The sequence below is a fragment of the Erpetoichthys calabaricus genome, chromosome 10, assembly GCF_900747795.2.
Source record: "Erpetoichthys calabaricus chromosome 10, fErpCal1.3, whole genome shotgun sequence".
In the NCBI taxonomy this organism is placed as follows: Eukaryota; Metazoa; Chordata; class Cladistia; order Polypteriformes; family Polypteridae; genus Erpetoichthys; species Erpetoichthys calabaricus.
In genome coordinates, this window is record NC_041403.2 from 148,989,241 (window position 1) to 149,208,531 (window position 219,291).

A 219,291-nucleotide genomic window follows, 5' to 3' on the forward strand; every position below is an offset into this window, starting at 1 on the left:
CCATTATTTTTGTTATTATAATACTGTGCAAAGTTTGCCTTTGTATTCACTAAAATGTGCAAAACTGAGACAGCTAAACAATTTTTTTTAATAAAGTTTAAAAACAACCAAAAGCAGTTTACCTTTAAAATAGAGTACTAGGTGGGCAAGCCCCCCTGGCGCTTTTGGCGCCCAACCCCCAGTTGTGGCCAGAATATTAGTAAAATCTGTAAATGTACAAAAGAAAAATAATTATTTATTGGAGTCGAAAATCGCAAAATTCTATAAACACAGTATGTAAAAGAAAAATTAATTATTATTTAAAAATCATGAAATGAATAAAATATTTACCCTCTTACCAATTGGAATATTCCCGTTAAACTGAGGTCCACTATGCTCGATGAGTATTTATAAGAGACTAAATCAACAATCCATTCGTTTTAACTGACATTCTTATAGATAAAAAACTTTTTTTGAAAAATTACTCATTTAAATAACAGGAAAAATCACATGAAAACTAAAATGGTATGCAATGGGTCATCGTAACTCGACCTTCAGCTAACTAAATCACCTAAATGCAAACATTAGTGTTATGAATAGATCATTTTTTTAATAGTTTCTTCCTGGGAAAGTAAGTTTACTCGATACAAAAATAAAAACCATGACTTTCTTGATATTAAAAACCACAACTTTCTTGATATTTTAATTTATAATTTAAAAATGGAATAAGAATCTGAAAATGTAACGACATCGCATTAAAGTTCGATAAACTCTGAAAAGAACGATACCCAACATATATATGTAGTTTTTAAAATAAGCCTGATATGAAGCGTGATACAAAACATGACTTTAAAATGACACATAAAATTGTTGTACTTTTATGCTTAGGATTTTATATACAGTATAGAGAGTAGATTTAAAATCCTACATTAGAACAACTATTCATTACAAGTGCATGTCAGGGTTCAAATGTGACCCCGGAGATCACTGATTAACCTCAGGGCCTAACCTTAGTATTTTAAGATTAGAGCAATAAAAATTATTTTAAGATTAGGAACTATAAGATTATTAAGATTAGGGGAGAGAAAGTAAATTTAAGATTAAACAAGACAAAGTAAAAATCCCACTTTCACTACTTTTAAGTTTAGGGTTTAGGGGTAGAGGCAGGACAATCTAATGTAATAAAGCCTGAATTTTTGTGACCCAGCAGTTCACTAACCATTGAGCAGACTCTCAAATCAACATATTTGCATTCTGTTTGTCTCTGTGTAGTCTCAAATCCTCATTTACCAAAATATTAAGAAGTTGTGATAACTGATTAAAGATGGCCAGATTTAAATATTGTACCAAACATACTTTTGAATTCTGTATAGCCTGTATTTGTGGAATCTTGGACACATGGAAGGGTAGCATTTGAGAAACATCGCTTTAATGCTTTTTTCATTGGAACCAAGAAAAACTTGTTCCTCTTTGCTTCAAGAGCATATTTTAGGGCTAGGGTTAGGGTTCCTCCTAACTTCAGGACCCCCTGTATACTGACTGCAGGGACTATTTGTGCCCTGGTCAGGAAAGCCATCCAGGTAAGCCCTCACCTCTTTTTTTCAAGTTAATCAAAGGTCAGCACTCAAAGGTCTTGCTGGTATGTATGCAAATTAGCCATGCACCCAGCATCATACTCAGAGAAAGCTTAAAGGATCTCAAACCCAAACCCCCCTACTCCCCTCATCAGAAAGGGCAGGACATGCTGTGAAATAATAAAAACACTACTGTTTACAAGGCAAAACATCTGTCCAAACACAAAAAGTCATTCCAGTTGTGCCCAGAACTGCAATTTCAAACAATGGAACAAGCCAGTCTCTCTCCGCTCCTTTGTGGCTCAGTCAATGTGTGCCCAAGACTGGAACTCTGTGAACGCAATTATCTCTCTTTTTTTACGTATTGCAGTATTGGGGCAGTTTGTTGAATTTTATTTATGCTTATTGTTCTGCCCACATTTCTTGTTTGTTTAAGACCTGGTGGCACTGTGATTAGCATTGCTGCCTCACACCAGAGATCACATATTTGGGCACAATAATTGGTCCAGCATAGCTGGCAGACTTTTCCCTAGCCCTTAGGGCCACTTAAAAGACCACTGCACCATTATAATCCACTCATAACTAGTTCAGTTCCCCCTTTCTCATTGACTCTATTGCAGTTTTCAGAGTTTGTCAAAGTTCCTGACCATTTCTATGATCTTGCCTCGAGTTGGAAGCAAATTCAATGGGGTTTGCTCATCACTGTTCACCACCATCTACGACATGCACTCTTTGCAAGCTAAAAAAAGTTTGCCATTGTTTTTTCTCTCACTGAAAAAATCTTCTAAGGTTGTGCCTAGAAACCATGGATTCTTCTACTTCAATTAATCAGTTTCATCGGTTGTGCATTATCGGCCTTGCGAGGTTCTGTTTCATTGGCGGTTTCGTTTAGTTGATGTGCTCGCCTCCGTTGTCTATCAGAGGCTAAGCGAGTTTCTCTCTCCTCTGAGGTTTTGTTTTGCCAATGTTCTCGACTCGCTTGTGTATTAGCGGCTAAGCGAGTTTCTCTTTTCTCAGTGGTTTCACTTTGGCAACAGAAGTCACTTTCTTTGAGCTTCATGGTCTAGCCTCGTACTTCCAGGCCGGACAGACAGACACACACACTTCCACGCGTATATGTTTATATATAAGATAGTTGTATGACATTATTTGAGTACCTTAGTGGGGATACAGTAAATGGAATCATGGGCAAATGTTTAAAGATGATCACTACAGTATGCTTCAGTTGAATTGATTTTTTGTGATTATATTAAGATTGTCAATTTATTTCAGTAACTTAAATGAAAAATTCATGTTTATGGAGCCTCCCTAGTCAGATTATACAGGATGTTTCTAATTGGCGATGCGCCGAGTTATGATATATTACTGTCTTAATAATGAAGCAATCCAAATGAAATAAAGATCACAGTATTCCTAGATAAATGCATGAATGAGTGAGGCATGGTTCTGTTTTTGACTTATTTGAGAGTGAACTTGGATGACCATGAGATTTAGTGAAGATTATTTCCAGCAAGATGGGCATCCTGTCACACATCAGCTCACAGCATGGCACAGATTGAATTGTTTTGGTTTTTTTTTGGCAATCGGGTTATTTCAAAGGGACTATGGCCACCTTGTTCCTCAGACTTGTCACCTCTGGATTTCTAACTTTGGAGAGCACTGAAAGATAAAGTGTACAAGAACAAACCTCGCACACTGGAACAATTACAGCGAAACATTGGAACAGGAAATTGCTGCCATCACCCCTACAATGCTTGCGAATGCCTTTGCCAATATGAAGCACTGTGTCGATCTGTGTTTGCAAGAAGAAGGCGACCATTTCCAACACCGAATGTGATTGGATCGTTTAGACATTTATAAAAGTATGCACTGTGTTTGTTTTGTTTCTATTGCTTCATTATTTACGTGAATAACACATCATAACTTGGGGCCCCCGCCCATTAGAATCTCCCTGTAATTAGATTGTAACCATTATCATAATCTACCTGTTAGGATGGCAGTTTAAATAGACGACTGCAGAACATAACTATAGTTTTAAGTGATAATTTAAATGTTTGGTGCCTACTTTTCTACTTAGAGGAGCATTACATATCTCTATGTATTATTTATTTATTTAATACATAATTCGCCAGTCTCCTCACTCACTCACGCACTCACGTCCGTCCGAAGCCTTCTGTGCAGTCGCCTTCTGCGCATGTCCGAAGCCGAATGCACAGTCACCTTCTGCGCAGCTGCCCGAAAAACCTTACGAGACCGACATCGCGGCAGGCAGCGGATTTACGGCCGGGAAAATTCAAAGAGAAAGGCGACTTCGACCGACATCCAACACCAGCATCGCGGGAGGCGGCAGATTTACGGCCTCAAAAATTCAAAGAGAAAGGCGACTTCGATTAAAGCTCTAGAGGCCTGAAAGGCGATTTCGACTACAGCTCAAGGCCTAATTAAGCATTCATTCAATACACCTATATCAGGTTTGTGGTGCTTATACTTATTATATATAATACTATTCCACTTGTGCCCGTTTCATCTTACGCTGTCGAAAGGGGCTCTTTGTCTAGTAAATAAATAAATACATCCCAGTTCCTAAATGTTTTCTGAAATTACGCCCTCAATCACTGTCCTCTAAGACTGTCTTGTACATATGACGTTACTATAAAAAATAAGAAAGCCCCCTTAAGTCTCCACTTCATAGTTTTGCATCTAGACCCTACATATTTCATATAAAAATTCTAGAGCTGTCTTTGATTCCTATAATTGTATCTGAAAAACATTCAGTAGCTGTATTTTTTGATTCATATTTGGTCTTGGCCTTTCTCTGGATTTGGGGAGACACTAGGAGGCATCAAAAGAAGGAAACCAGCAACCTCTCCTTTGCATCATCCAGTACAGCCAGAGTATGGAGTAAGAAGAGCAAGAGTGCACTGTTAGTAACACTAGGAGGTGTGTTATATTAAAATACTTCTAGAGCATAAAGTGGGTTTGTCACTACATTAAAAATAGAGTTGAAGTTTCAAATAAATAAATATAGATAAAAACAGGCAAAGTACTCTTTAAAGACAAGGAGAGTGTTCTCCATTTTAAATAATTGTATTCTAGCTTGACTGATTTATTTTTTTTTAAATACATCAGCTTTTCTCAGCTATAAATTTCACCGGTGCAGTTTATTATTTAGTTTAGCCTTTAATAAGCTCATATAATTATATATTTTTTTGTTTTCTTCTACAGACATGTCCAATCTCTAGCTATTTAACTGGTGCATGTGATCCAGATTACACTAAACACCCCATTATAAGGTAAGAGTCATGATTCATTTCATGTGCTTTTTACAGAAGTGGGCTTATTTGCCTTATTTTTTTTTCCTGCTACTTGGTATTAAGAATAGTTTCAACCACCAAGAATGAAAAAATCCAAATTGTTTGCTAATATATTGTATTTGCAAAATATTTAGATTTTGTTAGGTTTTTGTCAGAGCCTTGCTTCTCACTCCACCCTTTTTGCTTTTTTTTTAAATCTTTTTACCTTCTGCTAGTGAGACTGTTATTTATTATACAGGTTTATATAAGGCTATTATTCTATTAAGAATACAAAGGATTTTTTTTACGTGCCTATGCTAATCAACATGCAACACTGTGATTCGCTGGGTATAACTACTTTACACTGAAACATATGTCTTCCTTATTTTAAATAACTACCTTACCTTGAAACTTCTTTTATACTGTTCTTTTGCCATCTTTTCACTGAAGTTTCATTCCATTATACGTGTTTGGGTCATTCTATTCATGCTCATATTTGTTTTTAAATTTTTGGTTGTCTTAAACTATTTTAATATTTATTTGTATCCTCCAGCTAAGACATTTTGGGTAGCTGTTTATTGGCTGCTCAGTGGTTGCCAGTGGCAATGTCAGAGGTCACAAACAGAAGTGACATTAGGGGTTATAGGAGGTAAAGGTCTGTCTCCAGTCTCTTGATTTTGTAAATATCTCAGACAAAAATAACAAGATAAGGGGGTATGTTTTGAATTTTGACGCCAGGTTTTCTTTCTTTTCAGTTTTAGCAGTTGCTGCTTTAACTACTGTTTATTTTCGGATCCTTCCTTTGGCCCTTTCCTGAAAAATCTCAAAAGACATTAAATATGGAGTCAAAAGGAAAGAGTTTTGAAAGAAGTCTGAGCTCTCGGTTGTTGCAGCAATTAGGGCTGCAGTCAATTGAGAATAATATAAAAGACCTCAATTTCCCTCAGCTTCTAGGTGTGGCATTTGCTTGTCTGTATTCTGTTTTTTAGGCTCTCAAGTTTCTTTTTCCATTTCTTAACAAACTATTTATATATATATATATATATATATATATATATATATATATATATATATATATATATATATATATATATACAGTAGATATATTTTGCCCTCCCTATGGGATCTGAATACATCTTTGTGGAATGTGGGGTTTGGGATTTCAAGAAATAGGATTTTTGCATCCACATCTCGCCTTTTTCAATATTTACACAATTAAGTTTAAGAGTTAGGCATTACTATTTTTTAGTGACTGCACCAGCTGTTGCCACATCGATCCTTCCCAGAGTCACTGTGTGTGACTTTATCCAGTGTGCCAGCAAAAAGGTTGACATATTCTGTTCTGGAGCATTGAATATTAGGATTGCTGTGTGGCATGCATTTCTCTACTTTGATCGTTCAATTCCTGATTATGAACAAATATTTTTCTGGGTTTAAAAAATTTTAGTTTTGTTTTTTTAAACTTGATGTTTGATCATTTGTCTTTTCCGGTTATAAACTTTGCCTTTTTTTCAACCATGTCTCATCTCCCATTCCTGTTCATTTAAAAAATCTCAACTGTCTTGTTCCTGGTCAGTTTACACCATTATTCTTATTTATTTTGGGAGGATTTATGGTTTTTGTTGTTGACCTGGAGGATCTGAGATTCTAGTGCACTGTTTTTCTGTTTCAGATCTTTCTTGCTGTATTTTTCTTTTGGGCCTCCAAGTTTAATTTTTTTTTTCTCCTATTGCATTTATTTTTTGCTCGTTTTTAAAAGTTTGTCGTATTACATTCTTTTGTTACTTACCCTGAGTACCTCTGAGTTCACCCTGAGTACTTCCGAGTTCCTTGTTAATAGTTTACATTCTCAGTTTTCATTTTGTGAATTATTAGAGCTTTGTGATGCCTTTAGCTTAATTTAATGACATTGTTTAGTCAACTCTTGTTGGATGTAAATAAAACTTGTTAACTCTTTTAATCATTAGATAAATAAATGGACTAATTATGTGTTGGTTATATCTTTAGGGAGGGTTGGTCTTGTCCTATAAATGCTATGTCACAATATGCGACTTTTCTATTGATTTTTAATTGTAGCCCTCATTTACATAATCTTTGCAGTCAAATGAAAGCAGTTGCCTAATGTGACATACCTAGCGACTCAGTCCAACTTTTCCATGACTTGCACCAATAAGATCAAACAGGTTTAATTCTGTCTTTAGCTTTAGTGGCAGCTCTGAATTCATGAGAGCTGATAACCAGTGAATGTCGATCCGGAAGTTCAGTGAATGTAGCAGCGAGGAATAAGGAACATGGGGGTTTTGAACCTCTCAAACAGAAGAGAAGCTCATCTTTCTGATATCACATGTTTTAAATACAGTAGAACTTTGATTATCTGTGCCCCAATTTACAGAGTTTCCGCATTCTCCAAGGCTAACCTCTAAGAGTAATACACTATTGTTCTTATAATTCATAAAAGCTTTGCCGTATGTATTAGAGATAAAGAGAGTTATCAGAGAAGGATTTGAACAAAAATAAATCACTATATGCAGATAATGTGGTATTGTATATATAAGATCAACAAATATCTTTATTAGTCACTAATGCATTTACAGAATTTCAAAAGATAACTGAACTCAAAATCAATTTGAATAAAAGTTTGGCACACCAAACTAGACTAGACCTCTGTCTGTTCATTTTATCAGAACAGTTTAAATATTTAAGGGTAAACATCACACGTAAATGCAAAGATCTTGTTTAACACAATTTTGCTGTCAGCATGGAATAAAATCCAAGAAGATGTGAACAGTTGGTCTACCCTCTATGTCACTTTAGCAGGGAGAATCAATACTGTCAAGATGAACATCCTTTGCACGCTTCTTTTTCTGTTTCTGAGCACCCCTATATTCATTAACAAAATGTTCTTTAAGGAATTAGACTCAATTCTAACCTTATTTATCTGGAATTCGAGACGTCCATTCAAAGGCGACTCTAAAAAGAACTAAAGCAGACGGTGGCATGGCACTACCGAACTTTCAATTTTATTACTGGGTAGCAAAAATACAAGCTATAAAGACCTGGACATCGACTCAATTGATGAATAGCCTAGTCTGCAACAGAAATAAAATCTTTATGTACTTCTTTATATGCTCTGATTTGTGCCCCAGTAAATACAAATTATCGTCAGTATACCAATAATCCAGTCATCCATCAATCACTTAGAATATTTAATTAATGCTGGATGCACTTCATGGCAGAGAAGCTTTTATCTGTTGCTCTTTTGTATGATAATCATTTTTTCAGCCCTCTCAAACCTATACAGTATTTAATCTTTGGAAAATGTCCAGAATTAAAATGCAAAATTGTATATGCAGTAGATAATGTTTTTGCATCTTATGAAGAATTACACATCAAATTTAACTTCCCAGCCACACAATTGTTCCACTACTTCAAATCAGAAATTTTACTGAAAGAAACCTGCCCAATTTTGTACACCTTCCAACCATTTCTGTTCCAGAAGAAATTCTGATTAGTCTTGAAGACTTGGACAGCATCTCAACAATATATAAAAACATTTGAAAATCTCTTTTTTTCAAAGATCCTTGGGTATGGTAGGAAAAGGGTGTTTCAATTAATAGCTCAGAAAAGGAGTGGAAGGTGGCAATGCACAGAATACTCTTTATCTCCTTGTGCGCAAAGCATTCAATTGTTCAACTTAAAATGTTTCATTGATCACATTTATCTCATGTAAAATTATCTAAAATGTGTCCAGGGCAAGATCCAATCTGCGAGCATTGCAGTCTAATTGTATCCTCACTGGGCCACTGAACCTCATTTTGGACAAAAATATTTGAATGCTTATCAGACAGCCTTAGTGTCACAATCACTCCAAACCCATTAACGGTAGTGTTTGGTGAACTCTCAGATGGGCTTAAAGCAGAGAAGGGCAACGCGATTGTAATTGTTTATACCACACTACTAGCACATAGACTTACCAGGAGAATCCTAACCCACCTTTCATATCAATGGGTAACTGATGTTCTACACTATATGAAGTTTGAAAACATCATATTCTCACTTAGAGGATTTGCTCAAAATTTCTTTTTAAATATAGCAAGATTTGATTAATTAATTTTTAGAATAAGCATTCATATTAGGGGGAAAGAAAATTTTCCCCTTGCTCTTGGCTCTCCTCTCTTTTTGTTCCTGCTTTCTTTTTTAGGGCGGCACAGTGACACAGTGGTAGCACTGCTGCCTCGCAGCTAGGAGACCCGGGTTCACTTCCCGGGTCCTCCCTGTGTGGAGTTTGCATGTTGTCTGTGTGGGTTTCCTCCGGGCGCTCCAGTTTCCTCCCACAGTACAAAGACATGCAGGTTAGGTGCATTGGCGATTCTAAATTGTCCCTAGTGTGTGCTTGGTGTGTGGGTGTGCCCTGCGGTGGACTGGCACCCTGCCTGGGGATTTGTTAATGCCTTGCTCCCTGTGCTGGCTGGGATTGGCTCCAGCTGACCCCTGTGTTAGGATATAGTGGGTTGGATGATGACTGACTGACCTTCTTTTTTAACTTTCTAATTTTTTCCCCTGTTTTGTAGTTTGATTATAAACTAATCTGTTATATAACAACCTACCTTTAATATCAGTTGGCAACTGATGTTCAATATTGTATATAAGTTGGAAAACATCAAATTTTTACTTAGAGGATTTGTTCAAAGTTTTTTTTAAATATGGCAAGATTTAATTAATACATTTTTAGAATAAGTATTCATATCAGGGGAAAAATAAAATTTTTTTCCTTGCTCTAGGCTCTCCTCTCTTTTTGTTCCTGCTTTCTTTTTTAACTTTCTGATTTTGTACCCTTTTATCTAGTTTGACTATAAAGTTATTTTTTATTGTATGCAATGTTATTTTCATCAAATAAAATAAAAAAAATAAAACGTTTGTCGTGAATACTGTACCAATTGTGTAAATACTATGCAGTACTTTTAACCGCAACAATACCGAACGAGCGGTCGATGAGCTGGTGACTGTGGGAATGTGGGCACGAGTCACTCACCCCTCCCCGACTGCACCCCTCAGCTATTATCGGAGTGTTGCCAGCATTGGCCATTTATACATGCAATACGGTCTAATTCACTTAGAATTTCTCTGTTTCTGAAAATCTTCACAAGATTTCTCATACAAGCTGACTAAATGTCACCGAAATAGCACTTCAGTATATTGAACAGCAGGAAGACACAATACCCACCTACATTTGAATGCTGGGACTGCGAAACATTATGGCAAAGAAGTGAGGAACATTAAATTCACTAAGGTTTGAAGACCTAAAAGTGATACTGTTCCATGTGAATTCTTTTAACTCTTTGAGGGCTGAATATTTTTTCTGAAAAACTAAATTTTCAAAAAAAGCACACAAAGCAATGGTTTCATACATAAATCAACATAAAACTTCTATTGTTATGTGCCGTGGCTGCTGTTGGCGCATGTTCGGCATCTCTGACAGCTGTGGCTGTGCGGGGGCACCTCGATGGTCAGCAGGAATGCACAGTGGGTTGGCTGCCTGGCTGTCTTCACGCAGCAGGTGGCGGTGGCAGTGTGACACAATATGGTTTGTACCTCTTGTCATAATATGTTGTGGTCCTCCCGGGTGAACGCTGCTGTAGGCTCATCAACTACATGAAAGTGATCAGCACCACGGTCAGCTGGAGACCAATCAGATGATGCTGGTACCTCACTTTCATTTTCAAACTCCTTCTCCAGATAACTTGCATTAAACTTGGAGTCCGACAAGTAAGAGTCCTAATCAACGAAATTACGTAAAAAGTCCATGGAGTATTTTGCTTTGCACATTCACTTTGTTCTCTCGCCAGATGTCGATGCCATTCTAGAGGTTGTTTGCTCTTCACTGCTCTTGCACACATAGGGAATTGAGGCTGAATGAACAAAGCTATGTAATTTTCCTTTTACCAAAGAGAGTCGAACTAAAATCTAAGGGCGAGTTTTGTCGCAGTTTACAGCCAATTACTGTCCTCTACCCCTGAATTTTGACAAAAGTCGACATCAGCCCTGAAAGAGCTAATTTGAAATGTCCATGGCCATCGGATAATCATGGTTCTACTGTACTAAAACAGAAAGGAAAAAAGGAAAGAAAAGGCCGAGACTGTGACTGAACTCACAATACCCACTAATTTGTTATTCCTTCGAATAGCAATGTCTCCGTCCATTATTGGCTGCCACAAAAATGGGCAAGCATCGCTGCGCTGGAAAGTCGTCAGTCAGTCAGTAAAGTGGGCATCAGTTTTCAGTCATGTAAGTTGATGTGGTCCAGTAACAAGATCAACGACTTTGGTTGCCAAATCTTACACACCACACAACTAGAAGTCACATGATGTGGCATTGGTTTAAGAGAATATATTTCAAACTGGAAATCAGTGACACCCATTTCAAGTTTTGTTCTGAACAAGTCAGAATATCAAAATGCTGATGTAGAAAAACATGAAGCTTCTTTGTAATGAATTAGATATTGGCTGTTAGAGTGTTTTTACTGTAAATAAAAATTAAAGTTTTCTCCCACCTGACTGACCAACCAGATATGAAGTGTCTCTGTTGACCAAACGGTAGTACCTGGAGAATTTCCACCTGTTCATCAGTAGTTCTGGTAGCCAAGTTTGATGGCTGAGAGTTGTGATGGCAATTCAAAGGAGCAATGGCATTAACATTTTGACCCTTACCCACAGTAGGCCATTTGGCAAAACAGGAGACATTAATTTCTGTGTTGTTTTCATTCCCACAGGTTTAGGAAAGACAAGGCCAATTATTCTTTGAACACTGATGACCCACTGGTTTTCAACTCGAACCTGGATGCGGATTACAGAGTAGCAAAAACATACATGGGCTTCACCGAGGAGGAGTTTGAGAGAGTGGTAAAAAGAATACATACATTTCAGGTTTTTTATTTTTGTCTCACACAAATCTTGGTGGTTTAAAGGTTGAAGAGAGCCCAACACAAGCACACTGCACAAGTGAGATTTGAAAAGACAGCTGCGGCCCCACTCAGTCCAATACAGCTGAATGACAGGGGCTGCACACAAAAAGCTCGATGTTCACACCACAGTTTTATTAAACCACAGCGTCCGTTTCGGCTAAACAGCTGTGTGTCGACGGTTTACTCTTATTTTCCGCAAAGATTGCCAAGTTTTCACAGGAACGCCAGTGCATCTGTTTACTCAATATTCTTCCCAAGTAGCTCTCCAAAATACCTTGATCCACCAAAGGAAGTTCTTATTTCTGAGAAAAATGTCTTCCCTGGAATGAACTTCATTTTTGTGGAATGTTAAAAAAAACTGCAGTATTATTGGAAAAAAAACAATAATTAAGATTTTTAAGTATTTTTTTTTTCTCCAACTGAGAAATGTAACTTTCAAGTAGCCCACATATTCTTGAGTCCAGTAATGCCACACACTTTCTTTGGAGGTGAATGCCTTCATTGCAGGGTTTCCAATTATTCGTTTTTGTAAAGTGTTTTTCTTTTCTTACATCCTTAATTCCATTTAGAATGTTGATGCTAGACACTTCAAACTTTACAGTTGATTAGTTCCTGCAGTAGACACTTAAAACTATGGATTTTTAAAAAACCCTCCATGTCATCTCCTGAAGTCATTGATATTTGATTATTACTATTATTATAACATTAGGTAACATTAACCAAGGCAACTTACAATGTGACTAACAAGTAGGTCACTCCATGAAAAGTGCGCACGAGAGGTTGAAAAAAGTTAACTACAGTATAAACTGAAATTTAAGAACAGGCCAGGAACCGATGTAGTCACCAGGGGGCGCTGCATCTCCCCAAACTCCCAACACAATAGGCTTATACACAAGTTTCAATGATAGCAAAGGGTTCTTATTGTCGGAAACTCTTACAAGTAAGAGTTTCACACCCCACAACCACAACTCTGCTCTGCAATTCTCTCTTTCCCTCTCCTCCACTCTTTTGATAAGATTTGTCCTCCATCTCCCTACTCTGGCTCCCAAAATGAAGTGGCGCTGTCCTTTAATATAAAACCTGGGAGAACTTCTGGTGTCCCAAAGCTGTGACCCCGGAGCGCTTCCAGGTAAGACTGGAGCCCGATGAAGTAGGGCTCGTTAGTCTCTTCTGTGCCCCCGGGTGGCACCCACGGAACCCAACTGAGCTGAGGCAACAAACTCCAATTCCCTGTGTGCCCTGTGGGAGTCCATGGTGACACCATAACCCAAGGGGGGCTGCCATCTAGCAGTTCAGGGGGAACAATACCTTGAGCAAACTGCTTTACCCTGTCCTTCCATACCATTGGCATCCAAGCTGTGATGCCAGTCTTTGTGTGGCGTCCCTCACAATAAAACTATACTTTAAATTTTTTTTATGAGTGAGACTTATTTACGTCACATTTAACTTAATTAGCTTGACTGATGTTTTTATCTAAAGCAAGTTTCCAAAGTGGTCAACATAATTGAGTAACATCAGTCTGTTTGGGAACAAGTGTGACAGGGCAAGGGTATAAAATTGATAATCGCAAATAAAAAGCTTGGAACAAAGTAGAAGCGTGCTACCATTCCTAGGTTGCGAAACCTAACAGCAATAGGCAGAAGTTCACAGAACAAGAAAGTCTTTGTGAAGGAGTGAGAATTTTGAATGGAAATGGGCAGCACCTTCCACCAGCTAGGAGTTACACATGAAAAGAGTCTGGATTGAGACGTGGCATCATCTGACATGGTTCATCATCAGACCTGAGTGGGTGTGAGAAGGACCATATGACCTTGCAAGCATTTCCATGGATATAAAAGTGCTGACCATGGAGTACTCTGTAGGCAAGCATTAAGGATTTGAACTTATTATACACCACTGCAGGGAGCCAATGTAGGGATCCAAAAGGAGAAGTAACATGCACTGACCTTGGTTAGTTGAACACCATTTGTGCCCCTGCATTTTGAATCATCTGCAGCAGCTTGGTGTCACATGAAGGTACCCCTGCTAATAGAGCATTGCAGTGGTTCTGACATGACATTTGCAAAGCCCCGGACCAGGAGTTATGCTGCATAATCCATCAGATAAGGTCTGATCTTGTGAATGTGGTAAGGAGTAAAAGAGTTAAAGACAGCAAGACTTAAAGACAGCTGGTCATTGCTCACCACCCCAAGGCTGCATACTGGCATGGCGGGTGTTAGTGATAGTAAGCCAGGCTGAACAGAAATGGGGTACTGAATAGATGGATAAGCTGTGAAAACAAGATGATCTGTCTTTGTTGAGTGGACCTGGAGATGGTGCTGCTTCACCCAGGTTGCAAAAATCAGTGAGTCATACAGAAATTGTGGTTGATACCATGTGCTCCTCCAGAGGGAATGGCAGATAAAACTGCATATTATGAGAATAGCACCGATATGAGAAACCGTGGGGTTTAAGTGAAAAGATATATAGAGAAAGGAGGAGAGGAACCATCACTAAACCATGAGACACAACCATGCTTGCCTGGTGCACCCTTGATATCTCTCCTCCCCAGGATACACAGTAGGATCTGCCCAAAAAGTAGGATTCAAACAAGCTGGGGGCACTCCCAGTGATGCCAAGGTCAGAGAAGCTGGAAAGCAGGATCTTATTGTTGATGAAGGCAGAGGAGAGATCTAGAAGGATGAGGACAAATAACATGCTGCTAGCTCTAGCCAGCCATAATGTGCCATCTCAGTGGAATGGCCCCATCTAAAGTCTGATTGATTTGGATCAAGCAGTCTGTTCTGTAGGAGGAAGGAAGAGATTTATATTAATCGGCCGTATATTATTTCCTGGCTGCAAATTAAATGAATAAGTGTACTGAAGTGTACAGATCAGAGTCCAGAACAGAACTGATTTGCTTGTCACAAATATGGCAGTTTTAAGGGCAAGCGGAGGAAATGATGTCATCAGTAGGGCCAGAACCAGAAGTGATGTCACTGGGTCCAGGCCAGGAAGTGATGACATCCGTGGTGCCGGAAGTGACGTCATCGGGTCCAGGCGTAATTTACCAAAACTGGTCTGCAGAGAAGTGAGAGAAAGAGTCAGTGTACTCTGCCAACCCCTGGTCTGGCATGGAATTACTCTCATTCAAGCCCTTTAGCTGCCTTCCATGTGCATGTGTGTGACACATGAATCAAAAAACTGGAGATTCAAAGAAGCTTGAGTTTTTTGCAAAGCAAGAAGGGGGGCTTGGAATCCATCAGATTGAATGTGAAAGAATTGCTTAGGGTGGTCTTTTAGTCCGTCACATCGCTTCCTATGGGGCATGCCCCTGACAAAGTGGGACACTACCCTAATGACGGGAATACAAGCACCTGTCTGCGAAAAAACAAATTGGCAACCAAACTAGCCAAACAAACTTGTAGCAACTATAAAAGTTTGCCATTGTTTTTGCACTGAGTTCAGAATAGAGGTCAGTAACTAGACAAAAACCCAAAATGAGATTTCATCTTCTAGAATGACGGAAAAAGCGTATAGTAAAATCAATATAAAATTCAAATCATAACAACTGTGTGGTACACCTCACATGTTTCACACTCTGCCTCTCTGGCAGGCTGTTTGCTGACTGGTACTTTCTTACCTTTCTAACCTTCATTTTAACCCATTTTGCCACCAGAAGAGGACTTCACAAAGGGTGCTCCCTTGTGCCTTTAAGGGACCACAGTCAGGTAAGGAATGAATAGTCTAACCTCCTGGCCTGATAGTAACAGTTACACAGAGAGACCGTGTTTAAGCGTTCACTCACAAACTCAATTTACAATAACTGCAAGTGCAAATTGATACATAGAATCACATAACTTGGATGGGTTCAATCTTCAAGTAGTCCTATTAGCAACTGCAAGATGCCAGTGAATGTTCCCAGGTGGCTCAGTTCCTTGCATGCAGATTATGACTTCTCAATTAAAAATAAAGAAAAAGATGTCTTTCTGAGGAATAGATGAGACTCTCTAAAAAGTGTCAATTTTTAACTGACAGCAGCTCTCTCGTCCCTTCTTGCACAAGTAAACGCACAAAATAAGAAACCGTGGCTTGTTTAGCAACAGGTTAACATCTCTACTAGCAGGACACTCTTATTCTACTTCTTCTGTTTTCTCAAAACACATTAAAAGTATCTGCAAACACAAAAGGAAGAAAATATTACAAAACATTGCTTTCACGAAAGCTCACAAGTTGTAAACTCATCCCACATGCGACTCAAAAATTTAGTTTCCTTGGACTCAAAGCTCATAAATAAACTGACTATGCAAAGCCCCCTGAAATCCGGCATCACATTCCAGCTTTCCCAGCATACACTGCACTCCTGTTCAGCTTGACCAAACTCGAACTAATGGCCTTTCGACTGACAATTGTCAGCTGAAAGGATTAAAGCATCGCCAACACTCTGAAGCAGTGAAACTCGTGTCATTAATTCAGGTAGAAAGGTGTTCAGCTCGGTGGCGCAGTGGTAGCTCTGCTGCCTCGCAGTTAGGAGACCCGGGTTCGCTTCCTGGGTCCTCCCTGCGTGGAGTTTGCATGTTCTCCCCGTGTCTGCGTGGGTTTCCTTCGGGCGCTCCGGTTTCCTCCCACAGTCCAAAGACATGCAGGTTAGGTGGATTGGCAATTCTAAATTGGCTCTAGTGTGTGCTTTGTGTGTTGGTGTGTGTCCTGCGGTGGGTTGGCACCCTGCACAGGATTGGTTCCTGCCTTGTGCCCTGTGTTGGCTGGGATTGGCTCCAGCAGACCCCCGTGACCCTGTGTTTGGATTCAGCAGGTTGGAAAATGGATGGATGGATGGAGGTGTTCAGTTCTTGTCTGGGAGCATATTCATAAAATAATTCTGTATGTGCCTGTCTGTGATTTAGTGTATAAGGGAAGCTCTATAATGAAAAATAAAACACCACAGAGTAATTTCCTATCATGTGTTGACATTTTGTTGAGGTTGTTCTGGTAGTAAGATGCCGGCTCTGCCAATCATAATCTTAAAGATGCATTGGAGACACAGTAAAAGTCCAAATACACATATCATCAGCCTTATCTGTAAACATCAAATAACAGGAAAGGGTGGCTGTTGGGTAACATCAAGGGGCTGGCTTCCCATGTAGTGCGAACACACAGTAGTGTGTTTTGGTGTGTCTTCAAGTGGAAGATATGCAGGGCGTCACACTTTTAAAACATTCGCAGCACTCCTCTGACATGAACAAGACCCATAGATTACAATTTATTTTACTGGCTGGCTACGGATTACTTGTATAAAAAAAATGGTCTTCGAAACAATTGCAAAATCTCCAAAAACCTCTTTTTTAACAAGTTTTGTATTTTGAATGAAAAGCTAACTTTAGCGTCAATTTTGAATTTTGCAAAACTGAAAGCAAAATGAAACTCAATCATTGGTTGTGGTTGACCCCAAATGGCCAATTCCTATATATGTGCCCATTAGACCGAATCACAGCACACACATAAGTAGTGATCAGCCTAAATCATCACCACAGGTAGGCATGGGCTCTCGAGGCGTCATAGCACTAGACTAACCAGTGCCTTCATGTAAGCTGGGGAAAGAATGCAAATGGCAAATGTAACACAACAGCTACTCTTGTCTTTCTGTCTTGTGCAGAACATAAATTCTGCCAGCTCCAGCTTCCTGCCCGAGAAAGAGAAGAAGGATCTCCTTAATCGTTTGTATGAAGCCTATGGAATGGTGAAGTCTTCTGCCTGTTAACCTCATCCATGAAGTGCCTTTTAGATCACTCCAGAAAAGATTTGACTGTTTTGTATCTTTTGCTTTCCTTCTCCTCCTTTTTTAAACTAATTTTCAACTTAGAGTTTCCTCAATATGTGAAAATGAACACTGTGCAATGTGAAAAAAAAAAGTGGTAATTAAGGTAGATGAAGAACAAAGCCTTAAAGGATGGCAGCTGGATGAAGATGTCATGGCACAACAAGATCTGGAGGTCACCTGGACCTTTGATTGTATTTTAAAATCTTCATACCTCATTAATATTCTACTCTCAGCTGCATAGGCATTTACCAGCAACATCTTCCAAAGTTGCCTTCTTTATACAGTGAAAACCAAATTGACGACATAAAAGGTACCAATGATGTGCAGCTAGAAAAAAAAAAACAAACTTGTCATAAGAAAAGATGCCACTGACTGCAGGGATCGTCCTACAAAGTCGGCATCGTTTTCACTCAAAAGACTGACTGCCAATAAGTATTATTCATCACTGCCGGTCAACCTGCAGTGGCAAAAAAATGCTTCACAGCAGCAATTGAAGCAGCCAGCCAGTGTTTAAGAAGCATTTTGTTTCTTTTTTAAAATTGTCTTATGTATTTTTACTATGTAGGACATTGTTTGAATTGTAATACAAACTCCTGACATAAAAGGGCGCTTTTAGTGCACCGTGGCAGCACGGGTATTTATTTAACATGCTCATTTTTTTGTGAAAGTTTTACAATTTTCTGCAAGTCTTATTTTCAGTACGGCAGGTTTTGCCCTTTCCTGAGGTGGCTCATAAGCTCGCTGTTCTTATCGTACTTTTCTGTTTGCATTAAAGTGTGTCAGGTGCAGCTTGTGTGTTAAATGGCTTGATTTTGCTGAAGTTTATCATATGTGTGTGCTCTTAGATAACTGCCTTCTCTAACAGGTGCTTACTGAACAGGTTTATAGCAAGTCTTAATTATTGCAATGCTCTGTTCCTTGAGGGAAAGTTAAAAAAAAATCATTCCAAATGGTTCTTCTACATTTGTTACAATAAAAATACATTTGAGCCACCACTATGTCTGCGGTGTTTAATTTTGTCAAACATCTCTGCTGATGTGTTATAGCAAAGAGGTCCCGCTTCTCATTTTCAGCTAGTCTTTGCCCGCAGTATTTGAAAAAGGCCCATTTCTCTATTAACTCTCATTTCAAACACTGAACACCAGAAGGCTCACTTTTTTAACAATTAAAAAACTTTCCTCAAAATCTTATCACCCTGACCCTCAGAAATAAGATGGTATGTGACACAGCCAGGCCTAGTAGGTCATTTCAATTTTTATTTTATTATTTTTTTTTACAGTGTATCCCCATTTAAATAGTGAAAAATAAAGGTACCCCCTCTGCTCATTATTTTCCACTGCAGGCTTACAGACAGACGTTTTACATTCTGAAGCTGTATGAATAAACCCTGACAATATTAACAATAATATGCCCGAACTGAGTATACACTCACCGGTCACATTATTAGGTGCACCTGTTCAACTGGGTATCCGTCAATAAGGGCACGCACATAAAGGCGACCTTCAAAAGGGCGACCTCAATTGGGTGCGGCGAATAAAAGCGCACATAAATAAAAGCGATCTTCAAAAGGGCGACCTCAATTGAGCGCCGAATAATTGCGCGCGCAAATAAAGGAGCGCTTCAAAAGGATGACCTCAATTGAGCGCCGAATAACTGCGCGCATAAATAAAGGAGTGCTTCAAAAGGGTGACATCAATTGGGCGCAGCGAATAAAGGCAAATGCAATAAAATTATTACAGAAAATTTATTAGATAAAGGCAATGATTGAACGTATAAAAAGGTGAAAGCAAGAATATTAAAACATCCAATTAATTAATGCATGAACTTCTAACGAACTATTTCTAAAGCTCTCTATATTTCGTTGTTTTCAAAATTACAGAAAATTAGATTAAGGCAATGACTGAATGTATAAAAAGGTGAAAGCAAGTTACACTTGAAGCTGTAGATTATGTGCAATGCCACATAGATATTCGAGATGCGGTCTATTAGCATAATCAAGGACAATTAATTTAATTCGCTCCGAAGGTCATCCTTTTGAAGCGCTCCTTTATTTGTGCGCGCATTTATTTGGCGCTCAATTGAGGTCGTCCTTTTGAAGCTCGCCTTTATTTACGCGCGCCTTTATTCGGCGCTCAATTGAGGTCGCCCTTTTGAAGATCGCTTTTATTTATGTGCGCTTTTATTCTCCACGCCCAATTGAGGTCGCCCTTTTGAAGGTCGCCTTTTTGTGTGCGCCCTAATTGAATAGAACCGTTCAACTGCTTGTTACTGTAAATATCCACCAATCACATGACCGCAACTCGCTGCATTTAGGCATGTACAAGACAACCTGCTGAAGTTCAAACTCAGCATCAAAATGGGGAAAAAAGTGATTTAGGTAACTTTGAATGTGGCATGGTTGTTGCTGCCAGACAGGTATTTCAGAAACTGCTGATCTACTAGCATTTTCACGCACAACCATCTCTAGGGATTACTGAAAATGGTTCAAATATCCAGTGAGCAGCAGTTAAATGCAAAACACATCAAACCTTGAAGCAGATAGGCCACAGCAACAGAAGACCACACCAGCAACCAGTTAATAACAGGCAACTAAGCCCACCATTCACACAGGCTCACTAAAATTGGACAACAGAAGATTAGAAAAACGTTGCTTCGTCTGATGAGTCTCTATTTCTATTATACATTCGGATGGTAGGCTCAGAATTTGGCATCAACAACATGAAAGCATGGATCCATTCTGCCTTGTATCAATGGTTCAGGCTGGTGATGGTGGTGTAATGGTGTAGGGGATATTTTCTTAGCACACTTTGGGCCCCTTTGTACAAAATAAGAATCATTTAAATGCCACAGCCTACCTGAGTACTGTTGCTAACCATGTCCATCCCTTTATGACCGCAGTGTACTCATCTTCTGATAACTACTTCCAGTAGGATAACACGCCATGTCACAAAGCTCAGATTATCTCAAACTGATTTTTTGAATGTGAGAAATGAGTTCACTGTACTCAAAAGGCCTCCACAATCACCAGATCTCAATCCAATAGAACACCTTATGATGTGGTGAAACAGGAGGAGTAAACTGCTGAAATCCTAGTCTCAGTACTAGAATTGTTGCCAAAGGGCTTCAGCAAAGTATTGAATTAAGGGTATGAATACTTCTAATGAAAAATTTCTCTCTTTGATTTGATTTTTAATAAACGTTCACATTTTTCTGAAAACATGCTCTCACTTGTTCATTATACGTTACTGAATCTAGATTTATGGGCAAAAATGGCAAATTTAAAATGAAATCTGCAACACAATAAAGTGTACTGTGGTAATGCGCGTCCTCAAGCATTACCAGTTGAGGTTAAAGTAGCGATTCACTGGACATGGTAACTTGTAAAGGTAAAAGTGTGCCAGCTTCAAAGGGCGCTTACCGTTTTGTGTCGAAGGTGCTGCCACGGGAATGTGATGCTGTCTCAGTGGGTGCGCACTGTGAGGCAAGGCAGGTCTGAACACACGTGGAGCTGATATAATGGCCAGTACAGGCTCATCCGCAGGTATTCAGTTTCACATGCTGGTATCTATGCAGCCTGGCCATCACAGGTAGTTTAAAGAGCAATGCACCTGGAACAAAAAGCCAGAATTTGTATTTATAACCGAGGTTGAGTAAGAGATGAGTATCCCATATTCTAAATAAATAAGTGTAAGCAACAGGTGTGCTTGAGCTCAGCATAGCTTTTGGCTGTCCACGGGGCTTACAGCCACGCGGCTGATAGTTTTTTGATTTTACATAGAAGTAACATGGGACGTGTCACAGCATGTGGTGTGCATGTGCCAGCGTCTTCCTGGATAGGTGTGTGAGGTAGACAGTTGTAGCGGATTTGGCTGGATAGTTTTGCCGGTTATATTATAGAGGGAGCAGTTGTTTTTCTTGACGGCATTGTCAATATGGGCTGCTGGCCTGGTTTGCTTTGAGGCCAGGGGGTGCCCGGATGCTTATGGAGCCATGGACTGCAGCACTTCTGCCACACCAGGAAGTGCTGCAGGAAGGTCATCACGGAGTACCTGGAGCACATCCGGGTGCATTATAAAAGGGGCCGCCTCACTCCATTCAGGGAGTCGGAGTTGGGAGGCAGAGGATGGAGTTTGCAAGTGGAGGAGTCAGGGCGGCAGAGAAAGAGAGAGAGAGGACTGAGTAGTGCTGGTGGGTTGTGTACTGTGTATGCTGTTCAAAAGTCTGTGTAAAGGAAGAGCTGAAAATAAATTGTGTGTGCTTTTGGACATTGGGTGTCCTGTGTCTGTCTGTAGTCAGACTGATATATATACATATATATATATGCTGCATAGTTTTACTGTCAAATAATGCAAAGAGTACGCCCTAATTCTGGGCTCATGAGGCACACACACTCACTGCACCCCCTCTCGGGGATCGAACCTCGGATGTCAGCGGCGAAGCCTCTTTACATTTCGCCACGGTGTGCGGTTCGTTTATTTGACAGCATGTAGATCGGGGTAATTACATTCATGACCTTCGTAGTCTGAATTACAATCTGATTGTATGGGTGGTTACCTACCAGGTAACGCTTGTGGTTGGTCTGCAAGTCGGCAAACATCCACCACGGTGCCCTCTTCAGTGGCGAGAAGCAGATCATAGAATGCTGCATAGTTTTACTGTCAAATAATGCAAAGAGTACGCGACACGTGTTTCGCCCTAATTCTGGGCTCATCAGGCGTACACACTTACTACACCCCCTCTCAGGTATCGAACCTCAGAGGCGAAGCCTCTTTACATTGCGCCACGGTGTGTGGTTCATTTATTTGACAGCATGTAGATCAGGTAATTACATTCATGACATTCGTAGTCTGAATCACAATCCCAGAATTAGGGTGAAACACGTGTCGCGTACTCTTTGCATTATTTGACAGTAAAACTATGCAGCATTCTATGATCTGCTTCTCGCAACTGAAGAGGACACCATGGCGGATGTTTGCTGACTTGCAGACTAACCACAAACGTTACCTGGTAGGTAACCACCCATACAATCAGATTGTGATTCAGACTACGAATGTCATGAATATATATATATATATATATATATATATATATATATATATATATATACTAGCAAAATACCCGTGCTTCGCAGCGGAGAAGTAGTGTGTTAAAGAGGTTATGAAAAAGTAAAGGAAACATTTTAAAAATAACGTAACATGATTGTCAATGTAATTGTGTTGTTATTGTTATGAGTGTTGCTGGCATATATATATACATATACACATACACACACACATATACACACATATACAGATATATTATATATACATATACACATATTTTTTATATATATATATATATATATATATATATATACACATACATACATACATACATACATACATATACACACATAGATGCACTTACAATAACATAGAAATCAATATAAACAACATGAACATCATTATCATATGAGAATATGAAGTAATATATAAGAAGCACATTTCATATAAATATAAATTATTAAACAGTAAAATCTTCTTCTATAATTTGCTACCGTGGCTTTTCGTTGGTCTGTCCAGGATTTTAAATCACCTGTAGCTTGCAAACCGTTTCACCTATTGACTTGAAATCTGGTACACATATAATACGTCACGTCTGCTATCCGCTTTATGGGTGATGATTGTATTACTGTTTTTATGTTTATTTTATTTTAGAATCAACTCCTATCTGCGCACACCAGGGCGGCCGTAGGCGGATGCGTATGGTGTATTCACTCCATGTTATCGTGCATTGCGCTGTCAGTGTTATTTTGATAAAAGAATTTGAACAATATATAAGAAGCGTATAAATTATTAAACAGTAAAACATTAACATTTAAGAAGTAAAGTTACATGAAGTACTACTGCAGTGCCTTCGGGTATACGTCATTTTTTGTTTGCCCATTACATGCTTAAATGTATAAATGTTTTGGTGCACCTACCCGAGAACACGCGACATATAACCGAGCGTGGGAGAAGCATGGATTTTAAACACGCGTTGAGTTCATCTGCTGGTCTCCCTCATGGAATAACTGGTAATGTTTGACTAAAATCTACAGCGAGTAAAATGACATTACCTCCTATTTTTTTTTTTACGATCTCTGAGATCTTGCTTTTTTCGGTTCAAGGCTTCATAAGCTCTTTTATGTTGTATGGTGTACTTATCCCAAACCATCATCTTTGAATGTTGCAAGACTTTCGCCTTGTATGTAGATCGGGGTAATTACATTCATTGCATTCCTAGTCTGAATCACAATCTGATTGTATGGGTGGTTACCTGGCACTGTAGGGTTGCCACCCGTCCTTTAAAATACGGAATCGTGCCGGGTTTGAGAATGAAATTGCGCGTCCCGTTTTGAATCAATACTGGACGGGATTTATCCCGTATGTTTTGTATAATTTTTTTTTTAAAGCAGTGTCTCATGCAAATTATCCCACACGCATTTTATGAAGATGCCTCCTTTCCTACTTTGGATTGGGTAATACTTGATGTCATCGTTAGTTTGATTGGTGTTTTCAACTGTCCAGTGAGGAGGGCGTGTCTTTTAAGTACAGTCTGCAAAGTGTTGGCACTGAGATGTTGTGTCAGCGCCATAGTTGAAGCCCCTAACGTTGCGGTCAGCAAGTCGGCTAACATCCGCCATGTGCCGTCTTTCAGTTGCGAGAAGCAGATCATAGAATGGTTGAAACTGTTGCCCCTAACGTTGCGCCACGGCGTGTGGTTCGTTTATACCTCGTGTCTTGTCATTAAACTTTTATCTCGCAAATATGTTATTGCAATCCGCAGCGGGAGCGTTTCTATAAACTTAATTGAAAGTTACGTTTTACACCGTGCTTTGTTTCCCTTATGAACATGCTTGTATGCTTAACTCGCTCCGTTCTCAATTGTTTAATTAATTTTTTGCTCTTCGCTGTTTGCGGCTGTTCCTCCATTTCCCCCTACTTCGTTCTTTTATCTCGCGAATATGTTATTGCAATCCTTAACGGGAGCGTTTCAATAAACTGATTGAAAATAGTTTTGCATTTACCTTTTTAGTAAAAGGCGAGCTTTTAAGCCTGAGAAATCACCCCGTAAATGCACACGTTTAATTGCACATGTGTTAATATGTATGCTTACACAGTATTAAAAGACAGTCAAAAATTAACGTCATTTACCTTCGTTCCCGCGTGTGACTCGTGCTGTAAATGTCTTCCTTGTTTTTAGTTCACGTGATTACGTAGGAGGCGTGATGACGCGATACGTGACTCCGCCTCCTCCATTACAGTGTATGGACAAAAAATATGTTCCAGTTATGACCATTACGCTTTGAATTTCGAAATGAAACCTGCCTAACTTTTGTAAGTAAGCTGTAAGGAATGAGCCTGCCAAATTTCAGCCTTCCACCTACACGGGAAGTTGGAGAATTAGTGATGAGTCAGTCAGTCAGTCAGTGAGTGAGTCAGTCAGTGAGGGCTTTGCCTTTTATTATTATAGATATATATATATATATATATATATATATATATATATATATATATATATATATATACATTATATATATATATATATATATATATTGTGACAGATGGCTGGGGCCCATGCCTGGCTGGGATGCCCCTTCACTACATCTGCCAGGGGGACAAGGGTGGGAAGCCTAGTATGTTCTCCTGGACGCTAGATGGCAGCACTCGGACTCCCCCAGGGCTTCATGGGGGTTGGAGTTCTGTGCAGCTCTGTGGGGTTCCGCAGACGCCGCCAGGGGGTGCTGGAACAGGAGCAGCTGGCCCCTTTTGGGCACTGATTCGCCTTACCCAGAAGTGCAGCCGGATATCGGCAATCAACCACCTGGAGCACTTCCGGGTGCCTGATAAAAGGGAGCCAGCATCCACCACTTGGCGGCCAGTCGGGAGGGCTAAGCTTGTGGAGGAGTGGTGATGGAAGAGAGGATAGTGTTGTTGTGGTTTATTTGTGCTTGGGACTGTGTTGTGGCTGGAGGGATTACGGGGAAGATGTGCCCTACAGCTGAAGAAAAATAAAAGTCTTTTTGCTTTATACGTGCCTCCCGTGTCAAGTCTGTGCCGGGTTGGGTGCAATATAGCGCCTTTATTACACTGGCGTAGTCGGCAGGATTCTGGTCCATCCATTTGGGCCGGGACCAGCATAAAATTTGTGTAATGGCCCGGCACAGCAGTGTGAGAGCATGTATAACACAGCTCAGAGAGTGCACACAGCACCACAGCGCAGAGCGCGCTCCCGAGGCAGAGCGTGTGCTCCGACATAGTACAGTGTGGACAGCATGCCCAGGACTATAGCGTGGAGCACGCTCACAAAGACAGCATGCAACTGAGGCCGCAGTGCGATGTTCGCGCCTGCACAAATTGCAGGCAAGCACGTGCAGCACAGTGCACCGAAGCGTGCACACGCGGCAGCGGCTACAGGACGACCACTGAGGAGCTCCTAAAGACACCGCGCTAGATGAGGAAGAAGAAAGCCGGGCAGATGCAGAAGTCAGCCACCAGACGCCGCCACGATAATCCATACCACGGGTTACAGCAGGAGGTAAGTGACAGGCCCAAGGGTGAAGGGCCGCGGGAAGGGTTTTCCGCGTTTGCTTCTGCCTATTTCCTAGACGCCGAGGGGCAAAACACCTGTTGGTGGCCAGAGGACGTGTGTCCATGGCGTGACGGCGGAGAGAGCGAGGCTGAGCTGTGTCTTCCCTTCGGCCCGATCCATCGGCTGGAGGAGGAGAGCCCGGACGAGCTTCCTGATGCGGTGTCCCCGCTAAAGGAGCAGGAGCTCCTCCCTGAAGCAGGTAAAGGGGGGGAGGGCGTGTGTTGCCTGCTGAGGAAGGTTGGCAGGCGGGTACAACGGACCTTCTCCCCAAACCTTGGGATTACCCGAAGGGGCCTGCGGAGATCCCGCAGGGCCTCGATGGCTCGCGGTCAGCGGGAGGGGACGAGGGGAGACCGAGTCGGCAATCAACCACCTGGAGCACTTCCGGGTACCTGATAAAAGGGAGCCAGCAACCACCACTCGGCGGGCCAGAGTCGGGAGGAGGACAACTAAGCTTGTGAAGGAGTGGTGGTGGAAGAGAGGATAGTGCTGTTGTGGTTTATTTGTGCTTGGGACTGTGTTGTGGCTGGAGGGAGTACGGGGAAGATGTGCCCTACAGCTGAAGAAAAATGAAAGTCTTTTTTGTTTTATACGTGCCTCCTGTGTCAAGTCTGTGCCTTTATTACTATAAATATATATATTGGCTCCAGCAAACCCCCGTGACCCTGTAGTTAGGATATAGCGGGTTGGATAATGGATGAATGGATGGATATACAGTATATACTTTATACAGTATATATTTGGTTTTGCTATAGTTTTTTTCTTTTGGGATTGGTGCAATTGTTTTTCTTTTTATATATACACATACTTGATTTTTATTGTACATACTATTCCTGTATTTTTTTCCCTTTTGAGGACCTTCCTGAGCCAGGGATAAACCAGGAGACTGTCTTTATTTTTGGTGGGTGTGTGTGTAGTTTTTGTATAGAGAACTGCAGAACTGAACTCTACATGTACATTTTTTTTATGTTTTTGTTTCTGTTTGCTTTTTGATGGTTGGCAGCACGCGCTGATAGAGTGCTGCCGCACCAACCACATGATGAAACCTCCTGGATTGGGACCCGAGTGCTTTTTGAAGGAGTTGCAGTGCTGAAGGACTGTGAAACAAAGCCCACTTGACACTGCTGTGTTTTTGTTGTACAGCACTCTTGTAAATAAACTGGCACCTTTGACCCTTTAGTTTTGATCTGTGTCTCTTCTATTCTCTGATCCCACTTGGCTTATGAACTTTCAGATGTCCAGAGTGTAGGTTGAGCGTAGGTTGGGATGACTTTTCCCACTACAAACGTATGGAAAGTGAATGAATCTAAGTGCTTTTGAATCCACTGTGTCTTAATCCCTCACTTGGGTCTGACCCCACTCACCCCTCACTTCCTCTATTCTGTCATTCTAATTTTTGTCATTTTTGTGCTGTCGTCATTCCCACTGCCTGAAGCGATTTCCCATTGTGTGGTGTTAACCAAGCTCATCTCCCTAACTGCTCCATCTGCTCTGTCAGTACACTTCTCCGCAGCTGCAGTAACTGAGAGCTACTATTACCCACTTAAAGTATCCTGGCTGATCTGACTTATGTTTTTAATTTTTCTGCATCATTCCTTGGCCTTTAAAACCAATCAGGGCATCATTTTGTAGGGTATGGGAGACCATGGAATTCGATGGTTATTTTCTGCTTAAACACATTAGTTCTCCCATGGTGTCATTTTGTGTTGTGGACACTAACATTTTGAGTATTTTGTTTAGAAATGATTGCTGAGATGTTGCTAAGCCAGATGACGTGATGTCATTACCATGACAGTATTGAGGTCAGTATCGCATACTTCTGTTATGATCAGAGAAGAACATGTATTTAATATATTGAAATTTTTGTCATATCTTACCATGACAACATTTTCATAATGCGAAGGGTGCTGTCATGTTAGAGTTTTGGAATAGTCGTTTTACAGAACTTCTTGATGCACACACCCTAGTCGTATCACCATTAGCATTAAAGGTCCACCTGGGAAGTTTCCAAGTTTTGAATTTCTAAATTTAAACTTTGTTTTCCTGTATACCCAATTTTGGTCTCATTCCTGATGCTGATTCTTACTTCTTGCTTTGGCTATGACAAGTGATTGATCAAACGTTTGCTTTTGACTAAGCTTGTGAATATTCATTGAAAATTCTTAGCCTTCTTTCATTGCTAGATTTTGTGGGTACAATCCCATTTGTTTGCATTTACAACTGCTGTCTTTTGTTTCAGCTTTGGTTGCATTAAATGATTCTCGACTCGGGACGTTGTGGGTCGGTGGGGGGAGTACTTCGAAGACCTCCTCAATCCCAATAACATGCCTTCCAATGAGGAAGCAGAGCCTGGGGACTCGGAGGTGGGCTCCCCCATCTCTGGGACTGAGGTCACCGAGGTGGTCAAAAAACTCCTTGGTGGCAGGGCCCCAGGGGTGGATGAGATACGCCCGGAGTTCCTCAAGGCTCTGGATGTTGTAGGGCTGTCTTGGTTGACACGTCTCTACAACATCGCATGGACATCAGGGACAGTGCCTCTGGATTGGCAGACCGGGGTGGTGGTCCCCCTCTTTAAGAAGGGGGACCGGAGGGTGTGTTCCAACTACAGAGGGATCACACTCCTCAGCCTCCCTGGAAAAGTCTATTCGGGGGTTCTGGAGAGGAGGGTCTGTCGGATAGTCGAACCTCGGATTCAGGAGGAACAGTGTGGTTTTCGTCCTGGTCGCGGAACAGTGGACCAGCTCTACACCCTTAGCAGAGTCCTGGAGGGTGCATGGGAGTTCGCCTAACCAGTCTACATGTGTTTTGTGGACTTGGAAAAGGCGTTCGACCGTGTTCCTCGGGGAATTCTGTGGGGGGTGCTCTGAGAGTATGGAGTACCGGACCCCCTGACAAGGGCGGTTAGGTCCCTGTACAACCGGTGTCAGAGCTTGGTCCGCATTGCTGGCAGTAAGTCAAACCCGTTTCCAGTGAGAGTTGGACTCCGCCAGGGCTGCCCTTTGTTACCAATTCTGTTCATAACTTTTATGGACAGAATTTCTAGGCGCAGCCAGGGTGTTGAGGGGGTCCGGTTTGGTGGAGTCAGGATTGGGTCACTGCTTTTTGCAGATGATGTTGTCCTGTTTGCTTCATCAGGCTGTGATCTTCAGCTCTCTCTGGATTGGTTCGCAGCCGAGTGTGAAGCGACTGGGATGAGAATCAGCACCTCTAAATCCGAGACCATGGTCCTCAGCCAGAAAAGGGTGGAGTGCCCTCTCAGGGTTGGTAGCAAGATCCTGCCCCAAGTGGAGGAGTTCAAGTATCTTGGGGTCTTGTTCACGAGTGAGGGAAGAATGGAGCGTGAGATCGACAGGCGGATCGGTGCGGCGTCCGCAGTGATGCAGGCTCTGCATCGGTCTGTCGTGGTGAAAAAGGAGCTGAGCCATAAGGCAAAGCTCTCAATTTACTGGTCGATCTACGCTCCTACCCTCACCTATGGTCATGAGCTATGGGTTGTGGCCGAAAGAACGAGATCGCGAATACAAGCGGCTGAGATGAGTTTCCTCCGCAGGGTGTCTGGGCTTTCCCTTAAAGATAGGGTGAGAAGCTCAGTCATCCGGGAGGGGCTCAGAGTAGAGCCGCTGCTCCTCCGCATCGAGAGGAGTCAGATGAGGTGGCTCGGGCATCTGATCAGGATGCCTCCTGGACGCCTCCCTGGTGAGGTGTTCCGGCACGTCCAACCGGGAGGAGGCCCCCGGGGAAGACCCAGGAGACGCTGGAGGGACTATGTCTCCCAGCTGGCCTGGGAACGCCTCAGGATTCTCCCGGAAGAGCTAGAAGATGTGGCCAGGGAGAGGGAAGTCTGGGCATCTCTGCTCAAGCTGCTACCCCCGCGACCCGACCTCGGATAAGCGGAAGAGAATGGATGGATGGATGGATGGATGGAAATGATTCTAGCTTCTCAACCCCCATTTTGTTAAATACTATGATTTCATTTCAGTTTCACGTCCTTGGCTTACTTAAAATAGATTTATTTGGACTTCTGGTTATGGCCCGACTTTTCTCCATTTTGCGGTTCTAATTAAAAAAATTATGCTGCTGTCACCCAATGAAGTCATCATATAAAGAAAGGTGTAGCGGTTGCCACATCAGTGTTGTCTTACAGTGTTACCATCTCCCGTTATTGTTTGCCTCCTCCAAATGCAGGAGAAGAAAAGAGGAAAAGAAACAGGAAGTTCCATGCAGAGGATTTTTCAAATCCAGAGGATCTCAGCAATTGAAGGAGAGAGAGAAACATTTCAGCCAAAGGAAATATGACCTACCAGGATGGAGACCTGCTCTGCACCATTCAGAGGTGGATTGGTTACTCATATTGGAGATGCAGATAAGGAAGGGTTACCCTGGAGGAGTGGGCTGTTGGTATGGAAGAGGAAGTAGGGGAAAACTGTTTTATATCTTGGAAGCTTCTCCATCTTCCATATTACAGTTAACTAGACTTCATCTGATTAGGAATTGACCTTTCGTAGTTTTGAAATAAATATTTGTTGGACTGGTTTTGTTTGTGTTGCTTATGTTGTGCTTATCTTGTGTTTGCTTATGATGCACGTGTGTGTCAATCTTGTATTTTGTGTTTTGGTTCCAATATAATCCCCACGTTTACCTGCCCAATATAAGTGTGGTGTCCTACTACTGTCTGGGAAGGGGAAACAGAGCAGCGGTTAGGAAAGCCTCCATTAGTATAAGAAAGAGTCAGAAGAAAGTAGCTATAGGCCTGATCTGCCCGTTTCTGCAACATAGTGGAGATCATTACAAAGGAGCTTGCCAGAGTGTTCTGACTCAGCAGACGTAAGAGAAATTTAAAGGAGTCAGGATTGGGAATGAGGGCAAAAATACATTCAAGGATTGATACCAGAGAAAGGGTTAAGAGAGAGAGAGAAAGAAATGATCTTTTAAACGAACCACAAAACACTAATTAAAAATCAAAAGTCATTAGTCAGAAGTTGAAACAACAAATCATCAAGGAAAACACAGAGAAATTCACACACCAAATGTTTAATCGATCCAAGCTTGGATGGGAAGGAAGACCTTTGGTGGCCCTTTAATTGGTCATGATGAATGTGTCATGTGCCATGCACTCATGGGAAATCTTCTAAGCAATGGGCAATGGGATACTCACAAAAATGCTCGCACTTGAAGAATCTAGCATGACATCATGGGAAGATAATAAAAAATTAAATGTTTTTCCAGAATTAAGATAGCAAGAAATATCGAATTTCTTGATCAAAAATCCAAGGTTTGATACTTAGAAGTCCAAAAAACACTTTATAAAAGGCAGAAAGAATTAATAACACAGGAAAGGTGAATTTTATAAGTATACTAGCTATGTTGCATGTTTATAATAAATGTAAAAATATTTAATACATGTTACCCTATGTGTACCTTCAGCTCTCTTGACCAGTGCTTCCTCTGTCAAGTGTGTTCCCACTGTGAAATAAAAATGAGATTAAGGGGTCATATAGTCATTCAGGGGTAATATTGTTATTGTACATCAAGTGTTTTAGTACACATTCCCCAAAAATATAAAAATATAGCATCTATATTAGAAGTAGTATAAGGGGGTAATAAATAGTCTGAGCCTAATCAAGCATACTGAGCCATAAGGCAAAGCTCTCAATTTACCAGTCAATCTATGTTCCTACCCTCACCTATGGTCATGAGCTATGGGTACTGACCGAAAGAATGAGATCGTGAATACAAGCGGCTGAAATGAGTTTTCTCCGCAGGGTGTCTGGGCTTTCCCTTAAAGATAGGATGAGAAGCTCAGTCATCCGGGAGGGGCTCAGAGTAGAGCCGCTGCTCCTCCGCATCGAGAGGAGTCAGATGAGGTGGCTCGGGCATCTGATCAGGATGCCTCCTGGACGCCTCCCTGGTGAGGTGTTCCGGGCACGTCCAACCAGGAGGAGGCCCCGGGGAAGACCCAGGACACGCTGGAGGGACTATGTCTCCCGGCTGGCCTGGGAACGCCTTGGGATTCTCCCGGAAGAGCTAGAAGAAGTGGCCGGGGAGAGGGAAGTCTGGGCATCTCTGCTCAAGCTGCTGCCCCCGCGACCTGACCTCAGATAAGCTGAAGAGGATGGATGGATGGATAATCAAGCATATCAAGAAACCGATAAAGGGCAAGTGAACCACAAGGAACAAGAAAGTTCTAGGTGATGCTTTGAAGAAGTGACTGACTGTCATGTACACACAGATATTTCTAAAAGAAGGGTAAGAGCTGAAGTTAAGAAATGTTTGAGAAGGACAAATATGTAGTGGAAGGAGACTTTTATTTTGGGAATATAAACTGGCAATGTTCTCTGCTGAACGCATCTCTTGTGTTTTGAACCAATCAGAGTAAATGTCTGGTGATGCATAAGCATTCATTCAGCATTATTATGTAAATACAATTGTCTATAAACATGAGGCTGTAACTATGCTGTGGGACCATTCCTTCACAGACTGTTGTGACAGAATGTATCCCTCTTCATGAAGAGATAATTGAAGGCGCAATAAACAAGCTTCCTCCTGTCTGGTTCCTGATTCAAAGAGGCCCTAGTTGAGGACAAAATTTCTTTCTTCAGTTTTATTTCTTCCACACCATAGAGCCTGTCAGACTCTGGCATTATTTTTGAGTCACCTTGCTCACCCTATGTATCCATATTTATACCTCCCATTTTTGAAGCCCCAAATTTACCTTTTTCTAGTTGCGGCCTGTTTTCCCCCAGGCTAGATGGCCTGGCCAGTAAATTTCTACTTTGGAATTTCAGCTAGGGGCTAGGAGTTTATCTGATAAATGAACTGACTCTCTGCGTGCCTACTATTGCTTCACTCCTCCTTGTGGGCCTTTCACTTCCTTTTTAAATCGCATCACCAAAGCCAAACTGACCCAATTAGATTGCTCAGAGGGACAGGACACACACACTGATCTTAGTGGTTTATTATATAGCAGACTAAGTGTCGCCCCTGGCTGCACCCACGTAGTAGTGAAACAGGACAAACTTTAAAAATCAATACAGTAGACGTTGGCACTGTATCTGATCGTGCTCAGGTCTGACAAGAGAACGCCCCCACGTGGGGAGAAAAACATGTGGCCGTGATGTCTCTGGCAATCAGCAGCTACACTCTAAAACACATGTAGCTCTGATCTATTTCTCAAAAACGTCAAACATTACTCCTTAACAATCTGTAGATGATGATAACTATTGAACAAACAGGTATCGCTAGCTAAGCGGAGGCAAGGTACGCTCCAACACTTAGCGAGAGGTAAACCGATTCAAACAGAGGCTGGCGCATGAGTGAAGTGGGCCTCATCCCCCTCCCCTCGGCCTGCAGTGTCTCTCTCGGTAAATCGGTACCGCAAGCGAACTATGATACTTAGCGCAGTGAGAGAATTTGCAACATCAACTAGAATATTAAAGCAAATTATAGGAAAAGACCTGATATAAATCCGTTAAGTAGTTCTCTGGTGAAAAGTGGACAGACATACAGACCATTTATATATATATATATATATATATATATATATATAATATATATATATATATATATATATATATATATATGTATACATACAGTGGTACCACGGTATAAGTCCGCTTTGGAATAAGTCCAACTTAATATAAGTCCTGTTTGGATGCAAAAAATTTTGCTTGGTATACATCCTTTGTTTGGAATACAACTCGCGTGCTAGAACACCGCGTGCTACCCTTGTTTACCTCTCTCGAGTCAAAGCCAAGACTGCCTGTGGTATAGCGGGTCCGCGGCTTCAAAAAAAAGGGCCAGGTTTTAAATCCGTACAGCCATGTCGTTCTCCATGGGCGCGATTGCACGACCGCGGGGAGTTAATGAGGTAGTTGGAGCGAGTCACACCTGCACGTGTGGGTGCAATCGTTCTCAGTTGCTTCATTTGCTTCCTGTGGCATATGATTAAGGCAATGTGTCCACGGAGGCGTGGGTGGATGTATATATACGGGTCGGCACCAGGAACAGGGGGATAGATGGACCGAGGAAAAGAGGAAGATAAAGGAGGTTAAAAGACGGGAAAGAACAGTCTTAGCAGGCACTTGACTCTTCTCAGCAAGGTAAAGTGAGGTTAAATTTTTATTTATTTCATCTAATTGCTTTTGTATTTATGTATTTTAGTATTAAGCAGTGTTTAAATTATTTTATACAACCCCATCAATGTATAATATGCCAATAACAATAGAATTCTTTTTCATGAGAATGGATTAATCATTTTCCCTTTATTTCTTATAGGAAAAATTAATTTGGTACAAGTCCTATTTGGTTTAAGTTCAAGGATCTGGAACAGATTAAGGACATATACTGAGGTACCACTGTATATATATATATATATATTATATAATATATATATATATTATATATATATATATATATATATATAAATGGTTATGCAAAACAGTGCTTCTTGTACTAATCTATAACATTGAATTGGGTGGGCTATGAACTACAAAAGCAAATTTGCAGAGGATATCTCATACCATGTTGCTTTTGTCACGTCACTTGATTCAGTTAGAGAAAATTCCTAATGTACCCCTTTAATGATAAATCAATATGCAATACTAATTAAAATTAGCAAAAAAGGTTTCCATTCTAGAAGTTGTCTACAGTTTCTTTAGAATTTGGTGGGATTAATCCAGTATGTTGAGCCACTGTTACCTTTTGAGACAATTCAGTATCTTTGAGTGACCACTATGTACTGGAATATCCAATGAGCTGGGGTGGTGTTGATGTTGATTTTGATAGGATCTGTACTGTGATTTATCATATTCTTAGTTGTTTGTATTCTGCTCAGTTCAGTTTATTTTTATATTTTAGTCTTAACTGGGTGCTTTGATGCATGAAAGCAGGAAAGATTGCCCAATGAGTTAGGATAGGGGAGGGACTTTCATTTTGAATGCCTGGTGAACCCACACAGATGGAGTGAGGGTAGCTGCAGGGCTGTTGATAAGTGTAGGCTGCCTCTGTGTGTTTCAACACTGCATGGACCCAGAGCATGAGAGGCTGTTTACTCCCGTGAACAGCTATGGCTCACAAGCTTTCAGCCTTAGTATCAATGAGCTACCGTCTTTCCTGAAGGACAAACATGTGGTGGAGGAGGAAGCTGTTCTTCATGCATCCGTGTGACAAATACTATGCCAAGGGCTGCAGATCGTCATTGTCTCAGTGCAACTGGAGCATTTTTGGCAATCATGTTTAAAGAGGAGAATTCCATGGGGATAATGACAGCTATACTGTGTATACACAGGCGGACTTCTATGAGAACATGCCTGGGAATGCCTTTGAGTTGCCCAGTGAGAGCCTGGACTTCTCTGTAGAGACATCAAAATAGATGTCCACCGAAGGCCTACATCCACCTTAACAGAGCTTGAGAGGATCTGTAGTCAGTCAGAGGTACTGAGAGCTGCTTGATCTAGGAAAAAATGAATTTAAATGATTTTAGCAAAAGGCTATAACATAACTAAATGTAAAAGAAAACCCAAAGGGGTCGGAATACTTTCTGAATCCCCAGTAAACCCTCAGAGCCAACAAAGCAGGCGAGTACAAGACTCCAAGCCTGTCTTCCTTTGGATCAGTTCCAAGTACACATGATGTTGGAATTCTGCACATGTAAACGTTACCCTTTGAGTTCTTTTCCCACACAAGAACGGAGTGTTTATTGTTCAAAGAGTAATGAAAATTTTCCCTGGGATCAAGTGAAGTTCTATCTATAATAACTTTAAATGTTGTCAAGTTGAATGGAGAAATGGAGAGCAACCAAAACCAAAAAAAAAAAATGGTCTGGAAGAATAAGGTGAACACAAACCTCTTATTTTGGAATTTTTTTATAAATGTCCAGTGTTCATCTACATGTAAATGAGAAGGTGAAAATCATAAATGGAACCAGAAAAGCAAGAGATGACTACAGGATATAAATATGCATTTTTTAATAATTATACACAAAGATACGTTTAATATACAAATATAGATTTTCATACATTTAAAAATATTTTGTGTTACATGTTTAAAAAATAATGAAAAGAATAACTTCCCCCATGATGTCCTTGAGACATGGTACTACCTTAATGCACCACGCTATAATTTCAGTTTCAGATTTCTAAATGGAGAGAAGGTGAAGCATAGCTAGGACTCACTGACGGACATGTTCACTCTTTAGCTGTCTGCCTGTATGTAAACTTACTTGAATAATTAATGGAGTAATTGAAGACAGACTGTTACCCTACTGGAGAATAGGCCGCTAATTAGAGTCTAGTGATTGCAGAGCGTAAGGCAGGCTGTTCTCATTGTTTGAGGTGAAGGAGGCATCTAGTCGCACCCAAATTAATGAATGCATTGTAGAAAGGAGTAAAATACGGTTTTGCATTTTCTAATTAGGAAGGAAAAGCCACAATCTGGCCTGGATTAACGAAGGGGATTAAAGTTAAAGTCTATCAACAATGGATATTAGGGGATGGTGGGATGCTTTCAAAGATCCTCACTGTATGGACTGCAATTTCTATTTAACTCCCTTGTAGTGTAAACGGGTGAGAAGGAAATGGGACCAAGGGCAATAATGTGGGTATTTACATATATGAATAACTTATAATACAAATGAACTGATTTTTATAACCTTTTATTAAGAATAGCCTTAAAAATGTATCCTCGTGTGGTCTTTGGGGCAAAAAAACAACCCCAAGACTCTCTGGCAGTTTTAATATATTGGTGAACTTGAAGAGGCATCAGCTAAGTGGGCCGGGAGAGGGCGTATCTCATCCAAAACAGACGTGTAGTTGAGTGCAGCTGTAGCACAAATTGAGCGGAACAGGCTGGAACAAAGTATGGTAGCTCATTGTGTGAATGTACAACGTGCACATATCAGAAAGCTGAGCTTGTCTGCTTGGGTTGAATGAGAAGTGAGGTGCAAGCAGCAGCCGAAAAAATGTAAAGGTGCACACATGCGCCATCTCACCAAGTGCAAGTCCCACTTGTCTAAGCTTCTACATCTTCTGAAGAATTCACGCCAAATCCCGTGGCTGCAGCTGAGTGTGAGCAAAGAGGACAAACACACACAGAGGTCTTTCGTAGTGAGAACTGAGGTGTATGCAAGTGGCAAAAAAAATTTAAAAGTGCATGCATGCACCATCTAGTGGCTGTGGTTGAGCATGAGCAGAGTGGACTGCTCCGCACACACATCGGTCTTTCATTTACATATGTCTGCCTAGCAATACAAGATACCTGATTACTATTCATGGCTGGGGAGGGGATCTTGAAACTTTGTCAATGGCTATTGTGTCGGCCCAGTTCTTAATAGACTGGAATCCTTATATCTAAATAAAAATGCTTCACTGAAGTTAGCCTGTGACACGGAATTTGATTTGGCAGGTTTAGAAAATGAATGGATGAACTTAATGTCATAAAACAAAACTTCTGGTCACAGGAGATGTAAAACTTAAGAGCAGCAGTTGCCAATCGTGTTGCAGGAGTGTGTTAGGTTACGTGACCAGAAGTCACGGGGTATGTCAAATTATGCTTCTGGATGATGAATTTCCAGCACAGTTTCACAATTCCGGTGGATCACAGGCTGGTCCCTTCCTCTGACAGCCCATTATTATGCTGCCTGATGGAGCCAATGGCTGTAAGAATGGCTTACAGATACAGTGAGTTCAGCCACAATCTCGGCTCTGTTTTTTTCCATTCATTTGTGGTAAGTAAAACATGAGACATCAGACAGACAAGCCTCTAGTCTGTTTTTGCATTCCTTATTCATCATTGCTGCATTAGACATACTTTTTTGTGTGAAGGGTCATTGGCTGTCAGCTCTCCACCTCTGAAACTTGAGACAAAATGAAACCCATTTGACTCTGTTGAGGTGAGTCGCAGACTGGTTGGACTGTGTCACTGGATATGTCACACTACAAGACCAGTTAGATAGCCACAGGAGAGACCCGATAAGATTGTGTAAATGAAGTCGACGACTAGAAAAGTCATGTAATGTGACATGACATTATGGGTTGGCCCCCAGTATTACAGGGATAGGCTTCAATGTCCACCCTGCAACAAGAATAAGAAAAATCAGGTTGTGAAAATGAATGTAGGAACTGCTTAACAAAAGTCTCAGACCAGATTCAATGATGAGGGACTCCACTTCTGATAAAGCACAGATTGAAATCAAAGAGTGAGAGCAACAATAGAGATAAGTGTACTCATTTAAGAAGATTACTCGCCTAAATATGCTAGTTAAGCACCAGCAAATCTTTCTGCAAGGATTGCTGGCTACTCATAGTCATTCCAGGGGGAACATTCTTCACCATAAAGGCAAAAGCTTTGCTACACAGATTCTGTGCTTAGTTCCTGATCTCACCTCTTCAGTTCTATATTTGGTTAAAGCTGGTTGAGTAACAAATTCAAAGCAATTCGATTATTACTATGTTTCATTGAGAGTAGCTGGCGCGATCTGTGCAATTCGTGTGGTGTAGCTGTTCAGACACTGTATTTATAGCTCAAGGTTATGCTGCCTTCGACTCGCCTTGAATCATTTAAATGTCCCATTACAATAATTAACCTCTAGGCACATAATTGTATCCTAAACTTTCTAAGCCAATTTGGACAAAAGTGTCAAATATTGCAATTACATGCACATCTCTGCGTAATTGCAGTTGGACAAAAGCATCAGCCAAATATTGCAACTGAATTCTCATCTCTGTATAATTGTGTAATTGCAGTTGGACAAAAGCATCAGCCGAATATTGCAATTAAAAGCTCATCTCTGTGTAACTGCAGTTGTACAAAAGCATCAGCCAAATATTGCAATTGAATTTTCATCTCTGTATAATTGTGTAATTGCAGTTGGACAAAAGCATCAGCCGAATATTGCAATAGAATTCTCATCTCTGTGCAATTGCAGTTGGACAAAAGCATCAGCCAAATATTGCAATTGAATTCTCAGCTCTGTAATTGCATAATTGCAGTTGGACAAAAGCATCAGCCGAGTATTGCAACTGAATTCTCATCTCTGTATAATTGTGTAATTGCAGTTGGACAAAAGCATCAGCCAAATATTGCAACTGAATTCTCATCTCTGTATAATTGTGTAATTGCAGTTGGACAAAAGCATCAGTCAAATATTGCAACTGAATTCTCATCTCTGTATAATTGTGTAATTGCAGTTGGACAAAAGCATCAGCCGAATATCACAATTGAATTCTCATCTCTGTGTAATTGTGTAACTGCAGTTAGACAAAAGCATCAGCCGAATGTTATAACTGAATTCTTATCCCTGTGTAAATGTGTAATTGCAGTTTTTCCACATACCTGAATGGGATGTTTGCTTTCACTTTATGTAATTGCTGTGCGCATACCAAATACACATTTGATTGGTTTTATGATCCAGGTGCAAAAAGGTGCATACCACTTGCTTTTGTCAAAAATTGGGCCTTGTGCTCCGGGCTGCAGGCGTCCCAGCAATTCAAGTTCAGAAAATGGGCAAACTGCTCAGTGACCGCAAATATTATTTTACACATTATGTACATATTGATATAAATATAATGAAAAAATCCCACTTAATTTTTTTTTTATTTCAGTTAACCGCTTCTTCATTTCAACAAATGTGACAAAAACCTGAAATGGTGATGGAGTTTCTTTTTTGAAGCAGAGTTGTCCATTGCCTCGCCACACATCCCAATCCCAATCAGGTCAAATGCTTTATACACCCTACATTTACAGTGTCATGTGCTAATAAATATTTGTTTTATTCTTCCACACCTATTTGCAGCAGCCCATATAAAAGACATGCAATACAAAAAATAAAACCAATATAATGAAAGAAAAGGAAACAGCATTAACTTAATTAAGAAAACAAGAATAGAGGGTTTAGACATTTGCCACCCATGGAGGGAAAAAAAAAAAAACTGAAAGTGATGCGTACAACAAATTCAGACTTTCAGAGATCCCAGCATACCCTGAAGATTATCGGAGTTTAATGAACCTATAAACCAAACCAAGCCCCTACAAATGAAAATGCTGCATCACACACCCATAAGAAAAGAATTTCAATTTGAATAAAGGAGCGCATGCTGGCATGTCCACCAGAAAAACAAGGGGACTCTGGGAGGAAACGCTGGAAATAATAGCAAAAACGTTTGATACATTTTCATGGTTAAACTGTGAATTCATGTTTCTATCAAAATTTACTTGTAAATAAATACCACTGTCGCTAAACCAGTACCTTGGTGTTTATCATCTTGACATTAAATGTAAGGAAGGCCTGGCAAAAAAAAAAAACTTCACGGCGTGAAGAGAGTCCAACAAGGTAACAAAAAGCACAAGGAATGCAGTCATTTTTTGGACAGCTGCTTAGAGAGCGGTTTCTTTTGCCAGCACAATCCTCATTCGTTAGTTCCATCATTTCAGCTATGCACAACAATAACAGCTTTTTTTCCCTCAAAAATGAGGCAAAGATTTCGACTAGTATCCTGAAGGCACCAGAAAGAAGGAAAAACAAGGCATCTTTATTTGTAAGGATGGCAAGAATCCCTCCACTGAAAAGATGTCTTATTAGTGAAACTGACACACTGTGCTACTCCACGAAGGCCCCACACTGCCGAAGGAGCTGGCATTGTCGCCGTCACTTCAAACAAAAAAGTCGACAGACGCTGAGCAGGCCTTTAACACTCTTCATTCTCGAAAACACCATGTCTTTAAGAGGGGTTGCTCCCCGCTGGATTCTCCAGATGACTGCCAGTACTGCTATCAGGAACTTGTTCACCTACGAAAGAAGAAATGTTTAATTATTTGGCTTTACAGAAAACTTTATAGAATAATAAAAGTAATCATTTGACCAGGAGAGAGAAGATATCTCAATTAAGTACCTCTGCATTCAAAATTTGAGAGGTGACCTTAAAGGAATATTCCACCTGAAAATTATATTTTTAATATGTTGATGATGTAGGAATTTAACTTTTTATGCTCTGTCATCACGTCACACACTAATTTAACTGTGATCAGGGTAATCCTTAAATGAGTAATCCACCCAGATATGATTTGTTGATATGATAGCCCATGCGGTTTGTAGCGATGGCCAAGAAATAATTGTAATCATTTGTGCTCATGGAGAAAGGATATAATAAACCTTTGTACAGAATGGCCGTCTTTGGAGACAACTGCTGAACCCCAGTTATCAATATCAAAACATCCATGAAAAGATCTCCCAATAATTGTGTCACACACTCCACCTCAACCAAGATTTAAGGCCCTGTTGTTATTGGTAGCTGTCAAATCCATCATCCACACTGCCTCTCAATCAATGTTTCTGCTCTTGTTAGACAAGAATTTGTGCTTTTTGGGACCAAATGGATTCCAGAATTGCTGGGTTGTAACCATGAATGCTGTCTAATCCGATACATCCTCTTAGTTCATTGTGGACATTTCATAGTGTTTAAATAATGAAGAAAAGCTAATAAAGCAGGAGTTAAACAACAACCCCTTGATTCTCCATTGTGTTGTGCTGCACTTCCACTCTAAATCAAGCCTCACCCAACATTCTCCTGCAAAAACACACAATATTCCTTTTTATATTACAGTAGATACAAGCAGCATGTGGTGTTGCCCAGATAAATAATGTTAACCTAATCTCCCTTCCATCTGTCCTGATGTTTCACTTGCTCTGAGTCAGCAGGTGGCACTGGTGTACAAACTATAGCCATACTGGGGGAAAAAATAAGAATGGGAACCTCTAGGGTCAAAATGGTGGGTTCCAGAGTATTCTGTCTTGTCCGCATGGTCCTAGTGAGCAACTATGCAAAATTTGGTCCAGATCAGTCAAAGGGCGTAGAATTTTATGAGAAACATACAGACAGACATTCTATTATCTCTCAATTATATAAGAAAAATCCTGGGATGAGAGGAGACTTTTTTCAAGAGATTTTTTCAAGTCCCGCGAGACGAGACTTTGGCCGTGAGATTTTTTTAAGACACGCCAACCATATTCAACCATGCTCATGGTACTCAACCTCTCATTCGTGTGAATGGCTTTTGACAGACACACTTCCTGCACTCTCAGCTCTTATAAATTTTATCTGTTTCCTCACTTTAAGTTCCCAATTAAAGAAGATGTATTATGTCCAAATCTTATTTGAGAATTTTATCACGAAGGGTTATCAACAGAAAAAAAAATGAGTATACGGGCAATCCTAGCACCGAAAAACGAAGTCAAACGAATTAACACCAAAAATGACGATCGGTTACATGGCAAATTGGTTAAATGCGTATCAGTAGACTATGCTGAAACAGCTGGTGGTGATTGTGCGGAAGATGAAAACCTCAACTTATAATATCCTGAAGAATATCTACAACCGTTAACATCATCTGGTCTTCCACCGCACAAATTACTGTTGAAAGAAGGATATATCCAAGAAAGGTAATGTAGTACATCTTCAGAGGATAACATTACACAACAAAGGAGATCTTGATATGCCACTCATATTAAAACGTTAACAGTTTCCCATTAGAATAGCTTTTGTAACGATAATTAAAAAATCTCAGAGCCAAACGTTCGAAAAAGTCGTATTTAATAGAGAGAAAGGAACGAAATTCAATCACAGGCAGTTATACGTTGCGTTGTCACAATAAAAGTCCAAACACAGAATCAAAATTGATATTGAGGAAAATTTAATTTAAAAAATTGTTTTTACCGAGGCTTTACAGTAAAAGTGTAAGTTTAAAAAGTATTTCCGTGTTAATTTCAAAGTCAAACAGAACAAAACTGCATTATGGAACGAATACCTCTAATGCCACATGCAAAACTATTGGTCTAGATCATTTTAAATCTGCACTAGTTAAAGGCCTTTAGATGGCGTTCTAGGTGCCATAAAAATGTAATGTGCGAGTGTGATCAAATATGTCTCTGTTAACTGATTGTTTTGAACCTTTTCTCGTATTTTCAGACAGACAGGACCATTTTAATGTGTCAGCAATGTATGCCATGTAATCTGTCATCTTAATTCCCATCACCAATGAGTGCCATCCAAACCCCCACTTCATCTCGACCTTTTGTGCCCTGTGATACTGTGTCCCTGAAAGGCATATATATATGCGGACTGTTTGTTTGACACCACTTTTTTCAACCCCTACTACTTCACCAGTAAAACCAGTTACCTTTCCATCCACTTCGATAGTCTTGTATTTGCTGCACCAGTTACAAATGACATCCAACTCCCCCTACACTCACCTTGCGTTTTTAAATCCATCTGGGCAAGGTCTTTGGTAAGGTCGCTCGTCGCCAACGTGGAGGACTCTCCTTCGATGTCAGTCACGGCGTTCCGGCGACCAGTCCGATCGCAGGTAATGAAGTCTAAGTACGCAGGCTCCACCTCCATCGTCTGTTCGGTCCAGCAGACTTCATAACCCCTGGGATTAAGAGGGGAAAAGGGGATACAAGATTTAAGACGGGAGCTCATTGGATCACTTCTGTAGTTTGATGTTTAGTATTTAGAATCTGAGTCCTTTTATGGGTGCAGAACTGTATAGTGATGCTGAGACAAGTGCTATATAAAATCATTTTCAAATCCACATAATTGACCTGAAGCCTTGCTAAAAAATGTTTGTAAAAATGTATGAAGCTAATTAAAATAAATAAATAAAATCGGGAATGGTCTCCCCTAGACTTTCTCATATCCCCAGATATGAGGATGGATATTTGAGGTGTAAACTGCAAGGCAATGATTATATTTTTATATTATGTACATTAAAGAACCATCAACAACAATTCAAATCAAATTAATAATATATTGAACAATTATTACAAAAGTAAAGTTGAATAAATCTGACTCTGCAGCTGCATGAATAAAAAAAATACCAAATAGCTCAAAAGTTCGTAGAAATCTACATTTTGTACGTAATACTTGTATGCAAAATTTGGTTGACCCAACTGAAAGTGTTCTCAAGTTATCGTGTTTACATACACACACAAAGACAGGCACACAGACATAATTCCAAAAATGGTATTTTTGGACTCAGGGAGGTCTAAAACATTGAGATTCATCAAAATCTTGAAATCGAATTTTTGTACGATTACAATATTTTCCCAATACTTCATATATGAGAAAGTAAAAAGAAAGAATCCATATAAACAGACTACTATACAACTTTTACACCTTTTAGTTTATAGGCTTGATAAAGACTTGACGAAGACTCTTCAAAGCTATCTTTTATTTTTCTGTTTGCTATTAGTCGAAATCGATTTTTTGGACGATTACAATACTTTCTCTACGAGAAAGTAAATTGGACTCAGGGAGGTCTAAAATGTCAAGATTCATCAAAATCTCGAAATCGAATTTTTGGACAATTACAATACTTTCCCAATACTTTCTCATATACAAAGTAAAAAGAAAGAGTCCATATAAACAGACTACTATACAACTTTTACACCTTTTAGCTTATAGGCTTGATAAAGACTTCACGAAGACTCTTCAAAGCTCTCTTTTATTTTTCTGTTTGCTATTAGTCGCCCCAAGAATAACTCTGGAGTTGTAGGCCCTTCATCTTACAATGCAGGTCACCAGCTGTATGCTTACATGTCACTCTTTCTCTCGTGAATAGCTACTTTAAAAATCTGTGCATAAAATGCAAAAGCACCTACTACTGTCCTCATTTCCACCTGTCTGTCTGTCCAGTGGACTGATTTCTTTGAAACTTCGTACACTTATTCTTCAAGCAAATTTGCTGAGAAAGTCCAGTTTTTGCTTTTATATTGAATAGACCACACTCATGCTGTACAAATATTTAAAATTACAAAAACTCTGATTTAAAAAGAATTTATCTTAAGTCATAAGAGTGGACTTTGTGCATGTCAGCGCTGAGAACCATTGAGTGCTCACCTGTATATAACACAGCAATGAGGAATAAGGAACGAAAGTGTTTTGGACCTTGCAGATAGAAGCTCCTCTATGTGATGTTTCGTGCTTTAAGTCCCACAACAAAATGGGAAAAAAAGAAAAACATAAACATGACAGAAATTGTGGATGAATTCGGTGCACCTGTAAAGTATTTGTACAGCACCCATTCAGCCAGCACACTGTTGGTTGTCAAAAAAAAAAAAAAAAAAAGTGTCAAGCTTGAGATGCTTTGGAAATGTGAAACTGTGCTTGAAAGTCGTCACATAGTCAACTAAATTATCATGTCATACGATTTTTACACTCGTGTAATCTGACATCCTGAGACAAGATCGGCAAATGTAGTCATCAAGTTTGACATCCCCTTTGCTTAGAAGGCATGTAATGTGAAGCCAGCTTAAGAAATGCTCATCATAACTGACAGCGAGTTCTCCATACCGAATTCACTATTTATTCCATAACACCAGAGTCAGATGTTAGTATTCAGTCAACACTGGAGGACACATGAGACCCCCTATTTACCACTGGCTACTCCGCACATTGATATTAGTACTGTGAACGGTACTATAGAAAAGACACACTCAACTAATGTGAGACTATGACTTGAGGTGGACTAGCACCCCATCCAGACACCTGCCACTATGGACTGGATAAGGGAAATGAAAATGGTGTCCGATTCACTGCTGTGTGCTTTGACCCTGAATTGGATGAAGCTGGTTTGACATGTCACCTTGTTTCTTTGTTTTCTTTGTATTGCAGCATACAGAATATCCACCTTAATAAAAGGGCAAGTGTCAGTCAGTGTGTCTGTCGCATTGCTATGTCTCTGTCATTCCAGAAGATGGCGCAGCATAAACATTTTTAGTAATAAAATGCATTGCACTCCTCATTCCTGCAGATGCCATGTCACAAACATTAACACTACTACTATCATTTTTACTTAATCACTAATGCAGTTTATTAGTACGTGCATTACAGAATACATTACTGCAAATGTTAATGCTGAGGTCTATGTTGGTTACACATCTTAGAAAGATAGCACAGCTGGCATATAAAATAAAGAGTGAGGATGTGTGCCCAGTTGACTGGCACCTAATCCAGAGATAGATAGATAGATAGATAGATAGATAGATAGATAGATAGATAGATAGATAGATAGATAAACTATATGACAGACAGACAGACAGACAGAGTGACCACTAGGGGGCACACCAGCACCCCAGACACAACTATAGACAGATTGACAATGTTTATATTCCTGTTGTCCAGCAGCAAAGGACACTGAATATTTTGCATGGAATTACTTTTAAGTCTCCACATTTGATCTGTAAGAGCACTTCATGGACTTGGACAGGACTAATAATTCATCAGGATTGTTCCCTTCTAATGTTTCCCCCAACATCTGCAGGCAATTTATCAATGGAATGGCCATTATGACATTACAAACTTTCACACCAGTGCTGTCTCCACTGCTATAGTTTCAATAGCCGGGCACTGATGATGCCACTTTGAATTCCTACATTTTCTGCATCCATATAACTGAAAACAGTATAAAATACTTTAAAGGATGGATGGAGATAGATAGATAGATAGATAGATAGATAGATAGATAGATAGATAGATAGATAGATAGATAGATAGATAGATAGATAGATAGATAGATAGATAGATAGATAGATAGATAGATAGATAGGAGTGAAAGGCGCTATAGATAGATAGATAGACAGGAGTGAAAGGCGCGATAGATAGATAGATAGATAGATAGATAGATAGATAGATAGATAGATAGATAGATAGATAGATAGATAGATAGATAGATAGATAGATAGATAGATAGATAGATAGATAGATAGATAGATACTTTATTAATCCCAATGGGAAATTCACAATTATTATTACTATTCACGATAGCTAGGCAGAACTTAATTTGTCCCAAATGGAAACATAATTTTTTTTTTTCTTCTTCTAAAAAGTAACTTGCTTCTGTTGAGGAATAAGGTTGGCTCATCTTCTTCACACTGCTCAGACTGAGTTTTATCAATATTCTATGTATCCCTCAAACTCCTGAACTCCTTTATTTCCATTACAGAAGGACTGGTCTGTGGCCAAGCAGCATGAAGCACATGGCAGAGCTTACCACTGGACAGATTGCCCGATCATAGCACGCACAGCATGGTGACCTCAAACCCTCATACCGGGGCTACTTAGAGCTGGCATGTAGCCTACCATCACAAGTCGTTTAGACTGTGGGAGGAAACCTGAATATCTGAAGAAAAACCCTAAAGTTGAAATCTGAAAATCAGTGGTTTATAGATGTGAAGGAAAACCCTCATACCACCCTAAATGCCCATTGAGGCATCTATTAAATGTAAGCGAAGAGTGGTGCTATCAAAGATGTATTTCAGAATTACTGGAAGTCGGGAAAGAGCCAATCATCAAGTGATTGCCAGGTCATCAAGGGCCACCCTCAATTGCTTACCCTGAGGCCAATTTGGAGTTAATTATCCTGTCCATTCTATGGGATGTTGTAAATAACCAGAGCTTAAGAAATGGAGGATATACTGCATATCCTGCTTATTTCCGCCATTTCTTATTTTCAGCAGTGTTGCATCACTTTAGTGGATTATGTTAGTGCATTAAGTAAAATGGGCACCCAGAGAAGACCTACATGGACACTGACAGAAAACGGCAGCCCCCTATAGACAACATCTGGAGTACCAAGTGTTGAACTCCATGTTCCTGTAGGTGCGAGGCTGAGCCAGTGTGCTGCCTTAATGCTTTTCAGAGTTTGTGTTAAGCAGCTTAGACATCTGCTAGCAAATCTTCTTATAATTCAAACTCACGTGTGGGCAGAAACCAATCCTGGAAGGGATGCCAATTCACCATAGGCCATTTGAGAGAAATTTAGCACAATGAAGAACTCACACAGTCACTGGGAGAGCACGTAAAATCCACACAAGCGATGACTGGTTCACGGAATTGAACCCAAGTCTCAGTGAGGTAGTCAATGTGATTAAGCACTCTGCCATCTTAGAGCGCAGTGTTGTTCTTCAGAGAGCTTATCATTTTTCATATCCTTATCATTTCTGCTCTGCCCCAAGCATAAAAAAATTAGGTATAAGTAAAGTTTCTAATGCACCACATAAAGAAATAGTACCCCATCAGAAAGTGCAGGGTCATTTAAAGACACGTTGTGCAGCAAAAGTGGCAGAGTCATTTAAAGCCATAACACCCACAGCAGAAGGGGTAGAGTCATATAAGATGACAGTGTCCCATTAGAATGGGTGGAAACATTTAAATGCATACAGTGCCCAATGCAGAAAGGGGAGAGCCATTAAAAGGCACATTGTACCCACAGCAAAAGGGGCACAACCATTTAAAGACACAATGTGTCCCCAGTAGAAGGGGCAGAACCACTTAAAGACAAATGGTGCCACCATCAGAAGGGACATAACCATTGTAAGATACATCTTGCCCTCAGCAGATGGGGTTGAGCCATTTAAGACAGACAGTGTCCCATTAGAACGGGTGGAAACCATTTAAAGGCACATAGTGCCCAATGCAGAAAGGGGAGAGCCATTAAAAGGCACATTGCACCCCCAGCAGAAGAGACAGGACCACTTAAAGACAGATAGTGCCACCATGAGAAGGGACAAAAGCATTTGAAGATACATCATGCCCCCAGCAGAAGGGGTTGGAGCCATTTAAAGACACAATGTGCACCAGAAGAAGGGGCAGAGCCATTTAAAGATACAATGTGCCCCCAGCAGAAGGGGCAGAGCCATTTAAAGACACAATGTGCACCAGAAGAAGGGGCAGAGCCATTTAAATGACAGATAGTGCCACCACGAGATGAGACAGAACCATTTAAAGACACAGTGGGCCCCAGAAGAAGGGGCAGAGCCATTTAAAGATACAATGTGCCCCCAGCAGAAGGGGCAGAGCCATTTAAAGATACAATGTGCCCCCAGCAGAAGGGGCAGAGCCATTTAAAGACACGATGTGCACCAGAAGAAGAGGCAGAGCCATTTAAACTACAGATAGTGCCACCACGAGATGAGACAGAACCATTTAAAGACATAATGTGTCCCCAGCAGAAGGGGCATTGGCGTTTAAAGATACAGTGCCCCCAGCAGAAGGCGGCGGCTCATTTAAAGCCAGATAGTGGCCCACCAGAAGGGGCTGAGCTTTTCTCCCAGCTCTCATGCTGGCCAGTCTCCAATCCAAACAAAGAATCTTTTCAGCAAAGGTGAAAAGCGCTCTGCATTTTCGCATTCACCGACATCAAAAGTGGGTCACACATTGAGGGTTGCCAAAGTGGGGGGAAAATGCAAAACGCCGGGCATTCCTTCCAGGAATAAAGATGGCTCACAGCAGGTGGGGATTTCCACAGCACACGGAATGTACTTCTCGATTCGGCTTCGGATGCGACAAACAAAGCCCCAATTGTTTACCGGGAACTTTCGATTCTGCAGGTAAAGTGATCACGAAAGCTGCGGTTCGCTTTTAGCTCCCCAAAACACAGAAGTGCGCGATCCGTCTGGAGCCGCTGACCTCCGAGTGACGCCTCAATGAACAATTCGGAAGATGCGATCATTTACTAAAACACAAGGGCGCGACACACACCCACACTCCCACACACACTGGAGGGATTCCGCTGGCCGGGAGTTGAGCGCTGACTAACAGGGCTGGCCGTCATAACGCACGGAAGGCCGTCAAGAGCAGGCGGCCAGGCAGTTCTAGGTCAGTTCAAACTTTCACAAATGCATACGCATTTCCCGAAATGACCCGTAAACGGAAAAGAGTGAACAATGAGAGTGTGCAATTATTGTTAAAAAGATTTCTTGAATGACTGAACAGAAATTGAAATGTAACTCCTGCCTGCCCGCACCGGTCCGGGACAACATTTTCTGCGCCGATTAGTGAACAAGATCCTCACCTGTGGTCACCAGCAGACAATGGCTACCGGCTGAAAGGATGAAATCCTGCGCTCTAGCGACCGAAGTGACGCTGCTGTGTATGGTCCAGCAACAGAATAAACGTGAATCGACACTGAGATTCAAGCAATTAACCTTCCTTTCTTTATTCAAGTCCCCAAAACTCTTTCCGGTAGCCCCCTCGACCTCCTGCTTATATTACCCAGGGCCGGATTTTCCTATAGGCTAACTAGGCTTCAGCCTAGGGCCTCAAGATCAAGAGGGGCCTACATTCAAATTGTTAGCGAAATTAAAATTACACTATTCTAAAAACAGTGAACACTAAAACACTGAACCGAAAATAAGGAGAAATTCTACGCATATGACTAATAAACAAACATAAAAATGTATTGGTTAAGATCAACGCGTATTACGTATTTTATTATCTCTCATGTAATTTACAAACTTAAAAATGGAAGGTGAAAGGGCCTCATAAGTGGAATTGCCTAGGGCCTCTTTTCATATAAATCCGGCCCTGATATTACCCATCAAGCCATGCTCATATACATATTTAAATCACAGAACAGATTATCCTACATCTCCCCTCTCAAGCAATACATACTGCTATTTTTGTTCTTCTTTGGGGCGATACCTTCTAAAGTATAACAACTGTAAAAGAACATTTCTTAATTATAACAACTACCTTCCTATTGCTATTTATATCTGGAAATACGTTTCTGTACCTCTTGTCACTTTAATATAATACGGTTTATTTACACTTATTGTTACTATTCATAATCTTTCTTTAGTTTTACTCTATAGGTCTAATTTACTCAGTTTAATAACAGTAGTAGGTCAGGGAGAGCTATTTCTAATATGATGAGGTTAGAACAGGAGATGCAGGCGAATGTGGAACCTCAGACTCGTGATGCTGTGCCAGTCCACTACAGCTCTCAATTTCAGGTGTTTGCACCAGGATCAAGTGGCGATGATTACAGGGATCAGTCCCATGAGGTGCACCCACAAGACAAGAACGTGGGGTGGATTGGTCCTTTAATACAGTCCCACGTGTTTTGGAATCTGTCACCCAGACCTCACTTCCAGGCTGAAGAAGGCTTGTGTTTCTAACTCTGTGGCACCTGCTGTAGCTCCGCTCATCCATCATCTTTTTCTTCTTTTCCTTACAACAAATAAGGTCCCCATACTGGGGTGCAACAGCTGTGGGCGAGTTGGCACTGCTGTCCACAGTCGTCATCCCGTAAGAAATTGGGCAGGGCTATACCCATTTTGCAGTGCAGCGGACCAGTATGCCAATAATGCCAAATAAGGATCAGGAGCCTTCTTTTTAAACAGATGTTTGTCAGTCTGAACCCAACACTCTGCTTCCAACACTGCTTTGAGGAAATTTAGGGCTGCATGTGACATGATGACAGGCAGCTCCAAAAGTTGACAAAATCCTGTCCGGAAAATTGTCTCTGGGATGCCACCTGAAAGGAACCCTCCAGAATATCCCATCAGTCCTTTACTTTCAAAGTTTATTGTCTTTTCTTTTTTCTATCCCTTCTAATCAAATTTCTCAGACATGGAGTCCACAGTACTGTATATAGACATGTGGACAAATATGTTGGTCGCCTGGCCTGACTTGAGCTAAAACTGTGTGACTTTCCCTAGGGGGTTCACATCAAGCACTACATACATACAGACGTGGACAAATTTGTTGGTCCCCTTACAGCTCATTGAAAAAGTGCTGTATGCCCCCTGAAGTGCCAAAATGAAAAGCAATTGTACCCATGTGTACCTCCATGCCTTTGATATGTCATCAAGTACAGCAAAGTAGGTGTCAAAAAGAGATCAAGTGTTGCTTATTCTACAAAGATATTCTAAAAAGTCCTAGACACATTTGTTGATACCCCTAGACAAGATCATAAATAATTGGATTTGAGTGATTTTTCAAACTAGTGGTTTTCTTTAATTCATATCACACACGTCTCAAAATCGTGCAATGAGTCATTCAGCTGATTTAAATGGAGAAAAGGCGTCACTCTGCTGTTTGGTGTCATTGTGTGTCGCACACTGAACATGGACCAGAGAAAGTAAAGGAGAGAGTCATCTGAGGGGATCAGAAAGTCCATCCATCCATCCATTGTCTCCCGCTTATCCGAGGTTGGGTCGCGGGGGCAGCAGCTTGAGCAGAGATGCCCAGACTTCCCTCTCCCCGGCCACTTCTTCTAGCTCTTCCGGGAGAATCCCAAGGCGTTCCCAGGCCAGTCGAGAGACATAGTCCCTCCAGCGTGTCCTGGGTCTTCCCCGGGGCCTCCTCCCGGTTGGACGTGCCCGGAACACCTCACCAGGGAGGCGTCCAGGAGGCATCCTGATCAGATGCCCGAGTCACCTCATCTGACTCCTCTCGATGCGGAGGAGCAGCGGCTCTACTCTGAGCCCCTCCCGGATGACTGAGCTTCTCACCCTATCTTTAAGGGAAAGCCCAGACACCCTGCAGAGGAAACTCATTTCAGCCGCTTGTATTCGCGATCTCGTTCTTTCGGTCACTACCCATAGCTCATGACCATAGGTGAGGGTAGGAACATAGATCGACTGGTAAATTGAGAGCTTCACCTTGCGGCTCAGCTCCTTTTTCACCACGACAGACCGATGCAATGCCCGCATTACTGCGGATGCCGCACCGATCCGCCTGTCGATCTCACGCTCCATTCTTCCCTCACTCGTGAACAAGACCCCGAGATACTTGAACTCCTCCACTTGGGGCAGGATCTCGCTACCAACCCTGAGAGGGCACTCCACCCTTTTCCGGCTGAGGACCATGGTCTCGGATTTGGAGGTGCTGATTCTCATCCCAGCCGCTTCACACTCGGCTGCGAACCGATCCAGAGAGAGCTGAAGATCACGGCCTGATGAAGCAAACAGGACAACATCATCTGCAAAAAGCAGTGACCCAATCCTGAGCCCACCAAACCGGACCCCCTCAACACCCTGGCTGCGCCTAGAAATTCTGTCCATAAAAGTTATGAACAGAATCGGTGACAAAGGGCAGCCCTGGCGGAGTCCAACTCTCACTGGAAACGGGTTCGACTTACTGCCGGCAATGCGGACCAAGCTCTGGCACCGATCGTACAGGGACTGAACAGTCCTTATCAGGGGGGCCGGTACCCCATACTCTCGGAGTACTCCCCACAGGATTCCCCGAGGGACACGGTCGAATGCCTTTTCTAAGTCCACAAAACACATGTAGACTGGTTGGGCAAACTCCCATGCACCCTCCAAGACCCTGCTAAGATTATAGAGCTGGTCCACTGTTCCGCGACCAGGACGAAAACCACACTGTTCCTCCTGAATCCGAGGCTCGACTATCCGACGGACCCTCCTCTCCAGGACCCCTGAATAGACTTTTCCAGGGAGGCTGAGGAGTGTGATCCCTCTGTAGTTGGAACACACCCTCCGATCCCCCTTCTTAAAGAGGGGGACCACCACCCCGGTCTGCCAATCCAGAGGCACTGTCCCTGATGTCCATGCGATGTTGCAGAGGCGTGTCAGCCAAGACAGTCCTACAACATCCAGAGCCTTGAGGAACTCCGGGCGTATCTCATCCACCCCCAGGGCCCTGCCACCAAGGAGTTTTCTGACCACCTCGGTGACCTCAGTCCCAGAGATGGGGGAAGCCCACCTCTGAGTCCCCAGGCTCTGCTTCCTCATTGGAAGGCATGTTAATGGGATTGAGGAGGTCTTCGAAGTATTCCCCCCACCGACCCACAACGTCCCGAGTCGAGGTCAGCAGCGCACCATCCCCACCATATACAGTGTTGACACTGCACTGCTTCCCCTTCCTGAGACGCCGGATGGTGGACCAGAATCTCCTCGAAGCCGTCCGAAAGTCATTCTCCATGGCCTCCCCAAACTCCTCCCACGCCCGAGTTTTTGCCTCAGCAACCACCAAAGCCGCATTCCGCTTGGCCTGCCGGTACCTATCAGCTGCCTCCGGGGTCCCACAGGACAAAAGGGTCCTGTAGGACTCCTTCTTCAGCTTGACGGCATCCTTCACCGCCGGTGTCCACCAGCGGGTTCGGGGATTGCCGCCACGACAGGCACCGACCACCTTACGGCCACAGCTCCGGTCAGCTGCCTCAACAATAGAGGCATGGAACATGGCCCATTCGGACTCAATGTCCCCCACCTCCCTCGGGATGTGGTCGAAGTTCTGCCGGAGGTGGGAGTTGAAGCTACTTCTGACAGGGGGCTCTGCCAGACGTTCCCAGCAGACCCTCACAACACGTTTGGGCCTACCACGCCTGACCGGCATCCTCCCCCACCATCGAAGCCAACTCACCACCAGGTGGTGATCAGTTGACAGCTCCGCCCCTCTCTTCACCCGAGTGTCCAAGACATGTGGCCGCAAGTCCGACGACACGACCACAAAGTCGATCATCGAACTGAGGCCTAGGGTGTCCTGGTGCCAAGTGCACATATGAACACCCCTATGCTTGAACATGGTGTTCGTTATGGACAATCCGTGACGAGCACAGAAGTCCAATAACAAAACACCGCTCGGGTTCAGATCAGGGGGGCCATTCCTCCCAATCACGCCCTTCCAGGTCTCACTGTCATTGCCCACGTGAGCATTGAAGTCTCCCAGCAGAACGAGGGAGTCCCCAGAAGGTATGCCCTCTAGCACCCCCTCCAGGGACTCCAAAAAGGGTGGGTACTCCGAACTGCTGTTCGGTGCATACGCACAAACAACAGTTAGGACCCGTCCCCCCACCCGAAGGCGAAGGGAGGCTACCCTCTCGTCCACCGGGGTAAACCCCAATGTACAGGCTCCAAGTTGGGGGGGCAATAAGTATACCCACACCTGCTCGGCGCCTCTCACCGGGGGCAACTCCAGAGTGGTAGAGAGTCCAGCCCCTCTCAAGGAGATTGGTTCCAGAGTCCAAGCTGTGCGTCGAGGTGAGTCCGACTATATCTAGCCGGAACCTCTCAACTTCGCGCACTAGCTCAGGCTCCTTCCCCTTCAGAGAGGTGACATTCCACGTCCCAAGAGCCAGTTTCTGTAGCCGAGGATCGGACCGCCAAGGTCCCCGCCTTCGGCCACCACCCAACTCACACTGCACCCGACCTCATTGGCCCCTCCCATAGGTGGTGAGCCCATGGGAAGGGATCAGAAAGTAATTATCGTATATACTTGTGGATAAGTTCTCCTGCGGATAAGTCGGGACTTGATTTTACCGTATAATTTCTGGTATTTTATAATGTTGTCGTATAAGTCAAATGCGGAAAATTCACACTATCGGTCCAAGAAATTATGATATGTTATCACCTACCTGAGAGAGTAATCACGCAGCACACGGCCTTATTTTCTATGTTTTGTGCCTACGTGACCACACGGTGATACCCAGACTTTTCCGAAGTGACATTTGCACCGATTTGTGTTTTTTGTATCTCACACCCTCATACGTCTTTATCGTAAGAGCATCCATTATCTACAATGGAACGTTCGATCAGAAGAAAATTTGAAGCTGGTTTTAAATTAAACGTCATTGAAGTAGCAGAAGAAATTGGTAACTGCGCTGTTGCAACAAAATTTGATGCATCTGAGAAACTGGTGCGAGGTTGGAGGAGGCAAGAAGATGTAAAAAAAAAAATTAAGTGTTGCATTTTGAACGGGCGTATAAGTTGGGGTCTGATTTTATGACCGGTTTTCAAGACCCGACTTATATGTGAGTATATACGGTAGATGAGCATGATAAAGGCAAAGACTATGAAACCATCTCCAAGCAGCTTGATGTTCCTGTGACAACAGTTACAAATATTACGTATTATGACGTTTAAGGTCCATGGGAACTGTTAGCCAACCTCCCTGGACGTGGCCACAGGAGAAAAATCGACCCCAGAATGGGCAGAAGGATAATGAGAACGGTAGACAAAAAGCAAACGACAGCTTCCTGAAAGATACAAGCTGAACTCCAAGATCAAGGTCCAACAGTGTCTGACCACACCATTTGTGACTTTTTGAGTGACAGTGGGCTTCCAAAAAGTAATAAAATGAAAAGCAGGTATCCTATGTAAACCTGCGTGCCTTTGATAGGTCATCGAGTACAATAAAGTAAGTGTAAACAAAATAGAGATCACGTGTTGCTTATTCTACAAAGATATTCTAAAAGTCCTGGACACATTTGTTGATACCCCTAGACAAGATCATAAATAATTGGATTTGACTGATTTTTCAAACTAGCTGTTTTCTTTAATTCTACTTAAAAAGAAGACCCAGGAGGACTCCACTGTTGAAAGAAAAATATAAAAAAGCCAGACTGGAATTTGTTAAAATGGAGATTGGCAAGCCACAATGCTTCTGGGAGAATGTCCTCTGGACAGATGAGACAAAACTGAAGCTTTTTAGCAAGTCACAACGGCTCATTGTCCACAGACGGAAAAAATGAAGCTGTCAAAGAAAAGAACACCATACAAACATGGAGGAGGCTCAGTTAAGTTTTGGGGCTGCCTAGCTGCATCTAAGCAGGGAACAATGAAATCTCAAGACTATCCAGACATTTTGCAGTGAAACGTACTGCCCTGTGTCAGAAAACTCTGTCTCAGTCGCAGGTCATGGACCCTCCAACAGGATGATGACCTAAAACACACAGCTAAAAACACCCAAGAATGGCCGAGAACAAACCATTGGACTAATCTAAAGTGGCCTTCTATGAGCCCCTATTGAACATCTATGGAGAGAATTGAAACATGCAGTCTGGAGAAGACCCCTTAACCCTGACCCGGCTGGAACAGTTTTCTCAGGAAGAGTGGGCCAAACCACCCATTGACAGGTGTAGATGTCTCACAGAGAGCTCCAGGAATCGCTTCTTTGCAGTGATTGCCTCTAAAGGTTGTGCAACTAAATATTAGGAGAAGGGTCCCATCATTTTTGTCCATGCCATTTTCATTTGTTGTATTATTTGAAATATTCTGTTGAATCAAAACTCTAAAGCAAAGTTTGTTTTTTCTTAAATATGGAATAAACAATGATGGGTGCCAATTGCTTTTGACAGTTTCAAGTTATTTCAGAGACAGTTGTGGGTTCCTCTGTTTTCGTGGAGACGTAGCAACAAATTTGCCCATGCATATACATACACACTCACACACAGAGGGTGGACTAATAATTGGAAACACCACACCACATGAAAGAGCAGCCTCACTCTGAAGCACCTAGCACTTAATTAGAAGTGCAGCTGCAAAGCCGAGTCCTCTTATATTGAGTGCCAAGTTACAGTTGGCGTCAGCTATACTGTAAGTGAGGTCTGACAATCACAACATTTGAGGTTTTAAAGCAACTAAACGAATGTCTGAAGAAGCCAAGTGGTTGGTGCCCAAATTGCAGGCTCATCAGGCACAAAAAATGCAAAAATTATTTCATGGCACAAAAATAATGACAATGTATGCTGAACATGGACAAAATGCATTGACAAAGAGAAACAGTGGACACAAGTCCAATCTCACCAAAAGGAATTAGTAGCAACCATCCTGTGAAGTACCACAAAATTAGCGCAATAATGAATCAGCACCTCCTTGACCCCATCTCAACACAAACTGTAAGCCATGAGCTTCACAAAGCCTACAAAGTAGGGCAATACTGGCATTTGTAAAGCACCTGATGCTCCATCATGATGCCACCCTATTCTAGGGTGGTAATGCCCACACATCACACTGTTTAATTAACTGAAGTCTAGGTTTATCAACCTGCCATCCATAGTTCCTCCAATCAGCAGCTTCAAATATAGATTTTTTTTTGTGAATTTCCCATTGGGATTAATAAAGTATCTATCTATCTATCTATCTATATAGATCAAGAACGTCCACTTCCTTCATCTCTTAAAGAACCAGGGGGCTTTTCTTCTTGAGGAATGCTGTGATAGCCCATGTCAAACAGCTCTGACCTTGTATGGCAACATCCCAACATGGACTGAAGCAGTTCTGAAGGCAAAAGGTGGCCCTGCTCCTAATACAGTCCTCCATATTAATACATTGTTAAAGGTTTCCTAATTAAGTTAAACTCACATTACTGTCCTTCCATAAAGGCAATCTGTGTTCAATAAAACTCTCCATTAATTTTAATCCAATTTCAAATCACTCCTACCCATCCACATGTCACATCCTAGTACCCTCAATCCATAGAGTCACACAGGACCCGGCAGAACTGGGGCTGGAGAACGCTCAGGCCAGCATTCATATCCATCCATTTATTTTTATTTTATTTTATTTTATTATTTTTTTTTACAGCTTGCAGGGGGTCTCAGACACAAGGCAGGAATAGATGTGCTTACCACCTCACACACACACACAGTCCCACTCATATACTGTAACCCACATGCTCCATGCTCACTCACTTGAGCATCAGAAATCCAAACAGATCAGGATTCCCCCGCTCATATACTCAAACTCACACCACCTGTAGCTCACTAATTTGCACACACACTCTCACACACTGACTCACAAACCTTAACTGACAAGCTCATTCATTTATCCGTATACTCACTGACGAGCTCCCTCACTCACACAACTGCATGCCCTCAATCATAGATGCTTGTTGAATTTCTCACTCATACACCCTTCACCCACTGACACAATTTCACATTCATTAACACACACTCAGTAACTCGCTCATTCACTCACTCAGTCACATAACCTCACTGGCAAGACCACTCACACACACACCCTCTCACTGACCCAATTTTACATTCATAAATACACACTCACCCTCACTCATAAACTCACTCACTCTCACATACAAGCTCACTCAGCCTAACAGCGAAACATTCACAAACACACTCATCTGCTCACTCACACTTGGTTGCATGCACACTCGCTTGGTCACTCCCACATTTTCACAACTGCACATTCATAAATGCACACTCACACCCTCACTCATAAACCCTTGCTAACAATTTAATTCACTCGCTTTCACATTCACATGCTCTCACTGACAAGCTCGTTCACACACACACATTGACTCACTTAAACAACTGCTCACTCACACTTGGTTACACTCACACTTACTTTGACAGTCACTCACAGAATTGTACATTCATAAATGCACGCTCACACCCATAAAACCCTCACTAACATTTTCACTCATTCACTCCCACTTACAAGCTCACTCGCTCACAAAATGACATATTTACAAACACACACTCACTTGCTCCTCGCACAATCTCTCCCTCTTTGTCACACTCACTTACTCACACCCCCTTGCTCGCTCACCTCACACAGTCACACAATCGCTCACACATCTTAACTGACAAGCTCATTCATTCACACAACGGCCAACCTTCACTAAAAAGCCCTCACAGACATTCTCACTCACTGACACAATTCCACACTCATAAATACACACCCAGTGCTCACTCACTTGCTCACTCACTCAATTACATATTTACGAGCACACACACACACTCACTCACAATCTCTCCCTCTCTCTCACACTTGGTTATATGCTCACTTACACATTCACACCTGCTCATTGAGTCGCCCTTTTACAAACGCTCACTCCTTACTCATATACCTTCACCGACAAGCTCGCTCACTCTCTCACTCTCATTGGCTCACACCATCTCTGTCTCTCTTCCTCATAATACCCACTCGCTCTCTCTCTCTCACACACACACACACACACACACACACAGATACGCGCACTCACGACCAGTCAAAGTGCCAGGACGCGCCGTATTTAGAGGGAGTGACTGGCCAGTCATTACGAAGCTAAGCTGAAAGTAAAGCCAGTAGTCCCAAAGGATTTGCGCAGACCGCCGAGGCGAACTCTTAAACTGAGAAGTCCAGCTGACTTCTGTTAAAAAAGGCAATAAAAGAAGGAGCACAATACCGCGGCAGCATGTTAAAGAATATGATACTGCGAGGATCAAACTGACGGCAGAACTTGTTAAACTTGTAGTGGGCGTGACAGACGAGCTCCGGGTGCCGGCGGTGCAAGCGCGAACAGTCGGCTCTCCGGTTGCGGATCTTTCCAGTTCCTTTCAAGATGATCTTTCGGACTTACACAGAGGTAGACATGCAGTATACAGACTGTCAAAAATAAACACACACACAGAACCAAAACCATCAGGTAGATCTACCCCCCCCATGTGCCGGGTGACAGTCGCGGTCCCGCTCGGTCGACTTACACGGCTAACACCATCCTTGAAACTCGTTGCTACCAATCAAAACTTCAAGACACGTTGCGCCTGTCCGTCCGCTCGCTCGTCTTGTCCTGCTGCAAGTTTTTTCGGAGTTTAAAAACACTTCCACAAAGTTCTTCCTGCAGTTTAAACGCACGTAGAGGTGACGCACATTCCGGCTGCCTTTGCCTCCCAGCTGTAGTCATTTACATATGTTTTGCCCCTGGGCTTGGCTCACGTGTGCGGTGACATTACTCGGCCCGCTCTGCAACGAGGGCTCTCTGGGAATTTCAGCTTTGCTCATTTCTTTTAGGCAAACCCAAGAAGACAATGGCAATTGCGTAACACGAGACTTAGTGGCCCTGTCACCGACTCGCTGCCACATCTCTGAATGCCGTCAACATTCCGAAGACCTTTGTGTTGTGTGGGGCCAAAGCATAAGCAGCCGGATTTCAAAGTGCGCTCTATTTACAAAGGGCTGAGGGCAAGGCAAACCTTGACATAAAAAATGAAATAGGTTTGCCATTTTTATTGTAGAGTATTAAGGGTTGTTTGAAGTAAAACAAGAAGAAGCGTTCTTTGCGAGGACGGATCTTAAGTCCATATATATAATTTCTCTCTCTCTCTCTCACACACACACACACATACATATATAAATACATACATACATTGTCCTCCATTATGGTTGAGATAAAAGACACATTTTTCCTTGATTTAACCTTTTGCTGTGTATACCACGAGGTGTGATCAAAAAGTACTGTGAATGTTGATGCAGAGTGCCATCCAAGAGCAATGCAAAACAATGCAGGTTCTGAGGTGTCCATCCTAGAGCCGAGTTTGTGACAAGCTTCAAATTGCTTGATACTGTCAGTCGTTTGTGAGCCACTGTTGAGTTCAAGTGTGTTTTTCAAGTTTGTCGTTAATAATGGATATTGAGCAACGCATTAACAAGAAATTTTGTTTCAAATTGCAAAAAGCTCAGGAAACTCATCAGATGTTAAAATCGGTTCATGGTGACACTGCACCGACAATTAAGACTGTTTACAAGTGGTTTGATCGATTTCGTAATGGATTTGACACGGTTGAAGACGAGAAAAGATCAAGACGTTCTTCAACATCAGTAACCGAGGAACGGTTTCATTCTTCATCATGACAACGCTCCTTGTCACACATCCCTTGTAGTACGACAATTTCTGTTGAATAAAAACATTACGCTGTGTCTGGATCCACCTTATTTGCCGGATCTGGCACCGTGCGACTTGTGGTTGCTCCCTAAATTGAAAATGTCCGTGAAAGACAAACGATTTCAATCCATTGAGGACATCCAGGCAGCCACAACATCCCAACTAAAGACACTCTCGAAAGACAACTTCTCAGGAACTGCTTTGTAAAGTGGCAGGAGCGTTGGGATAAGTGCAATTGAAGTGGAGGAGAGTATTTTGAGCGTGACTAGTAGTTGTAAATCTTTTACTGCAATAATAATAATAAACGTTTCTTTTTTAAAACGTTCACTTTATTTTTTTTATCACACCTCGTATAGCTGTGAAAGCCAAGCACGGGGTCCTAGACACTATTTAAATCGTCAGAAAAAAAATTGAAATGCAGGGATGTCAGGTAATTGAAAGGAACTACTCTGGGTGTCTTTCTCCTAGGAGGTTTCATTTTGCTGAAGCGCTCGCATGACTTGTGTATTAGCGGCTGAGCGAGCGTCTCTTTCTTCAGAGGTTTTGTTTTGCCGATGTGCTCGCCATGCTTCTGTAATAGCGGCTACGCGAGTGTCTCTTTCTTCGGATGTGGAGCCCTTGCCCCGACTCCACGTCTCACTTCAGGGCCAGACAGACACACACTTTCACACGTAGACGTTTATATATATGAATGTGATCAAAAGAGGTGGACTTACATTTATTCCATTAAGCCCATTTTACTAAATAGGCATTTCACTAATGCAGTCCTACATAATGTATACTATAGTAAACTATGTTGGAAATAGCCCGACAATCTGCTCTCTGGGGAAAACCCAACAGCCAGTATAGCCTTTAGGTTAAATGATAACACATATGTCCAATAAAACCTCCCAATAACAAGAATTGAGAAATAACACAAACATCAACTGGCCACCTTCCTGCAACACAAGCGATCAAAACTCACTGTTCGTTTGAACGGAGGCCGTCCTGGCTGAAGCCGAATGAACAGTGAGGTGCCCCATTTGGCTGACACACTGCACTGTCTTTGGTGGTCTGTCGATGTCTCGTACTTATCAATAGAACATGGGCAGTGAGGTGTGCCAAGGGAGTCTGTAGAGCGGCAAGTAATGAGGTTTGGAATGGTGTGGCAGTCAAGCCAAAGAAGTGTAATGATACTTACAGTGGATTCACAAAGTACTCAGACCACTGTATTTATAATTTCATTTTGCTCTGCCGCGGCCTTGTGTTAAAATCATTTGAATAACCCCCCCCCAACAAGCAACACTCAATAGCCCAAAACTGAAAAAGAAAATTTTGCCAATTTGTTAAACATAAAAAATATGCATATTTGCAGTAATGTACAGATATGCTATTTCTGTCTGTGAAAAAGTCGGTAAGTCCACCCTTGGCTCCAACAGCTAGTGTTGCCCCCTCAAGTTGATGTTTCCTAGAACTCTCTAGCAGTCTCTGATATTGACTGGGAGATTTCTTCCTACTCCATCATGCAGAATTCCTTCAGCTGTGTGAGGGTTGAGGGGTGTCTTATCTCGTTGAGATTCAGATCTGGACTTTGACTTATCCATTCTAGAACCTTCCATTACTTTCTTTTCAGCCATTCTTTTGTGGGTTTACTGAAATGATTAATGTCATTGCCATTTTGCAAGGTTCATTTGTAACTGAGCTTCCATCTTCTGACAGATGGTCTCACATTATCCTCAGACACACTCTGGGACAATGAAGAATTTGTGGATTCTAAAATGGTGAGCTGCCCAGGTCCTGATGCAGCAAAGCAGCCCCAAACTAGAACATTTCCACCACAACACTTTACAGTTGGCATCAGATTCTTCTGGTGAAATGTTGTCCAAACAAGTCTTCTGGCCATGTTGCCAGATTCTCTCTTCATCTTGTCTGTCCAGAGCACATTGTTCCAGAAGTTCTGGTATTTTGCTTGAAGGGAAAACATAAGTCTTGCCGTGATGTTCTTTCTGGTTTCTTTCAGGCACAACTCCCACATAGATCTAATTTGTGCAGCCTCTTTCTAATGGTTGACTCATGCACTTTGACATCAGCAGTGACAAGAGCTACCTGTAGATTCCCTGTGATGAATTTCTGGCCTTCTTGGAGACTTTCTTCAGCATCTTGCATTCTAACCTGAGGCTGAACTTGCTGGGACAGCCTGGTCTGGATAAGTTGGCAGTTGTTTGAAACCTTCAACCCTTGTAGGTAATCTTCTGGATGGTGGAATGATTAATTTCCAACTGGATATCTTCTGAAATTTCTTCCTGCACTCCTATTCATTTATAACCTCCTTTCTGAAGGCCTCAGAGAGCTCTTTCGATTACAGCATGGCGATAAGACACATTTCAAAAGCAAAGCCAAACTAAATGTCTTAAGTCTTAAATAAGAAAGGTTCAGTCAAGGGCCTCCCTAATGATGTACTAATCATTTGCATCTAATGCTAATTTTAAGTGTTTGATCAAGGTGTGTACTTACTTCTTTTATGTTTAAAATTTGCATTTATGTTTATTTAAATTATACAATGGACAAAAAATATAAATGCAATCTAAGGTGTGTTATATACAGTGTAATGGGGATTGTGGAAGAGAGGTGAAAAAGAGAGTGCAGGCAGGGTGGAATGGGTGGAGAAGAGTGTCAGGAGTGACAGATGGGTATCAGCAAGAGTGAAAGGGAAGATCTACAAGACAGTAGTGAGACCAGCTATGTTATATGGGTTGGAGACGGTGGCACTGACCAGAAAGCAAAAGACAGAGCTGGAAGTGGCAGAGTTAAAGATGCAGGATTAGAAATGAGGACATTAGAGGGTCATCTCAGGTTGGACAGTTGGGAGACAAAGTGAGAGAGGCGAGGATAGATAGATAGATAGATAGATAGATAGATAGATAGATAGATAGATAGATAGATAGATAGATAGATAGATAGATAGATAGATAGATAGATAGATAGATAGATAGATAGATAGATAGATAGATAGATAGATAGATAGATAGACTTTATTAATCCCAATGGGAAATTCACATTCTCCAGCAGCAGCATAATGATACAATAAATAATATTAAATTAAAGAATGATAATAATGCAGATGAAAAACAGACAATAACTTTGTATAATGTTAAATGTTAACGTTTACACCCCCGGGTGGAATTGAAGAGCCGCATAGTTTGGGGGAGAAACGATCTCCTCAATCTGTCTGAGGAGCAGGACAGTAACAGCAGTCTGTCGCTGAAGCTGCTCTTCTGTCTGGAGATGACACTGTTTAGTGGATGCAGTGGATTCTCCATAATTGATAGGAGCCTGCTGAGTGCCCGTCGCTCTGCCACAGATGTTAAACTGTCCAGCTCCATGCCAACAATAGAGCCTGCCTTCCTCACCAGTTTGTCCAGGCGTGAGGCATCTTTCCTCTTAATGCTGCCTCCCTAGCACACCACCGCATAGAAGAGGGCGCTCGCCACAACTGTCTGATAGAACATCTGCAGCATCTTATTGCAGATGTTGAAGGACGCCAGCCTTCTAAGGAAGTATAGTCGGCTCTGTCCTTTCTTGCACAGCACATCAGTATTGGCAGTCCAGTCTAATTTATCATCCAGCTGCACTCCCAGATATTTATAGGTCTGCACCATCTGCACACAGTCACCTTTGATGATCACGGGGTCTATGAGGGGCCTGGGCCTCCTAAAATCCACCACTAACTCTTTGGTTTTGCTGGTGTTCAGTTGTAGGTGGTTTGAGTCGCACCATTTAACAAAGTCATTGATTAAGATGATTTGGATTACGATGGCTTGGACATGTGCAGAGGAGAGATGATGAGTATATTGGGAGAAGGATGCTAAGGATAGAGCTGCCATGTAAGAGGAAAAGAGGAAGGCCTAAGAGAAGGCTTATGGATGTGGTAAGAGACGACATGTAGGTGATGGGGGTAACAGAACAAGATACAGAGGACAGAAAGATATGGAAGGAGATGATCCGCTGTGGCAACCCCTAACAGGAGCAGCTGAAAGAAGAAAAAGTCTAATGTTTGTTATATTATATCACCTTTACCTGTTTGAATGAAGATCACATATGAGATACACATATGTTAAAAAATAAAAACATTTATCACTATAGGTAAAGCTTTGTAAAATTCTCTCTCTCTCTATATACAGTATATATACATATAAAATCCAACGTTTGTCTGTCTGGTTTTCACGAGAAAACTACTTAACGTATATAGATCAGGTTTTTTTCTATAATTTGCTTGAACATTCCGGTTGATTTTGTGACTTCTCTCATTGCGCTATGTATCATAGTTCACTTGCGGCACCGATTTATTAGCACAAATCCGAGAGACATGCAGTGGGCCAAGGGGAGGGGGGTGGGACTCTTGTCACTCATGCGCCAGCCTCAGGGTGTAGCTTACCTCCGTTTAGCTAACAAACGAGAGAAATACTTAATGGATTTAGATCGGGTTTTTTTTCTATAATTTGTTTGGACCTTCTGGTTGATTTTGCAACTTCTCTTATCGTGCTAAGAATCATAGTTCGTTTGCAGGAACAATTTATTTGTGCTACTCCGAGACAGAGTCTGTGGGTCGAGGGGAAGGGGAAGCGTGACGTCAGGAGTGGGAAGCCGGGCAGGGCTCTCCTCACTGTCTTGTTTCACTTCTACGCATGCGGTGCCGCGGGGGATGTCTAGTAATTAATGAAAATAATTTAAAAACATGCTACAGCCATCAACATGATCTATGTTTAATATCCTGACTCAACCAACTAATATACTGGCATAAATACAGTAAAAAAATCAACAAGAAAAGAAATCTATAACTCTATAATATAAAGTTGGCTTACTAACTCACTCACTCACCAACACAGACGCCATTTCCTGTCTAGTTAAAAATCTGTAATATGGCAAGATGGTACATTTGGGGCAGTTGGTATCTGTTAAGAAAGGACATTTCAAAATGTAAATATTAAGGAGTAAATACCCCTGCCACAAAAAGAAAACTAAATATCCCAAAATGTCAAAAATTCTTTGACTGAAATTTGGTGGCATTACAGAAAAAAGAAAATTAACCAACCCATGTATTTTTATTTGTCGATATGTATTAAAATTATGCTAACATGTATGCTCAGCATGGTGATGAGAGTGGTTTTTAAGCAAAAGAAGGATGGAGCAGAAGTGACTGATGAACCGAACAGCGGCACTAACCAATAGGGTGCACGAATGACTGAAAAAGGGTCGGTGTCCTGGACAGGAAAAGAGAGACATGACCAAATATAGCGAAGCTCAATCAAGATGCAAAGATCAATGGTTAGCAAGTGCACTGCAGATTGTGACTGTTGGTGTTGCTTCTCTACAACAAATAAGACAATATATGCATGGCGTAACATTCAGGTGGATTTGGCAACTAAGTTAACTGATATAAATATTGGAGCATTTTGCATTTTTTTACTTCATTCAAGAATCCATTGTTACATTTTTATTTGTTAAATAATTTTGTAACAATGAGTCATATTCAAAAGTAAGTATGATAATGAAATTCAATCCCATGTGCTAGTAGACTGAATTAAATATATACTTTTTAATAGTTGTCAAGGACAGCCGGCAGCCCAAGAAACAAAAGGATGGGGGAAGGCAGCTTCTTCAGGGCACTGTCTACCCCAGAACGCTAGATGGCAGCTCCTCTGGGTTACAGAAATACCCCATATTACAGAGCATCATGGGACTTGGAGTTCCTTACCTCAACCCTGCTGAGTGCCAGCAGGGGGTACTGCAAGGACTAAGGAGCCCTATGGCATGGGGTTTCTGCCTCGCCCGGAAGTGCTTAACAGACAATGTGGGTGGAAGAGCAGAAGCACTTCTAGGGTGGCCAATATAAAAGGAGCTGACCGCCTCACAGAGAAGGGCCTGACTTGGTGGATGGAGGATAAAGCTTGCTGGGAGAAGCGGAGGAGGCAGTGACCAAAAGAGAATGGAAGAAGGAAGAGTCTTATTGCTGCATTATTTTGTACTTGTTGCTGTGGTGGTGGGAAACGCTGGTTTGAATACTTTCCCACATAATAAAAGGCTCTTTGTGTTTTAAACTTGTGCCCAGTATCTGTCTGTGTTGGGTTTAGGGAGCTGGAGCGCCCCTGGTGTCCACAAGAACTTTAAATTGGAGATAAAAGCCAGTCACAAAGAGTCTTGTGGTGGCTAACCAGGTTTCATACACAACAGATTCCAAGTCAAGTGACGTAAAAATGGCACCGATTTATGTGTGTAAGTGGTGGACGGTCTGTGATTAACTGCTGTTCAATACCATTTAATACAGAATGATCAATACTAACATAACATCAGTATCAATTTTAACCTATGAAAGGAGAAAAGGAACCAAAATAAGTTCCCCATCTAGCTGCTAATATTAGTTAAAGCAAGCAGTTGGTTAAAATTATATAAACAAGTAAGAACTTAGAAAGGATTGGATTTATTATATAACCAGAATACAAATGGTACCCGATGGGCACGAACATCAGGGGCTTAACTTGATTGTTTATGTATATATGGAACTAAAAGATCAGGGGCTGGGTGCCAGAGATCAGGGGCTTAAGCCAATGCAGCCTTCCACCTCTGGACCCCGACTGTCCATTTTTAAACCTGCCCCATGTTTATATCAGTTAGGGTCAGGGTTAGGGTTAGGATCAGGCTACACCTTTCCTCTGTTATTAATTAGTTCAAACGCCATTAAAGCTGCAAGGTGAGAATGTCACTTCTTTACAATAATTACCTGCAGAGAATACTGTTCAGTTTTATGTATGCTTATATAATTGCTTTCCCTTCCATTTATTCCCAGAGAAGTGGCTTTTTTTGTGCTCTATTAGTTACCTTATCTAAAGCAGCAGGAGAAGGCGCTGCGTTGTGAACTGTTTGCATGCGTGTGCTCTGCCTGGCGTCTGACTCACTAATTGGGCATCTAAAAGGCTGTCAGACAAAGTAAAAGAAGAAAATATACACAATGTACAAGTTCAGGAAACTGTGCTCAAAGTAAAATTGAAACAATAAACTCATTCCTACTTGAAGTCGCACAAAATGTTTCTCCATTTTAAGATGGACGAGTATGCAAAATCGACAATGCTTTTTCAAAGGGAAAGTTTGAAATTTTAAAACTTTGTACAGTGCGACCTGTTTGAGATACCACAACAAAAATGTAACTGAATTTCTTTAAAGAACATGTGTGCCACATCTCAACAAAACTGGTTCATAGGGTGGCGAGTTGTTTCATGTGAACAGACAGACAGACAGGGGCTTGTGCAATAGGTGCTTTGTGGAGTGAGGCGAAAATGGTGTCCAATACCAGCCAGGAGTGACACTGGTGGTGTGGGCAGGTGCTTCAGAGGCATAAGCCCCAAATCTCTTGTGCCCAACTCCTGATCTTTGTCTCAATTACATACATGACAATAACGGTAAGCCCCTGATCCTTCTGTTCATCATATACAGTGATCCCTCGCTATATCGCGCTTCGCCTTTCGCGGCTTCACTCTATCGCGGATTTTATACAGTATGTAAGCATATTTAAATATATATCGTGGATTTTTTGCTGGTTCGCGGATTTCTGAGGACAATGGGTCTTTTAATTTCTGGTACATGCTTCCTCAGTTGGTCTGCCCAGTTGATTTCATACAAGGGACGCTATTGGCAGATGGCTGAGAAGCTACCCAACTTACTTTTCTCTTTCTCTCTCTTGCGCTGACTTTCTCTGATCCTGACGTAGGGGGTGTGAGCAGGGGGGCTGTTCACACACCTAGACGATACGGACGCTCGTCTAAAAATGCTGAAAGATTATCTTCACGTTGCTACCTTCTGTGCAGCTGCTTAGTGAAGCGACATGCTGCACGGTGCTTCGCATACTTAAAAGCTCGAAGGGCACGTATTGATTTTTGCATGTTTGTTTTTCTCTGTCTCTCTCTCTCCCTGCTCCTGACGGAGGGGGTGTGAGCTGCCGCCTTCAACAGCTTTGTGCCGCGGTGCTTCGCATACTTAAAAGCCAAACAGCACCATTGATTTGTTTGCTTTCCTCTGTCTTTCTGACAGACTCTGCTCCTGATGCGCACTCCTTTGAAGAGGAAGATATGTTTGCATTCTTTTAATTGTGAGACAGAACTGTCATCTCTGTCTTGTCATGGAGCACAGTTTAAACTTTTGAAAAAGAGACAAATGTTTGTTTGCAGTGTTTGAATAACGTTCCTGTCTCTCTACAACCTCCTGTGTTTCTGCGCAAATCTGTGACCCAAGCATGACAATATAAAAATAACCATATAAACATATTGTTTCTACTTCGCGGATTTTCTTATTTCGCGGGTGGCTCTGGAACGCAACCCCCGCGATGGAGGAGGGATTACTGTACTATGTAACCCCTAATCGATGTTATACCATTATATGAACATGCTCAAAACCCCAAAGACCATCTTCCCCCACACTCTTTGATTTTACACACATGTAAGACCACACCTGACAACCACACAGGGGACTAAGACCCTGATACCTGCAAATTCTATAAACTTCTTGGACCAATGATGTCAGTCTAAACTTAACGGGTCCCCCGTGAGCTACTCCGTTGTAATTTACATTCACATTTCCAATCTTAGAAATGGAACTCCAAACTCTGACCTCCAAAATCATTTACATTTCCATGCTTGTCTGTTTATTTTGAACAGGGATACCCAATCCCCAGCTCTCTGAAATTCTTTACATCAATCCTAGAAGTGGCTCAGTACTGTACTTCTCAATTTTTCACTTTTGACTGTCGGCACTTAAATGCATACTGGCTCTCATTTTGGTTATCCATTATGCTCCATCTGTCTCCAGTTTTTTAATGTAGAGCTGGGAACTCAAAGGGGACACTCCCCCCACCAACCTAAACACTCTTCAGTTGTGGCTACTTAAATTATGCAATGCTCCAGCGCCAGCCTTAGACAGTGGTGTTGCAGTTTCAAACTGGGAAGCCACAGATATTTTATTGCGATGCTCAAAGCTACTGCTGCTCCTCCTCACTCTTTATATTTAATACGTCAGTGTAATGCACAGAGTATCGGCACTTGTGTATATCCAGCTCAAGCACCGCTTTGCATGTTGTGGAAGAAAATAAAGGCAATTAACGGGTCACATAGTTGTTTAGGGGTAATGTAGTTATTGTGGATAAAGAGTTTTGGTATATTTTCCATATTAAAATGCAGCATCTATTCTATTCTACTTCCAGGCGCTGCGTCATGCAGTAGCCTTGACAGAGGCCCTCTTTCTTCATCTCACTGCTACCCACAATTGACAGTTTGTTTTTATTTTATTTATTTTTTTGGAGCTTCTGTAAAATTTTAATTTCCCCTTGGAGACTGTTCTCTTAAGAGGCATTAGCTCTCTGGAAATGTGTTCTTTTGAATTTTGGCGTTTTAATTAACCTGAATTTAAATAATTATAAATAAAAAAAGGTATTATCCCCACCCCTCAAGCAATAAGACGGTTAAAAGATTACATGAGAAGCATAAAGGATAATCTAACTCTTTACTGACGGGTTCACGTGGTATTACAGACGGGAAGCCTATGACAGACTCTTTTCAAGCATGTGGGTGGCTTGAACTACTCAGTCTTGCCATCTTTCATCGCCACGCTGAAAGGATTTTCACCGGACAGAAGACATAATCTTCTGCCCGGCCTCGGACGGAAGACATACTCTTCCGCCCGGAAGCTTCAAAGTGTTGGCCGTAGGTGTCCATCCTTATATACTGGTTGCTCCATGTGCAGGTTCTTCACTCCGGATCCAAACAAGGACAGGAAAGGACTCAAACCCCACCTTCAAACATACAGGAATAGCACAATGCCTACATACAGTTCTCACACTCCCAACAAGGAAAGAGGTTTTTTATGCTGACAGAAGACAGAAATATACTAGTCTGTCTTTAGGCTGACAGCTTCCAGCTGTCTGTGGCTCTCTATAGTCCTGTGCTTGGCTCGGCAATTCTGACTGCTGATACTGTGCCCCTGTGTACCTGGATGAATGAATCCATAACAGTGGGCACAGAGAACAGTGACATTAAACTTAATAAAAAACACATAGTATAACAGAGACAAATAAAGTATTATATACAGTAACTAGAGGGCTCCAACCCCTGCACGCTTTGCTCGCCAACCCCCAGGGTATCTCGCAAAGGGCAATGGGATGCCCCTCCGTTAGAGAAAGCGATTGCATTTAAAGAGTTGGTATACAGAAGAGTATGCGGGGCATGGGAGGAAGACTGGTCCTTAATTGTTATAGATAGAAAATCAGTAACTTTAGTATTTCACTACAGCTGTCTATTTTAAATACCAATGAATAATAAAACGTAGTAAAAAGTAATAGTAAAAAAAGAAGAAGTTAAAAAAAAGTAAAATGTAATAGAAAGTAAATAAAAAATGAAATTGCCTTAACACCTCGTCAAAAACAATATTATGAATTACTTTATCCTCTAACTTACATTCTATAAACATTGCTTTTTTGCATTTCTGTTCACATATTGTTTGGGATATTTTTCTCTTTTTCATTTATTGGACAATTCTCTTTGCTCTTGATTTTTATTAAATGTAGCTCTTTTTTGTTCATTTTCTTTTATTCGATATTCATTATCAGCTCTTGCTGCTGTTTTTCTATCGCAATCTAAAATTTGACATTCTTGAATAGCTGATAATTTGCTATTACAATTGACAGTGTTGAAGGGCGAGTTAGCACTGAGAGTGTCAAGGGGTGGGATGGAGAGAGGATGTGCGCAGTAGGAGTAATGATTGGGAAAGCGGTGTGGAGGGGAGAGCTCAAGGCTGAATAACGCGGACACAACCGAAAATTGTTTAATATAACAGAGAGACTATATATTTATCTATCTATCTTACAAGTAGCATAAAGGAATAATAAATATAGTCTGAACTTGTTTAAGCTGAAATGTTTTAGGTGGTGGTCTTAAAAAGTGGCTGCTGTAACACACAGTTGTCATGTACTTAGGAGTTCCATAAAAAGATATGGGGTGAACTTAAGAAATATTGAAAAGGACAAGAATGTAGCAGAATGAGACTTTTAATTTGGGTGAATTTAGGGGAGTGTGAGCTAATTTACCAAATCAGAATACATGTCCGATGTTGTGTAAACATTAATTTCAGCACTGTTATGTACATTCACTTGTCTATAAATATGTCTCGTTGTCTTTGCTCTGTGACCATTCTGTGGCGTTTCTGCTCAGGGACCAGCATTGGGGTGCTCCCTCTTCATGAAGAGCAATTAAAGATGAATGACCAAGCTTCCTCCTGTCCGATTACTGGCTCTATTAAATGGTCTTAGGGTAACAATATTAATTCCTCCACGATATACATTTGCAATCGCAGATCTTAAAGGGGAACAAAATTCAGCTAGACGAAAAGAAATACCGTACTTGAGTGAATGATGTTAACAAATGAAAATTGTAAACCATCCAATAATGATAATAATAAAGTAAATACTCAGATTTTACATTACCCATACAGATTATCTGTTTCAATTCAAAACAATACACTTTCCTGTAAAATTGTATTTTGCAATGACCATCAATAAAGGCCAACTCACTAGGAAAAGCAGGAATGCTTACTCATGGACTTGTACATTGCATGTTCAAAAAGTAGCAGCTCCAGTGACCTAACAGATTTTTTTTAATTACTTGTTATTTGACTGACAACTTTATCGAATGCGACTTACAACATTTAAGATACAATTGGTTGCATTTCTTTTGTTTTTCTGTATGTAGCACAGGCAGATGAAGTGACTTGCTCATGGTCACACAGTGTCATTAGTGGGATTTGAACCCACAACCTCAGGGTTTGACATCCAAAGCCTTATCCACTGTGCCACATCATCTGCCAATAACATTAACTCTTGGAAAATAAAAAACCCTACATACTGTATATCTTATACAAAAAAGCATTTAGCTACATAGTACTTCTGATACACCCGACTAACTGATGGCACTATAAAAGATATCCATCATCTTATGACATTTCCTGGGCAAAGCCAAGCAACACAGCTAGTCATGAATAATAATAACAAATAAAATCAACTGTCTTACATTACAGAGGCTTCTGTCTTACCTAAAAAATGACCTTTCAGGGCGCCAAAAATCCTCACTAGTGCATCTGGGCTCAACTTCCCTGAATCAACTGATTTCATTTCCATGAGAGCCCCCCGACGTTTAGTTTCCTGTGCTCATTCAATAATCCGTGAATGACGTCGGCTAATGGCCAGCATCCAAGAATGTAATGCACTCCGCAAATCTGCTGAGCAGATAAAATCTGCAAAAACTTCACCATATGTAATTTTACTGGAAACATTTGAGCTGAACCCTCATGAGGGTTCTGTCAGCCATTTGCTTTCAAAATTCTCTTTTCTTTTTTCTATCCTTTAAAATCTGATTTCTCTGTGATGGGGGTCTACATATGTAACCATACACACATAAACAGAGGGTGGACAAATACATGGAAGCACCTCATTAAAGATAGTCTCCCCCTGAAGTGCCTAAACCTTAATGATATGTGCTCAGTGATGGACTGGTTTCAGACACAGGATCCTGTTGCTGTACCCCAACTAATACCACTTTTGGGAGTTGTGTGCTTGTGGCTTTCCTCTGTGTATTCTGATTTCTTCATGCATCCCAATGATAGACAGATGATGATAGGTGTGAGTGTGCCCAGGAGACTGGAGGCATATTCTAGCCACTATGGGGAGAAAACGTGTTCTCCCAGTCGTAATCGTAATAAATAGGCTTGATGTAAGTAAGTGAGCCAAATCTCAGAGTACTGTCCTTTGAAGTTATAGTGGTTAGATGACTAGGTTCAAGTCCTGAACTCAGTCCCTTTGTGGATTTTGCATCTTTTCCTAGTATCTTCTACATGTTTCTTGTACTCCCATTTTTTTCCTTAAATCTCAACAATGTGCGCATCAGAATATCAGACCCAATGTTAGTCAGTGGGTTTAACGATGGCCATGCACAGTAGTTGAACTGGGTTGAAATCCCAGCCTTTGAGGACCGTGTGGAGGTTGTCCAGAACCTGTGTGGATTTTCTCTTTCCTTCTCACATCCCAAAAGACTGACCCACCATATAAATGTGCCCAGTGTGTGCTTGGGTGCCATGGTTGGCACTGCATAGGGTTGGAGGCCATGGAATCATTTGTGTAGAGTTTGCTCTCTCTGTGTCCTCAGTAGGTTTTCCCTGAGAACTCCAGTTTCTTCCCCCATCCCATTGATATGCACGTTAAGTTATTGAATCGAGTGTAACAGACTTTGTCAAGACGACATAGACACCTTTCTGCATCCTTGATTCTATGGCTAGTCAGAGTAGACAGGTCCATGGTTTTCTCACCCAATTGGGCTATTTTGTATCGGTTACTTTATCGTTCTCAGATCTCCGAGGGGTATGGTCTTAGATGATATATACCCATTCCAAAATGCTCACATCTACAAAGGGGACCCCACTTTCTGGTGTGTGACTTTGTATAATGAGGTATTAGGCTAGCTTCTTATGTCGTTGTGTGGTTTTTGAGCGGTCCTTGGGCTGGAAGTATTTTCAGGACCTGACAACCCTGGGGTTGCGATCACAATGTCATCAGCAAACCAAAGGTAAGTATGGTCAGATTATCTCAGGGCACAACGTGAGCTACCACAGTTATGCTGATGACATACAGCTGTATTTATCAATAGCACCTGATGACCCCGATTCTCCTGATTCACTAACACAATGTCTGACTTGTATTTCAGAATGGATGAATAGTAACTTTCTCAAGCTACATAAAGAGAAAACTGAAATCTTACTGACTGGCAATAAACTGGATATATTAGGATTAAAAGTCAAGATGGAGGTAAAAAGCTTAGGGGTAACTGTTGACTGTAATCTGAATTTTAAATCGCATATTAATCAGATCACTAGGACAGCATTTTTTCACTTAAGAAACATAGCAAAAGTTAGACCTCATATCATTGAAAGATGCTGAGAAATTAGTTCACGTGTTTGTTTTCAGTCGACTAGATTACTGTAACACACTCCTCTCTGGATTACCCAAAAAAGACATAAATCGTTTGCAACTAGTGCAGAATGCAGCTGCTAGAATCCTAACAAGGAAAAGAAAATCCGAGCACATTTCTCCAGTTTTGATGTCACTATACTGGTTACCTGTGTCATTCAGGATTGACTTTAAAATTCTGCTTATGGTTTATAAAGCCTTAAATAATCTCGCCCCATTTTATATATCGGAATGTCTGACGTCTTATATTCCAAATCGTAATCTCAGATCCTCAAATGAGTGTCTCCTTAGAATTCCGAGAGCAAAACTTAAAAGAAGTGGTGAGGCGGCCTTCTGCTGTTACGCACCTAAAATCTGGAATAGCCTGCCAATAGAAATTCGCCAGGCTAATACAGTGGAGCGCTTTAAAAAACTACTGAAAACACATTATTTTAACATGGCCTTCTCATAATTTCACTGTAATTTAATCCTGATACTCTATATATCCAATTCATTATAATAACTATCCATGGTAGCTCTAAAATCTCTACTAACCCCTATTCTCTCTTCTGTTTCTTTTTCCGGTGTCCTTTAGGTGGTGGCTTTCGCCACCACCATCTACTCAAATTTACTTATTTTAATTTCTTATGTTGTTATATATTTTTTTTATTTACTGTTCTTTATGTAAAGCACTTTGAGCTACTTTTTTGTATGAAAATGTGCTATACAAATAAATGTTATTATTATTATTATTATGTTTCTCACCATTGATGCGATACCTCGGTCTTCCCAACTGAGCTCTTTCAAAGTTTCTTCTTTAGCTGCTGTGAATAGCTTTGGTGAAATCGTGTTGTCTTGGCAAACACTTTGAAGTGCTGGAATGTTATAGGATTGTATAACAAAGTAATATATCAGCTGAGCAGTTTTGGCTTATTGACTACAGCAGCCAGGCAAGTCAAGGCATTCACCATTGTGTTTGTCTCTATGCTGCCAAACACTTTCATGAACAACAAGACATAAAGGCATGTAAACTTCTCTTTCTGTGCGTGTATGTGGTCAACAGCTTAGTAACCTGCACAAAAGCCAGATGGTTCCCATGGTTGCTTCTCATCCAGATTTTTCTCCATTTTGCTTACTAATACTTGATAAGACTAGGGATGTCAGTACCTCGGACACACACTCGACCAAGAGACACTGTGCTGAAGAACTGCAGCGTGGCTTACTTTCAGCCACATTAAGCTAATCATACAAGAGATCAAAAACTCTACAGTCAGAGCAAACACAGTTAATGGCATGGTTTTATCGCCAATAATATAGGGTTGCATGGTATGGAATCTACGCAAAATGATGGCTGAGAAGCTTCAAATCACACAACTTGCAATGGAGAGACAGACCCTGAGAGTATCCTTCAGAGATCATAGTGAAAACAAAGAAATTCAGCATATAACTCGCTTCTGAGACGTCATCACGGCGGCATTAAAATGGAAGTACTCACAGGCATGACATGGCAGTCTGGTGGCCCGATAATTTCATGAGCCCAATTGGTAGACCTCCAGTGAGATGGCAAGACGAACTATGGAAAGACCTCAGTCCCAAGTGGAACATCATCACAAAGGACACATCAAAATATCAACCACTATTGGCATCTTCGATTAAGATGGTGAACACATCCAGATGAAAACTTGGATGGACAGATAGAGCAATATCAAATAATTTTAAAGGGTAAACAGACACAGAAAGAATTAAAATCAATGTCAGAAGAACAAAACAAAAGTCAGGAGCCCAAGTGATCAATTCAGTAAGCTAGAAATATTTGCGATAGTTTTTTTTTTTTTTAATCCACAGCTTGGATAAAGACACAACAAAATGGGCAACTATTAAAATCCTCTGCTGCAATCACCAACGGACTATAAACCTGGAAGTCATGTGCCCAATCACGGGAAGGTTAGCCTGGCACTTGGAATAAACTACAGCACGATCAGGGCCTATGAGACAGCCACCAGAAGGAATAAAATTCAAAAATATAACAGGATAGTTATACATCATTGTTTCCAGAAATAGCAAAGAATATAAAACACGGAATAAAAAACAGTTAAAATAAAATTATTACATAAGTGCAAGATAATCCACCTTACCAAAAGGATATCTGTCGGTATATCTGTGTGTCTGTCTGGTTGTAAAGTGTCATTCTAACAGATGGCACATCACAAACATCTGTGGTAATAAAATGCATTGCATTTGCCATTCTAACAGATGGAGCATCACAAATATGTGTAATAATAAATTTTATTACTACATATAAGTGTGTGTGTGTGTGTGTGTGTCTCTGTCCGGTTGCTATGTCTCTGTTATTCAAACATAAGGCACATGACAAACATTTGTGGAAATAAAATGCATTGACAGATGGAAAATCACAAACGTTAACACTGCTTTGATGAATCCTATGCCAATCGGCATATAACAGAGACACGTGCATTGCATTTGTCATTGCGAAAGAACTGTCCGTGTGTCTAGTCTGGTTACTATGTCTCTGTTATTCCAGCAGATGGCATAGCACAAACGTTTACAGTAATAAAATGCATTGCATTTATCATTTCAGCACATGGTACATCACAAACATTTTTAACATTGCTTTTACAAATCCCATACCAATTGACATATTACAGAGACATTTGCATTGTATTTATCATTCCAACAGATGGCACATCACAAACATTTGTAGTACAGTAATCCCTCGCTACTTCGCGGTTCACGTTTCGCGGATTCACGACTTCGCGGGTTTTTAAATACAAGTGATTGCCCGCCTATCGCGGAAGTTATGTTCCAGACCCATCAGCAACAGGAGAAAATCCGCGATATAGAAAGACCATATAAATAAACATTTTTTTAGTTTAAGCCTTAAAATACCCATCCCACATGCTTTAAACACATGTAAACTTATAAAACACACTTTGTTAACACATATGATATGTGGACGTCGGGCTAAGGATATGAGTAACATCTCACTATTATAAAACATTTTAACTTCACGCAAGACTAGACAGTGAGACAGGAAAATTGGTGATGTACAGGCTTTTAAATTATTGACACGCAGAGCGACAAGCAGCACAAAGCCAGCACAAAGTCCACTTCTCCTTAGCGTTCATTCAGCTCCCCACCCCCTTGACAATGCGAAGTGCGCCTCCGGGGATGGGGGTTTGAGCGAACGTGCGTTCAGCCCTCACAAAACCACATACACACACACACACACACACACACACTCCTCGCGACAAGCAGGCATTTTGGCAGAAGCAGCACAAAGTCCATTTCTGCTCAGCGTGAGTTCAGCTGCCCCCCTTCACAAAGCGAGTGCAGACACATTGACGTCTGATCGCTGTGTGCAGTGTGCAGTGTTGGTCTGAGGTGTTTAAGAATGTAGAAAGTGTTTAAGAGCATAGGAAGTGTTTATAAGAGCGTGGGAAAGGTTAACAAGAGAGTGAGAAAGGTTTATAAGAGTGTGGGGAAGGGTTTATAAAGCCTTAAAATATGTATAAATAATCAAATAAATATAGGTCGCTACTTCGCGGATTTTCACCTATCGTGGGGGGCTCTGGAACGTAACCCCCGCGATAGGTGAGGGATTACTGTATTTTATTTTATTGCTGCAAATGTTTGTGATGAGCCATCTGTTGGAATGATAAATACAATGTATGTTACTATAACATGCATTATAAAATTAATTCTAGAAGATGGTTCACTGTAAATGTTTATGCTGAGGTGTACTATGATTATTTACATTTCATCCTTCCTTAATAGCACAGATAGAAATGATTTTATAAGGCAACAAAAAATGTTCCCATTGCAGTGTGACTGAAGACAGCAATGATGAGAGGAGCCATTACAGAGTCTAATGGTTATAATAATAATAATAATAATAATAATAAGTATTAGTAGTGTATGTGCCCACAATAATGGAATAAAATACAAGTCTGGCTTTGAAAATAAATGATTTGGTTTTCATCAATAAATTAAATGCCATAAAAAGAAAGGCAGCAGCCACAGGCCTGTGAATGGAAACAACTGGTGTCAATAATAATGCAACAAATTGTCAAGAACAGACATCACATATGTACATACGATCAACATTAGAACACTCTAGACGAGAACAGGCCATTCAGCCCAACGAAGCTCACCAGTCCTATCCACTTATTTCTACCAAAAAAACATCAAGTCGAGTTTTGAAAGTCCCTAAAGTCCTACTGTCTACCTCACTACTTTGTAGCTTATTCCAAGTGTCTATCGTTCTTTGTGTACTTGTACTCCACACTCCAGATTCATATTCTGTTTGCCTTCTTAATGGCTTCTGGACACTGTTGGGAAGTCGATAGTTTAGAGCCCACTATGACTCCTAAATCCTTCTCATAAGGTGTACTCTCGATTTTCCAACCGCCCATTGTGTATTCAAACCTAACATTTTTAATTCCTATGTGTAATACTTTATATTTACTGACATTAAATTTAATCTGCTACAAATCTGCCCAAGCCTGTATGCTATCCAAATCCTTCTGTAATGATATAACGGATTCCAAATTATCTGCTAATCCACCTCTCTTGGTATCATCTGCAAACTTAACCAGCCTGTTCCTTGTATTCCTATCCAAATCATTTATAGATATTAAAAATAGAAGTGGCCCTAGCACTGACCCCTGTGGACATCACTCAATTCTGATGAGGTTCCTCACACCGTAACCCTCTGCTTCCTGTGTCTGAGCCAGTTCTGCACCCATCTAAAAACATCACCATGAACTCCCTCAACAGTGTGCATTTAGTGTCTAATTTATACAAGTCATCATACATTTAGTTGTAAGTGTCACCACAACACTTACTAAACTGTTATGACAAAAGACATCACCTATAGTAGCTACACCATTCAATATTAGCTATTGTTCATTATTACACTGATGTACTAGGGTGTTGTACCGTGTTAGCCATTATGGCTATAGTGAGAAGCCGAGCCAAATGACACCTTTTACTGGCTAAATAAAAAGATTACAATATGCAGGCTTTCGAGGCAACTCAGGCACCTTCATCAGACAAGAGGAAGGGGCCTGAGTTGCCACAAAAGCCTGCATATTGTAATCTTTTTAGTTTGTAATCTTTTTAGTGAGCCAAAAAAAGGTATCATTTTGGTTGACTTCTCTTTACATTACAGTGATTAAAACCAAATAGTCTACATCTTTTTTATTGCCACCATATAATCTGAACATTTAAAAATAATGTGCAAATTTAAATCACCGGTGTCCAAACGAACTGTAAACTATCCTGAAGCCAACTGCTCTCCGGATTATTATTTTCTTTCCAAATCTTTCAGTTTAAAAATAAAAAAGTAACAAACCTCTCACTCTTTTTTTTTTTGGCTTCATTATTCCACAATAAAATGAAAACAATCCACTCTAGGAAAACAGTGCTATGGCTTACCAGAATGTAGTGAAAACTTCAAAGGCCAGCAAGGAGCAGACTGCGTCTGGAAGCCAGGCAGCCAGCTGCAGGAATTCAGGCCGAGGAGAACTTTTTCCATTTAAGCTCCTCTAGTCAAATATGGTTAACGTGTACCAATGCAGGCCTAATTTGCATGAGCCTGGCCATGATGAACTCTAACAGGCCAGCAGCGGCTCTTCCAGCAGCCAACATGCATACGCTGAAAGGGGGGGGGGGGGGGCGGGAGGGGTCTGCATTTCCTTTGTTTGGCTGGCATTGTTTTTGAGCACAGATCCTCCATTATGATTTTTTTTTTTCTTTTTGTTCAGACAGTCACATGTTTCCCTTTACCGACTGTTGGCTTTGTGTCGACAAACAATTGCTCCGAGGGCTTTCATGGGAAAAAAACAGTTCTCACCTGTCTCACTGCTGCGACAGCCATATGATAAGGGCTCCTTGAGCCTGAACATGCAGCCCACATACAATCAATTTGTGAATGGGAAGGAGCTGCTGGTGGAAACAGGAAATAAATAGAAAGAGTGATTTCTGTTCTCTACAGGGTTAGGATGAGTTTTGAAAAACAAATTATATCCAATTTACATCCATTTGTGGCACACAGAAACCAAGAATGACTTCTAAGACAACAAAGTCTGACCAAAACCTCAAGAGATTAACCTTATCAAGTAACATGGACCTAATTGAGAATGAATATAAATTCCAGTTTGCTTTCCTATTCATTTTGCATAAAACAAGAACAATTCAAAAAAATCTATCAAATAAAAGCCACCCTATTTAGCTAATCTACTGAAATATATCAAATTAGCCAACCCATGGCGTAGCATACATCACATAATTATTTATTGATGGGTGAACACTTCCTGAAAGACACAGTTGTCCAAATGGGGTGGATTTGAGGATACGACTGAAAGTGAATGAAAAGATGGAACTCTGGAGAGAGCAACATACAGTGCATCCAGAAAGTATTCACAGCGCATCCCTTTTATCCAAATTTTGTTATGTTACAGCCTTATTCCAAAATGGATTAAATTCATTTTTTTCCTCAGAATTCTACACACAACACCCCATAATGACAATGTGAAAAAAGTTTACTTGAGGTTTTTGCAAATTTATTAAAAATAAAAAAACTGAGAAATCCCATGTACATAAGTATTCACAGCCTTTGCTCAATACTTTGTTGATGCACCTTTGGCAGCAATTACAGCCTCAAGTCTTTTTGAATATGATGCCACAAGCTTGGCACACCTATCCTTGGCCAGTTTCGCCCATTCCTCTTTGCAGCACCTCTCAAGCTCCATCAGGTTGGATGGGAAGCGTCGGGTGCACAGCCATTTTAAGATCTCTCCAGAGATGTTCAATCGGATTCAAGTCTGGGCTCTGGCTGGGCCACTCAAGGACATTCACAGAGTTGTCCTGAAGCCACTCCTTTGATATCTTGGCTGTGTGCTTAGGGTCGGTTGTCCTGCTGAAAGATGAACCATCGCCCCAGTCTGAGGTCAAGAGCGCTCTGGAGCAGGTTTTCATCCAGGATGTCTCTGTACATTGCTGCAGTCATCTTTCCCTTTATCCTGACTAGTCTCCTAGTCCCTACCGCTGAAAAACATCCCCACAGCATGATGCTGCCACCACCATGCTTCACTGTAGTTATGGTATTGGTCTGGTGATGAGCAGTGCCTGGTTTCCTCCAAACATGACGCCTGGCATTCACACCAAAGAGTTCAATCTTTGTCTCATCAGACCAGAGAATTTTCTTTCTCATGGTCTGAGAGTCCTTCAGGTGCCTTTTGGCAAACTCCAGGCGGGCTGCCATGTGCCTTTTACTAAGGAGTGGCTTCCGTCTGGCCACTCTACCATACAGGCCTGATTGGTGGATTGCTGCAGAGATGGTTGTCCTTCTGGAAGGTTCTCCTCTCTCCACAGAGGACCTCTGGAGCTCTGACAGAGTGACCATCGGGTTCTTGGTCACCTCCCTGACTAAGGCCCTTGTCCCTCGATCGCTCAGTTTTGATGGCCGGCCAGCTTTAGGAAGAGTCCTGGTGGTTTCGAACTTCTTCCACTTACGGATGATGGAGGCCACTGTGCTCATTGGGACCTTCAAAGCAGCAGAAATTTTTCTGTAACCTTCCCCATATTTGTGCCTCGAGACAATCCTGTCTTGGAGGTCTACAGACAATTCCTTTGACTTCATGCTTGGTTTGTGCTCTGACATGAACTGTCAACTGTGGGACCTTATATAGACAGGTGTGTGCCTTTCCAAATCATGTCCAGTCAACTGAATTTACCACAGGTGGACTCCAATTAAGCTGCAGAAACATCTCAAGGATGATCAGGGAAACAGGATGCACCTGAGCTCAATTTTGAGCTTCATGGCAAAGGCTGTGAATACTTATGTACATGTGCTTTCTCAATTTTTTATTTTTAATAAATTTGCAAAAACCTCAAGTAAACTTTTTTCACGTTGTCATTATGGGGTGTTGTGTGTAGAATTCTGAGGAAAAAAAATGAATTTAATCCATTTTGGAATAAGGCTGTAACATAACAAAATGTGGAAAAAGTGATGTGCTGTGAATACTTTCCAGATGCACTGTACATTTGTCCGTGACTGAAAACTGGTTTTGGCAGATACTGGCATATCGTTTTGAAAGTTTGTCCCTGTGCCTTATTGTCATTGCAAAGGCCAATCTAACAGGAAATTGTATGCGTGTAAACGTAAAAGGCAAATTTGAATCTGATGGGGTCAGGGATATCCGGGGAATAAGGACAGTTTGTGAGGTAGCAGCTGCGATAGTCTTACACTCCAGTACATCGCGGTGAATGCTGGTAACAGAAAGTCTAGTGCCATCACAGAGACCTTTTGCTGGCAGGAGGTTTCTGAGAAGCATGATGACTTAACCAATTTTAATTTTGAGTTTATGCGGAGGCATACCAGTGGGAGTAAGACTATTAAGAAATTCTTCGGGGAATGAAAGTTGATCTGCGGGATCGTCTGTGACGATGGAGTCGACGTTCTCAGAAGTGAATGGCGATAGTAGCTGGAAGCATTTGGGACATTGCCGCAATTTCTGCCTCGCCACCATAAACTCCGGAAGTATTCATGCAGTCAGCATATTGTTGAGCAGACTGTATGACTTTGCTTCCGTGACTAAGAACAACGGACAGCACGTCGCCGAAGTTATCCCAATGTTGGCAAACAAAGGTTACAGCCATGTTGCGAAGTTCGAGAGCAACAGTTTTGTCGATGACATTTTTCCAGAAAAAAACGACTCATAGAAACAAACAGTTACCTGATGCAGGAATTTGTAGAACATTGAAAGAAGTGTTGTTTCCATGAAATACATTTGAATCGGTGACTATGGTAGGCAAATGAACAGTCAATGTGGCTCACAACTGCATGTGCACTGTAGCACAGACCAAAGCGAGTGAGGATGTGTTTGGTGAGGTGTTGGGGGCGGGCATATGAGCAAGCAGTGCCTCAAGAGCGAGGGTGGACGTGGGAGGAGGGTTAGAGTTGGTGGGCGGGGCTCTGTCGTTCGTATCCCATGGTTGGGCGACTTGCTGGATTATATATTGAAAAGCAGCCGGAACCAAAAAGAACAATGAAAAGTCAACGTGGCTCAGAGATCATGTGGACTGTAGCAGAGACGAAAGCGACTGAGGCGGCGTTTGGTGAGGTGTTGCGTCTGGCACATGAGCAGGCCGTTAGGTTGGACGCGGGAGGAGGGTTAGAGTTGGCGGGCGGGGCTCTATCGTGCGTATCCCATGGTCTTAGAGTTGGCAGATAGAGGCATGTCTTTTTGAAAGTTTATTAATTTAAGTTTATGTGCCTTATTAATTGTCATTGCAAAGGCTAATCTAACAGGAAATTGTCTGCGTGTAAAAGTAAAAGGCAAATTTGAATCTGATGGGATCAGGGAAATCTGTGGAATAAGGACAGTTTGTTAGGTAGCAGCTGCGAGAGTTTTACACTCCAGTACATTGCGGTGAATGCTGGTAACAGTCAGGCGGGCAAGCCAACAAAAACACCATGCTCTCAGGTTTTTGTAGACAAAGGTTTTCCCTGTTCCTGCAGGACCATCTAAGAAGGAGCATGTTTGTCACGGATGGGAATCGCTGTATGCAGCGTGTAAAACAGTTTGCGAGGGTGGACGCGGTCGTGCGTATCCCATGGTCTTAGAGTTGTTGGGCGGGGCCATGTGAGTTGGCAGGTGTGGCTCTGTCGTGCGTATCACATGGTCTCTGTCTTGCATGCCATGGTCAGCTGCTTAGTGAATTATATATATAGACAAACTGCACATTGAAGGTGTCTCCACTTTAAATCTGTAGTATTACCTACAGTGGTCTTAGAAGACCCCTTCACATTTTCATTTTTTGTTATGTTGGAGCCTTGTCCTAAAATCCTTTACATTTTTTTCAAACTCATAAAGGAACACTCAATACTCCAGGAATGACAAAGCAAAAACAGGATTTTAGGAATTTTTGCAAATTTATGAAAAATAAAAAAAAAACGAAATGTCACATTGACACAAGTTCTCAAACCTTTAGCTAAAACACTTTAAATGTGGCTCAGGTGCATCTCACTCCATTGATCACTGTTGAGATGTTTCCACACCTTGTTTGGAGGACGCCTGTGGTCAATTTGATTGCTTGGACATGAATAGAAAAGGCAAACACCTGTCTATAGAAGGTCTTACAATTGACAACGTGTATTGGAGCTAAAACCAAGTTATGTGGTCGAAGGAAGGCAGAGACAGGATTGTGTCGAGGCTACAAAATAAATCCACCATACTGAATGGTCCCAGGATCACCGTTGAATAGGAAGATGTTTGGAACAACCACAACTCTTCCTAGAGCTGGTCACTTGGCAAAACTGAGCAATCATGTGAGAAGGGCCTCAGTAAGAGAGGTGACCAAGAACCTGATGGCCCATCTAGATGAGCTCCAGAAAACCTGTGTAGAGATGGGAGAAACTTCCATTAGGGCAACCATCAGTGCGGCAATCCACTGACTTGGGCAGAAAGCCTGTCCTCTGTAAAAGATGCATAGAAACATGTCTGGAGTTTGCAAAAAGGCTCCCTAAAGAACTGTTAGGCTGTGCGAAACAAGATTCTCTGGTCTGATGAAACCAAGATTAGCTTGACGTCTTGAGGAAACCAAGCATGGCTCATTACCTGTACAATGCTATTCCAACGGTGGAGCATGGTGGCGACAGCATCATGTTGTGGGGTTGTTTTTCAGTGGTAGGGACTGAGAGACTAGTTACGGTTCAGGGACAGCTAAATAGAGCAAAATACAGATATATCCTTAATGAACAACTGCTCCAGAGTGCTATGGACCTCAGACTGGGAAGAAGGTTCACCTTCCAACATAATGACCCCAAGCACAATGCAAAGACAACACATTAGTGGCTTATGGACAACTCTGGGAATGGCCTTGGATGGCCCAGCCAGACCCTGAACTTGAACCCAAGCGAGACATGAAAATAACAGTCCACTAATGGTCACCTTCCAACCTGATGAAGCTCGAGTGGCTCTGGAGAGAAGAATGGCAGAAAATCCTGAAATCCGGATGTGCGAAGCTTATTGCGTCATATCTAAAGAAGACTCCAGGCTGGAATCACTGCCAAAGGGGCTTCAACAAAGTACTGAGTGAAAGGTCTGAATTCTTGTATCAATGGGATATTTCAGTTTTTTATTTTTAACGAATTTCCAAAAAATCTTTGAAATCTTATCTTTGCGTTATCATTCTGGGGTATTTGAGTGTTTTTTTGATGAGTGAAGAAATGAGTTTAAATGATTTTCGATCAAGGCTGTATAATAACATCCATCCATCCATTTTCCAACCCGCTGAATCCGAACACAGGGTCACGGGGGTCTGCTGGAGCCAATCCAAGCCAACACAGGGCACAAGGCAGGGAATCAATCCCGGGCAGGGTGCCAACCCACCGCAGGACACACACAAACACACCCACACACCAAGCACACACTAGGGCCAATTTAGAATCACCAATCCACCTAACCTGCATGTCTTTGGACTATGGGAGGAAACCGGAGCGCCCGGAGGAACCCACGCTGACACGGGGAGAACATGCAAACTCCACGCAGGGAGGACCTGGGAAGCGAACCTGTATAATAACAAAATGTGAAAAAGCAAAGGGGTCGGAATATTTTCTGAACGCACTGTGCATTCAAGCTTCATCAACTTAACTATTTTTTGCATTTGTAAAACTTAATATTAAGTGTGAAAAATCTATTGCTTATTTAAAGTTACATTCAAATGGAGACGCCTCACTTATTAAAAGATATTTCACCTGAGCAGCTGAAAATGTCAAGTTTGCTGCTAAGGATGGTTTAAAAAAAAATATGGTCAAGATGTCAAGCAACTGTCTCTGACCACTCTTGTGGACAACATCCCCTATGGTACATGTTCCAGATTTATAAATAACTAGCTGTCCCCTGCAGCTCTGCTCGCATAGTAGTGAAACAGGACAAACTTTAAAAATCAATAAACAAACAGGTATCACTAGCTAAGCGGAGGCAAGGTGCGGTCCAAAACGCTGTGAGAGGTAGAGCAATTCGAACAGAGACTAGTGCGTAAGTGAGGAGGACCCCACCCAGCTCTCCACTCCTGATACCCCACGTAGCAGTGAAACAGGACAAACTTTAAACATTAATAAACAAACAGGAATCGCTAGATAAGCGGAGGCAAGGAACACTCCAAAACATGGCCAGAGGTAGACCAATTTGAACGGAGGCTGGCGCGTGAGTGAGGAGGGCCCCCCCCCCCCGGCTCCCCACTCCGGATGTCATGCTTCCCCCTCCCTTCGGCCTGCAGCCTCTGTCTCAGATTAGCACAAATAAATCGTTCCTGCAAGCAAACTGTAATACTCAGCACGATGAGAGAAGTTGCAAAATCAACCGGAATGTTCAAGCAAATTATAGGGAAAAAACCCGATCTAAATCCGTTAAGTAGTTCTCTCATGAAAAGTGGGACAGACAGACAGACGTTGGATTATATTATATATATATATATATATATATATATATATATATAGTGAGAGAGAGAGAGAGAGAGAGAGATAAAACCAACACCATAGCACAGAGTTTAATGCTGCCGCTTCATAAATCCAGCATCCTGGGTTAGAGTTTAATACCTGGCCACGGTTCAAGTGAAGTCTGCACATTCTCTTCATGTCTGAGTGGGTCCTCCTCTAGATGCTCCATTTTCTTCCCACGTCTTCAAACACACACTGCTTAGGTTAACTGGTGATTAAAAATCGACTTCAGAGTTGGGAGATTGTCTAGAGTTTTTTCTGCTTTCTAAGACATTTCTGTTGAGAAGAGGCTATTCAGCCCAAAATAGCTTAAAAACCTCTAAATCAACTAACTCATGTAAAGCAGCATCTAGTTTTGGAGGTCTACCAAAGTTACTCCGTCTACCATGCTACTTGGTAACTTATTTCTTATGACTTTGCTATTGTGCGTGAAGAAAATTTTCAGACATTTTTTGTGAAATTTATCCTTAACCATTTTCTATCCATGTCCTCAAGTTATTTCTCCTATATGATTTCTTACCACCGTATCACTAAGGGAGGGGTATCACCTTTTAATATCGTATCCATAAACATTTGGGTTATGTAACATGCCGCAATTTCAAAAGAACTCATTCCAACAAGGGAGCTAACGCTCTTTGCTGGGCATGACAAATTTAGCAACTGAGTTACGGTTTTCTAGCACGGTTGTGCCCTTTTTGTCATAAGCCAATAATGTGCTGCTTGACAGAACCAGTGCTATACAAAGGGTTAACAGGCATGGGGAGTTCAGCCACAATCTCTGCCCTTTTCTTTCCATTCTATTGTGATACGGAAAACACCAGAGAATAGAGAGATGAGCTCCTCTTCTCTTCAAGACTACGACTGATAATCATTGGAAAGGTCGTCTAATGTGACGTGAGCCTTTAGAAGGTGGGTGGCAGTTGAAGTACATTCTTACTGTGGGGTACCACTCATAAAAGCAGACTGCCACCTACTTACAATTTTACACAAATATTCAGGCTCATTTATTAGACAAGCTCAGGAAAAGCCTGGAAAGTTTGACTTCTGTGATCCCAGATTGCAAAATTCAGAAAATCTTTCCAATAAGTCCTTATATTCAGGTCCCCCATCCCAAGGAATGCATCATTTTGTTTGCCAAAATATTTAAGAATCCATCTTACGTGTTCACGTTCACAGCTTATGGTGTAAATGCAGGCTGACTCAACGACTACAATTCTGAGAGCACACCATACCGCTCACTGCATGGGACCCGTATCGGGTTCTCTACTGGCTTCAGTAACCCATCAATGACTACTCTTGATAATAAAAATAAAAAAACAGACAATTCACATTCTCTCAAACAGATCAGCTGATGGAAGCGTTTTTTCTACAGAAGATAAGTTTTAATGACACATAAAATTAGGTTACCCTTATAAATGAGTCTTGGCCCTTGATGAGCACATGAAATGCATGGCTTTTGAGCTTACCGCAGTTTGATTCCGAGCTCTGCAGGATACAACATGAAGAGTTAGTCCAGACGCTCCTTAACAGAGGAGCAGATAAAACCATTTACGTCTTTCTTTGATATATTCTGGGTGGTGCCTTCAAAAGTAACTGCACAATGGTTGCATAATAAGGAAAAAATGGTTTAATAAATGGAACATTTTTTCTTTTTTCCGTGGCACTAATACACATCAGTATTAATTCCCATTGGTCTAAATTAATCCGTGTTTCATTGCACTCGCATGTTGCTAGTCTGTGTTGTCCATGAGTCATTTTTATACTGTCGTCATAAAGAGTTTTGTGTGTGGTAACAAAATCTCTCCTCCAGACTGAATTTTGACAAGTTCTGTGGCTCGACATTGTGTTATTAATAAATAATCCAGTTGTCCTTTTATATTGTGTGGTAAACTAGCCCTGATGCCATATCCAAATTTGCAGCGTGTGTGCCAGTTTTCTGCTTGGCAGTAAATAGGTCTAGTTACCATGTGCTCCATTCAAACAGTAGAGATATCGATATACTGATGCACAATTTTATTTTTTTTATAATTATGTTTCACCTACATGAGGAAAGAAAACTAGCCATTTATGTTGAAGAGTGAGGTGCCAGACAGACCACAGCATTGTAGACCCTGACATGACAGAGACAGGGATCTACAAGGCCCTAATAAGAATAAGATTATGATTTGGAATAAAAGCAGGCTACACATCCAGGTAATAAGGTCAAATGGTTTACTGCTCATATGCTGGATGAAAATACCCCAGAAGCGAATACTAGAGGGGAACAGAAATACAAACTGGGCAATGGTGTTATTAATAATTATGAAGATAAAATGGTGGCAAGGAAGCCTGTTATATTTAGCATGGTTCTTTGCTGTATATTGAACCCCCTGAGCTGGGGTTCTGGGCTTTAGTAATAATAAAAGGGGAGAGCTTGGGAGCCTGAACTAATACTACACATTGCCACACTGGCCACATGATGAACAGCATCAGGATCCCAAATTAGGACACAACTGCAGCCGTGCAATGGGCGACACCTCAGCAGCACACTAGTCTGAATGGATTGGAACACTGCCAGGTTCTTTTACAGTGGCTGGAGTGCCAATCCTGCCACCAACCCTCAAGTTTTTCCTTGAGGAAATAATAATAACTAGCCAACCCGCGGCAAAGCATATGCCGCATAATTATTTATTGATGGGCGAACACTTCCTGAAAGACACAGTTGTCCAAATGGGGTGGATTTGAGGATACGACTGTGAGTGAATGAAAAGATGGAACTCTGCAGAGAGCAACATACAATTGTCTGTGACTGAAAACTGGTTTTGGCAGATACAGGCATATCGTTTTGAAAGTTTGTCCCTGTGCCTTATTAATTGTCATTGCAAAGGCCAATCTAACAAGAAACTGTCTGCGTGTAAAAGTAAAAGGCAAATTTGAATCTGATGGGGTCAGGGATATCCGGGGAATAAGGACAGTTTGTGAGGTAGGAGCTGCGAGAGTTTTACACTCCAGTACATTGCGGTGAATGCTGAGAACAGTCAGTCTATGCCATTACAGAGACTTCTTGCTGGCATGAGATTTCTGAGAAGCATGACGACTGAACCTATTTTAATTTTGAGTTTATGCGGAGGCATGCCAGTGGGAGTAAGACTGTTAAGAAATTCCTCGGGGACTGAAAGTTGATCTGAGGGATCGTCTGTGACGATGGAGTCAATGCTGGTGAAAGTTACTTCGTCGGTAGGGATAAGTTTCAGTACTTGTTCATTAAGGTGTAGTCTTCGTTGGTGACGCTTAATATAGCTCGCGTACTGAGTTGTTCCAGAGTCACAGTTGAGAAGTCGATGTCGCCATATACTTGTTGAACGGGATCAGAAATAAAAGGAAAACAATGTGAAGGTAATGGACGTGGGAGGAGGGTTAGAGTTGGCGGGCGGGGTTCTGTCGTGCGTATCCCATGACACGGGAGGAGGGTTAGAGTTGGCGGGCGAGGCTCTGTCTTGCGTGCGTGCGTATCCCATGGTCGGGCGACTTGGTGGATTATATATAGAAAAGCAGCCGGAACTGAAAAGAACAATGAAAAGTCAACGTGGCTCAGAGGTGCATGTGGACTGTAGCAGAGACGAAAGCGACTGAGGCGGTGTTTGGTGAGGTGTTGTGTGCTGGCACATGAGCAGGCAGTGTGCATGCCTCGAGAGCGAGGGTGGACTTGGGAGGAGGGTTAGAGTTGGTGGGCGGGGCTCTGCCATCCGTATCCCATGTTCTTTGAGTTGGTGGGCAGGGCTCTGTGAGTTGGCGGGCGTGGCTCTGTCTTGCGTGTGTCTTTCTTGCCATGATCTTAGTGAATTATATATATATATATATATATATATATATATATATATATACATATATATATATATATATATATATATATATATATATATAGATAATAATAATCCATTTTATTTAAAGAGCACATTAGTTTCAAGGGGTGCAGGTTTTGTTTCAAATTCTCTTCTAGTGAGAAACACACAGAGTTTGGACTTCTAAACTCAACGGGTTAGTGGAAGAAAGGCAATAGGATCAAAGGAAGAGGAGTAGGGAGTAAGTGAGATAGAGAGTGTGTTTGTGTTGTACAGAGGTGAACATTGGACCGGCCATCCCACTAGACCGACAGTAAGCTAGTCTATATAGGTAGGCCCAGAGAAACACAAGGATTTGTTAGAATCTATCAGGAAAAATGGAGGACTGTGGTGTGATGTAAGGGTTTCAAGGTTTGAATCTAAATCTATTAATATTACCATACCAATGCACAAAAAAGTAGAAAAAAAAAAACCCAAACCCTGTCGTATGATAATATATACAGTGCCATGAGAACGTATTCAGACCCTTCACTTTTCGCACATTTTCTTATGTTGCAGTCCTGTTCTAGAATAGTTTAAATTCATTTTTCCCCTCATCGAACAACACTAATTTCCTTTGAATGATAAAATGGAAAACAGAATTCTAGAAATTACTGCAAATTTATAAAACAATTTGACAGGACTTCAGTTCAAATGCTCTGAGTGAATTCAATTTTCCTTCACAAGAGCGTTTTCCAGAATAAGTTTATTTAACACTAGGGGGTTCACCCCATGCTCGCTTTGCTCACCAACCCCATCGGCGTGTGCTACACACCAGCCACTTCGCGTCTCTGCCACTCGCATTGTGAAGAGGGGGGCTGAATGCACCCCAAGGAGAGGTGGTCGCTCCTCCGAAACCCCCTCTTAAACGGTGATACAATGGGAAACAAATACAGTTTTTTGTTTTTTTTTAACCTCTTCTTTGCTCGATCAGCTGCTGGCTTGCTGCTGATGCCGTGCTGCGTGATCTGCATCTCGTGCAGCATTCTGAACATTTAAAAGCCTGTACAGCAGCTGTCCTACTCTTTGTCGTTTAGTTCTGGCCCCGGGCATCGTTAAATCTCTTGGCACAAAGTCTCGTCTCGCGGAATGTGAGTTCTTGATATTTTTTAGTTTAGAATTTAAAAACGGAATAAGAATCTGAAAATCTAACAACATCACATTTAAGTTCGATAAATTCTGAAAAGAATGATACCAAACATATATACGATTTAAAGTGTGACAAAAAAACATGACATTTAAAACGTCACATAAAATTGTTGCACAAAATTGTTGCACTTTTAGGCTTTTATACAGTATATATAGAGTAAATTAGCTGCACCACCAGTCTAAGACGGGTTGAAATTGAAGTAATCGACGTAGATCTCAGCATCAATGTTTGCAGTGCACCATCTGCTGAACCGTATTTTATCACGCATGTAGTGATAAAATGTACAACTGTAAATGTTTGTGATGCGCCATCTATTGGAAAGACAGAGACAGAGCAACTGGACGGATACACAGACAGATGCTTACCTCTTCATTAAGGTAGATTATTTTAGTAAAAATAAATGTGTTTGGGACGTTGACAACATCCGACTTACTGAGTTGACATGTGAATTGTGCAACAGGGGATTTCTTCATGGACATTTTTGATGTTGTTTGCTCTTGTCAGCATTTCCACAAGAAAATAGGACATTAAAAAATTTTCTCTGGCAGTGGCAGGGGAAAGTGTAGTTAAACAGCATAGGATGATGGTCTGTAGGATGACGTTGGAGATCAAGAAGAGGAAGAGAGTGAGGGCAGAGCCAAGGATCAGATGGTGGAAGTTGGAAAGGGAAGACTGCAAGGTTCAGTTTAGGGAGGAGGTGAGACAGGCACTGGTTGGCAGTGAAGAGTTACCAGACAGCTGGGAAACTACAGCAAATGTAGTAAGGGTGACAGCAAGAAGGGCGCTTGGCGTGACATCTGGAAAGATATAGGAGGAAAAGGAAACCTGGTGGTGGAATGAGGAAATACAGGAGAGTATACAGAGGAAGAACTCCGCCATTGCCGGTCCCAAGCCCGGATGAAAAAGGAGGAGGGTTGGGCGTTGGGCTAGCAACTCCACCCCATAAAACTCTAACCGCTATAGAAACGCCAAAAAGAGAAACAGAGACTAACTTCCTGGGAAATGAAGGATCTCCGACAACTCGGAGACATATGACACCTGGAGTCAACTAGAAAGAATGGCTCAGGACAGAAACCTCTGGAGATCTACCTTTGGCGGCCCATACCCCAGAAGGGGTGGAGGGCATAAGTAAGTAAGTATACAGAGGAAGAGGATGGCAAAGAAGAAGTGGGATAATCACAGAGATACAGAAAGTAGACAAGAGTACAAGGAGATAAGGCGCAAGATGAAGAGAGAGGTGGCGAAGGCTAAAAAAATAGGCGTATGATGAGATGTATGAGAGGTTGAACACTAAGGAGGGAGAAAAGGACCTGTACCGATTGGCTAGACAGAGGGACCGAGCTGGGAAAGATGTGCAGCAGGTTAAGGTGATAAAGGATAAAGATGGAAACGTACTCACAAGCGAGGAGAGTGTGCTGAGCAGATAGAAAGAGTACGTTGAGAGGCCGATGAATGAAGAAAACGAGAGAGAAGAGGTTGGATGTAAGTGTCAGAAGTAATTTGTGACAGACGGGTATCAGCAAGAGTGAAAGGGAAGGTCTACAGGACGGCAGTGAGACCAGCTATGTTATATGGGTTGGAGACGGAGGCACTGACCAGAAAGCAGGAGACACAGCTGGAGGTAGCAGAGTTAAAGATGCTAAGATTTGCATTGGGTGTGACGAGGATGGACAGGATTAGAAATGAGGACATTAGAGGGTCAGCTCAGGTTGGACGGTTGGGAGACAAAGTCAGAGAAGCGAGATTGCGTTGGTTTGGACATGTGCAGAGGAGAGATGCTGGGTATATTGGGAGAAGGATGCTAAGGATAGAGCTGTCAGGGAAGAGGAAAAGAAGAAGTCCTAAGAGGAGGTTTATGGATGTGGTGAGAGAGGACATGCAGGTGATGGGTGTAACAGAGCAGGGTACAGAGGACAGAAAGATATGGAAGAAAATGATCTGCTGTGGCAACCCCTAATGGGAGCAGCCAAAAGAAGAAGATCACTGCAAACTGTATGGGACATAGGAAGATATATTAAGTAACTAAGGATCATGAGGATGTGTCCAGCATGAGGTGCTAGCCTCCCTGGGAATTAGTTCTTTTGTAATTGCAGCTTGTTACTTAACCCAAATCTACATAAATATTACATAAAAAGGCGATACCCTTCACTGGTGATATGGCAGTAAGAAATCATGTAGGAGAAATAACTTTGCTTTGTTTAAGGTCGGCTTACATAGCATATCAGACGAATGAAACCAGTCACAAAACCCAGTCCAGGCGTGGGGGCCCAGGGTGTAAAGTTCGTCTGTGTCGTCGGTGCAGTGGAAGGCATTTTCAGGAACAGGTAGTGTTATCGCCCATCCATTCGTTGGCTTCAAAAGGTGTGATTGGCAATGTTTCAGGGCTTTATACTGTTTTCTCCATGTGTAGGCCCCCCTTAGGAGAACATGCAATTCCAAACAAGGCAACGATGCTTAAATGAGGATACAATTCCATGCTGACTTAACAGATAGAAATAGTACACCATTACAGCGTCTCAGAGTCTGACTGCACGCTCTTTATTTGTTTCAATCTGTTTTATGTCATACTGCTTGCCTAGCAATTCTAGGTGGTGAACCCCTGTGCTTAATCTGGCTCTGTGTCAGCTGTGCATGTGAGCAGAAAAAAGCCAATTTATAAGATACTGTATATTTGCACAGAGCAAAGTGACATATCAAACTTATGCTTACAGAGGACAAGGTGGATTAGCAGACTACATGCTTCAGTCACGGCGTCACAACCTCAGGGTAAGATGACTTTTCACGCCTATTTCCTCATCCTCATCTAGAGTTACAGGGGGGGGTACCAGCAGGAGAGATTCCATTATAAGGCAATTGAAAAGGACCGCCAAATAGAACCTCCGTTCTCAATCGAGAGAGGCCTGGTGCGTTGACTTTCTCATTTTGTCTTAACAATGTATTGCCTTCTGCTGAAGGTCTACTTGGCGCTGAGCAAAACAGCAAACTTTCAAATGGAGACCAGCCTGCTCAGACAATATAAAAGAGCCAGTGGATGGCCAACGTTACTCTATTCTGGGTTGTATTTATATGTCTTGCTTATGGATCAAATCCATTTCAAGAGCAAAGAAAGCACGTAAAAAAGTAAAAAAAAATAAAATACAATAAAACATTTGTTTGGAAGGGACTGAGAAATAATCTCTTACGTCAAGCAGCAAATCTGTATATATCATTAACTGAATGTAATGCCTTCATTCTTTTTATCATATCAAAATCATAAAAGGAAATAGGTGGCTGTTAAGAACAATTTAGTGCAGATGGTCAAAGTCGAGAAGCTGAACTGCATCAGTAACAGACTGCCGAGTGTCCTCTAAAGTAGCCACCTGATTGGACAAAAGCAAGAAAGATAAAGCAGCATGTCTGGATTAAACTCGCTCTCACTCCAGTTTTAGTATGTTGCTTGCCATTTAACAGGTTCATATGTTCAAACTAAAGAAATCGCACATGGATTAAATGTTTTTGACCCCAGTCAGGCTGCATACTCGAAGAAGAAAAAAAAAAATATCTGCTGAGATTTGAAAAGTGTTTATTTTTAAGTCTATAAATGTGCAGCATCAGGTCACCAAAGAGACAAAACACTGCAATCCACCTGGGAATCACGCTAGAGAATTCCCTAAAGGAAAACTGAGGTGACGTCCTAAGGAACCCCAGGGTTACCAATATACTTGCGTCAGTGAAGCAGTGAGAATTCCAACACCCCATTCCACCTCCACACAGGCGTTAAAGCACCTAACGTGAGAACTTCTGCCACTTCGTGATCATCCATCTCCACAATTTATGAGAAACATGGGGAAAATGAAACTGTGAACCATAATGGAAAAGCTGCCTTCAGCCACACTGCCATGTCTTAAATGAAACACATTCAAACTACCAAAAGATTTGCATTAAAGAATTCACGCTGTTGGGTCACAGCTACCATCCATCCATCCATTTTCCAACCCGCTGAATCCAAACACAGGGTCACGGGGGTCTGCTGGAGCCAATCCCAGCCAACACAGGGCACAAGGCAGGAACCAATCCCGGGCAGGGTGCCAACCCACCGCAGGTCACAGCTACCAGCGTTTTCAAATTTCAGATACCTTGATAAATAGTCTGAAAACGAATGCCTTACATTCTTTTAAAATAAAGCATAAAAAGAAATGTGCAAGTTATCAAGTGGCTGGCTGGCAGATAGACATTTTTTCTTCTTTTTTTTCTAATTCTTATGTGTGTTTTTGGGGACTGTTGCTGTTTTTGGTTTGTTATAATTTATGTAATGAAATGCTAATGCAAGTGCGTGTGTCTGATCCCTTGGAGCAATCTGGCCAGTTTCACTGTTGTTGCTCACTCAAATGCATTTAAGACAGGAAGTGTTGAGCAAGGAAAGGTGTAGTAGAATCACTAGGAGTCACCTTCAAAAAGTACTCACAAGAGTGTGATGTTTTCACAGCGGCTTATTAGGGTCTGTCTACCATTGGTGGTTACCAACGAGCGGACCGAAGACAAGAAAGTCACCTCGAAATGACAAAGTCTGAAAAAACGGGCCTTAGTGGGATTCATTCAAGAGAGAAAGTGCCGGACAAGAAAGAGAGAGAGAGAGAGAGAGAGAGAGAGAGAGAGAGATAGTGTCACAGGTGGCTGGGTGTGGTCGGCAATCAGCTGCCTATTTAAAGGTCCGCCTCCCGACAATCAAGGCTGGAGTCGGGTGAGGAGCTGGACGAGGTCGGTGACAGAAGGGGGCGAAGAGAGGCCTTGTGTGTGAGAAGAGTTTGAGAAGAAGAGAGCTGGCTAGTGAGAGCCAGGACTGTGGGGAGTAGTGTTGATGCACTTATTGACTTTGTAAATAATAGTATGTATAATAAACGTGTGGTGATGGACTTAGACGTGTCTGCCTGCCTGTGTCTGGGTCGCACTATTCCACAGTGGCGTAGTCGGCAGGATGCTCCACCTGGGTCAAGGTGGGGGCCTGTGAGTAAGAAATTGTCTGTGGACGACCCGGCACGGCAGAAGACCTCACACACGTGCCGCAGGGGCGGCGTGCACCTAACCCCGCAGGGGCATATGGTAACCCGGGCCATTAGCGGTCCACAGAAGGAATATGTGTTTCAGGGGCGTCTCACCGATTCGGTGGCAACGCAAGGAACTGCCGGGAAGGAGAGGTTGCAGCTGGGAAAGTCGCAGCAGTAGTGGAGCTGCCCAAAAGCTCGTTCCCCTGTGAGAGAGGAGGATAAGATGGCCGCCGACAGGAAGTCCCTCCTCGTGACAGGCACGGGATTGGACAGCGTGTCCTGTCTTCCCGCCAACGATTGGTCGGAGGCGGGAGCAGGGAATGTCCGTCTCGTGCCTGGAAGAAACCCGAGTGGGCTGGAGGGAAGGGCCCATGGAGAGCAGTCGGCGAGTGGCGCTGCTCAAAAGGTAAGCTCACCGCTGGCTGTTTCTCTCTCCTTGGCAGCAATTCTGCAGGAGCTGCAGGAAGGCCTGCAACTTGTGCTGTCGCTGCCGGCCGAGCAATGTGCCCTCCGGGCGGAGACGCAGGATTCAGGAGGGACGGCAGTGGCGTGCGATCAAGAGCCGCTGGCGAAGGAGAATCGGCACGCTGCGGGAACTTCTGACTGGAGAGGCACAGCGGGGAAGGTAAGCGAGACCGACCCTGTGAAGCTCTGGACGCCAGCAGGGCTGGGTCTGCCCTTTGGCAATGGGCAGATCCGAACCGTCACGGCGTCCCAAAGTGAAAGGAGGAAGCGGCTAGAGAAAGCCTGTTCCTCTGATACGGGAGGACGTGCAGCTGGGTGCGCACGTCCCTCGAAGTGCCGTCCTCTGCGGGGGCAGAGGAATAACCCGCATTCTGAGAGGAGACGAGCGAGTGTGTTCCCGCTGGTGGTCCCATGGCGGGGATCACAGACTGCTCGAGCGGGGAAGCCGGAAAAGGGAGCATTGGGATGCCGATCGGAGCGGTGAGCGTTGGCCCAACCGAGAAGATGAGCCGAGGGGCTGCGTCAGTGCAACGTCTCCATCCCTTGTTTTTCTATTTTGTTTTTAGGTTCGGGCCCTAGGCTACAGTGTGTCGGCTTGCCACAGAGGAAGGCCAGTCCTCGCGGATCGGTCCGCTGGCCTCTGGAGGTCTCAGCTTGTGGGGGAGTCATGTCACAGGTGGCTTGGTGTGGTCGGCAATCAGCTGCCTATTTAAATGTCCGCCTCCCAACAATCAAGGCTGGAGTTGGGTGAGGAGCTAGGCGAGGTTGATGAGAGAAGGGGGCGAAGAGAGGCCCTGTGTGTGAGAAGAGTTTGGGAAGAAGAGAGATGGCTAGTGACAGCCAGGACTGTGGGGAGTAGTGTTGGTGCACTTATTGACTTTGTAAATAATAGTATGCATAATAAACGTGTGGTGATGGACTTAGACGTGTCTGCCTGCCTGTGTCCGGGTTGCCCTATTCCACAATAGATAGATAGAGTGGCCACTAGGGGGCACACCAGCACCTCAGACACAACTATAGATTGGTTGACACTGTCAATATGCGTGTTGATCAGCAGGAAATGACACTGAATATTTTGCATGGAATTATTTTTAAGTCTCCACATTTGATCTGTAAGAACACTTCATGGACTTGGACGGGACTGATAACTCATCAGGACTCTCCACAGTGTTAAAATACATAACTATAAGAAGTCACACTGAGGGATCACATTTTGTCCTGAAGTGGAAAATCTTCAATTTTTGAACTGCAGACTGATTATATTAAATTTTATTTATTTTGCTCAAACAAACCAGAATGTACTGAATTTTCAGGGCTTTAACTACAGGCATTACAAGTTGTATCCTTTCTTGTACAGTTTTCCAGTGTTGTACTAGTCAGTGTTACAATTTAAATGTGGGAGGAAAAGAAGGTAAGTATAGGCCACAGGACCTGTTTCAGTTAGTTTAAAATAAGGGGAATGGATGGACGCTGCAGGACTAATTTATAGCTTGAGAAAGGAGGAAATCCGGAGGTACCTAAAAGATCAAACACCTTGATCAGAGTCATTCATCATATAAGGACAAGATAGCCAATCAAATGTGTGCAAAGTCACGTGTCCCAGAATCCCATGTGTGCATTTCAACATAAATATGGCTCATCCAAGGAACCAAAGAGATGATGACAGAAGGGAAACAAAAGAGAAAGCGATGTCAGAGATCAAGAGATGTGAGGCCATCAGATATGGATGTCAGAAAATGACACTTCAAAAAAGCTAATTCAAAAGCATCTCGGGACAACATCCACTCCTTGACATTTCTGATTTTTAGTAATCTTTTCTAAGACTAGAGTTTGCTTTCTATTTTATTTTCTACTAGCCACACTACCAAGACAAGTCATAGAATAATTTAAAAATATTTGCCATCTCTTGCCCTACATTCCCTTTCAAGAGCTGAAAATCAGATGATGTGGACAGATGGACCCTTTACATGCTTTTCTATCTGGACCCCAGGCAGGTGCACCCAGCATAACTGATTAGCCAACATGTTAGTGACAAGGTCACACTGACTGCCGACAGCACTGAATGTTACAACACAAAGGCTGAGAGCCAGCAGTGACGCCAAACCAAAATGCAGAATGCAGTAATTACGTGGCAGTGCCGTAACACAAACGCTTCAGCTTGTTGACAACAAAACTTGGGGAAATTCTCCTTCCTCTTTCTGTGTATCTGTTTTTTCTTTTAAGTGACGAGCTGCCACTTCTTTTAAATGAAGCTTGAGGAAGTGCAATCGTTTATTCACATATTATTGCAAGCCACTTACTGTATTTCTTCACCTTGTGGTCACATTAATCAGCAACTGTATTGTTTTCTTCCTTATTTTACTCCTTAAAAAAAATGACTCATCGCACAATGTGGAACGCACTGTGTAAATGAAAGTGAAATGCTCTCCAATCTTTTTAGTCAGAAATAAACTTAGCATGTTAGGCAAAACTGTTCTTGAAATATATTGTTTCCTTATTAGTTAAAAAATCAAGAGTGGTCTCCCCAAATCTTTCTTGTATACTCAGATATGGGGAGGGATATTTGAGGAGTAAACCGCAAGACAATGATTATATTTTTATTTTATGTACATTAAAGATCCATCAACAACCCTCTCTGAATAATCATTATAAAAGTAAAGTTGAACAAATTGGTCTCAGCAGCTGCATGAGTAAGTGTTCAGGTAAAGTTCCACTTCTGCTTGATGGATTTGGCCCAAAAGTTAATACAGATCTGCAATGTTGGTGTAACAACCACATGCTAAATTCCATCCATCTATCTTGTTGGGTTTTTGAGTTATCGTGTTTACATTTACACACACACAAACATAATTCCAAAAAATGGCATTTTCAGACTCCGGGAAGTTAAAAACATGAAGATTCATCAAAATCTCGACATCAAATTTTTTCATGATTGCTATACTTCATATACGAGAAAGTAAAGAAAGGAAGTCAAAGTGAAACTGTTTAAAGGGACGCTCGAACAGACAATCAGATTAAGGTCTCTGTCGCTTCTCAAAGTACCACCAGAACAGCGGATGGATGGTCCAATCTTCAACAAATGTTGTGAATGGTCAGCACACATGACGGTAGTGAATGACGCAGATGAATGAGGAATTCGTCTCATGGAAAAGTAGAAAGGCATACGGACAAAAGGCTGAGGGACACAAACAGTTTACTCTTGGACTGGTCGCAAACCATGTTAAGAATTTTCCACTTTCATCACGGGACAGTGCTGATGTGGTAGAGTTACAAGTGTGGAACAACTGTCTGCTGCTTAATTCTGATAATATAAAAACTTCAAAAGGAGCGACCTCTAAACGTTGATTATATTCATTGACATTTTGAGTGTTTCTTATAAATAAAATAAGAATAAAACAAGCCTCATGGAGAATTTGAACCTGTTTTTTTTTTTTTTTTGAACTACCATAATATACATCTATATATATATATATACACATACATCTATATATATATATATATATAATATTCTATATATATCTATACACACACCGTGTGTTGGCTGGGATTAGCTCCAGCAGACCCTCGTGACCCTGTGTTCGGATTCAGCAGGTTGGACAATGGATGGATATATATATATATATATATATATATATATATATATATATATATATATATATATATATATATATATACAGTATATAAAATCCAATGTCTGTCTGTATATGTCTGGCCGCGTTTCACGATGCTACTTAACGGATTTAGATCGGGTTTTATTCTATAACTTGCTTGAACATTCCAGTTGATTTTGTGACTTCTCTTATCACGCTAAGCATCAGTTTCTTTGCGGCACAGATTTATTTGTGCAAATCCGAGCGAGTGGTTGCAGGCCAAGGAGAGCAAGTGGGACCCTCCTCATTCATGTGCCAGCCTCCGTTCGAGTCCCTCTACCTCTCACCACGTGTTGGAACGTACCTTGCCTCCGCTTAGCTAGCGAAACCATTTTCTGAGAGAGAGATCAGAGCTACGTGTGTTTTAATTCCACTACTTTACAGCAGTAATTCTCAAGTTCAGTCCTGGCGCCCCCCTGTGGCTGCAGACTTTAGTCCCAGCCACTTTTCTAATTGAGGATAATAATTTTTTCCTTTAATTCATCTCATGGTTGAATTAGCTTACCTTCTTTCCTTCTGTTATTTTGCATTCAGTAAATAATGTAATAAACATCGTGAAGATTTACATTAATAAGAAGTTCAATATGTTTATTTTTGCCATATTTCTCTATGCTTAATTAGAAAGAAAGTTGGATTCCACGCGAAAATGTTTCCTCAGCGTGCAATGGTTGGATTTTCTGAGAGTAGGTAGTGTAGTTAAGACTTTGGACTTCAAACCCTGAGGTTGTGGGTTCAAATCCCGCTACTGATACTGTGACCCTGACCATGTCACCTGACCTGACTGAGCTCCCATTGGAAAATCAAATGAAATGAAACCCATTGGATCATATGTAGTAAGTCGCCTTGGATAAAGGCATCAGCCAAATGAGTATTTATTTAACAATATTTTAGCAAAAAAAAATTATGTGTTTTGCCCACTGTGAGCATACGCCTGGACAACGTAATGTGTGGATTGTGCAACACGAGTAACATGGGATTTTTTTCATGGATGTTTGTATATTGTTTGCGGTGCTCCATGGCTGGTTGGAGTATTTCTATCACTGCTGATGTCCTGGGACTTTGATGCACAACAGTCTCTAGAGTGGACTCAGTGAGGTGCATCCAGTTAAGGGACAGCTCGTCAGATGGGAACACCTCATTGATGAGAAGATACCTGTGTGCATGGGGATTACTTGTGTTCTGCATTGTGTGTTGTATTTACTCCATTTTATTTTGACACCCATTACATGTCCAACCTATCTGAAAGGGGGTCAACTCTCTGAATTGCTCTCCCAAAGACTTCTTCCATTTTTTTTGTTTTCTGGAAGTTTTTTTTTTCTTGTCTCCCTAGTGTGTTAAGGGTGGATGGCTGTCAAATAAATGGGGCCTATTAATGCCCATTGAGGCATTTCTTGTGTGATTTTGGGAAATACAAGAAATAAAAATAAAAAAAAAAGTTCGCTGATAACCCTGCTATCGTGGGCTGCATCAGGAGTGGGCTGGAGGAGGAGCATAGGGACCTAATCAATGACTTTGTTAAATGGTGCGACTCAAACCACCTACACCTGAACACCAGCAAAACCAAGGAGCTGGTGGTGGATTTTAGGAAGCCCAGACCCCTCATGGACCCCATGATCATCAGAGGTGACTGTGTGCAGATGGTGCAGACCTATAAATATCTGGGAGTGCAGCTGGATGATAAATTAGACTGGACTGCCAATACTGATGCTCTGTGCAAGAGAGGACAGAGCCGGCTATACTTCCTTAGAAGGCTGGAGTCCTTCAACATCTGCAATAAGATGCTGCAGATGTTCTATTAGACAGTTGTGGTGAGCGCCCTCTTCTATGCAGTGGTGTGCTGGGGAGGCAGCATAAAGAAGAGAGATGCCTCACACCTGGACAAACTGGTGAGGAAGGCAGGCTCTATTGTACGCATGGAGCTGGACAGTTTGACATCTGTGGCGGAGCGACGGGCGCTGAGCAGGCTCCTGTCAATCATGGAGAATCCACTGCATCTACTAAGGGAGGGGATTGGGTTAAACATTAACATTTAATATTATACAAAGTTATTATCTGTTTTTTACCTGCATTATTATCAATCTTTAATTTAATATTGTTTATTGTATCAGTATGCTGCTGCTGGAGAATGTGAATTTCCCCTTGGGATTAATAAAGTATCTATCTATCTATCTACATTGTTGTTGAGAGAGGTCAGAGGAGAATGACCAGACTGGTTTCAGCAGGCAGAAATGTGACGGTAACTCAGATATGCACTTGAGGCAGATGGGCTACAACAGCAGAAGACCATGTCAGGTTCAGCTTCTGTCAGACAAGAACAGAAAGTTGAGGATGCAGTCGGCACTGGCTCACAAAACGTAGCCTGGTCTGATGAATCTCGATTTTCCGCAGAGGCGTACACTTAGAAGGGCCAGAATTTGACACCAGCAGCATGAATCAATGCAGTCAACCTGCCTTATGTCAAAAGTTCGAGCTGTTGGTGGTGATATAATGGTGTAGGGAATGCTTGTATGGCACACTTTAGACATGTTAATACCAATCAACCATTGCTTGAATGTCATGGCTTATTTGGGTATTGTTGCTGATCATGTGCAACCCTTCATGGCCACAATTTACCCAACGTCACAAAGCAAAAATCACCTCAAACTGATTTAATGAATGTGACAACGACTTTAGTGTTCCTCAGTGGCCTTCTCAGTCATTGGATCTGTATCCAGTAGAACACCTTTGGGATGTGGCAGAATGGGACAATCGCACCATGAATGTGTAGCTGACTGTTGTGGTGAGAAATGTTTGTATATAAGTTGATGAATATTTTGTATGTCTTTATTTGTAACTTAGACAGAGCAATGTAATATTAGTGTTATGTCATTGATAAAAACAGCAATGGTTTGATGCCCCTTTAAGACTGAGTCTTTGTAATTTTATGACAGGGGTCGGAGGAAATGCCTAAGACCAGTTTGGCAAGTGATTCTCTACAGGACTCTCCCAATCAACCCCCACACAAAAGCCAGACTACCTAGCTGGCAAGCATCATCTCAACAAATGGTATTGGGGGCAGGTGTGAAACCATTGTGTCGCACCAGAATTCTATTAGTCTAAAGTTGCCTGTTTGGTTTTAAGTCAGAAGCCATTAAGTACCACAACACCCTATTGGCTGTAGGGTTTGGACAGAGAATCTATAAATGCGCTTGCTTTACCCCTCCCTCTCTCTCTCTTACACCATCACCATCAAGAAGCATCTCTCTGTCACACCATTGCCATGAGGAGAACAACACGGCAGCCATATTGAGACAGGCATGAGGCCTGTTCTGAAGAAACTGGACCAAAAATGATGCCTGAACTAGAGACATTTTAAGTAACAAACAAGTCCGTGAGCCCCCTGAAACTACACATCAGCATTTATCAGGTTGTATGGTTGCCAATATTCACTTGTACTTTGCTTATTGTTATTATTGATGAATATTATCAATAATACATTATGTAAGTTGTAAGTTAACTCCTGCTTGTCTTTTACTATACCTAATTGCCTGATGTTATAGACAGACAGACAGACAGACAGACAGACAGACAGACAGACAGACAGACAGACAGACAGACAGACAGACAGATAGATAGATAGATAGATAGATAGATAGATAGATAGATAGATAGATAGATAGATAGATAGATAGATAGATAGATAGATAGATAGATAGATAGATAGATAGATAGATAGATAGATAGATAGATAGATAGATAGATAGATAGATAGATAGATAGACTGACTTTAGTAATTCCAAGGGGAAATTCACATACTCCAGCAGCAGCATACGGATACAAAAAAAACAATATTAAATTAAAGAGTAATAAAAATGCAGGTAAAAACAGACAATAATTTTGAATAATGTTAACATTTACCCCTCCCCCCCACCGGGTGGAATTGAAGAGTCGCATAGTTTGGGGGAGGAATGATCTCCTCAGTCTGTCAGTGGAGCAGGACAGTGACAGCAGTCTGTCGCTGAAGCTGCTCCTCTGTCTGGAGATGATCCTGTTTAGTGGATGCAGTGGATTCTCCATAATTGACAGGAGCCTGCTGAGCGCCCGTCCCTCTGGCGCGCGTGTCAAACTGTCCAGCTCCATGCCAACAATAGAGCCTGCCTTCCTCACCAGTTTGTCCAGGCGTGAGGCGTCCCTCTTCTTTATTCTGCCTTCCCAGCACACCACCGCGTAGAAGGCGGCGCTCGCCACAACCGTCTGATAGAACATCTGCAGCATCTTATTGCAGATGTTGGACACCAGCCTTCTAAGGAAGTATAGCCGGCTCTGTCCTCTCTTGCACAGAGAATCAGTATTGGCAGTCCAGTCCAATTTATCATCCAGCTGCACTCCCAGGTATTTATAGGTCTGTACCATCTGCACACAGTCACCTCTGATGATCACGGGGTCCAGGAGGGGCCTGGACCTCTTAAAATCCACCACCATCTCCTTGGTTTTGCTGGTGTTCAGGTGTAGGTGGTTTGAGTCGCTCCATTTAATAAAGTCCTTGATTATGTTCCTATACTCCTCCTCCTGCCCACTCCTGATGCAACCCACGATAGCAGTGTCATTAGCGAACTTTTGCACGTGGCAGGATGGCGTAACTGTGTTGCTGACCACAATGTCAGACCTGCAGTTCCCGAGACGCACATACTGAGGTCTGTTTGTAAGATAGTTCACGATCAATGCCACCAGGTATGAATCTGCTCCCATCTCTGTCAGCTTGTCCCTAAGGAGCAGAGGTTGGATGGTGTTGAAGGCGCTAGAGAAGTCTAGAAACATAATTCTTACAGCACCACTGCCTCTGTCCAAGTAGGAGAGGGATCGGTGTAGCATGTAGATGATGGCAGCCTCCGCTCCCACCTTCTCCTGGTATGCGAACTGCAGAGGGTCGAGGGTGTGGTGTATCTGTGGCCTCAGGTGGTGAAGCAGCAGCCGCTCCATGGTCTTCATCACATGTGACGTCAGAGCAACAGACCGGAAGTCGTTCAGCTCACTAGGATGTGATACCTTTGGGACTGGGGTGATACAAGATGTTTTCCAAAGCCTCGGGACTCTCCCCTGTTCCAGGCTCAGGTTGAAGATGCACTGTAGAAGACTCCCCAGCTCCAGCGCACAGACCTTCAGCAGTCGTGGCGTTACTCCATCTGGACCCGCTGCTTTGCTGGCACGAAGCAAAGAAGGGAAGGGAAGGTGGGGAGAAATTATATACTACAATACCTTATAAACAGTGGTAAGTCTGTGAGACAAAGGCTACACATCTATATAATCCAACGTCTGTCTGTCTTGTCTGCTTTTCATGATTTAGATCTGGTGTTTTTCTATAATTTGCTTGAACATTCTGGTTGATTTTATGACTTCTCTTACTGTGTTAAGTATCATAGTTCGCCTGCGGTACCGATTTATTTTCTGTAAATCTGAGAGAGATGCAGCGGGCCAAGGAGGGGAGGGGCGGTCACGTGCCAGCTTTGGGGCGTTCCTTACCTTTGCTTAGAATTTTCTTGAATATTCCGGTTGATTTTGAGACTTCTCTCACTGCGCTAAGAATCATAGTTTGCTTGTAGGGGTGATATATTTGTGCTAATCTGAGACAGAGGCTGAGGGGTGGGGGAAGTGTGACATCAGGAGTGCGGAGTCAGTCTACCTCTGTGTTTTGGGGTGTAACTTGCCTTCACTTAGCTAGTGATACCTTTTTATTAATCAATTTTTAAAGTTTGTCCTGTTTCACTACTATGTGGGCTGAGCTGCAGGGAAATGCTAGTTAATAATACAAGAGAGGAAAATAGAGTAATATAGAACTCTACCAAGACAAAACACTGACAAACCTGCGTGATACAATCATGTTAACATGGACCAGAATCTCAGAATCTTAAAAGAATGTTTCCAACATCTTACGGCATCTGGAGCTAAGGATCTGCACTGGTATCTGGAAGGTTCCCAGTTCAAATCTCATTATTGCCAGAAGGGACCCATCTCCGTTTGGCACTTGAGCAATGCCCTTAACCTGAATGTTGCTCCAGGGGTGCTGACCCTGTGCTCTGACCCCTAAAGGTCATACAAAAAGACCATTTCCCCTTGGGGATTAATACAGTGTGGATAGCGCTTTGAGTACTGAGAAAAGCACTATATAAATGTAATGAATTATTATTATTATTATTACCAAGTACCCAATAAAAAAAATACCAGGAAGAACTGAGGCTTTTCTGAGAGCAAAAGGAGGCTCAACGCAGTGCTGGTAGAGTTTGCCTAAGAATGTGAGTGTGTCTGCTTAGATTTTTGTTTCTTCTGTGACGGACCCGGCCGGGATGCTAGCTGGGTGGAAGGACCGAGAGAGAGAGCACGCTTGGGGCATTATCTCCCCCAGGACACTAGAGGGCAACCCCCAGGGTTGCTGCAGCTTCATGGAATCTTGCAGGGCATGCTGTTAGCTGGAGTTTGGAGTGGCCCTGTTGGGTTCCGTGGGTGCCGCCAGGGGGTGCTGCAGCTACTGCTAAGCCCTTAGAGATGACATTTCTGCCATACCCAGAAGTGCTGCCAGAAGATGGTCATGGAACACTTCCAGGTGCCTTAAAAAAGAAGCCAGCCACCACTACTCGAGGAGCCAGAGTCAGGAGGAGGTGGACAAAGCTTGCTGAGGAAGAGTGAAGGTGAACACAGAGAGAGAGAGAGAGAGAGAAGAAGAGAGGATTGTGCTTATTTGTGATATTTGGTGCTTGTACTGTGCTGGGTAGTGGACAGCAAAGGAAAAAGTGCTTCCCCACGTTAAATAAATGTGTACTGTGTGGCAAGACTGGGCTCTGTGCTTGTTGTGTCCGGGTTTGGTAAGCTGTACGCCCCCTGGTGGTCCATACCTCACAAATCTTAGATGTGCAAGTGAGATTGCCTGGCAACTATAAATTGCCCACTTATTGCTGAATGAATGGATGTCATCTCTAATGCACTTGTGCGCAGTCCATGGTTGTCTCCTGCCTTGCTCCCAGTGCTGCCTAAACTGGCTCCACTCCCATGTGTCTCTGTAAATTGCTTACGTTAAGAAGGACGGATAGATATGTGAATGAAATTTTAAGAAAGTCTAGATGAGATATCGAGTCACTTGGCCTTTCAGATAGTGGAGTGAATGTCTTCCTCTCACCTGTAAACTTTCAGTTTAGCCCTTCTTCTTGGATTTCTTACTTCTTGAGAGTGTATGTTACTTATTCGGTTGTGGTAAAAAAACTTCAATTCCAGTACCTGCACAATCACTTTATTTTACCTTGGTGTGGCATAACTAATTGTGGTCTAATCCTATAGTACTCTACAAATCCAGGATAGCCATTTTTCAAACAATTACCTTCATAACCAAGCGAGAGTTAAGGTGACCAAAATAATAAACTCTCCATCTTGCTACAGAAAGTCTCCATCAAAGTATATTTTGCTGCTCTTGGTTGGTTCTGCCTGAGCTTTGACAATCCCTCCTTCAAAGTCTCCATGTGTCCTCACCTCTTTGTGTTATCATTCCATCTTGTTTAAGTTAATAGATGACCTACTTGTGTGCTGCGGTCTCTTATCAAACAATCTTGGCATCACTCCACCCAACATTGCTGAAAACAGACAGCTTGCCAAGTGAGTAACTAAACGCCTGCAGCGGAGTTTTACCACAGATGACGTCAGTCTCACAAACATGAAGTGAGGAGCGTCTGCCCCTGCATTCTCCTCGGCTAGCTAGGTAGCATCTCTTCACATAAACAGCCCAGGGTTTGTTTCAAACTTTGGTTTTACTGCCTTCCCAATACTTGGAATCGTTTTTCAACACTCTTGCTAGTTTAAGGTTCTTATGGTTCTCAACATGAAGTCAAGCACACTTTTCTACACAGAAACCGTGTCACACCCAACTCTTTCTCCACAAGAAGGAAACATTTTCCTCATCCTAGTTACGCGTGAATTTTCATAATTCCGGAGTCATATTTCATACCTACTTAAATAGTCAGGCACACTTTTTCATTTACAAGCAGAAGGAAAAGAAGATAAACAAGGCAGTAATTGCAGCATTTATCATAAACTAATTTGTACTTCACGGTTTACCAAGACAGATGTTGAGAAAGTGATGTAGAGCGTCAAAGACTGGCAGGGAGTAAACTTTATGGGCATCCTGATTTTGCTGACGTCCATAAACAGCTGGATCTGAAACCCCCGTCACACTACACAACTCTCCCAGTGATTTTTCAGTCATGCCTTTCATTAACATTATTTTAGTGAGTCGGGGGCAATCACAGTGCACTCCTGTGACTTCTAGTCATCTGATTTGACAAGCCTTTTGTCTAAAGTCGTAGGGTCAGGCTTGTGTGTCTGTGAGAGCGGACCGCCAATGAGCACACACTCGGAATTGCAATGCATACATATGCGCCACGAAAAATGAATGATGAAAGTGGATGTTGGGGACCACGAAAACAGAAGGGAGGCTCGTCTGTCAGATGTTTGAAGATTGTTGTACCACGAAAGATTTACAAAAAAGAATAAAAGGGAAGGGACTGCAGGTGAACTCACGATACCTGGAAAGCCTTAGTATAGGCATCATGGCTGTCAGTACATTGGGAGTATGAAACTGTGCAGAAAATTCATCACAGAGTCAGACAGTCAGACATCTTCAAAGCAACCGCAGTTGTTAAGTTTGATGTCTCCGACCACTAGAAGTCACGTAATGTGCTACCAACTTAAATCAACTGAAAAAAAGAGTAATCCAGATAAATGACGGAAAACCTTGTTTAGATAGATAGATATTACTTTTAGTATAGTAGGCAGGATAGATAGATAGATAGATAGATAGATAGATAGATAGATAGATAGATAGATAGATAGATAGATAGATAGATAGATAGATAGATAGATAGATAGATAGATAGATAGATAGATAGATAGATAGATAGATAGATAGATAGATAGATAGATAGACAGACAGACAGACAGACAGACAGACAGACAGACAGACAGACAGACAGACAGACAGACAGACAGACAGACAGACAGACAGACAGACAGATAGATAGATAGATAGATAGATAGATAGATAGATAGATAGACTTTATTTGTCCCCAATGGTTGTTCAAGTAGATAGATTTTACAAAACTGAAATTTGATGATCTTTTACTATTTAACACCATTTCATGACAAAGGCTTGAGTAAATTACATTTAAGCTCTGACATCAAGTATATCTTTTACAAAGGGCAGGCTAACAACTGCATCAAAGTTGTGTTTGAAGAAAAGCCAATGTCAATAAATGAGTAGTCAGTAAGTTCCCAGGCTAGTTCAAAACAAAATTGCTGAAAACTCATCTGAAAATGATGTGTGAAGAAAAGCCAGAGTGAATATCCTGGGACTAAACACAACTCTGTGGGTTTCCTAGTCATGAAGTACTACCGTATTATAACCAGGTGGAAATGCCAGGGTTGATATCCCAGGAAACCCAATCCAGTAATTTTCCCATTTCAAAAAGTAATAAATGTCCAGTTTACATTTTTATGTGAAGATATATCAGTGTCTGTAAAGTGAGAAAAACCAAATTGTCATTTCTTGAACAGAGAAAATACTAAATTGCAAAAACCCAGAGTTAATACATAAAGAAACCCAATCAGGTAATTTCCCAGTTCAAGAAGTACCCAAGTCAAAATTAAGTGCAAAGAAAAGCCGGTGTCATTGCTTCAGGAAACTCAACCAGACATCATCCCTAGAAACAATAAATCTTCAGGTGCAAGTCAAGCGTGAAGAAGCTGGACTTGATATGCTGAGAAAGTCAACCTGGCAATTTTCCAGGTAAAGAATTAGAACAAATATCAGGAAGTATGTGCTCACCATAAACTGATCAAGGAAGTAAAGCCAAGCGAGAGAGTGAGTTATGCAAGATGGACTGATGTCACTAGAAGAGAAAGACATATATAACAATAAAGTGATGACAAATAAGATTGTGAAACCACCTTGAGTGTTTTCACAAATAAGTGAAGATTTTACTTTGATTTAGAAACACTAACTATTTGAAAATTGTCTGGGAACCGAAAGCTGCTCTGAGTTTAGATTTCACAGGTTGCTGTTAACCAGTGACCCGAGTGGAACTTAAAACACTAACATCATACTGGAAAAGAAATGAGAATGCTTCCATTTTCTAAGAAACTTGTGGAAATGCCGGATGAGCAAAACAATATTATTAACTTTTCAAATGGAGGTACAGAATGTGCAGGTTAGCATCACTCTATGGTATAAAACTACAGATACACTGAACAAAAATAAGAGGAATATGGAGAGAAATATGCTAAGCATATGAAAGCTTATGAAATAACTCTTTGAACTTTGTATAAATGCTCTTAACTTGGAAATTAACAGGTCACCTGTATATGAGCAAACAGTCAAATGTCATTAAACTCTCTAAGTAATTAGTACAGAATACTCGAAAAGTGACCTATTGCTCACTCTTAAAAATATTACTGCCATTCCGTATGTCGCCAGAAACCACAGGCTACAAAGTAGTTTCTACAAGCATTGTAACAAAATCGCTAAGAACATTGGAATTACCCAAAAATGGCCGATAATATGAAATGCACAACATCATCAGTAATTGTTTCATTTGTCCTTTCAAGCCGGTATGAAAAAATGGTGTCGCCCGACTCAATCACACATTCACTATTCAGTCTTAGAAGATGGGTGACAAGGACATGTCATATTTAGCCCTCTCATTGACTAAATTTCTTGCAACGGTGTGGCGTTCAATTCCCATTTTCGCTCCTATTTCTCAGATTGTACATCACTTTCTCTAAGGAAGTTATCAGTTTTTAATTACATTCACATACAGTTCATCCAGAAAGTATTCACAGCGCATCACTTTTTCCACATTTTGTTATGTTACAACCTTATTCCAAAATGGATTAAATTCATTTTTTTCCTCAGAATTCTACACACAACACCCCATAATGACAATGTGAAAAAAGTTTACTTAAGGTTTTTGCAAATTTATTAAAAATAAAAAAACTGAGAAATCCCATGTACATAAGTATTCACAGCCTTTGCTCAATACTTTGTCGATGCACCTTTGGCAGCAATTACAGCCTCAAGTCTTGTTGAATATGATGCCACAAGCTCGGCACACCTATCCTTGGCCAGTTTCGCCCATTCCTCTTTGCAGCACCTCTCAAGCTCCATCAGGTTGGATGGGAAGCGTCGGTGCACAGCCAAATAAGATCTCTCCACAGATGTTCAATCAGATTCAAGTCTGGGCTCTGGCTGGGCCACTCAAGGACATTCACAGAGTTGTCCTGAAGCCACTCCTTTGATATCTTGGCTGTGTGCTTAGGGTCGTTGTCCTGCTGAAAGATGAACCGTCGCCCCAGTCTGAGGTCAAGAGCGCTCTGGAGCAGGTTTTCATCCAGGATGTCTCTGTACATTGCTGCAGTCATCTTTCCCTTTATCCTGACTAGTCTCCCAGTCCCTGCCGCTGAAAAACATCCCCACAGCATGATGCTGCCACCACCATGCTTCACTGTGGGGATGGTGCCAGGTTTCCTCCAAACGTGAGTGGCTCTGAGGCTAGGGATCTGCACTGGCAATCAGAAGGTTGCCGGTTCGAATCCCATAAATGCCAATGGGGACTCTGCTCTGTTGGGCCCTTCAGCAAGGTCCTTAACCTGCAATTGCTGAGCGCTTTGAGTAGTGAGAAAAGCGCTATATAAATGCAAAGAATTATTATTATTATTAAACGTGACGCCTGGCATTCACACCAAAGAGTTTAATCTTTGTCTCATCAGACCAGAGAATTTTCTTTCTCATGGTCTGAGAGTCCTTCAGGTGCCTTTTGGCAAACTCCAGGCAGGCTGCCATGTGCCTTTTACTAAGGAGTGGCTTCCGTCTGGCCACTCTACCATATAGGCCTGATTGGTGGATTGCTGCAGAGATGGTTGTCCTTCTGGAAGGTTCTCCTCTCTCCACAGAGGATCTCTGGAGCTCTGACAGAGTGACCATCGGGTTCTTGGTCACCTCCCTGACTCAGGCCCTTCTCTCCCAATTGCTCAGTTTAGATGGCCAGCCAGCTCTAGGAAGAGTCCTGGTGGCTTCGAACTTCTTCCACTTACGGATGATGGAGGCCACTGTGCTCATTGGGACCTTCAAAGCAGCAGAAATTTTTCTGTAACCTTCCCCAGATTTGTGCCTCGAGACAATCCTGTCTCGGAGGTCTACAGACAATTCCTTTGACTTCATGCTTGGTTTGTGCTCTGACATGAACTGTCAACTGTGGGACCTTATATAGATAGGTGTGTGCCTTTCCAAATCATGTCCAGTCAACTGAATTTACCACAGGTGGACTCCAATGAAGCTGCAGAAACATCTCAAGGATGATCAGGGGAAACAGGATGCACCTGAGCTCAATTTTGAGCTTCATGGCAAAGGCTGTGAATACTTATGTACATGTGCTTTCTCAATTTTTTTATTTTTAATAAATTTGCAGAAACCTCAAGTAAACTTTTTTCACATTGTCATTATGGGGTGTTGTGAGTAGAATTCTGAGAAAAAAAATGAATTTAATCCATTTTGGAATAAGGCGTAACATAACAAAATGTGGAAAAAGTGATGCGCTGAGAATACTTTCCGGATTCACTGTAAATGAGAAAATCACCTACTGCGATAGCCATGCCTGCCTGCCTGCCTGTCTGTCTGTCCATTCGCATGAAGCAACTTAGCTCCCAGTGGACCAAATTTGTTGAAAGTTGGCACACATATTCTTCATGGAAATTTGACAAGTGAATATAATTTTTGTTGAGATATCTCAAACAGAGTGCGTCATACATGTTTTTTTAATTTCAAAACCTCCCATTGAAAAGCACTGGGGAATTTACAAAATTGTCTGTTTTAAAATGGAGAAATATCCTGTGTGGTTTCAGCTACAAATTAGTGTATTGTTTCAACTTTACTTTGTAGAGTGGACACTTCAACTTGTACATTTTTTAATTTTTTTTCTTTCCTGTTACTCAATCAATAGACATCTCTGATGGCAAAAGCAAGCTTACCTCACTGTGGGATGTGGGGTGGGGTGACGTCAGATGCAGGTGGGATTGATTGGCTTAGCATATAAGGAAGGTATGACGTTAGATGGGTATGTCGTCACACACGTGTGCTTGGGAGGCAGTCAAAGAGCTCAAATCGGGGTACCGACAAGCCGGACGGAGGGTTGGCGGAGAGCACTTATGCCTTTTCTTCTCCTCCCACAGACCTTCGGATGGGAAAACCACCTTGACTGAACCACTTTTGCCTCCGTTCCTGACCTCACTTCCAGAACCTACTGATGACCTCATCCCACTTCCTGTCCTCCTGCTATAAAAACCGTCAACAGCCACAAGTCAACCAGTCAATACATGTTTATTTGTATAGGCTTAGTACAAAGAGACTACGCTTTGCTTGTTTCGGACTACAATATACGGGGTGGATCCTCAACTCTTTTTTGGGGTGATTGTGTCTTCCTATAATGTATTGATTCAATTCGCTAATAACAACATTCTTTATTTATTCAATACTAGCTGTCCCCTGTGGTTACGCCCATGTAGTAGTGAAACAGGACAAACTTAAAAAATCAATTAAAAAAAATGTAAAAAAAAAATGCAATTCTGGGCAAGCAGATGGTAGGTACGCTGCAACATCAAACGTTGGCACTGTATCTGATCGTGCTCAGCTCTGATGGGAGAGCATCCCCCACATGGACAGAAAAGCACGTGGCTGTGATATCTCTGGCAGTCAGCAGCTACCCTCTAAAACACACATAGCTCTGATTTCTCTCTCTCAAAAACGTCAAGCGTTACTCCTTAACAATCTCTAGATGATAATGTCTGTTGAAGAAACAGGGATTGCTAGCTAAGTGGAGGCAAGGTACACTCCAACATGTGGCGAGAGGTAAACCAACTTGAACAGAGGCAGGCAGGTGAGTGAGGAGCGCCCCGCCCCCTCTCCTCTCCTCTCAGCGCGAAGCCTGTCTCTCGGATTCGTGTAAATAAATCGGTACCGCAAGTGAACTATGATACTTAGTGCGATGACAGAACTCACAAAACCAACCAGAATGTTCAAGCAAATTATAGAAAAAAACCCGATCTAAATCCGTTAAGTAGTTCTCTTGTGAAAAGAGGACAGACATACAGACAGATGTTGGATTTTATTAATATAGCTCTCTTTTCTACGCTGTGAGCAGTAGTAGATCTCCTGCACTTTTACACACAGAGTTTTCTTCTAAGCACAATCATGTGAGTGCTGCCCGGTGATGTCAGATGAGCTCTCTCTCATTCAGTCTATGCACCACTACCACACCCTCTTAATGAAATTCAGAGTGTAGAGGACAGGAGCCAGTGGATTTTGTAGAAGGCAGGAACCAATGAGGGATGGAGCTCTGGAAGAACTGAAAACAACTTCATTCACACACACACATTCCCTTATTTAAGAATTACACAAAGACATGCAGGTTAGGTGCATTGGCGATCCTAAATTGTCTGTAGTGTGTGCTTGATGTGTGTGTGTACGTGTACCCTGTGGTGGGCTGGCGCCCTGCCCGAGATTTGTTCCTGCTTTGCACCCTGTGCTGGCTGGGATTGGCTCCACCAGACCCCCGTGACCCTGTGTTAGGATACAGCGGGTTGGATAATGGATGAATGGATGGACATATATACTGTATATATATATATTTATATAATGACTGACTGACTGACTGACCTTAATTAATGTGCACATCTTTGGGATGGGTGATGCCAGGATTCTACTCATGGGTGTTCACTGCATGGAATCTAAATGTTTTTCCCCTGTGTCCCAGTGGATTTCTCCCAATTATCGGAGTTTTCTCCCACAGTCCCAAGATATGCAGGTTAGATGGAATGCTAATGCTACATTGGCCCAGCAATGGACTAACACCCTGTCATGCAAATGTTCTTCACTTGTGAATGATGCTTGATGGGATATGCTCCAGCTTCCCCTCTCTAGATGAGCAGGTTACAAAAGTGAATGGATGGATGCATCTTTGGAATGCTGGTGGAAAATTAATGTATGAAAAAAAAAAAACCACAACACACACACCATGCTGACAGTGGCCAGACCAGAATTCAAACCTAGGAATCCAGAACTTCTGTCAGAACTGTATGGAAAGATTCTGCTTAGAATAACCATTCTAACCTGCTGTGTCTACTTGAAGTACCCTCAGGAATTATTCAGACCCTTTCACTTTTCACACGTGTTTTGTTACAGTTGTATTCCAAAATAACTTAAATTCACTTTTCTCCTAGAAAAGCAACATTCCATAACCCAGAATGACAAAGTGGAAAAAGGATTTTAGAAAGGATTTTTAAAATTACCTAAATATAGAAAACTGAAGTATCACATTGACTCAAACGTTCAGAACCTTTACTCAGTACTTTGTTGAAACTCCTTTGCCAGCCTGGAGTCTTCATGGGTTTGATGCAGAAAGCTTCACACACCTGAATTTGGGGATTTTCTGCCATTTTTCTCTGCAGATCATCTCAAGCTATGGCAGGTTGGATAGAGCCTGATGATGTAAATTTTTTTTTTTCTGGTCTCTCTAGAAATGTTCGATTTAGATCAAGTCTAGACTCTGGCTGAGCAACTCAAGGACATTCCCCAAGTTGTCCCTAAGACTCTTCTGTGTTGTCTTTGCTTTGTGGTTAGGTCATTGACCGGTTTGATCCAGTCAGAGATCCACAGAACTGTAAAGCAGGTTTTCATTAAGCATATTTCTGTACTTAGCTCTGCTCAGCCTTCCCTCAAATATGTTTAGTTTCCCGGTCCATGCCGATGGAAACAACCCCACAGTATGATGCTCCACCTACCATGTTTCAATATTGGAATGTATTGTGGAGGTAACAAATAGTGCCTGGTTTTGCTCAGACATATCACTTGAATAAAGGCCACACGGTTTAGTCTTGGTTTCATCAGACCAGAGAATCTTGTTTCTTATAGTCTTAGACTCGTTTACAGGGAAGCATTCACCTGTCATCTGGCCTCTCTGCTATAAAACCCATATTAATGTAGTGTTGCAGAGGGGGTTGTTTTTCTGGAAATTTCTCCCGTCTCCATATGGGTTCTCTGGAACTCAGTCACAGTGACCACCATATTCTCGTTCACCTCTCTTACAAAGGCCTTTCTCAAGGAAGAGTGTTTTTTGTTCCAAATTTCTTCCATTTAAGAATTATGGAGGCCACTGTGATTTTCAGAACCCTCAAAGCTGCAGAAATGCATTTGTGAAGGTCTCTAGATCTGTCAGGTCAGGTTGGGGAGCATGCACTGGTACAGCGCATTGCCGCACCAATCACACGATGAAACAGCTCGTGATCCTGGTTAGCAACCCCCCAGGCAGACACGCAGTCCAGTCCCACCCTCCAGAAATAACCCTCTATCTGCCACAGCCAGGTGTTAAGTGTCTGTCCCCTTGGCCTGGTCCAGCCACTCTGGTCCTCAACAATGAGGATCCTGCGAGCTGGACTACCCTCGGGGAACTGGGTCACATGGCCATAGTGCTGTAACTAATGCTCCCTCACAATGCAGGTAATGTGCCACATTCAGGACTCCGTAAGCAACACAAAGTCAAACCTAAGGATCATCTGAAGAGACACAGTACTAAAGGAGTCCAATCTTCATCTCAGGTGTACAAACACCTCAACGGTCATTAATAGAATGCACTTTACCTGAGCCAGATTTCAAGACCTTAGGGATTTTTTTTTTTTTTTTTTCACATTTGCAAAAATTCATAAAAACCTGTTTTCACTTTGTCATTCTAGGGGATTAAGTGTTGCTTCACAAGGGAAAAATGAATTACAGCACAAGGCTGCAACCAAAAAATGTGTGATAAAGGTTAAGGAGTCTGAATTTTTTCTGAAGGCACTGGATAATACCAGTAAAATATCTTTAAAAGCCCACCGTGGCACTCCTTGTACAAAAATAAATTGTATTGTATTGTATTGTATCTACATAGCCCGATTCTTTCCATCCACTTAATTAACCCAATAATCCAGTTTTGGCGTTACAAGAAGCAGGAAACGACCCCAGGATGTCAGCACACAATCACACACATATCCACACTGGGCCTATGTAGACTCACTGAAAAACCTAATCTGCCTGTCTTTGGAATATGGTAGGACACCTGGAACTCCTGGATGAAACTTCACAGCGATAAATGGGAACATGTTGTAATGGACAGCACGCATGGACTGGCATTCCTGCTGGGATTGGTCTCACTCCTATTGGCCTGGAAGCCAATATAATGGAGAAATCGATAGAGATTCTGTATCAAGGCTGTATGCTCCCTCGACCCACTAGATGGCAGCATCCACGGGCTATGGTATCCATTCAGACACCTGCAGGGGTATGCTGGGAATTGTAGTGCAGAGAAGCAGCCCTGTTGAGGTCCATAGGTGCCACAGGGCGTTGCACTTTCTACTTTGTGGGACTTCATATGACCCAGAAGTACTCCCAGTGAGCAATGTCCTGGCACCAGAAATACTCTCGGGTCTTCACTAAAATGAACCACACTGTCTTATCCAAGCGAGTCAGAGCCGGGAGAAGAGACAAGCAACAATTGTCTGGGAGGAGCAGAGTAGAAAAGAAAGAAGAAGAGAGAATTCTGTTGCTGTGCGCAGGTATTCTGTTGAATAAAAGCATTTTGAACCTGGGATTGTGTCAGTGCAGTGGGGTTTGGGGCTCCTCCTGTTGACCCCATAGAGACAGCGAGCCTGCTGGCATCCAAACACGGTTTCAGAGCTATGAGGCAGTGCTGTCTCAGCGTGAAACAAACACATTATGCATCAGACATTCTTTGGCTTAATATTTACAGAAAAATGAAATGACATAACGCACTGAGAATGAGAAATATGGGTGGGTGGGGAGTGGAGGGGGGGGGGGGGGTGGGAGGTCCACTGTAAACATCAGAAAATTGTAAACAAGGGCTTGAAAAAGCAGATTGCCTTCCAGGTCACTTGGCTGTCTAACTGGTCCCACATCTGCTGTGAGTCCAACCAGTTAGCCTAAAGAAAAAAAAAGGAGCTGAAGGGAGAGTTAAACGAGAAACTCCCTTCACCGAAACATGAGTGTGGGCTTTGCTTGACAACAAACTCCTCCGACAAAGCACCTCACCTTCCCATACGTAACCATTTTATGAAGTGATGCGATTAATAATTAAGCAGCTGGATAAACTCTATGTTTACAGTTGAACTTTGGGTCAAGGCACTTGGTAACGGCCGACTTTTGTGATGGTCATCTTGTAAGCATCAGAGACCACTATGGCTGAGGAATCATTTTAATAAATCATTTATTTCAGTGTTATTTTTTTAGGGCTATTTATCTTCTGGAAGATTTATGCGCATGATCGAATACTAATGTGTGTGTTGGGAAGGCATTCTGTTCAGGGCTTGCACTTGTCCTGTGCTCAGTGATGCCAGTTGAGGTTATGGCCCCCATAATTCTGTAATGGAATACCACTTGGCTGGGAGAATGGACTAGACCAAGCTTTCAAATGATTTTTGTCACCAAGTTCTTACCATGTGCTACTGAACATTATCAAAAAAAGAAAAGAACGTATTCAGCCCAACAAAGCTCTATCCTGTCTCACTTAATTCCTCCAAATTAACATCAAGTTGAGTTTTGGATGAATACATTATCAGGCCCAATTCGGGTCTCAGTAGGTCACAGCCTGTCCCAGCAGCACTGGACGCAAATGAGGATACAAACGTAGGTACAAGTCCATCCAGGAAAACCCACACATGCAGCCCACTACACTTGAGTCACCCATTAACCTAACCTACATATCCAAGGATGTATGGAGGAAAAGGAAAACCCACAGGGACATGAGGGGGACATGGCGACCCCAAGCAGACAACACCTGGGACCCTGGATCTCCGATGCCACAGCATTAATCTCGTCACTATTATACCACCGTTTATTATATTATACTATTCTACAAGTTGCAGAGGGAGTTTTCCTTTGGGGAAGGGTGTCAAATTTTAGCATGTGCTTTTGAATCTTGGATTTTTTTACATGATAAAAATGTATTAAGGATTTCATTGACAATAGAAATGTCTTTTAGCTAAACTCACCCGAGTGTGCATATTGTTTTGAAAGCAGCAAAACTGTCAGCTCTAACTTGAATACTAAAGTACATACGTACGTCATACGTACTTCACTCCAGTCTTGTTTATCATGACACCAGAGTACTGCGATAAACACAACCACTACATGAGGATGTACTCTGATCTTGGTGCTGTTGGCACAACAGGCAGGCAGGCAGGCACATCGATAGACAAGACCAGACCAGACCAGACCAGACCAGACCGACAGATAGACAGACAATCATTATATGACAAACAGAAGTCACTATACAGGCAGGTCAAAGGCACTATATGAGACAGATAGATAGATATCTATGGCACTTTAAATGGAGAGACAGATAGGGAGATAGATCATGAATACTTCAATATCTTTGAGTGATTGCTTCAAATTTGCTCTTTTTCTTCTCTGCTCCATAAATGAGTAACCAACAGCAGGCTGTCTGATCCAGATTGAATTAGATGCCTTGTATTTCATTTAGATTTCCTTCTAATAAAATTCTTAAAATGAACAGAAATTATCCTTTAGTTAATGACTGGGTATAATAAAAACTTTCATCCACCATGCCCACTGTGGACCAAGAATGATATTCACGGTCTAGAGACATACTGTAGTAGGAAACCACTAAAACAACTTGTTGAATACAAGGCCTATTTTTGGTGAAAGGAACCTCCACATAGTGGTCAGTTTCTAGTTGAAAGAAGTTTTGTCTGAACATTCATTAGATGAACCCTTCCACAGCCTAATCTCCTCTTGAATCTCCTTCATCCAATTCAATGTCCTAGGAGCCTATACTGGCATCATCAGGCACAAATTAGTAAAGAACTACGAAGGAGGTTCCAGTCACTCGCAGTCAAGCAGATTAGTCTTCAATTGACCCAATATGTACATCCTATGGAAGTGGGAAGAAAACCGCTATTATAGTTAGGAACGGTGCTATAAAAATAGATAGGCATGAAAGACACTATAAAATGGTTAGTTAGATTTGAAATGCACGATAGACAGACAGACAGATCGATCAACAAACAGACAGATTGCATGAAAGACACTATAAAATGGTTAGCCAGATTTGAAATGCACGATAGACAGACAGACAGATCGATCGACAAACAGATAGATGGCATGAAAGACACTATAAAATGGTTAGCCAGATTTGAAATGCACGATAGACAGACAGACAGATCGATCGATCGTCTAACTAACCCTAACCCTCAGTGCTCCTGTAGACTACAGCATATTCTCCTTTCCCATACACAACCAACACTCCTTTCTCCAACAGTTCACAATCTTCCAACAGTTTTCTCCATTGACTTGGCCTCGCAGTGTGTGTTTCGGCTCTCCTCTTGACTCTTCCCTCACTAGATTTATGGGGTCATGTGCCCTGATGTTCCCTTTAAGTATCGTTGAATGCAAGATGGGGTAAACATTCGACTCAAGACAGAAAGAGATTCCTTTGAAGACATTACGAAACCGCAAACTGAGAGAAGAAAATGAAACCCTAAAGGCAATGCAACCCTTGTGGGCTAACTTTGTGACTTCCAGCTACACATTGGTTTTCAGCCAAGTTAGTTAACATGTCATGGAAAAACAGTGTTATTATCATTAAAGATAACATCTGCTTTTCCTTAAAATATGAAGATCAGAGCAGATGAGGGATGAGTGGATGGTCCCGCATTATGGTTTTGCTTTGATGGCTGACTTAATTTGGTTTTCACAGTCACTGAGCCACCTGTACCAGAACCCTACATCAAAAGCAGGGTGGCTATTTGAAAATGTAATTACAGCTCCCAGTAAAATACTAATTCTATTAAAAGCAACAGAAAAATTATTTTGAAGCCAATGAAAAAATGGATGGTAGAACTTAATTAAGTAAGTACATTACAACAATATAATGCAGATGAACAAATGGCCACCTCAGCATTTCCTCTGTGCAACAACAACAAGTTAGCTACCTCACAGTTAATCACCTAAATTCACATTTTACTTTATGGACAGCAAGGCAACCCCATGTACTGCAAATTTCTGATTTTCTTATTGCTGCTGGTCTTTATTTATTTATTTACTAGTGAAACATACGGTCCAATCTACTACAAAAGTCTAGATAAAAACAACAGTTAACTCTCCACCCATCATATACAAACATAAGCATTTACAGTTAAGGTTCCTGAACATGCATCCACTGTGCCCTGGTGGGATTATCAATAGATGGACTTGCGGGGGCCGTGCTTTAATTACAATATACTTTTCAACCATCCATAAAGTGGCCACCAGGTTGACACAACTTTTTTTTTTTTTTAAATTTCCTCAACATACGGGGTCATAAGCTCTCGATTAAGACCAAGACCAAGGTTCTAGCCCCATTACTTCATGAGTAACTGCGTGACTGACAGACCCTTGCATTTTATCCACTTTAAGAAAAGGATAGGTGCCTGTGTGACCATCTAGTTTCTATGTCTCTGTTACTCCAACAGACGGCGCATCACAATCATTTTTAGTAATAAAATGCATTTCATTTGCCATTCTAATAGATGACGCATCACAAACTTTAGTACTGCTTTTACAAATGCATTATTAAATGGCATATAACCGAGAAATGGCAACCAAATGGACACACAGATACACAGACACCAGTCCTTTCATTAAGGTGGAGGATTTATTTAGCTATGCCCGTGTTTTGCATTTTTAAGGTTATTTATTTATTTTTTTTAAGTGAAGATGATTTCACCTCACCTTACTTATTCCAATACCACGCCTATCTCTGAAAATTTGTAAAAGTTAAAATGTAAGATTTGGAAATTACAAAACTTTAATTATTAACATTAATACATTAATGCATACGCGACAAACATGCGTCTTCTTAGATGGTCCTTCAGGAACACGGAAAACGTTTAACCGCCCACCAACACTTCTTATTCCCCGGCCCGCGTCCACCCTCGCTCGCTAGGTAGAGTCCACATGCACCTCTGAGCCATGTTGACTTTTCATTATTCTTTTCGGTTACGACACCTGACCGCATCCACCATCGAAAACCATGGGAAAGGAACAACAAAGCCCCACCCAGAAACTCTACCCCTCCTCCAACGTGATAGGGAACACACTAAAGAGCACTGCCCGCCAACTCGAACAGCTCATCAAATACATACTCACTCACTTTGGTCTGTGCTGCGGTCCAAATCCAGCTGTGAGCCACATCGACTGTTCATTTGCCCTCCATGGCTACCGTTTTCAAATGTTTTTCATGGAAACAACACTTCTTTCAATGTTATACAGATTCCTCCATCAGGCAACTGCACGCACGCTCGCACTGATTACGTCCCTGCCCCTTGTACACACCCCCAATTCCCTCCCTACCCCCCCCCCGGTACTACCATGGTCGGGTGACACAAAACACGGCGTCAATCCAGCTGTAAGCCGCGTTGACTGTTCATTTGCCTTCCATGGCCACCGCTTCAAATGTATTTCATGGAAACAACACTTCTTTCAATGTTATACAGATTCCTGCATCAGGCAACTGCACGCACGCTACACTGAATGGATCAACGTGTGTCTACCCGGCGCAGAGAGGCGTGGGTAAACCATTGAACCCCATTCGTGCTGGAAACCGGGGCTTGCAATTGTTCCCCACGAACGAGGAATTCCCAGTAAGTGCGGGTCATACGCTCGCACTGATTACGTCCCTGCCCTTTGTACACCCCCCGCTACTACCATGGTCGGGTGACTTGGTGGATTATATATAGAAAAGCAGCCAGAACCGCAAAGAACAATGAAAAGTCTACATTGCTCAGAGGTGCATTTGGACTGTACACAGACGAAAGCGAATGAGGCGCTGTTTGGAAAATGAACTGTCAACGTGACTCACAGATACATGTAGACTGTGCAGAGACGAAAACAACTCAGGTGACGAGTTGGGGGTGGGCACATGAGCAGGCAGTGCATTCTGAACAAGAAATCAGCAGACTAGCATGACGGAGGGGGCGGAATGGGCGTCCTTCCCCTCTCCTCCCGTTTCGCCCTCCGCGCCGGAGCGCCGTCCACCCCCGTCCCTCGCTCTGGGAAGAGAAGGCATGACGGCGGTCCTCCCGTTTTCAGTCACGGACCAATTGTATGTTGGTTCGTACCATGCATCGTTACAATGTTACTTTTCTTGGTGGTTTATTAAATTACAGATTTTTCAAATGTTAATTTTTTCCCTGTGCTTAAAAATCATTAAAAAAGCGGCCTGATTATGCGGGTTGGCTAGTATAAAGTAATTGTTGATCAAAAAAATGTGGAGTCCATACCCTTTTGGATTTCACACAAGTCGAGAGCACACGGATGACTGATTAGAAAGTTGGGGATGGGGGTTGGGTCCCCCCTATGGACACAAACTCTTAAATGCATGTGATATCCAAGGAGGGGGTGTGGGGGTCGCACCTTGGAGATTCATACATCATGGAGGATCACCAAACTCATACCCTCCTGATGCCAACAATTTTGCCTCTCATAGTTGATAAAATAACACCCTCCCAAAACTTTGCCACATTAGAGGACCACCTAGTTCACCTATATGGTAGAGACAGCCCTCTACAGGTGTATATTAACTGCAAAAGAAAAGACCTGAGAAATATTAATCAAGGAACTACCAGGGAACCCATTACCCTCCAGTGCCACCATATTCCAGAAATGTACCCTACCTAGAATGTCCAGAAGTACAAGGTGTCAAGTGCTCGGAGACATGGAAAATATAAACAAAGGCTGAAAAACAACCACCACTGAATAAGATTCACAAGATGAAACGTCAAGCTTGGGCCAAGCAGTAAGTGAAGACTGATTTTCCAAGGATTTTATGGACAGATGAAGTGAGAGTGACTCTTGTTGGACCAGATGGGTGGATCACTAATGGACAGGCACCAGCAGTGGGGTGGAGGGAGGTAGTATTGGTGTGGGTGGTTATCATTAAGGATGAGCTAAGGGTTGAAGATGGACTGAAAATTAATTCCCAGTTTCTTGAACATGTTTTCTTTCAACGGTGGGACAAGAGAAATCAGCAGCCTTGAAGAATGCCATGATCTTTATACAGAACAATGCCCCATCACATGTATGCAAAATAATCCAGTTTTTGGATATACAGTAAAGGCCTCAAAGACATCTAAATAATGACCAGGCCCATTTCCTCACCTGGCATCAGGTGTTTTCACGCCTTATTTATTTGTCTGGATTTGGCTTTCTCAAACTGTGGAGCGATTTCCCAGAAAGCTGGATCTGACAGGCAGACATGAGCACACCAAATGCAATCAGGTTCAGGCCAAAACAACTAGACCGAGACCCTTTAGAAAACGTGGTCTTGGTGCAGTACCAAGCCAACCCTTTAAATTTTTTATATGAGGCATAAATGTGATCTGATACACAATGAATTTAACCACAAAAAACACTATGCATTATGGGTGAAATTCTGCCTACTATGCTAAGTATCTGCTGTTGGTAACTAGGGAATCTCGTTTATAGCATAAATGAGTCGAGGGTTATCATGGAGCACTAAGTCTAATAAAAAGGTAAAAAAATAAATATGCAAGTAAGTGCAAATGTCACAAAATTCACATAAAACAAATTTTGTCAACTGCCAGTCAATGAGAGCAATCCTAGCACCAGATACGTGGCCTTCCAGCACGCGGATTGTACACCAGTTGAAAAAAGAAAAAAAAGGTGTAAACTCACTTGTGATTGGGTCAATGAAAATAAATACAACGATGGCGAAAAACGACTAGCAACATCCTATGAGGCAGACAATCAAACCCCCTTTTCTTACACCTATAAAGTGATGGGCACATGTGGGGCGTCCTCTCAATGCGATCGCTTTTCAGGCAAGATGTGGATATACTAACTTTGACATAAGTAGCAAATGTTGATCAGACACTCCAGAATGAGCACTATTAACAAAAATTATAGAAGGTAAGACACTAGACGTGAGATCTGAGAACCTAAACTAAGGTTACATTCATATGGTGGCTACCAGCGAGTAAATATAAAGCATCACAAAGTTAAATGAACCTCGTCTGACACGTCTACAGTTATAAAACTGAAGCCCAAAGAACTTGCGTTCTTTTGTACACTTGCCCTCTTGCAGTGTCCTTTTCATAAATACAAGCACATACAGTACTTTTCAAGTATTTTTACAGTTGTTTGATAATAGGTGTTTTGCTCATAGAGCTGTGTTTGGTAAATAAACCAAACAATTATGGAAAATGTGGCAGTGTGCAAACACATCTGCTGTTGACCCTCAATGATTTTTTTTGTCCTGGTGAAAATAAGAGAAGTCGATGGCACACCCACGGATTATCTACTGATACGTTTATATCGCTTGAAAGTGGGCTGTGTGAAACACAACCGAACTAACCGCAAATTTAAACAAGATAATGAATCATCCCCTGTTGATAGAAGAGTGTGAAAATGACTTTAAAACCGAATGAGGACCTGAGGGCCCTTTTCAAACGTGACATTTAAAGTCAGGGAAAACAACACACCTCTTTGAACAGCACTTGGGATGCTGTGATTTGCTGCTTCAGCAAAAGTTCATTGTGAATAAACCAAAAAAATTGACAGACTCTCTGGATGGGAGGCTCGTGGCAGTTACTGAACTATATTTGAAAGGCCAAAAATATCATTTGCTAATTGTTAAATGACATTTGATATTGGTTATTTGGGATACACAGACTGACCGACAGACAGGAAAGACACTATAAAGAGGATAAATAGTTATGAATGGTGCTATAAAAATATAGATAGGCATGAAAGACACTATAAAATTGTTTGCTAGATATGAAAGGTATGACAGACAGATAGGAAAGGCACTATAAAGAGGATAGATAGATAGATAGATAGATAGATAGATAGATAGATAGATAGATAGATAGATAGATAGATAGATAGATAGATAGATAGATAGATAGATAGATAGATAGATAGATAGATAGATAGATAGATAATTTTAGTATAGTAGGCAGGATAGATAATTTTAGTATAGTAGGCAAGATAGATAGATAGATAGATAGATAGATAGATAGATAGATAGATAGATAGATAGATAGATAGATAGATAGATAGATAGATAGATATTTAGTATAGTAGGCAGGATAGATAATTTTAGTATAGTAGGCAAGATAGATAGATAGATAGATAGATAGATAGATAGATAGATAGATAGATAGATAGATAGATAGATAGATAGATAGATAGATAGATAGATAGATAGATAGATAGATAGATAGATAGATAGATAGATAGATGTGAAAGGCACAACAGACAGAGAGACAGACAGATAATAAAAGCACTGTAAGGTTAGAGAGCTATGAAATGTGCTATAAAACGATAGGCAAGAAAGACACTACAAAGTAGTTAGGTAGATGTGAGAGGTCCAAGAGACAGATGGACACATTTTTACTGTAAAACTCAATACGGTAGTTTAGCTGCCTAATAATTCCATACACTAATAGCTGCCTAATAATTGTGCACACTTACATTTTTCTAAGAGAGAGAATAAAACTCACATTCCCTTTGTTAAATACTCAAATTTAATATAAAATAACATTTTGGATTGACTGAGAGCATTGTTTTTGTTCAACAATAAAATGAATCCCGAGGAATCCCTTTTACCTAATAAATGTACACACAGTGTATAGCACCTCACTCTGTCTGGTCTCTTATCATTAGCCCAGTCAGACATTGTTTTCTTCTTTTTTTCTAATTCTTATGTGTGTTTTTGGGGACTGTTGCTGTTTTTGGTTTGTTATAATTTATGTAATGAAATGCTAATGCAAGTGCGTGTGTCTGATCCCTTGGAGCAATCTGGCCGGTTTCACTGTTGTTGCTCAGTCAAATACATTTAAGACAGGAAATGTTGAGCAAGGAAAGGTGTAGTAGAATCACTCGGAGTCACCTTCAAATGCGGGAAGTACTCACAAGAGTGTGATGTTTTCACAGCGGCTTATTAGGGTCTGTCTACCATTGGTGGTGACCAAAAAGCAGACCGAAGACAAGAAAGTCACCTCGAAATGACAAAGTCTGAGAAACAGGCCTTAGTGGGATTCTTTCAAGAGAGAAAGTGCCGGTCAAGAGAGGTTCAGACATACCGAGGAAAGGCGGAGGATGAATGTTGAGGGTACACACAGGGCACGAGATATCAAATAGTTTTAGATTTATTCTGTCTTCAATGGGTTATGTAGATAGTATTACTATGTAGATTATATATATTTTTTATATATTTATATTAATATATTTTACATATATATGTATATTAGTATGGAGCTTCTGTAAAAGCTATATTTCCAGTTTTGACAAATAAAGTACTATCTATCTAAACATATAGTGCCTTTCATATCAATATATCTTCTTTATATATAATACGCTACCATAGCTGTCTGTTTGTCTGTTCAGGATTTTAAATCACCTGTAACTCACAAACCGCTTGACCTATTGACCTGAAATTTGGTACACATATATTACGTAACCTCTTCTGTCCGCTTTCAGGGTGATGATTTTTATTACTCTTTTTATTTTTATTTTCTTTTATTGTAGAATCAACTCTCAGCAGTGGCCAGCAGGCCAGGTGTGCAGCGCATGCGTACGGGCGCCGTTCTCACCTCTACCACCTTCGCCATCACGTCCCCTACCTCTTCATATCTTCAATCATTCTTGAGGCAGATTGAAGACTTAAGTGCCAGCTTAAGTGAAAAATTAAGGATTACGTACTAAGTAATTGCAACACAAACACTGACTTAATCAGTTTTAATGTGAAAAAGATGCCGAAAAAAGAAGAGAAGAAGTGGGCCACTAGGGTGGAGAAAAGCAGCAAGCACATCAACGTCTGAGCAAACGAATGCTAAATGTACAGAGAAAGAGGATGAAAACTAGGAATGGTCAAGTCAAGTGTATTCACTGCACGATACCGTTACTGGTCTTTTTATAGTGTCCTTTATATCTATCTGTCTATCTAAACATTTTATAGTGCCTTTCATACCTGCATATTTTTTCATAATGTCCTTAATATCTGCCTGACTGTCTATCTATCTAAATGTCAACTTTAAACTGACCCAAATATGACTGAGTGCGGGTGAGGAGTCATCTGTTGTTTGACCACAGGAAGTGAAGACCCACAGTCTACCATTTCAAGCCGTCCGACTAAAGGTGCCGAGGTTCTGCTGCTAGTCTGACCAGGAGGCACTGCCAGGTGTGGAGATCAGTAAGGGTGCAACACGTTGGCAGGCCCAGCTTTGTGCTTCCTCTTCTCCTTAGATCTCTCTTCATGTTCTATACTGACACAGAACTGCGCATTATTTATTAATTTTTATTCAATGAATAATTGAAAATGCAAATTCTCCTTGTGTTCTTATTCGAGTATATCACCTTTATCTGCAGATATTGCTTACATGAAGATCTGTTGTTTGCGTGTTCAGATATGTTGACAACAGTTTCCATTTGCTTTTTCACAGGACTGTAAATGATGCTATTAAAGTTCCTAACACAAACCCCTACACTATTTTTTATCAGGGCATCGCCGCCATTTGTTTATTTTACTCATTTTTGGGTTGTGGGGAGAAAACTGCAATGGGGTTTGGGGTTCAATAAAAACACAACGCACAAAAGTGCAAACTCCACACAGCTAATGGCCGGGCCAAGATTTGAACCCACGACTCTGTAACTGTTAGACAGCAGCAGCACTAATCCATGTGCCATTCTGAGACTTCTAAAATATAAAATAGTGATACAAAAAACAAAAATACATAAAATTGAAAACAAACAATACGAGTTAAATGTGTATACGCATCTATGGAATTTACATACTGTAAGTTGGGTTCCCATACTCCCTAATTTACACTCCCACACTCATTCCTAGCAGGACATAACTGCCTGTTTACCTAACATAAATATTTTAGGATGTGGGAAGAAATTCCGAATGTTCACAGGGAAAAACACACACAAACAGTAAGGGAGAATGTATAAATTCTACACGTATCATGGGCAAGCCACAAGTTGAACTCAGGCCTCTAAGACAATTATTTTAAAACACAAAATGAAAATTAGTCAGATATATTTAATAATATACAATTTATGTGCAGTACATTAGGTCCTTAAAATCCCTCATGTGAAATGCATGCATATATTTAAACTAGTAAATAAACAATTAACAAACAACAAAATAATTCCATTCTTCTTTGAACAGGCCTGCTGCAGCTCTGGTATTGTAGGTAGGATGGAGCCTTTCCTGACAGTCCTGGATGGGTGGCATTGCCCACTCACGCCTACAACAGGTAATCTAAAACATACAGCACGTCACTGTGAAGTGACAGGAAGGTAAGAGACCCCAACGGTGCGGCTTCTGGACTTTGAACATGGTGTTATGGGGTTGCAGAGCATCAGTGTCTCCCTAAAAGAGATGGGTCTAGCTGCAGACCTGCTGATCTCTGCTGAATAGCCAATTGGACTGCACATTCTTATCACTGTCAGACAACCCTCCCACAACCCTAATCTTAGCCATACTGTAACGGTGTGTCGGGTAACGTCATTACTAAATAATGTAAATTGACAACCTCCTCAACGGGGAGAGCTCTGGAGGTCTACATCAAATTACCTTCATAAATTTATTTACATCAGTCAAACCCCTCCTCTTCGTTTTCATCTCTTGGTCACACCCCAACCACACAGCATTTGCCTCGGTCGATCCCGCCCCTTCACCATCAAAACTTTGCATCCATCGATCAGTCACGCCCCCAGAGAGCTTTGCATCGGTCAGCCCCGCCCCCTCCCACCTCGTTATAACACTGCACAGTGAACCTGAACGCTCCGGGCACCTAAAACCCTGAACTTCTCTTTGGCATTGGTAAAGTACTGTAAAATAAAGTAAATTCCTTTTAAGATGATAAACGGTTAAATTTTACGTTGACACGCTTGAACGCATTTCCTCACGTCTGCTTACATTTCCCCCAAATATCTGAAGTAATGACAGGTAGCCAGCGCCGAAACAAAGCAGCAGCTTTTTTTTAAAAAATAAAAATAAACGGGATACGTTAACGTTAAGACGCAGCGCGGATCTCGACTCTTTGCAAGCGATTCCTTCAAATAACCTCCTTTAAAACTGACCGACGTTAAGACGCTGTCTTTTTCCTAACACACAGTAGCAGGTACAACAGAAAGGATTTATTTAGCGCTTCACTTACCAGCCTTGACAGGAAAAATAAATCGTTCTTATTTGAATTCCGACATATTTAATGCCAGGCCTTGAAATGCAAACTTCCCTCTCCGCTTCCCAGTCCAGTTATTGTTTCCAGACCCTCTCCCTGACGAACAGATTCCACATTTAGATCATGTGGTCGCGGAGCCAGTCCCGCAGGACGTGGGCGTGATGTAATTCGATTTGCTGGATAGCACGGAGAAGGAGGGAGCGACGGGGTCCCACAGCATAGCTGCTCATTTGCTTTCTTCGGGATGTGAAAATGACAATGTTTATCTTCACTTCCTAATTATTGCCATAAACACCTCGGGCATCCCTGTCCCTGAAGCAGCCAGCCTGTCAGCTTTTCATGGAGCCTCCACGGTGCTGAACTCAAAGGACTGAGCGACTCGCCCACCGCACTTGAGGCGTGACTCATTTCAACGGAGCGCTAAAGAAAGGCGCAACAGACGGCAAGCTGAGGTTGGCGCGGATGTGTGGGCACCGTGGCACTCCAATGTGCAGACAATGCAGTGGCAGCACAATCGGCAGTGGCTGAAATCATCTCCAGTGCCCTCTTGATTGTTTGCTACCACGGAATTCTTTAACCTGGCGACACCGAAGACGAAGTTCTTCTGAATATTGGACCTAAAATTAAAAATGCCTCTGGAGGGCAACTGCGCTGCACCCCTGCCAACAGATTTGCCCTTGGCAGCGAATTTATATGCAGTACATTTGTTACGCTTGTCACTAATCTTCAGTTACACCTGGGGGGTGTGTGTAAAATGGTAACATTATACAATGTTATTCACTGTTATACCTGTATCGCACTCTCCACCTTGCACTTTTTAACTCGCACTGTGTTTTTATCACTCTTTAATTAATATTGTTTTTATCAGTATGCTGCTGCTGGAGTATGTGAATTTCCCCTTGGGGATTAATAAAGCATCTATCTATCTACCTATCTATCTACTCCTGTGTTTTATTATTAGTTTTACTGCTGGGATAGGCTTCGGCGACCCCGCAACCCTGTGCAAGACTTAACCGACTTAGACAATGACTATTATTATTAATTTATTACTACCTTATTTGAAATTATTACTTTCCATTCACTTCTTCACTTCAATCCTCTTCGTCCCTTGTAGGACATAAGGCTTCAATGAGCTCCCTCCATCGCCTGCGGTCCTTTGCAGCATGTTGTGCTTTTCCCCATGACAGGTTCATCTTTTGAAGCTCTTGTACCACTGTTCTACACCAGGTGTTTTTGGGTCTTCCAGTTTTTCTTTTTCCAGGTCGTGTCCATCTTAAGGCAACTCTTGGGATGCGGTTTTGCTCCATCCTTAACACATGTCCAAGCCATCTTGTTTGTTTTCTTGTATAATTGTTGGTTTGATATTTTATTGTGCCAAAAGATCTTGCAGATTCGTCTGAGGCATCTGTTGTGGAAGACCTCAAGTCTCCTCATGTCTGTACTGACCACACGCCAACACTCTGAACCATACAGGAGGACAGACTTTACGTTGCTGTTGTACAGGAGCATCTTTGTTTTTAGGCAGTATTGTTTAGACCTCCAGATGGAACGGAATTGGGAAAAGGCACCCTGAGCCTTTCCTAGCCTTGCTCTAATGTCTTTATGGACAGCGCTGTCCTTGCTGATAAGGCTGCCAAGGTAGGTAAAGTCCTCCAAAAACTCGAGTGGTGCTCCATTTACCTGGATGGGTGCTGTGGGGATGGAGTTTATGCACATCACTTGGGTTTTGGAGGTGTTTGGAGGGGTTGACTCCGTGAGAACCCTAACTGCAAAGAGGACTATTTCATTTATGTTAGGTAGAATGCCCAGAGGGGACAGGGTGGTCTCGTGGCCTGGAACCCCTGCAGATTTTATTTTTTTCTCCAGCTTTCTGGAGTTTTTTTTTTGTTTTTTCTGTCCACCCTGGCCATCGGACCTTACTCCTTTTCTATGTTAACTAATGTTGCCTTATTTTAATTTCTTATTTTGTCCTTTATTTTTCTTTTCTTCATTATGTAAAGCACTTTGAGTTACTTTTTGTATGAAAATATGCTATATGAATAAATGTTGTTGTTGTTGTTGATGTTATGCCAGACAGGCCGGACTTATTTATGAAACCTGTCAGTTTTCGATTGCATGTTGGAGTGGTTTGTTGAAAGGAGAGCAACGTCATCTGCAAAGTCCAGGTCTTCCAATTGAGAGGACAGGGTCCATTGGATGCCTCTGGGTTTGTCTGCTATTGTATTGGTTGTGATCCAGTCTATTGCAAGTAGGAAGAGGATGGAAGAGATGATGCACCCTTGTCTCACTCTGGACTGTACAGGGAACCATTCAGTGAGTGTGTTGCCCATAAGGACACCACACTCAAATTTCTCATAGAAGATTTTTATGATTGTAATTATCTTATTTGAGATTCCATAGTACTGGAGTATCTTCCAAAGTGTGTTACGATGGACACTATCAAATGCTTTCTTGAAATCAACTAAGTTGATGTACAGGGGTGTGTTCCATTCTAAGCACTGCTCTAGGATGTTTCGCAGTGCAAAGATCTGGTCTATACATCCTCTTCTTTTCCTAAAGCCTGCTTGTTCTTGTCTAAGCTTGGAGGCAATAGCTGGCTCCATTCTGTTAAGGAGGACTCTGCAGAACACTTTGCTTGGAATGGACAGAAGGTTGATTCCTCTCCAGTTGTCAGTTTTTGGTGTCTCGTTTCTTTGGGATTTTGACAATGAGGCCCTTAGACCAGTCTTCAGGGATGGTATCGCTGTTCCAGATGTTTTGGAAGAGATCGGTAAGGACTATAATTGATGTTAAAATATCGGCCTTCAGCATTTCCGCATGGATTGCATCCAGGCCACATGCCTTGCCACTCTTTAGGGATAGAATGGCAGTTTTAACCTCAGAAGGGTCAGGGGGATTGATGTTGATATCCAGGATATAGTCTGTTGTTATGATGTTGGCAGGTTGTTCTGGCTCAGGGTGATTGAGCACTTCCTGGAAATGCTGTACCCATCTGGCTGCTTGCTCTCGCTCTGATGAGCAAATATTGCCGTTCTTATCCCTAATGTGGGTACTTTGGTTTGTGTGATTTCCACAGAGACGTTTGGTGATCCTATATACAGACCCCAGATTCCCCAAGGCTGCGGCCTTCTCTGCTTCCTTGCCAGGCTTTCTGTAAAGGTCCTCTTATCTCTCCTTGCACTCCTCTTCACTTCTTTGTCCTTGTCTTATAGGACAGCTTGGCTTTTTCAATGAGTCGTTGGGACTTAAGACTCAATAGCTTTGCTTTTATCGTTTTTCTCTCCTCAATTTTCTGCCTTATCTTAGCGGATATCCATTCTTTGACTCCTCTGTTTATAGCCTAAGACTTTTTCTGCTCTGTCAAAGTATATGTTTTTAAAGATGTTCCATTTGTGATTTACAGAGGGCTCTTCTGTTGTTCCATTCACTTACCTATTATCTATCTTAGTATAGTTCCTTACCTATCTTTCACTGTGTGCTTTTTGTACCGCGATCATGGTGAACGTTACGCTGTGCCGCTATATACTGCAGTACGGAGTACGGATGGTATGACAATAAAGCCACTTGACTTGACTTGGAGTCCATCCACATTCAGACACTTCTCCCATTTCTATATTGCCTGTACTTAATTAAGCAGGTTTGAGGACTTTACATTAAAAATTGCACAGTATAATCACTTAATGCAAACAGTTTGATACCAGTCGGGTAGGCATCATCAAAAAATGGGGGAAAAAGGCGTCATGTCCATTTACTCTCAAATCCTGCTTTTTTGGCGCTGTAACCTAAATGCTATGAGAGAACCAAACCCATCTTCAAGTGATGAAATGTATGAAGAACAAAATTAACTTAAAAAATAATAATAATACATTTTATTTGTATTGCACTTTATATTTTAGCAATCTCAAAGTGCTACAGAGTCAAAATAAAAAATAATAAAACAGAAAAACAAAAATCTATAAAATACTTTAACAAAAAAGTCTTTCTAAAAAGATGAGTTTTTAGGTTTCGTTTAAAAGCATCAGTCGACTGTGGGGCTCTCAGGTAATCAGGGAGGGCATTCCACAGCCTCGGCGCCACAGATGAAAAAGCCCTATCACCCATGCTGCTGAGCTTAGTTCTGGGGACTTGGAGGGTGTTAGTGTGTACAGAGCGGAGGGTACGTGAGGAGGTATGAGGGGTGAGAAGTCCATAAATGCACTGATGGGTGAGGAGGAAGACCTTGTACTCTATTCTGAGTAGGACAGGGAGCCAGTGAAGGGTTTTCAGGATAGGGGTGATGTGATCATGCTTTCGCACCCTCATCGGGATCCTGGCAGCGCTGTTCTGAATATACTGAAGTCTCTGGATACTCTTGCCAGGAATCCCGATGAGGAGCACATTACAGTAATCCAGCCTGGAGGAGACAAAGGCATGGACGAGCTTCTCTGCATCTACCAGGGTGAGTGTTGGGTGGAGTTTGGCGATGTTCTTGAGGTGATAGAAAGATGACTTACAGAGGTGTTTGATGTGGGTGTCAAAGGTGAGTTGTGAGTCCATTTTAACACCCATATTGGTAACAGATGTGGAAAGGGGGCTGTTTTGGCCAGAGAAAGTGATACTGGTGATGGTAGAAGAACGGAGATGGTGTGATGTGCCAACTAAGATGGATTCTGTTTTGGATCTGTTCAGCTGAAGGAAGTTGAGCCTCATCCATGCCTCTATCTCCTCCAGGCAGGTAGTCAGTGTAGATGTTGGCAGAGGAGCAATAGAGGAGGTGGGGGTAGTCCTGAGGTAAAGCTGAGTGTCATCGCCATAGCAATGGAAAGATAAACCATGTCTGCTAATGACAATTCCAAGGGGGAGCATGTAGATGGTGAAAAGGATGGGGCCTAGCACAGAGCCCTGTGGGACACCACAGGTGACGTTGTGGATGTGAGATTTTGTGCTGCCCAGGGTGACATGCTCAGTTCTGCCAGTCAGGTATGATGTGAACCAGTTGTAAACATCTCCTGAGAGTCTAATAGTGTATTGCAGGTGGTGAAGGAGGATGTTGTGGTCTATTGTGTCAAAAGCAGCTGTCAGGTCAAGGAGGATGAGTAGAGAAGGAGAACCAGTCTTTGGCCAAGCAAAATAATCGATGACACACTGATCTTACTTGTACGTCATGCTGAGTCTGTGGTACAACATTCAGTTCCAAGTATCGTAATACTTTCTGCAAATTTTCCTCACAATTGCCCATCTAAAGCAGAGTACATGTATACATAAAGTCATTTTCTTAACCAGCTTTGTCCAGGGTAGGGGGAAGCTGCAGCATGTGGCAGCAAGAACAGGGCGCAGTGTTTTATTATCAATGACATCATGTGTAGGTTGAACCAAAGCAATCCACTAAAACAAAAACAACTGTTCAGAGGGAATAAAACTGGGTTGGGACCGCCATACTAAAGAGGGTGAGGTTGAGGTACATGTGACGATTTAACCAGCAATTCTTACACCGTTGCAAAAATGAGCATAGCGACAAGATTCAAGGTGGTCATCCTGCAATCATGACGGTCTCGCCCAGATGCGAGATGTGCTGTGCAAACTGAAGAGTGAGGTGGAGTACTAGAAACGCAGTGGCTGGCTATGAAAACGTAGTGCAGTAAATGAGAATTATCGCACGTCATTCTTACTTGCTTTTGAAATCGGAAGATGTTCTGTACCGCTTGCCGAAAGCAGTGGGGTCCTGGGGTATCCATCTAGAGTCCAGAGAAGTCTTTTCAGAAGTAGTCTTCATGGAAAAATGGTAACCAAAAAGCAAATACTTCGAGGATGAAATAAAGCCAAACAACTTGCCAATGCATGAAAGCGCAAGGATTCCTGTGCAGACAAATGGCAGGAGGGGCTTTGGACAGAAGCATTAAAATGTGAAATTTTTGACTCCACGATAAGGCAGTTTGTATGGGCTGCAGAATGTTACATGTATGAATGTCTACATGGTGGTGGTCCTCTGCAGATGTGGGGCTTCATTTCTGCCAACTGAGTTGGTGATTTGAGCAAAACTGATGCCTGAAGTCCAGCTTGAGTCAAGTGATGTGAATCGAGTCACCCACCTCACAATAACCCTGAGAACATGGCTGAATTAATCAAAAGAGGAACAGGAAATCATGCAACAGATGGTATGCACCCCCCAACCCACAGGGCCCTGATCTCATCATCATCATCAAGCCAATCTGGGATTACAAGTAAGGCAGTCAAAGTCACGATTGGAACAAGCGACCACACGAGGACCTTCAGAACCTGCATGACAGTGGACTGAGGAGAATTGTTGGGGTGGTATCATCAAAATTTGATATTTTTGTCTGTTTTATTGCACATTGTAGGACCGTGTTCTTCAAAAATTTCGCCCAAATCATTTAACGGCTACACGATTCAGGCACTCCATTGTTGCGGGGCGAGCAGGACACTGCAAGCAACTATGAGTGTAGGCACAATTCACAAAGGCTACTAACATTGAGTCAGCTCGCCTGTCGATATCACGTCACAAAAAAATCTTATTTTATCGCAATCGTGCGTATTCTTTTCTAATACTGTGTTGTGGTATTTCGGAAAACAAGTTATTTCTTTCATAAAATTTGAAACCCTACAAAAATGGAGACAAAAAACAGCAAAACCTCATAACCTTCTTTAGTAGAGGCAAGGACAATATTCAGGAGAAAAGTAGTGATGGTACCGAAAGTATACCAAGTACTAGTGGTTCAAGTTTAGAAGAAACAAAGAAAAAAGAAATATGCTGATACTTCGGAATGTGCAATTCAAACCAAAAAGAGAAAAGAAAACTTTGTTAGGCATGACGATAAAGGAGTATTTAAAGCTTGGTTTCATTGTAGCCCCTGGTAGTGAACTATCGCCATGGCCTTTGTGTGTAGTATGTTCTATCAAATGACGTTATGAAACCTTCCAAACTCGCTCGTCATTTGCATTCGAAGCATAGAGATTTTACTGATAAGCCACTGAACATCTCTCTTCAGGGGTCTTGAAATATTTTTACACTGAGAAATAAAATGGATGCATTCAGAACGAAAATGACTCATTGGGAGAGTCGCGTACAAGAGGAAGATATAGAAATGTTCCACTTCTGGGAGAATTTTTCGATTGCTGCTGATGTCAACCAGAAAGTCATATTCAACATAATAAGTCAACATCTAAGGGCGTTAGCTGAAAACTTTAATAATTAATTCCCTGAAAATGAGGATCCTCGTAGAGGTAACCTCTGGATTAATAATCCCTTCTTGGAAGATAGAAAATCATGCGCACTGCTGATCGAGTTGTCTTCTGAGGTCACTCTGACATAAAATGCAATCATTGTCTCAATTTTGTACATCACTCGAAAACGAACATCCATCTCTGCGTTATAAAGCTATCAAATTTGTTGTTCGTTTTTTTCCACTTCCTGTTTGTGTGAAAAGACTTTTTCAGCCTTGTCAGTAATAAAAACCAAGCAGAGAAATCAAATGGATGTTAATGCAGCGCTTTGTCTCTCAGAAACAACGCTGCAGCCACATATATCACATTTTCTAACAAAGAAGCAGCAGCAGATGTCACACTAACTAAAAATTGTCATTTTATAACATTAGATTTATTAAATAAAATACTATCTACATTGGTTTTTATTCCTGTCTTAGCCGTCAGCCAGTCCGTGAGATATTTCTCTTATTTTCGCCGGTCTGTTGGTGTAATAAGATTACATTGTTTTATTTATAAAAGCACATTTAAAACAACAGAGGTTGCACCAAAGTGCTGTACAAAAAGCATTAAAATAAACACAATACAAACAATCATTCAAAAGCAGATTAATAAAACAACCAATTATAACATTCACCACAATCCCATTATACACAGTGAAAGACAGAAGAAAACAAGTAGGTCTTAAGACGACTTTTAAAAACCTCAATCGAGGATGAAGACCTGATGTGCTGTCTCCCCTAGACTTCAGCCGAGATCTTGGCACTACAAGGAGCAGTCGTCCAGATGACCTCAGTGCTCTTGGTGGCACATAGGGGTGAAGGAGGTCACAAATATATTTTGGAGCAAGACCGTGCAAGGCTTTAAAAACAAACAACAAGATTTTAAAATCAATGCGACACCTCACTGGTAGCCAGTGGAGAGAGCGGCTAAAATGGAGGAGATGTCATCCCTATTTCTCGATCCAATCAAAAATCTAGCTGCCGTGTTTTGAACTAGCTGAAGGTGCAACAGAGCAGATTTTGGTAGATCCACATATAAGGAATTACAATTATCTAGTCGAGATGTAATAAAGGCATGAATGACTGTTTCCAAGTCCTTCTGTAATAGAAAGATTTTAGTTTAGAAATTTGCCTCAGTTGGTAAAAGCTGGACTTGACTACCATGGAGATTTGTTTTTCAAAACTTAGTGATGACTCAAAGATGATACCTAGGTTTCTGATATCATTATGAATCATTGCTGCCAAAGGTCCTAACTGCATGCCGATTTCAACTGTAGATGACTTTTGTTTTATTTTCCTTTAATTGCAAGAAATTTTGTGTATGCCATCCAATATTTAATATCCTCAAAGCATTTCAACAGCTTCTTTACAGATGAAGTGATGTCAGAACATACTTTGAGGTACAGCTGTGTATCATCAGCATAACGATGATATGCAACATCATGTTTGTAAAAGATGGCCCTCAAGGGGAGAAGATAAAGGGAAAATAGAAGGGAGCCCAGGATAGAACCTTGAGGGACGCCTTGTGTGAGAGGAGCTGGCTGAGAGAAATTCCCATCTATGTTAACAGACATAGATCTGCCTTTCAGGTAGGACACGAACCATTTCAGTGCACAGCCTTGAATGCCTACTTCACCCTCAAGCCATTTTAACAGAACTCCATGGTCCACTGTGTCAAATGCCGCACTGAGATAAAGCAAGACCAAGATTGCAGAAGAGCCAGAGTCTAAAGTTAATAAAATATCATTTGTTACCTTCAGCAGAGCCGATTCAGTACTATGAAGTTTATTAAAACCTGACTAAAACACATCACATACATCGTTATCCTCCAGATATGAAATTAACTGCAAAGAAACCACTTTCTCCATAATTTTGGACAAAAATGGGAGCCTAGAAATAGGCCTATAGTTTGAGAGAGCTGTAGGATCAAGTGTGGGCTTCTTCAGCAAAGGCTGAATAATTGCATGTTTAAAGTTGTCTGGCATTATACCGGATTTTAGACAGTTGTTAATAATAGCCAACACAATTGGACTAAATGCTCTAAAAGTATCTTTAAATAGGCGTGCAGGTAAGATATCTAGCGGATAATTGGAAGGTTTCATAAGGTTGAAGAACGCTGTTCTCGGAAGTGTATTGATTATTAAGATCTATTCATGGCATTATTTTTGAAAGGATTCCAACTTTATAGTATTGTTTTCACAAGTGCCTTTGATTTTTGCACAGTATACAATATCTGTCATAAATAATAATAATAATAATAAGCAATAAGATGCTGCAGATGTTCTATCAGACGGTTGTGGCGAGCGCACTCTTCTACGCGGTGGTGTGCCGGGGAGGCAGCATAAAGAAGAGAGAGACGCCTCACGCCTGGACAAACTGGTGAGGAAGGCAGGCTCTATTGTAGGCACAGAGCTGGACAGTTTGACATCCGTGGCAGAGCGACGGGCGCTGAGCAGACTCCTGTCAATCATGGAGAATCCACTGCATCCACTGAACAGTATCATCTCTAGACAGAGGAGCAGCTTCAACGACAGACTGCTGTCACTGTCCTGCTCCACTGACAGACTGAGGAGATCGTTCCTCCCCCAAACTATGCGACTCTTCAATACCACCCGGGGGGGGGGTAAACATTAACATTATACAAAGTTATTGTCTGTTATACCTGCATTTTTATCATTCTTTAATTTACTATTGTTTTTTTATCAGTATGCTGCTGCTGGAGTATGTGAATTTCCCCTTGGGATTAATAAAGTATCTATCTATCTATTATATTAGCTATGTAAGCCCGTACTGTAAAAAGCCCGGGCTCCTAGAAACTATTGAAAGTGTCAGAAAAAAAATTGAAATGCAGAGTCGGCGATTTCATTTTGCGGACGAGCTCAACCCCCTTGTCTCTCAGCGGCTATGCAACTTTCTCTCTCCTTGGAGGTTTCGTTTTGCTGATGTTCTCGCCTCGCTAAGCGAGTTTGTCTTTCTTCGGCGGTCTTACTTTAGCGATTGAGTCGCTTTCTTTCAGCTTCATGCTGTAGTCTCGTCATTCTTTCTTCTTCTGACTTGTTAACTTGGGGCCGCCTTGCCGGCTCTTTGAGCTTCATGCTGTAGCCTCACACTTCCGGGCTGGACAGACAGACACACACACACACTTCCACTTGTAAATACCTGGGAGTTTAGCTGGATGATAAATTGGACTGGACTGCCAATACTGATGCTCTGTGCAACAGAGAACAGAGCCAACTATACTTCCGTAGGAGGCTGGCATCTTTCAACATCTGCAATAAGATGCTGCAGGTGTCCTATCAGACGGTTGTGGCGAGTGCCCTCTTCTACACAGTGGTGTGCTGGGGAGGCAGCATAAAGAAGAGGGACGCCTCACGCCTGGACAAACTGGTGAGGAAGGCAGACTCTATTGTAGGCACAGAGCTGGACAGTTTGACATCCGTGGCAGAGTGACGAGCACTGAGCAGGCTCCTGTCAATCATGGAGAATCCACTGCTTCCACTAAACAGTGTCATCTCCAGACAGAGGAGCAGATTCAGCAACAGACTGCTGTCAATGTCCTGCTCCACTGGCAGACTGAGGAGATCGTTCCTCCCCCACACTATGCGACTCTTCAATTCCACCGGGGGGGGGACCGGGGTTTGGGGGGGTGGGGGTGGGGTAAACAGTAACATTATACAATGTTATTGTCTATTAAACCTGCCTCGCACTCTCCACTTTGCACTTTTTAACTCACACTGTGTTTTTATCACTCTTTAATTAATATTGTTTTTATCAGTATGCTGCTGCTGGAGTATGTGAATTTCCCCATGGGGATTAATAAAGTATCTATCTATTATTCAGCCCTGACGCAGACACAGCCACACATTAAAGGAGGCACCTGTCAAGCACGTTTGCCAAAACGTCATGAAGGCCATCTATGTTTTTTTTGTCAGCCTAATGTTTTCCTTCCTTCCTCATTCAGTCATGACAAGCAAAACCAACACTAACACAAGGGCAATTAAGAAAAAAAGTGAGATGAAACTAAATTTTTCTCTCCTTTCTTTTGACACAACTGAACAAAATATATATATATATATATAAAAAAAAAGTGACATTTCAGGAGCCTCGTTAGCCTAGCACTCCATGTAAAGTGTTCATTTTCTAACACGGCAGCCCTTCCCGCTGTATGTTAACCCCAACCTTTCACGTCAGACTGATTGTGATGCCTGCCACCGATCTGACACGTCCTTTTCATCGGTCACACAGATCCATTGAGTCCACCATGGGGCATCCGATTACACAAACAGGACCCACAGACTGGTGGACGTCAGCCTGAAGCGTGGAAATCATTCCCAGTTTCAAAAGAAAGCATTTGTAAAAGGCAGCTTTTTAAACAATGAAAAGAAATGAATAAAAAATGAAATACAAAATGCAGCATGAATTATAGAACAAAGTATTAGAATGTTAACAGAAAGGGAAATTGTAGAATGAGGAATGAAGCACCTTGACAGTGCGCATGATGAGCAAGGTACTACAGTGACTATAAACAGAATGTGCTGTAAGGATAAATCTTATATTTATCATTTAAATTTCACTGCGGTGGGTTGGCACCCTGCCCAGGATTGGTTCCTGCCTTGTGCCCTGTGTTGGCTGGGATTGGCTCCAGCAGACCCCCGTGACCCTGTGTTTGGATTCAGCGGGTTGGAAAATGGATGGATGGATGGATGGATTTAAATTTCATAATGGTACGTGCTTATGGCTTCGTTTAGTGATCTGTACCCGCTGCACCATCTCATCGTGTCTTCCTACCATACTGTCGATTTGATATTGTAACAAGATGCATCATCCAGGGATAAGTCATCCACAGTATGAACCGGCATTCCATCACCAGCGGCAGGGGTGCCCATAAAAATGGCAAACCTGTAATGTCGTAAATAGAATTCCATCTAATGCTGCAGTGGCTAATACTCCTTTTAAGGATGGGGAGCCACCTAAAACATCCATGTAAAGAGTAAAAGAGTCCAATATGGTACTTGGCACAAGCACTATATTGGTGTGAGAAGTGGGATCAGGAGACCAACAATTCAATTTAGCAAAGTGCAGAGTGTCATAAAGACCTCAAATGGACTTGACTCTTCTTAGGAGTTGGTGGAGAGTTCCGAGGCTGTGATCCACAACCTGGAGTCCTGTTTGCAGCTGAGAGACTACAACCTCTACTTCTCTACCACCACTTCTCCATCAGCTAAGGTCCATTGGCCTGGATATGCAGGTGCCATCAGAGCTTCAAGCATATGGAGATTGGAAGAAGGTGGCAGATCAAGTTGCCACTAACACCAGGCGAGCCTTATGAAGCGTGGCTGGTGATAAGACCGTGCAGGCTTAGATCAAAGTAGTGTTAAAGTGTAGCATGGAGGGAAAGCCTCAAAGCTGAGATCTGGACTTGGAACTCTGTCTGCACCATCAGTTTAGTGAAGAAAAACGACCAAGAGACCAGAACATCTGCATCTCCACACAAGGAGGTTCACCTGTAATTTACAGATCAGATCACCACACAGAAGTGCACGGTTCAACACTTGTCCTTCACCCCATGACAATATAGCCTTCAAGACCCCCACGCCAGATGTGTCCCTGTCACCAGAGTTACAGCCAGAGCAGAAGAGAAGATCATCAAAGAGTTTCAAGGAGCAGGAACTGGTCACTGTCGACATTGACATTGAAGGGACGGCTATGTAACAGCGCTGACAAGTTGCCTCTGTTTTAATGAGCGGCTTCAGAGCCAGGGTCAGGGGCACCTCTATAAAATAAAGTCTGCAAAGCTGCAAACAGAACATCTAGTGTCGCAATGGCAAACAGTCCTCTTAAGGACAGCAAGCCACCTAAAAGAGCTGTGTAAGGAGTTAAGGATCCATTCCGGCACTCTGCACCAGCACTACAATTGTAAAATTTTGCCAAGCACCACTCATGATAAAGCCCTTTCATTACAATGATGACCATGTATTGAATTGAACTAAAAATTAAACGTAGATGAATGACTTGTTCAGTAAATGTATCCACAAGTTCAGATCTTTTAAGGTAACATTAATGGTAAATTTACCGTGGCCTGCAGGGGGCACTCCAGCTCCCCAACCTTGACATAGAGACACAAGTTCTTTTACACACACAGCTTATTATTCTGTTGTGGAAAACTCTTCTCAATAGTTTCCCACCTGCACAGCACAGTACAGTACACTAAAATGCAAGAATCGCATTGTCTTTCCTTCTCCTTGTCTCTTTTTCTATCTCTTTCTCTTTTTCCACCTCCACTCCTCCTCCTCCTCCAGCGAGCTTCATCCCTCTTCCCCCAGACTCTGACTCTTGCAGCAGTGGCAGCGGGCTTCTTTTATTCTGCATTCAGGAGTACTTCCGGCTGCCCGTTAGAGTCTGGAGGCACTTCCGGGTGAGGCGGAAGGAAGCCTGACAAAGTAGGGTTCCTCATTCCCTGCAGTAGCCCCTGGCAGCACCCACAGACCCCAACAGAACTCCAACTCCCATAAAGCCCTGTGGGAATCCGAGGCACTGCTGCAACCTGGAGGGGCTGCCATCTAGCAGTCAGGCAGAAATAATTCTCTGTGTATATTGTCTTCCCCCCCGTCCTTCCATTAAGCAGGCGTCCCGGCTAGGCAAGGGTGCCAGTCGGTCGTCAACCACACTACTTACATTTTTGCTTAATTTGAATGGAGAATGCAGCTTTCACATAAATAACAGAAGTCTCAGCTTTACTCCGTATGCTAACAACTTAATGGAATGCACTTAATGTTCAGCCTTATCTCTGGGAGAAAACAGAATGATCTCAGATAGTAGTTAGTCAGCTAGAGAGAAACTTGAACTGTTGGACGGAAAGGCCTAAGGGCGTTTAGTTTTCGGACTGTTAACCCTGCCATTACATTAGCACTAAGTTACAAGCGTATGGTCCAAGTGCATGAGATAATATTTAGGAACTTTAAGAAGTCTAAGCAAGACATTTAAGCCTTAAATGAAATGTCATAGACAAGCAGCTCCTTCTTTTCTTTTTTTGTGTCTTTTATCAACTTTCTTCTTTTCTGTTGTGTGAAGTGTATGCTTTGAAATTCACCAGACGTTTTAAAAATGAAGACACTTGGACTGTGGAGTCTTTTTTGAACATGAGTCATGCTAATTGCTGAAGTCTTTCTGGTAGCTGCATTTTGAACTGCTTTGAACTATTTGAAAGCCCTAGACAAATGCGGCTACACAGACAGATCAAAATTAACTTTGAACTGAAGGTTTAACGCAGTTTGCACTCTTAGAAATAAAGGTGCCAGTGTGGTTCTTCAGAGCGATGCCATAGAACAGGGGTCCCTAACCCGGGTCCTGGAGGACCACAGTGGCTGCAGGCTTTCATTCTAACCCTTTTATTTTAATTAGTGACCTGTTTTTGCTGCTACTTAAATCATTTTCCATTCATTTTAATTGAATTTTATTTTAAGATTTGTTCTCCTGCATTTCTTCATCGTTCCTCTGAATTGCTTTCCTTAAATGGCACCCAAACAGAAATGAAATGTGAAGTGAGTGAGCCAACAGAAGACCAACTAAGTCAGGGCCTCAAACTCCAACCAGTTGCTTCATTAGATGCAGATTCTTGTTGTTAACTAAAAAATGTCTTTAATTGCAAGGCTTGATGCCCCTCTCATTGTGTAATAGCAGACATTTCTGAAATTGCTGATTTTCTCTTTCTAAGAAAAGAGCACTGCTGAAATGTTTGGGGGACCTGAGCAGATCAACATTCCTGAGACCTTCATCTTTCTTTATTTTCAGATATTGTATGGTTGACCAGCAAAGGGTGTCCTGCTTTGGCTCATTTTGGGTCTCATTATTGTTTGGCAGCTAATTAAGGAATACAAAACAATTAAGGAGTCTTCAAGAGCAAGTCAATTAAAATTAATTCAAAAGAAGTTAATTAGTAGCAAAAACAGGCCACTAATTAAGACTAAGGTTAGAATGAAAATCTGCTGTCACTGCGGCCCTCCAGGACCAGAGTTGCCATAGAGGAACCAGTTTTTGTTCCCAAATGAACCCTCCATATGAAGGTTCTAGAAAGATCTTTTGTTTATTTATATCTGTAAATGGCTCCCATAAATATTTATGAATATATAATACATATGTGACATACAGTACTAGTGAGCTCGTGATTTTAAAGGACTATCGCTGTACACAATCACACAGGCTGAGTTCAGGTTTTCTTGATCTGTAATACAGTGGTGTAGCTAGAGTTTTTGTCGCCCAGCACAGTCTTTGAGTTTCCTGACCCCTCACTTACAAAATTAAACATAATACATCTCTCTGTATATAAAATCCAACGTCTGTCTGAATGTTTGTCCTCTTTCAAGAGAGAACTACTTAGCGGATTTAGATCGGGTTTTCCTCTATAATTTGCTTGAACATTCTGGTTGATTTTGCGACTTCTCTCATCATAATTCGCTTGTGGTACCGATTTATTTTGTATGAATCCGAGAGAGACGCAGCGGGCCGAGGGTGGCAGGGCCAACTTCACTAACGCGTCAGCGTCAGAGCGTACCTTATATCCACTTAGCTAGTGAATAAGAGAACTACTTAACAGATTTAGATTGGGTTTTTTTCTAGAATTTGCTTCAACATTCTGGTTGATTTTGCGACTTCTCTCATCACACTAACTATCATAATTCACTTGCAGTATCAATTTATTTGTATGAATCCAGAGAGACGAAGCGGGCAGAGAGGAGGGGGCTCTCCTCACTCACATGCCAGCCTCAGAGCGTACCTTACATCCGCTTAGCTAACGAACAAGAGAACTACTTAACGGATTTAGATGGGGTTTTTTTCTAGAATTTGCTTGAATATTCCGGTTGATTTTGCCACGTCTGTCATCGCCCTAACAATCAAAGTTCGCTTGTAGGAGCGATATATTCGCACTAATCAGAGACAGAGACTGCAGGCTGAGAGGACGAGGAAACTTGATGTCAGGAGTAGAGAGCCAGGCAGGGCTCTCCTCACTCACGTGCCAGCCTCCGTTCGAGTCGCTCTACCTCTCGCCACGTGTTGGAGTGTACCTTGCCTCCGCTTAGCTAGCAATACCTTTTTTTTTTTTTATTGATTTTTAAAGTTTGTCCTGTTTCACTACTACACAGGTGGAGCCGTAGGGGACGGCTAGTAGCATATAAAAAGTGAAAACGCTGAAAATTTTAACTACATTTTAAATTATTAATTACAATTTAATTACAATTACAGTTCAATCACAATCTACAACTATTAAAAACAATAAATCTTTAATACTACTTTTCTTGCTTTAATGTTGGCAAAATCATCAATGAAATTATTGGAGTCAATTTTGTTTGTCAGTATCTGCTCTATGGAAAATATGGCAAAATATGAAAATCTCAAATTATTTTTTATAAGTTTCAGTTTAGAGAAATGTCTCTTGCAGCCAGCAACTCTAATAATTGAGGAAAATTTGCAGAAGAATTACGATACTTGGAACTGAATGTTGAATCACAGACACACCTTGACGTACCAGTAAGATCCGTGTGTCACCGTTAATTTTGCTTGGCCAAAAACCGATATATTTGAAGTTAATTTTGTTCTTCGTATATTTCATCGCTTGAAGATGAAGAACTACTTGAGCCTGAAGACGGCTTTAATTCGGAAACTTCTTCACTTGCAATGACAATAGTTTCTTCCCGACTGAGGTATTTCAATAATGCCCCTTCATTCTCTTTTTAATACTTCTTCCCTTGCCTTTTTCTATTTTCTAAAAACATCACCGCTCTCTTTTGTTTGCTTGATCCTGAGATTGAGAGAATAAAGATAATGAAGAGTTCATCCCTTTTGGTCGGAATAAGTCGATGGAGAGAGTCTTCGATTGGAGTAAGTCGGTGAACTGGTCAAGATTCACATTTGTAAGATTTAACATTGCAACATATATATATATATTTGTAACAATTTTTAAACATTAAAAATGGTGTAATTTTGACATACATAACACACAATAGCTTGCCAAAGTCCTGTCAAACAAAATTGTCAAAGATGTCTAAAAAGATCTAGCACTAAAGTTTATTAAAAAGTGCCCCCGGGGTGGACCACACCCTCCACCCCCTCCTAGCTACACCATTACTGTCATATCCTGCTAGGTAGCCTACTAGAATTTAAACATTTTTGAAGGCCCAAGAACCAATTTCATATGCAAAAAGCCCTTCCCTGAATTAAATAATTCCTTAATCAAGAAATGGTTTCTATGAGGAACCACACAAGCCAGTAAAATACCAGTAAAGAACCGGTATTTTAAAGAGCGTTGTGCCAATTTTTAGCCCAACTCATTTCTTAAACAGAAAGAACATGCTTTTTTGGATTTTTTTTTTATATAAATGTATAAAGCTTTCAGTATCTTCCTAACTGCAATGTGGTTGGTGTATGAAGGGAGAGAGAGAGATTGGGAGTGTGCACTGATACAGCATGTCGCCGCACCCACCACATAATGAACCTCCTCAGGATCCCAAATTAGTACCAGTAGTCGCGCAACACCTCGGCACCACACCAGTTTGAATAGAATGGAACAGTAGGAGGTTAATGACGGTGGCTGGAGTGCCAACCCTGCCACCAAACCCCAAGTTTTCCCTGCAGGTTGGAGAACCTGATTGCAGGGCTACATGCAGGTTAACATCATACCCAGGACGGAGCAGTTCCAGTTTAAGGGCCTTGCTCAGGGGCCCAACAGCGGCGTTTACGGGACTTAAACTAGCAACCTAAAATTGCAGGCACAGATCCCTAGCCTCAGAGCCACCGCTCCACCTATATGTGAATACATGAAAATGTGTCAACATTAGACTTTAATCTTTAACCTCACAGCTTTGGGGACTTGGCTTCAAATCCGAGTGGGGCTGTAGTGTCTCTGGCTCTGCATGGGATTTCTCCCAATCCCAAAAAACAAGATTGCAAGACTGATTCACGACTTCACATTGGCAGTGTGTTTAAACAAACTGTGAGCCCTAAAGGCTTATTTCCTTTGTGATTTCTATCAATTGAGCTTATGTATCCCAGTGCTTTATGCTTATGTTCGCTCAAATTAATTCTGTAGAATTTTCACTTTTGCAATCTTTAAAAAGTAGATAAAACTTTACATTTATATTTTCCAGCCTATGAATGCAGGGTGGCATGGTCAACCAGTGGCCCTCAATGTTCCCCCTGTGGAGTCTGCATATTCTCCTTGTGTCCATATTGGTTTCCTCTTACACTCCAAAGACATGCAGATTATGTGGAGTGGCAATACTATATTGGCCCCTGATATGTGTGTGTTTGTGTGCAATATCACCCTGTGATGGACTGGCACCCTGTCCAGGAATTGCTCCTCCATGACCCTGGTCTGGATAAGCAGGGTTAGAAAATGGATGGACAGAAGGACAGAGGTTTCTATAGTAATATTCCATCCTCTGGTTTCTCTCTATTACTCTATTTATAAGACTGACAAAGCAAATTATTAGGAATGCCTGCACACCTGCTTATCCATACCATTATCTACTCAACCAATCATGAATCGGCAACACAACGCATATGATCCTGCAGATACAGATCAGGAGCTTTAGTTAATGTTCACATCAAACACCAGAATGTGGGGTCAAATGGAACTGGAGCACTTCTGACTGTGGCAGGATTATTGGTGCCAGACGAGCTGGTTTGAGTATTTCTTTAACTGTTGATCTCCTGGGATTCTTACACACCATAGTCTCCAGAGTTTACTAAGAATGGTGTGAGCGAGAGTTCTGCTGATGGAAATGCCACATTGATGAGAGGTCAAATGAGAATAGCCAGCCTGGTTTGAGCCAACAGAAAGGCTATGGTAACTCAGAGAACCATTCTGGACAACTGTGGTGAGCAGAAATAAGAATGCACAAGACACCGGACTTTGTAGGCAAATCGGTTACAACAGCAGGAGACCATGTCAGATTCCACTCCTGTCTAGCAAAAACAAAAAGCCTAAGCTGCAGTGGGCACAGGCTCACGGGGAAAAACACATGGCCTGGCCTGATGAATCTCGAGTTCTGTTGAAGGCACACAAAGGGCAGAGTCAGAATTTGGTGCCAACAACATGAATCCATGCTCTCAGGCTGGTGGTAGTGATGTAATGTTGTGGGGAATGTTTTCTTGGCACTGTTTGGCCCCAATAATACCAACACTTGAATGCCACGGACTATTTGAGTCTTGCTGCCAACCATGTGCATCCCTTTCTAGCCACAATTTAGCCATTTTCCAATGGCTATTTCTAGCATGATAGTGCACCATGTCAGAAAGCAAAAGTCATTGCAGGCTGCTTTTATCAACTTGACGACGAGTTCAGTGTTCTTCAGTGGCCTTACCAGACACCAGGGGCCTCATGTATAAATGGTGCGTACGCACAGATATGTTGCGTAAGAATGTTTCCACATTCAAACAGCGATGTATAAAACCTAAACTTGGCATAAAGCCACGCACATTTCCACAGTAGCTCAGACCCTGGCGTACGGAAGTTCTGCGCTTGGTTTTGCAGACTGGCGGCACCCAGCATCAAAGCAGTGCTATTGTTCCTGTGTGGTTACCCTTTCTTTTTTAGATCCACATCCCTGATGCGGCTTTATAAATACACTGAAATTAACTGCATATTGTTTATTAGTTTAATACATCTGATTGTAATTAACCTGTAACAATATAATGGTCCACAGAATGGTCAAACTATTCTAAATACCATAGCTGCTTTAGAGTTGTTACTCTCACTGCACCTTCTTTTTCTTCTTTCAACTGCTCCCGTTAGGGGTTGCCACAGCAGATCATCTTTTTCCATATTACTCTCACTGCACCACTCGGAGTATTTATATCACTGTATCTGAGTGTGGAATCACAGATCTACAGCAGCTGATCAGAAAGAGAATTATCGGTATACAGCATCTAGTACACGCTGCCTCAGCCATGCTGTCTATTCAACGGCTCTCATACGACAAACGCTTCAGAGCCTTTCCTGTACATTTAAATAATCTATATTGTTACTAATTAAACATGTGAGGACACGGTGCCTCAGCGCTAGCGAGGTGCTGGCGCTCCGTTCACGGATTGTTCCTGCCTTGCGCTGTATTCTTGCTGGTGCTGGAAGGATAGATGGATAGAATAACTGAACACATACTACGAAGATATTTCAATGTTCCTTAAAAGTTTTGAAGAATCTGTGTCCTAAGCTTACAGATGGCTTAACGTCTATTACAGAGCTGATTGTGTGGCGATTGGGTATTTGGAGAAAGAAAAGTAAGGACAGGAATTGGGGGTTAGTACGTTTGAAAAAGACAGTACTGCTACTATAAAGTATTTCATCGAAGGTTGCGCATGGCGCAGCAAGCATCTTGAGCGAAACATGAACAATCACTGAGCCACCGAGTTCCCATGTTTAATAACATGCTTTAACTCCTATCATCATGAAATATCATGTATAACGTATACATCTCAGTATTTTAATTATTCAGAGAGCTGTAATATTACGAATGTAATGGATTTTGTGTCCTGCCGGAGGAAGAGAAAGCCTGGAAGCACATTGTGATTCACACACATGGAGCACATAGAAGATCAAATACAAAACAAAGCATTTAATGTGCTACTTTAGTTACGATGGGATTTGAGAAACTAAACATTAAACGATTTTAGGATTATGTTTATGATGTTCTACTTTAACAAAATAAACTACGTGATTAAAGTGTAAATTTCGAGATTAAAATTGACATTTCTTGCTTTTTTCCCCACTGTGTGCCTATTTTTTCTTTTCTCTGTACCCTAATAAGCTATCATATGACACTCAGACAGTGGGCTACGACTCTCATTTTCACGGCGACTTTGATATCTGACAACTTCTTTTTTATTTCGGGCACTGTGCAACTTTGTGAACTTCAGCTTTCGAGTTTCTCCGACACTCTATGTCACTCGATCAACTTCCTTTTGTTGATTATATCACTGTTTAAACCAACAAATAGTACGTTTTTCTTTGCCTCCACTTGATATTTACTGAAATCCTTCTATTTTTCCCTCGTGCTTTTGCCATTGTCTTTTCACAGAAGGCTGAGCTTAAGGGCTATTTATATTGATTTGCATATTCGAAGAGGCGTAATTCTGGGAGGAGTTGGGGCGTGATAGCAGGCGTGTGCACATGCGGTACTTTTCACGCTGACCATGATTTATGGAGTGGAAGAACATGGAAGTTGGCGTTCACACAGATTTATGCATCTGGATTTTTTTGTGCGTAAGCACATTTCCGCTTTTGTCCGTACGCCATGTTATAGTGCAAATTCTACGCATGGTATTATGCATGAGGCCCCAGATCTGAATCCAATAGAACTTGTCCAGGATGTGGAAGAACAGGAGATTCACGAATATGCAGGTAACAAATCTGCAGAAATTGTGTGATGCAATCATGTCAGCATTAACCAGAATAATTTATAATAATAATTCTTTACATTTATGTAGAGCTTTTCTCACTAATAAGTGACGAGCCAACACTATTATGCAGCATCCGGAACAGATGATGTGATGGTAGCCATTTTGCGGCAGTACACTAACCACACATTACCTCTTAGGTAGTGAAGAGCTAAGAGAGATGTAGTTAACCAATAAGAGACAGCAAATGATTAGGGGCCCAGAATGACTAGGCCATGGTTTGCAATTTAGCCAGGACCTTGGGGTTTACCCTACTCTTTACAAAGGATGCCCAGGGATCTTTTATAACGACAGACAGTCAGGACCTTGATTTTACATCTCATCTAAAGGATGGTGCCATTTTTACAGCACAGGGCCCCTTTCACTGAACAGGTTTTGCTACCATTCTTTATTCATCGCTGTGTTCTTGGGCAGCACCAGTGCAAAGCTTGCTCAGGAATGGCAGCAGGCAGGTGTGAGTGAGGTGAAGTGATTTGGAGGATAGCCTGGTGGATGTCAAGAAGGGCAACAAAGAAGCCAACAAAAACATCAGGGACAGACTGATATTCTGCAAAAGGTACAGGGATTGGACTGCTGAGGACTGCTGGAGGAAAGTCATTTTCCCTTGCCGATTGTTTGGGGGCATTTGGAAAAAAGCAAAGGTGGGCGGTGCTACCATCAGTCCTGTGTCATGCCAACAGTAAAGCATCCTGAGACCACTCAGGTGTGGGGTTGCTTCTCAGCCCAGGGAGTGCAGGGCTCACTCACAATTTTGCCTAAGAACACAGCCATGAATAAAGAATGGGACCAAATCATCCTCCAAGATCAACTTCTCCCAACCATCCAAGAACTGTTTGGTGACCAGCAATGAACAATCCAGCATGATGATAAGGCAAAAGTGATAACTAAGTGGCTCAGGGAACAAAACATCCAAATTTTGGGGTCTATGGCCAGGAAACTCCCCAGACTCCTTAATCTCATTGAGAACTTGTGGTCAATCCTCAAGTGGACAAACAAAATTCCACAAATTCTGACAAACTCTAAGCATTGATTCTGCAAGAATGGGCTGCCATCAGTCAGAATTTGGCCCAGAAGTTGATTGACAGCATGCCAGGGTGAATTGCAGAGGTCTTGACAAAGAAAGAAGGGCCAACACTGCAAATATTGACTATTTGCATAAACTTAATGTAACTGTCGATAAAACCCTTTGAAACTTATGAAATGCTTGTAATTCTACTTCAGTATAACATAGAAACATATGACAAAAAGATCTAAAAACACTGAAGCTGCAGACTTTGTGAAAGCCAACACTTGGGTCATTCTCAAAACTTTTGGCCACGACTGTACTGGAGCATCCAGCCCACACAGAAAGTGCCCTCTGCTGGCCGTGCCAACACCTCTTCCAGCAGGATCTCAAATCTCAAAGGATTTTGTGGAATCCATGTCACAATGAATCAAGGGCGGTTAGAGAGCAAAAGGAGGCCACCTACCCCGTATTAATATGGTGGTCCTAAGAATTTAATCAGTGAATGCTGATGCACTGTGGGCCTGCCTTTTGAGAAGAGCGCTATATAAGATAAACTTGGATAAAACTGAGCTAATCCATGCGTCAGTGTTACAGCAGGTGGCTGTCCCTCCAGAGTTTGGTCCCACCAAGAAGGTTGTTTGCTCCTTACACTGTCAAACTTTGCTTGGCATTCTATCCATGGTTGAAATTTTCCATTTGCCCCAAGCTGCCCTCCATGCTATAAACCAAAACAATTGTCCAGAGATGGTTTAAACATACTTTCTCTGCGTGCTCCCTTGTCTTGTATGGGATGGCTCTTTCATTTAAAGAATGAAAAACTAAATGAATATTTAGGCAGTTACGGGAGTGTGCGACTGGCGTCCCGTCCTGGAAGTGAGACGCTTTACTCATAATGCAACCCCTGAATAGGCACGCCATGATATTGGGGAAAAAATAACCGTTTTACCATTCACTGTCCAAGAAAATATTTCAAAATGTTAATTACAGCAAAATAAGTGGCGTGCTAACGTTACAGGTCAACAAGGCTCAAAGGCGGCTTCAAGCATCTGTAACAAATAAAGAGTACATGCAGTTATATAAGATCTTCGTTAAAATGCAATCATCTTTTCCTTTAAAGAACGAGAGTACGTACTTGTTTTCTGTTTGAAATGTCTTTCATCACATGTAACAAAGTTTATAATTTCCTGTTAAGTTAAAAGCATTTGGGGGACACCGCAAAACTGCGATGTTTTAATAAAGTGAAACGGATTTAAAGATTTGGAGACAGCGCGCGCCAAACATATAAATTAAAAATTTAAAAAATGTCATCACCAATCGAACTTAAACTAGATTTTAAAAGGGCAAATTATGGTTATTTGAAGTTGTGCGGACACTGCAGCAGGACGCGCCCCCACAACCAACACCCGCCCGGGGGGTTAGCATTCGCCGGCCCTAACTGCTCAGACAGGCGGAGTCCGCTCTCAGAGTAGCTGGGATCGGTTCGCTCCTCCGGCACGGCTGGAGGAAAAGTTCTGTTGAATTTTAAGGCCAAACACTGCAACCCAACTCCTCATCCGGCGGTTACAACACCATAAAAAGAATTTTGCCTCACCTGAAATCCACGACGCTTCCAAAGCTCCCGGACTGGAGTTGAGGAAGAGAAACAAGGAAAAAGCTGTGCTACCGCCAATGAACATAAGGTGGCGACAAACACAGGGTGGCGGTAACAGCAGACGTCGAGTCCAGTCAAGGAGCTTACCATTGTCATTTCAAACGTATACGTGCATCTCAATAAATTAGAATATCATCAAAAAGTTCATTTATTTCAGTAATTCAATTCAAAAAGTGAAACTCATATATTATATACATTCATTACACACAGAGTGATATATTTCAAGCGTTTACTTCTTTTCATTTTGCTGATTATGGCTTACAGGTAATGAAAACTCAAAATTCATTATCTCAGAAAACTAGAATATTACATACGACCAATAAAAAAAAGATCTTTAATACAGAAATGTTGGCCTACAATGAAAAGTATGTGCATGTATGCACTCAATACTTGGTTGGGGCTCCTTTTGCATGAATTACTGCATCAATGTGGCATGGCATGGAGGCGATCAGCCTGTGGTACTGCTGAGGTGTTATGGAAGCCCAGGATACTTTGATAGTGGCCTTCAGCTCGTCAGCATTTTTGGCTCTGGTGTCTCTCATCTTCCTCTTGATAGATTCTCTATGGAGTTTAAGTCAGGCGAGTTTGCTGGCCAGACAAGCACAGTGATACCATGGTCATTAAACCAGGTGTTGGTACTGTTGGCAGTGTGGGCAGGTGCCAAATACTGCTGGAAAATGAAATCAGCATCTCCATAAAGCTTGTCAGCAGAGGAAAGCATGAAGTGCTCTACAATTTCCTAGTAGACTGCTGTGCTGACTTTGGACTTGATGAAACACAGTGGACCAAAACCAGCAGATGACAAGGCTCCCCAAATCATCACTGACTGTGGAAACTACACGCTGGACCTCAAGCAACTTGGATTCTGTGCTTCTCCACTCTTCCTCCAGACTCTGGGACCTTGATGTCCAAATGAGATGCAAAATTGACTTTCATCTGAAAAGAGGACTTTGGACCACTGAGCAACAGTCCAGACCATTTTCTCCTTAGCCCAGGTAAGACGCTTCTGATGTTGTCTCTGGTTCAGGAGTGGCTTGACACACAGAAAGCTGTGACAGTTGTAGCCCACGTCTGCGTGTGGTGGTTCCTGAAGCACTGACTCCTGCCACAGTCCACTCCTTGTGAGTCTCCCCCAAATTCTTGAATGGACTGTGCTTCACAATCCTCTCAAGGCTGCGGTTATCCCTGTTGATTGTGCACCTTTTTCTTCCACATTTTTTATTTCCATTAATATGTGTGGATACAGAAATCTGTGAACAGCCAGCTTTTTTAGCAATGACCTTTTGTGGTTTCACCTCCTTGTGGAGGGTCTCAGTGACTGTCTTCTGGACAACTGTCAAGTCAGTAGTCTGATTGAGTGGCCTACTGAACCAGACTGAGAGACCATTTAAAGACTCAGGACCCCTTTGCAGGTGTTTTGGGTTAATTAGCCGAGTGGAGTGGGACACCAGGAGTCTACAATATTGAACTTTTTCACAATATTCTAATTTTCTGAGATACTGAATTTTGGGTTTTCATTAGCTATAAGCCATAATCACCAAAATGAAAAGAAATAAACGCTTGAAATATATCACTCTGTGTGTAACGAATCTATATAATATATGAATTTCACTTTTTGAATTGAATTACTGAAAGAAATTTACTTTTCGATGATATTCTAATTTATTGAGATGCACTTGTACAGTTAGCATAGTTACATAGTGAAATGAAACAATGTCCCTCTAGGAACACAAGACTACAGAAACAGCTACACATTACAACATAAAGTACATGTGTGCCAGCTTGTACAAACATTGCAGGACAGTGCAAAGACAGACAGTGAGACAAACAAAAAGAGTGCAGCGCCAGCCAGCACACATTTATGATATCTAAAGGTACAAAATAAGTCTCAGGTTGTTTGAAAATGTGACAATATCTTAATAGAAGCAACAGATGTATACATGACACTAGAAGTAGGAAGAAAAGAACAGTTTAATAATAAATCTTTACATATATATATATATATATATATATATATATATATATATATATATATATATATATATATATATATATACTGTTTACTGTATAATGCAACGTCTGCCTGTCTGTACGTCTGTCCGCTTTCAAAAGAGAACTACTTAATGAATTTAGAGACGCAGTGGGCCAAGGGGGGCGGGGCCATCCTCACTCACGTGTCAGCATCGGAGCATACCTTATATCCGCTTAGCTAGTGAATGAGAGAACTACTTAACAGATTTAGATTGGGTTTTTTTCTAGAATTTGCTTGAACATTCCGGTTGATTTTGTGACTTCTCTCATCATGTTAAGTATCATAGTTTGCTTGTGGCACCGATTTATTTGCGTGGATCTGAGAGAGGGGCTGAGGGCCGAGGCGGGGCATCCTCACTCACGCGCCAGCCTCCGTTCAAGTCGGTCTACCTCTCGCCACGTGTCTGAGTGTACCTTGCCTCTGTTTAGCTAGCAATACCTGTTTGTTCAGCAGATGTTATCAACTACAGATTGTTAAAGAGTAAAGTTTGTCATTTTTGAGAGAGAGATCAGAGCTACTTGTATTTTAGAGGGTAGCTGCTGATTGGCAGAGATATCACGGCCATGTGCTTTTCTCCCCATGCAGGGGACGCTCTCCCTATCAGATACAATGCCAACATTTGACTTTGAAACATACCTACCTTCCACTTGGCCAGAATTACATTTTTTTAAAGTTTTTAATTAATTTTTAAAGTTTGTCCTGTTTCATTACTACATGGGCGGAGCCACAGGGGAGAGTTAGTATAATAATAAATATTAAGATATGATCTAGTTGAGTGGGATCAGTCGAGTCCCTTAGTGTTTAGGAGTCTTATGGCCTGAGGGAAGGAACTATTACACATTCTGGTAGTGAAGGCCTGAATACTTCAGTACCTTTTTCCAGATGGCAGGAGGGTGACCAGTTTATCTGAGGGGTGTGTCAGGACCTCCACAAAACTGGTGGCTTTGTTGATACAGCTATGGAATTTTTAGTTAACATATAAAATATATACTCGCATATAAGTTGGGTCTTGAAACCCAAAAAATCGATCATAAAATCAGACCCGACTTATACGGCCATTCAAAAATACAAAACTTAATTTTTTTTTTTTTTACATCTTCTTGCATCCTCCAATCACACACCAGTTTCTCAGACACATCGAATTTTGTTGCAGCAGCGCAGTTGCCAAATTTCTTTTACCACTTCAACGACTTTTAATTTAAAACCAGCTTCATATTTTCTTCTGATCAAATGCTCCATTGTTGATAAGGGTTAGGGTTAGGATAAGGGATACTCTTACAATAAAGATGTATGAGGGTGTGAGATACAAAAAACACAAAACAGTGCAAACCTTGCTTTGGAAAAGTTTGGGTATTACCGTGTGGTCACATAGGTACAATACATAGAAAAAAAATGGCCGTGTGCTCTGTGGTTACTCTCTCAGGTGGGCATTAGCATATCATAATCTCTTGGACCAACAGCGTGAGTTTTCCGCATTCGACTTATATGACTGACATTATAAAATACTGGAAATTATATGGTAAAATCAATCCCCGACTTATACACGGGAGAACTTAAACGCGACTATATACAGTAATCTTTAAAAATTACAAGTACCTACTTAAATGAAGTTGTAACAATTAATTATTAAGACATAAGGAAAAGGACTGAAGGTAACTAAAGGCTAACTAAACGTGGCTTAAAGCTTGAGCACGTGAGGTCTGCCTCATCATAGGTTAAAATGAGGTAAATGAGTAATGAACATCCCCCTAGAAAATGAGGATAAACTAATGGGAAAGCCAAAAGACCCCTCCTATGAAGTGGCATTAAGTCAAAAGAAAAGTCCACAGGATTCTCCTTTCAATGAGGTGTCATTCAGGTAAATGGGAGAGTGTATAGGAGTCTGAAGAAATTGGTGGCAGCAGATGATTGGATGAAATAGAACAGCTATGCATATTAAGAGTCAGATGATGTGATGTATTAGATGAGGTACTAGTAGAAGAAAAGCATTAAAGCAAGTGAAATGTAGAATTAATTGCTCACTCCATAGATCGAGGCACGTGTGCATATCTAAGTGCAAATAAATAACTGTTCTGCATTCTCATCTGGTCTGTGTGAATGACTTCTTTCAAAACTGAGGAATTTTTTTTTTCCATGGCATGTCCGTGATGAAGGTAATAGAGATTCCAATGATCTTCTCAGCTGGTTCTCACTATTCACTGCAGGGTCTTGCGATCCAAAACAGTGCAATTCCCAAACCAGACGGTGATGCATCTGCTCAGGATGCTCTCAATAGTCCCTCTGTAAAAGGTGGTGAACATGGGTGATGGGAGATGGCGTTCCTCAGCCTTTCCAGGAAGTAAAGATGGTACTGGGCATTCTTGGCTTTGGAGCTGGTGTTGAGGGACCAGGTGAGGTTCTCCGCCAGGTGAGCACCAAGGAATTTGACGCTCTTGCTGATCTTCATGCTTGTACAGTGGATAGTGGTCACTTCTAGCTCTTCTGAAGTCAAAAACTATCTCCTTTGTTTTGTCTACATTCAGAGACAGATTGTTGGCTTTGCACCAGTCTGTTAACTGCTATATCTCCCCTTGGCATTCTGGCTCGTCATTCTTGCTTTAGAGGCCCACCAGTCGTGTCGTCAGATGTAGTTTGAGTTGTGAATTGCTGCACAGTCATGAGTCAGTAATGTGAACAGCAGTGGACAAAGCACACAGCCCCGTGGAGCACCAGGGCTCAGTGTGGTGGTGCTGGAGATGCTGTTTCCAAACCTAACTGTCTGAGGTCTTCCAGTCAAGAATTCTAGGATCTGGTTACAGAGGGAGGTGTTCAGGCTGAGCAGAATTAGCTTACTCTGTTATAATCTACTATGTATTAAAGATTTCTGTTTTGTCAACATGCAGTTGAAGTCAGAAGTTTCCATAAACTTAGGATGAATTCTTTAAAACTCACTTTATACCCCTCCACAGATTTTGTACTAACAAACTATAAATTTGGCATATTTTTTAAGCATAAACTTTGTGCAGGGCAAAATAAATCTTTTCCAACAATGTTCACATTTCACTTTTTATTGAGTATATCACAACTCTATGTCGCAATGACACAATCATCGATCAAGGGGTTTGGGGAATTGGAGACCCCCGTGAAGCTGCTGGCACTCTGGTAAGGAAAGAGACACAGTGGACGAGCTTTGTCCCCCGATAACACCTGCACTGCAGTTCAAAAACAGATGCGCCACACAGTTTAAACTTCTGCACTACTGCCAGGGCCACCAGAAGGAGAGATGGGCTGAATGTATGCAGCAGTGGTTGCATCTGATTCAGTCCCCCTTGCGAACCCCCACCTGAAAAAATGTCAATCAAACCTCAAAATCAGTGACGTTTCATGATCAGGGCTTGCACAGAAGTCAGTACTGGACCTCACCCTTCTCTATGGATCACTGCAAGGTGCAAATTCCATTCTCTTTAAAAATGTTATTTTCCTTTATAAAAGCTTTGCCTGGAGAAAGGAACCCGTCAGAACTTGCATTTCTGCAGCTCATTCACAGGTGTCTGCAATGCTTGATTCTTTTCATATCATAGAACAGGAGCTAACTAATGAATGACCTACAAATGAGAGCACACTGCAAGACACCGATTGCACCACGTTAATGTCACAGAACGCACCTCACTCAGTTAAGGAGAATCTCAATGTAGCCTTCCTCTTTGTCGCACTCCCTGAAATGCCATCTTTCACCCCCTGAGATTGAGGGCACCCCAGATTGGGAACCCTGGGTATAAGGAAACAAATATTTTGATTTTCTCCAAAATAGTTCATCCATTCAAGAAGAGCATGGAAATGTAAATTAGCCTGACAGCAAACTCAAGGCAGAGGCATGGAAAAATAAAAATAAGTTTAGAAATAAGGAAGAATAAAATACAAAAAGACCATGGCAGACATTTACAATTTGGGAGATCTGCTGTAGGAAAAGCCTTATTGTGTGTTTCACTGCTGCACTGGTTAGCACTGCACTCTCAAATCTAAAAAGACATTATATTACAGCCAGGGGACAATTCGTGTGGAGTTTGTATGTTCTCCCTGTGTCTGTATAGATTTTTTTTGGGGTACATCAGTGTTAGATCCGCATCATAAAGACATGCATGTAAGGTTGATTGGAGACTCTGAACTGACCCTGTAAAAACAAACATGCACTGACATGGACTGGTATGCCATCCTACACCTAATGCTATAGTGCAGCACCCAGAGACCCAGAATTGGTTTAAGTAGGTAAGAGAATGGGTGGGTCTACTGTACTGTACATTTACATCCATCACGATAAAAAGATAAGTATGTGTCTGTGTAGTTTTGTTTTCATCCATTGTTACGTCTCTACTATTCCAACAGATGGTTCATCACAAACACTTGAAATTTTTTCATTTCAACAGATGGTGCATTACAAACATTATTCTAATTAATAATAATAATAATAATTACAGGTGATACCACCACTTGGAATATAACATATTACAAACATTATTATAATTAATAATAATAATAATAATAATAATAATAATAATAATAATAATTACAGGCAATCCCACCACTTGGAATATATCATATCCTAAGAAAGGTACCAAACAAACATGCACTGAAATGGGCTGGTATGCCATCCTACACCTAATGCTATAGCGCAGCACCCAGAGATCCAGAATTGGCTTAAGTAGGTAAGAGAATGGGTGGGTCTACTGTACTGTACATTTACATCCATCACGATAAAAAGATAAGTATGTGTCTGTGTAGTTTTGTTTGCATCCGTTGTTATGTCTCTACCATTCCAACAAATGGTTCATCACAAACACTTGAAATTTTTTCATTTCAACAGATGGTGCATTACAAACATTATAACAATAATAATAATAATAATAATAATAATAATAATAATAATAATAATAATAATAATTACAGGCAATCCCACCACTTGGAATATATCATATGCTAAGAAAGGCACCATTCATTAAACAGGCTTCTGTTTCATTCTAACCCTAGGCCTAAGGAATGGACCCGCTATTATGTTGTATTTATGGCATGAACTGAAATGGACTAATAATAATAATAATATTAAGAGGAAGAATCGTCTGGCATGTTTCTTGAGAAAACTGAGGACCTGTGCAAATGTGTTTACTCAAAATTACCAAAATTCTGCAGCTTTAGTTTGCTTCATGGGATCATGGCAATAATATGACACATTGTGATGATTCCACAGGCAAAACATCTACATTTTTAAAACCTTTAGTAAAGATTCAAAGTAAAACAGTTCACACAAAGATAGAAAAAAGTTGGTATTGCAAAGTATAGAAACGTTCTGGTTTAAAGAAATTTCAGTTTATGGTTTTATCTTGATTAATTTCTCTAAGTTTGCTCATACAGTCGAACCACATCTAAGCGGTCAGAAAACAGTATGCCAACACGTTTACAAAAATGCAGATGGATCTATCAGTCCATGCTAGCAAGGGGACTAATTCCAAACTGACTCCGTTAACACGCTGTACAGATATAGCCAAGAAAGTTCTATTTCACGTTAACGACAAGGGGTAAAGGCAGTACCGTAATCTGTAGCTATGAAAGAAAATTCAGTACGATTTTCTATGAGTTTAACTTAAGGCAATAACTTTCTAAGATTTACAACCCGAGAGACATTTGTTTTTTGTTTTGTTTTTTAAAGCGCCCCTCGGTGAGCCGGTGAGCGCATTCAGTATTATTAGAGGGTTTTTTTTGCCCGGTGTCCCCTCGGTGTGAATATCGCGACAAAATAAATTCGTTGGCAGAGAGCCGTTACCAGAATGACATGATTCTCTGACGAGCGGTGGGTCAGCAGATATACAGGCAGCCCGGTAAAATGCTGTAACAAACCCATTATGTTTAAGAGAGTAGCTCTGTTATTAATATTTTAAGGGGCAGACTCCAGATTGACATCGAGCCTGCAGTAGGTTTGGAAGATGGGTGGATGGAGTTCTTTTTCTTTCTTTCTTTCTTTCTTTCTTTCTTTCTTTCTTTCTTTCTTTCTTTCTTTCTTTCTTTCTTTCTTTCTTAAACTATTGCTGCGGACACACTTTTTCACGTATAGAATTAGCGGAAGGTTTGCCCGTTTTCTAATGGAATCTTCGTGTGTTTTAGTTCGATCCCGTGCCTCTTCATGCATGATGCTGTATTTTTTTCTCTTTCATAATACAACAAGTGACACATCTCGTAGGGAAACGCGATTTTCAGTCACACCGCTTAGGCTTTCGTGGACCGCCCTCTCTCCAAATTGTTCAGCTATTACCGAGAGTAAGAATGAAGCCAAGCGCTGCCCGACGGACCCTTTTTGGTTCCAGATGGCAGACCCTGTTGTCAATGATTAACTCTGGATGACCCAGTTAATTGGCCGAGTCATTCGTAGGAGGACAGGAGGAGGGTGTGGGAGACGGTCACATCTAGTCATCCGCTGTCCATGGAGACAGAAGATGGACGCGAAGTCGCTGACCGCCCTGTCCTCCCTATACAGGACAGACCCGCTGTACTCGCGCTGCGCGGCCGATCTCATGAGCGCATCGCACAAGGTGATTGGGGTCTTTCTGAAAGAACAGGCTGACCTGACTCAGGTAAGAGACCGGGGGACCTCCGGTAAATCGCGAGTAATAATTTGAAATACCAACAATCTGATCGAAAGTTTGTGCAGTGCGGTTTTCTGTAAAAAGACTCAGCCAGAGACACGGCAGGCAACCCGCATTATACTAAAGTCGTTATCACTGAAAAAATACGAGTCCAATTTTTAAGATGTACACATTTCAGTATTATGACAGGTTTCCATTAATCTGAATCAAGCAATATTATAATAATCTCCCCTCTGATTTATACAATATACAATTAGATAGATAGATAGATAGATAGATAGATAGATAGATAGATAGATAGATAGATAGATAGATAGATAGATAGATACTTTATTAATCCCAATGGGAAATGATTCATATAATAAAGAATCATATAATGCATAATACCTTAGAAAGATAGGTTGAACTTAATGTGATTTGTTTTCATTAGCTATGTTAATTTTATTACCGTTTCTGCATTTGAAGAAATATTTGGGTCCAACATGTAAGATTTAAATGTTAGAATGATATAAGAAACACCTAATAAAGTGCATCGTGTAATCTTAAAATACGTGTTTTCCTCTGATTTATACAACTGAAATTCTTTAGAAACGTAAATTTAAGTGAAGGATTTATATTAATCATAATACACTCCAAAACATATATCATTGAATTAACTTCTAACCATTAAATCAGACATTTCCATTCAATCAAAAATATTTCAATAGTTATTTATATGGCAATTATTACAAGCAGTTAAAAACGTTAAAGTCCATTTTGTTGCCCATTTTATTTTGAATGAGCCCACTCTTCTTTGAGCAGTTGGAAACAGATATTCAATATAATATTAATTTAGCATTTTTGACTTACTTCAGTATATATGACACAAAGAAAACATGCTTTTGTGATGGAGGGTGAGCAATAAACGTGTGTGTGTGTGTGTGTGCGTGTGTGTGCGTGCGTGTGTGTGTGCGTGTGTGCGTGCGTGTGTATACAAAAACAAAAAAATAATAACTGACCTTTCACACCTACCACAAAATTCGGAAAAAATCAATTTACTAAAAATCTTAATTTTTTTTTTCTAAATTTATAAGGGTGTTGGGATCCCTTGGACCACAATGCAACAAAAGGGGCGGACCTTTATGCAAATCTAGGGTAGGATAGTCGTGTTCTTAAAACGCGTTTGTTTGAAATAAAATCAATTCAGCTGTGTGTAGTGGAAATGGGTGAGTGCTTTGGAATATTAAAAAAGTGTTCATTTAAAAAGTAAGTAAAGAGAATAATCCCCCATGGCTGATTATGCTTCTGTTAAAAGATAAAAAAGAAAACAAAATGAATGGTTTTGTTTCAGCATGATTTAAGTGTGTTAATAGGACATCTTAAGAGAATTATGTCAGCATAACTTGAAAAAGCTTCAAAATGTCATAAATATGATTATTTTAATTTACAGTATATTAACTTGAATTAGAGAAATACGTGAATAGCTTTATCTAGCGCTTAAACTTTTGCACCTTAAGAGGACAAGTTTGAATGAATGTGGTAAAACACTTCAGATATCCAGCCAGCCAGATATCCGTCGCACCGCGCAGGCGCACTATGGCAGCACTTCACTTTAACAGAAAAGAAAATATTTGTGTAGCTTCTACAATTTTGTCTATTAAATTCTCCACTAATTATTTAATTTACTACCAAAAAATTAGATTTTTGTATACTACTTAATTGTAATGTGATGTGCATGGTTAAAAAGAATGAAAAGCATTTAACAAAGCTACAAATTTCTAACAAGCTGATGTGAACTGATTTCATAAGTATAAGATAATTGACTTAATGAGGGTGAAACCAAACAGTATTGCTTTGCACATATCAGAGTTAATGTCATACTCTGTTAAAGTTTAGCATTTTTAAATACATGTAATGTAAAATGTCTATTTACATGTTAACAAAGTCAAAGATCATTTTTCAAATGTTGAAGACGGGACCCAATGTGCTCCATTGACATCAACTCAGATATCATTTACCTGAAAAAAAACTCACAACAAGATAACACACCAAATTCATTTTAGATCTGATTATTCACCTCAAAACGTATAGGCAGGCAGCTAGAGGAGTCTTTAAAATATTAGGAAGAAATTAAAGATTAGGGAATCTCTTTTGGGTCTCAAACAAGTGGAGAACAATAGCATTGTGCCATTTGATATAAACGCCACGAAAGGCTGATTTTAGGGTCACTGATCGGCAACAAGAGTTTCCTTCTTTTCAGTTCAAACAATTGGCAGATCAACAAGGAGCTGGGATGAGCTAAAGAGACAAAGAGAGAATGTAAGGGCTGGAAGAAATGACACGTCATTAAATCAGGGTAGGTTAGCTGTAGTGGCATTTTCATTATTTTTCTTTGGATTTGAATCATTCCAGCCTGTTTCAGAAAACAAAAAGAAATCTGAAATGTTCAAAAAATGCTTTATTGGCTTATTTTTATATAGCCTTCCTATATTACAAGCTCTGGCTACAACAAGGGTGCTTGGCTTACTTTTGGTCATTTCTTATCATTTACTAAAGTGGTCTATCAGGGAAAAGTAGTGTTTCTTCCCAATGAAGAGGCGTATTTGCGAGAATTAAAAGATTTGTTGTTTGGTGAAAGTGAAATCCACATATGCGAGCGGCAGAAACGTGAAGTGGCTGGTGCGTAGCGCAGGCCAGGGGGGTTGGCAAGCGAAGTGAGCAGGGGGCAAAGCCCCCTAGTTTAAAAAAAGAGACATGTGAACGCATTACTTACACTGATGAATTTATCTAAACTTCATTTTGTCTTTCCAATGACAGCAGATAACAATAAGTTCCATCCATCCATCCCATCCATCCATCCATCCATCCATCCATCCATTATCCAACCCGCTATATCCTAACTACAGGGTCACGGGGGTCTGCTGGAGCCAATCCCAGCCAACACAGAGCTCAAGGCAGTATGACGATGCGGGTTCCACTCCATGCTCCCATCTCCCTTCTTGGAGCTTTGAACCCAACATCGTTGGTAATGTCACCGATGATCTAGGCAGTGAGGCACAACAAATGGAGCGAGGGGATGGTGCAAAAAGTGCAGAGAGCTTTTATTTAAAAACAAACAAAAAAAAAAGTGTCTAAATAAATAGTGCAGTGCTTCACAAATCCGTCATTAAATAAAAAATCCCTTAAAACAGAGGTGAATCCGTGGAGGTAGACAAAAATCTTTTAAAAACACCAACGAGGTTAAAACAATGGCTGGAAGCTGTCCTTTTAAAATCAGCCCGGTGCCTTTCTACTGGTGACTCCCCTGTTTCTCCCATCTAGGCTATGCACCAGGGGAACCACCCTACCTGCAGCTGACCTTCATTCTGCCTTCTGGTCTGGAGGCTTCAGTTCAGCTCTCCCTACACCGAGACTTGGCTCCCCCCAACTGTCAGGACGCACACGCTGGGGAATCCACCTCCCAAGCCTCCTGACTCTCGACTCTCGCTGTCGTCCGCAGCGAGCCATCCTTCTTCCGGTCACTCCCGCTCCTCACAATGCTCAGCGAGAGTGACCACTACCAACTGCCCTCGGTGTCAGCCAAACACTCTGCTAGGTCTCACTGTCCAGCTGCCTGCGAGCCTGCACTTGCTCTCTCGCACCGGCTATCCTCGCCCTGTGTTGTGATGTGAGATTTTGCATATAACCTGATAAATATTTTGTATGTCTTTATTTGTAATTTAGACAAATCAATGTAATTTAGTGCCCCCCAAATTAGGAATGGGTCTTTTTGAATTTTATGACAGAGTTGGGAGAGGATGTGCCTTAAACCAGTTTGGCGAGTGTTTCTCTGCTAAAGTCTTTCAACCCCTGCAAGAAAGCATAAAGACATATGGTCTTGGGGGTGGCAGGTTTTAAGATGTTTTATCCCCCCATTGGTCTGAAGTATGGCAGTTTGGAATTGACTTGGATCAGAAGCTTTTAAGTACCATGATGTCCTATTGGCTGTAAGGGTTGGACAGAGAATGTATAAATCTGCTTGTTCAACCACATTCTCTCTATCTTACTAACCAACATATGATGAAGAAGCATCTCTCTTACCAAACTGATGAAGACCATCACACCATGAACTGAAGAAGACAACACAATGGAGAGCACAACTCGGCAGCCATATTGGAACAGGCTTGCGGCCTGTTCTGAAGAAAGCTGAGCACCAATGGCGCTTTAACTAGAGACATTTTAAATAACAAGTCTGTGTGCCGCCTGAAACTACACATCACCATTTAATCAGGTTGTATGGTTGCCGATATTCAAATGTACTTTGCATATTGTTATTGTAAGAGCCAATTTTAGAAAGTTAAAGTTTTGAGTTAAACTCATATTAATGTTTGCTTTATTTGAATAGAACATAATTTCTTATATAGTCATAGACAATGGTATAGTCTTTTTCCCCCTTTAAGTTAGTAAGAGATAGAATCTTCTTGCTATAACTGAGATACAGTGAGATAATAAACTCAGTTGTTGTTTAGAACAGGTCCCTGTAAAGAGGGACTTGATTAACCCATTTAAGTTTAGAAATGGGATAAGCATACAGTTTTCTGACCGTTTTGAAATGGTTCAGAAATTATAAGAAATTAATAATGATTTAAGTTGTAACAAGATTAAGATCAGAACTACATTTTTCTTATTATCATTTTTTCCTTTTTTTTTGCTATTTTAATTTTTCTTCCTTTTATTTTGTGTGAACTGTTTTACTTTAAAATTTAACTAAACTTTTAAAAAAACAAAGATATTTTGTCTGTGGAATCATTTCTGCGCGTCAGGCCTTTGCTGAATCCCATTTTTTGAGTTTGAGCTGCAGAATTTTAGAAACTTTGGGAAAAACGCAGCTACATTTTCTATTTATGAATATTATCAATAATACATTATTTTATGTGTAACTTAACTCCTGCTTGTCTTTTTACTACACCTAATTGCCTATAGATATAGAAGGGAAGGTGGAGATAAGTTATATACTATAATACCTTATAAACAGTGGTACGTCAGTGAGATTAGGCATTCTGACAAAGGTAACATATTAATAATACAATAGGGGAACGTAGAGCAATATATTACTCTACCAAGACAAAACACCCTGCTTTCAGCCTTCTTCTCCTGCAACCTCCGATTGTCTTTTCTTTCTCTCATTCATCTTCCCCCTCTAGCCGCCTCGCGCTTCTATTTATCACAGGGATATGGATCAGCTGTGGTAATCAGAATCTCCTGGGAACAACTACAGATGCGGACGACTCCTCACCTGTGCACTTAAGCGAGGATCGCCCGCATCATGAACTTCCCTGGGAACCGTTCAGCCACACACACCAAGCCCCCTCACTAAGCCGTGAGTGCGGCGATTATTTATTTTTAAAAAAGTGGCCTTTTTGATGTGAGCTGTGGATCCACTACACCACAGGCAGGAAACAAACCCCAGACAGGGCGCCAGCCCACCACAGGGCACACACACACACACTAGGGACAATTTAGGATCACTAATGCACCAAACCTGCATGTCTTTGGACTGAGGGAGGAAAGCCACGCAGACACGGGGAGACCATGCAAACTCCACGCAGGGAGGACACGGGAAACGAACCCAGGTCTCCTAACTGCGAGGCAGCAGCACTACCACTATGCCACCTAACAATAAGTTAATCAGTAATATATGTAACAAATAAAATAAATTTAATGTAACTCATTTAAGTGTTAAATGTTTTGTGTTGGGCTAGGGGTTTGTTACAGTAAATTGTAATAACTTCTCACCTCCATGCCAAATGGATCATTCTGTCTCTCTCTGTGTGTTACCTACAGTACTCCTTTTATCATCCTCTGCCTTTAGTTTCTCTCTCCACTTGATTTCTTGAATTATCTCACCTCCCTGCTTTGGCCAGAAAGTCCTTTTAAATCTGAGGCTTCTTCAAGGATCATCCTTGTAGTCTCTTCTGGGTTTAGGAAAGATCTTTGCACAACTTCAGTAGCCATCTATCTCCCACTACTGGCCCTTGGAGTCCTTGCTATCCTTGGCTCCAAAACGTTTTAATTAAAGGATAAGAGCCTGTACGTCTGTCTGTGTGTCTGACTGGTTGTGTCCCACCACAATATGGCACATCACAAACATTTTTAGTAATAAAACAAACTGCATTTGTCCTTAATGTTAACACTACTTTACGAATCCCCTGCCAAATTGCATATAACAGAGATGTACGCATTGTGCACTGCAAGCATTAATACTGAGGTTTATGTTGATTGCTTAGATTTCAACCCGCCTTAGACGATTAGCACATCTAGTTTACTATTAAAGGGTCAGGCCACCTCCAAGTAACCTGCCTGGCACAGCACAAAGCACGGGGCTCATACATTTTATAGAGGACCTCTTTGCTGTCACTTGCTGGACTGGTGAACTCTTATTAGGCATGTCTGCATAAAACGTAAAAACCTGTTGTTGTCATTTTTGTTCATCTGCCTGTCTTTATTAAACAACTCACTTTCCAGTAGAACCAATTTCACTGAAATTTGGTCTCCATGATCTTCACAGGTTGCTTTTGGTGCAGATATCTCCAATATAGTGAATCGTACATATTTTTTAATTTCCAACAACTCCCATATAAAAATACCTTCAGATTTTTGAAATCGTCTGTCTTAAAAACAAAGAAAGATTCTGTACCAACTCAATTACCGATTAATTCACTTTTTCATATTTACCTTGAAAGGCCTGAGGTCAACTTCATCTTTTACATGTTTGCCTGCTTCTCTTGATGGCAAAGTAAGTCCCCTGCCCAAATTATTCAAACGCTTACAGAGTCGTCCATGCCTGACAAAGCGTCTGCAGGCACATGAGTAGACTTCAGAAGATTCAGACTCAAACAAAAATTTTATTTTTAAAAATTGTGAACTACAATTAGCCATAGGCTGTCAACAATCAACAACTAACAATCGTACATCAATCAATGCACATTTTAAATCACTTTAGTTGGCATCTGCTGCCTATGAAAGCTGTTTCAAACACCCTGCACTACTTGATATTGTAAAATGGTATTAAAAATGGAATTATGTTTTAATCTATTGTTTGTCATTTCTGAATATGACTCATTGCAAAAATATTTAGTACATGAAAATGACAGGAAGTAAATAAATAAAAATGAGATTTCTCCTACTTTCAAAACAGTTAACTATGACCCTGAATTACGGCTGAGTGTTGCTCTATGTGTACATTTTCTAACTTGTTTTATATGTCCTTCTGTTCTCCATTACCTTTCTCCTAATTCTGTAGTGATAAATGCCAGGACCTTCTCTACCACAGTCATCTATCTGTTACTGACATGGCAATTAATGTGTGTCGTTCCTGTCAGAGTCTGTCATATGTTATGTGTGCGCTGTAGTGCCCTCCGCAGCATGTCGTTCCTTTTCTATCCAACAACCTCACTGCACTAATCATTAAATGAAATTAAAGGAAATGTGACATCCATTAGACCTGGATGGTAAGTGGGTGTTAGTCGTATGAATTTAAATGGAGAGAATTAATCATTCACAAAGAAAAACGCAAAAGGTTTGTTTGTCAAAATTCTACAAATATTGCATTGGTTACAAGCGCTAGTTTTTCCAGCTACAATGTTGTCCTGTTATATCCTGATTTTTCCTGCTGGAATGTCCTGGTCTGAATCTAACACAATGACATACTTGAATTTGTTCTCACAAATTCTACAGTTTCCTACAGTATCTACTATAACTTGATTTCCTGAAGGTTTATTCTGAGTTTCAGAGGGCTGCCAATAAGATACCATATAAACATTTAGTGATTAGACCAAAGCAAATGGGAAATCAAGTAGTGTAGGTGGGTACAAAATTGATTTAAAACACCAGAAACAAAGTGTTATGGTGAGGGGAACTGTTTTAGAATTCGGTGATGTTAAAAGTGGTGTCCCTCAGAGATCAGTGTTGTGGTTGCAGCTCTTTTTAACAAAAATGATCTGGACAAGAATATCTCTCTATTATATAAAAAAAATCTTGGGTTGAGACGTGATTTTCTCTGAGACACTTTAACGTCCCGCGAGATAAAAAGGACAGCTGCAGTTTTAAATGTTTAAAGCGCTGTGCGACATGTAGATCACGTAGCACGGCACAAGCAGGGGCAGCAGCAAACCAGCTGATTGAGCACAGAGGAGGTAAAAAAAATGTAGATAGATAGATAGATAGATAGATAGATAGATAGATAGATAGATAGATAGATAGATAGATAGATAGATAGATAGATAGATAGATAGATAGATAGATAGATAGATAGATAGATAGATAGATAGATAGATAGATAGATACTTTTTTAATCCCAAGAGGAAATTCACATACTCCAGCAGCAGCATACTGATAAAGACAATATTAAATTAAAGAGTGATAACAATGCAGGTATACAGACAGACAATAACTTTGAATAATGTTAACGTTTACCCCCCGCCCCGGGTGAAATTGAAGAGTCGCATAGTGTGGGGGAGGAACAATGTCCTCAGTCTGTCAGTGGAGCAGGACGGTGACAGCAGTCTGTCGCTGAAGCTGCTCCTCTGTCTGGAGATGATACTATTTAGTGGATGCAGTGGATTCTCCATGATTGACAGAAGCCTGCTCAGCACCCGTCACTCTGCCACAGATGTCAAACTGTCCAGCTCCATGCGTACAATAGAGTCTGCCTTCCTCACCAGTTTGTCCAGGTGTGAGGCGTCTCTCTTCTTTATGCTGCCTCCCCAGCACACCACCGCGTAGAAGAGGACGCTCACCACAACTGTCTGGTAGAACATCTGCAGCATCTTATTGCAGATGATGAAGTACGCCAGCCTTCTAAGGAAGTACAGTCGGCTCTGGCCTTTCTTACACAGAGCCGACAATCAGTATTGGCAGTCCAGTCCAATTTATCATCCAACTGCACTCCCAGGTATTTATAGGTCTGCACCTCTGATGATCACAGGGTCCATGAGGGGCCTGGGCATCCTAAAATCCACCACCAGCTCTTTGGTTTTGCTGGTGTTCAGGTGTAGGTGGTTTGAGTCGCACCATTTAACAAAGACCTTGATTAGGTTCCTGTACTCCTCCTCCTGCCCACTCCTGATGCAGTCCACGATAGCAGTGTCGTCAGCGAACTTTTGCACGTGGCAGGACTCTGAGTTGTATTGGAAAGTATTTCTTTCCCATTGTATCACCGTTTAAGAGGGGGTTTCGGAGGAGCGACCACATCTCCTTAGCATGTGTTCAGCCCCACTTCTTCACAACGCGAGAGGCAGAGACGCGAAGTGGCTGGTGCATAGCGCACCCTTTGGTGAAGGAGGTGGGCAAGCAAAGCGAGCAGGGGGCAAAGCCTCTTAGTCTCAATATATAAATATTAGGGCGGGGGATCAATTAAAATTTATTAACTAATTAATCGCATAAAGGTTTGCAATTAATCATGATTAGTCATATCTAACATTAAAACATACAATTATAAAATCTTATATATAATTCGCCAGCTCACTCACTCACTCACTCACTCACTCACTCACTCACTCACTCACTCACTCACTCACTCACTCACTCTCTCTCACTCACTCACTCACTCACTCACTCACTCACTCACTCACTCACTCACTCACTCACTCACTCACTCACTCACTCACTCACTCACTCACTCACTCACTCACGTCTGTCCAAAGCCGAATGCGCAGTCACCTTCTGCACAGCTGCCCGAAAAACCTTACGAAGCCGACATTGCGGCAGGCGGTGGATTTACGGCCGCGAAAATTTAAAGAGAAAGGCTACTTCGACCAACATCCAACCCCAACATCGCGGCAGGCGGCGGATTTACGGCTGCAAAAATTCAAAGAGAAAGGCGACTTTGATTAAAGCTCTAGAGACGTGAAAGGCGATTTCGACTACAGCTCGAGGCCTAATTATGCATTCATTCAATACACCTATATCAGGTTTGTGGTGCTTATACTTATTACTATTCCACTCGTGCCTGTATCATCTTACGTTGTCGAAACGGGCTCTTTGTCTAGTTAATACATAAATCGTGAAGTAAATGCACACTAAATCACAAATTTAATATGCTGTAGAATCGACACAAATGAGTTTAACTCTTTTAGGGCGGATGTCGACTAAAGTCAACATTCAAGGGCAGGGGGTGAAAAAAACATGGAAATGTTGATAAAACGTACCATTATGTTACAGGTAGACCCTCTTTGCTAGATTAACTGTTAGACTCGTTGACTTGACGTTGAATCCCTGCATGTGCGTGAGAGCAAGAGAGCGAAGCAAATGGGATTTGCGCATTATTGCTGAATTAGACTCTGACTTATCGAACTCCGATTTTGATGCAAAAAATATGGTCATCAAAAACCAAAGACCAGTACCTGCATCAGCTGACTGGTCCCCAGCTGATTGTAGTGCTTAACACACTCGTGTTGCTGATGCACCTTATGGCAACATTTGCCTACACTACACAGGCATAGATTCGTGGGAGGCAAGCTGGCAACTAGAATCTATCAAACAACACAGCACGCTAGCGGATATTACGGATTACCAGCCACTGAACTACTTCAAGCTGTTTTTTCCTTTCAGAAAGTGCCTTACAGCTTATGAGTGATGAGACAAACTGGTATGTAATAAGAAGTATGTGAATTTAAATACTGTAGGTGCTCAAGGAACATAAAGCAGCATGACATTTATCATAAATAAGTATTTTATGTTGATTTATGTGTGAATCCATTGCTTTGTGTGCTTTTCAGAAAACTGAGTTTTTTGGAAAAATATTCAGCCCTGGGACAAAAGAAAAAAAAATTGCCCAAAAGAGTTAAATGAAAAATGAATGACATAGTTTAAACTTAAACATTGACCTTAAGCCTGAACTTTTAACAAAATACTACTTGAGCAATTACGACCATGAATTTGAATGTCTTCCTTAAAGGCAAGTTGGAAAGAAGGCAATAAGAAAACGAGGCCATCGTATTAATTAGATAGATAGATAGATAGATAGATAGATAGATAGATAGATAGATAGATAGATAGATAGATAGATAGATAGATAGATAGATAGATAGATAGATAGATAGATAGATAGATAGATAGATAGATAGATAGATAGATAGATAGATAGATAGATAGATAGATAGATAGATAGATAGATAGATAGATACTTTATTAATCCCAATGGGAAATTCACATTCTCCAGCAGCAGCATAATGATACAATAAATAATTTTAAATTAAAGAATGATAATGCAGGTGAAAAACAGACAATAACTTTGTATAATGTTAAATGTTAACGTTTACCCCCCCCCGGGTGGAATTGAAGAGTCGCATAGTTTGGGGGAGGAACGATCTCCTCAGTCTGTCAGTGGAGCAGGACGGTGACAGCACTCGGTCGCTGAAGCTGCTCTTCTGTCTGGAGATGATACTGTTTAGTGGATGCAGTGGATTCTCCATAATTGATAGGAGCCTGCTGAGCGCCCTTCGCTCTGCCACAGATGTTAAACTGTACAGCTCCATGCCAACAATAGAGCCTGCCTTCCTCACCAGTTTGTCCAGGCGTGAGGCGTCTTTCCTCTTAATGCTGCCTCCCCAGCACACCACCGCGTAGAAGAGGGCGCTCACCACAGCTGTCTGATAGAACATCTGCAGCATCTTATTGCAGATGTTGAAGGACGCCACCCTTCTAAGGAAGTATAGTCGGCTCTGTCCTTTCTTGCACAGCGCATCAGTATTGGCAGTCCAGTCTAATTTATCATCCAGCTGCACTCCCAGATATTTATAGGTCTGCACCATCTGCACACAGTCACCTTTGATGATCACGGGGTCTATGAGGGGTCTGGGCCTCCTAAAATCCACCACCAGCTCCTTGGTTTTGCTGGTGTTCAGTTGTAGGTGGTTTGAGTCGCACCATTTAACAAAGTCATTGATTAGGTCCCTATACTCATCCTCCAGCCCATTCCTGATGCAGCCCACGATAGCAGTGTCATCAGCAAACTTTTGCACATGGCAGGACTCCGAGTTGTATTGGAAGTCCGATGTATATAGGCTGAACAGGACCGGAGAAAGTACAGTCCCTTGTGGTGCTCCTGTGTTGCTGACCACAATGTCAGACGTGCAGTTCCCAAGACGCACATACTGAGGTCTGTCTTTAAGATAGTCCACGATCCATGCCACTAGGTATGAATCTACGCCCATCTCTGTCAGCTTGTCCCTAAGGAGCAGATGTTGGATTGTGTTGAAGGCGCTAGAGAAGTCTAGAAACATAATTCTTACAGCACCACTGCCTCTGTCCAAGTGGGAGAGTGATCGGTGTAGCATATTGATGATGGCATCCTCCGCTCCCACCTTCTCCTGATATGCAAACTGCAGAGGGTCAAGGGTTTTGTTGAACCTGTGGCCTAAGGTGGTGAAGCAGCATGGTCTTCATCACATGTGATGTCAGAGCAACAGGCCGAAAGTCATTCAGCTCACTAGGACATGATACCTTTGGGACTGGGGTGATACAAGATGTTTTCCAAAGCATTGGGACTCTCCCCTGTTCCAGGCTCAGGTTGAAGATGCGCTGTAGATAACCCCCCAGCTCCGATGCACAGACCTTCAGCAGTCGTGGCGATACTCCATCTGGACCCGCTGCTTTGCTGGCACGAAGTCTCCTCAGCTCTCTGCTCACTTGCGCTGTTGTAATTATGGGTGGGGATGTCTCTCCTATGCTGGTATCAGCAGAAGGATGTGTGGAGGGTGCAGTACTCTGAGGTGAGAGTGAGAGTGGGTTAGGGTGGTCAAACCTGTTAAAGAAGTTGTTCATTTGGTTTGCTCTCTTCACGTCTCTCTCGATAGTGGTACCCCGCTTCGAGCTGCAGCCAGTGATGATCTTCATCCCATCCCACATTTCCTTCATGCTGTTATTCTGCAACTTCTACTCCAGCTTTCTCCTGTACTGCTCTTTCGCCGCCCTGAGCTGGACTCGGAGTTCCTTCTGCATCTCTCCCCTTCATTCATTGGTCAAGAGTCCTCTCTTCAATTCAGACACACAGTTTTATGGAAAAGACATCTTCCCTGTTTATGATGTACGCTCAAGTATTAACATTTTAGAAAAATTCCACACATTTTACATGATTTGGGCATACAAGTGGATAATAGACATGTTTTCCATGGGCATTATTGACATCATTTTCTGTTTGACTGAATTGATCACCATTTGTGTTCCATGCCAACGTCATTAACGGTTTCCGCTTGTTCAGCACAAAAACAAGAGATTCAAATTTCTACTCAGCCCCAGGTACAAACTACATGGGGTAAGTAACATATAAACAAAATATAATTTTTGGGTGGAGTATTTCTTTAGGTTTGCAGAAGCTTCCACACTAGGCAGAAGGGCAGATAATGTAGAAGCAGATAAATTGTTACAGAATGATTTGGATAGCAGACTGGCATGTGCCATGAAATTTAATATAAGTGAATGTAAAGTTTTACACATAGGATGTAAAAATGCTAGATTTGAATACAAAATGTCAGGTCTGAAACTTAAAATTATTGCTCATGAGAAGGCCCTGGTAGTCATAGTGGACTTGTCGCTATCAACATCCAAAACATGGGCAGGAGTGATGAAGAAGGCTAATAGGAGGTGTCACAAAAAAGGTTTGGGGCAGCCACCAGCATATTGTGCCCTGGCTGCAAAAGGGTAATTCGTATTGAGTTCTTTACAGGTTTGAATCCAAAAACAAGAACTGAGTTAAAGATTGTAAATATGGCGGCTTTAAAGACCATGACAGGAAGTGATGTAATCGGGACCAGAACTGGAAGTGACATCATCCATGGGGCCGGAAACCATGCGGGATTTCCCACGGATGGTCTGCAGAGGATTGAGAGAGAAAGTCAGTGCAGCTCGCCACCCACTGGTCTGACACGAACTACAGTAATCCCTCCTCCATCGTGGGGGTTGCGTTCCAGAGCCACCCGCGAAATAAGAAAATCCGCGAAGTAGAAACCATATGTTTATATGGTTATTTTTATATATTTTAAGTCCTTATAAACTCTCCCACATGGTTTATAAATATTCCCCGTACAGTTATACAGCATAAACCCTTTATATTCTCTTAGTTATTAGGTAAGATTCGTTGAAATTATGTCACAGTTTATATACTACACACAAATATACATATCGTATATCATTGAGGTGTTTTATTTAATACGTAATACAGTTTTAAACATATTGTAATTGAGTAGGTAATATAAAAATACGTGAAAAATCTATAACATGTAAATGCTGTACATAAAACCAAAATGTTATTTTAAAGATACTGTAGAGCAGGGGTAGGCAACGTCGGTCCTGCAGTGCCACAGTATGTGCAGGTTTTTGTTCCAACCCAGTTCCTTAACGAGAACTCAATTATTGCTGATGAAGCACATATTGCTTAAGTGACATTTTAATGCTTCATTTTAGTGGTCTCGCTTGTTAAGGTTCTCCATTAGCAATAAGATGTAAAAGACAAAGCAGCCAGCAGTTCTCCAGCTAGCTTCTTTCCAATTACATCTGTGTGTGTTCATCATGCACGGTTTGATTTAATAAAACACTTAATAGAAAAATGTGACAGACTGAAAATGATCTGTTTTAGGCTTCAAATCATTTGGATGATATCCTTGGAAAGGAAAAAAATCTACGATATAAAAGTCTTACATTGCACAGACTAACAAGCCATAAAATTAAATAAGGTCTGAGATTGGCAATGATTGGTTTCTAATTAAGGAATTGGGTTGGAATGAAAACCTGTAGCCACTGCGGCTCACCAGGACCGACATTGCCTACCCCTGTTTTACATCTTATTGCTAATAAGGAGCAATTAAAACACTGAATGCAGCAGTTTAAGATTGAAATAAGCAATTAAGGTTGGAGAACCTTAACAAGCGAGACCACTAAAATGAAGCATTAAAATGTCACTTAAGCAATATGTGCTTCATCAGCAATAATTGAGTTCTCGTTAAGGAACTGGGTTGGAACAAAAACCTGCACATACTGTGGCACTCCAGGACCGACGTTGCCTACCCCTGCTGTAGAGCGTCTCCGATATCACATTTGTTACAGCCATTACGATAGACAGGCCACCGGCAACAAATACCAACAATGCAAGGAAAAAATTGTATAAAATGTGTGCACAGTTACAATAAATGTACATACATGTACTAAGTACATAGAAAAATAGTTTTGGGTACTCACCAACTTGTCAGATAACGATGACATTTACTGCACTGTCACAGCTGTTCTAAAGGAGCCTCTTCAGGCGACTGTGTAGCACCGCCGTCGTCTTCTTCCACTGAAGGCGTACTAGGCAGTGTTTTGCGTGTAAGGAACATCGTGATGGGCAGTTGCTTGCGCTGCTTTTTCATTTGTGTAAAGAGGTTCCTATATACTTCCGTGGCGCCGTCAAGAGCATTTTAAATTGCAAAGAACGAATCATTTGCGGGTCCCATTCTTCAACTGATGTTTGGAGATCTTTTGCCATTCGTAGAATGGTCGCGAGACGCTCCAGATTTAGCACAGCACCCAGGAGCTTAGCCGCGTGCTCTGATTGGGTAGCTTCTCAGCCATCCGCCAATAGCGTCCCTTGTTTGAATTCAAATGCGTCCCTTGTTTGAATTCAAATGGGCAAATCAACTGAGGAAGCACACGTACTGTAGACCGCAGACATCCGCGAAGCAGTGAAAAATCCGCAATATATATTCACATATGCTTACATTTAAAATCCGCGATGGAGTGAAGCCGTGAAAGACGAAGCGCGATATAGTGAGGGATCACTGTACTATTATTCAGGCCCTTTAGCTGCCTCTGTCTCGCACATGTGTAACAGAGGTTATGTTATATACAGTATATCATGATGTGTGGAGTACAAGTCAAAGGAGATTGTCTTTAAACTTCAGAGCTCACTAGTAAGGAAGCACCTGGAGTACTGTGTAATGTTTTGGTCTCCAGGCTACAAAAAACACATAGCAGCACAAGAGATATTCCGGAGAAGAGTGACTTGGTTGATTCCAGGATTCAGAAGTATAAACTATGAGGACAGATTGAAGGAGCTGAACCTTTACAGTTTAGGAAAATAGGTATTAATAGATAATATGACTAAAGTGCTTAAAATAATGAAAGGAGCTAGTATAGGCTGTTACTTTAAAAATAAATTATTGAAAAAGAACCCAAATATATAGTTGGAAACTTGTTAACAACAGATTTCACACCAATGTTAGAAAGTCCGTCCTCACGCAAAGAACCACAGAAGTGAAGAACCAAACAGTGTGGTGAAGAGGTGGACTCTAGGGACCTTCCAATCTCAACCTGATGTTATTTTAGACCATCTACGAATGGGATCAATGAGCTTGTTGCACTGACTAGCCTGTTCTTGCTATTGTTCTGATGCTCTAATGTTCTGATGTACTTGTCTCAGCATAATCATGTTCTGATTTACCCAGACTTTAAAGAAACTGGAACACCAGAAGGTGACACGCATACGGCAACTCAACGAAGAGAAAAAACAGTTTGCTCAGCTTATGAGGAAGAGACTTGCCCCAGGAAAAATCTACGCCCAGGCACCGTGCTCGAGATCTGCCTTTTGTGCTGAGCGAACGGGGAGGAGTGTTTTCTCTGCTGCCCCAGACTTCTCCAGCAGTGGATACAAGAAAAGCCGTGGGAGCAGCTCAAAAAGTGTCCAATCAGATTTCCTTTCGCATTGTGGTTTTGGAAATAAATCATCAGATTCTTTGGTCAAGAAAATGACAGTAAGTTCATGAATAACCTTACAGATTATTTTAAATAACAGTTGTGTCAGTTATGGCACAGGGAATGCAATGTTCTGAAATTTCTGAACAAATTAAAATGATGTAATAGCTATAATTGTATTTTGCCAATGACATTTCTTCAGTTAAACAAATTAAAAAAATAAATAAATTGATCAATGTTTATGCGCATGATCCTGAACTGGACTAAGTAGTTTCAATAATTAATGGATGGATGGATGCAAAGCATTCCTAATAAATCCGGTGGACCCCTGAAAGCCTGACAATCAAAATAGTGTGGGGTCTCTGAAAGAATACATTTTTTAAACATTTGATAGTGTTTTCAATTGATCTGTCTATTATTTAGTGGGTTTGCTCTGAAATATCAATCATAACACTGTAATATTTAATCTCCTCTGGATGGCATCAGCTTCAGCAAACTCGTTAAAATTAGAGTCTGTTATTCATGAAAAGCTAATTTCATTTAGAAAGTTGTTCAAGTAAATTGTAGAGGGTATTGTTAAATATCAATTAAACAAATGCTCAGCATCCATCTCACCTGCATTTCAGAACGGGTGGTCCACATAAAGCTAAGCTTGTCTGGGCCCAGCTAGTACTTGGATGGGAGACCAACTATGAAAAGCTTGGGTTACTGCTGGAAAAGGTATTGGTGAGGCCAGCAGGGAGCGCTTATCGTGTGGTCTGTGTTGGTTCCAGTATAATGGAAAAAAAATGGTGCCGTCCTTTAGATGAGACATAAAACCGAGGTTCTGGCTGTCTGTGGTCATAAATGATCCCTGGGCATCTTTTGAAAAGTGCAGAGTGTTTCCTAACGTTCTGGCTAAACTGGCCACCACGGCCTTGTCCATTCTCACTCTCTAATGATCCCCTGTCTCTTACTGGCTGTCTCTCTCACTCCTTCACTACTTAATACAACAACAACATTTATCTCTATAGCACATTTTCATACAAATGATGTGGCTCAAAGTGCTTTACAAGATGAAAAAAGAAAAATATTAAAATAAGATTAGGCAATACTAAGTAATAAAGAATAAAGTGAGGTCCAATGGCCAGGAGGGCAGAAAAGACAAAAGAGAAACAAAATCTGCAGGGGTTCCAAAGCTACAAGACCACCCAGCCCCCACTGGGCATTCTACCCAACATAAATGATCTCAGTCAGTCCTTATGGTTTTCAGGCTTTACGTGGAAGAATTAGGCGATGATGGTCATGTGGACCTCTTGCCTTCAATCCATCAATGTAGGGACCACATGGTGGTTTGATCAGGTGGTTGTGGCACAGATCGGCACCACAGAAAAATGGAAAAAGAACAGCAGAGAAAGTAGGGCTTAGTATGGATTGTGGAGATATGATAAAAATTATCATCAAATGCATATACAGAACACCAGGGTTACACTAAAATGAAGCTATGAGAAAGCCATATTAAAATAATGGGTTTTTAGCAGTTTATTTAAAGTGCTCCACCGTATTAGCCTGGCGAATTTCTTTCGGTAAGCTATTGGAGATTTTAGGTGCATAACAGCAGAAGGCTGCCTCACCACTTCTTTATAAGTTTAGCTCTTGAAATTTTAAGCAGACACTCATTTGAAGATCTAAGTTTACGATTTGGAGAGGCATTCCGAAATATAGGATGGAGCAGAGTTTATTTAAGGCTTTGCAAACCATAAGCAGGATTTTTAAGTCAATTCTAAATGGCAACGGGTAACCAGTGTAATGACATCAAAACTGGCGTGATGTGCTCAGATTTTCTTTCCCAAGTTAAGATTCTGGCAGCTGCATTCTGCACTCATTGTAATCGATTGATGTCTTTTTTGGGTGATCCAGAGAGAAGTGCGTTACCGTAATCTAGTCAACTAAAAACAAAAGCGTGAACTCATTTTTCAGCATCTTGCAAAGTTATAAGGGATCTAATTTTTGCTATATTTCTTAAGTGAAAAAATGCCGTCCTAGTGACCGGATTACTATGTGATTTAAAATTTAGGTCAGAGTCAATAATTATCCTTATATTCTTTACCTCTGTCTTGACTTTTAAGCCTAATGGGTCAAGTTTATTCTTAATACCCTCAATATGTCCATTTTTACCAATCACTAAGATTTCTGTTTTCTCCCTATTTAGTTTGAGAAAATGACTACTCATCCAAACACAAGTAAGAGATTGGGTCAGTGAACCAAGAGAGTCGGGGTCATCTGGCGCTATTGATAAATACAGTTGTGTGTCGTCAGCATTGCTGTGATAGCTCATGTTATGCCTTGAGATAATCTGATCTAATGGAAGTATGGAGATTGAAAAGAGTAGAGGACCCAGGAGAAATCCTTGTGTAGCCAGTATGTGGTGTGATGGATGGCCGGCTACATATTCCGGCCCTCACCCCCAGGCCGCCAGGTGGAGCTCTCCCGACAGCATGGTCATTCCCCGAATTCCAGCAGGGCCTCATGGACTTTGTAGTTTATATGCACAGCCCTGCTGGATACCTTGGGGACCACCGGGAGTCGCTGTAGGGAGGCTCGTGGGCTTGTATGTGCCCTATAACCTGGAAGTACGTCCTGGTCACGTGAACAGGAGAAATGACGTACTTCCAGGTTGAAGAAAAGGACTTTTACCCTGACCAGGAAGTAATAAGGACCTGTGGATTGCTGGGCAGAAACACCTCCGGGTCAGGGGGTATAAAAGGACTCTGGGAAAGCCCAGACACTGAGCTGAGCTGGGAGGAAGGGTGGTGAAGTGTCTGGGAGAGGAGGATTGGTATTTTTGATTGGTTTGTTGATTATATGAATAGTGTGGAGTGGAGGGTGCTTTGTGCACGTTATTATAATTCAATAAATAATAATTGTACTTTTACCTGGTGTTTGGAGTGGTACCTGAGGGTTCAAGAGGTCGATAAATACCTCAACTGCTACAGTCGTTAGTTTACTGCAGTCACATCATTCCAGTGGATGCTACGTGTTGGAGAAGGTCGAAGTGGTTTACTGTCTATGTACAGTGCTTTGAGTAGTGAGAAAAGCACTACATAAATGTAATTATTTATTATTATTATTTATTATTATTATTAAGCAATGGGGCAAAATGGTAAATGAAAAAAAGTTGTTCTTGTTAATCTTTGTCCATTGCTATAATATATTAGTATTTTTTTATATAAATTTAATTTAAAAGGATAGTAAAGACATATTAATGTCATTAACCAGGGAAATACTTTATATGTGAAGCCCAATTCGGACAGGATTAGTTCTACACCAGGAGGTCTGGTAAAGTAATTATTGCCAGAGGACTTCTGTATTTCTTCTCCTGAACCTCTCTTCTCTTACCTTGACTTCTATCTAGCGGAGGTTATTCTGTCTAGGTACTTTCTCTGATAAATTAATCTTAGCCTCTTATTGTAAATGTCCAGACTCACTCTCTGTAAATGTCTGGAAATCCTGTCTTTAATGTTTCCTTACTTGAGCTTTCGGTGGCATGGGCCAAAGGATCTTCTGGCTCCAATCAAAAAGAAAGGTGGCAAGCTGGTGTGCATTTGGATGAGAGTTGGTTGGAAGGGGTCCACTACATATCGCTAATCACAATCCTTAATTTTCTCCTTTTCTTATTCCTCTCTCTGTCCTCTCTGGCCTGCTCTGTCTAAAATACTAAAAAGAGCAAAAACGCAAAAAAGGATTTGTCTTAAAAGGCAAACCTCGGCAAACAAGTCACAGAACAAAGTCCAGAAAATCTGAATCCTTTAAACAGAGTAAGAACAATGCAGAAACCAGTAAATCCAACCAAACCAATACTACTCGCAAACTCCACCAAAAATGAATGATCTCCACTCCCGAGTCTTCCCAGGAGACTGATATATCCGGAGGCAGGGTTCACCTTATGTGGCTCCACCCCCCAAGAACAAGGGACATAAGCACAAATATCAAGCAATATAATAAAAAAAAACACACATTAATCCATGACACATTTAATATTTCTCCGTGTGTGTGTGTGTGTTCATGGGGGCACCAGAAGTGCTAATGCCCAGGGGCACCATAAAGTCTTAATCCAGCCCTGTTCCTGGTATGTACCCAGTGTTGCTGGGATGGATCTACATCTTTTTAACCCTAAAATTACATTTAAGTGGTTACAGAAATTGTATTGTTGAAGTGGTACATTGATGTGTAGTCTAGTCACATATAGCGCAGCATGGTATAGTATATTTGTTCCTTGTTTCTATAGCTCGCAGTTGAAGTGACTCCCTAATGGTCACACGGTCACTCAGGGGTAATGGTTGATTTGGTCCTTGCCTTTTAATATTAAAAACATCCACTCTGCACTTTGCTAGAACAATATCTATATTCTACCATTACACCAAACCATGTTTTTAAACCGTTTGTCACACATTTTGTGCAATTCTGCCATTTAGTTATCCTGATGTGTGCTGTTTACTTCCAAAATACAAAGGGATATCCCCAAGACTGATTTGCTTTTCGCCCACAAACAGGTGTTTCCTATACATCAGCTGCCTTCCGGAAAAAAAAAAGATTTTATGTTTGTTTAATTTTTATGATGAGCTATGAAGTAGCAACCTTGATGCGGCTCACGCTGTCTAACAGCTGTGCATATACTTGCAGATCAGAGGTTTGTGTCAAAATGACAGATACAGTCAACAACACAGGTAACATACACAGATACAGTTAACAACTGTTTAGTATAATTAAGGCAGAGATCTTGGGAAGTGAAGAGTAGAATATAAAAAATATAAAAACTGTCAATTACTCAAAACACCAAGAGAGTGTCATGAAGTAAATGTTATTTTTTTGTCGGCAGAAATCCAGAAAGTGGTAAGTATTGTAACGACCCAATGGGAAGGAATGATGATGAAGAGACACCATTAATTGTTAAATGCTTTCTTTATTCTATGCAATGCTGGATGTTAAATCACCATCTTGAACTCCTGAGAGACGCCGCTGCCAGTGATTAAAAGGCTTCAGGCATCGGGCACCGTCTGGCACTGCAGAACCAATCACACAGTCTGTCCTGTCTGACCGCTCTACGAGGGTCTTCCCTAGGTAGCTGTCCTGATCCCTTTTTATATAACTCATCGATCTCCACTCTACCCCTTCCTCAGCTGCTGCATGGACCTCACATGCATGGTTTCCTCAGAGGTCCAGTGTTACAGTATTTTTAGTCTGGATGTCATTAAATTTCTGAACCCCACTGACGTCCCATTCACATAACAGTACACCCACATCCTGATTTTGAATTTTTTTTCTTCTGATGTCCAGTTTTCACAACATGAATAGTTTGTACTGTACATCCTGATGTAAGAATGCTGCACAATTGATCCAGTTTTCTCTGTTCATGTGAACCATTCTGAAATGACCTCAAAGCCACCGATTCAAACACTGGATGCTCTCAATGTGGTTTATGTTCACCTTTAAAGAACTTTGTTGTGTTCTTTGTTATATTTTACATCAGATTACATGCCGCAAGAAATTACATTTAGTGTTTATTGCAATATGAAAAGTAAAACAGTTATTATAACTCACAATAAAATTCTTACTCCATGTATCCTCCCATCCACAAGTAGCACATTGTAAAAGAATAGACAACAATGTCAAAGTTTTGGAGATCCACCCTGTTTAGTCAAAATAAGTTGTAGAGAGATCAGTCTTTACAAACAGGAGTTCAGAACGGAACTGAAGAAAAACAAAAATGGATGCCATGTATAGCAGGTAGACTGGAAATGATGTAATTGGGAGAATGGTATTCTGGGAACTGGAAGTGACATCAGAAGGAGGTGGGGTCTCGACAATCGTAAGAGGAAGTGATGGTGCTTCTCTCCTGACTACCGGAAGTGGCGTTAGATTGATGGCTCATCTGTTGGTCTGGAGGGAGAGAAGAAAAAGAGTTAGAGGACAGCGCCAACCCCTAGTCTGGCGGGAACATACGGTTATTCCAGCCCTTAAACTGTCTCCCAAGAGCACGTGTGTGACAACTTATAATAAAATTCAGCTAAATCAGTATAGTTGGGGAAGGGGCAGCAGACCTTCATTTTATATTTCTGTAATGTCTATAGGATGGAAAAAGTGCAAACAAGCTGTGTTGTGGATGGAGAATATTTAATCTCCACCATTGTCAACTGACCATAGTTCATCAATTAATTAATTAATGGACAGATGTTGTTGGTTTCCATTCATGTTTAATCAGTTTCTACAATGTTCTTTATGTGTTTTAACAAATCTGCATTTATATGTGTAGCAGTTCTGGATGTACTAACTTATTATAATCTATTAGCTGTGTAAACCCTGGTGTCCTAGAAACTACCAAAATCATCAGAAAAAAAATTGAAATGTAGAGATGTCAGGTAATTGAAAGGAATAACTCAGGATGTCTTTCTCCTAGGAGGTTTCATTTTGCCAACGTGCTCACATCGCTTATGCATTAGCGGCTAAGCAACTTTATCTTTCTTCAGTGGTTTCATTTTGCTTATGTGAACGCTTCACTTGTGTATTAGTGGCTAAGCGAGTTTCTTTTTCCTCGTAGATGGAGCCCTTACCCCGTCTCCACCTCTCACTTCCGGGCCAGACAAACAGACACACGCACTTCCACACGTAGACATTTATATATAAAATGCTTTAACTGAGAATTGTTCACAGCAGTCTGTGTTGTGTTGTATTGTATTGAATGTCCTGTATGATATTTCTGGCCTTCCTCATAAGCCTATTGTAAGAAATGTTATCTTGAGATGTTGGAGCTATTCCAGAAATAAGACATCAACTCTTTCAACTTTTGTCTCATCAATGTACGGTGCTCTGTGGTGTTCTCTCCTCTGCTATAGGTCTACAATCCTCTCCTCTTCTTACTGTCATTCAGTGGGAGATTGTTATCAGTTAAAGGAAATGTGAAATAAAAGGATGCAAAGTATTGACAGATTTTAGCCGACATCAATGCTTCCTTTTCACCTTGGGCACTTATCTAATCTATCTATCTATCTATCTATCTATCTATCTATCTATCTATCTATCTATCTATCTATCTATCTATCTATCTATCTATCTATCTATCTATCTATCTATCTGTCTGTCTGTCTGTCTGTCTGTCTGTCTGTCTGTCTGTCTGTCTGTCTGTCTGTCTGTCTATCTATCTATCTATCTATCTATCTATCTATCTATCTATCTATCTATCCTTCTAAAACAGGTAGTTGAATAATTTGAAAATATTTGCAATCGTTTGCCTAAAGTGTATCTTCAGAGCCTTCCCTTGGTATCAGCATGTCTATATCTCTCTTCTTTATTCTATTTTGATTTAGGGTGATTTTTTTAGTCAATCTGAAATTATTTCAAAACAGATAAAAATGTTGCCCATAACAAGTAATAGGAATTGTCATTTTGGTATCTCCATGAACACATTTCAACTTGAGTACGGTTGTATATTCTTCTATGATAAAAAAGGTTACTTAGAATATTTCAATAAAAGAATAATGATTCCCCTGTTTCTAATTTCTCTCTAGGTGTTGCCAGCTCACTCAGATACTTCCAGAGTAAAGTGTGTCTGTGAGTGTGGATGCCCCTGTAAGTTGATCCAAGAAAGTGCAAGCAGTCTACCTGCTCCAAAGCAGCTCTAGAAGACATTTTACAGATCTGTAATGTTAAAGACTATAAAAATATGATTATGTAAATTTATAATTCCTACATTAGCAGGAACAGTTTACAGGAATTCAATTTTGGTGCACATTAAAGTACAACTTACAAAGAAGAGGTTTGGTTTAAAGTAATGTGATCATTTGATGAGAATGAACCCAATAAAGCTTTGAGCTATTGAACTATCCTCTCCTTCGATCAAATATAAAGAACTTGTTGGGGCTTTTCTTTATTTAACAGCTGAGATCTCCCCTGCAGTGGCTTCAAGGTACATCCTTTATTCAACAGATCTGAAATCTGAGTTCTCAATGACAAATGCTAGATTCGATTCTTCTGATTTTTTTTGGCAGTTGGCAAACCAACATAAGGAACATTACTGCCACCTACTGACCTGGAGTGCGGAACAGAGACTCGGAAATGTACCCTAACCGTAAAGAAGAATGGGAAAAAACCCTCAAATAATATTAAAAAGTCAGATGCTTTTTTAAAAAAACTCATACATTTAAATATAATATATTTACAACAATGACCTAAAATACTTTTTATGGTAATTAACTCCATTGATTTCAATTAAGATAGTTCCTTGAATGTACTGCATACATTCTGTCCATATATATAGTGGTGGATGGCCGGGGTCCATGCCTGGCCTGGATGCCCTTTCGTTATATGTTCAGGGGGAGCAGCCATGGACGGTGCAATACCACCCCCTGAGGTTGGAGCGGTGCCTTGGTTTCCCGTAGGGCTCCATGGGAATTGGAGTTGGGTGCAGCCTTGTTGGGTCCCGCAGCCGCTGCCAGGGGGTGCTGCAGCTGGGACTCCTGAGCCCGTATGGGCAGCGTATTCACCACACCCTGAAGTGAATCCAGAACTCGGCAGTCAACCACCTGGAGCACTTCCAGGTGGACAATAAAAGGGGACAGCAGCCACCACTCAATGGCCAGAGTCAGAAGGAGGAAACTTGGAGGAGGAGTGGTGGTGCCAAAGAAGAGTGTGTTTTTGTATTTGTTTGGTGTACTGGGGACTGTGTTGTGCCTGTGGGGATCACGGGGAAGACAGTGCCCCACAGGTGAAGAAAAATAAAACTTCTTGATTTTTTTCAGTGCCTCAGGTGTGAGTCTGTGTCAGGTCAGGTGTCTATATAGCGGCTTTTACAAATATATATATATTGTAGCAGTAGAGGCGTGTGTCCACCTCTTGAACCCTCAGGTACCACTCCAAACACCAGGTAAAAGTACAAGACTTCTTTATTTTCGTATTACACAGTGCACAAAGCACCCTCCACTCCACACTACTCATATAAATATCAAACCAATCACAATACTCTCTCTCCTCCTCTCCCAGACACTTCACCACCCTACCTCCCAGCTCAGCTCAGTGTCTGGGCTTTCCCAGAGTCCTTTTATACACCCTGACCTGAGGTGTTCCTGCCCAACATTCCACAATTCCTTATTCCTTCCGGGTCAGGGTAAACAGTCCTTATCTTCAACCTGGAAGTACGTCATCTCTCCTGTTCACGTGACCAGGACGTACTTCCAGGTTATAGAGCACGTAAGAGTCCACGAGCCTCCCTACAGTTACTCCCGGTGGACCCCAGGGTATCCAGCAGGGCTGTGTAGAAACTACAAAGTCCATGAGGCCCTGCTGGAATTCGGGGCACGTCCATGCTGTCGGGAGAGCTCTTCCTGGCGGCCTGGGGGTGAGGGCCGGAATATGAAGCCGGCAATCCATCACAATATATATATATATATATATATATATATATATATATATATATATATATATATATATATATATATATATATATACATCACTGTTTCAGGATAAATGTACCTTCTACAAATGCCTCTATTGTGCTTATTCATTCTGAGCAAGAAATGATTCAGGCCAACATGTTCAAGACGTAATTGCGCGATAATTACTTCCTCCCCTCTATTACTTCCTCCTACCATAGTCTTTCCCACCACCTTCTGAATTTCATATAAATGTCTTCCTTTCTTTTCTTTGTTCCAGCTTTGCTGCCAAAGTTATTAAAGTAATTTTTAAATTATGGCTTTCTTTCCCCTTTATGCAATGGTACAATTACATTTACTTTCTTATTTTTAAGTGACTGCTTTGCTAAATTGTCAGCTATCTAATTTCCAAGAGTACCTACATGAGCAGGAACCCAAAAGAAATAAACACTTTTATGCCAAGGCTCTTCAGTCTCCACAGTTGCTGTAATTTCTAATAAAATATCTGACCTACTTTTGGAATTTCCTGTTTTAATAATTGTTAAGGCAGATAATGAATCTGAGCATACAAATACATAATCTCAGTGTACATTTTATACCCGTTCCAGGGCTATAATAATTGCAACGATTTCAGAGGTGAATACTGAGAAATACTCTGATAATTTTTTCTTAATGTTAATCTGAACCATGGGAAACTAAACCGAGACCTCTGTCCCCTGGCTGAGGTTCAAAGTCTTGTCTTACGTCTTTTTGATTCATCGAGGTATGTTAATGTTACTTTTGTTTTTTGTCTGCTTTGTTTTCTATGCCTGTGCTAGGGTCCATGTGTTTTGTGGTTGGTCCTTAAGAGTCGGGGCCACCTGCCAATCACTGCCAGGAACTGACCTGCACCGTTTAAATCCAGAGGGTCTTCCACAGTTCCTAATGGTTCATTTTGAATGTGCTAAGGATTTGAATAGTGTGAATTATGTTTTTGCTGTGCTTTTGCTAATTTGATCCACTGGATTTTTTAATAATTTTTGTTGTTTTTTCATTTTTGTGCTTTTGTTTGCTCTCTGGAGTTTCATGTACTTACAGTGCATTTTTTGTGAAAATAACCTTTTTATTTTATAAATATTCTGTGTGGTACTTTTTCTATATACAGTAGCTGGAATTTTTGACTTGATTTCTCCCTCTAGTATGCATTTCTGGAAGTGATTTTGGGACTCCCAGTTAAAACAAAAACCTGGTTGGGTTTATGCAGTCTTCACATTCAGACCTAAATGACAGTTCCCAGGTGGCTTTTCAGGTGCCAATTATGTATCCTTAATCAAACAAATTGAAAAGAAAAAGATTTCTTACTGGAGACAGAGCTCTTTGGAAAGTGTCCTGTAGCTAAAGAGATAGAAAGCTCTAAGAAAGTGTCCAAAGGCTCCTCTCGGAGTATACATTTTTGAATTTTAGACTTTAGGTTTAAGGTCTATCATCTGTCTGTCAGCTACAAAGTAGGGAGGTACATGGGAAGCCGAAAAAACGGTTAACCATCTGGGGTCACTATTATTCAAATTCTAAGATTACCATCCAGGTTTTCTGTTCATGTCTCACGATGGGATGTCAGACATTTCCAATGTCTATGAAAAAGAAAAGTCACATTTGCCACTATTTTGGATATGGAAAGCAACAGCACTGATATGTGCAAGACCTGCCATGCTAAACTTTCCTTCCACAATTCAACTAGTGCAATACTCATTCATACAGTACTAAAGCATCGTGCAAAAATGCATCAATCAAACACTAAGTACAAGAATAGATTATAGCTGCATTTATAAGTCCACCTTGAAGAGGTGATTTAGGTCGAGCGAAAATAAATCTCAGAACTGATCACAAACGTAACAGACAAAGACTTTCTGCCCATCAGCTTTGCCTATCGGAAGGGCTTTAAATTATGTTGAGCGAGAGTATAATGTACCGTCATGAAAACCCGTAATTAAGAGGGTGGAGCGACAAACTGAAGCTCTCACAACAGTCAGGTGCGGATCTACTGTGAAACTAAAGAAGCTTAACCTTCAGGGCCCTAATCCCAGAGGGGCCCCAGGAATGATATTCTCGTCCAGATTGCTTAAAACTCTTGGGTACATACTGTATGAGAAGTTGTTTTGATGAATTAGTAATATTAACGATAGTGTGCCATTGAATATAAAATTATAGTTAAAATAAAAATTCAAAGGTTATTAAAGTATCAAATAGGCTAAATGAAAAAATATTCAAATTAAGGATGTTTCATTCTAAATATATTTATTATGAAATAATTATAAATAATTTAAAATGTTATTGACATTTATGGCAGAGATTAAAATTTTTATTAAAATTATTTATCCCCATCACAAGCTGTGAAGCAGAAAGGATTTTTTCAAAGCTATCCTTTATAAAGAATAAATTTGGATCTACCATGACTGAAAAACACTAATAATAATAATAATAATAATAATAATAATAATAATAATAATAATAATAATAATAATAATAATAATAATAATTATTATTATTATTATTATTATTATTATTGAGCGGCATGGTGGCGCAGTGGGTAGCGCTGCTGCCTCGCAGTTGGGAGACCTGGGGACCTGGGTTCACTTCCCGGGTCCTCCCTGCGTGGAGTTTGCATGTTCTCCCCGTGTCTGCGTGGGTTTCCTCCGGGCGCTCCGGTTTCCTCTCATAGTCCAAAGACATGCTGGTTAGGTGGATTGGCGATTCTAAATTGGCCCTAGTGTGTGCTTGGTGTGTGGGTGTGTTTGTGTGTGTCCTGTGGTGGGTTGGCACCCTGCCCGGGATTGGTTCCTGCCTTGTGCCCTGTGTTGGCTGGGATTGGCTCCAGCGGACCCCCGTGACCCTGTGTTCGGATTCAGCGGGTTGGATAATGGATGGATGGATGTTATTATACAGCCTTGATCGAAAATCATTTAAACTCATTTCTTCACTCATCAAAAAACACTCAAATACCCCAGAATGATAACGCAAAGATAAGATTTCAATAATAATAATCCATCCATCCATCCATTCATTTTCCAACCCGCTGAATCCGAACACAGGGTCACAGGATTATTATTATTATTATTATTATTATTATTATTATTATTATTATAATAAGTTTAATTTATGTAGCGCCTTTCATATACTCAAGGACACTTTACAATTCAATACACACATTAACAAGACAGTAGAAATTACATACACGATAAAGAATAATACTCATTGAAAAGATGTGTTTTTAACAGAAGTTTGAAATTAATAATAGATTTAAAATTTTTAAATTTTTTATGCATATTGTCAGAAGAAAACGATACTGAAAGGAAGCTCTCAAATGTCAAAACTGTGTGTGAATATGTTGCTAGAAAAAAAAATAGTTTTATTGTAAAATGTGCTTCATGTATGTCATAGGTGTTGTGACCACTAGGAGGTGCCCACAGCCTAAACACCAGACACAACACAGCTGCACACAAGTTCAAGATAAAATAAAAATGTTCTTTATTTGGTAACAGCACCTTGTCATAGTAACAAATCAGCTCAGCACCACACCAACAACCAATGAAGCACTTCCGTCTTTCTTTGTGTCTCCTCTGTAAGTGTCATCCAGTTTTCTCTCAACTCTGACTCCCTGCATGTGGTGAGATGCCTCCTTCCGGTGTCATAGCCTTGCAGGTCATATGGAAGCTCCCCGAAATAAGGAGGTCAATTCTTCACAGTAGCACCCAAGGACCCCAACAGGGTCACCATTCCATGCTACAATTCCCAGGCACCCTGTGGGTATCCAGACTTGACTCCAACTGGGGGAGCACTGACACCCCTCTTTCCTTGTCCATCCATCATCTGGGCGCCCCGACTGGAACAGAAACCAAGGACAGACTACGTCCCCATTTTGTTCTCCATCCATTATGGTTTCCCAGGGCGGGTTGAAATTCATTCTCGATTCTAGTTGAAATTCCCATCCATTCAGTCTGGCACTTATCAGGGTCTAAAATAAAATAATCTTTCTTACTGTGATCTTTTCTGTGTTTTATTTCATCTATGACGCATCATGCATATATATATATATATATATATAATTTTCGTCCCCCCATAACTAAAAAACTGTTAGGCATTCTTCACAGCAGTGACTTTGACATGTGAGATAATCCAGTACTGCAATTTTAATCAAAATATGGGAGGGGATGGTTACTTTATAAAAATATTTGTGGTGATCTGTTGTCGAACAACCCCTATGAAGAAGATGACAATGGTTACCCAGACCCCGTTGGTTGTGAATGGGTTCCCATAACAGTTCAGGCTTCAGGACCACCACTGGCAACAGCCACATAAAATAAGCTCCAAACAACACATTAGAAACTGGGGAAATTAAAACAGACCTTTGGAGTCCTTCATGACATTCATTACATAGAAGACGAGTGAGAATTAAAAAGTATGTTTTTGCAACCATGAAACTAGAGGAATGACACAACCAGACAAAACATAGCTAATCACCTCACAACAGCCATTGATGCATGGGGCCTGCTATACAAACTTATTGCATGTGTACTTGATAATGCCAGTAATATGATATCAGCAAACACGTTGTTGGAGCAGAAGTCTGTGCCATGATTCGCTCATTTGCTTCAACATGATATTAATGATGAATTCAAAGCTGCTAACATGAATTGTCAGATGGGAGCCTGCCGTAGATTAGCATGCCACTTTTATTGCAGCAGTGTTGCTACTAATGCACTGAAAGACAAACAATGACCTCAGAATCTGCCTGAGCGCAGACTTATACAGTGTTGTCGGACCTGCTGGAATTCTGTGTATGACACATTTGAGCAAATGTATAAACAGTGATGGGCGAGTTGTAGTACTCTGTCTGACAGGAATGTGCCCAGTTTAGCAGAGGCCAGGATATTGGAGCTAATAGATGATGACTAGCAGACTCTGGAAGACATGCTTACCTGTGCTACGCAGGCGTAAATGTGCTAGTTCAATGTCTGCATGTCCATGATCTTGTTCTGCCAGCAAATTGGCAGAAAAACTTTTTGAGCAAAACTGGGAGATGCACATAAAAAAATAAAATGAAACAAAAAAAGGTAGAAAGTGAGAGGAAATTGAAGCCCAGTACGACAAGCAATAGTAAAAAAACATATACATGTGAGAAACACAACGATAAACTTTGAGATCTTTAGAGTTTTGGTGCCCACAGATCGAATAAGGATTTGAACTAACAGCCATCCTTTTATCCTGTTATGTCCATTATGCATGGGCCATGACCTTAGAGGCCACGCCCTTAGCAACCATCTAAACAGATGTAATCCATCTATCCATCCATTATCCAACCCGCTATATCCTAACTACAGGGTCACGGGGGTCTGCTGGAGCCAATCCCAGCCAACACAGGGTACAAGGCAGGAAACAAACCCCGGGCATGGCGAAACAGATGTAATGATAGAATTAAACAATGATGGTGTTTGAGGACCCAAAATCATATCATATCATGAGAGGTCTATCCTGTAACCGTCACACTCCTAAACAGGTATTTCATGCCTTAAATCGGAGAATCTGCCAAAATGTTTGATTGTAAGAATAAAGCAAAAATTTAAAGAAAAATTCCACAATTGTGAACCAGGTCTTCTTATCTAGCATCAGTTCCTGGCCTCACAAATGCTCTTTTGGCTGAATGGACACAAATTCCTACAGATGCACCTCAGCATATTGTGGAAAGCCTTCCCAGAAGAGTGGAGGCTATTAGAGCCGCAAAGTCAGGGCCAACTCCATTTTAATGTTCATGGTTTGAAATGGGATGTCCAACAAGCTCATTTAATTGTGATGATCAGTCTTTCTTCAAACATTTGGCCATATAATATATTTGTAAACAATGTGTTATAGCAGGCAACATACGGCCTGAGTTTCTTCATGTAGAAAAATGGAAAACTATTATGTTATAGACCTAGTTATCTTTATTGATTAAACTTCTCTAAAAGTCAAAAACAATTTATTACATCTATAGCCCAAAATCACATAAGGAATGCCCCAATGGGCTTTAATGGCCCCTGTTTTTAGACAGTCTTCCAAATATGACACCCTAAAAATCGGGAGTTGTCTCCCCTGGACTTTCTTGTATACTCAGATATGGGGATGGATAGTTGAGGAGTAAACCGCAAGACAATGATTATATTTTTGTATTATGTGCATTAAAAAATCATCGACAACAAATCAAATCAAATTAATAATATATTGAACAATTATTATAAAAGGAAAGTTGAATAAATCGGACTCTGCCACTGCATGAATAAAAGGTAAAGTACCACCTCCAGTTAATGGAAATTGCCCAAAAGTTGATAGAAATCTACATTTTGAACCTAATACTTGTATGCAAAATTTGGTTGACTTACGTGAAAGCGTATTCAAGTTATCGTGTTTACATACACACACACACGCACACACACACACAGACATAATTCTGAAAAAGGTATTTTCGGACTCAGGGAGGTCTAAAACGTTGAGATTCATCAAAATCTCGAAATTGAATTTTTGGATGATTCCAATGCTTTCCCTATATTTCATATTCGAGCAAGTCAGGGAAGCCTAAAATTTCGAGATTCGACATCGAATCTTTGTACAATTACAATACATTCCCTATACTATGTATACGAGAAAGTAAAAAGACAAGAGAAAACTCCCAAACAAAACCTTGTAGGGAAAAAACGGAAAAAAAATTGGGAAGGGCAGCTCAAAGAGAGACCCCCTTCCAGGTAGGTTGGGTGTTAAACGGATATTAATAAGTGAGGTAAACACAACATGCGACAGTACACAAGTAATCCTCTTCACAGAGCCAGACAGCGAATCTATCATGGCCAACTCAAAAATACAATCCAACAGAACAGATGACTTTGTTCTTGCACTGCACTGCTCATGAAGTGCAGGCACGGTGTGACGCAACAACTCTTAAAGCAAAATGCAAGAACAGATTGTACCACTCTCCAAATACAGAAATATCACATATAAGTATACAGATTTGTTCAAATACATCCAAAACAAAGGAGAAACTAGATGATAAACAACAATATCTGTCCATCAGCTAATTATAGAACCACTGCCAAATTATAGAAAAAGAGTCAGACAATCCAGACACAGTCAGAGTCCTGGAAACCTCCGCCCTATTGGTCATTCTACCGCTGAGTCAGTGCTGGGCCAGGCAATCTGATGAAAGGATGCTTTGCTTCTGCTATCAATGAACCTTTAACCATGGTGGGCAAAAAACTTGGCAGTAGAGCAGTGGCACCAATTGCCACATGAGGATGCCAAGAGGAGAAACAAAATAGGGTAGGGTCAGTAACAGTTTATAAATATTGTATTACTTATATTTTAGTACTAACGACTAATAACAGAGATATAGCTAATCAGCAGCTCTACTCAGGGTATGCTAAACTGAAGTCTTCAGCTGGAATTTAAAAACTGAGACTGAAGGGACACTTCATATATAGTCAGGCAGGTCATTCCACAGCTTTGGGGCCTTGTAACTAAAAGCTCGATCTCCTGCTGTTATTTTATTAACCCTCGGAATCGTAATTAGGCTGACATGTTGAGATCTTAATATGCGCTCTTGGCTCTAAGTAATGATAAGTTTGGATAAGTAAGCAGGGTCTTGGAAATTTAAGACTTTATATGTTAAAATGAGGATTTTGACATCTTCCTTAAACTTAACCAGGAGCCAGTGTAAGGACTTAAGAATTGGAGTTATGTGTTTTTGTTGTTGTAATAATTCTTGCAGCAGCATTTTGCCGTCTTTTGGACAGTTTTGTAATGTGCATTTAAATTACAGGCTAGTGTCAAAGATAACGCCTCGATTGCAGGCTGATTCGGTAAAACTAATGGTGATTACGACTGAGTTAAATAGTTGCACAATATTGTTGCAATCAGCATAATTCCCACCAATAAGTAACTGCTACTACAATATGTACAGTAAATTTCTGTTTTATCTTTCATCAAAGACAAGTAGTTCTCATCCATCCACGCCTTTAACTCATTAACACATCAAATTAAGAACATCGGAGAAATGTCATTTGGCCTAAAAGAAACGTATAATAAGGTTTCATCTGTGTATGAGTGAAAAGTAACGTTATGTTTTCTAGTGACAGATCCCAGTGGAAGCATGCAAACATGAGCCCACCATATCTCACTTCTGTGTATAATGATCGAGTACTGTCAGCACATTTCTTCACCCACCAAAAAAGCCTGGGCTTCTTGGAAGGAGGCATCATTTTGGCAAGAGGTACCTGCCAGACTGAGCTTTGAACCAGGCTGTAACATTTTTTTGTTGTTTGTTTTCAGTCCAGAACCCTATAGGACAAATATGCCAAACAGTGTTTCTTTTGTTTGAATTGTGGGACATTAAACGGGACAACCCAGTTGCCGCCCCAAATCTGTCATTCCTACACCTGGCCACAAGGTATAATATTTTGTTATGTTTTAAAACTGTGTTTCAAATGCATCTGTACGGTATTGTGAATATAACAGAGCATAATATTAATTAAAATTGGGATTTATGTAAATGACAAGCAATATTTAGCCACATTAGTTATTTCCTCATGCTCTACAAGCAGACACAAGCAGGCATAAAAACCATGCATAGCTACAAACAGACTGGAGCACACAAATTGTCCTTTAGGAGCACAAATCCTTTTTGCTCACATTTCATGAATGAGAATAAATGATTCTGTAACAACTTTAAACAACAAAAAACATATATTGACTGGAAAGAAATGCGTAAATGGTTAAAGGTTATAAACAAGGTTGACTCTTCAAAGCTTTTCTGTCAGGAAAGTCGGGAGCCACACCAGGATAAATCTGAGGAAAGGAACATTCAAGTCAGAGAAATGTCAGATCATTTTCACACAGCAGGTGTTGACCTCTGGAATTTATCTTTGGTGCACACAATATAGAAGAAGACACGCTAGGCACATTTCAGGAGAGTCTGGATTTGCGTTTCCTGTCCGGCGTAGAAGAGGGGTGAAATGGTGGTCAGGGACTTCCAGATGTTTTTTTTCCCTTCAATAAGTGTAAGTTTTTTTTTTCTTTTATTACCCTTTTCCATCATTTGTGCAGAAACTGCAATCCAACTTTCAGATAACGATTTAGCCTGGTCCGCATTAACAATCCTCCTCTCCCTTACAAATTCTCAGACGGAAAAATGAAATGCGAAATTTATGGCTGGACTGATGTTTAAGAATTATTCCTGAAACAACACTTAAGAAATTATAATAATCTGAAAAAAAACAACAAAACAACAGCAAAATAATATCGGCTATGAATACAAACAGCAGCCTAGTACTTCAATATCTTGTGTGGCCACCTCCTGCAGCTACAATTATTGTTGCATCAAGCAAATGAGCCTCTGAACATGCAGTTGTGGGATGTTATCACATTCCTGCAGAAGAACCCTACAAGGTTGCTGGCTATCTCCCGATGTTGGCGTCCCTATAAGGTTAAGGTGAGGAGAAAAAGGAAGACAAGTCCGCGCCTGCACACTACCATCCATCCCTCAATACAGCTGTGACCACAGTGCCCTTCTTCACTGGGTAGTAGCAGTTTCAGCAGAAATTGGAAAATCAAAATAACAAGCCAAAGGTTGAACCTGTGAAGACGTGAAATAAATAAATAAACAAAGCTCAGGATGTGAATCAAAGATCGAAGTGTGAGATACAGCGTGGGATTTCATAGCTAAAATAGAACACATAACAAGAACCAGATTGAGCAGATGTTCAGTGAAATTAAGGAAAAGAAGAATCATTTTTGACCAGAATGTGCTAATAAGGGTGCAGTGGGTAGCGCTGCTGCCTCGCAGTTGGGGGACCCGGGTTTGCTTCCCGCGTCCTCCCTGCGTGGAGTTTGCATGTTCTCCCCGTGTCTGCGTGGGTTTCCTCCGGGCACTCCGGTTTCCTCCCACAGTCCAAAGACATGCAAGTTAGGTGGATTGGCGATTCTAAATTGGCCTTGGTGTGTGGGTGTGTTTGTGTTTGTCCTGCGGTGGGTTGGCACCCTGCCCAGGATTGGTTCCTGCCTTGTGCCCTGTGTTGGCTGGGATTGGCTCCAGCAGACCCCTGTGACCCTGTGTTTGGATTCAGCGGGTTGGAAAATGGATGGATTTGATGGATGGATATTTACTTTAACCTAAATAACTAAATACCATGAGCTTCATTTATAAACTTTGCATGGTGTAAGAGATGACTGGTAGCTCAACATGGCCGGGATGCCCTAGATATGGAAGGATGAGGGAAGGCAGCTTCTTTAGGACGCTGCCTCCCCAGAGATATTAGATGGCAGTTCACCGGGATTACAGCGATGCCCAGGATTCCCACAGGACCATATGGCACTTGGAGTTCTTTATCTCAGCTCTGTTGAGTGCTGTGAGTACCACCAGGGAGTGCTGTGGAGGACTTATATGGGACGAGGTTTTCACCTAACCCAGAATTGCTGGCAGACCACGTAGGTAGAAGAGCAGAAGCACTGCCGGGTTGGCCAATATAAAAGGAACTACCTTAAACCCAGTGGAGGAGCCAGAGTCGGGTGGATGGTGAACAAACCTTGTTGGGAGGAGCGGAGGAGAAAGAAAGAGAGAGAAAGAATCATTTGTGTGCTTTATTGCCTATTTACTTGTGGCTGTGCTGGTTGGAGAGCGTTGCGAAGAGTGTAACAAAAAATAAACGAGCTCTTGGCACTCTTGTGTCCTCAGTGCCTGTGTGTTGTGGGTGAGGAGTGACAGTGCCTTCTAACATCCAAAATCACTTCAAACTTGTAAACTTGCGCACACAAAATCAAAAAAGAAAAATGCGTATGACAAAAAAAATCAGATTTACAAGACCTGGCATATGCACATTTTTACGCAATTTACCAGTTTTTAAATCATGATCATGTTGTAAATATGTATACATAAGCACGTCTCGAACACCGCCCTGAAACATCCATATAAGGAGTATGCTAATCGACCTCATTCATAAGCAATCACAATGCTGCAGAACTTCATTGGTTGGTAGAGCAGCCTCCCCCCTTATGCATTGAGGTAAGATGAGATTTAATAGAACAGGCTAGAATGTGAAGCAGCAATTGTAAGTAGAGAATTGTAGCAAGAATGTCAGAAACTAAAAATAATGAAGAGCCAAAGCCTGAATGTTAAGACTTAGATCTTAGTTAAGGGACAGAAAAGAGTTTAAAACTAGAGATTCTTTTAAAAGCAAAAAAAAAAGCTTAGGTATTAGGCTGTTTCTGCAAACTTGAGTGATGAACATTTTGTGTTGTTAGCTTATGAGCTGTCACGCTGATACTGTCACTCAGCATCCCTGTGAACACATCCCTAATTATGGGTGCTCGAGATAGTGGTGGCCATAATGAAAGCAAGATGGTGACATCTGAGAACATATTTACTTCTTAAAACTGTCAGATACAAACACCAATGTGATGAACAGATTCCTTGACCTCTAAACCTCAGAAATGAAGTTGCAGTTGTTTTTTTAGGCCAAGGAGAAACTAAATATAAAAATAAACTCCAAGGCAAGAGATACACAGACTCGGTGACAATTGTACAGTCACCAGTTAAACTAATAGCAGTAGCAGTAAGAATAGTAGTAACAGTAGTAGTATCTTTAAAATATGGAAGGAAACTGGACTACCTGGAGAAAATTCTTGTGGAGACAGGGTGAAAATTCACATAAATTGATTAAGGAATTAAAAATTCTATATTTTCCAAAAAGATTTACAACCCTTTTTAATGCTTTAGTCCAAATATACCAAAAATATCCGTTATATATTGTGGACTATGGCCGGCAGCTTATCCCGGCCAATACCCCCAAGCCGCCAGGTGGAGCCCTCTCTGCAATGTGGAGATGCCCCGGGTTCCAGCAGGGCATCATGGACCTTGGAGTTTCCCTTCACAGCCCTGCTGGATACCATGGGGACCACCAGGGGACACTGCAGGGAGGCCCAGGGACTTCTATTTGCCTTATAACCCGGAAGTACTTCCCAGTCGAGGGGACAGAAGCAATGACGTATTTCCGGGTTGAAGAAAAGGAGTTTTCACCTGTCCCGGAAGTGTTAAGAGTCACATGGACTGAGGGACAGAAACACTTCCTGGTCAAGAAGTATAAAGGGACTATGGGTAACCCCAGCAGCCTGAGCCGGAGTTGGGAGGGAGTGCGACAGAGATGCTGGGAGGAGTGGAGGATTGATTGTTTATGGTATTTGAATATTGATTTATTATTGGAGTGTTGTGGAGTGGAGGTGCTTAGGGCACATTATTATAATAAAAGTCAAAATATTGGACTTGTATCAGGTGTCTGACGTGTCGTCTGAGGGTTCAAGGGGACGAGAGCGCCCTTATTTCCACAATATATTCAAAATTTCACTTCTGGTACTGCAGTGTTGTAGAACAATCCGTGATCCAAAGACCAAGTGTGATTGGCCCTCACAATGGTGACTACTATTGGGGCAGATAAGGCTTTAATACTAAATATTTGCAGATAAACATGTTTATCATTGAGCTTCAGGAACTGAAGATTCTGGAAAAGGCCAAGTAGACCTCATTGGTGCAAGTCGCTCTGACAGACAAACAGCACCAATCACTCCATTGAAGCTTCAACTTGTTGCTTAGTGGCCCAAACAAGTTATAACCAGAAGGCTTGGAACTAAACGTTGAGTATTCAAAGTATTTATAAACACTATCATCAAGATATTCAGTTTGTTTTATATGTTAGCTTCCAATAAATCAAAACTGTCAATCACAAAACTATGTAGAAAGAGGCATGTTTATATTTGATCTTTCATTATGAGACTGAGAATGAAAGGTTTTGTGATGGGTCATCATTGGAAGTGACACATGCATCCATAACTTTGAGCTGGAGACCTACAAACAGCCTATGGATTGACATCATTCATTTCCTCCTTTGTGGGGAAAGTCAAAGCCATCATCTTTTGGGATGCAGAAGGGGTGATCTTGTTACACATTTTGCAATATAGTCATATGCCATAAACTAGCATCTTGGTGTATGACTCAAAATATGGGATGGGGCAGTGTAGGTTTATTTCATATATTTTTTTCTTCTTGTTTTCACATATTTGTTTTGACCTTGTTAAACAAAGCTTTGATCACAAAAAAAAAAAAAAACATGAAATATTTTATTAGTGTGTAAAGAAAATTCAGCGTCACAAAAATAATGCTACATTCTTACTTCAACAAGACCATGCACAAGCCCACACAAACTTGAACCCACAGAAGCGATTATAAAACTCTATAGGATGGTTCTTCTCAATAAACCCTACAGCCCACATCTTGCTCTCTCAGACCTGCACCTCATTTGAGCCCACATAGATGCCATCTGTGTGAGAAGGTTTGGGAGTGATGGCATGCTTAAGAAAAGAAGATAAACAAAGAGGATTAGTGCAGGATTTAGATTGGGACAAACAAGGGTTACTTGATCTTGTTTCTTGTTGGTCCAATGCTTTTGACTTTGCACAAAAATCAAGACTGTGGCAAATATGTCAAGTTATTCTATAAGAATTTTCTAAAGAATTCTATAATAAATTACTAGCAATAAAATATTTATGCTGCAAAAGTTGCTTCGCAACCCTCTACACCAGGGGTCTCCAACCTTTTTCCCCTGAGAGCTACTTTTACAAAATAAAAATGGCCAAGAGCTACTCATGTTTTCTAACGTTTATTGTCACAGCTTATTTCAACCCAAACAAACTGAATAAGCTTGTCTGAACATTTACAAAATGTTGGTGTCCACAACTCACATTTTGCATTAAAACATCACAGAAAATATTTAGTTCACCTGCAAGTGCATTTTGTATGTCTGTATGCATTTTCTAGTGTATCTCACACTATTGAATTAAAACATGAATGCTGTCAAAACAAAACAATGCAATTCCATATACACAGATATGACTTATTCATTTGTCATTTTGTCCCATGTCACTGTGTCACTTTATTCACATGTCCAGTTGCATGTGTGATGTGTCCTCCGGGCACTCCGGTTTCCTCCCACAGTCCAAAGACATGCCGGTTGGCTGGGATTGGCTCCAGCAGACCCCCATGACCCTGTGTTCGGATTCAGCGGGTTGGAAAATGGATGGATGGATGTGTGATGTGTTTTTTAGTTAGTCAGATGACTGGCACTGCACGGAGTCAACAAGAGAGGCAGGTGTCTGGTGGAGTGGAGCCACTTAAGGTCACTCTTATGGAGTCATTGAAATGTTCGTCTGTCAGTCTTGTTCTGAACTTTGATTTCATGACATTCATGTCACAGACTCACAGAGGTATGGAGACCAAACAAAGCAGACATTTTCAGAGCTGCTTGGTGAAGATTCTTCTAGTTGTCTGGCTCTACTAAGCTCCAGAAATGCTGAGAATGCTGTTGAGACTTTAACTGCACATTATTTTGAAGGTTTACTAATATATAATATATAAAATCCAATGTCTGCCTGTCTGTGTGTCTGTCCGCTTTTCATGAGAGAACTACTTAATGGATTTAGATTTTTTTTTTTCTATCGTTTGCTTGAATATTCCGGTTGATTTTGCGACTTCTCTCATTTCGCTATGTATCATAGTTCGCTAGCGGTACTGATTTATTTGCGCGAATCCGAGAAACACTCAGCGGGCTGAGGGGAGGGGCCTTCCATCACTCACTCACCAGCTTCAGGGCGTGTTCCTTAACTCCGCTTAGCTAGCGAATGAGAGAACAATTGAATTAAACTTTGTTTGATATTTAAAATAGAATATTAAAATAAAATAGATATTTCCTTAGAAGGCTGGCGTCCTTCAACATCTGCAATAAGATGCTGCAGATGTTCTATCAGATGGTTCTGGCGAGCGCCCTCTTCTACGCGGTGGTGTGCTGGGGAGGCAGCATTAAGAAGAAAGACGCCTCACGCCTGGACAAACTGGTGAGGAAGGCAGGCTCTATTGTTGGCATGGAGCTGGACAGTTTGACATCTGTGGCAGAGCGACGGGCGCTCAGCAGGCTCCTATCAATTATGGAGAATCCACTGCATCCACTAAATAGTATCATCTCCAGACAGAGAAGCAGCTTCAGCGACAGACTGCTGTCACTGTCCTGCTCCACTGACAGATTGAGGAGATCGTTCTTCCCCCAAACTATGCGACTCTTCAATTCCACCCCTTGGGGTAAACGTTAACATTTAACATTATACAAAGTTATTGTCTGTTTTTTACCTGCATTATTATCAATCTTTAATTTAATATTGTTTATTGTATCAGTATGCTGCTGCTGGAGAATGTGAATTTCCCCTTGGGATTAATAAAGTATCTATCTATCTATCTATCTATCTATCTATCTATCTATCTATCTATCTATCTATCTATCTATCTATCTATCTATCTATCTATCTATCTATCTATCTATCTATCTATCTATCTATCTATCTATCTATCTATCTATCTATCTATCTATCTATCTATCTATCTATCTATCTAAAATAAAGTGTTATTTAGGTCTTGATGAGTTTGAGTCCGGATATTCTCTTAAGTGTATGCCACATTGAAAAGAGAGATTGCAATTCAGATTGTGGATCGTGATCTTGTGTTAAAAGGATTGTGATATGATTTTTTGGAAAGATCGCCCACCCCTGATTTGAGTAATCAAGTTTTCAAATTTATGTAGGATTCATTAACCCTTTGGCAAGCTACTTGGAAAGGGGTTGTGAGCTACCGGTAGCTCGTGAGCGACATGTTGGATAGCCCTGCTCTACAGTATATATAGTAGAAGCTCCATCTGTTTATAGGAGAACCCATTGCTTTCCAACATTGAGTAGAGAGTCAAAAAAAGGCAAATATTGTGGAAAGCTTAACAGGTATGGCAAAATTACTCCGATAGGGGAACTCAGTCTTCTCTGGGTCTGGAAGTCTTAGAGCTTTGTTTCACATATTTTTTTTATATTAAAATGATGTTTCATTGAATTCTATGTGGCATTTGGATGCTCTCCAGATGTCTGCTTGGTTACTCCAAGTTTTCTTCCCACATTTAAAACACTTGCAAGTTAGGTTAATTGGGGTCTCAAAGCTGGTCTGATGTGAGAGTTTGTGCATGAGAGCGTATCTAAGGTTGTGCCTAGTGCAGGACTAGTTTATAAATATATAATCATGGAATTTGTGAGACTTATCAGGTACGTTACCAGATTTGTCTACTCCCACACTTTAAGATTAACTCATACACAGATACACACACATACACATAGATCCTTGCCAGACAAAGGTGCTGCCAATTGCCAATCACATAGGACGTCCTTCTTGCGAGTACATATAAGAATGATTCCAAATGCCTGTCACTTTTAGTACTCTACCTAGGGACTCACTGACTCCATCAATATCAAACATACAGGTGCCCTTGTGACACATGAAGGCTCAGCTATGTTGGTTATTGGGCCATTTCTAACCAACAGTGTCTCACTTCTACCACACTCCAGTGAGTTGTGGGAAAGGATGGTTAGGAGTTACTATGAATCATTTTCCTTTTGGCAGTTGGCCAATCAGCCTAGGAAAATTTTGCAATGCCCAAAAGGGGCGTAATATTTAGTGTTTTGTTTCTCCTAAATTCTGTTAATTACATTCTATTTCACCCTTTCTGTTATATTTTGCGTGACTACAGTAACATCAGAGGCCAAAAATCAAAATCAAAGAGGCAGAGGGCAAAACATACAATGCAGATAGAGGGATCCAACACATGAGGAAAAATCAAGGGGGGGCGGATAGAAATGCCAAATAACAAAAGAAACTAAGTATGAAGGAACTTAAAGGCATTGACATTAAGTACTTTGCAAAAGCAAAGAAGAAGAATTGTTCAAGATTACAGAATGGGGTGAAACTTCACTATTGTATCAGTTTCAGGAGTAGTACGAATAAAAAAGGGCAGCATGCGTGTACAAGGTGCACATAATAGCTAAATTATTAGTAATAAGAAAAAATAAACAAGATTTCATACAAAAACTGAACATAGCAAACCATAATCTGGCCTCTCCAGCCTGTTTATGCCATGGTTCAGCCTGGGTTTCTCCTTTGGCTGGGGTTCAAATGTTGTTTTTATGTTTATTTTGTTCATGTTTTACAGTATATTAACAGGGTTGATTATTTTTTTTATGTTTTTTTATGCATATTCTGTCGTGAGTGGCCCCTTAAGAGGTGATGCCACCTGCCCATCACCATATAATCTAAAGGCTGCAGGAAACCCACAGTCCCTTGCAGTTCATTGAATGCGCTCATGTTGGTTGTGAATTCTCTTGTATTTATTGCTTTTTATTATTTATGTATTACTGGATTTTGTTTGACCTAGTGCTTTATTTTTTGATTAGTCTTCTGAATTACTTTTGGAACTGTGTTTACTTTGGATTGCTTATGTTGTAGGCTTTGCTTTCTGTGTTTTTTGTTCTCTTTGGAGTTTCTAGTTAATCAGAGCCTTTTTGAATAATAAATATTTTCATTTATAAAGATTCAACATTGCCCTCTGTGTTACTAGCTGGGTTTTGTAATGTATTTTTCCCTTTAGTGGGCATTTGGAGCAATTATGGGGACTTGTTGTTGTTCACAACACAATGAACAAGCTCTATTAAAAAAAGACTGCTTTACTGCAGCTCCATTCAAGAAAAGCCACAGTTTTTGAAAAAATTATTTACCAATGAAGGATGGCTACTTCCAACAATAGTGTGATGCCCTGAAAACTGGCCTGTTTCCAGTCATTTGTCTGCAGACATATAATCACTGAAGACAAGCTGTTTGAGGCCTCAGTTTTCCAAGGAAGGATTACAGATGGTAAAGATCTGGGTGAAGGTATTATTTTCAATTTAATTGACAATGTATATTAGTGAAGCTAATATACAGTATCTATTGGAGTGATATGATATCAGAGGAGTCAGGAAAGCCAAACTGGCTACTAGCTCTGCTGTGGCCAAAACGAGAATCACCGCCATTAAACCTTCAGTGTTTGCCACTGCTTCCACTCTATCACTGCCTCCAGTTTTCACCACTAGTACCTTTACACCATCCACCCCAAAACATGCAGTTGCTTCGATTCAGCCTTCTGTCTTTTTTCGTGCTGCTTTTCTTAAAGATCCAGAACTCCCCAGAGTTGTGATGAAGACAGAACCTTGGAGAGTTGGCCAGAGCCCACTAAGAGCACAGACGTGAAGCAACAGTTTGCTGGGAGTATGGATGTGCATCTGGAAGTTGCCGAAGATGCTCTGGAAGAAGCCAAATGCTTGGAGGCAGAGTCTGTGGCACAGTCTGAATGTGGACCCAGTATCAGTGCCACAGCTGCTGCCTGCCTCCCCATTCCCAGGAGGAGAGCATTCTGCTTGAGCTAGGGCTCTTGTTTCTTGAGCACACAAGAATCCTGTGACTTCTATAGACTGGGACTGCCCTAAGGTATTCTCTCCTCCTACTCCCCTCTCAGTTTATCTGGTCCAGACTGTCTGCCCTAGCTGGTTAGTGATCATCTTGAAGTCCGGTCCTTGATGCTGGAAGATGCTGTCCAGCTGCCTGTTTCATCTGCCCCATTGAGACCACCAGTTGTGGACAGTCTGGAGTTGCTGTCAGCATCCCCAAGGGGGGGTGCTGCCGAGTTGCTATCAGTATCCCCAAGAGAGGGCAATACTGAGTTGATGCTTGACACAATCCCAGGAGGGAGCAGTGTGCTGCCTATGTGTCTTCATTTTGTGTCTACTCTGTTGCCTGAGTTACCCGCATCCCCAGGAAAGGTTGCTTTGAGAGCTGTCAGGTGAATACAATTGCCAAGCCAGAGTCCCAAGAGGACGCCACCCCATCCAAGAGGTCTGGGATTCAGGAGGTGAGTATCTGCATCCAAAACTCACCTCTTAGCTTGTTTTTTTGAAGTGTCTTCAACCAAGCCAGGAGGAGGTTTTCCTGCTGTCCAGCCATCAGTCCTGTCGGGCCAAAGTCTTCTCATTTTGTAATGCTTACTGGGCCATATCTTCTCTTCTCTTCACCCTTGGCAGTGTCAAACTCTCGTTTTTTTGTTCACATCAATTCAAAGTCTTCTCGCCTCATCTGCCCAGCCACGTCAAAGTCTTCCATTCTTACCTTACCCATGGGCAGACACACAGGTGTGCTTTTTGGACTGTTGGGAGCAGGATAGTGTGTCTGGAAACCCCACTTTAAGGAAAGGACAATGTCATGTTTCAGCCAGAATTCCTTCTTTGGATGGGGCTCAATTGCTGGTTTTATTTTTAAAAAAGTAACTGTCCCTTGTGGTTCATTGGAGGTGCTTGTTGTGTTGATGAGTTCTCCTGTGTTTATTGCTTATTGTTTATTGCTTATTTGTATATTACTGCTTTTTTAACATAGTGCTCTGTTTTATGATTGCTCATAGATTCATATCAGGACTGTGTTTGCTTAGGATTGTCTATTTTGAAGTCTCTGCTTTTGTATTTTATGCTTGTCAATGGTTCTTATTAAACAAAGCATTTTTGAATAATAAATATTACTAGGGGGATCTGTCCCCTGCTTGCTTCACTCGCCAACCCCTGTGTGTGCGCTATGCAACAGCCGCTTTACATCTCTGCCGTTCGTGCATGTGGATTTCACTTTCACCAAACTATAAATCTTTTAATTCTCGCAGATATGCATCTTCATTGGGAAGAAACATGACTTTTCCTTGATGGCAACACCAATCAGATGATCTACAAGTCTCAGACTTAAAGTTTAAAGGTGAAGAATATCTACAGTACATACAGTACCTCTGTCATATTACCTATGTCTATATATTCAATCTCTTTTCACTGTTCCGTTATTTCACAGAGTAATAATTACCATTTGTTAGATCTAATGCGGTCTTTACTCTCAGTTTTTTGAGACTTTCGAATTTTAGTACTTTCATAATCTCTAACCTGCTCTGCATGTGTATTGCGCCAATGTTTTTGAACCTCTTAAAGACATTCTACTTTGTCTTCTACTCTTTGTCTTTTATTTCCGACTCCGCTTGGAGCTGAGAGTGCAGGAACTGTATCTGATAACAACATTCACATGAATGAGAAGTGATTGGATTGTGGGCGTGGTTGTAAATGTCTGAGAGGAGGGCGGGAATTGTCAAAATCTCTTGGCAAAAAGTCTTGCCTCGCAGGACCTGAAATTATCTCTCGCGGGACTTGAAAGTATCTCAGAGAAAGTCTCGTTCCAAGATTTCCTTTTATAATAGAGAGATTTATAAAATACTATTTCATTGCCCTTTGTGTGACTTTTTAGATCTTTGAACGTATTCCCCCCTCTGGCAGGTATTTTGAGCGATTATTGGGACTTTCATGCTTTGGAACTGTTGACTTCTCAACAGTTTGATGTACTTACACTATCATCAAAAATAATATGAACTGAATTCCATCTGGGGAAAAAAAAAAACTTTCTGTCAAATGAATGAGTATGAAAACAGCTCGAGACAGACGTATCGTCAAGAAGCACTGGTCTGCCACTGATAAAGAAGGCAAACTGTGGTGTTAAGAGTTCTCAAAAAGTGTTCAGTGGAAAACCAGAGTGACAAAGCAGACTTTTTTATTAAAAGAAGGAAGTTACAACTTCAAGAATTTAGCCAAAAGACATCACTCTCACAGATTGTCAGATCCTTCAAACTGGCTTGAGGTGAAGAAAACAATCTCTGCTGTGAGACGATAGACCAACTGAGCCTCATTCCTATTTTTTCTTCAGCTGTCCTGGGGATGTAGTAAAATCTATACCAGACTTTGCTATTCCAACTCATCCTGGAGAATTCCCAACAACCCCCAGGTCACATGACAAATACAACATTTTGGGTGTTGTCTTAATGAACCAGAAGATAAAGTGGGGGAGTGGAGAGATGGATGCAGTGCCAGTTAAGTGATCGAAATTTAATGGACAGATTTAGACAGACTAAACTAGGCATATCATGACCTAAGATGGTGGAAGGTTCAAAGGCAGGTGGAACTAATCTCTCTATATATAAAATCCAATGTTTGTCTGTATGTCTGTCCACTTTTCACGAGAGAACTACTTAATTGATTTAGATCGGATTTTTTTCTATAATTTGCTTGAACTTTCTGGTTGATTTTGTGACTTCTCTCATCACGCTAGTTTGCTTGCGGTACCGATTTATTTGCACAAATCCGAGAGAGACACAGTGGGCTGAGGGGAGGGGAGCGCGGCTCTCCTCACTCACACGCCAGCCTCGGGGCATAGCTTACCTTCACTTAGCGAGCGAACTAGAGAACTACTTAACGGATTTAGATTGGGATTTTTTCTAGGATTTGCTTGAACATTCCGGTTGATTTTGCGACTTTCTCTCATTGCGCTAAGAATCATAGTTCACTTGCAGGAGCGCTATATTCATGCTAATCCGAGACAGAGGCTGCGGGCCATGGTCAGGGGGAAAGGTGATGTCAGGAGTGGGGAGTCGGTCTACTTCTGCGTTTTGGAGTGTACCTTGCCTCTGCTTAGCTAGCAATACCTTTTTGTTTATTGATTTTTAAAGTTTGTCCTGTTTCATTACTATGTGGGTGGAGCCGTGGGGGACGGCTATTACAGTATATATTTGTGTACAATATTTGACAGTGAAAAGTTTAGTATATCATTGTGGCACATGGCTGGGGGTGGTACCCAGCCGGGATGCCCAGGAGGACCAGAGGAGGGCTTGTGCCTCCTCCAGACCACGAGGGGGTGACCGCCCTGGTTGTGTTGGGGGCCACAGGTACAGAGCTGGGAAGCTCAACCCTGTAGGGGCCCATGGCCACTGCCAGGGGGCGCCCCGCTGCCTTGGGAACCCTGGACCTCAGCACTTGCGCCACACCCGGAAGTGCTGGGGGGAAGAGGATCGGGGACACCCGGAGTCCGTCTGGGTGCACAGCCGGCACTTCCGTCACACAGGGGAGTGTTAGCGGAGGAGTGTCAGGAAGCACCTGGAGCCCATCCGGGAGTGAATAAAAGGGGCCGCCTCCCTCCATTCGGGAGCAAGAGTCGGGTGGAAGTGGAAAGAGTTCAGGGGGAGAGGAAAGAGGCGGCCCAGAAGAAAGGAAAGGCATTGTGTTGGCCAGGACTTAAAGGGTGATTGGTGCTGCGGCACTGGGTTATGCTCACTTTTGTATTGTATATAGTGTAAAATAAACGTGTGTGTGGTGAAACCATCATGTCTACCTGTCTGTGTCGGGGCTGTACCCCACAATCATGAATTTTAATTATAGTCTCTGATGTGAAAAAGTATCATTCTATAGACAAATACAGTGCCTTGCAAAAGTATTCATTCATTCGATGTTTGTCCTGTTTTATTGCATTACAACCTGGAATTAAAATGACTTTTTAGGGGATGTTGGAACCATTTAATTTAAGCAACATGCCTAACAATTTGAAAGTACAAAATATTTTTTTTTGTTTGACGCAAAAAATATTTAAGACAAAAAAACAGAAATCCTTAGTGTGTATAGGTAGTCAACCCCCCAAAAGTAAATACTTTGTTGAGTAACCTTTTGTTACAGTTCCAGCTGTAAGTCTCCTGGGGAATGCCTCCATTAGCTTAGCACATCCAGCGACTCAGATTTTCGCCCATTCCTCAAGGCAAAATTGCTCCAACTCCTTCAAGTTGGATGGGTTGTGTTGGTGTACAACACTCTTTACGTCATGACACAGATTGGTGCATTCCAGGAAAGAGGGAATGTCTTGGAAATGCTAGGCAACAATGAACTTATATAAATATATTCATTTGACAGAATGTATACCATGTGATCGCTCCATCTACACAAAGAAGCCATGTGCTGTCAGGCGTAATGAAAGTGTGGGTAAGGTTGCATTTTTGGGTACAGCTTTGCAATAGCAACAATTTGGGTATGTCAAAACCACTTTTCGAATTTTGAACCACACTTTGAATGCCTTTACAACATTTAATGTAGCGGGGTTAGGGATGACTCTAGCTGACACCAAACATAATTGGGGTGCCAACTGGACAAAACCCCATGTAATACGCTGCCACAGAAAACAAATAAAATGTTTAACTGATAGGAGCATGTGGTGTTGCAGTAAGGATCAGTGTGTTGCCATTGTGGGGATGACTCCAAGGCGTCCGTGTGACGTTCATCATTAGCTTGTCAGGTCTGAACTGAGATGCCATGTCTTAGTAGAGCCCGTCCTTTATACAGTACTGGCCTGACCAAAAAGGCACTGAGCTTCTTTAGCTCCATTGCCCTCAAGGGGTGGTTTCTCTAGGCTATGAGGAAAAAGGGAGACAAGACCATTAGTGACAATTCCCCCTTTGTCCGGAGGTGGTACTACATACCTTATGTGAGTCCAGAAGGTGATTCTCTGATGTACACAAACGACAGCAGATTTATTTGTACATTACCTCCTTGGAACATTATGTCACGCAAATCACTAGTTTTCCTGGATATTTTGGCATGATTGATTGATGGCACGCACATGGAGATCATTGCCCCAAGTATGAATGAGCACACATTTGTGAATCACAAGTGTTATTACAGTATCAACACACAAATGGTTATGGGTACAAATGGTATTATTCTTGATATGGTTCCAATGAGGCCTGGCTCAACACATGATTCTAGAACACTCCATGAGAGTGGCATAAATATTTTATTTGAACACAATCATGTCCACCCTGGATATAATCTTCTTGGATATAAGAAACACCCTTAGAAGAGATGGCTGATGACTCCTGGTGCTCAGCTTTCTTACTTTGAAAATTATTATTATTATTATTGTGGTGAAATTGTAGTTTTAGTACCAGAAAACTACAAAGTGTCATCATGATTTCCAAAGAAACCACTAAACACCTTCATGAGTGCCATTTATGCAGCTTGGGATGCCATAAAATTGTGACGTCATTCATTCTTAAAGGTGAACTGCTATTCCACCCTAGGAGTAACTGTAGGGTCTTTCATAAACATTTCTCATATCCTCCTCTGGGGTAGAACAAATTCTTACCCTAGTTGGACTTTTAGTGCAACTCCCAGGAGTAATTCTGAGATTTTAGATAATTATGTGAAATGGCTTCAGCTTTCCTCTAGGTGTTGCGGTGTTTAAATCATACTTCTTCCAGAATAACTGGTTATTTTAATTGACTGTACAAAGAGCCAAGTTTGCACTTTCTGTAAGAATCAGGAAGAGTCATAGTCTTTAAATAAAAAAAGAAAATGATCTCACTCTCTTGGATAAGATAAACCATTTTTTCATAAAGTTAAATGATTGCAAATATATGCTAATGGTCCAGCTAATGGATAACAATGAGCTTCAGTGACTAGGTGGGTGTAATTTTATGCTTCTAGAAATGTTAGAGATATGCAATTTGCTGAAAATATTCACACTTTGGTTATTTTAAACAGAATATTTTCCACTGTAGATATTGAGGTTTGTATTTGTATTGCTACACTGAACAGTTTCCTAAAGACAATAAATTATTTGCATCACATATTTAGTTTTATGAAATATAATGTTTTCCATATTTCTTATTAAAAGTGATATTAGGAAGGAATATATGAGAGGGCATAAAAGCCAATGTTTTGAACCCTAGTATGTGGATGACCCTTTCAATGGGTAGCAGCCCAGAGTGGATAGACTGAAAGCCGGAACAAGGATGCAATTGAAAGGTCCGCCTCTCCAAAAAGGGTGAGACTCCATGGAGGGGAGATCAGTTGGGCCAGCAGAACAAAGTATGACAGCAAGCCAAAAGGTGAGCACAATTAGACAGCAGAACAACTGAAGTGATCTGAAAAAGCAAATGGGAGAAAGGTCAACTTAGAGGACAAGTAGGTGGAAGATCTTTGAGATGCTCCACTTTCCAATGAAAATGGTGTACATTTCCATAGCTTCTTCAAAAATCAATGGCACATTACATGACTTGTAGCTGAAAAGGACGTCAAACTTGATGACTATTGTTGCCTAAATATGTCAGTTTAAATGAATAGGATTTGGCAGGGCATGCCAAAATACTCAACTTTATGATGTCTTTCCAGCAGTTTTACATTTCCAGAATATTATCAACTTGCCCCTTTTTCTGGCAGCCAGTAACGTGCTGCATGACAAAGCCAGTGCTGCACAAATGCTCTCATGGTAGGGTGATTTCAATCTTAATCTCTGCCCTTTTTTCTCCATTCTGTCGTTGTACTTAAAGCACAAAATATCAGAGAGACGAGCCTCTCTTCTGTTTGTGAGGTCCAAAACACCCACAGTCCTTATCTCTCATGTCCATATTACATGCATTGTTCTTCTGCCCATACATCTTAAGACAAAATCAAACCAGAGACAGACTAGTCGGACTGAGGCACTGGGTATGTCACACTATACAACAGAAAACCGGACTGCTTCTGACTTGCTAAGATCAGGTGAATGAGGTCTATGACCGAAAATTTCTGGAAAAGTCATGTAATGTGACAGGGCCTTAACAGAGCTGTTTGTATTTTTTACTCAGATGATAAGAATTTTTTGGAAAATATCTAAGGTGCGTTTGGATGTATTGTGAACTGGGCTTGAAAGAAGCTGCTGTGAGAGCATCACTGGAGTTCTTTTAGCTATACTACTAGGTGCCTGGTTGGATAGATAGATAGATAGATAGATAGATAGATAGATAGATAGATAGATAGATAGATAGATAGATAGATAGATTCATGCCTGAAGATCCTCCATTGGACTCCACTGACACTTGCAGTACCACACGAAGGCGAGAGGGGACACCAATGCTAACTTTATCTTCACCTTTCTCTCTGTAGTGCCAAGAAACCGCCCCATGACAGTAACTGAGCCCTACCCATGATGCTTTAAGAAACTCAGTCCCTTTCCGGTCCAGTCCAATAAGTACCTAAAAGCAATGGTGTCAGATGAGAAGCAAAACTTCTGCGTGTCGGGCATCCCTGATCTTGACCAGCTTGACAGAGCCTTAAAAGTAGAAAAGCCAAGTAGGCTAACCAAGCAATTTCCATGCTTCTTTTCTGTTCTCATGCCCTCGAGAGTTTAATTTAGTTCTTCTGTTTGGACTTTGGCATTAAATGGAATGGCCTAGTTGGTCCCCCAAATGCTCCGCTCTTTTGTCCCTTCACAACAGATAGATAAAACTTTATCTGAGTGACTAATTGATCTTTGTGCCATGTGCTGACCAATAAGTCCCATCTCAGCCCATCCTTATACTTTATGAGAACACATCAGTTCCATTTCACATACCTTTGTTTTCTGTTCTAGGTGTTTTAAGACAATAACCAGTTCTGGCTGGATGCTAGCTACACACTCCAGGAATCATTGATATGGGACCAATTTTGAGTTTCCAGATTAACCTAACAGGAAAACCAGAATACCTGGAGAACAGATAGGAACTTGAAAATGCCACTGTGATGAACAGGGTAAACAAAAGCATGAATGGGTACCAATAGGAGGTGACATTTCCGAAGTATGGAATAGGTCACCCAGACTAGTGGATAAGGACATTTATATAAAAAAGGGGGAACTGGCAGGTAAGAAAGGAGCAATCAGTTTTCAATCTCAACACCAGGGGGCTGGCATATCAAAATTGGAGAGTGTCTGACCTTCAGTTTACAAATAAGAAGAAAAATACAAACCACTGTAAAAATACCCAAGGTTCCACTTTAGGGTACACAGTCCCAGAACAGAATATGTCAGCATGTGCTTCCTTCATACTGAATACTCAGCCAAGAAGTTGCCCATTTGTCTTTGAGAAACTAGGGTGCAATTGTCCTATGGACTACCAGAGGGTATTATAGAATGAAGACCTCAGGCCATAAGAACCCCATTCCTGGCTCTGAAAGTGATCTCACACCAAACCAAAAGTGATCATGAGAAAGGGTTTGAAGTCAACTCATTGCAAGAGTCTAGTTGAGTGCAAAAAAAGTACAGTAGGAACTAGCACCCAGCTAGCAGCTAGAAGACAGTAAGAGAGAAAAAGGTGTGTGAAGAAGAGTACCGCAAACATTATTACTATTATAAGTCACGTGTCACCAGGAAGAAATTGCTCAGGGCTATACTCCTCTCCATTTCATTTCCTCACAAGGAGAGAACCTGCGGCCTCTGAATCAGTAAGTAGCAGCTTGTCCAGCTGAGCTAATAGGAACTTCTCTCAGCTTGATGGCCAATTGGGTTTTTAACTATAACGTTGCCCCTTATAAAACAGCAGGTTCTTTCTGTCTCTTTCTCAAACTCCACCTATGCTTGTCCCTCCTGTTAAACTCCCTTGAGCAAATCCAGGTGAGAGAACCATTTGTCTCTGCTCAGGAATTTGCTCAGAGTGACTCCCCCTTTCTGCTTACTTGTCCTAACTAAAATGGCAACAGTGGGATGCAATCTGTAATGGGTGAAAAAAAATATCAACCCTCAACATTTTCCTGCCCTAGGCAACTGCCTAGCTCACCTGTGGGCAGAACCACCTGAGATTATCTATGTTCAAAGGCAAGGACAGTTTCCAACAATCCACTGTTCATCCTGCATCAAGCGTCAAGACTGTGAAATGCAGGTCAACCTGAAGAAGAGACTTATTTTTCCAGAAGAGGTGGCAGTTAACCTCACTTCAACCAGACATGGTTCTTCTGTCCAGGAATACAAAAACTATTGTGGTGGTCGAACTAACAGTACCCTAAGATGACAGGCTAGCCATCTCCCACCAATTCAAGGAGGCCAAGTACCAGGATTTGATTAATGAATCTGTAGTCAAAGGATGGCATACAATCGTATACCCCTTCCGAAGTTGATTGCCGTGGCTTCCCAGCAACATCAGTATGTTAGAAAGCTACAAGGGAGATAGCCATGGCAGCCGAAACTGGCTCAAGAAGGTTGTGGCTGACAAGAGCTTGCAGT

General features: G+C 41.4%; 3 protein-coding genes across 6 annotated transcripts in view; 2 read left to right on the forward strand and 1 right to left on the reverse strand.

Moving 5' to 3' along the window:
* ada (adenosine deaminase) overlaps window positions 1-18,599 on the forward strand; it is a 147,319-nt gene extending 128,720 nt beyond the window's left edge. Inside the window, exons 9-11 of the mRNA XM_028812079.2 lie at window positions 4,779-4,846; window positions 11,616-11,745; window positions 17,440-18,599. Of these exons, the coding sequence (XP_028667912.1) occupies window positions 4,779-4,846; window positions 11,616-11,745; window positions 17,440-17,544 (303 nt within the window). The 3' untranslated portion in view covers window positions 17,545-18,599. The remainder of the gene's footprint in view (window positions 1-4,778; window positions 4,847-11,615; window positions 11,746-17,439) is intronic.
* A 21,375-nt stretch (window positions 18,600-39,974) lies between these two features.
* On the reverse strand, window positions 39,975-156,759 carry pkig (protein kinase (cAMP-dependent, catalytic) inhibitor gamma). 4 transcript variants are annotated; one of them, XM_028812081.2, is made up of 3 exons: window positions 156,661-156,759; window positions 43,460-43,638; window positions 39,975-40,999 (listed from the first exon to the last, which is right to left on the reverse strand). In XM_028812081.2, exons 2-3 carry the CDS (start codon window positions 43,605-43,607, stop codon window positions 40,932-40,934), a joined length of 216 nt encoding a protein of 71 aa, XP_028667914.1. In that variant the 5' UTR covers window positions 43,608-43,638; window positions 156,661-156,759; the 3' UTR covers window positions 39,975-40,931. The 4 variants fall into 4 exon arrangements, with proteins under 4 accessions (XP_028667914.1, XP_028667915.1, XP_051788567.1 ...); XM_028812082.2 differs by lacking the exon at window positions 156,661-156,759 and adding an exon at window positions 132,387-133,110; XM_051932607.1 differs by lacking the exon at window positions 156,661-156,759 and adding an exon at window positions 80,866-81,017.
* Window positions 156,760-165,071: 8,312 nt separating this feature from the next.
* Window positions 165,072-189,902, forward strand: LOC127529352 (uncharacterized). The gene is made up of 3 exons (XM_051932597.1): window positions 165,072-165,351; window positions 181,800-182,105; window positions 189,591-189,902. The coding sequence occupies exons 1-3, from the start codon at window positions 165,118-165,120 to the stop codon at window positions 189,702-189,704; spliced, it is 654 nt and encodes a 217-aa protein (XP_051788557.1). The 5' UTR covers window positions 165,072-165,117; the 3' UTR covers window positions 189,705-189,902.
* Window positions 189,903-219,291: the final 29,389 nt, after the last annotated feature.

Coding starts and splice junctions, on each gene's coding strand:
- LOC127529352 (XM_051932597.1), top strand. CDS start 165,118: ATGACCCAGTTAATTGGCCGAGTCATTCGTAGGAGGACAGGAGGAGGG. Junction 165,352..181,799: donor AACAGGCTGACCTGACTCAG/GTAAGAGACCGG, acceptor TGATTTACCCAG/ACTTTAAAGAAACTGGAACA. Junction 182,106..189,590: donor CTTTGGTCAAGAAAATGACA/GTAAGTTCATGA, acceptor ATTTCTCTCTAG/GTGTTGCCAGCTCACTCAGA.
- pkig (XM_028812080.2), bottom strand. Junction 41,000..43,459: donor GATGGATTTAAAAACGCAAG/GTGAGTGTAGGG, acceptor CTTCTTTCGTAG/GTGAACAAGTTCCTGATAGC.